The 288,358-nt window shown below is 42.9% G+C and overlaps 2 protein-coding genes across 2 annotated transcripts in view; one reads left to right on the top strand and one right to left on the bottom strand.

Annotated features, from left to right (window-relative positions):
- SLC38A1 (solute carrier family 38 member 1) overlaps positions 1 to 11,325 on the top strand; it is a 540,785-nt gene extending 529,460 nt beyond the window's left edge. The window contains exon 17 of the transcript XR_014026881.1: positions 11,271 to 11,325. The gene's annotated coding sequence lies outside the window, so the exon portion shown is untranslated. The remainder of the gene's footprint in view (positions 1 to 11,270) is intronic.
- A 39,740-nt stretch (positions 11,326 to 51,065) lies between these two features.
- ANO6 (anoctamin 6) lies at positions 51,066 to 215,628 on the bottom strand. Its single transcript, XM_081330946.1, has 20 exons — positions 215,422 to 215,628; positions 180,216 to 180,295; positions 175,638 to 175,763; positions 171,117 to 171,182; positions 155,406 to 155,684; positions 153,773 to 153,886; positions 148,316 to 148,431; positions 142,012 to 142,146; positions 140,573 to 140,678; positions 130,271 to 130,331; positions 129,414 to 129,559; positions 127,390 to 127,467; positions 83,018 to 83,243; positions 81,780 to 81,949; positions 58,577 to 58,674; positions 57,828 to 57,958; positions 56,345 to 56,550; positions 54,016 to 54,218; positions 53,560 to 53,665; positions 51,066 to 52,463 (listed from the first exon to the last, which is right to left on the bottom strand). Exons 1-20 carry the CDS (start codon positions 215,522 to 215,524, stop codon positions 52,257 to 52,259), a joined length of 2,757 nt encoding a protein of 918 aa, XP_081187072.1. The 5' UTR covers positions 215,525 to 215,628; the 3' UTR covers positions 51,066 to 52,256.
- Positions 215,629 to 288,358: the final 72,730 nt, after the last annotated feature.

Genomic DNA, 288,358 nt, shown 5'->3' with positions numbered 1-288,358 from the left:
ACATTAGCATGTTTATTAGGAACATCAGGCTTGCTGTGAGCAACCTGTGTCTTATTTGTCTTCCTGTTAGCTTTAGGAGCCTTTGAAATAGTAACAGGATCTCTCTCTGGGACATCTCTCCCTGGGCCTGCACTCTCCCTTTTTGGATCTTGTATACTTGCCTGCTCTTGCTGCTTAGACTTTGGCTTTATGTAATAAACACCACCAATCAACGTGGTTTCAGCAACAATATCTCCATCTTTAACTACATAACTTGCTTTTTCAAGATGATGCAAATTACTATTAGCTGATGGTACTTAATAAACATCAGGAATAAATGCATTGAGCTCTTCAAGATAAACAGTTCCTTTTCCCATGACCTGAACAGAATGATTTGAAAAAGAGTAAAGCTCACAAAGTTCAGGTTCAGGCTCGTGCATCTCTGTATAAAGCTCTTTTCTATAGGTAACATGTAATGCTACTCCACTGTCCAAAGTCCAAAGAAGTCATCTGTCGTTCTCTGGTTGAGGTTGTGGATCGTTGGTTAAAGCCAATGTGGCAAGTGGAGCTTGCGGATCACGCCTGGGACCACGACCACAACCTTGTCGTCCGCTTCTACCTCTGCCTCCTCTGGAATCTGTTCCTCTGGGCTGGTACATGGCAGGCACTGGAAATCGTTGGGGACAATCCCGGGTGGCATGTCCCACACGATTGCAGATTTAACATCTTGGCATCCTTGGAATGTAGGCTCTTCCATGGAAGGAACGCCTCACTGGAGCTCTTGATGCAGGTGGTCCTCTTAAATGTGGCATGGCTTGCATAAGTGCCTCTTCTTCGGTTAAAATTCTGCATACATGATCCACTGTGCGTTGAGCAATGGGCACTTGATTAATCTTGGTAATAGCATCTTTCCATTCATAGTTCAATGAGGATAATAATGCTGATCATTTGAAAGTCATCAATAGGATAGCCTTTTTCACCCAGTTCTTTTCTTATTCCTTTCATTTTAGTTAAGTGTTCTCCAATATGTTCACCAGGTTTTAATCTAGAGCCATGGAACTCGGACAAAAGCAAACATGTAGACTCAATTGACGTAGGCCGATAACATGCTTCTAATTGAGTCCAAATTTGTTGAGAACTTTACAATGCCTTGGTGTCGCGTCGAGCGACCGGTCAGGGTTCCGGCCTCAACTCTTAGAGCCCCGTAACAGGGGTGAGAATTTAGAGGGACCCTCGCAAGGGTGAACACCTTGAATACGGAAGGATTTTGCCCTTTGCCACCGACCCAGTGTGCCGGACGTTCCGACGGTCACACTTGGGAACTGCGATAGCGCAGGAACAGAATCCTAGGACAAACTGAGGCACCAACACAAGTTTGTTCAAGGTGAGAGAGCACAGAGTGCCCGGGGTGGATGGTGTTGCCCCCGAACAGCTTTGCACAGCACTCTTTTATTGAGCAGTTTCACCAGGGAGGGGGAAGTACACACATATGGGAGGTCATAGGAAAACATGGCTCATTGCATACAACTGCTAATGAAGAGGGCAAAGGTCATCACAGGAAACAATAAAGCATAGCTTATCGTATACAAATGCTAACAGAGAAGACAAGGATTATCACAGGAAGGCATAACTTGAGGCAAGGACAATTACAGGAGACAGGAACCATATACAAATGCTAACAGAGAAGACAAGGGTTATCACAGGAAGGCATAACTTGAGGCAAGGACAATTACAGGAGACAAGTCTTGTTATATACAATTGTAAATGAAGGAGGCAGAGGTATTTGTTGTATACAATTGTAAATGGAGAAGGCAGAGGTTTATTACCAGAGACAGGAATGTAGGACTTTACAATTGTAAATGGGGGAGGCAGAGGTTTTATCACCAGAGACAGGAATGTAGGACTTTACAACTTTTAATATAGAAGGCAAAAAGGTCTTTGGGAGTCTAGGATAACTACACCTTGGTAAGGCCACACCTGGAATACTGCATCCAGTTTTGGTCACCACGATGTAAAAAATATGTCGAGACTCTAGAAAGAGTACAGAGAAGAGCAACAAAGATAATTGGGGGACTGGAGGCTAAAACATATAGGGAACGTTTGCTGGAATTGGGTATGTGTAGTTTAATGAAGAGAAGGGTGAGGGGTGACATGATAGCAGTGTTCCAATATCTCAGGGGCTGCCACAAAGAAGAGGGAGTCAAGCTATTCTCCAAAGCACCTGAAAGCAGGACAAGAAGCAACGGATGGAAAGTAGTCAAGGAGAGAAGCAACCTAGAACTAAGGAGAAACTTCCTGACAGAACAATTAACCAGTGGAACAACCTGCCTCCAGAAGTGGTGAATGCTCCAACACTGGAAGTTTTTAAGAAGAGACTGGACAGCCATTTGTCTGAAATGGTATAGGGTTTCCTGCCTTAGCAGGGGGTTGGACTAGATGACCTCCAAGGTCCCTTCCAACTCATTATTATTATTATTACCATGTCAGGGAGTAAATCAAAAACTCCCTATCAGAGGGTGATGAACCATGGTTCATTTGATGCATGGTGAACATCAGGTAAAAATAAAGAAACCCTGAAGCATATATTCTACTATAAAACTTTTAATTACAAAGAAACTTGTAAAAACTAAGAAAGACTCATGACTACATGTCTATCTCACCAGACAGCACAAAGAAAAGGAAAGAGAAAGAAACTTTTGTTTTGGACATGCGCACACAGTAATAAATATAAAACCAAACAAAAAAACATGGCTGAACATGTGACACTCACCATTGTCACAATGATATGATAACAAGGGAGGGAACACCTGCTGAGGGAACACCTGCTGCCGGCATTAACTCCCCATCGTCCTGTGCGCTCCCACAGGGAGGGCCTTCTTAGGGTACCGCCGGTGAAGGATTGCCGGCGGGTGACTCCCAGAGAGAGGGCCTTCTCTGTGGGTGTGCCTGCCCTTTGGAACCAACTTCCTATGGAACTTAGGACTGCCCCCGACCTCCGTTCATTTCACCGGGACCTAAAAACTTGGCTCTTTGAGCTGTCTGGCCTAGACTGAGGGGTTTTAATTGGGTTTTAAAGTTTTAACTTTTGGGCTTAAATTTAATTAATTGTTTTAAATTTATTTTAACTTTTGTATTGTATGGTTTTAATTGCCCTGTAAACTGCCCTGAGTCCTATGGGAATAGAGCGGTATATAAGTCAAACAAACAAACAAACAAACAAACAAACAATACAGCTTGAAAATAAACAGACTTCATCGAGCTTACTGACAAACACTAAAAAACGCAGTGACAAAAGGAAAAAAGCCAGAAGACTGAAGAAGAATGGAGTGTGCACATATCTAACAGGCCTAAAATAGAATATATCTAAGTAGATAGGACCCGCATCTTGAATATGAGATATTGTTATGATGTGAAGATAAAGAAAAATGTTGGGTAACTAAAATCTAGATTAATATCAATAGTTAAATTGAAATATTGAGTTGTTTATAAAGGTTAAATGAAAGTGATTAAGACATATATATGTTAAGAGTGGTGTAACGTAATCAGTATGTTTGGATGTAGTGATAAGAATAAAATTATAAGCCTAAATATGAGAGAACGGACATAAAGAAGAAGAGAGAGGATGTACTAAATGCTGAAATGGGAGAAATCTTGGTTATTGAATCTACAATATGTGGAAATTATAATGAAAATAAGAATATTATATTGTACTACTAATCTGTTGATATTTTTTATTTTTATTTTTATTTTAATTCCATTTATATCCCGCCCTTCTCCGAAGACTCAGGGCGGCTTACAAGCTTAGCAGTAGCCTTCATTCTATGTATATGCCTGCTTATTAGGGCTTTCACACACACCCCAAGCGGCATTATTACAAAGTCAGCTTAATTGCCCCCAACAATCTGGGTCCTCATTTTACCTACTTCGGAAGGATGGAAGGCTGAGTCAACCTTGAAATGAAATAGATAAGATGTGTATCTGGAACAATAGGTCTTGGGGAGAATTCTGACAAAGGGAAGTGGGGTCATTCAGAAATTTGGAAATGACAAATATTAAATGTTTAACTTAAATATTAATGCAAAATTAAAGCCGGCAAAATTTATAAGTTTATTGATGGTCTAAAGATGGAATGTCAAAATAAATAAAATATATAAAATTATTGATAAATGTAAGAAAACTACTAAATAGCTGATGGATAAAATAAGAAGTATGTTAATTTAGAGAAGAGACAATATGTATTAAAGGAAAAAAGAGAGGATATATTGGCTGTAATAGTTGGAGATTTGTAATAACATACATTTGTATGAAATGGAACTATTGTAACCCAGACACCACATTGCTTTTCAAAGATATAATTGTAACATTGGAAAATTAATAAAAAGTTTTTAAAAAACCACGCTGTTGCCTGCAGGCCTCCGGTCTGTTGCTGCTGCCGTCCACCATCTCTGCGCTGCCCCCAGCCTCCTCACCAGTCTGCTGCTTCGCGCTGCTGTCAGCTGACTCTTCTCCATTCAAGCTGCTATGCCAGTCTCCGGTTTGTTGTGCCAGTCTCCACTTCATTGGGTTGGGTTGGGTCGCTGTGCCTTTCAAGTAGGCTTCCATTGGCCTAGAAGTCCTCCAGTGTCCCCTTTATGATCCTGTGTGGCCACTCTGTCAGATGGGCAGGGGTACTCCGGTTCCTCTTCAATGGGCCTTTGGTTTCTTGTGTAGGCCTCTCGAGTGCAGCTGGGCGTCTCATAGCCTGGATGAAGTTTCATGCAGAACATCCCTTTGAACAGTTAATTCCTCTTGCAGATACAAGAGTCAGGTGGGCAACCATTAAGCTTGCGAACTTGTCGGTTCGCTATCTCCAACAGTCTCCCTCCTTGTCTGCTATTCAGCTGCTGGTTCACTGCTCTCTTACCTTTTTTTTCTCCAGCATTGAGCTGCTTAGCTGTGCTCTTGAGCTGGCTCTCTTGTTCTCTGCTGCCGGCTGCCTCTGACTCCATGTGTAGCCGTTCATTCACTGAGCTCCTGTTTGCAGGTGTTTTCCTCCTTGCCCTAATTTCTTCTTTTCCTTAATCCTTTCTATCTTCCTTATCTAACTTTCTGCTTCTTTTTCCTCCCTTTTTCTCCCCTCTTCTAGTACCTTCCTACTTAGTTTGGTTACTTCTCTCTCTGTGATCCGATGCTGCTTCCTACGCTGCCACCATCTTGGACAATAGCTTGGAGGAGGCCTCGGAGCCCTGGATCTGACCTCCAGAGGCAGGCAGAAGCCTCCCCGATCTCCATTCCAAGCGGCAATAGCTTGGACAACGCCTCCGAGGCCTGGCTCTGACCTCCAGAGGCTCTGTTCTGGGCGGCAGCAGCTTGGAGCAGTGCTCTGAGGCCTGGATTCAACCTCCAAAGGCATGCAGAAGCTACCCCCCAATCTACATTTTGGGCACAAACAGCTTGGAGCAGTCCTCTGAGGCCTGGATGCAACCTTCGGAGGCCCACAGAAGCCTCCCCCGATCTTTGTTCCTGGCAGCAATGGCTTGGAGGAGGCCTCCGAGGCCTGGATCCAACCTCCAGAGGCTCCATTCCAGGCAGCAGCAGCTTGGAGCATTCATCCAAGGCCTGGAACCACCCTTGGGAGGCAGGCAGAAGGCTCTCCCAGCCTGCATTCCGGGAACAGTGGCCACATGGCTCTGAAGATGGGGGCAGCAGGAGACAGTCACCGCAAACAGCATGAGAGTTCAGGCACCCATTTTCTGTAAAAGAGGATTGGTGCCTGAACTCACACAATATTATGGCACTCGGGCTTCCATTGACTCTCCTCTCTCCTGTCCCTCAGGAGGAACTGTGGCAGAGAGGAGACAGATATTTTCAAGGTAAGTGAGTCCGATGTGGCAAGAAGGGAGGGGGAAGCAAGAAGGGAGGTATCTTAGTGGATCGGGAAGGTGTGTTCCATCACTAGGCCCCCCATGGCCTTCCCCACCCTGAGATACCTCATGTGCACTTAACGAATTGCGTGCGTCTTAACAAGTAGGGAGTGATCTTGTTCAAGGTACAAGATTCACTCCCATGAATTTTTGAGTTACGAATAGAATGGGCAAGCTCCATTACATTCGTAACTCGAGGACTACCAAAATAGATCCATTTCTTGCTGGTAATATTCCATGCTGCAGAACTGCTTGCTGAAAATAGAAATTATGTAGTACTAATACAAGCTATTATATTATACTATTCGGTAATATAAGCGAAAGGGAAGTCTATTAATATCACCTGTGAGTTAGGAAAAGTTTTTTCTGAATGAAGAAAAGAATTGCCTATAGGAAAAATGTGAACTAGGAAAAAATCTAGAAAATAATGTTTGAAAGATTTCTGATGGATTTCAAATGCAACTACTTCTACCCATATAATTGTTTCAGAAATTCATAAAGAAAATGCAGTAACTCATATATAAGAGATTTATGTTACTTAGAACTGCCATAAATGGTGGTTTTGGTATTAGTATTGTATGTGGAATACAGAAAAAACATTTGTATCATAATACTATCATCACTGACCTCATTTCATTATTTTATCATGCTACTTAAAGACATAATTGAAAGATATAATTTAATTGAAAATGTAGGAGGAATGTACAGAAATATAGTCATACACAGTCTAAGTACAATCAATATAATCCTCAGAATAATTTTATATTTTTAATGTGAGCTTGCGTTTGGTGTCACTTTGCCTGTAAGTGAACTTTTGATATCTTGCTACCATAGGCATTTAGAATGAGGTTGGCAATTCTTTGGCCAGGCATAATCTTTCACACAATATAAGTCCCCAAAATGTAAATACAGTGGATATTACTATTATAACATTGTTTGATGTGAATCTCTAGTAAGTTAGCAAGCACCTAAATATAAAAGGAATGAAATTAACTACTTTAGAGAGTTCAGTTTTTCAATTTCAAAACTTGTACTAATCACCTGGTTCCTTATCCCAAAGCTGTTTTTTCACGAGGCAACTGGACTTTCTGTTTTTCCTTTGAAGACATTTCGTTTCTCATCCAAGAAGCTTCTTCAGCTCTGACTGGATGGTGGGAATGGAAGGATTTATACTCCTTGCAGACAGCTGGTCATTTGCATTATTTTACAGAGTCGTTGAGGACACCTGGATATTTATCTGTGTCGTCAGGGTTACCTGAATATTGCAAATGGGTGTGGAGCCTTTTTGGAACTGCTGAAAGGACTATGTGGTAGACTGGAGATAGATGATGTCATATTCCTCCCCCTCTGTTGAGAGAACTGTTCACTTTTGACACAGATAGGCTCTTTGACCTGTCTTTCAAACCAGCAGTCCTCTCTGTCCAAAATGTGGACTTTGCTGTCTTCAAAAGAATGGCTTTTGTCTTTTAAATGCAGATGGATGCTGAATCTTTTCCTGATGGGTTTGTTCTCTTATGTTGTGCCATACGTTTATGGTTGTTTTGTTTCCCCAGTGTAGATATCTGCACATGGCTGACTGCATTGTACTGCATATACCACATTGCTCAGTTTGTGTCTTGGTGTTTTATCCTTGGGGTGGAGAAGCTTCTGCCTTAGTGTATTCATGGGTTTGAAGTGTACATGTATGTTGTGTTGGCTGAAGTTCCTCCTGAGTTTTTCTGATATTCTTGCAACATATGGAATGACTATGTTGCTTCATTTATGGTTTTCTTTTTTGTCTGTTATGGAGGAGCTCCTTAATGTTAGTACACAGTCCAGGAAAGCCAGAATATTTTTCTTAACATCTTCCATGTTAATTTGATGTATCTGTCCACAGAACTGATGTATTTGGTGAATGTATCTAATTCCTGTGTTTTGATCTTGACCCAAGTATCGTCCTCATGCCTATACCAGTGAGTGGTTGGAATTCCTGCGAAGGAGTCTAGGGTTTTGGTTTCTACCTCTTCCATGTAGAGATTGGCCACAATGGGGGACACAGGTGAACCCATGGCACAACCGTGTTTTTGTCTGTAGAAACTTTCATTGTATTTAAAATAGGTAGTGGTGAGGCAGAGGTCCAGCATGGTGCATATGTGGCCTGGGATGAGATTGGTTCTGTCACCTATGATGCTGTCTTGTAGCAGTCATTTCTTCACTACCATGACAGCTTCAGTTGTTGAAATGCAGGTGAAGAGGGAAGTCACATCATAGGAAACCATGGTATCATCCGGGTCCAGTTTTAGTTTCCAAACCTTGCTGGCGAAGTCCTGTGAATTGTTGATGTGATGGGTGGTGTTGCCAAGTAAAGGAGCTAATAAGGTGGTTAGATGTTTTGCAATGTTATAGGTCATTGGAGGTGAACCTATGGCACGCGTGCCAGAGGTGGCACTCAGAGCCCTCTCTGTGGGCACATGCACCATTGCCCCAGCCCCACCTCCCCCCATGGCCCACTCCTCACCAGCAGCACCCCCGGAGGAGAGTCACCCCTGAATTCGGCCCACAGGGAGCAGTGTAGCTAAGGAAATGGCAGTTGGGCAGCGGGGACAAGACTCTGCCCTCACACTCTGTTGCGCACAGTTGATGCTGCGGGGCACGGGCGGAGGGTGTGGCTGCCATGGCATTGCTGGGCTGCCTGGGTGATCTGTGGCAGGCCGTAGAGGCAGTGAGTGGCCCTGTGAGTGGGTGGGCAAGGGCGGACTGGGGGCGGAGCAGGCGGGCAGGGTGCAGCCAGGGCCGGTTTTTGGGCACTTGGTCTCTAAAAGGTTCGCCATCACTGTTGTAGGTGATAGAATTGATGCTGCTGACATTTGGTCTGAATGGTGTTCCCTCTGTGGATTTTGAGGAGTCCATACATGCACAGTGTGGCTTCCCCAGGTAAAGACGGTAGTATTGTGGCTTGTCAATGGCATTCTCTTTCTATAGTTGTTGCAAGAAATCAATGACCAGCTTTTTGTGTGTGTGACGGAACCGGTTCCGAGTGGCTCTTTTGCTGTTTCAGGTTGCCGACCCCTGGACTAGAAGATCTCCAAGGCCCCTTCCAACTCTGTTGTTGTGTTATACTGTTATCTTCTGCTACAGAAATATGCTGTGGTTGTGCATTAAGCTTTTCTGCTGAAGTTTTTATCGAAATGCCTTTTTCAGGGGTGATATTAACTAGGGAGAAGGCTGATTTGTTTTCTCTTGCTTGAGGGCTGTTTTCTTTGGCAGATATGAAATGTTGCATTTTGTGCCAATCTGTTATTTAGTTTTGCTATTTTATATGCATTTTAAAAAATAATCTAGGCTACTTAAATATGATTTATCTATACTGTTTTTGCTATTTCTAGCTTTGTGTTCTATGTTGGTATTATGGTTGCATTGTGAACTGTCCTAGAATTATATTTTAATGAGGATATGCTATTTTAAATAGTTCAACATTGCATTTTTATTATTCAAATAACTGGACTGAATGTCTTGAAGCAAAAGTAGCCCTAATTGATAGGATAATGATACTGAACAATGGTCAAACTCCAGATTAGAAGAACTGTTAGTCTGAAAGCCAGAAATTTACATAGCTAACATAGTCAATACCAAGCATTGGAAAGTATTGGTAGGCCTTTCGCTTACAAATGCCTCTTTACGAGAAAAAGTATTTTTAAAATAAATAGATCTCATATGTTAGTAAAGCAACACAATAAAGAATGATATCAAGGTCCTAAATGCTAGGAATCAGTTGTAGATATTTGCACGGTATGTGGTACCAAAATAATCTGGACTTTTTTTGAAGGTTAAAAGGCTGGTACTTAAACTACCACCACAACCAATAAAACCTTTAACTACTCAAAGTAGAGCAATTTTATCTTTTTGGAAGCTGGTTGAAGAACAAAATGGGTTCCACTGCAAAGAGTTTTCCTTTTAACATATTTTTTTTTAAGAGTAAAAAAATTGGTTCTTCCCAGTCTGGTAGTACGCCATCACTGGTCATCCTCCTATGACCCTAGCCTAGACAGAGCACCAAAGCAAAATGCAGCTCTGGATCTTTTTAAAAAAGTTAATTCTTGGTGAATTTCTTATACTAACTAAAGCAATGCTTAAGTATTCTAGCAAGTAATGGATAGGCAGCAAGGAATGCCCAAGTCATCATACATTTACCGTTTGGACTAGAAACAGTTTGTTGTTGTTGTTAGTTGCGAAGTCGTGTCCGACCCATCGCGACCCCATGGACAACATTCCTCCAGGCCTTCCTGTCCTCTACCATCTTCTGGAGTCCATTTAGGCTCACACTTACTGCTTCAGTGACTCCATCCAGCCACCTCATTCTCTGTTGTCCCCTTCTTCTCTTGCCCTCAACCTTTCCCAGCATTAGGCTCTTCTCCAGTGAGTCCTTCCTTCTCATAAGGTGGCCAAAGTATTTGAGTTTCAACTTCAGGATCTGGCCTTCTAAAGAGCAGTCAGGGTTGATCTCCTCTAGGACTGACCAGTTTGATCGCCTTGCAGTCCAAGGGACTCGCAGGAGTCTTCTCCAGCACCATAGTTCAAAGGCTTCAATTCTTTGGCACTCATCCTTTCTTATGGTCCAACTTTCACAGCCATACATTGCAACTGGGAAGACCATAGCCTTGACTATACACACTTTTGTTGGCAGGGTGATGTCTCTGCTTTTTAGTGTGCTGTCTAGGTTTACCATGGCTTTCCTCCCCAGGAGCAAGCGTCTTTTAATTTCTCCCCATCTGCAGTGATCTTGGAGCCCAGGAAAATAAAATCTGTCACTACCTCCATTTCTTCCCCATCTATTTGCCAGGAATTGAGAGGGCTGGATGCCATGATCTTGGTTTTCTTAATGTTTAGTTTCAACCCTACTTTTGCACTCTCCTTCTTCACTCGCAACAAGAGGCTCTTTAGTTCCTCTTCACTTTCTGCCATTAGAGTGGTATCATCTGCATATCTTAGGTTGTTGATATTTCTCCCGGCAATCTTAATTCCAACTTTTGATTCATCTAGTCCTGCATTTCTCATGATGTGCTTTGCATATACGTTAAACAGGCAGGGTGACAGTACACAGCCTTGCCAGACTCCTTTCCCAATTTTGAACCAGTCAGTGGTTCTGTGTCCAGTTCTCACTGTTGTTTCTTGACCCGCATATATGTTTCTCAAGAGACAAATAAGATGGTCTGGTACTCCCATCTCTTTAAGAACTTGTCACAGTTTGTTGTGATCCACACAATCAAATGCTTTAGTATAGTCAATGAAGCAGAAGTCGATGTTTTTCTGGAACTCCCTAGCTTTCTCCATGATCCAGCGTATGTTGGCAATTTGATCTCTAGTTCCTCTGCCTCTTCGAAATCCTGCCTGTACCTCTGGTAGTTCTAGATCCACATACTGCTGGAGTCTAGCTTGTAGGATTTTAAGCATAACTTTACTAGCATGTGAAATGAGTGCAATGGTGCAATAGTTTGAACATTCTTTGGCCTGCCTTTCTTTGGAATTGGAATGTAAACTGATCTTTTCCAATCCTGTGGCCACTGTTGAGTTTCCCAAATTTGCTGGCAAATTGAGTGTAGCACTTTTATTGCATCATCTTTTAAGATTTTGAATAGCTCAGCTGGAATACTGTCACCTCCACTAACTTTGTTGTTGCTCAGCTTTTCTAAGGCCCACTTCACTTCACATTCTAGGATGTCTGGCTCGAGGTCAGTGACCACCTCATCATGGTTATCTGGGACGTTAAGCTCATTCTTGTACAGTTCTTCTTTGTAATTTTGCCACCTCTTCTTAATCTCTTCTGCCTCTGTTAGGTCACTGCCATTTTGGTCCTTTATCATGCCCATTTGTGCATGAAACGTTCCCTTCATCTCTCCAATTTTCTTGAAGAGATCTCTGGTCCTCCCTATTCTATTGTTTTCTTCTATTTCTTTGCACTGTTCATTTAAGAAGGCATTCTTATCTCTTCTAGCTATTCTCTGGAATTCTGCATTCAATTGAGTGTATCTTTCTTTTTCTCCCTTGCCTTTTGCTTCCCTCCTGTCCTCAGCTATTTGCAAAGCTTCCTCAGACAGCCATTTTGCTTTCTTGCATTTCTTTTTCTTTTGGATGGTTTTAGTTGCTACTTCTTGTACAATGTTGCGAACCTCTGACCCTAGTTCTTCAGGCACTGTGTCTATCAGATTTAATTCCTTAAATCTATTTGTCACCTCTACTGTATATTTGTCAGGGATATCATTTAGTTCATACCTGAGTGGCCTAGTGCTTTTCCCTACTTTCTTCAGTTTAAGCCTAAACTTTGCAATGAGAAGCTCATGGTCTGAGCCACAGTCAGCTCATGGTCTTGTTTTTACTGACTGTATAGAGCTTCTCCAAATTCTATCACCCTGTGCCCTGCTTCATTTTGTCCTCCAAGGCCAAACTTGCCTGTTATTCCGGTTATCTTTTGGTTTCCTACTTTAGCATTCCAATCTCCCATGATGATAAGGACATCATTTTTTGGTGTTAGTTCTGTAAGGTGCTGTAGGGCTTCATAGAACCGGTCAATTTCATCCTCTTCAGCACCGGTGGTTGGGGCATATACTTGGACTACTGTGATATTGAATGGTTTGCCTTGGATTCGCACTGAGATCATTCTGTCATTTTGGGGATTGTATCCCAGTATTGCTTTTCCTACTCTTTTATTGACTATGAAGGCTACTCCATTTCTTCTGAGGGATTCTTGCCCGCAGTAGTATACCTGATGGTCATCTGAATTAAATTCACCCATTCCTGTCCATTTTAGTTCGCTGATTCCTAAGATGTCGATATTCAGTCTTGTCATCTCTTGTTTGACCATTTCCAGCTTGCCTTGATTCATCTTACCGTAGTTTCCGGCGTATAAGACTACTTTTTAACCCATGAAAATCTTCTCAAAAGTCAGGGGTCATCTTATACGCCAGGTGCTGAAAATTTAGGGACAGGGCTGGCTGGAAAACCTGGAGCGGATCTCCCATTTAGTCTGCGCAGGGAAAGCGGGACCAATTGGAGAAGAAGCTGCAGTCTGTGATTTTTTACAGGCTGGGGTCTGGGCGTCTTTTCTTCTAAAGTTGAAGAGCACCTGTAGTATATCCCAACTTGAAAGGCAGGTGGGGAAGGCAGCAGCCCGAGCAGGGGCTTAGCTCTAAGGACACATTTGACTCAGGAACTGGGCGGGCTGGCTGGAAAACCTGGAGCGGATCTCCCATTTGGTGTTTTTTTTAAAAAAATCCCATTTATATCCTGCCCTTCTCCGAAGACTCAGGGTGGCTTACAATTTAAAGCACAAATCAATGTGCTTAGCAATAGCCTTCATTCTGTGTATATGCCTGTTTATTAGGGCTTTCACCCCCCCCCCCCAAGCAGCATTATTACAAAGTCAGCTTATTGCCCCCAACAATCTGGGTCCTCATTTTACCTACCTTGGAAGGATGGAAAGTTGAGTCAACCTTGAGCCTGGTGGGATGCGAACCTGCACTAATTGCAGGCAGCTGGTTTTACGTAAGGCTCTGCGCAGGGAAAGCTTTAGAGTGAATTAGGAAAAGTAAAAAAGTGAATTAGGAAAATAGGGAACGGTTGCTGGAATTGGGTATGTGTAGTTTAACGAAGAGAAGGGTGAGGGGTGACATGATAGCAGTGACCCAATATCTCAGGGGCTGCCAAAAAGCAGAGGGAGTCAAGCTATTCTCCAAAGCACCTGAAAGCAGGACAAGAAGCAATGGATGGAAACTAGTCAAGGAGAGAAGCAACCTAGAACTAAGGAGAAACTTCCTGACAGTTAGAACAATTAACCAGTGGAACAACCTGCCTCCAGAAGTGGTGAATGCTCCAACACTGGAAGTTTTTAAGAAGAGACTGGACAGCCATTTGTCTGAAATGGTATAGGGTTTCCTGCCTTAGCAGGGGGTTGGACTAGATGACCTCCAAGGTCCCCTCCAACTTCTTCTTCTTCTTCTTTTTCTTCTTCTTCTTCTTCTTCTTCTTCTTCTTCTTCTTCTTCTTCTTCTTCTTCTTCTTCTTATTATTATTATTATTATTATTATTATTATTATTATTATTATTATTTAATCCACTTGCAGTTTTATGTTTACATGTTTGATGACAAACAGCCTTATGTTTATAAGTGACAGTTTTCCTACTAAGCACCTGCATGTCATAAGCATTTGAATTAAAATTACCATATTAAAATCAAATCTGATGTTTTTTAATTTTTATTTGGTGTGCATTGGAAGAGGGGTAGTCTTATACGGCGAGTATAGCCCAAACCCTATAATTTAACAGGAAATGTAGGGGGTCGTCTTATACACCCAGTCATCTTATACGCCGGAAAATATGGTACATTCCAGGTTCCTATGGAGAAAAAATCTTTACAGCATCGGACTTTCCTTTCACCACCAGATACATCCACAGCTGAGCGTCCTTTTGGCTTTGGCCCAGTCGCTTCATTCTTTCTGGTGCTACTAGTACTAGCCCTCTGCTCTTCCCTAGTAGCATATTGGACGCTTTCCGACCTGAGGTGCTGATCTTCCAGCGTCATATCATTTTGCCTTTTGGTACTGTCCATGGGGTTTTCATGGCAAAGATACTGGAGTGGGTTGCCATTTCCTTCTCCAGTGGATCACGTTTTGTCAGAACTCTCTGCTATGACCTGTCCGTCTTGGGTGGCCCTGCATGGCATAGCTCATAGCTTCATTGGATTATGCAAGCCTTTTCGCCACGACAAGGCAGTAATCCATGAAGGGGTAGAAACAGTTACAGAGATTCAAATATTTGCTACCAATAACTTAAACTAGAATTGTCTTTTAGATTTGGTTAGAAGAAAGAAAAGTATATGTAGTGTTTGACTTACAACAGTTCATTAAGTGACTGTTCAAAGTTATAAAAGCAGTGAAAAAAGTGACGTGATTATTTTTCACACTTATGATTGTTGCACCTTCCCTATGGTCATATGATCAAAATTCAGATGCCTGGCAACTGACTCATAACAGTTGCAGTGTCCCAGGGTCATGTGATCACTTTTTGTGACCTTCTTGGAGCAAAGTCAATAGAGAAGCTAGATTCATTTAACAACTGTATTACTAACTTAACAGCTGCAGTGATTCATTTAACAACCGTGGTAAGACAGATAATAAAATGGGGCAAAACTCACTTAACAACTGTTTCAGCAACAGAAATTTTGGGCTCAGTCAGTGTTGACTGGAGGGCAGAGATCCGCCCCGAGGCCTCTCGTTTGTGGAGTCCCTCAGGGGTCAGTTCTCTCTCCCCTCCTGTTCAACATCTATATGAAGCCGCTGGGCGAGATCATTCATGGTTTTGGGGTGGGGTATCATCAGTAGAAAGGGACGCGTTGGCTCAGTGGGTTAGGACGCTGAGCTTGTCGATCAGAAGGTCGGCAGTTTGGCGGGTCGAATCCCGAGTGCCGCGTAACAGAGTGAGCGCCTGTTACTCGTCCCAGCTTCTGCCAACCTAGCAGTTCGAAAGCACGTAAAAAAAAATGCAAGTAGAAAAATAGGGACCACTACGGTGAGAAGGTAACAGCGTTCCGTGCGCCTTTGGCGTCTAGTCATGCCGGCCACATGACCATGGAGACGTCCTCGGACAAGCGCTGACTCTTCGGCTTTGAAACGGAGATGAGCACCGGCCCCTAGAGTCGGAAACGACTAGCACGCAAGTGCGGGGGAACCTTTACCTTTACCTTTATCATCAGTACGCTGATGATACCCAACTTTTTTTCTCCACCCCGAACCAACCCAGTGATGCCCTCGATGTGATGTCCCGTTGCCTGGAGGCGGTCCGGGTTTGGATGGGGAGAAACAGGCTTCATCTCAATCCTGCCAAGACTGAGTGGCTGTGCATACCGGCATCTCGGGTTGACCAAACTATTCCATTGTTAACAATGGGGGGTCCAGCCAGAAAATTCTGTTGTGGACCTGATGGAGATAATAATGCAATATGGGAGGGTTTCTGGATTTAAAGTTAATGCACAAAAAACTAAAATTCTGGCCAAAAATATGACAGTATCGCAAAAGGCTCTTTTAGAAGGATTAACTGGATTTGAGATTGCTAAAAGGGTCAAATATTTTGGTGTGTTTTTGTCACCCTCTAATACAAAGTTATATAAAAATAACTATGAAAAACTATGGGGAAAAATTCAAAAAGAAATGGAGAGTTGGGAAAAATTGCAATTGTCTTTGTTGGGAAGAATCGCAGCAGTGAAAATGAATGTCCTGCCTAAATTTTTATTCTTATTTCAAATGATACCGGTTCTTAAGAAAGATTCTAATTTGGAAGAATGGCAACGGGGTATCAATAAATTTGTTTGGGCAGGGAAAAGGCCACGAGTTAAACTTAAGATTATGCAGGATACTCGTGAAAGAGGTGGTCTTAAAATGCCCAATCTTAAATTATATTATGAAGCTGCTGCGTTAGCAGGGATAAGTGATTGGATTAATTTGACACAAGAGAGATTATTAAATCTTGAGGGCCACGACTTGTTATTTGGCTGGCATGCATATTTGTTGTATGATAAGAAGGTAGATAATGTGTTTAAAGTGCATATTTTAAGACAGGCATTGTTGAGAGTTTGGAAGAAGTATAGATACAAGTTAGACTGTAAGTTGCCATTGTGGGCAATTCCAAAACACACAATAGAAAACATAAATGTTGGTTTCAAACATGACGTGACCACGTATAAGGAGATTTTAAGCTTGGAAAGAAGTGTATGGTGTTTAAAATCGTATAATCTCTTGCGAGATGAGAAGATTGTTCAAACCTGGTTTCAATATACTCAGTTACGGGCCAGGTGGAAAGAAGATCAGAAAACTGGTTTTGCAATGACTGATGAAAATTTGATAAAGCAAATTAGAAATCAGGGTCCAGCACATATCAAACGGATATATCTTGCATTGATAGAAATTGATTCAGAAACAGAACTGGTTAAAGATTGTATGATAAAATGGGCCCAGAACATCCAAGAAGTTATTACAATGGACACGTGGGAAAAGATCTGGGTGAGGAACGTAAAATTTACACAAGCTCAAAACTTAAGAGAGAACTTTTATAAAATGTTTTATAGATGGCATTTAGATCCTAAAAAGCTTGCAAGTATGTATCCGAGCTATCAGCCAAAATGCTGGAGGTGTGGTGGTGAAGATGCAACATATTTTCACATATGGTGGACTTGTAAAAAGGTCAAGGCTTTTTGGATAAAAATTTGGTGGAATATGCAGAAGATCTTCAAGCAAAAGATAAAGTTTTGTCCGCAATTCTTTTTGTTGGGTATAATTACAGATGCTACTGTTGTGGACACTAAGTTGATGTTAAATTTAATTACAGCAGCAAGACTTTTAATAGGTCAGTATTGGAAGAAGGAGGAACTGCCGACTATAGAAGAATGGACTTTAAAGGTTTCTGACCTGGCAGAAATGGCAAAGATCTCGGCTTATTTGAAAGATTATTCGCAAGAATGCTATATTATGGAGTGGAAAAAATGGATTGAATATATCCAGAAGAAATATGGGACTAAAAAGTTTCATTTAGCATTTGAATAAGTCTTCCTTTCTATTTTCTTTTTTTTTCTATATGAAATATTAGTATTGTCTGTAGTTATCTTATATGAGCTAGAGAGTGATAGATTTAAGAATTTATTGTTGGTAGCATATGGATGTTTATGATTGTTCTTTGTTTTTATACCCTGTACTTAGCTCTGGGAAGTTGTGGGGGGAGGGGGGAAGGGGGGGAGGGGGAGGGAGGGATTGGTAGGGGAGGGGGAGGGGGGAATTGTTAAAGATAAAATGTATTTTAAAACTTTTCAATAAAAAAACAAAAAAAACAATGGGGGGTGAGGTGTTACCCCCCGTTGATAGGGCTCGCAACCTGGGTGTCCTCCTGGATTCACGGCTCAGTTTTGAAGACTATATAGGAGCCGTGACCAGGGGGACCTTTGCCCAGGTTCGCCTGGTGCGCCAGTTGTGACCCTATCTGGACCGAGATGCCCTACGCACAGTCACCCATGCGCTCGTGACCTCCCGGTTAGACTACTGCAACACTCTCTACATGGGGCTGCCCTTGAGGACCACTCGGAGGCTTCAGCTGGTGCAAAATGCAGCCGCGCAAGTTGTGATGGGGGTTTCCCGTTACTCCCATGTAACACCTCTGCTCCGCGAGCTGCATTGGCTTCCAGTTGCCCTCCGGGTGAGATTCAAGGTGCTGGTGATGACCTATAAAGCCCTAAATGGCTTGGGTCCGGGATATTTGAGGGAACACCTGCTGCTGGCATCAAGCTCCCTTCGTCCTGTGCGCTCCCACAGGGAGGGCCTTCTCAGGGTGCTGCCGGTAAAAGAATGCCGGTGGGGGCGCCTGCCCTTTGGAACCAGCTGCCCGTGGAGCTTAGGACTGCCCCCGACCTTTGATCATTCCGCTGAGACCTGAAGACCTGGCTCTTCGAGCTTTCCAGCCCAGGCTGAGTTTTAATTGGGGGTTTTAACTGGGGTTTTATATTTTTTCAGGGACTTAGTTTAATCTTTTTAAATTGCTCTTAATTTTTGTATTGATGTTTTATATACCCTGTAAACCGCCCTGAGTCCTTCGGGAAAGGGCGGTATATAAATTCAATAAAATTCAAATTCAAATTTGTTGAGAATTATCTGTATATGTGGTGTTGAATGTTTTAACAAAATATAGTTGGAAGAGGCAAAGTATGTTGAATTTTTCCTTGTTGTATAGGAAAGGATAATAATTCAAGCTGTTTTTTGTTCCAGAACTCTTAAGAGTGTTAATTCTTAACTAACAGGGAAGTTGTTGACCCGGAATTAGGGGACAGTATAGGAAATATCAATTGTGAATGTGCAGATGGCCCTGCTGTCCAGCAAGGAAAACACCCAATGTCCTAACCCACCCAAGAACTTACAATATCTTTAGGGAAACATCCAAAAGGGAACATGTGTAGCTACTTCTGCTCTCTTATCTATAGCATGCCAGACCTACTGAGTGAAATCTTTATCATATGTGTGTCAGCTTTCCTGGATGGCTTGCTTATGTAACCAGAAAGAATAAATACAATGATTTCTTGTCATTTGGGGCTGGTCTCTTTTAGAGGAGCCCGTCATTGTTCAGCTGAATAAAAATGTAAAGCTTGAAGGTAACTTCTGGTTTCCTGTATTTTTTATCAAGCAAAACCTCAGAAACTGCATATCATTTTTGGCAAGCCAGCCAGGAGAGGTGCTTGGTGATACTAGGGAGGCTCAGGAAAGGGGAAGGCACCAGGCGTGCTCCGGGATTTCCTGGAGGTGCCCCCCCCGTCTTGACTCTTCACTGTGGTTTTTAACAGGAACCAGTTTTTTCTTCTTTTTGGTTGCCTTTTACTTGCTTCCTACATACTCAGGAGGGCTGAAAATAAGGTAGGACACACATATATACATTACTTTATTTTTATTTATTTATTTTATTACATTTATATACCGCCCTTTCCCGAAGGACTCAGGGCGATTTACAGGGTAATTAAAAACCAAGATACAAAAGTTAAAAACAAGTTTAAAAAAATTACATTTGTCCCTGTATAAATAAAACCCCAGTTAAAATAAGATTAATCCTCAGCCTGGGCCAGAGAGCTCGAAGAGCCAGGTCTTCAGGTCCCGGCGGAATGAACGGAGGTCGGGGGCAGTCCTCAGCTCCACTGGCAGCTGGTTCCAAAGGGCAGGCACCCCCACTGAGAAGGCCCTATCCCTGGGCGTCGTCCACCGGCAATCTCTTACCGGTGGCACCCTGAGAAGACCCTCCCTGTGGGAGCGCACTGGACGAAGGGAACTTGATGCCGGCAGCAGGTGTTCCCTCAGATATCCCGGACCCAAGCCATGTAGGGCTTTATAGGTCATCACCAGCACCTTGAATCTCACCCAGAGGGCAACCGGAAGCCAATGCAGCTCGCGGAGTAGAGGTGTTACATGGGAGTATCGAGAGACCCCCATCACAACTCGCGCGGCCGCATTTTGCACCAGCTGAAGCCTCCGAGTGGTCCTCAAGGGCAGCCCCATGTAGAGAGCGTTGCAGTAGTCTAAACGGGAGGTCACGAGCACATGAGTGACTGTGCGTAGGGCATCTCGGTCCAGGTAGGGCCGCAACTGGTGGACCAGGCGAACCTGGGCAAAAGCCCCCCTGGTCACGGCTCCTATATGGTCTTCAAAATTGAGTCGTGAATCCAGGAGGACGCCCAAGTTGCAAGCCCTATCAACGGGGGGGGTAACACCTCACCCCCCATCGTTAGAGATGGAATAGTCTGGTTAACCCAAGATGCCGATATGCACAGCCACTCAGTCTTGGCGGGATTGAGACGAAGCATGTTTCTCCCCATCCAGACCTGGACCGCCTCCAGGCACCGGGACATCACGGTGAGGGCATCGCTGGGTTGGTTCGGGGTGGAAAGAAAAAGTTGGGTATCATCAGCGTACTGATGATACCCCACCCCAAAACCACGAATGATCTCACCCAGCGGCTTCATATAGATGTTGAACAGGAGGGGCGAGAGAACCGACCCCTGAGGAACTCCACAAATGAGAGGCCTCGGGGCGGATCTCTGCCCTCTCGTCAACACCGACTGCGAACGGCCCAGGAGATAGGAGGAGAACCACCGTAAAACGGTGCCTCCCACTCCCAACCCCCTGAGACGCCGCAGTAGGATACCATGGTCGATGGTATCAAAAGCCGCTGAGAGATCTAATAGGACCAGGACAGAGGAGCAACCCCTGTCCCGAGCCCTCCAGAGATCATTCACCAGCGCGACCAATGCCGTTTCCGTGCTGTATCCGGGCCTGAAACGCGATTGGTACGGGTCCAGATAATCAGTTTCCTCCAGGAACAGAGGAAGCTGATGCACCACCACACTCTCAACAACCTTCGCCAAAAAGCGAAGGTTGGAGACTGGACGATAGTTATTTAAAACAGCCGGGTCCAGGGCAGGCTTCTTGAGGAGGGGTCTCACCACCGCCTCCTTCAAGGCGGCAGGGAAGACACCCTCCTTCAAAGAAGCAGTTATTACTGCGTGGAACCAGCCTCGTGTCCCCTCCCGGGCCGCATGAGCTAGCCAGGAGGGGCACGGATCCAACAGACAGGTGGTGGTGCTCAGCCTCCCCATGATCCTGTCCACATCATCAGGGGAAACAGGATCGAACTCAGTCCAGATAACATGCTCAAGACCGTCCGATTCCTCCACATCAGACTCTGCCCAGTCAGAGTCCAGACCGGTCCAGATCTGAGTGATTTTGTCCGCCAGATGATGACTAAACTCCTCGGCTCGTCCCCGTAAGGGATCCTCCCTCACCTCCTGATTAAGGAAGGAGCGAGTTACCCTAAACAGGGCGGCCGGGCGATTATCTGCGGACGCGATAAGGGCAGCAAAGTAGTTAGACTTCGCCGTCCTTATCGCCGCAAGATAAGACCTTATAAAGGTTCTTAACTGCAATCGGTCAGATTCGGATCGGCTGGACCTCCAACCGCTATCTAGACCTCGTCTCCGATGCTTCATCTCCCGGAGCTCCGCAGAGAACCATGGAGCCCAACGGGATCTGCGCCGGGTCAGTGGTCGCAAGGGTACAATGCAGTCAAGTGCCCCAGCGGCCGCCCTTTTCCAGGCATCCACCAGGACATTGACTGGGCTGTGGGTAAGGGTGATGGGTATAGGCCCAAGCGCCCTCTGGAACTGTTCCGGGTCCATTAGGTGCCTGGGGTGGAACCACGTGGTCGGTTCCGCAGCCCAGCGGCAGGGGGTGGCATAACAGAAGACTAGCCGCAGGAGGTAATGATCTGACCATGACAGGGGGGCGATGGTTGGTGAACCCCCTCCCAGATCATCCAGCCACTGTCCAGATAGGAACACCAGGTCGAGAGTATGATCCCCCACATGAGTCGGGCCCTCAATAACTTGGGTCAGGCCCATGGCCGTCATGGAGGCCATGAACTCCCGAGCTAACTCAGACGACCCTCCCAGTGAAGGCAGGTTGAAGTCACCCAGAACTATAAGCCTGGGGAACTCCACCGCCAGCCCTGAGAGAGTGTCGAGCAGCTCGGGCAGGGCTGTTGCCACAAAGCTGGGCACCAGGTATGTGAGCAACAAGCCCAACTGCCCGAGGACCACATCTCAAGAGGGATTCACTCCCGGCCATCTGGACAATGGTGGCCTCCCGCGGGCATAGAGTCTCCCGGACAACTACCGCCACCCCACCACCCCTGCCCTGAGCCCGTGGCTGGTGTAGCACCTGGAAACCTGGAGGGCATAACTCGGTCAGAGGCACCCCTCCGAGCCCAACCAAGTCTCCGTAATGCACACCAGATCCGCACATTCCTCCTCGATCAAATCATGAATGAGGGGAGCCTTGTTAACGACGGATCTGGCGTTAAAATAAACCAGCCTGAGCTCAGGGACCTGATCACCCTCATCCCCGGGTAAGAGGGTGCTAACTGGAGGGTCGGAGGTTTGTTGCACTGGCTTGCCTGGGGGAGTGTATATGTGTGTAAAAGTTTGTTGGTGTCCTTGAATTATTTCCCACCATTGATCAGAGCTGGGGGGAAGGGTTTGCCTCAGCCGCCCCTAGGCCCCCCTTCTGTAGTACTTTTATTTTTTGGCTTGATTTTTCTGAGAGAAGGGAAATGGAGCAGCCTTTCGTATTTGTTATAGTTGGTTTCTGGGGCTATGTTTTCTACTTTTTCCTCCATGTTGGCTCAGGGATTCTGGGAGCCGAAGTCCACAAGTCACAAGAGAGCCAAGGTTCCCCGCCCACCAAGCCCTGCCCTAGTGGAAGGGGAAAGAAGTGGGACTTGCAGAAGAGGATGGCGAGGAATGGTAGGGCCCCCTTAAGAGAGAAATGGGACAATGTCACCCAGATTCCAGGCACCCCCAAACCACCCACTCCAGTCTTTTGCCCTAAGACAGGACCAGTGTTGTATATGCATGACATTTGGCCACTGGAGCAAGGAATGTCTTTTATGTTCCCTTCCTAACTGTCCTATAGGGTGCTGTTCCACAACCATGCTCCAGATAGAAGGTGTGTGTGTGAGGGGCTGGGGCTTTTATCTCCCTGCCCTTATGGATAATTCTTCCTCTTCACCCCTGATACAGTTGAAAGTCAGAGGAAAACAATACCCTTTTTGGTTGGTACAGGAGCATCACATTCAGTATTAAATAAGCCCCTTGGAAACCCTTCCTCACAAACATTCCAGGTCTTTGGGGCCAATGGCCATTCTGTGTCAGCTGCAATACTTAACCCTTTGGAATGCTTAATGGGTGGTATTCGCCTTACTCATCAATTTCTTTACCTTCCAGGCTGCCCTATGCCCTTTTAGGATGTATTTGCTTGCTAAGTTACAAGACACCATCTTTGCTCTAATAGCTAAGCTCTTTTATTTTATTTTTTTAGAAAATTTTATTAAATGTACATTTAAAAACAAAAGTGGACATGATTCAACTTCCCTGGCTACAACACTACTATTAGTATTACCTTATGTTACAGAAAGAAATAAAAAAAACTTAAAATACATTCTATGACAGGACAGAGTATAACAAACTGTACATATAACATCTGTAAATTTTTTAGTAAATTGTCTTTCAGTCATCAGCGTTATATTTACATATCTTTCAGTTGTGTCCTGATATAGATGCTAATAAGAAATCCTTACATTATCAACTACTCAAACAATAGTCATCTCAGCGATCCTTCTTATCTCTAACCAATCGTACAAATTTTGCCAAATTTCATAATACTCTGATTCAGTCTTATTTTTGATCTCTAGGGTTAACCTGTCCATTTCGGCGCAGGATAAAATTTTATCTATTATTTCTTCTTCAGTGGGTGTTTCCTTTCTTTTCCATTTTTGGGCATATGCCAATCTTGCTGCAGTTAAAATATGCACTAATAAATAGAAAGATGCTTTGCTATAATCCTTAATAAGGTTTCTGGTTTTAAATCAATTTTTTGTAGTAATATTTCTTCCAACCAATTTTTTATCTGCTGCCAAAAATTTTGCGCTTTTGAACATTCCCACCATATATGATAGTAAATCCCTGGAAGCCTTCTGCATTTCCAGCATGTTGGTGAAATTTTTTTATCTATTTTTGCTAACCTTGTAGGGGGAAGGTGCCATCTATAAAACATCTTGTACAGATTCTTTTTATAGGAGGTGGCTAGCATTAACCTCCTATTTCTATCCCATAGTGATTGCCAATTATCTAGGTCAATATTGTAACCAAAATTTTTACTCCAGGTTAACATTGTTTCTTTTACCTGTTCTACCAAATCCTGTTCTAATAGATATTGATATATCTTTTTTATGATTCATTCGGTCTTCTGTTCCTAGAAGAATTTTATCTAATTGTGTATGCTCTAATTTTATCCCTGGTTGTTTTTTGTCTTTTCTGTATCATGACTGTATTTGTAAGTATGCCCACCATTCCAACTCTATACCATCTTCTAATAGTCTTTTTCTTGTTTTCAGGTTTCCATTTTCGTCTAAGAGATCTTTATGTGTAATTACACTTCCTAAATTTATGAATTTGGGGTGTATGAAAATCTCTAATGGATAGCCAATTGGGGATTTCTATATAATTAATTTTTTTTATTTTTTATCCACATGTCTAATAGTGCCTGTCTAATATGATGATTCTGGAAGTACTGATGAGCCTTATATTTTCCATCCCACATTATAGCATGCCACCCAATTTGCATGTCATGACCTTCTAATGCTAGTAGTCTTCTGTTCCTTAAATGTATCCAATCCTTTATCCGTACCGCTATTGCTGCTTGATAATATTTTTCCCAATTCGGAAGGCCGAGCCCTCCTCTTTCCTTTGCATCCTGTAATAATTTTAATTTGATTCTCAGTTTTCTACATTGCCAGATAAATTTGGATGTAATTCTGTTTAAATTTTCAAAAAAACCTTACATAATTTAATTGGTACACATTGGAATAAAAAGAGTAATTTGGGAAGTATATTCATCTTGATTGTCGCTATTCTCCCCATAAAGGAGAGCTGCAAGTTTTTCCATCTGTCTAGGTCTGCTGTAATTTGGTCCATTAACTTGTCATAATTTTCTCTTTTGAGAAAGCTCTTGTATCAGGCCACTACAGGCACAGATAAAGAACCCTTTGCATGGACCAAGGATTGTCAGGTGGTGTTTGATAACATTCAAACTGCTTTAGTCAATGCTCCAGCCCTTGGCATTCCTGATGTTACTAAACCATTCACCTTGTATGTGGCTGAAAGTAAAAGAGTGGCTGCTGGGGTCTTTACTCAAACCCTTGGTACTTGGTCTCGCCCTGTAGCCTATTTTCCCAAACAACTGGATCCTGTTGCTCAAGAATGGCCAGCATGCCTTTGGGCTGCTGCAGCTGCCGTTCTTCTTTTGGAGGCTGCTGAACAAATTAACCTTTGGGGCTCCTATCACAGTGGAATCACCCCATTCCATCCAGGATTTGTTAGCAGCCAAGGGGGGCCATTAGCTTACAGCCTCCCGATTGGAACGGTATCAGATCGCACTCCTTGACAACCCATGAGTTCATATAGAGCGCAGTAGTAGGTTCAATCCAGCGACCTTTCTTCCCCAACTGGATAGTGATCATGATTGTGTATAGACTATTACAGAAGTATTTTCTGGCTGGCCGGATCTAACTGACCAGCCATTGGAGGAAGTGGACAGGGACCTGTATACAGATGGGAGCAGTTTTATGGGTAAGGGAGAAAGGCTAGCTGGCTATGCCGTGGTCACATTGGACCAGGTAGTGGAAGCAGCAGCTCTCCCTGCAGGTACCTCAGCTCAGGAAGCTGAATTCATTGCCTTGACGAGGGTCTTGGAAAAATCAGATGATGCGGTTAATATATTTATAGACAGTAAATTTGTGGGGAGGTTTGTGTTATACATGCACGTGGGGCATTATAGACGGAGTGTGGTTCACTCACCGCTCCTATTAAATATGGGTGGGACATTTTAAGGCTATTGGATGCTGTTTTGCTCCCACATAAGGTAGCTGTCATGGATGTGAGGGTCCATGTTAGGGTTGATACTGAACATGGAAGGGAAAGTGCCTTGGCCGACCACACCACAAAGTCTGACGCATCAGGTCACCTGTCCCCTTGGTATATGGGTATGCTTGTACCCTCATGTTTGCCTGTGCTGGCTCCAACATATATGCATAGGATGGGTACAGAGCTTCTGAACTAGGTGCTGTTTATCGTGGACGTAGGCTGGAGAAGGACGGGAAATGCCTTCTCCCAAAACATGAGTTATGGACCCTCTTACAAAACATGCGTGCCAGCACTCATTGGGGTTACAAGGCCATGGCTGAGTTTCTTATAATGGACTATGTTTGCCCTGGGATCTATAACAGGGCCCTTACAATGATCAGGTGATGTGTGATTTGTGGATGTAATGACCTGTGGAAATTATTAAGTTCCCTTGTGGAGGCTTGGGGCTGGCCAGGATCCTGCTAGTTTTGGGGAGATTGATTTTACTGAGTTGCCATGGACGCAGGGTTTTAGGTACTTGCAAGTTTTTGTGGGTGCTTTCTCTGGATGGGAATGAGGCCTTTCCCTGTTGTACTAACAAGGTATGTGAGGTGGTTGAGGCCTTTCTGGAGGAAAGGATTCCGTTTTTTTTCTTTCCCATACCAAGGCTTTGGCTCTGACAATGGCCCCACTTTATCCCTGCCATTAACCAGGAGGATATTCAGGCCCTGGGTGTTGTTTGGTGGTTTCATCTGTCCTATAGGCTCCAGTTTTCAGCACACATGGGGGAGGCCTGTTCCCCTTTGGGATAGTGTATGGTCATCCCTTTCTTTCTCATTCTTCCTTATCTGCTTCCCTCCCTGTTGTTGGAGACCGGGCCCTCAGAGGATATATACACTCTCTTGCTAATGATGTTTCTTCCATTTCTCAAGCTGTTCAGGCCCTCCATCATCCTGGGGTGGATCATCCACTCCGTCCTTTCCTTCCTGGTGTTTAGGTGCTTGTCAAGTGCTGAACTGATTCTGGCCCTTTAGCTGATTGCTGGAAGGGGCCCTTCATTTTCTTCTTGCTAACCACACAGTGGTCAAGGTTGCTTGGCTTCACACACTCACCTTCACTCTTCTTCACCACCTTCTGACGCTGAGGACCAAGTTGCTTGGACTGCGCCCCTGATGCTGAGGAAGACCTTGGGCTGAAGCTTCTGTTTGGAAGCTGACACTGACCTGTCTATGGGACGTTTTGGTCATTGTGATACCTGTGCCCACTGAGCTTCCACATGGGTGGTTTCCTCTCACCGGTTTCCTGCTTACTTACATTGCAGGCATTGCTCCTCTCTCTCTTGGCTGACATCTAGTTTTTTGTTTGGGTTGTTCATCTTTTCTTTTTTGTTACTCTGTCTTGTTTTTCTTTCCCTACTCCATGCTCTCTTTTACGGGGGGGATTATGGGAGGTGGTCAAGTTTGAGGTCAGGTTCTGGTCATGGTCAAGGTATGTGGAATGACTAGGGGGACAGCTGCTGTGGACTGGGATGTACAATCTGACACACCCTCCAAGCATGGACTCTCCTGTTGCTTTGACCCCCATATCTCGGCAAGGATGGTTTCTTCTTACCCATGGTTGGGTGAGTGCAGATGCTAGCCAGGAAAATCCAAAGACCCCATCACGTGTATCTCACCCTGGAACGTTAGTACCAGGACTTCAGCCAGATGCTTCCCATAACACTGAGGTTGGACCTAAAGCCCAAAGTAAGATGTCTGATATGCTGCCTCTGGGAGGAACCAGACATCAAGAGGGGGTTCTGCCATTTTCGGTGGATCATATCTTGGCACAACATGGAAGGTCAGTACTAGCATGTGGGATGATTGACATAGATGTCATTAGACCTTTGGTCTTGACTACAAAAAGGTCTCCCCTGCTCTTTGTAGTTCGTTTGCGGCAATGGGACTCATGGCTTATATGTCTGGTGTTAGAGCTTATATGCCTGAGGGGCTGGAAGGCAAATCAGGCATTTATCTTGCTAACCACCCAGACTGGTGGTTCCTTTGTGGTCAGTTTGCCTGTAAATCTTTGCCACCTTACTAGTCTGGTACATGTACCATAGGGATTATCTTTCCCTCTGTTCATATTATCCAACATAAGGATACCATTCATCTCATGGAGGAAAGAATTAGGAATTACCCTAAAGATCTGAAGATTACTACTGATACTGTATGGGGAAGGTTTAGGGAATTATTCTTGGTACTCTCTTTGTAATGTTCCTTGTTCTTGTATCCTGTTGTGTCATTCACTTTTTGTCCCTATTCACCTCTGCCTGTCCTCAATAATGTGGCCCACATACTGCAGAAGCCTATCCCATGTTCATACTTTTGCGCACTACTCTAAGTATGAAAGGGGGTATTATGTTGACCCGAAATTAGGGGACAGTCTAGGAAATATCAATTGTGAATGTGCAGATGGCCCTACTGTCTTTGGGCTCTTGCAAAGTGCAGGATGCAGGGTCATGAAAGGCCAGCAAGGAAAATACCCAATGTTCTAACCCACCCGAGAACATACGATATCTTTAGGGAAACACCCAAAAGGGAACATGTTCTGCTCTCTTTTCTACAGTATGCCAGACTTACTGGGTGAAATCTTTATCATATGTGTGTCAGCTTTGCTGGATGGCCTGCTTATGTAACCAGAAAGAATAAATACAAGGATTTCTTGTCTTTCGGGGCTGCTCTCATTTAGAGGAGCCCGTCTTTGTTCAGCTGAATAAAAATGTAAAGCTTAAAGACAACTTCTGGTTTCCTGTATTTTTTATCAAGCAAAACCTCAGAACCTGCATATCAAGGTAGCTTTAACTAGACATGCAATCTTCCATGGAATTTCCCTTCAATTAATTTTCACAAGAGGGAGAATAGCTTTTTTTAAAATTCAAGCAGTAGTCAGATCATATAAAAAACAATAAATACAGTTCTTGTTTCTGGAAATTCCATGAGTTCCCACTTTCTTAGCTGGGCTGCCTACCCATAATGTAATGGGAAATATTTTGCAGGAGCGTCTGTGATGTTTGAGTTAAACCACAAGCACTGAGTAAAAAGCAACTAGCATGGCAGTCAGATTGTCTGCTTTCCTCTATAACCTCGGGTAGATGTTTAATTCTGGTTGTGAAATTAGCTCTGTCACAATGTACATTTGACATCTCCTGGCCTTTGGTTTTAAGTGTACTACATTTCCAGTTTCTTTCAAGGTTAATTTACTGTCCATGGTCAGCTATAAAATACTTTGCCTCTGCCCTTTGCAGATGAAATGAGAAAGAAGTTTCATCCATCAATCCTGTTGAACCACCATCCTTATCAGGTCTCTCTCTCCTTGGTTTGTATCCAGCTAGTGATTATTAGAGGACAGGAACTGATCTTTAGTAACTGGTAACTGAATTGTTTTTATTTTTATTTTACCTTGCTCCCATCTCTTTTCATCTCTATCATCCCCACCCACCCCCTGCCGCTGGGCTGCAGAGGTGACCAGGTGGTTCTGCCCCAGGCGCCTAATGGACCTGGAACGGTTCCAGATGGTGCTTGGGTCTTTACCTATCTCCCTCACTCACAGCCCAGCCGATGCCTTGGTGGATGCCTGGGAAAGGGTGGCCACCGAGGCACTTGACCATGTTGTACCCTTGCGACCCCTGACCCGGCACAGATCCCGTTGGGCCCCATGGTTTTCTGTGGAGCTCTGGGAGATGAAGCATTGGAGACGGGGTCTAGAGAGCGGTTGGAGGTCCACCCGGTCTGAATCGGATCGATTGCAACTAAGAACCTTTACAAGGTCTTATCTCGCGGCGATGAGGACGGCGAAGTCTAATTACTTCGCTGCCCTCATCGCATCTGCAGATAATTGCCCGGCCGCCCTGTTTAGGGTGACTCGCTCTCTCCTTAATCAAGAGATGAGGGAGGAGCCCTTACAGGGGCGGGCCGAGGAGTTTAGTCATCATCTGGCAGACAAAATCGCTCAGATCCGGGACGGTTTGGACTCTGGGCAGAGTCTGACATGGAGGAATCGAGCGGTCTTGAGCATGTTATCTGGACTGAGTTCGATCCTGTGACCCCCGATAACGTGGACAGGATCATGAGGAGACTGAGCTCCACCACTTGTTTATTGGACCCGTGCCCCTCCTGGCTGGTTTATGCGGCCCGGGAGGAGACACGAGGCTGGTTCCAGGCAGTAATAAATGCTTCTTTGAGGGAGGGTGTATTCCCCACCACCTTGAAGGAGGTGGTGGTGAGGCCCCTTCTCAAGAAGCCTGTCCTGGACCCAGCGATTTTGAACAACTATCGTCCGGTCTCCAACCTTCGCTTTTTGGCAAAGGTTGTTGAGAGTGTGGTGGCGCATCAGCTTCCTCTGTTCCTGGAGGAAACTGATTATCTGGACCCGTACCAATCGGGTTTCAGGCCTGGGTACAGCACGGAGACGGCATTGGTCACGCTGGTGAATGATCTCTGGCGGGCACGGGACAGGGGATGTTCCTCTGTCCTAGTCCTATTAGACCTCTCAGCGGCTTTTGATAACATCGACCATGGTATCCTACTGCGGCGTCTCAGGGGGCTGGGAGTGGGAGGCACTGTTTTACAGTGGTTCTCCTATCTGCCGTTCGCAGTCGGTGTTGACGGGAGGGCAGAGGTCCGCCCCACGGTCTCTCATTTGTGAAGTCCCTCAGGGGTCGGTCCTCTCTCCCCTCTTGTTCAACATCTATATGAAGCCGCTGGGCGAGCTCATTCGTGGTTTCGGGGTGGGGTATCATCAGTATGCTGATGATACCCAACTTTTTCTTTCCACCCCGAACCAACCCAGTGATGCCCTCGATGTGATGCCCCGTTGCCTGGAGGCGGTCCGGGTTTGGATGGGGAGAAACAGGCTTCATCTCAATCCTGCCAAGACTGAGTGGCTGTGCATACCGGCATCTCGGGTTAACCAGTTTGTTCCATCGTTAATGATGGGGGGTGAGGTGTTACCCCCCATTGATAGGGCTCGCAACTTGGGCATCCTCCTGGATTCACGGCTCAGTTTTGAAGATCATATAGGAGCCGTGGCCAGGGAGGCTTTTGCCCAGGTTCGCCTGGTGCGCCAGTTGCGGCCCTATCTGGACCGAGATGCCCTACGCACAGTCACCCATGCACTAATGACCTCCTGGCTAGACTACTGCAATGCTCTCTACATGGGGCTGCCCTTGAGGACCACTCAGAGGCTTCAGCTGGTGCAGAATGCAGCCGCGCGAGTTGTGCTGGGAGTCCCCCGATACTCCCGTGTAACACCTCTTCTCCGCGAGCTGCATTGGCTTCCAGTTACCCTCTGGGTGAGATTCAAGGTGCTGGTGATGACCTATGAAGCCCTAAATAGCTTGGGTCCAGATTATCTGATGGAACACCTGCTGCTGACATTAACTCCCCATCGTCCCGTGCGCTCCCACAGGGAGGGCCTTCTTAGGGTACCGCCGGCGCTCCCAGAGAGAGGGCCTTCTCTGTGGGTGCGCCTGCCCTTTGGAACCAACTTCCTATGGAACTTAGGACTGCCCCCGACCTTCGTTCATTTCGTCGGGACCTAAAAACTTGGCTCTTTGAGCTGTCTGGCCTAGACTGAGGAGTTTTTAATTGGGTTTTAAAGTTTTAACTTTTGGGCTTAAATTAATTAATTGTTTTAAATTTATTTTAACTTTTGTATTGTATGGTTTTAATTGCCCTGTAAACTGCCCTGAGTCCTATGGGAATAGGGCGGTATATAAGTCAAATAAATAAATCTTTTAGATGGTAAGCCACTTCAATTACTTTTTTTTCTGAAGAGTATAAAAATGTTCTAAATAAATACATAAATCTTACATTGGTGTAGTATTCCATCCCAGATACAAATTAATAGTCACTTAAATGATACCAATTGGCACAGACATTTCAGGAAGGGAGGTAGCTGTTGAACTCTGCTGCTCAGATGTCTGTCTGCTGTAGGCAACTCCCTCTGCTGTTGTGAAAATGTCATTACTGAAAACAAGTGTGCAACATGGAGTCATGAAAGTATATCTGAAATAGTTGTTAAACAAATCCTATCCAGCACAATAAAGACATTATTTGTATTGTACACTTCCACTATTACATTCTGGAGCAATCCTTTGGGGAGAGGAGGGACAATAAGAACTAAAACATTTATGAATACTCATAATAAACATGTGTTTATACAAAGAATAACCATTATGAAGCTGCTCCCAGTCAGTGCTTTTTTTCTAAAAAAAAAAAAAAAAGGTGCCGGAACTCTCATCTTGTTAATCTTTTATTTATATAATTTTATTTAGATATTTATTTGTATAATTAAAACATTATATATTTACTGATTATCTGGATTTTTGTCACTCAGCCTTAGCTGCACAATCACTGGGAAGCGGGATGTATTAAAATATGACACAAATTCCACCCCTTACATCACAACACCAGTACAAAAGGGGGAATCTTGGGACTTCCGGTGGCGACGCGGCGCCGAAGACAGCCGTCTCCGGGCTGTCCGCTCCGCAGCTGTGTTTATCCATCGTAAACAGCGCCGATCAGCTGTTTAGGTGGATTTGAAGCCCCCTCCTCGGGAGAAGAGGGGGTGAGGCCCCAGGTAGGGATTGAGCTCTCCGGGGCCGCCTGAGCTGTGAGTTTGGGCGGCTGAAGGATTGAGCCCCCCCGAAGCCTGGGTTGCTCCGAGCTGCGCAGCGTCTCTGCTCCGTGATTTTTGGAGCAGAGCCAGGCGTTAGCAACCACCCCTGCCAGAAGGAAATACCTTTGAGTATCAAGATGCAGGCAGAGCGGTACAGGAGGTCATGGTGATGTGGACTTTTATTTTTACTCTCTAGCTCAATGCATTTTATAGCTTTAAAGTGAAAGTGCGCAACAAGTGAAAGTGGGGAAAGATGGCGGCCAAAACTTCTAAAGCTCTTCGGAGTGCGGGGTCTTCCCCGGTGCAGCAAACCTCGTTGCAAGCTTTGCTTCCTCCTGCACCTCCTCCGGCATTGACGCTTAAGGATTTACAAGATGCCTTTGAAAAGCATTCACAATTAATGTCTGATATGATGGATGAAAAGTTGAAAAAGCTGGAGGAGAAATTGGAGAAGAAGATGGAAGAGAAGTTTAGAGCAATGAGGGTAGACATGTTGTCTATAATTGAAAGTGTAGCTGAATGTGTGCAACAGCTGGGGGAAAAAGTGGAGGATCTCAGTCAAAAGAACTCTATATTAGAAGTAAAGGTATTAGAGAATGAAAATATAAGGGACAAAATGGACGGAGAATTGAGCCTTGTTCAGTACCATCAGATGCAGTATGCTATTAGAATCAGGGGCTTAAAAGAGAATCCTAAAGAAGATTTAAAGCAGCTGATCTCTGAGGCTTTGGAAGTGGTATTGGGCCAGCCAGCATCTGAAATTGAGGGAAGCATGGATAAAATTTTTCGTGTAAATTCATGGATTGCAAGACAGAGGAAGTTACCCAGAGATGTGGTGGTCTATTTTACAAAGAGAGTAATTAGAGATGAAGTCATTCAAGCTGCTTATGATACTAAATTGGTAGTTGCTGAGCAAGAAGTCCTGGTTTTAAAAGAGATTCCTCCAAAGATTTTAAGGAGAAGGAAAGATTTTGCATTTCTTACACAGGAACTTAAGAAATGTGATATCAAGTTTAGATGGGAGATTCCAGTCGGACTGGTGGTGATGCACGAAGGTAAAAGACATCGTCTGGTTACTGTGGCCCAGGCACGTGATTTTTACAGCAACGTGTTAAAAGCAACCCCCCTATCACTTCTGGAAGCTGCAAAGGGGTATGGTGAGGGAAAGCCTCAAGATGTTGCAGATAGACAGACAGAGGAGAATGGTGTTGGAGGGGATCAAGTTACAGTCTCATCGGATGCTGCTGGAGAGCAGAGGATGTCGCGTGCCGCCCTAAGACGAGTGGGACGAGAGCAGGAGCGAGACCAGCAGAAAGTTATGGAACCTCCAAAGCGTACTTACAGTGAAGCTGTGGGAGGGGCGCGGTCCAAAGAAGTTACAGGGGCCATTTCAGACGTGCTCCAAAAGCTTTGGGGTGTCAAGATTGGTGACTAAATTTCTAATTTAGAATGTCAGTGGATTAAATTTATCATAGAGGAGAAAGAAAGTCTTTCAATATTCAAAACAATTTAAGACTGATGATATTTGGTTGCAAGGAACGCATATTAGGGTTATGGTCCAAAAGTATTTATTGAATTTAAGATTTGGTACGCAAGCTCCTAATTAACAACAAGTTGACTTTACTTAATTTACTACATATAAAGGGTACTTAATTGGATTATAAATTTTTTTTAAATTTTTTATTTTTTTTTCATTGGAGATTGGAATGGTGTCCTAGACGTATAGATGGATAAAGTGGGTTTTTTTTTAAGCGTCATGAATCATGCTAGATTGCCTAATTTTTTTTTTTATTTGAACTCAAGGATGATCTGGAATTGTGAGACATCTGGCGTGATATACGCAAGAACTATTTTTGATCATAGTTCAGTTTGGTTGAGATTAATAAGGTTAATAGAGATAGGCGCTTTTGGCGCGTAATTGAGAATTTGTTTAGAAATTAGAGGTAAATAGTAGATGAAAGTTTTGTTGTTTTTTTTTGAAATTAATATGAATAAGGATTGGGACTAAGAAATTTCATTTAGCATTTGAGTAAAGCTCCTTTTCTGTTTTTCTTCTTTTTTTATCTGTAATATTAATATTGTTTGTAATCATTTTACATGAGCTAGAGGATGATAGAATTAATAGTTTATTGTAGATAGCATATGGATGCTTATGTTTGTCTTTTGTTTCTATACCCTGTATTTAGCTCTGGGAAGTCGGGGGGGAGGGGGGAATGGGGGAGAGGGATAGGGAGGGTTAGATAGGGGTGGGGGAGGGGGGGATTGATAAAGTTAAAATGTACTGTAAAACTTTTTAAATTAAAAAAAAGGGGGAATCTTGTATTGTGGTAGTTTTATTGGATTATTACTGTATTCTGGAACTGAGTACTGTAGATTATTTTTGAAAACAGGCAAATTCTTGCCTGAAATAATGCTGTTTTTTTATGGATCCACACATTATGCTGAGACATATTGTTTAACTGTAATAAATCTCCATTGGCAGGATTCATACATATGGACCTACAGTCTAGGTATACTATATTTATTCATATTTTATATATACCATAAATTATGCATCTAATCTGGATTCGGCAAATATGCTAAAGTGGATCAATCATTTGCTGCTTAAAGTGATGTTTGAATCCAGTCATTGCAAAGCAACATTTGAAACACACTGTATGTCCTAAATAAGTCAGTTTGGGGCATACTCAGAAAACTATGGCCTAATAATATGATGTGTGAACTTATTTAGAATATCCTCCCCTTCTGCTTGCAGGGAAACCCATTTTTGTCTTGCTTTTGATGTCTGATGAACCTACTGATGCGGCTGGGCCGGGTGTCACTGGCAGAGTCCCCCGGGGCCGGAGCCGGAGCGGCTGGTGCTGTGGGAGCCACGGGACCCACTCTACAGAGGGCTGTGCAGGGTGGGCGGCGTCACTGCCGGAGTGGCTGGGGGCAGGAATGGTGGTGGGCTGCCCCCCAAGGCCAGAGTCAGCACCAAAGCAGGTAGTACGACAGCCACAGAGCCTGCTCTACATGGCAGGGCGGGCAGCACTGCTGGGGCAGCTGTGGGCAGGGGCGCGGGGGCTGGCAGGAGTGGGCTGCCCCCCGAGGCCAGAGTCAGTGCTGGAGCAGCTGCACAGAGTGGGCAGCAGAGGCGGTGGCAGGCATCCAGCACCGGGTAGACCACCATCTGGCCTGGCCCATGAAAGCTCAGCCACCTGCCACACCCCACGTGCGTCACCTCCACGCCCAGCACCTGCAGCTGCCCCAGCAGCGCTGCCCTCTTCGCCGTGTAGAGCGGGCCCCACGGCTGCCACACTAGCTGCTTCAGCGCTGACTCCGGCCTCGGGGGACAGCCCACCGCCGCCACCCCTACGCCTCTGCCTGCAGCCACCCCAGCAGTGCTGCCTGCCTCGCTGTGTAGACCGGGCCCCACAGCTGCCACACTACCTGCTCTGGCGCTGACTCTGGCCTCGGGGGACAGCCCACCACCGCCACCACCGCGCCCCTACCTGCAGCTACCCTGCCAGTGACTCCGCCTGCCCCACACAGCCCCATGTAGAGCAGGCCTTGCGGTTCCCGCAGCACCAGCTGTTCCAACCCCGGGGGGCAGCCCACCACAGATGCCTTCCGTGCCCCTGCCCACAGCAGTGCCACCACCCCTGCCTCCTGATCCTCACTTACCTAGTTGAGATGGTGAAAGTTCCTGCCAACTCACCTTCGCTGCAGAAAACTAGCCTTTGTCTTTTGGTGCGCTCAGCAGCAATTCCTATTGGCTTTCAAAAGCCAATAGAGGAAGTAGCACAGCTTGTGCAAAAGTGTTTTTTGTGTGTGTGTGTGTGTGTGCGCGCGCGCGCAAAAAAAAAATGGTGCCGGAACGCCGTTCTGAGCGTTCTATGAGAAACAAAGCCCTGCTACCAGTATACAGTCTTGTTCATCTAATATAGGCATAACACAGAAGGGAAGTAAAAAAGACATCTCAGAGACAGAGATGAGCCTGCTAGATGGGAGAAAACATTGAAGCAAATACTGAATTGTAAAATGTATAATGAAGCAGGATAAAATTACCATAGCAGTCCAGAACTTGATTAATGTTCAATCATGTGAAAGCAGTCTTTCATATTTCCCATATAAACCTATTGAGCAACAGTTGTTTGCTTGACTTCTCTCCCCACTTCTGCAAGACCAAATCTAGGAGGTCCTATAATGGTGAAGAAAGCCTATTATGTTTGGTTTTGGCTAAAGTTAACTATTTCCTAGCAACACAAACATTTTAACATTTTAAAGTATCATCATCTTCGCCATAAAAATCTCTTGTCTATATTCTCCATTCTCTTCTCAGTCAGGAACCAAATTATTCCCCCCTTCCATGTGAAAATGCTTTCCTACCTTTGGCACATTCTTCCTGTATTCAGGTGCTATGTATAAATTTCATTCTATTTTGTTTCTATTGGCATTTTAAACACTTGCCTGGAACTTTTCTTTGATGTTGTTTTAGAATCTGGGTTAAAAATGCTTACTTATTTTTAGTAACAATGTTTAATGATTTTCTTAAACATCATAGCTAAAAATAAAAAGAAATATAAGACTAGTAAGTACAATTCAAAAAATTCAGAACAGATTCTGAATTACAAACTGGAAGAGCATTTTCAGCATGAAACCACCTTGGCTATTTTGGACCACTCTTTCAGTCCAACTGATGTGTTTTTGTTATCAGAAAAATAGGTAGGAGCATTATGTACAACACTTGAGTTACATAATAAAGACAAGATGAAAATCTCATAAATAAAGTGTATAATACAAATAATGTTATAAGACATTTTGTATTATAATATAAGCAAAAATAAAAGCAAAAATAGGGAAAAATCTACTGTCCTACAACATAAAAATGGTAATTGCATTTTTTATACAAAGTATGACAGTTCCTTTTTTTTTTACAAATTAAACTTCAAGCAATTGGAATCATATTATCCCTTTTGTTCTTTTTTTCTTTTTTTCTTTCCATGGATATAAAGTTAGATCAAAGGCTGAGATTTAGTAAATTTTATCAAGCCAACATTCTCATCCTTCTAAAATAAAAAGATCAACTTTTTTTCAAAAGGCAAACCAGGATATATGCAAAAGTTTTCATAACTGGACAAATTCAATTTTGGGGAAATTTAATACAGTAACAGCATCTTTAAATCTTATCTTCCAACTGTCAAGGCTCTGACTAATGAAACCAAATAAATCAGAACTCTGAGGCTTGAAGTTTATTGGATACATAATATCAGTATGGCCAAAATTGAAACCAACTCTAAAATTTCCCTTAGGGATTCGATATAACTAAATGTAACAATTTCCTCCCCTCTACTATACTATAGATCATGCTACTCAATAAAAGCAATTGGTGGGCTTTTATCATGAAGCCTCTTCTCTCTACCTTCCAGCTCCTGTGGGAATGACTTCGGTTCCCATGGGACTGCTCTGTGTTTAGTCTAGCAAAGCTGTTGTTTTCTTCCCCCCTTCTCCCCCCAACCTGTGGCAACTCAGAACGACATAGGTTGCTTCAGCCAGGTTCATTTCAGATGTTAAGAGCTGGATTTCCCTAAAGAGAAAGCAGTTCCTGAAAATAACAAGAACAGATACACGTTAGTATCTCGCTAATTCCCTATTCTATTATCTGGGGTTTCTCTAGGTTTTGGGGGATGAAACTTCTGTATCAATCTATCTGCCTTTACATCTTTACTCTTCACCCATGTAGCCTCCGACAAAGGATAACCCTTCCATTAAACTTAAGAATTCATTTATTTCACAATGGGTGTCACCCTCTACCATAATGGGACCTGGAGTGGTTCGAGGTACTGGTCTCAATGTTGATTCTACAACTGATTTCAACAAAGTGCAGTGAAAAACTGGATGTATTTTCCAAAGAGTTGTGGGAGCTTTAGCTCCACTGTGACATGGGTTATGATTCTTATGATAGGGAAGGGACAAATATATTTAAGTCCTAGCTTTTTACAGGGTAGTTTTAATCTTAGGTATTTGGTTGAGAGATAGACTTTCTGTCCTATATGAAATGGTTTCTGGGGAAATCGCTTCTTACCTGCTTTCTCCTTTTGAATCTTTGTGGCTTTGGTTAAGACACGTTTAATGTTTGCCCAAGTGCTCTGCAGTGAGTTTACCCACTCAGTCAGTGTTTGTGAGGAGGCAGCTCTTGAGAGTATTCAGGCATGGGAATGAACTCCCTGCCTGTAGCCACTTTGAACGGAGTAAGTCCAGTACTGCTGTGCATAATGTTATTGTATGTCACTTCAACCAAAGGCAGGAGATCTGCCCAGTTAGTTTGTTGATAGTTAACATAGCATCTCAGGTATTTTTCCACCACTGAATTCATATTTTCAGCAGCTCCATTCATATTTGGCCAAAAAGCTAAGCTGATCCTCTGAATGGATCTGATCAGCTTCAGGAACTCCCTCCAGAGTTTTGCTGTGAATTGGATCCCTCGGTTTAATATAATTCTTCTTGGTGCTCCATGAGTCAGTAGATATGCTTTAAAAATAGTTTTGCTAGCTTCTGGGTGGAGGGAAGTCCAGGGCAGGCTATAAAATGAGTCTGCTTTGAATAAACATACTGTTCTGTACCAGCCTGCTACCGGCCCTGCAGAAAAGGCAACCCCTTTATAAACGGCAAGAGGCTGGAATGACGTCTGCCAAATTTATTACTACAAAAAACAAACAAGACACGTACAGGAGCTTTGAAACACTATCTGAGAGGTTGCTTTCAGCAAACCAGCCCTCCCCACACAAGTCCTTTATAAAGAGTTCAGGGTGTGGCCTCTCTCCCCCTTCTTCCGAGAAGCCCCATTGCCTTCCTCTGTTTACTCCTACTTGACTGCCTCCTGTGTCGGGCGTCCTTGAACAGGGCCAGCTGTGGGTCATCTTCATCCACGCTGTCAGGCTCACACAGCTGGGTCTCCACCAGGTAGGAGGGGCCTGGCTGGGGGCTCTGCGGAGCCTCAAAGCCATCATCAGCAAGTTCTTCAACACCCCCCTCCTCCCCCTCATCTGAGTCATCCGACCCAACTGCCGAACCCACAGGCTGACCCTGAATCACAACACATTATTAACAGTCCATATTATGGTATTTCTGCTATTTTCTGGGAGTTCTACGATGAAGTACATTGTGATTACCTCCCAAGGCTGAGATGGTTCTGCAACCTGCTGTAATAGTCCAGGGGCTTTCCTGGTCTTTCTTCATGACAGCACAAATTGCACAGCTCTTTACATAGCTTTCAATATCTTTTTTTATCTACTCTTAGTAAGAACTGGTGCTACGCATTCAGCCGCTTGATGTCTTTGCACCTAAAGTACTTGATAGGGGCCCAGTAGGAGCTCTAGGAGCACTGGTCACTGAGGCCACTGCTGGACATCGTCCAAACTGGCACCTTTCCTGGCTTTGCCTTGGCTTCAATTCAGGAAGCGTTTCTTGTAGTGCTTGAGCTCAATGTCTAGGGTCACTGCCATCCAGTACTGCTCACAGATTTCCTCAGGAGGTAGGTGTATGCATGATGCAGGTCATAGTCCAAGCCCTCCTTAAAGCTCTGAATTAGCAACCGCTCTGGCCATTGCCTTATTCTGCCTATAACTTTTTGGAACTCTCAGACAAATACCTTTGCCAGTCGGCTCCTTTGCTTTAGGTTGCGTATTTCAACTTTGGCTTGTAGGGCTTGGGATTCATCTTCAAATCTGGTGCTCAGCTCTTCCAGGGAAAGGTCTATGTTTCCAAGTTCCAGTGCATCTTCATCGTGAAGACTGGTCACCCACTCTGCAGCCTCCCCCTCTAGATTTGCTGCCACTGCGTTCACCATCACCCTCTTGTCAGGGTAGGCAGAAGAGTAGTGATTGAGGTGAGCCCACACCTGGCTCATTAAGAATGCCAACTTATCAGGATCTCCGTCAAAGATGGCTTTGATTGGTGGTGGGTCCACAGGGGGTGGAGGAGCCCAGTACGCCAGATGCCACTGGTACTGGAACCCTGGCTGAGGTTGAGCCCATCTCTGGAACCCTCACAGTTGCTCTACTGGGCTTGCAGCTCACTGATGGGGTGGAAGGGGGCTTCGCCTGGGTGCTGGGCCAAATGCTGCTGCCAGCCTGGGAAGCAGAGAAGTTGCACAGGCTTCGATGACCAGACTCAGGCTCCGACGGCAAGGAAGCGGTTGCATTGACCTGGCCTTGGCTCCAGCTGAGACCCCGTACCATATTGTGGTCAATGATGTAACCACACCTCAACCAAGACTGGAAGGGCAAGTTACTGTATATAAACAATCAACAAACGCCATTCTCCCATGTGTTGTTGATATTTCCTAGCCTGTTAATGAAAAGTATGTAGGAAAATAAACAAGCTCAAAGGACACCAAGAAACCAATAGTTCAATCTTCTGTTCTCCACAGCCTCTACACATCCTCTCAGCAAATTTGCTACTTGAGATTTTCTTTTATAAAACACTGATTTGTTAAGAGTGATTTTATGGCATTAAATTATGATATGCAAGCCAACATTTTAAAATTATGTGTACCAATAAACATTAAAGATTTTTTGTCTTCATTGTATAAATATGTAAAATACAGTTACTAAATTAAAGCTATTTAAAAAGAGAAAAGATTCATTCAGATAAGGCTAGAAAAGGTTTTTTGTGTCAAGAATGAAGGGCAGTTACTAACACTGAATTGAATACATGCGATTTCTATCAAGCAGTACACTTTTCATACTGAATCTTGCAAGAAAACAGCAAGGGAAGGAAACTAGAATCAGCTAAAAGAAACAGGCTTCTGAGAGTAATCTTGAAGGCAAATGGGCTATTTGGTCCCCTAGGACATTGTGGTTCATTGATGTAATTTTTATGTTATCTCACTGATGTGTACAGCAGGAAAATGATTCCAAAAGGTATTGAAAGATGAGCTGTCATCGACACATAGTTATTGTGAGTATATATTCCATTCACTTCTACAGCAGTTCCTTCTCCCTCATGTATATCTCCTTTAGCCTCTTGTAATTGTTGTATAGCAACCTCTCAAATACTGGAATATTGCTATCATATCCCCCCTAATCCTTCTTTTCTCTGGACTAACCAAGCGCAAATCCTGCAACTGTGTCCAGGCCTTTAATCACCTCAGTTGCTCTCTGTACTTTTTCCAAAGTCTCAACATCTTTTTTGTGACCAAAACTGATTGCCACTTGTGGCCTTACTAAGGCTTTATACAAATACTTCAAGTGGTTTTGATTCTATGCATCTGTTTATACAACAAAGTATTGTATTAGCTTTTTTGGTTGCTGCCGCACACTGCTGACTCAAATGATTGTCCACTAGGACTCCAAGATCCCTATCACAGTTACTGTTTTTGAGCCAGGTTTCACCTAATCTGTACTTGTATCTTTGGTTTTTCCTGCCTAGGTGTAAAACCTTGCTTTTCTCCACATTAAATTTCATTTTGTTGGATACAGCCCATTGTTCAAGTTGTCAAAATCTTTTTGGATCCTGAGCTAGTCTTCTGGAGTGTTGGCTATTCCTGCCAGTTTAGTGTCATCTAAAATTTGATGAGTTCCCTTTCTATTCCCTCATCTAAGTCATTTATGAAGATATTGAAGAGTACTGGGCCTAAGAACCTTGTAGTACCCCACTGCTTACTTTCCTCCATGTAGATGTAGTACCATTAAGGACTACTCATTGACTATGGTTTGTCATCCAGTTACAAATCCATGTGGTGGTGATGTTGCCTATCCCACATTTTTCTAACTTACCAAGTAGTAGGTTGTGGTCTACTTTGTCAAATGCCTTGCTGATGTCTAAATATACTATGTCCACAGTGTTTCACAAGCCTACTAATTTAGTCACTTTATCAAAGAATGAAATAAGATTGGTTTGGCATGATCTGTTTTTAACAAACCTCTGCTGGCTTCTAGATTTATTTGTTTCTAGATGTTCACAGATCTATGTTTTGATTATTTTTTTTCCGTATCTTCCCAGGTATTGATGTTAGGCTGATCAGTCGGTAGCTTCCTGGGTCTGTTCCCCCCCCTTTTTTTAAAGATGGGGACTGCATCAGCTCTTTTCCAATCCTCTGGTAGTTCCCCAGTGTTCCAAAAATTTTTAAAGATATACTATGGTTCTGAGATAACATCTGCCAGCTCCTTCAGAACTCTGGGATGTAATCCATCAGGTCCCAGTGATTTATATTCATCAAGGACAGACAGGTGTTCTCTTACCATTTCCTTGCTTATTTTAATTTTTATTTCTAGTCTGTCTTTTACAATTATGTTTTGATAGGTTGGGCTATAGTTTCTTTTTGCATTAAGACTGATGCAAAGAATGAGTTAAGCAGCTCTGCTTTCTCTTTACTGCCTGTTAATTCCTTGCCATCTTCTCTCTTTAATGGACTGACTGTTTCCCTGACTTTTTTCTTATTTATATGTTGAAAGAAACTTTTTTTTTATTATCTTTGACTTTTGTTGCAAGGCTTTGATCATTCTGAGCCTTTGCTTTTCTGACTTCATCTTTGAAGATTCAGGCTATCTGCTGATATTCTGGCTTTGTTATTTGTTCCTCTTTCCATTTTTTGTACTTATCCTTTTCGTCTTTCAGTTTATCAGAGAGAACGTTGTGCAACTATGCTGGTTTCTTCTTGGATTTCTTGTTTTTCTTTTTTAGTGGTATTGTGTTGGACTGGGCTTTTATGATCATATTTTTCAATGTTTCCCACACTTCTTGGGTTGTTTTCCCCTTTAGGATTTTTATCCATGAAATTTTGTTGAGGGTCTCTCTGAGTTTGTTAACATCAGTTCTTTTGAAGTTTAAGACACTGACTGGATTATATTCTATTGCTTATGTTTGCATTATATTGAATTCCAGTATGGCGTGGTCACTCTCTCCCAAGGTTCTGACAACTTCAACTCCCTCTATCACTTTTCCTCTATTAGTAAGAATTTGGTCCAGTATAGTTTTTCCTCTAGATCCCTCCTCTACCTTTTGCATGACAAAGTTGTTAATTAAGTTGGTTAGGAATCTGATCGATCTCCCATTTGTTGCAGTTTGTCTTCATTTGATATCAGGGTAGTTAAAATCTCCCATTACTACTGTGGTATGTTTCCTACATACATTTGTTAATTGATTAGCAAAGAGTTCATCTATTTCTTCTGCTTGGTTGGATGGCCTCTAGTATACGCCTAAAATACACCTGTTATTTGTGCTCCTTGAGAGGGTTATTTGTGCACCACTTTTGCTTTGGATTCTCTACTATATGTTATTTATAGTGAGTCAAGTTGAAATTCTAAACCTATATACTTGGGGTATGACTTTTACATCTGAGTGGACTGCTATCAGGTAGTATAAGGTATTCAGGCCATCATCCAAGAATAGTTGTGTGAACTCAATCATTGGGGCTCTGTAAACCAGAATTTATGGTTTAAGATGTACAGACATAGTTGGCTATGTGTTATTCAGTGTCTCCATATAAGCGAACCATGAATTGCATGTTGTATGAACCCAGGAATTGTGCTAGTGGGAAGAATATATCTCAACCCACCCAAAGTTTAATTCCAAGTTTAGAATTAAAGAGTGTAAAAAGTATTTTATAAAAAGTATTTTTGCTTTACATTTATATGGATTCTGAAAAAAAGTGTAAGCCTCATTATTAGGTTCTGCTATTTATCAGATCATCTTTATCAACTATTCATTCTTGGAAGCAAAATATAAACTATAGTACTTGAAAGAGTTCCTTATATAATTTTGACCCTAATGCATATTCTAAAAAACAATTTGTGTCTAATTCTTTTGTTTACTTTACAGCTGCATTATGACATTTCAAATATATCAGTAGGAGCCGTGCACCTGTTTTGCCATGGTGAACCTGTGGTTTCAATCCCCTACTTCTGCAAGGTATTGTTTAATGTAGCACACAGTAACTAGTACCCCAACAAGGAGCAATATTCACAGTGAACTCTGTTTTGACTAGGTATATGAATTGATATATATAACCTAAGTCTGTTAATTACAACAAATTTCCAAATGCCTCTTTATAAATAGACCAGATAAGTTTAGGAAATTAGCTATCTCCAGACATTGCAAGAAGTATCTTACTAGGAATTCATATTTATTAATCTTTGCTTGAAGTGCTAGAACATACTAGACTAAAAAAAAATAACTGGCTTTAGAGTGTGTACAAACCCAACTGTTGTGATTGCTTTATGGGTCACTGAGTTGTACAGTTCTGAACAGTGGTTATTTTGAATGGATCATGATTCACTTGACCATGAATTAATGTGCTGTGCAGAGAGTTACCAGATCTGAGTTTCAATACCCAGATAATCACTAGTTGGGAACTAAGAGTCAACCTATGGAGATGTGGCTTGAATTATTGTACCCACATCTGATGGAACCCTTAAATCAGGCATGTCAAACTCATGACTTCACGTGACGTCATGTGACGTATCCCGACTTTTCCCCCATTGTCGGCAATGGAGTGGGCACGGTTTTGGCGTAACGCATCTGGCCCGCGGGCCTCTAGTTTGACATGCCTGCCTTAAATTATAAGCCCAGTAGTTGGATTTCAGTTATCAACACAGAGCAAACAAAACTTTCATAACTGTGATTAGATAATGAAATTTGCATAGATTTAGTGATTTAATTTTGTTGATTTAAAGAGAATTTTTCATTAAAAACTTCCAGATGTACAAGACTGCATGACTGAGCAGCTACCTTGTGTTCACAAGATTTGTTAAGTTCAGTATTTGTGGGTTTTTTAATAGAAAATTCTAATACAATTTTCTTTATTTTTTTTTACTAAGAACTGGACCAAAGAAAAAAATCCTTGGTAGAAGTGCTGGAAACTGTCCAATTTGATAAATGGTGTGTCAAGAGGTTCATCTGACTGTCAGGAACCTATAATAATTACTGTATCTTATACAGTCATGGCCGAAATTGTTGGCACCCCAGAAATTTTTCCAGAAAATCAAGTATTTCTCACAGAAAAGTATTGCAGGAACACATGTTTTGCTATACACAGGTTTATTCCCTTTGTGTGTATTGGAACACAACAAAAAAAGGGAGGAAAAAAAGCAAATTGGACATAATGTCAAACAAAACTCCAAAAATGGGCCGGACAAAATTATTGGCACCCTTAACTTAATATTTGGTTGCACACCCTTTGGAAAAAATAACTGAAATCAGTTGCTTCCTATAACCATCAATAAGCTTCTTACACCTCTCACCCGGAATTTTGGACCACTCTTCCTTTGCAAACTGCTCCAGGTCTCTCTTATTGGAAGGGCGCCTTTTCCCAACAGCAATTTTAAGATCTCTCCACAGGTGTTCAATGGGATTCAGATCTGGACTCATTGCTGGCCACTTCAGAACTCTCCAGCGCTTTCTTGCCATCCATTTCTGGGTGCTTTTTGACGTATGTTTGGGGTCATTGTCTTGCTGGAAGACCCAAGATCTCGGACGCAAACCCAGCTTTCTGGCACTGGGCTCTACAGTGTGACCCAAAATCCTTTGGTAATCCTCAGATTTCATGATGCCTTGCACACATTCAAGGCACCCAGTGCCAGAGGCAGCAAAACAACCCCAAAACATCATTGAAGCTCCACCATATTTCACTGTAGGTACTGTGTTCTTTTCTTTGTAGGCCTCATTTCGTTTTCAGTAAACAGTAGAATGATGTGCTTTACCAAAAAGCTCTATCTTGGTCTCATCTGTCCACAAGACATTTTCCCAGAAGGATTTTGGCTTACTCGAGTACATTTTGGCAAACTGTAATCTTGCTTTTTTATGTCTCTGTGTCAGCAGTGGGGTCCTCCTGGGTCTCCTGCCATAGCGTTTCATTTCATTTAAATGTTGACGGATAGTTCACGCTGACACTGATGCTCCCTGAGCCTGCAGGACAGCTTGCATTCCTTTGGAACTTGTTTGGGGCCGCTTATCCACCATCCGGACTATCCTGCGTTGCAAACTTTCATCAATTTTTCTCTTCCGTCCACGACCCGGGAGATTCGCTACAGTGCAATGGGTTGCAAACTTCTTGATAATGTTGCGCACTGTGGACAAAGGCAAATCTAGATCTCTGGAGATGGACTTGTAACCTTGAGATTGGTGATATTTGTCCACAGTTTTGGTTCTTAAGTCCTCAGACAGTTCTCTTCTCCTCTTTCTGTTGTCCATGCTTAGTGTGGCACACACAGACACACAATGCAAAGACTAAGTGAACTTCTCTCCTTTTTATCTGCTTTCAGGTGTGATTTTTACATTGCCCACACCTGTTACTTGCCCCAGGTGAGTTTCAAGGAGCATTACATGCTTGAAACAATCTTGTTTACCCACAATTTTGAAAGGGTGCCAAAAATTTTGTCCGGCCCATTTTTGGAGTTTTGTTTGACATTATGTCTAATTTGCTTTTTTCCCTCCCTTTTTTGTTGTGTTCCAACACACACAAAGGGAATAAACCTGTGTATAGCAAAACATGTGTTCCTGCAATACCTTTCTGTGAGAAATACTTGATTTTCTGGAAAAATTTCTGGGGTGCCAACAATTTCGGCCATGACTGTATAGTACTGCACTCTTGAAAGGTGAATTATTCTTATGGTGTACTCATAACACCATTTAAAAGCATTATGTCAGGACCCACCTCAATCCACATCTTAGGAAATAAGAACTCTTGGATGCAAGTTTAGTCCAAAAAGAAAATGTTTACTAGGATGGAATCGAATGTGGCAATACAAGACGGAATCTAACAAAGTTACATTTCAATCCTATATAAAGCATTCCCATTTCAGCCCCTCCTCCCCTCATCCATTTGGTCAGGCTCTCATCATTTGCTTAGCTGTCAGGTCCTTCCATGGGAAAGGGAACTCTCCTTGGTTTTATGGTTATTGCTTTTCTTTTTAGTTGTAAATGAAGATGCAATCCAGATCTGTCTCTCCCCCTCCCTTCCCCAGTTCAAATGTTCCCTGTTGTTTGAAGATCGCCTAAAGTCTATCCTCTCCCCCCACCTTCGGAGAGATGGCAGAATCCCCAGAATAAGCACATTGTTCTACCTATACATTTATGAAATGTGATATAAATGGATTCTGACACATTATGTATTTCTTTTTTTCCCTTTTCTTTTTAAATGCTGCAAAAGTCTGGTTCAAATAAAGATTTCCCCACCCAATCATTTCCCACTGAACCTGCAGCTTTTCATTTTAAAAGTTCTTTCTCTTCATTATGGGGATGTTGGCTGATTCTATAATAGTTTGATGGTTATTATTGTAGTGTTTTTGGTTGCAATTTAAGAACAGTGTAGTTGTTTTCAAATGTGATAATTTCATATAGCTTTAAGGTTCTCTGAATTCTGATGAGCCAGAGAGAAAGTAGTAAAGAAAAAAAATGAAGCAGATGCCCAAGAAAATCCCATGTAGATTGGATTTAAAGAAACAATACAATCCACAAGTGCTCTCCAAGTTTGAGTTGGTTTATAAAAATGAAGCCAGACATAATTGGTGTAATAATTATTTTTACAACCTGCTTCCTGTTTTTTCCAATATCATTTGCAAACTTGTGCTCACCATTAATTTCCTCCAAATGAGAAGCAGCTTGGTAGATAATTGAGAAGATGCAGTTGTCCTTCAAATTACACCTGTGAATGTCCATCCTGTCTTTTAACTGAAGGAGTTGGCAGTTTCCTGCAAGTCTGATTGGGCACACCTTCAGAAGAAGAATATATAATTTTTAACTTGTAGGGTGTGACTCAGCTAAATAACAGCATATTGTGCAACAGCTTTGGTGAAAGAAAAATCTTCATTAGGGTCCAGTCAAGCCAGGAATAATAAAATGGAGACTGCTTTAGGAAAGAAGGTTCTTGTTTATTGAGTTGCAGAACCAGACAGAAATATGGCTCTGGAGCAGCTGATGACATGATCCTGGGAGTGGTGGGTTTTTATACCTTCTTGGGCTTTTCTGTTTGGAGTTGTTCCTGTTTCTCTGGCATGACTTGAGCTTTTAACCATTGTGCCACTACAGCTCTTACTCCCAAGCACTGGTATCACCACTTATGATGACTGATTGTTGGAATGCCTCTCTTCCCAAGTTTTAAAGAGGGAAATAGAGGAGAGAGATTTGAGAGTTTTAGAGAGGAGGTTTGTCTAAATGGAATTCAAAGTTTTAGACTGGGAATACATTCCCTCTGTTTTTATGACCAACAGAGAAATATTTTAGAAATGTTAGAAATATTTTAATGCTGGGAAAAGCTGGTATTTTTGGGATATAGAAGATTACCAAATTAAATGAAACTTTTTAAAATAGTAGAATTTATTAATAAAATATTATGAAGATAATCTTAGGGAAATTATTTACAAGGCTTTACAAAAATAAAACGTGCAGGGAGGGAAAAGTGTGCTGACTCTGTAAACTGCATAGAGAGAGCTGTAAAACACTAGGAAGCACTATATAAGTCTAAGTAAAGGGTCAGCAACCTGCAGCTCCGGAACTGCATGCAGCTCTTTCATCCCCCCGCTGTGGCTCCCAGTCCTCCACCCAGTCCTCCGCCACCTAAAAAAAAAACAAAAGTTCAATCAATCAATTCCAACTTCTCATGGAAAAAAAAGATCTTGTAAAGTTGGAATTGATTGATTGAACTTTTTTTTAGTCCCACAAACAAAAAAAGTTTGTGGGGCTGCCCACAAGCTTCTTTTGTTTGTAAGATGTACAGGGCGGTGGAGGAAGTGACGGAGGACCACGTCGGAGCTGGAAAGAAGGTGCTTTGTGGGTCCGATTGGGGGTGCAGGGGAGGGGTTCTGCCAAGCATCTTGTATGGAGCCGAGGAAACAGGCCGGGTGGGGGGAGCTGCTAATTCCACTGCCATGAGGTTTGTCAGATTCCCTCCAGTGGCCATGATCTCCCCAGCCAGCCAGCCACCATCGCCCGACCTACCCCTCACCTGGCCGGCCATCTGGCACAAAGCCTCACCACTCTTCTCCTCATTCTCCTCCCCACTCTGCTCCATCTGAGTTGAAGAAAGCAGAGGTGCAGCAGCGAGATTGCTCTCAATAAGTTGGGCACACATGAGTGAGCATTGCACTCTTATTGTTTGAGAGCAATCCCTCTGTTGTGCCTCTGCTTTCTTCAACTCGGATGGAGCTGAGGAGCTGCTGGGGGTCTCTTGAGTGGGAAGGATGAGATTTGCTGCTGGGCCATGCCTGGTCTATGCCCTGCCGCTGCCTCCCAAACTCCACCTTTGCTCCTGGGGAAAGCCACAGTGGTAGGATGCTCTGCGCAGGGGAGATAGGGAAAAGCGGTGGCAGGATGTGCTCCACGCGGGGGAGGTAGGAGGGAAAAGTGGCGGCAGGGCATGCTTCACATGGGGGAGGTAGGAGAGAAAAGCAGCGGCAGGGTGTGCTCCATGTGGGGGAGGTAGAAGGGAAAAGCGGCAGCAGGGCGTGTTCCACGTGGGGGAGGTAGAGGAAGAAAGCAGCAATGGCAGGGTGTTCTGTGCAGGAGGGGGGTTAAGCAGCAGCAGCGGTGGAGTACTGGGGGGGGGAGAAGCAGCAGGGTTTTGTGGCTCCTGGTGTTTTCTGTGGGAAAGGGGTCCAAATGGCTCTTTGAGTGTTTAAGATTGCCGACCCCTGGTCTAAGTGCTATTGCTATTGCTAAATAACAGTATTGTTGATGTACATTGCAGTTGAAAAGGAATGTGAAGGTAGAGCTTCTTTCATGAAGATGTGACTTATGTGGAAAAACTAAAACGTCAAGGATATTCATGGGGATCTGAATATTTTCTCATACCATGTCATAATGTTTTTTATCTTTTCAAAATTTTACTGCATACAGACCTATTTGTGTTGTTACAATTCTATATAACCAAACTTCATATACAGCAATCACAAAAGAAGGCCATCAACACCTAAAAATGATATAACAAATTATGCAAATCCATACTCTTATGAAGTTGTTATATGTCACAGATAAGTGTCAAGGTTCCAGCTGATGATTCCAATGAAGTAACTAAAGCTGAGACATTCCAATCTCTAATGCAAAACTTTATTGAGTACGTCATACTGGCACTGATGAATAGAAAATCAGCTCTGGCAATTTGGCAGAAGAATGACATATTAAAAGTATAGAAACTCCCTTCCCCCTTGACAGTGCAGGTCACATTGCCCAATTAATCTTCAGACAGTTGTTATGAGAAAAAGTCTCTGCTTGTAATAAACAAAACTGGAACAACCTTGATTCCCATGCAGACCATTAGGCAGCTGCACCTCACATTCCATTCAACCCCCTCCCCTCCGTGTCTGTTGGCAAGCTAGGAAGAAACATGGCTGCAGCAGCATAAATGTCTTTTGTAGCTTGGTAATAAGCGGTGGCTCAGTGGGTTAGGACGCTGAGCTTGTCGATTGGAAGGTCGGCAGTTTGGCGGGTCGAATCCCGAGTGCCGCATAGCAGAGTGAGCGCCTGTTACTCGTCCCAGCTTCTGCCAACCTAGCAGTTCGAAAGCATGTAAAAATGCAAGTAGAAAAATAGGGACCGCTCCAGTGGGAAGGTAACAGCGTTCCGTGCGCCTTTGGCGTCTAGTCATGCTGGCCACATGACCACGGAGATGTCCTCGGACAAGCGCTGGCTCTTCGGCTTTGAAACGGAGATGAGCACCGGCCCCTAGAGTTGGAAACGACTAGCACGCATGTGCGGGGGAACCTTTACCTTTACCTTTTTTTAATAAGCTTATGAAGTGCACAGCTACCTCTTAATTTAGATCTGTGTTTTTTTCCATACTGCTTTATATCTAATGCAGAAATACAGTAAACATAATAAAATACCGTTAGGTTGTATATAATTCATAGCACTTATATGACGTTTTCTACACTCTAGAATAGTAATTGAGTCAAATTTGCTGTAACTCATTTTTACAAGCTTCTATTGTAAACATTTGGAAGATACATGTCTCTTTCTAGTATGTCACCTGCCAGTTTATATTAATTCATCTTTATCTATTGTGCTCTATTTCATACTGCTCCAGGAGATTTTTGCATGATTTCATCTGACAGCATACATCCCACTATAGTAGAAAACTGACTTGAAATTCAACTACTTTATCCCTCCTGTCCAACAGACACTGAAATACAAAATAAAATTTTATATGAAGATGGAAACAATAACAGATAATTGATTTTTCCAACTGGAGAAGTATTCATGAACTAAGAGGATATTTGATTGGGTGGATTAATAATATATATCAAGACTTTTAAGAGGAACTTTCCAAGCTTTCCCAAACTTGGGAATGTGTGAGTGAGAATGTCATGGTTCCGATGAATGAGACAAATCAAACAAAATGCAAGCATTGTTTATCTAAAAAGTCTTAATCATAAAATGAAACATCGGCACTCATGGAGGGATGCCAGAATTTGAAATCTCCTCCCCCCAAACCCATCGTAACACACACACAATCCCCGCCCTTATCTACACATCATAAATCACATTATCCAATTAGTTTCACATATGAGGTCTCTCTTCCCATTCTGTACATGGGCTTCTTATCTTCTCAAAATAGACGTTAGAAAAATTCCCTCCCTTCAAGATTCAAAGTGAAGCAGTTTAAACAAAAGGCTGTCTCTTACATTGTCAGTGCAAAAACATGTCAATGTTTGCAGCATTGACAGAGAATATATAGTACATATGAAAATTATATGTTCTGCTCATGTTTAGAGGTTATAGCTAACCAGCATTTATTTACATTTAGGTCGTAAAGTAGTATCTGCTCCTTTTAATGATTTGTCAGCGATGTTTCCCATGTTTTTTTTAATAATTTTTAGAGGATTTTCATAAAGAAGTATTTGTGTTAGGTATTTCTCCCGTTTAATTTTGCTCTTAGTTTTCCTTGAAATATCTGGAATGGTATATGAAATGACAAGCTTCACAAAGTAGACGACATGCTGGAAAAAGTCAATAGATAGACAATCAGTTTCTTACAAGTATTATTGGAGGGGGGGAAAATTCGGCAACATTGTTGATGTATCCCAGTTTGTAATTCTCTGATCAATCTGAAAGGTATATAATGCTGTTTCTTATTATTCATTGTGATAGAGGAATCTGATCTCCAGACAAAAAAACAAAATGTGCCCAACAGAGCAATTGTCTCAGCTCAACTGAAAAGGGAAATATTTCTTTATGCAATGTTGCAGGATGGTTAAAAAAAGAGGGTATTTAGTTGGCAATTTTTGTTCCTTTAATTCAGCACTTGATTACTAGTAAACTACTGGCATTGTGGCCATTATTATGTATATAAGTGTGGGAGCATAGTATTCTAATACCATCTCCTTAACATTAACATTAAATTTGCAGGAAAAGTTTTTTTAAAATACAAATTTCATTCTCATTGAACATTTTTTCACAAAGTGCATATATCATACATCTTTAACAACAGTGAAAAAATTAAATTGATTTAGAGTCTTTTCATTTAAATAAAAAAATCTGCAAATTTTTAGTATCCATTTTTAACTAAAGAAGGAACATAAATTTGATAGTGAGAATCAGAAATGAATTATGGATGGAGTGAATAGGTTAAAAAACTATAGTAAAACTGGATGAAGAGTTAATGATAACAGAGATAATGCTTAAAGTATAGAATTGAATTTAGCATGGGTCAAAGTAGCAGTGAATATTTCCATACGTTCATTTTGTTATGAATTGTTATGAGAGTTGACATCTTTAATCCTGCTTGCTAGCTTTTATAGTTATATAAAATAGAATCTGTACATGAGTAAGTGTGGGTAACAAACTATTGGGACAGACCCTAATAGCACGATCTCGTAGAGTCCCCTTAAATAACATACTCTTATTAATAATTTTCACTGATAGCATATTATAATTTCTGGTGGCTGGCAGAGGGAATAGGTTGTGACAGGTTCATACAAGGATAGAGGAAGCGAAACTGGATAGTTGTAAAGAATATACAACAGATAACTGACAGGGCTTTTAATACCAAATATTGAAAAAACCCTCTTAAGATTTAGAAATAAATATACTGACCTCCATCACAAGGATGAATGCTAACTTGGCTGCAATAACATGCCAGTAATAAATATTATGTTCATATTGATGTTTATGTCCAGGAGGGTATCGGAAATCTCGATATCTAACATAGTTAAAGAAAGTAATTCAAACAATTATTTCAAATGTCTCTGCAATAATGTACATAGACCAGAAGAGGGAGCAAAAGTTACCTGTTGCTCTGATTTTAACATAACACACTAAGTAAATGTAATCAGAATAAATTACAACCAAATATGCAACCATATCAGATTTGCAGAATTACATCATGCTACTTTTATATTATTATGTAAGATAATAAAAATAGTTGTGTAGAATTAAAAGACTTTGATTTTCCTTCTAGCAATTTTAATTCCATTATTTTACATAATTTAACAAGTAAAAGCATTCTAATTTTGTTCCTATTTAGTTACTTTAACTAGGATATAGACTTGCCTGCATATTGTTAAATTGGCAAATACGGAAAGAACATGTGGCTTGTTTTCATTTCGGAAATCTGATATAGCAAAAATAGAAAGAGTATTGTTTATATATCCCTTCATGGTATAGCTACTGTGATCTCCATAGGGTGGGATTGAAAATGACCAGAAGTAAACCAGGCGTGGAATCATATCTGATGTAAAAGCAATTATCATTGCCTATATTGAAAACAGGAATAACAGAACATTTGCTTGCTGAGATGGTTGGCTATAGAAATCAAATAAATAAAAACAGATTGTCTAAATCTTCCTAAACAGAGATATGCACAGATAAACATTATACAAATTATATGTGATCTTGGTAGAAGGGTAGAGTACAAATATAGAATTCCTATTTATTATTTCTACTGTCACAGTAAAACACATTGCTTTCAGGAAAATCTGTTATAACATATCCCTTCTTTCTTTATGATTGCACCTCCTTCTTTATGTCTCACCACTTTAAATTATTGCAATGTATTCTATTAATCAAAGGCATTTTCTAATTAGTGTTACTAATAATCTAACATTATTCTTTCTATAAAGTTTTTTTTTGCAACAAGAATTAGTAGCCTCTCTGACTGGTTGAATTTTAAAAAAAGATGATTTAACTATTTATTTAGTTTTAAGATGTATAAATCTACCCAACTCAGTCAGTGTGAATCTGAGGGTACAGAGTACAAGATAAATGCAATAATGTTCCTATTATTGCTGTATCTCTGTATAATATTTTTTTTAGAAAAACAGTATGATATTCATTTAGCTGATCTAAGTCACGACATATGGGTTTATTTATTTATTAAAATTATATGCCACCCATCTGGCCTAGAAGTGATTCTAGGAGGCTTACAAATTGATAAAAAGTCCTTCACAAATTTAGTAACCAATTATCAATTTTGTGTTTGTAACGGATACACTAAGTATGTTGGTGTTATCCTGTGTAATATTTCAGGCAATCATTTTAAATAGGAATAAAAGATATAAGGAGATATCCTTGGATTTCAGTAGATAGACATAGTTCAAAAATCTTGGTATATTACACACTTCATGTGGATTTTTTTTCTTTCGTTCAATCATATCCAAATCTCAGAGACTGCCTGAACAAGTCCCTGCAGGATTCTTGGCAAGTTTTTTTCAGAAGTGTTTGCCATTGCCTCCTTCCTAGGGCTATGAGTGAGTGACTGGCCCAAGGTGTTTTTGTGTGTAAGGCAGGAGTACAATTCACAGACTCCCAGTTTCTAGCCTGATGTCATAACCACTACACAAATTCCTGGCCTGCAACCAGAGTGGAATGAATCTTGATAATTTGCTTTCTCCCAGCCAATACCCTTCTAAGCACCTTGCACTCAAGTGGCATATCTCATATATCTCTGTGCCCAGGAAATTATTTAGGAGAGCTACTAGTATGTCTCTTTCAAGGCACCCAGATGGTCTCCTGACGTAATAGGCATCCAGTCACTTTTCTCTGCTAGCTGCAGTCTTTCCTGGTCACAGTATTTCATGTCCTAGTAGCTTCCTGTCAAGATAAATTCAATATGCTGCATATGGAGCTGCATTTGAGCATGACAAAAGGCTACAGACAATTGTCAGGAATAGTTATTAAACCATCATTTCTAATAAATTCACATGGTGAAGAGAACTAAATATTAATTTAACAGAGGAGATTGATGGCTCTTAATAAGAGGAGATTATTTTTCACTCTCTCACACCAATAATAATGGAATAGATAGAGGTAGTTTGGGGTTTTGATTTTAAATATTTGGCTAAATAGGTACCCTCAGATTTCTAGTGCAGAGTTAGTGATTGAGTTGCCTACTGAAGCCTATTTGTAGCAGACTCAGCTTTTAGATTTGTGATGAGTCAAATATTACAAAGGCACCTTAAGTCTCTCATGGTTCTTAATCAAAAGGACAACACATGAAAACTTTTCATCCAGACTATTTATCCTGTATTTGGGGGAGGATGACTGAAAATTCTATTCATTGCATATGATGTCTTTTGAATGAGGATCTATTAACTGAGGTTGTCCTGAATTATTTAAAGATTTAAATCCCATCTTTTTTCTAACATCTCTATTTCCACAAAAAAATAACTGTGAAATGGATTGTAGACAGACAGACAGACAGACAGAGGTCCAAGTGATCCCATGAGTTTTGGTGGCTGAGGGTGAATCTGAATCTCTCCAGTCCAATTACTGTTTAATCATGGTTTGGTTTTTTTTTAATATCTAGCAATTGTATTACTAAGAAGTACAAATTGTTTTAATGTTTATAAGCAGGTAATGATTGTTGTAAATGTGTACTTACATTGGTTGCCACAGCCAGAATAGCTATTCCTTGCATGATAGGTTGCCATGCCCCTATATGTTGAGCTTTTTGAGAAACCATGCGTCTATACTGAGTGGTAATCTTCCAAGCATCTACGTGAATTTCCAATAAATTGTTAATAAGGGCCAGAAGGGGTGCCAATGGGAATGATGTCACAAATAATGTTACAAATCCAAACTGTATAACTGGAAATAATACATTATTATATCATTGATGAAACAATGTAATAAAGTAATTGATGATAAAGTAGTGCTTTATCAGTTTTCAAATGTTATATCAGCCAAAATTGTAGCTACTCAAGATTAGCCAAAATCCATCATTTCCTAATAAATGCAAATCAATTGAACACAACAATCTGGTATGCATATTTAGATATATTTATTAACAATTTGTATCCATCAAGTATCAAGGCAACAATTAAAAGATTCTTATTGCTAATTTTTTTAAAAAATAAAGTTTTTGAATTGAGCTCAAATTTCAGTGATGGAAATGCATGCAATACATGAAGTTTCTGGCTAGCTTTAGAGATGGAGTTGCCAAGCCTTTTAAGGAATGTTCTGACATCTTTCCAATCCAACCCACAGCCCTGAAAGTCCTAGTTTGTCTTTATTAAGCAGGACTGACCTTGGTTAGCTTTTTATATCAGCAGAAGTCATCTAAGTGCCACCATTTGTTGACTTATTTTGTTAATTAGGAAGTTTTCTTTTTTTAAAAAAAATACAGCTAAAGTATTTTATTGCTATATACTTCTCTCTTGCTAGAATAGACCAAAACATACAGGAGATATTCACAACATGTTGCATATCATTCCAGGTTTATTCAATTATTTACAGTATCTTATTCAATACATTTCCAACATGTTACTCAGTATTTCAACAAAAGAATATTTACATTATTAATGTGATTATCTATCTATCTATCTATCTATCTATCTATCTATCTATCTATCTATCTATCTATCTATCTATCATCTAATATATACATATATAATGCATTCAGAAAGTATTCAGACCCTTCACTTTTGTCAATTTTGTTATGCCTGTCACTACAGTTGTGGAAATTATTTTTTTCTCATTAATCTACGTACCCCATAATGACTAAGTGAAAACAGAATTATAGAAATGTCTGTAAATTTATTAAAAAGAAGAAAACTGAAATATCACATTGGCATAAGTATTCAGACCCTTGGTAACACTTGAAATTTAGCTCAGGTGCCTCCCATTTCTCTTGATTGTTGCTGACATGTTTCAACACCTTTATTGGAATCCACTTGTGGTCAATTAAATTGATTGAACATGATTTGGAAAGAACACACCTCTCTATAGAAGGCCTCTATAGATGTACATACACATTTTCTTTTCTTTTCTTTTCCTCTATTCTGTGTTAATTGTTTAACAGAATCTGGAAGCAAAATTTTATACAATATATAATATGACAACAAGAAATAAAATGGTTGGCCTACCCATTTCAAGGTATTCATAAAACAATCCAAGCTTGCCAATGGGCTGCAAATGGTAGTCCTGCTCCCAGTAAGGAACAATAGTTTCTGCTCGTGTAACTGAGCGGCATGTCCCAATCAGATTCTTAAGCCACCTGTACATTTGGAGAATCAGCAAGATTTATTCTATCTGGTAGAGCAGAGGTGTAACATTTGAACCCTATCAGCATTTCTTTGTAGCTTCCAAAGTTCCTCAAAACAGTAGAGATAAACATTTCGTTTTTTTCCACACTGGAAGGATTTAATCCATTTATTTCCAATTGAAAAAATAAAACACAATCCTTTTATGATTTCTATTGTTCAAAATCATCCCAAATTATCTAACTATCAACTCTGGGCTGCAAAACTTCAGATGACCACAAAATGATAACAATGGCTTATGGTTTTCTGTTATCTCTTTGTTACCATCTAGATTACCTGGATTGTGGGTGGGGCCAATGGGATAGCCGTAATTTAGCTCAAATTGAGTTATAGATTTAGTCGACTTCAAGATAAGTACAAGATATAGAACTACTACTAATTTTAAAAAAATCCTTTAATTCTCTTTATTGATTTCTTTGCTATTTCCTAGATCTTCACTATTTTTCTGAGCATTTGACAATTAAATCTATTTTACTGATAAAAAGCTCTGTTTCTTAATTCAGAGACTGCTTACAGTGCAAACCAGTTGTTCAGGTTTCTTTCAACTTCAGCTATCAATGCTATTTACTTACGGAAAAAGCACTTCTTGAATGTTATTCCAGATGGCTTTGCCTCCCATTATTATTGCTAGTTGTGTTGTCAGTTCAAGAAGACACCCACCTGGATCACACTTTGAAAGAAAGCATGTTATAACTTATTCCCTGCAAAAAATGTTCATAATAGTTTCTTCAACTAAATTATGCTAAACTTTATGAAAATGTTTTTATACTAAAATCTGCTTAACTGGAATTACATAATATTTTTATATAGTCAATTTTATCCAACTATTCAGACAATAACTTTCTGTTCATCCTAGTAGATTAAACTGAGCACTAAAGAATTCTGGAAATCTATTTTTTTTCAGTTTTTCAGTTTTATTGATCAGTAATGAGATTGTTGTTGTTGTTGTTAGCTGCGAAGTCGTGTCCGACCCATCGTGACCCTATGGACAACATTCCTCCAGGCCTTCCTGTCTTCTACCATCTTCTGGAGTCCATTTAAGCTCACGCCTACTGTTTCAGTGACTCCATCCAGCCACCTCATTCTCTGTCGTCCCCTTCTTCTATTGCCCTCGATCTTTCCCAGCATTAGGCTCTTCTCCAGTGAGTCCTTCCTTCTCATTAGGTGGCCAAAGTATTTGAGTTTTAGCTTCAGGATCTGGCCTTCTAAAGAGCAGTCAGGATTGATCTCCTCTAGGACTGACCGGTTTGATCGCCTTGCAGTCCAAGGGACTCGCAGGAGTCTTCTCCAGCACCATAGTTCAAAGGCCTCAATTCTTTGGCGCTCAGCCTTTCTTATGGTCCAACTTTCACTGCCATACATTGCAACTGGGAAGACCATAGCCTTGACTATACGCACTTTTGTTGACAGGGTGATGTCTCTGCTTTTTAGTGTGCTGTCTAGATTTGCCATGGCTTTCCTCCCCAGGAGCAAGCGTCTTTTAATTTCTTGGCTACAGAGATTAGCAGGCCTGAAATTACATATCCCACATCTGAATATAAACAGAGATTAAATGATCTCTAGTCCACTGTCTTGTTTTTCACAAGCCCTAGAAGCTTCTTGGATGAGATGTGAAACATTTTCAAGGAAAATTATGTCATCTTTTGAAAAAGCATGGGACAACCATGACCTGGATGACTGAGAATCTCCATAGACATACAGTTGTGTTGTTGCTTCCTAGAGTTGATAATTCAGTGATATAATAATAGTAATAATAATAATAATAATAATAATAATAAGAAGAAGAAGAAGAAGAAGAAGAAGAAGAAGAAGAAGAAGAAGAAGAAGAAGAAGAAGAAGAAGAAGAAGAAGAAGAAGAAGAAGAAGAAGAAGTAGTTGGAAGGGACCTTGGAGGTCATCTAGTCCACCCCCTTGCTCAGGCAGGAAACTCTATACCATTTCAGGCAAATGGATGTCCAGTCTCTTCTTAAAAACCTCCAGTGTTGGAGCATTGTAAGGGCCTGCCTCAGTTAAACCTCCCAAGAAAGTAGAACTCTTGAAACTTGCATGATTTCAACAGGAGCTTTTATTGGGGGGTGCTGACTACAGGGAAGTAAGGCACGATCTAAGGGTTTCCCGCACAAAGCAGTACATTCAAAGTTGGAATCCAAAACCCCACTCCAACTGTCCATCCGGTAGTTTCAAATAGAGTCAGTCCAAAGGTGTCAAATTGTTGTGGGAACGAACCAATAATGCGCCACCCTCAAGGTTGTCAGGTCTCTTTGCGCCGCCTTACCCCCGCCCAGAGATAAGGCAGATGGGCAGAGACACATTTCTTTCTCACCCCAAGAAAGGGATGGGACATTTCAAAGAGAAAGAACAAAGCAAAGGAAGCTGAAAGCCCATATGCCCACTCTTCCCCAATAGAATGTCAGAACCCGAAAAGGGAAAAGGGGATTAAGGGAAAAAGGGGTTTAAGGGTTCTGACAGATATATTGCTTGCTTGTCCTATCTAGTTCTAACTAATGACAGATATTTTTGATGTCTTGATGTCATGACGGGATGGGTGGAAGAAATTGGAGCTCTGGCTTCTTAGCCCAATTTCGCTCTGTCTGGGGACCCTAAGAGGTCCGAAGGTTTCCCTGGAGAGATAAATTTATTAATACCCTTCTGCCACTCATCCAAATTAGCATCTTTTTTCAAAATAGGTATCATTTGAAACAGAAAAAGAAACTTTGGTAAAAACATTCATTTTAACAGCTGCAATTTTTCCCAACAAAGATAATTGTAATTATTTCCAATTATTTAAATCCTTTTGTACTTTTAACCATAACGTCTCATAATTATTCTTATATAATTTCACATTAGAAGCTGTAATATATACCCCCAAATATTTAACCTTTTTCACAATTTCATAACCTGTCAATTTTACTAACGTATGCTTCTCATTCATAGTCATATTTTTAGATAATATTTTAGTCTTATTATTATTCACCTTAAAGCCCGAAACTTTCCCATATTGTTTTATAATTTCCATCAAATCTATAACCGATTGAATCGGTTGAGATAGTGTAACAACCAAGTCATCTGCAAACGCTCTTAATCTATAATCATTCTGTTTTATTTTTATTCCCTGTATTTTAGGTGATTCCTGAATTTTAATCAATAAAATCTCCAATGTTAAAACAAACAATAATGGTGACAGAGGACACCCTTGTCTTGTACCTTTTTCAATTTTAAATGCATCTGTTAATCCCCCATTAATTATAATTTGCGCTGATTGTTGTTGATATATGGCCTTAATAGATTGCAGAAATTCATCCCCAAAGTTCATCTTTTCCACAACTTTCAATAAAAATTGCCAATTCAATTGATCAAAAGCTTTTTCAGCATCCAAAAATATCAATGCCGCAGGGACTTGGTTATTCTTATCCAAATACTCAATTAACTAATTGTCTTACATTATATTTCATATATCTTCCAGTTATAAATCCAGACTGATCTGTATGAACCATCTGTTTCAAAACTGACATTAATCTATTTGCCAATATTTTTGCAAAAATCTTATAATCTGTATTTAAAAGCGATATAGATCTATAATTCTTAGGCTGAGTAAGATCTTGATCCTCCTTTGGGATCAACGATATAAAAGCCCTTCTCCAAGATGGAGGCACCTCCCCTCCAGCCTGGATATTGTTAAATAGTTCCTTTAAAGGTTCTACCATCTCTGTAAGTAAAGTTTTGTAATAAATTGCTGTTAAACCATCTGTACCCGGAGCCTTACCCACTTTTAACTGTTTAATTACTGATATAATTTCTTCAGAAGTGATTAAACAATTCATCCCTTCCCTTTGTTCATGTGAAAGCATAGGAATATGTGCTTCCTGTAAATATTTATCTATATCTAAGGTATGTGGGGACGCGGTGGCTCAGTGGGTTAAGATGCTGAGCTTGTTGATCAGAAGGTCGGCAGTTTGGCGGGTCGAATCCCAAGTGCCGCGTAACAGAGTGAGCGCCTGTTACTCGTCCCAGCTTCTGCCAACCTAGCAGTTCGAAAGCACGTAAAAATGCAAGTAGAAAAATAGGGACCACTACGGTGGGAAGGTAACAGCGTTCCGTGCGCCTTTGGCGTCTAGTCATGCCAGCCACATGACCACGTAGACGTCCTCGGACAAGCGCTGGCTCTTCGGCTTTGAAACGGAGATGAGCACCGGCCCCTAGAGTTGGAAACGACTAGCATGCATGTGCGGGGGAACCTTTACCTTTACCTAAGGTATGTACATTCTCACTAGCATATAACTTTTGATAAAAATCAAAAAAAACTTTTTTAATCAAATTTTGTTGATATGTTTCTTTACCCTTATATTCTATTTTCTCTATTGTACGTAACTTCCTTAATTGATAAGCTAACCACCTACCAGGCTTGTTTGCATTACAAAAAGTATTATGCTTCGCATATCTCAAATTAGTTGCAACCTGATCTGCCATTAACATATTAAATTGCTCTTTCAACAAATTTATTGAAATCCTTAATCTCTTATCTAATGGATTCAAAATAAAAGCTTTCTCCTTCAATTTAATCTCTTCTTCCAATTCTTTACATTTTTGCATCTGCTTACACCTATGACCATTGTTCATATGAATCAAAATCCCCCTCATATAAGCTTTACTGGCATCCCAAACCATTTCAATCGGTGTTCCTTTATGCATATTCAGAACAAAAAACTCTTTCAAATAATCTTTACATTTTTCTGAAAGTACATCATATCTAAATAAATTTTCATTCAACCTCCAAGATCTTCTTATCCCATCTTCCCTAAATAATTCCATCCATACAGGACTATGATCCGACAACGTTCTAGGAAAAATCTTGACATTCTTGACCCTGGAAGTAAGATCACCAGTAACTAAAAAAAGTCAATTCTAGAAAACGATTGATGCCTGTCCGAAAAGAAAGTAAAATCTCTATCCTCCAAGTTCCGCTCCCGCCAGATATCTCTTAGCTCCAAGTCTTCTTTCAAATCAAAAAAAACTTTTAGGCAATCTAGAATAGATAGGAGAGTTTTTAGACCTCTTCTTGTCCTTATTTGAGTCCAAAACACCATTCCAATCACCCATCAAAATAACAGATTTATAATCCAATTGAATTAGTTTATCATGTAAAAACTTGTAAAACTTTCCTTGCTGTTGATTAGGAGCATATAATCCAATAATGAGAATCTTCTTGCCTTGTAACAATAGTTCAATAATAACATATCTTCCCTGTGGATCAGATTCAATTAACGTAGCAGATAAATCTCTTCTAAAGTAGATAACCACTCCACTCTTTTTATCTGGAGCAGATGCTATAAAATGAAGTCCCAACTGAGAATTAATCAAGTATTTTTGATCTTTTGCACAAATATGAGTTTCTTGTAGGCAAACAATATCATTTTTATGTTGCTTCAAATAATGAAACACTTTCTATTCTTTTTTGTGGTGAATTTAAGCCATTAACATTCCATGTCAAAAGCTTTATCGCCATCCTCAGCGACCTGGAACCTCTGGAACGGCACCTGGAGATCTGCAGTTGGTCTCTTTGGTCGCGCCCCTCCCACCGGCTCCATAATAACAGGGCCTTGTATCATAGGCCCAGAATTTTATTTTTTATTTTAATCCCATTTATATCCCACCCTTCTCCGAAGACTCAGGGCGGCTTACAATTTAAGCACAAAGCAATGTGCTTAGCAATAGACTTCATTCTATGTATATGCCTGCTTATTAGGGCTTTCGCCCCCCCAAGCGGCATTATTACAAAGTCAGCTTATTGCCCCCAACAATCTGGGTCCTCATTTTACCTACCTCGGAAGGATGGAAGGCTGAGTCAACCTTGAGCCTGGTGGGATGCAAACCTGCACTAATTGCAGGCAGCTGGTGTTACTTAAGGAGGCATTAGCCCACTGCTCCACCAAACAGACTCCATCTTCTGTTTCAGTTGTTCCTTTTCTCTCCGCTTATGCGCCGCACGTATCATTCTCTGGTCTTTTGGTTCAGCCTTTAACATCAAACTTTGTTCAGTAGGTTCAACCAATTGTGCCTCTCCAACAAACTGTGCTGATGCACCTTCAACTTGTTGTTTATCTTCTTCCGCTCTCTTAGGCAATGGAGATGGTGGTGAACCTGCTTTCAGGACATAAGTATAAAATTCTTTTGCCTTAGCAATCGTATTAAGCCTATATCGTGTCCCTGCAAGATTCACCACTATTCCAACAGGGATCTCCCATTTGAACTGAATTTGTCGATTTTTAAGTTCATCAGACAAAAAACCAAAATCCTTTCTTTTTCTCAACATCTTAGGAGGTATTTTTTTCAAAATTATAATATCTTGACCTGCAATTTGAAATCTCTGTTGATAAAAGGCCTGGATCATCTCATTTCGAAGTGACCTCTTAGAGAAATAAATCACCACATCTCTAGGTAAATTCTTCTGCCTCGCAATCTAGGAATTGACCCTGAAAATTTTTTCCACCTCCCTTGATAACTCCTTAGGATCCCATCCCAAGATGGGAGCAATGACCTTAATCACCTCTTCCAGTAAGTCCTCACGGGGGGTTTCTCTCAACCCTCTTATTCTCAGAGCAAATTCCATTTCTTTAAATTGCGAAATCATCAGCTCATCCTCAGTTTTGTCAATTTTATTTTCTGCTTTAGCAATTCTATTTTCAAGTCTGTCACTATTTTCCACAACCTCATCCACGCAGTCATCTAAACATTCAATATGTGCAGCCAGGCCTTGAAATGCAAACAAAATATCTTCTCTCATCTCTCTATTTTTAAGTTCAAGAAGATCAGCTACCTCTTCCTTTATTTGTAAAGTCATTTCTTGTGCCTGCAACTTCAAAGCATCCTGCAGGTCTTTAAGTGTAAGTGCTGGTGGTGGAGGAGAGGGTGGAGGGGATCTGGGTTTTGCAGTAGGCTGAATGACAGGAGAAGAGATTGAGGTTTTAGAAACAACAGGAACTGCCTGCCGTCTTGAAGCCATTTTCACTTGCTACAAATCACTTTGTCTTATCACTTTCACTTTCCCCAAAAAAAGGAGATGAACCCTTATTAGCAATAATAATAAAAAAGAGAAAAAATTCCAATATATTATTTAAATTTTAACAAAATCCTCGTAATTTATTCTTTTAAAAAGAAAAAACATTTCAGCGCCATTTTTTTTCTTTCTTCAAAGTCTAATTTATAAATGGAGAAGATTAAAGCACCTCGAGTTAAAGTTCTGAATACTTGCAACTTTACTCCTCCTGGTCAGCTCGTTCTGCTTTAAAGGCACACATAAATCACTATAATCCGCAGATGTGGATGCAGCCTCTAGCTTCGCTCCTGCACAGAGCAAAGGCGTCCTGGACTCGGAGAAAGCCTCGGACTCTGTGGGGGCTCTCACCCTCCGACCCCCAGATAATTCTGGGAGGTCTTGGGGAGCTCTTCCACTATCCGAGAAAACTCACTTCCCCTTCTTCTCCCGAAGGGGAAGTTTACGAGCCACGGAACAGCTGATTGTCACTGTCTCCGCGGCTCCAACGAAGCCTCAGGGCGGGCGGCCAGGGAAAAGCTGCCATTCGGCGCGGTGTAGCCACCGGAAGTCAAAATCTAGTTAATTCTTATGGTGTGGAAAATCTTTTTATATTTAACTTTTATGAGAAAACAGCTTGAAAAAAACTTTTAAAAGAAGGAAAAAACTTTTAAAATTTGGATATAGACAAAACAGTAAATAAGGACATATAGTAGTGAAAGGAGATACTACAGCAATACCAAATACTAAAATAACTTGAAAAGCTCTTGACCTTGAAACAACACCTGGTGTAAACAAAGAGCTTTATATGACTTTACACTAGAAAAGGCTCCCCACAATCATATCTTTTGACCCTGGATATAACTACAACAGAAACTTTGGAAACAGAGGGCTTTTTACATCTTTAAACTAACTGGAGCATCTGGATTTAGCTTAAAGTAGTTGGATCATTTTATGGTTGGATTTTAGCCTAAGAGAGTTGGCTTCCCCCCCCCCTTTTTAATCTTGCTTTTTCTCCTTGTGGATTTATAAAATTCACTCAATTAAAAATGAGTGCACCAAATCTCACTATAATTATGAAAAAAATGTCCTCTGCACCCTTGGTTGGAACATCTAGCCCAACAAACCAGGGATCTATTGAAACAATGTTGCAGCAAGAAAAAATAAATACTGCTCAAACTGAGATGCAGACTACATTAAAATTAATTCAGGAATCAACACAGAGAAATCATGAAGAGACAAAAAGTAACTTTGATAAATTAAATGAACAAATGCTGGATATAAAGACACAATTTGAGGCTCATCAGCAAATGATTGCTGAAAATGAACAAAGAATTCAGAGAATGGAAAATAAATCAGATGATATTGACAAAAAATGGAAACACTAATGCAAGAAAATGAAAAATTAGAACAAGCAAACCAATTTTAGAAGGAGCAATTACAGCTTTGGAAAGGGAGAAAGCTGTACTCTCCTTAAGATTCCAAAATATTCCTGAAGACAGAGAAGAAGATATAGCAGAAGTGATTATTAATCTACTGGCAGAGGCTTTAAAAACAGACCAAGCAGAGATACAAATGGAGATATATGAATGAATTCAAGCTATGCAAGGAAATACAAACTACCCAGAGAAGTCCATGTCAGATTTATAAAGAAAACAATAAGAGATAAGATACTGAGAAGAGTCAGAGATGAACCATTACAATATAAGAATAAAGAAATTGTGGTGTTAGACTTCCGGTCCTGTGCAGCAGCGCGGCAAGTCAAGGTGTTCGGGACTCCGTGCCCTTTGGCTGAGTTTCTTCCTCAAAGAGGCAGCAAAGAAGGAAGGAAGTCCCGGGGACCTCAGAGAGATGGCAGTCGACCCGATCAGTCCAGGAGAAACCTTCCAGAAACCAACAGGAGAAAGGCTAACCTAATTTCAGAGTCTAGCCCAAGCTGCAAGCAACCGAAGTCAAAAGCACTATTTTAAACTGATTCTAAACAACACGTTTGAATCTGGGTAAGAACATCGATTTTCTCTATCCTACTTATCAACTTTCCTGAAGGAAAAAAAATCCCAAGAAGCAAAAAAACTTAGAAAGTAAAGGAGGGGGATTTTTGCCCCACCCTTTTACTAACAGAAGTGGTAAATTAAACCTTTTATGGAGGACCAAAACATATTGAAATGAAATGACTATAAAACCTAAATTTGGATAAGTTTGAAGTTAATGAATGGTTAAGATTCTAATTTTAAAGGCAATTTGTTCATTTAGAAAATTTGAAAAATAAACCAGTGCTGACATCTAGTGGTGCATGAAGACTACAACAGCTATGGCTTTCATGCAGGACTGGAAAAAACTAATCTCTACTTGTGACTTTCAAAGCTCTACAAAAGAGAACAGCTGTGACGAAAAAGAAAACAATCTGGGCTGCAGACAAAGTGAGACTTACAAACTTCAGGGAACAAAAAAAAAAACATTTTTGAACTTTCTGGATTACAAGTATCTATTTAACTCTCTGACCCCAAAGCTATTTGCAGAGAAAAGAAAATTTAGATTCTTGGTCATTATGGAAAATCAGAGACTTATAGAAAGAACATATCAAGAAAAAATAAATACTTTTCAAGAGGAGACATACGATATGTTGCAACTAATTCAAATAACAATGATTTCAAACCACAAAGAAATCCAAAATAACTTTGAAAATATAAACCAATTCATCTCCAATTTAACTTTATAACAAAAAAAATCCCAGGAAACAACAACAGAGAAGGAACAGATAAAATAGACAACTGAATACAAATTTGAGTATAGAGACTAAAAGATGGAACCTAACAAAACAAAGAAGTATGATTTAATCCAAGTGGGAAAAAAATTACAAGAATGCTGGATTGGAAAAGACAACTTATACTTTAACACCACAAAACAAATTTGAGGATAAGAAAAAAGATTGGACAAAATGGACTGCAAAGATGCCAGAAAACAAACTAGAACTGGAGAGACAAAAAATGATAAGCAGAGAGAAAAAGAAAGAAAAATATTTTCAACAAAAATGAATGGGCAAATGCCTCTCACATAGATATTGTACTTGATCCCCTCAAGTAACATAGTACTTTCTTTTTCTTCTTTTTTTTAAATTTTATTTTTGATATGAGTAACATAAAAGAGTTGGAATGGCTATATAAAGGAAATGTTTTAGATATCTAAAGGTAATTGACTTTAAGAAAAATTACAATGGATTAAAAAAGGAGTTAAAAGACTAGAGGACTAGTTTTATTAAATGGAATATTTAAAGATTAATTATATATTTTAATTATGGTAAAAAAGAACAATTTTTTGGAAATAAATATGTATTAGCTTATAGGAAATAGGGATTTTAAGTAACATACTATCTTTTTTAATTCTTATTTTTTTCTTTTTTTTAGTCTTATTTATTCCTTAAGAAAGGTAAAAGTATTGGGTTGGCTTACATGAGAAAAAATAGACTTAAATATTTAAATGTAATTAACTTTGAGAAAATCTTAACCAGCAAGAATGTGGGAACATTGTGGGAAAAACAAATGTAAACAAGAACTGTAAACAGGATCTATGAGCCAGCTTGGTGTTGTCTGCAAATTTGATGAGTTCCCCATCTATCCCCTCCTCCAAGTCGTTGATGAAGATGTTGAAGAGCACTGGGCCTGCCTTACACTGAGGGCGCTCTTAATTCAACATTTTTTCAATGTTGCAAGTGATTGTGGAGATCTTTTTGGGAAAAAGGAAACAATAAAAGCAAGCTAAGGCATGGAAAGAGGTTCTTATTTTGAACAAGACTCATGAGGAGCACACGTTATCATTATAGTAACCATATACTGAGATTTTACAGTCACCATTCATAATTTTAAACTGTAGCAGGTAATTATATTCAGTTCACTAAGTGGCTGGATTGAGGATCAAGCTTGATGTTGCATAGGAAAGTTGCAAACATCTACAATAAAGTAGTAACAGCAATAGCAGAGGAATAATTACCGGTAATACCTTTCTTTTGGCAGTTTTTCTGCTCAAAATTGGTCACTGACATACTTTTCATTTTCAGGACTACAAATTCATGTTGTGGGGAGAAATAGCAATAGCACTTAGACTTATATACCACTTCACAGTGCTTTACAGCACTCTCTAAGCAGTTTACAGAGTCAGCATATTGCCCCCAACAATCTGGGAAGGCTGAGTCAACCTTGAGCCAGTGAGAATCGAATTAACCTACACTTTAACCACTGTGCCACCAGCCCTGGTCCCCACAGAAGACAAACGATGGTCGACAAGGTAGCTGTCAAAGCAGGAACGGTCTGACCAGTGTTTAATGATGGCAAACAAAGTCAGTGCTGGGAGTGATCTTCTCCTAGGGCCTTACATACAGTCAGTCCCCTCACTTCCACCCCCCATCCAGCTAGCCAGCATCCGGCTAGCATTTTCAAAAGCAGTAATGCCGCCCCCTGGTTCCTTCCTCCGGCTTGCTATGCAGTCCCCTGCATCCATTTCTGCGCCGATCAGCTGTTTGTCAGCAGCGCAGCCACCTGGCTGTTCAGCAGCGTGGGATGCAGGTAGGATCTCCCCCTTCTTTTCCCTGGGTGCCATTCTTGCTGTTCGCCGCTGTTGGGGCTCCAGCCCCAGCCAGCTGCTCCGCAGTTGAGCCAGAGACTCCCTGGGCATTCAGCGTCATTGACAGCCTAGCACCATGCCAAGGAGCCTCTCAGGTGTTCAGCGGTCGAGCCGAGGGATTCCCCAGGTGTTCAGCATCATCACCAGCCTGGCACCAGGCCGCGAAGCCTCATGGCTGTCTCCCTTGCCCCTCCCTCAAGTGGCAAGCCCACGGGGCTTGACACATGGCACTTATATATAATGTAACCAAAAGGAAGATAATTCCTTGACACCAGCCTTCCTCCCCCTCTTAAAAAAGAAAGAACATCTGGAAACAGAAGTAAAAAAATCCATAACCTACTATTTGAAAAAACCAGAACCTACTACTTGATAAGATAGAAAAATGTAGGTTAGATAGCATCATCACCAGATGGATTCCTAACTGCCTGACCAATCGCATTCATGAGGTCCTTAATGGAACTGCATCTATATGGAGAGAAATGGGTACCTCAAGGCTCTATCTTAGGCCCAGTACTCTTCTCAATATCTTCATAAATTATTTAGACAAGGGGATAGAAGGTAAATTCATCCAATCTGCAGATGACAGCAAGCTGGCACGAGTAGCCAACACTCCAGAAGATAGGCTTAAGATACAGAAGAATCTCAACAGACTTAAACACTGGGCCCTGTCTAACAAAATGAAATTCAGTGGTGAGAAAATTAAGGTTCTACATTTAGGCAACAAAAAACCAAATGCACAGGTATAGAATAGGTGGTACCTGGCTCAACAGTAGTAACTGCAAGAGGGATCTTGGAGTCCTAGTGGACAATCACTTAAATACCAGCCAGCAGTGTGCTGCAGCTGCCAAAAAATGCAGTCCTAGGTTGCATTAACAAAGGGATAGAATTGAGATCATGTGAAATGTTAGTACCACTTTATAGTACCTTGCTAACACCACACTTGAAATATTGCATCCAGTTTTGGTCACCACAACATAAAAAAGTTGAATGCAGAAAGAGCAACAAAGATGATTAGAGGCTTCATAAAATATATGAAGAATGGTTGTAGGAATTGGGTATGTCTAGTTTAATGAAAAGAAGGACTTGGAATGACATGATAGCAGTGTTTCCAATATCTAAGGGGCTACCACAAAGAAGAATAGCTCAATCTATTCTCCAAAGCACCTGAAGGCAGAACAAGAAGCAATGGATGGAAACTAATGAAGGAGATAACCAACCTAGAACTATGGTTGGGCATAGATAGGGGCCTCTGGTGGAGATATATTAAGAGGCCCCTAATATGTTTTCTAGCCGGCTGTTTTAAAGGGTTAGGGAGGGGGGGAATGGTAGGGTTGGGAGGGAATTGGGGTGTACCCCACCAACCGGTCGTCAGTCCAGGCCTGAAATGGTTCCCGGCGAGATGGGGTTAGGGTTGGGGTCTCCTGGTTTCCCTGGCATTGGGGTGGGGTTTCAAATCCCCACGACGATTGGGAACGGCTGCAGGCAGTTACACGGAGGGCCATATCAACACCTGGGATCGCGCCCCCGCTGTCTTCAAGCGGTAGCGTGCTCCGACCCTCCAGTTGGTACCCATTTATCCGGGGGTGAGAGGGATCAGGCCCCTGAGCTCAGGCTGGTGTACTTTAATGCCAGATCCGTTGTGAACAAGGCTCCCCTCGTCCGTGATTTGATCGAGGAGGAACACGCGGATCTGGCATGCATTACAGAAACCTGGTTGGGCTCAGAGGGAGGTGTCCCTCTGACTGAGCTTTGCCCTCCAGGTTTCTGTGTGTTACATCGGCCACGGGCTCACGGCAGGGGTGGTGGGGTGGCAGTAGTTATACGGGAGACCTTATGTCCGCGGGAGACCACTATTATACAGATAGGCGGGAGTGAATCCCTCCTCCTGAGGTGTGGCCCTGGGGCTCAGTTGGGCTTGTTGCTAACATACCTGGTGCCCAGCTGTGTAGCAACGGCCCTGCCTGAACTTCTCGACGTCCTCTCAGGGTTGACGGTTGAGTTTCCCAGACTTATAGTTCTGGGTGACTTTAACCTGCCTTCTCTGGGAGGGTCATCTGAGTTGGCCCAGGAGTTCATGGCCTCCATGACAGCCATGGACCTGACCCAAGTAATTCAGGGTCCGACTCATGGGGGAGGACACACTCTCGACCTAGTTTTCTTATCTGGGCAGTGGTTTGATGATCTGGGAGGGGGCTCGCTATCTATTGTCCCCCTGTCATGGTCTGATCATCACCTCCTGCGGTTGGTCTTCCACTATGTCACCCCCCGCTGCTGGGCTGCGGAACCGACCAGGTGGTTCTGCCCCAGGCGCCTAATGGATCCAGAACGGTTCCAGATGGCACTTGGGTCTATACCTATCCCCCTCGCTCACAGCCCGGCCGACACCTTGGTGGATGCCTGGGAAAGGGCTGCCACCAGGGTGCTCGACCGTGTTGTACCCTTGCGACCCCTGACCCGGCGCAGATCCTGGTGGGCTCCATGGTTTTCTGTGGAGCTCCGGGAGATGAAGCGTCGGAGACGAGGTCTAGAGAGATGTTGGAGATCCAGCCGGTCTGAGTCTGACCGGTTGCGGTTAAAAAACTTTACAAGGTCTTATCTCACGGTGATGAGGACAGCGAAGTCTAATTACTTCGCTGCCCTCATCGCATCCGCAGATAATCGCCCGGCCGCCCTGTTTAGGGTGACTCACTCCCTCCTTAATCAGGAGGTGAAGGAGGAGCCCTTACAGGGGTGAGCCGAGGACTTTAGCTATCACCTGACGGACAAAATCGCTCAGATTCGAGCTGGTTTGGATTCTGACTGGGCAGAGACTGACGGGGAGGAATCGAGCAGTCTAGAGAATGTTACCTGGAGTGAATTCGATCCTGTGACCCCAGATGAGGTGGACAGGATCATGAGGAGACTGAGTTCCGTCATGTGTTTATTAGACCCGTGCCCCTCCTGGCTGGTATATGCAGCCCGGGAGGAGACACGAAGCTGGTTCCAGGCAGTAATAACTGCTTCTTTGAAGGAGGGTACCTTCCCTGCCGCCTTGAAGGAGGCAGTGGTGAGGCCCCTCCTCAAGAAGCCTACCCTGGACCCAGCTATTTTGAACAACTACCGTCCAGTCTCCAACCTTCACTTTCTTGCGAAGGTGGTTGAGAGCGTGGTGGCACTTCAGCTCCCTCTGTTCCTGGAGGAAACTGATTATCTGGACCTATACCAATCGGGCTTCAGGACCGGGTACAGCACGGAGACGGCATTGGTTGCACTGGTGAATGATCTCTGCCGGGCTCGGGATAGGGGTTGTTCTTCTGTCCTAGTCCTATTAGACCTCTCAGCGGCTTTTGATACCATCGACCATGGTATCCTACCGCGACGTCTCAGGGGGTTGGGAGTGGGAGGCACTGTTTTGCGGTGGTTTTCCTACCTCCTGGGCCGCTCGCAGTCGGTGTTGACGGGAGGGCAGAGGTCTGCCTCGAGGCCTCTCGTTTGTGGAGTTCCTCAGGTTTCGGTCCTCTCTCCCCTCTTGTTCAACATCTATATGAAGCCGCTGGGTGAGCTCATTCGTGGTTTCGGGGTGGGGTATCATCAGTATGCTGATGATACCCAGCTTTTTCTTTCCACCCCGAACCAACCCAGTGATGCCCTCGACGTGATGTCCCGTTGCCTGGAAGCGGTCCGGGTTTGGATGGGGAGAAACAGGCTTCGTCTCAATCCTGCCAAGACTGAGTGGCTGTGCATATCGGCATCTCAGACTAACCAATCTTTTCCATTGTTAACTATGGGGGGTGAGGTGTTACCCCCTGTTGATAGGGCCCGCAACCTGAGTGTCCTCCTGGATTCACGGCTCAGTTTGGAAGATCATATAGGAGCCGTGGCCAGGGGGGCTTTTGCCCAGGTTCGCCTGGTGCGCCAGTTACGGCCCTATCTGGACCGAGATGCGCTATGAACAGTCACCCATGCGCTCGTGACCTCCCGGCTAGACTACTGCAATACTCTCTACATGGGGCTGCCCCTGAGGACCACTTGGAGGCTTCAGCTGGTGCAGAATGCAGCCGCGTGAGTTGTGATGGGAGTCTCCCAATACTCCCATGTAACACCTCTTCTCCGCGAGCTGCATTGGCTTCCGGTTGCCCTCCGGGTGAGATTCAAGGTGCTGGTGATGACCTATAAAGCCCTAAATGACATGGGCCCAGATTATCTAAGGGAACACCTGCCAGCGTCAATTTCCCATCGTCCTGTGCGCTCCCACAGGGAGGGCCTCCTCAGGGTACCGCCGGTCAAGGATTGCCAACGGGCGATCCACAGGGGGAGGGCATTCTCTGTGGGCGCGCCTGCCCTATGGAATCAACTGCCAACGGAACTCCGGACTGCCCCCGACCTTCGTTCTTTTTGCCGGGACCTAAAAACCTGGCTCTTTGAGCTATCTGGTCTGGACTGAGGGGTTTAATGTTTTTAAATTGTGATTTAATTTTTGCGGCTAGACTTAATTTAATTTTATTTTAATTTTATATTGGATTGTTTTTAAATTTTGCCTTGTAAACCGCCCTGAGTCCTTTGGGAATAGGGCGGTATATAAACCGAATAAACAAACAAACAAACAAACAAACAAACAAATAAATAAATAAATAAATAAATAAGAAGAAATATCCTGACAGTTAGAACAATTACTGAATGGAATGACCTGCCTCCAGAAGTTGTGGGTGATTCAAAACTTGAGGTTTTTAAGAAGAAATTGTACAACCATTTGTGTCAGAATCCATTTACATCACATTTCATAATTGTATAGGTAGAACAACGTGCTATTACTGGGGATTCTGCCATCTCTCCGAGGGGGGGGGAGAGGATGGTTACTAAAGCGATTTTCAAACAACAGGGGATGTTTTAACGGGGGAAGGGAGGGGGACAGACAGATCTGGTTTGTGTCTTCATTTACAACTGAAAAAGGGAAGCAATAACCATAAAACCAAGGAGAGTTCCCTTTCCCATGGAAGGACCTGACACCTAGCAACTGACGACAGCCTGACCAAATGGATGAGGGGAGGGACTGGAATGGGAATGGTTTATATAGGATTGAAATGTAACTTTTCTCAGATTCCGTCTTGTATTCCCACAATCGATTCCTTCCTAGTAAACATTTTCCTTTTGGACTAAACTTGCATCCAAGAGTTCTTATTTCCTAAGATGTGGATTGAGGTGGGTCCTGACAGTAGACGGAATCTGCTTTAAGAGTCAACCTGGAAGGGAAAAACCTTACCGGGGGACTTTGCAACAAATGCAAATGTCTGGCGACGAAGCAAGAGAGGAGGGAAGCCCCATGGAGGGGGAGTCTTCCCCCCAAATGGAATCCCAGAGACAATGGGAAACTGAAGCAGCATATTCCCCCGGGGAAGAAGCGGTGGAGCAGTACGACCGAAAACCCCGGTGGTCGATGGGCGTTGGAAGGAAAAGTGAGTGGGAAAAGGCTTTGGGAGAAAAGACCCTGAGGCGTAGTAACCACCAACCGGAATGGAGGCAAGAGATGGAGAGTTCCCTGCACGCCAGCGAGGAGGAGCGGATCCTGGAAAAGGCCATTGATCTGATGAAAGCAACCCTGAGTTCACTCAGGGAGGAGAGAGCTGAAAATCGCAACCGAGGCAGCGCCTGGGGACGCAACTGGAAAGGTAACGGAGGGGATCCAACACCTGAAACCCCGGGGCCATCCCCGGGGCCCCCCAGAACCACAGATGGGGACCAGGATGACCAGGATGAGGAGCGATACCGGCCACGGCGCAGACAACGCTCCAGCCAAAGACTCCCGCCCCTGGAAGTCAAATTCAAGGGGGAGCCATCACGACTGGGATTTTTCCTAACCCAAGTCCTCAGCTACATGGAAGAGTATGGACGGGACATCCCCAGTGACAAAACACGCATCCGAATTGTGCAATCTGCCCTGGACGGGATGGCTGCAGACTGGGTGGTGAACTTGCATGACTCCAACGCCCCAGAACTCAACGACTTCAACCGATTCATGTCATCTTTGAGGCGACGGTTCGAGGATCCTTTGGCTGACCGTAAGGCCCGGGAGAGAATCAAAACGGTGAGGCAGGGCAGGCGAGCAGTGGCTGATTATACCCAAGAATTCCGAGCCATTGCCAGCAAGCTGAACTGGCCAGAAGACATCCTCCTTAGCCATTTCAAAGACGGTCTGAACTACGACCTGTATGATGCTTGCCTGCCTCGAGGAGACCCACCCCACCTTGACGACTGGTACATCCTGGCGGAGGAAGTGGAAATAGACCTACTGAAGAGACACCGCAGAGGAAAACCATGGGGCCGCCTGCCACCCGAGCAAACACGCGAGGGGGAAAACCCACCAGCCACAGCCAAAAAATCAACAAGTTGCTTCAACTGCGGGAGAGAGGGCCACCGTGCTGCAGAATGTCGTTCAAAAGCCCCCCCACGAAAACCAGAGGCATCATCCTCCAAGAAGCCGGGGAAGCCCCAAGGCAACACAAAAGAATCTTCCATGAAGGGGACAGAGGCTGTAGAGTCCACAATTCCTGCCAGGAACTGGGACTGGACTCCGGCCTGCACCGCAGGGACGGTGGACAACTCGGAAGACAGCTCAGAGGGAGAACCATTGGTAAGTGGACCCCTTCCACCCATACTTAAGACAGTGACTATATTAGCTTTCCCTATGCCTGAAGCAGCCAAAATAAAAGCTCTGATAGACTCTGGGTGCATCCGCTGCCTTATCAGCCCAACGCTGGTGGAGAGATTGAGCATCCCAGTGAGGAGGCTAAAACATCCAATCTCTTTTAGTCAATTAGATGGGACAATAGCAGGGGGAGGACCAGCCACCCTAGCCACTTTACCAATCCACCTATCACTGGGGCCCCATGAGGAGGACATAACGTTTATAGTGGCCCCAGGCATGGAATGCCCAATGATCCTAGGACTGGAATGGCTGAAGAAATGGAACCCCAGGATAAACTGGAGGACAGCAGAACTCAACTTCCCAAAGGGGGGGCAGAAGAACGTAGACTCCAAAAGCATCCCCCCAACCCAGAGGGAGGAGACAGCAGCAGTGGGGAAAGAGAAGGGATTACCAGAGATACCAGAGGAATACAGGGACCTGGCTGAGGTTTTCAGTGAGGAAAGAGCAGATGAGCTTCCCCCCCACCGCCCCACAGACTGCACCATAGAATTCAAACCTGGGGCAAAACTCCCAAAACCCAGGATGTATGCCATGAGCCCAAGGGAAATGGCAGAAATGGAGAGATTCATAAAGAAAAACTTAGAAAGAGGATTTATTGAGCCTGCCAAACCCAAAGTGGCCGCCCCGGTTCTGTTCAGGGAGAAGAAGGATGGGTCCTTTCGTTTGGTTGTGGACTATAGAAATTTGAACACAATTAGTGAATGTAATCTGTACCCCCTTCCCCTAATGAAGGATATGTTATCCCACCTATCGAAAGGAAAGATTTTTACCAAACTAGACCTGAGGGAAGCATACTACCGTATTAGGATTAAGGAAGGAGACGAATGGAAGACTGCATTCAACTGCCCAATGGGGTGCTATCAATTCAAAGTATTGCCATTCGGACTGCAAGGGGCCCCCGCAGTCTTTATGCAATTAATTAATGACGTGCTGAGAGAGCACCTATATAAGGGGGTCCTGGTTTACCTCGATGACATCCTTATCTTCACAGAAACCAAAGAGGAACATATCAAACTAGTCAGAGCAGTCCTGAAGAAGTTGCGAGCTGCCCACTTATATGCTAAATTATCGAAGTGTGAATTCCATCAGGAAAAAATCGACTACCTGGGATATCGCATATCTCCAGAGGGCATCGAAATGGACCCTGAGAAGGTCAGGGCAGTACTAGAGTGGGCACCCCCCCGCACACGGAAGCAATTGCAAAGTTTCCTGGGGTTTGCAAACTTCTACCGCCAATTCATCCCCGCATTTGGTCAAATAGCCATGCCCCTCACAAATTTGTTGAAAACGAAGGGGGGGTCACCCGTGAAACCCAGCCAGCCTCTGAAATGGTCAATGGAATGTCAAGCAGCATTTGAGAGGCTAAAGAGACTTTTTTCTGCTGAACCTGTCCTAAAACACCCAGATCCCGACAAACCTTTTGTAATACAGGCAGATGCGAGTGATGTAGCGGTAGGAGCCGTACTATTACAAGAAAATGATGGGGGAACATTGCAACCATGCGCATACACATCCAGAAAACTCACAGAAACAGAACAACGCTGGCCAATATGGGAAAAAGAGGCATTCTCGTTGAGGTGGGCATTACTAACATGGCGCCAATTTTTAGAAGGAAATAAAATACCTTTCCAGGTCTGGACAGACCACAAAAATTTGGAAGCACTAAAAACGCCCAGGAAGCTCACTCCTAAGCAAGCCCGCTGGTCCCAACATTTTCACCGATTCAATTTCACTCTCAAACACTTACCGGGGGGAAAGAACTTCCTGGCAGATGCATTATCCCGCATGCCCCAATATAACAGCACAAGAGTTACTGACTTTAAACCACTTGTACCGGAACAACAACTGGCAGCACCAGTCACCACCAGGGCACAAGAAAAAATGAAGCCGAAGGTAGATAGCCAAACTGGAATAGAATTCAGGAAATCTTTGGAAAGTGATGAATGGTTCCAGAAAAATAAACATGTGTGCACAATTAAAGATGGACTGCCGTGGGTGGGGGAGAAGCTATATATACCTGCCACACAGAGAATCAATTTCATGCAACTGTGCCATGATACAAAATCAGCAGGACACTTTGGCTTTGTAAAAACCTTACACTTAACTAAAAGGCAATTTTGGTGGCCATCTATGAAAAAGGACATAGAAAGCTATGTGGGTAGCTGTCAAATTTGCGCGATGGCCAAAAGACTGCAAGGGAAACCGCCAGGCCTGTTACAACCGGTGGCAAACCCCTCAGCCCCATGGAAAGAAATAGCCATGGATTTTATCGTAGAACTGCCAGAAAGTAATGGAAACACCGTAGTCTGGACTGTCACAGATCTGTTCTCTAAGCAAGTACATTTCATACCTTGCCAAAAAATCCCGACTGCAAAAGCATTAGCAAAACTTTTTGTACAGCATATTTACAGATTGCACGGGGTACCACAACGCATCATATCTGACAGAGGGGTGCAATTTACATCGGCATTTTGGAAAGAATTTTTATCCCTCTTAGGAACCACCCAAGGACTGTCATCTAGTCACCATCCTCAGACAGACGGAGCTTCTGAAAGACTTAATAATATACTTGAACAATATCTGAGATGCTATATTAATTTTCAGCAGTCCGACTGGGCGGACCTACTGCCTTTTGCAGAAGTAGCATATAATAATGCAGTCCACTCAAGCACAGGTTACACTCCTTTTCAAGTAGCTACAGGCCAGAGTTTCAACCCAATACCAGAACTAACCCCAAAAGAACCGGTTATCCCTGATCTGAAGGAATGGATTGCTCAATTACAAAATACATGGCCAATCGTTAGGAAAGCGTTGGAAGATGCCAGAAAAGCATACAAGACACAGGCAGACAAAAAAAGAACCGATCCCACACCATTTAGGGTAGGAGAGATGGTATATTTATCCACAAAATACCTGAAATCACTCCAACCCTGTAAAAAACTAGGACCAAAATATATTGGACCCTTTCCAATTAAAAGAATCATAAACCCAGTAACAGTTGAATTAGAACTACCCAAAAATCTTAGACGAATACACCCAACCTTCCACTGCAGTCTATTAAAGAGAGAACAACAATCTCCACTACGAGAAAAAATCCCACCACCACCACCCCCCATCATGGTGGAAGGAGAACAACATTTTGAAGTGAAAGAAATCTTAGATTCCAGAAAACACCATGGAACGATACAATATTTAGTGGCATGGAAACACCTCCCCTCCTCAGAAAACGAGTGGGTTAACAAACTCCATGTTAAAGCACCTAAGTTGCTTAAGAGGTTTCATACAGAATATCCAAACAAACCAGGCTAACATTTATATGTTTTCTTTCCCCACAGATGGACTCATCTTTTTTCTGAAAGGAGAGCCGAATGTCAGAATCCATTTATATCACATTTCATAATTGTATAGGTAGAACAACGTGCTATTACTGGGGATTCTGCCATCTCTCCGAGGGGGGGGGAGAGGATGGTTACTAAAGCAATTTTCAAACAACAGGGGATGTTTTAACGGGGGAAGGGAGGGGGACAGACAGATCTGGTTTGTGTCTTCATTTACAACTGAAAAAGGGAAGCAATAACCATAAAACCAAGGAGAGTTCCCTTTCCCATGGAAGGACCTGACACCTAGCAACTGACGACAGCCTGACCAAATGGATGAGGGGAGGGACTGGAATGGGAATGGTTTATATAGGATTGAAATGTAACTTTTCTCAGATTCCGTCTTGTATTCCCACAATCGATTCCTTCCTAGTAAACATTTTCCTTTTGGACTAAACTTGCATCCAAGAGTTCTTATTTCCTAAGATGTGGATTGAGGTGGGTCCTGACAATTTGTCTGAAATGGTATAGGGTTTCCTGCTTGAGCTGGGGATTGAACTGGAAGACTTTCAAGGTCCCTTCCAATTCTGTTAAATTATTCTGTGCAATGCCTAACCCTCCCATCGTATTCACCTACAGTTGCCAAGTCCACCTGAACTCAGAGATTACTCCCCTCAATCAATATATAGAAGGAAGAGAGAATAACCAAGATAAAAATAAAGCAAGGGTAAGGAATAGTGGATAGACATAGAAAGAGAGAGAAGCTGATATAAAAGAGTTCAATCCACCAGGCAATCAGTTGTTTCCAAGTGATGGTTAATCATACGACTAATACAGCCACGTGAGTGGTGATGGGGGTCTCCCAATACTCCCATATAACACCTCTGCTCCGCGAGCTGCATTAGCTTCCAGTTGCCCTCTGGGTATTTGTATTTGTATTTTTGTATTTTATTAAATTTGTATACCGCCCTTCTCCCGAAGGACCCAGGGCGGTGAACAGGGTGAGATTCAAGGTGCTGGTGATGACCTATAAAGCCCTAAATGGCATAGGTCCAGATTATTTATGGGAGCACCTTCTGCTGGCGTTAACTTCCCATCGTCCTGTGCGCTCCCACAGAGAGGGCCTCCTCAGGGTGCCGTCAGCCAGGGAATGCCGACTGGCAGCCCCCAGGGGGAGAGCATTCTCTGTGGGTGCGCCTGCCCTCTGGAACCAGCTCCCTGTTGAGCTCCGGATGGCTCCCGACCTTTGCTCCTTTCGCCGCGACCTGAAAACTTGGTTATTTGAGCTTGCCGGCCTGGACTGAGGGATTGAAATTTTAAATTTTTAGAATGTGATTTATTTGTTGGGGCTAATTTAATTTAATTTATTTTTAACTTTGTATATTGTGTTTTAATTGCCCTGTACACCGCCCCGAGTCCTTCGGGAGAAGGGTGGTATATAAATCCAATAAAATAAATAAATAAAAATAAATAATGTCTCATAGCTTTTCAGTAGAATATCTGCGGCCATTTGTACTTCCTACCCATTACTTTGTTTTCAGTAGCTTTTTCTATTTTTATGAGGGATTGTTAGATCAATTCACAGACACTTATTTTTTGGGGGAAAACCCTAGTCTTCATATTTGTAAGCAAATCTAAAATTGTTGAGTTTCTCATTTTGCCTATGCCCAAACTGGGACACTTTATCTGCAAATAATATCATTAGGATTAGTATTTATTAAATTTATATTCCGCCCTTCTCCCTAAGGACTCAGGGTGGCTCACAACAATAAAAATTAAGAGACATAAAATACAAAAATTAAAGAATTAAACAATGAATATAAGAAATACGGGACAATTTACACAATAAAAACCAAATTAAAAACCATGGTCAGTCCAGGCCCGCTTGTTGGAACAACCATGTCTTCAGGTCACAGTGGAAGGATCGAAGGTCAGGGGCCATCCGCAGCTCTGGAGGCAGTTCATTCCAGAGGGTTGGCGCGCCCACAGAGAAGGCTCTCCCCCTGGGAGTCGCCAGCCGGTATTACCTGGCCGATGGAACCCTGAGGAGGCTGACTCTGAGTCATTCTCTAGTTGTTAAAGTTTCTAGTTATGAAAAAAACAAAAACACATGGAATCTTCATTCATACCTCCTCATTTCTGTATTTTCCCATCCAATAAACTGGATCACCAGGAAAACCTATAAATTTACCCTTAAAGAATGCAATGTAGAAACACGAAGAATAATAGTTGACAAATTGAAATAAAAACATCTTCGTAGTTAGGCTATTTTCATAATCAGTCTGCGTCCTTGGTATTTCTGCAGTTTACAAGCAAAGGAGAGAGAAATTGTTAATCCAAGAACAATTTTGTGCCAAATATATTGTGTTATAGCCTAAATACATTATTTGGGCTATTCCAATATGTAATTGAGGGACGCGGTGAGTCAGTGGGTTAGGATGCTGAGCTTGTCGATCAGAAGGTCGGCAGTTTGGCGGGTCGAATCCCAAGTGCCGCGTAACAGAGTGAGCGCCTGTTACTCGCCCCAGCTTCTGCCAACCTAGCAGTTCGAAAGCACGTAAAAATGCAAGTAGAAAAATAGGGACCACTACGGTGGGAAGGTAACAGTGTTCCGTGCGCCTTTGGCATCTAGTCATGCCGGCCACATGACCACGGAGACGTCCTCAGACAAGCGCTGGCTCTTCGGCTTTGAAACGGATATTAGCACCGGTCCCTAGAATTGGAAACAAGTAGCATGCATGTGCGGGGGAACCTTTACCTTTACCTTTTTAATATTTAATTATTACGATGTTATTATCTTTTCTTCTTTTACCATGTGATCAACTGGTAAAAGTTATACATGTGTGTTCTCGCTAGCATCGTTTAGGATAGGCATTCTATTAAGAGCCATGGTGGCGCAGTGGTTAGAATGCAGTATTGCAAGTTAGCTCTGCCCACAGGCAATGTTTGATCCTAACTAGCTCAAGGGTGACTCCTCCTTCCCTAACCCTAACCCTAACCCTTCTGAGATTAGTAAAATGAGGACCCAGATTGTTGGGGGCAATATGCTGACTCTGTGAACCACTTAGGGAGTGCTATAAAGCACTATGAAATGATATATAAGTCTAAATGATATTGCAATTGCTAACTGTGCACCTTTCAAAAATTGATTCCAAAGAAGAGTTTTAGACCAGGCACAAAGATGAAGACAGCATACTTAGATATTCATAAAAGCAACTCAACTTTTTTTTTTAGATTTCTTCATCTGCCTGAAAAATATTGTTGTTGCTTTAAGGAATTTACTTTTTAAAGTTGAAGCTTTTGACAGGTTACTGGTATTACTTAATACATTTTACTCTGGATATTGTATAGAATGTTATAACCTTACCAAAGTCAGTAATCATGATTGCTACTTTCTCATAAATAATGTTCAGAATCATAATAATGATGAAGTTGAGCACTGAAGCAGATACTGAAGTTGCTAATTGTGGAGTCAAGTACTTTTGTATTGTGTCTGTTCCATTGATGTGCCTTGGCAGCGTTGCAGAAAACACCAGGAAAACAGAAAGTCTGTAAACAATTATACCAACAACAGATGCAAGAATGAGCAGAATCTAAAAGAAAAAGGCAAAAGATACATTCTTAACTTAGACATACTTTCCTAGACATAACAACTTCCTTCATAAGCATATCCATTTTTCTTAGTTTCATAAGAGACTCCCAAATAAATTCTAGGAGAAATTATATAGAAAACCTCCAAGGTCCTTTACAATTCTATTATGCTATTATGCCGTTACTCTTTTTTTCTAATTTTTCAAAACTTTTTTCTAATTTTTTCATTGTTCAAGTAAGATTTCCCCCCCACACACATTTCAATGTTTTTTCTTTGGTATTCCACAATATGTTTCGTGCTCAACTTACATTCTCTTAACTTTTAACTGAAGCAGAAATATGGGTAAGATTAAAAACTAATGGAGATGAACAGGCAAAAAAAGCTATTCATGCATAACAAGATACTCTGTGGGTCTTCAAGTTAGTGATTCCTGGCAACTGCCCAAACAAATCTCTCTGGTTTTTTCTTGGCAAAATTTTTGAAAGTGGCTTGCCCTTGCCTGCTTCCTAGGACTGAGTGGGTATGACTGGCTCAAAGTCAGCCATCTGGATTTGTGCCTAAGGTGGCACTAGAACTCATGACTTCCCATTATCTAGCCTCATGCCTTAACTACTACACCAAACTGACTGTCAGAACAAGGTATTCTTTCCTAAATGTGCTTGGAAAAAGACAATTTCTCAAATCTATTTGGGAACAATTTAGCATTTTTTGATACTGAACCACACAAATTGAACAAGAAATAAATAGGGAAATAGAGAAAAAAGGAATGTGATTTATCTTTAAAATTACTCACTTTGCATTCACTACAAGCAATAACAAGCTTAATAAAATGTTTTAAAATGTTTAAAAAACACTACACTAAAATTTAAAACAGAGACTTCTAAGTACATTTTTTTCCTGAGAACAAATTGGAAGAGCAAATAGCTATTGTGCAAAAGCATAACATCTGTTCATTCACACACACACACACACACACACACACGACTAAATCAGCTAATGCAAAGATTGCTGTACTGTGTTTCTAAAAAATTAAGCTGATATACAATCTGTACCAAGAGGAAGAAAGAGAGGATCTGAAATTAAGAAATCAAGCAGAAGAAACGAGGCAAAACCCCAGAAACAGTCATCATGGGTAGTTTAGCAATGAAGAAATATAGCAGATTGCAGAAAGAAACAAGAATAAGAAATAAGAAGAAAAAGAAAAGAAAATAATAAGAAATCAAAAACAAAAGGAAACAGAGGTCCAAGAAAAAAGGTACCAGACTGCTGGTAAGGGGAAAAGAGACAAGCTGTGCAGGTATGTGAATGGGCATGTATGTATATATATGTTTTTAAAATGTTTAAAAAACACTACACTAAAATTTAAAACAGAGACTTCTAAGTACATTTTTTTCCTGAGAACAAATTGGAAGAGCAAATAGCTATTGTGCAAAAGCATAACATCTGTTCATTCACACACACACACACACACACACACACGACTAAATCAGCTAATGCAAAGATTGCTGTACTGTGTTTCTAAAAAATTAAGCTGATATACAATCTGTACCAAGAGGAAGAAAGAGAGGATCTGAAATTAAGAAATCAAGCAGAAGAAACGAGGCAAAACCCCAGAAACAGTCATCATGGGTAGTTTAGCAATGAAGAAATATAGCAGATTGCAGAAAGAAACAAGAATAAGAAATAAGAAGAAAAAGAAAAGAAAATAATAAGAAATCAAAAACAAAAGGAAACAGAGGTCCAAGAAAAAAGGTACCAGACTGCTGGTAAGGGGAAAAGAGACAAGCTGTGCAGGTATGTGAATGGGCATGTATGTATATATATATACATGTGTGATATGTATTTGTGTATGTATGTGTGTGCATGTATGTATATACAGGTAGTCCTCGACCTACAACAGTTTGTTTAATGACCATTTAAAGTTACAGTGGCACTGAAATTAGTTAGAATGGCACTGAAAAAACCCAGTTATGACCATTGCGGCATCCCCACGGTCACGTGAATAAAATTTGAACCCTTGGCAACTGACTCATATTTATGACAGTTGCAGTGTCCCAGAGTCATGTGATCTTTTTTTTTTAATTTTTAATTTTTATTTTATTCAAAGACAAATAATACAAACATAACACATATAAGTCTAAATAAAAAACAATATAAAAAAGCCACAAATACTACAGTGTACCCACCCCCATGGAGACCATTTTTATTACCTATATTTCTTCTCATATAACAACTAACAATATACAATATATTTCAATTGTGCCCTTATCTCCTCCAAAACAGCATATATTCTTGAGCAAGTTTATTCCCTTTGCCTTCTACCAAGATTGTTTTTATAAAATCATACCATATTTCAAAATTATTTACTTTAATCATCCCTTTTTAAAATTTAATTTCTGTTATTAATATCATTTATTGCCATATTCCATACTTCATTATACCACTCATTTCTTTGAATAACCCAATTCCATCTCCAATATTTAACCATCACTAATCTAGCAGCCATTATCAAATTTACAATCAATTCCTTTTTTGCTTCATTTATATTTTGTTTTTCCACCAGTAACAGTAATGCAATCTTCGGTGACATAGCTAAATTTATCTTCAAAAGTTCTCTAATTTCCCTAAACACCATGTCCCATATCTTTTGTGCGCTATCACAATCCCACTACATATGTTTATATGTTCCAATCTCTTTCTCGCACCTCCATCAAATATTTGTATATTTAACATCTATTTGATTTAATTTATGTGTTGTTAGGTTCCACCTCCATATCACTTTATATCCATTTTCCTTAACTCTAACAGACATATTCTTATATACTCTTCTGTTCCAAATATTTTTCCAATCTTAATCGTTTATTTCTCCTAAATCTGTTTCCCAATTAATTTTAAACCTTTTGCGTGATCTTCTAGTTCAGTTAATATTCTGTAAATTTTGCCAATTCTTCCTTTACCTATATATTCTTCATTTTCCTCACTTTCTTTTATAATATTTCAAATTTTGTTAACTGTCTATCTTTCACCTCGAATTTTTCTTCCATTTTTATCTATTTCTCTAATTGTATTAAATTCAACCACCTCTAGGGCTGCTTCTGTTGTGAGTTAATAAACATGCTTGCAGACTTCCGGGTGGTGCTTCAGCAGCATGGACGGTCAAAATCGACCACCAGCCCTCTGATCCTGTAAAAGCCACGGAGCAGCCGACAATCAGCTGTTCTGTGGCTGAAAACCCTTCCCCTCGGGCGAAGAGGGGAAGGGGAGATTCCAGGTAGGGGTAGAGCTCCCCTAGAGCCCCAGAGTGTTTATTCTGGGGCTTGGAGGGTGAGAGCTCCCCCGAAGCCTGGAAACACTCCGGATCGGAGGATTTCTCTGCTTCAAAGCAGAGCAAGACGCTGAATCCACTCCTGCTGGACTTGACTTTATCTGATGCTGTACTCTCTTATATTAGAACATGCACTGATAGTGTAACAATGGATAAGTGCATTAGAGTTTACGGGAACTGTAAACCCTGGATGACTGCAGAGATACGAACATTCCTGAGAGCCCGGGATTCTGCCTTTAAGGCAGGGGACAGAGACAGAGACAGAGAGGCCAGGGCAAATCTCAGAAGAGGCATTAGGATGGCAAAACAACAATACAAACAAAAGGTGGAGAACCATTTAGCGAACAACGATCCGAGGCAAGTATGGCAGGGACTGCAGCACTTAACCAACTATAAGGGCAGCATGAGGAGCATGGCAAACACCGATGCCTCGTTGGCTGAGGAGCTGAATATCTTCTTCGCCCGCTACAAGGTTAAAAGACCAGACCCCGTAGCCTTTGCTGGCCGGCCTTCTGACTCTCAGCCACTCACCCTGTGTGAACACCAAGTGAGAGCTGTATTGAAGGCTGTGAATCCCAGCAAAGCAGCAGGCCCAGATGGGGTGCTGGGGATAGTGGTCAGGAATTGTGCCGATCAATTAGCAGGGGTCCTGACAAGGATTTTTAGCATCTCCTTGCAAACGGCATGTGTACCATTGTGCTTGAAAGCAGCTACCATTGTCCCAGTCCCCAAGAAAACTGCAGTTGAGTGCCTATTGCATTAACGTCTGTAGTCATGAAATGCTTCAAAAGATTGGTTCGCCAACATCTTAGGACATGCCTCTCACTGGACTTTGATAAACATCAATTTGCCTACAGGGGAAATAGGTCGACAGACGATGCCATAGCTACTGTTTTACACTCTGTAGCAAGTCATCTCGAGAAACCTGGATGTCAGGATGCTTTTTTTTGACTACAGCTCGGCTTTCAACACCATTTTGCCGAGCATTCTCATCGAGAAGCTGACTGACTTGAAATTCTCCCCCGCCATCTGCGATTGGATTCAGGACTTTCTTAGGGATCGGTTACAAACAGTGAGGGTCGGGTCTGCTTTGTCCACCCCCCTGAAGCTTTGCACCAGCACACCACACGGCTGTGTGCTTAGCCCCTACCTGTACTCTTTATACACTTATGATTGTGTATCAACTGACCCATCCACTGCGATAATCAAGTTCGCAGATGTTACAACTGTGGTGGTGTTGTGATTCAGGGTCAGCCTGTGGGTTCGGCAGTTGGGTCGGACGACTCAGAGGAGGAGGAGGAGGGGGGTGTTGAAGAGCTTGCTGAGGGGATTGGACAGCTTGATGAGAGCCCTCAGCCAGGCCCCTCTCATCTAGTCACGACGCAGACCCAGCTGTGTGAGCCTGACAGCATGGATGAAGATGACCCACAGCTGGCCCTGTTCAAGGACGCCCGACGCAGGAGGCAGTCAATCAGGAGTAAACAGAGGAAGGCAATGGGGCTCCTCGGAAGGAGGCAGAGAGAAGCCACGCCCTGAACTGTATTTAAGGGGGAATGCGTGGGAGGGCTGGTTTGCTGAAGGCAACCGCTTGAAAAGCTCCTGTTTCTTGGTTCGTGTCTTGTTCTATTTGTTTTTGTAGCAATAAATTTGGCAGGCGTAATTCCAGCCTCTTGCCTTCTTGTAAAAGGGGTTGTCCCTGCCTTTTCTGCAGGGCTGGTAGCAGGCTGGTACAGAACAGTTTGCCTTCAGCCTCCCACCCCTTACTAATATTATGGAGCAGCTACGTGCTGAGAATGCCCAGCTCACCCAGCAACTCACTTTGCTGGCAGCTCAGGTGGCTCAACTGCAAGCTCAGGTCCATGCTGTACCCCCACCATCACCCCCACCCAGGAGAAAATGCCAAGTTGCAATGCCGGATAAATTTACTGGCAATCCAGAACTGTTTCCTGCTTTCCTGGGACAATGCCAGCTCTTTATCAGCATGAGAGCAGCTGATTTCCCCACTGACCGGGATAAGGTGGGGTTTGTGTTAAGCCTTCTTTCGGGTGATGCAGCTCGTTGGGGCACGCCTCTGCTGGCTCAACCTAGTCCATTGTTGGACAACTTTGTGGGGTTTTGTGATCATATGCGTCTGATGTATGAGAACTCTATAAAGACGCAGACTGCTACTCGTCACCTGAAAGCTCTGAGGCAGGGTCAACGCCCCCTACAGGGCTATATCAGCGATTTTTGGCTGCTTAGCCAGGATTCCGCCTGGAATGAGGCTGCGCTCGTGGATGCCTTCCAGGATGGATTGTCGGAGGAGATGTTGGATGAGCTGGCCCGTGTGGATATTCCCTCAGACCTGAATGGACTGATCCATCTCTGCCTGCGGATCGATGCTCGGTTGCAGCAGCGGAGGAGTCGCCGTGCCACCCCACAGACCCCTGCAGCCCCTGTTGTGTGTGAGCCCCCAGTTCAAAGGGAGGAGACAATGGAGCTGGGTGCCGCCAGGTGTCATCTATCGGTGACTGAAATGAACAGACGACGATTGGAGGGGTTGTGTTTTTACTGCGGGGACCCTGGACATTTGGCTGCTTTTTGCCCAAAGAAGCGACAGCGGGCATCAGTGACCGAGTCTGCCCCGAGAAAGTCCCCTACTTTTCTGTCGGGAAACGCCCCGAGCCCGATCTAGACGGTGTGATAGATCGGGCGTCCCACAACAACACTGAGCGACGTCTTTCCGATGCTGCCTGTGGACCTCCACGGTATCTGATATTGGAGGCACCTCTGATCCTTCCTGCCAAGCCAGAGGGGATTCCAGTCCATGCCTTAATTGACTCTGGGGCCACCACAAATTTTATGGACTCAGCATTTGTGGCCAAATGGGCTGTTCCCCATTGCCCGGTGGATCCGCCCATGTTAGTGGAGACTATCGATGGTTGAGTGCTCCTGTCTGGGTCAATTACGGCCGCCACGCAACCATTATGTATGGCCATCAGTTCCCATGTGGAGGCCATCCAGTTCTATATCACCTCAGATCTGCATTTCCCTGTGGTCTTGGGACTGGCGTGGCTCCGGGCGCATGACCCACAGATCTATTGGACACAGAACCTGGTCACCTTCCCAAGCTTGCAATGCGTGGACCACTCCCGCCATATCTGTGCCGGCCAGGTGGAGGGTTCCCCAGGGGTTTCCTTGCCTCCCGAACTGTCCAACTTTGCTGATGTGTTCAGCGAGACAGAGGCGGATCAATTACCCCCGCACAGGCCCTATGACTGCCCCATTGATTTAGTCCCTGATGCGCCTCTCCCAGTGGGGCGTTTGTACTCCATGTTGGACCCTGAGGTGGCTGCATTGCGGGACTTTCTGGAGAAGAATTTGGCTTGCGGTTTCATCCAGCCCTCGTCCTCGCCAGTGTCTGCACCCGTGCTCTTCGTCAAAAAGAAGTCGGGCAAATTGCGGCTTTGCTGCGATTATAGGAAACTCAACGCCATCACGGTGCGCAATCGTTACCCACTGCCCCTCATCCCCGAACTCTTGGACTGACTCCGGGAGGCTAAGATCTTCACGAAACTGGACCTGCGTGGAGCTTACAACCTCATCAGGGTTCGGCCGGGTGATGAGTGGAAGACGGCGTTTGGTACTCGCTATGGACATTTTGAGTACACGGTGATGCCATTTGGCCTGACCAACGCCCCCGCTGTGTTTCAGCATTTCATGAATGACATTTTCCGGGATTTGTTGGATCAGTTTGTCGTGATCTACTTGGACAACATCCTGATCTACTCCCCGTCATGTGAGGTGCACCATCAGCATCTCCATCAGGTCCTGCAGCGACTCCGAGAACATCGGCTGTTTGCCAAGTTGGATAAGTGCCAGTTCTACTGGGTGACCATCGATTTCCTGAGTCACCGCATTTCTCCTGAGGGCATCGCCATGGAGCCGAGTAAGGTTGAGTCTTTGCAGAGTTGGCAACCCCCGCGTCGCGTGAAGGATGTTCAGCAACTTCTTGGGTTCGCCAAGTATTACCGAACTTTCATCCCTGGGTTTGCTGCCTTGACAGCCCCCCTCACCCGGCTCCTGCAGAAGAAGACTCGGTTCCAGTGGAACGCTCCAGAACAACGGGCTTTCCAGACTTTGAAGGAAGCCTTCATGAAGGAGCCCATCTTGAAGCATCCTGACCCGCAATGGCCGTTTGTCGTGGAGGCGGACGCCTCTGACATTGCCATTGGGGCGGTGTTACTCCAGGCAACGACGCCCAGCGGTACCCTCTTCCCTTGCGCGTACCAGTCACGAAAACTGAACCCTTCAGAGCGCAATTATACAATCTGGGAGAAGGAGCTGTTGGCCATCAAAGTGGCGTTCGAGGCCTGGAGGCATCATCTGGAGGGAGCGAGGCATCAAATCAAGGTCCGGACGGACCATAAGAATTTGGAAAGCCTGCAGACCACTTGGAATTTGAACCAACGCCAGATCCGGTGGTTTCTTTTCTTTGTGAGGTTCGACTTCCGAGTTCGGTACATACATAGCGGGCACAATCAAAGAGCGGATGCTCTGTCCAGGAAGCCCGAATATTCCTGAGTGGAAGACAAGCTTCTGCCCAGGACAGTGATCCCCGTTGAGTCTTTTGCTGCGGTGCGGGAGCCGGTTGATATACGGGCTCGGATCCGGGAGGCACAGCAGCAGGAGGTGTGGGTGGCTCAGCGGAAGGAGGAGGTGGGGCCAGATTCTCCTTGGATGGTCACGGATGGACTCTTGTATTATCGTGACCGGCTCTACGTTCCAGGAGGGCCACTCAGGGGACTCATCCTCAGCCAGTTTCACGATAACCCGGCGGCGGGGCATTTTGGCCTGTTCAAGACCCTGAACCTGGTCTCCCATACCTTCTGGTGGCCCCGAGTCCGACACGACGTCCAGTCCTATGTTACCTCTTGCATCTCATGCAGGCAGGCCAAGTCAGCGACAGGGGCCCCGCCTGGATTACTGCAGCCCTTGCCGACACCCAAAAGACCCTGGGGGGCTGTGTCCATGGACTTTCTGACGGATTTACCCCCATCCTCTGGTTTTACGACAGTGTATGTGGTGGTGGACATGCTGACCAAGATGGCGCACTTCATCCCCTGTCGCGGCTTACCGTCAGCCCATGCCACTAGTCGTATGTTCATTCAGCAGGTGTTTCGGCTGCACGACCTCCCTGATAGAGTCGTCTCTGATAGGGGGGCCCAGTTTACAGCCCACTTTTGGCAGGAGTTGATGCATGCGTTGGATATCAAGATTTGCCTCTCGTCCGCGCATCATCCTCAAACTGACGGGGAAACCGAGAAGGTCATCGGTATCCTGGAACAATATCTGCGCTGCTACGTTAATCTGCAGCAAAACAATTGGGTGGACTATCTGGCCATAGCTGAGTTTGCATTTAACAATACGCAGCACACCTCGACACAGATGACACCGTTCTTGGGCAATGTGGGATATCACCCCCGGTTTTTCCCCCTTTCTCCCGTGGACTCACCGGAGCCGGCAGCAAACGACTTCATGGCAGAGTTACAGGTGATCCATCGATTGGTGCGACGTCAGTTAGAGAAGGCCAAGTCCGATTACAAAAGGTTTGCTGATCGGTCAAGACGGGATACGCCTCCACTATCGGTGGGAGATTGGGTCTGGTTGTCCACCAGGAACCTACCGTCAACACGGCCAGTGAGAAAGTTAGATCACCGATATTTAGGACCGTTCCCAGTCGAGGCTGTCATCAATCCGGTCGCCTATCGCTTAACTCTGCCACATTCCCTGGGTGTGCACCCAGTCTTTCATCGGTCTCTGTTGGTCCCCGAGCAACCGGCCTGTCCACTCCGCCGAGCGGAACCTCCCCCATCAGGACCTCATGATGGAGGCAGCACCCCCGAGTACGAGGTCGCCAGCATCAGGGATTCCCGTTGGCTGAAAGGTCATTTCCAGTACTTGATTGAATGGAAAGGTTACGGACCAGAGGACTTCACCTGGGAAGACGCGACCGCCGTTCATGCCCCTGCGTTGGTGACCGCTTTTCATGAACAATTTCCATCCTGACCGCATCTGGATCGGCAGACCTGGGGGAAGGGCCCTGCGGTGCAGGATAGTGTTGTGATTCAGGGTCAGCCTGTGGGTTCGGCAGTTGGGTCGGACGACTCAGAGGAGGAGGAGGAGGGGGGTGTTGAAGAGCTTGCTGAGGGGATTGGACAGCTTGATGAGAGCCCTCAGCCAGGCCCCTCTCATCTGGTCACGACGCAGACCCAGCTGTGTGAGCCTGACAGCATGGATGAAGATGACCCACAGCTGGCCCTGTTCAAGGACGCCCGACGCAGGAGGCAGTCAATCAGGAGTAAACAGAGGAAGGCAATGGGGCTCCTCGGAAGGAGGCAGAGAGAAGCCACGCCCTGAACTGTATTTAAGGAGGAATGCGTGGGAGGGCTGGTTTGCTGAAGGCAACCGCTTGAAAAGCTTCTGTTTCTTAGTTCGTGTCTTGTTCTATTTGTTTTTGTAGCAATAAATTTGGCAGGCGTAATTCCAGCCTCTTGCCTTCTTGTAAAAGGGGTTGTCCCTGCCTTTTCTGCAGGGCCGGTAGCAGGCTGGTACAGAACAGGTGGGTCTTATTACAGGTGGGGATGAGACAGCATATAGGGTGGAGGTACAAAAACTATCCATATGGTGTAGTGACAACAACTTGCACCTAAACATTGGCAAGACGAAAGAGATGGTGTTAGTCTTCCGGAGAAAAAAGGAGGAACCTGCCCACTTTACATCACGGAGGACTGTGTAGAGAGAGTTTCCTCCTTTAAATTTCTGGGAGTCTACCTCTGTGAAGATCTGACCTGGAAAGTTAACACAACCCAGGTGGCTAGAAAGGCCCAACAGAGGCTTCACTTTCTTAAGGTCTTGCGGAAGAACAGGGTAGAACAACGGCTAATGACCCTCTTTTACCGGTCTACTATAGAGGGCGTCCTCTTGTATGGTATTGTGATTTGGTATGCTGGTCTGACAGCCACGGACAGGAAAGTATTACAGAGGGTAGTGAGCACAGCACAAGACATTGTGGGTTGTTCCCTGACACCACTGGATGACATTGCTAGGTCTCGTTGCCTTGGAAGAGTGAGGAAGATTCTCAGGGATGACTCACACCCTGGACGGTATCTCTTTACTCTCCTACCATTCGGTAGGAGATATAGGAATATAGTCTGCCGTACCAACAGGCTGAAAAATAGCTTTTATCCATGGGCTGTTAGGCTTTTAAATGGGACATAATCTTATGCAGAATTCATTTGGGAGGCCGGTGTGTGGTGTAGTTGGTTCACATGGTGTGGTAGGATAGAGGGTTTGTTGTCACTGTGTGTTGGGGGGAGAGAGCATGGGGGGAGGCTCAGCTAATCTCAATGTACACCTGTTGTACTTTGACAATAAAGGTTTATTATTTATTATTATTGTTATCTTGAGGAATTAATGCAGGCAGAGCGGATGCGTGAGCAGTATAAACAGCAAGTATATAACTCTGGAATCTCAACTTACTTTCTGTCATTTTAAAAAGGGAAGATGGACTTCCGGTGGCGACGCGGTGCCGAAGACAGCCGCCTCCGGGCTGTCCGCTCCGCAGCTGTGTTTTTCCATCGTAAACAGCGCCGATCAGCTGTTTAGATGGATTTGAAGCCCCCTCCTCGGGAGAAGAGGAGGGGGTGAGGCCCCAGGTAGGGGTTGAGCTCTCCGGGGCCGCCTGAACTGAGAGTTTGGGCGGCTGAAGGATTGAGCCCCCCCGAAGCCTGGGTTGCTCCGAGCTGCGCAGTGTCTCTGCTCCGTGATTTTTGGAGCAGAGCCAGGCGTTAGCAACCACCCCTGCCAGAAGGAATACTTTTGAGTATAAAGATGCAGGCAGAGCGGTACAGGAGGTCAAGGTGATGTGGACTTATATTTTTACTCTCTAGCTCAACGGATTTTATAGCTTTAAAGTGAAAGTGCGCAATAAGTGAAAGTGACGAAAGATGGTGGCCAAAACTTCTAAAGCTCTTCGGAAGGCGGGGTTTTCCCCGGTGCAACAGACCTCGTTGCAAGCTTTGCTTCCTCCTGTACCTCCTCCGGCGTTGACGCCTAAGGATTTACAAGATGCCCTTGAAAAGCATTCACAATTAATATCTGATATAATGGATGAAAAGTTGAAAAAGCTGGAGGAGAAGTTGGAGAAGAAGATGGAAGAGAAGTTTAGAGCAATGAGGGTAGACATGTTGTCTATGATTGAAAGTGTAGCTGAATGTGTGCAACAGCTGGATGCAAAAGTGGAGGATCTCAGTCAAAAGAACTCTATATTAGAAGCAAAGGTATTAGAGAATGAAAATATAAGGGATAAAGTGGACGGAGAATTGAGCCTCGCTCAGTATCATCAGATGCAGTATGCTATTAGAATTAGGGGCTTAAAGGAGAATTCTAAAGAAGATTTAAAGCAGCTGATCTCTGAAGCTTTGGAAGCGGTATTGGGCCAGCCAGCATCTGAAATTGAGGGAAGTATGGATAAAATTTTTCGTGTTAATTCATGGATTGCAAGACAGAGGAAGTTACCCAGAGATGTGGTGGTCTATTTTACAAAGAGAGTAATTAGAGATGAAGTCATTCAAGCTGCTTATGATACTAAATTGGTAGTTGCTGAGCAAGAAGTCTTGGTTTTAAAAGAGATTCCTCCAAAGATTTTAAAGAGAAGGAAAGATTTTGCATTTCTTGTACAGGAACTTAAGAAATGTGATATTAAGTTCAGATGGGAGATTCCAGTTGGATTGGTGGTGATGCATGAAGGTAAAAGACATCGTTTGGTTACTGTGGCTCAGGCACGTGATTTTTATAGCAATGTGTTAAAAGCAATCCCCCTACCACTTCTGGAAGCTGCAAAGGGATATGGTGAGGGAAAGCTTCAAGAAGTTGCAGATAGACAGACAGAGGAGAATGGTGCTGGAGGAGATCAAGTTACAGTCTCATCGGTTGCTGCAGGAGAGCAGAGGATGACGCGTGCCGCCCTAAGACGAGCGAGACGAGAGCAAGAGCAAGACCAGCAGAAAGTTATGGAACCTCCAAAGCGTACTTACAGTGAAGCTGTGGGAGGGGCGCAGTCTAAAGAAGTTGAAGGGGTCATTTCAGATATGCTCCAAAAGCTTTGGAGTGTCAAGATTGGTGACTAAATTTCTAATTAGAATGTCAATGGATTGAATTCATCATAGAGGAGAAAGAAAGCTTTTTAATATTTAAAACAATTTAAGACTGATGTTATCTGTTTGCAAGAAACGTATATTAGGGTTGTGGACTAAAAGTATTTGTACGCAAGCTTCTAATCAACAACAAGTTGATTTTTCTTAACTTACTATAAACAAAGGTTACTTAATTGGATTATAATTTTTTTTAAATTTTTTATTTTATTCTTATTGGAGATTGGAATGGTGTCCTAGACGTATAGATGGATGATCTGGAATTGCGAGATATTTGGCGTGATATATGCAAGAACTATTTTTGATTATAGTTCAGTTTGGTTGGAGATTAATAAGGTTAATAGAGATAGGCGCTTTTGGTGCGTAATTGAGAATTTGTCTAGAGATTAGAGAAATGTGGGAGAATGTAAATAGTAGATGAAAGTTTTTTCTTTGAAATTAATATGAATAAGGATTGGGATTAAGAAATTTTATTTAGCATTTGAGTAAAATTCCTTTTCTGTTTTCTTCCTTTTTTTCTTATCTGTAATATTATTACTGTTTGTAATCATTTTACATGAGCCAGAGGGTGATAGAATTAATAGTTTATTGGTGATAGCATATGGATGCTTATGTTTGTTTTTCGTTTTTATACCCTGTATTTAGCTCTGGGAAGTCGGGGGGGAGGTGGGAATGGGGGAGAGGGATAGGGAGGGTTAGATGGGGTGGGTGAGGGGGGGATTAAAGTTAAAATGTATTGTAAAACTTTTTAAATAAAAAAAAGAAAGGGAAGATGGCACCTGAATGATTCTTTGTAACAAAGAATCGAAAGTGCTTTGAAAGTGAAAGTGGCTGTTTGGATATTGAAAACTGTAAAGACTATAAGAAAATTATAAGAACCTAAAAGAATTTTAAGAAGAGAACAGCAAGACTACAAACATTTTGACTTGATTAATCTTTTTAAATACAGAGAATTAAATTGATTTAAGATGTCATTAAAATCGTCAAAACCTGGGGGCCCCAGGAGTGCAGGGACTTCGCCAGCACAGCAATCAAACTTACAGGCTTTAATGCCCCCCCCAAACTTTGACATTAAAAGACCTGCAGGAGGCTTTGAAATCTCAAACTAAAGAAATAGAAAAAGAAATAAATGATAAGATGGAGAAAATAGAAAACAAGATGGAAAAAATAGATGAAAAACTAAATGATAAATTTGAGTTAATGTCAGAAGAGATTGGAGAAATTAAAGAAACTATGCAGATTAAAAATAAAGAAATAAGGGAAGATATTCTATTGGCATTTCAGGGATTGGCACAATATATTCAAAACATGGATGATCGTATGGAAGAATTAACTCAAGGCAATATTGCTTTGGAAGATAAGATGACTGAGGCTCAAAATAAAATGGAAAAGATGGAAGATGAAACTGTAATGCTACAATATAGAGAAATGGAATTTTCTTTAAGAATTAGAGGATTGAAGGAGAACAAACAGGAAAACCTGAGAGAGATACTGGCAAAGGCCTTTGCTCCAATAATGGGTTGGCAAGTTGAGGATTTCATACGGGAAATTGAAAAAGTTTTTAGAGTCAACTCCTGGATTGTGAAGCAGAGGAATTTACCAACAGACGTGGTGATTTATTTTTTGAAGAGGGTGATTCGAAATGAAATTATTCAAGCTTTTTATAATAATAGGTTCCAAGTGGAAAATCAAAAAGTTTTGATATTGAAAGAAATTCCTCCAAAAATTTTAAGAAAAAGGAAAGAGTTTGCTTTTCTGGTAAATGAATTGAAAAAAAGGCAGCATCAGTTCAGATGGGATATACCAGCTGGAATAGTGGTCAACTACCTAGGTACTAGATATCATCTTAATACAATAGGGAAAGCAAAAGAATTTTATTTTAATGTACTGAAAGTAGATTTGCCACTATTTCCTGAAAAAAGAAGAAGTGAAGGAGAGAAAAAAAACAGGCTCAAATGGAAGAGAAACAGATTCATGCGGAAGGTTCAAATTTGTTGGTTGAAGAAGAACTACAATTAGTTGTGGATATGGACCAGCCTTTGAAATCAATAGAGGAACCTAGAGGCCAAAGAGTGACACGAGCAGCAGCCAGACGAAAAACGCAAGAACAGCAGAAACAGCAAGATCAAATTAAAACTCAAGAAGTTACTAAAACGGAAGCAAGACCAAAGCAACAGGTTCATATGAATCTGCAGGAATTGTTCCAAAAGCTTCTAGTCGCAAAAGATGGCGACCAAGTTTCTAACTTGGAATGTTAATGGCTTAAATTCACCACAAAAGAGGAAAAAAGTGTTTCATTATTTGAAACAATACAAAAATGATGTTATTTGTTTGCAAGAGGCACATATTAGAGTAGTAGACCAAAAGTATTTGACAAACTCTAGATTGGGAATACATTTTGTTGCATCTGCCCTGGATAAGAAGAATGGAGTAGTTATATACTTAAAGAAAGATCTAACTGCTAAATTATTTGAGGCAGATGCACAAGGACGATATATTGCAATTGAACTTATAATAGAAGGAAAGATAATACTTTTGGTTGGAATATATGCACCAAATCAACATCAAGAAAAATTTTACAAACTTTTACATGATAGAATAACCCAATGGGATTATAAATCTTGTATTTTAATGGGAGATTGGAATGGAGTTTTGGACATGGGAAAAGACAAAAGAAGATCTTCTAATGGAATATCAAACTGTGTGAAACTGCCTAGATCTTTTTTTGAGCTTATGGATGACCTGGAATTGAGAGACATTTGGAGAGAGCGAAATATGGAAGAGAGGGATTTTACATTTTTTTCAGATAGGCACCAATCTTTTTCAAGGATTGATTTTATACTAATTACCAATGATTTTCTTTCTAGGGTGAAGAAAATTAATATATGCCCAAGAACATAACATATCATAGTCCAGTGTGGATGGAACTGATTCAAGAGAAAAGGGATAGAAGATCTTGGAGATTAAATGAAAATTTGTTTAGATATGAGGAAAGGAAAGATATGTGAATGAATGTAGAAAACAAATGAGAGAATTTTTTGTAACAAATATGCATAAGGGCACCTCAATTGAAATGGTTTGGGATGCAAGTAAAGCTTATATGAGAGGAGTCCTAATACATTTGAATAACAAGTATAGATGTAAAAAGGAACAAAAGCGAAAGGAGTTAGAAGAGGAAATAAAGATGAAGGAGCGGTTACTTATCTTGAACCCAGCTGATAAGAAAGTGAAAGAAACAATTAACTTATTGAAAGGGCAGTTTAATATGTTGATGGCAGACCAGGTGGCAACCAACATATGATACACTAAAAATAATACTTTTTATAACGCTTATAAGCCAGGTAGATGGTTAGCTTACTTGTTAAGGAAGAAAGAAAAGTCTTGGACAATAGAGAAAATAGAATATAAAGGTAAAAAGGTTTATCAACAAGATATTATCAGAAAGGTATTTTCAGAATTTTATTCTAAATTATATGCAAGTGATACAATTCAGAGTATAGATATAGATAAATATTTACAAGAGGTGAATATTCCTAAGGTTACTCAAGAACAGCGGGATGGAATGAATCAGTTAATAACTTCTGAAGAGATTGTTTTAGCAATTAAACAGTTGAAATTGGGTAAATCACCAGGGACAGATGGATTGACAGCTAGTTATTATAAAAATTTGCAGTCAGAAATGGTGGAGCCTTTGAAGGACTTATTTAGAACAATTCAACTTGGGGGAGTAGTGCCCCCATCATGGAGAACAGCTTTCATAACATTGATTCCAAAGGAGGATCAAGATCTTAGTCAACCAAAGAATTATAGACCAATATCTCTTTTAAACACTGATTATAAGATATTTGCTAAAGTATTGGCAAATAGAATAATGAATATAATGCAACAAGTGATACATAATGATCAATCGGGGTTTATAACTGGTAGACAAATGAAGTACAATGTAAGACAAATTGTTAATTTATTGGAATATTTGGAAAGAAACAACCAAGTCTCTGCTGTATTGATATTTTTAGATGCAGAGAAGGCTTTTGATCAATTGAATTGGCAATTTTTATTGAAAGTAATAGAAAAGATGGAATTTGGGGATTATTTTTTACAGGCTATTAAAGCAATATATCAAAAGCAAATGGCACAAATAATTGTTAACAGTAATTTAACAGAAATTTGTAAAATTGAAAAAGGAACAAGGCAGGGATGCCCTTTATCACCATTGTTGTTTGTTCTAACACTGGAAATATTATTGATTAAAGTATGTGAATCAAATAAGATAAAGGGAATTAAAATTAGGCATCAAGATTATAGATTGAAAGCATTTGCAGATGACTTGGTTGTTACTTTGTCAACCTACTCAATCGGTTTCAGAATTATTGGATGTGATAATACAATATGGACAAGTTTCTGGATTTAAAGTTAATAAGCAAAAAACTAAAATATTAACAAAAAATATGACCATAAAACAAAGAGAAGCATTAGAAAAATCAACAGGATTTGAAATAGTAAAAAAGGTTAAATACTTGGGGGTATATATCACAGCATCGAATGTGAAATTATATAAAAACAATTATGAATTGTTATGGCAAAAAGTACAAAAGGAGATTGACAGTTGGAAAAAATTACAATTGTCTTGGTTGGGGAGAATAGCAGCCGTGAAGATGAATGTCTTACCAAAATTTTTATTTTTGTTTCAAATGATACCAATACTTAAGAAAGATGCAAATTTAAATGAGTGGCAAAAAGGTATTAATAAATTTATCTGGGCAGGGAAAAGACCGAGAGTAAATCTTAATGCAAGATGCACGTGAGAGAGGGGGTTTGAAGATGCCCAATTTGAGATTTTATTATGATGCAGTTGTGTTATCAACAATTAGTGATTGGTTCAATTTAATGGATGAAAGAATATTGAATATTGAGGGGTATGATTTATTGTATGGATGGCATGCGTATTTATTTTATGACAAAAAGGTGGATAATATTTTTAAGACTCATATTTTAAGGAACGCTTTGTTCCGAGTTTGGAAAAAGTACCAATATATATTAAATAATAAAATACCTATATGGGCAATACCTAGACATGCAATAGGAAATATAAATGTGGAGCAGAAACAAGATGTGATTACTTATGAAGAACTTCTTAGGATGGAAGGGAATATTTTGAAACTGAAACCTTTAATTGTTTTAAAGGAAGAAAAGATAGTACAGACTTGGTTTCAGTTTATACAATTACAAGCTAGATGGAAAGAAGATCAGAAAATTGGCATAATAAAAGTTGATGAAAATCTGATAAAGCAAATTAGAAATCAAAGTCAATCGCATATAAAAAGGTTATATAATGATCTGATAGAGATTGATTCAGAATCGGAGTTAGTTAAAGATTGTATGATAAAATGGGCTCAGAATATTCAAGAGCCCATAATGATGGATACTTGGGAAAAAATTTGGGTTAGAAATGTAAAATTTACACAAGCACAAAACCTAAGAAAGAATTTTTATAAGATGTTTTATAGATGGCATTTAGATCCTAAAAAGTTAGCATATATGTATCCAAATCAACCACCTAAGTGTTGGAGATGTGGTAGTGAAGAGGCAACTTATTATCATATATGGTGGACATGTAAAAATGTTAAAGCCTTTTGAATAAAAATATGGTGGATTTTTCAGAAAGTTTTTAAGAAAAAAATAAGATTTACTCCACAGCTATTCTTATTGGGGATTATTTTGGATTGTACTGTTATAGAAACTAAATTAATGTTACACTTAATAACGGCAGCCAGACTGTTGGTGGCACAACATTGGAAGAAAGAAGATTTACCTACAATAGAACAATGGATACTTAAAGTAATGGACGTAGCTGAAATGGCAAAAGTTTCAGCATATTTGAAAGAACAGTCACAAGAAAAATATATTTTGGAATGGAAAAGATGGATTGATTATATTCAAAACAAATATGGGACTAAAAAGTTTCAAATAGCATATGAATAATTCTTAACAATTATAGAAGTGTTATTATAATTACTTTAGTTTTGTTATAAGGGAGTTAAAGGGTGGAAGGTTTGTCAACGTTGTAATAGATATTTAGCATATGTTTGCATAAGATTGCTATATGTAATACCTTTGGGAAGTCCGGGGGGGAGGGAAGGGGGGAGGGTTGATGGGGAGGGGGGTTTATTATTAAAATTTTGTAAAACTTTTCAATAAATAAATAAATAAATAAATAAACATGCTTGCTATTTCAACACTCTGCCTCGTCAATGCCTAACCGAACTAAGAACATAACAAAAGGCATAAAAAGGGATGATATGGAAACATTTCTTATAATTCAAGGCTTGATTTATGGACAAGAGGTCACTTTAGCAAATTTGTATGCACTTAATACAAATCAAAGAGTTTTATAATAGGGTATATAAAGAAATAGAAGAAATAAAAAAAGGTTATGTGATAATGGCAGGTGATTATAATATGGTTATGGATACAGGAATTGATTAATCCATCAAAAGCGGAAATAAAGTATAATAATACATTTAAGAAAATTTATTAATAGAACTAGATTAAAAGATTTTTGGAGAGAATTACATGGCAATCAAAAGAGTTATAGATATTTTTCTAGTAGACATAAAAAATTTAGAAGAATAGATAATATATTTTAACATCGGAAATATTATCTCAAATAATGAAAGCAGAGATAAAAATAATTAAAATATCAGATCATGCAATGGTAACTATGGAAATGGAAATAGATTGTGATTATAAACAGGCAAGTAGATGGAGAATGGATTCGAGGATTTTTTAAAATAAAGAGATTTTAGAGAAAATGGAAAGAGAATTAAAAGACATATGGACTATAAATGAGAATAAATTGGACAAAATTGGTGATGACGTGGTTATGACACAATATAGAGACATGGAGTTTGCCCTGAGGATAAGAAGCTTAAAAGAAAACCCACAGGAAAATCTGGAGGAGATGTTGGTGGATGCTCTGGCACCTATTTTGGGAATTCAACTGGAAGATTTTTTTGTGGAGATAGATAAAGTATTTCGTGTTGATTCTTGGATTGCTAGGCAAAGGAAACTGCCAAGGGATGTGGTTGTGTATTTTACAAAGAGAAAGATCAGAAATGAGATCATTCAAGCTTTTTACAATAATAGATTTAAAGTGGCTAATCAAGAGGTTTTGATTCTGAAAGAGATTCCCCCAAGAATTTTGAGAAAAAGGAAAGATTTTGTTTTTATGGCAGATGAATTAAAAAAAACAACAGCTTCAGTTCAGATGGGAAATACCAATGGGGATTGTGGTGAATTATGCTGGAATAAGATATCGTCTTAATACAGTCCTGAAAGCACGTGATTTTTGTTCTAATGTATTGAAAGCAGGTTCACTGCCATCTTCAGAAGTTAAAGGAGGGAAAGAAGAAGTTAAAGGAGGAAAAGAAGGAGAGTGACAGGTACAAGAAGCACAGCAAATTTCGGAAACTGTGCAACCCCTGGTTTTATTAGAAGAATCTAAGACTCAAAGAGTGACACGGGCTGCATCTAGACGTAAGGAACAACAACAACAACAACAACAACAACAGAAACAGTCTTCTATAACTACAAGTCAGGAATTTACTAGTGAAGCAGTGGGAGGGGCTAGGCCAAAGAGGCAGTTGCTTGTGGATCTGCAAGAAATGCTCCAAAAGCTTCAAGTCGCAAAAGATGGCGACAAAGTTTCTAACCTGGAATGTTAATGGATTAAATTCACCACAAAACAGAAAGAAAGTATTTCAGTATTTGAAACAATTTAAAAATGATGTTATATGTTTGCAAGAAACGCATATTCGTGCATCTGATCAAAAATATTTGATAAATTCTAGACTGGGCATACAATTTGTTGCATCTACTCCAGAGAAGAAAAATGGAGTGGTTATCTATGTAAAGAAAGACTTAACAGCTAATTTGATTGAAGCAGATAAACAAGGAAGATATATTATAATTGAACTATTAATAGAAGGGAAGAAAACACTTTTAATTGGAGTATACGCACCTAATCAACAGCAAGGAGAATTTTATAAACTGTTACATAATAAAATAACTCAATGGGATTATAAATCGAGTAATAATAATAATAATAATAATAATAATAATAATAATAATAATAATAATAATAATAATAATAATAATAATAATAATAATAAGTTGGAAGGGAACTTGGAGGTCATCTAGTCCAACGCCCTGCTCAGGCAGGGAACCTTATACCATTTCAGGCAAATGGCTGTCCAGTCTCTTCTTAAAAACCTCCAGTGTTGGAGCATTCACCACCTCTGGAGGCAGGTTGTTCCACTGGTTAATTGTTCTAACTGTCAGGAAGTTTCTCCTTAGTTCTAGGTTGCTTCTCTCGTTGACTAGTTTCCATCTGTTGCTTCTTGTCCTGCTTTCAGGTGCTTTGGAGAATAGCTTGACTCCCTTTTCTTTGTGGTAGCCCCTGAGATATTGGAACACTGCTATCATGTGACCCCTCACTCTTCTCTTCGTTAAACTACACATACCCAATTCCAGCAACCGTTCCCTATATATTTTAGCCTCCAGCCCCCTAATCATCTTTGTTGCTCTTCTCTGTACCCTTTCTAGAGTCTCGACATCTTTTTTACATCGTGGTGACCAAAACTGGATGCAGTATTCCAGGTGTGGCCTTACCAAAGCATTGTAAAGTGGTATTAGTACTTCACTTGATCTTGATTCTATCCCTCTGTTAATGCAGCCTAGCACTGTGTTGGCTTTTTTGGCAGCTGCAGCACACTGCTAGCTCATATTGAAGTGATTGTCTACTAGGACTCCGAGATCCCTCTCACAGTTACTACTATTGAGCACGGTACCACCTATACTATACCTGTGCATTTGATTTTTCCTGCCTAAATGTAGAACCTTACTTTTTTCACCATTGAATTTCATTTTGTTAGATAGTGCCCAGTGTTCGAGTCTGTCCAGATCCTTCTGTATCTTAAGCCTATCTTCTGGAGTATTGGCTATTCCTGCCAGAGTATTTTAATGGGAGACTGGAATGGAGTGTTGGATACTCAGAAAGATAAAAAGGGTTTTTTTTTAAAAATACTCCAAGCCATGCTAGATTGCCAAAAAAAAATGATTTGAAAGATGACTTGGAATTGCGTGATGCCTGGAGAGAACAAAATTTGGAAGAAAAGGATTTTACTTTTTTTTCTGACAGACATCAATCTTTTTCTAGGATTGATTTTACATTAACTACTAATGATTTTTTTTTCTAGGATTAAGAAGATTAAGATATGCCCAAGAACTTTATCAGATCATAGTCCAGTTTGGATGGAATTGGATAAGGGCATGAGGGATCATGGAGATTAAATGAAAATTTGTTTAGATATGAAGAAAATGTGGTAGAATGTAAAAAGTATATGTGAGAATTTTTTATCATGAATATGCATAAGGGTACTCCCATTGAAATGGTTTGGGATGCAAGTAAAGCTTATATGAGAGGAGTGCTAATATATTTGAATAATAAACATAGATATAGATTGGAATATAAGCATAAAGAAATAGAGGAGGAAATAAAGTTGAAAGAGAAAGCTTTTATTCTGAACCCATCTGATAAGAGGTTGAAAGAAGTAATTAACTTGTTAAGAGGACAGCTTGATATGTTAATGGCAGATCAAGTGGCAACTAATCTACGATATGCCAAACATAATACTTTTAATAATGCTAATAAACCGGGTAGGTGGTTAGCTTATTTATTAAGGAAAAAACAAAGATCACGTAATATTGACAAGATAGAATATAAGGGTAAAGAGGTGTTTCAGAAAAATCTTATCAAAAAAGCTTTTGTTGAATTTTATTCTAAATTATATGGTAGGGATATAAAGCAAGGTTTAGATATGGATAGTTACTTACAGAACGTGAATATCCCAATTCTTACACAAGAGCAACGGGAAGAGATGAATCAATTGATAACTGCTGAAGAAATTATTTTAGCAATTAAACAATTTAAAGTGGGTAAGGCACCCGGTGCAGATGGTTTATTTATTATAAAAATTTACAATCAGAAATGGTGGAGCCATTAAAAGAATTATTTATTTAGAACAATAGATAGACGGATGTGAATCCCTCCTCTTAAGATGGGGTCCTGGTGGTCAGTTGGGCCTACTTCTGGTATACCTCTCTCCAAGCTGCACAGCAACGGTTCTACCCAAGCTACCTGACGCCATCTCGGGATTGGCGGTCGAATTTCCAAAACTTATGGTACTGGGAGACTTTAATCTACCTTCCCTGGGCAATGCATCAGAAGTGGCCCGAGAGTTCATGGCCTCCATGACGGCCATGGACCTGACACAAATTACTCAGGACCCAACTCACGAGGGAGGAAACATGCCTGATCTTATTTTTGTCTCTGGGCAGTGGCTAAATGGACTGGGTGGGGTTACCCCAACATCACAACCCCTTTCATGGACAGACCATTACCTCCTGCGGTTGGGCCTCCGTCACGTCACCCCCCGCCGTCAGGAGGCGGAACCGACCAGGTGGTTCCGCCCCAGGCGCCTGATGGACCCAGATAAATTCCGGATGGCGCTTGGACCGATTCCCACCTCCCTCTCCCACAACCCGGTCGAGTCCTTAGTTAATGCCTGGCAGCAGGCTGCTTTGGAGGCACTCGACCGCGTTGTCCCTTTGCGGCCACTGACCCGGCGCAAGTCCCGACTCGCTCCTTGGTTCTCCAAGGACCTGCGGGAGATGAAGCGCCAGAGAAGAGGCCTAGAGAGCATTTGGAGAACCAGCCGGTCTGAGTCTGACCGATCACAGTTAAGATCCTTTTCTAGATCTTATCTCGTGGCAATGAGGGTGGCAAAGCGTGCCTACTTCACCACCCTCATTGCGTCCGCAGATAATCGCCCGGCCGCCCTATTTAGAGTGGTCCGCTCCCTTATAAGTCAAGAGACGGGAGAGGACCCCCTACATGGACGGGCTGAGGAATTTAGTAAATATCTGGTGGACAAAATTGCTCAGATTCGGGCTGGTCTGGACTCTGACTGGGCAGTATCTAACGAGAGGAAAGCGATGAAGTTGGCCGAATACATTTGGGAAGAGTTCGATCCTGTGACTCCGGATGAAGTGGACAAGATCATGGGGAAACTAAGTGCCGCCACATGTTTGTTGGACCCGTGTCCCTCCTGGCTAGTCTATGCAGCTCGGGAGGCTACACGAGGCTGGCTCCTAGCAGTTATCAATGCCTCATTGAGTGAAGGGTACTTCCCTGCTGCCTTGAAAGAGGCGGTGGTAAGGCCCCTCCTCAAGAAGCCGGCACTGGACCCAGCTGTTTTAAACAACTTCCGTCCTGTCTCCAACCTTCGCTTCCTTGCGAAGGTCGTTGAGAGCGTGGTGGCACGACAGCTCCCTTTGAACCTGGAGGAAGCTGAATATCTAGATCCGTACCAATCGGGTTTCAGACCCGGGCACAGCACGGAGACGGCATTGGTCGCGCTGGTGAATGATCTCTGGCGGGCCCGAGATAGAGGTTATTCCTCTGTCCTGGTCCTATTAGATCTATCAGCAGCTTTTGATACCATCGACCATGGTATCTTACTGCGTCGTCTTGAGGGGCTGGGAGTGGGAGGCACCGTTTTGCGGTGGTTCTCCTCCTACCTCTCGGACCGTTCGCAGACGGTGTTGGCAGGAGGGCAGAGGTCAAGCCCTAGGCCTCTTAAGTGTGGAGTGCCTCAGGGTTCGGTGCTCTCGCCCCTCCTGTTCAACATCTATATGAACCCGCTGGGAGAGATCATCCGTAGCTTCGGGGTGAAATATCATCAATATGCTGATGATACCCAGCTATTCATCTCCACCCCGAATCAACCCAGTGATGCCCTCGATGTGATGTCCCGTTGCCTGGAAGCGGTACAGATTTGGATGGGAGAAAACAGGCTTCGACTTAACCCGGCCAAGACTGAGTGGCTGTACATACTGTCATCTCGTTTAGTCCAAAATGTTCCATCTCTGACTATTGGAGGAGAGATGTTACCTCCCATTGATAGAGCACGCAATCTGGGCGTCCTCCTAGATTCACGACTCAGTTTTGAAGATCATATTGGAGCTGTGGCTAGGGGGGCATTTGCACAGATTCGTCTTATATACCAGTTGCGCCCCTTTTTGGACCGAGATGCCCTACGTACAGTCACCCATGCACTCGTTACCTCCCGTATTGATTACTGTAATGCTCTCTACATGGGGCTGCCCTTGAAGACCACCCGGAGGCTTCAGCTGGTGCAGAATGCAGCTGCACGGGTTGTGATGGGAGCTCCCCGATACTCCCATATTACACCACTCCTGCGTGAGCTGCATTGGCTACCAGTTGCCCTCCGGGTGAGATTTAAGGTGCTGGTACTTACCTTTAAAGCCCTACATGGCTTAGGTCCGGGATACTTGCAGGACCATCTGCTGCCGGGAACAAATCCCCATCGTCCAGTACGCTCGCACAGAGAAGGCCTCCTCAGGGTACCGTCAGCTAGGCAATGTCGACTGGCGACCCCCAGGGGGAGGGCCTTCTCTGTGGGAGCGCCAGCCCTATGGAATCAGCTCCCCCCTGAGCTTCGGATGGCCCAAAACCTCCAATCCTTTCGCCGCGGCCTCAAAACACTCCTGTTCCACCAGGCCGACCTAGACTGACAGGCATTTTATTTAATTTATATTTAGTATTTTTAATTTATCTCTTAAATTCTCTAATTTAATTTATTTCACAGATGTTCTCAATTTTATTTCTATCTTGATCTCTGTACTTATTATATGTTTTGCTGTTAGCCGCCCTGAGTCCTTCGGGAGATAGGGCGGGATATAAATCCCATCAATAAATGAATAAATAAATAAATTCAATCTGGAGGAGAAGTGCCTCCATCATGGAAAACAGCATTTATAACTTTGATCCCTAAGGAAGATCAAGATCTTGTTCAACTTAAAAATTATAGGCCTGTATCGCTTTTAAATAAGATATAAAATATTTGCAAAGATTTTAGCAAATAGATTAATGAAGGTTATGCAGCAAATGATTTATAGTGATCAAACAGGATTTATAAGTGGTAGACAAATGAAAAATAATGTGAGACATATTGTAAATTTATTAGAATTTTTGGAAAGAAATAATCAAGTCCCCACAGCGTTGATCTTTTTGGATGCCAAAAAGGCCTTTGATCAATTGAATTGGCAATTTTTATTTAAAGTTTTGGAGAAGATGAAGTTTGGTGATAAGTTTTTACAACCTATTAGGGCAATATATCAAAAACAAACAGCTCAAATAATAATTAATGGTAGTTTAACAGAAGCTTGTAAAATTGAAAAGGGTACAAGACAGGGTTGTCTGCTGTCGCCATTATTGTTTGTTTTAACATTTGAAATATTGTTGATCAAGATACGTGATTCAGAGAAAATAAAGGGAATTAAAATTAAAGATCAAAATTATAGACTGAAAGTGTTTGCGGATGACTTGGTAATTACATTAACTCAACCAACTCAATCGGTTATAGATTTAATGGAAATAATTTTACAATATGGACAAGTTTCTGGATTTATGGTAAATAGGCAAAAAACTAAAATATTGTCTAAAAATATGACTAAAGAACAAAAGGAAGCTTTAGGAAAACTAACAGGATTTGAAATAGTTAAGAAGATTAAATACTTGGGGGTTTATCTTTCAGTTTCAAATGCGAAATTATATAAAAATAATTATCAATTGTTATGGTTAAAAATACAAAAAGAATTAGATAGTTGGAAAAAATTACAATTGTCCTTATTGGGAAGAATTGCAGCTGTGAAAATGAATGTTTTACCTAAATTTTTTTTTGTTTCAAATGATACCTATACTTAAAAAAGATTCAAATTTGGAGGAATGGCAGAGAGGTATTAATAAATTTGTTTGGGCAGAGAAGAGACCGAGAGTTAAGATAATGCAAGATGTACGTGAAAGAGGTGGTCTTAAAATGCCCAATTTTAAATTATACTATGAGGCTGCAGCATTATCATCAATTAGTAATTGGTTTAATTTAACACAAGGGAGATTACTGAATATTGAAGGATATGATCTGTTATATGGTTGGCATGCTTATTTATTGTATGATAAAAAAGTGGATAATGTTTTTAAGACACATATATTAAGATATGCCGTGTTGCGAGTTTCGTTATAAGTTGAATTTTAAAATTCCAATTTGGGCAATACCTAAACATGCGATAGAAAATATAAGTGTGGGATTTAAACATGATGTGATCACATATAAAGAAATTCTTAGATTGGAAAGAAAGGTGTGGCAATTAAAGCCATTTAATATTTTAAAAGAAGAAAAGATAGTAGAAACTTGGTTCCAGTATGGGCAGTTACAAGCTACCGTAGATGGAAACAGGATCAGAAAATTGGTATTTCTGTAGTAGATGAAAATTTGGTTAAACAAATTAGAGATCAAAGTCCTGCACATATAAGAAGGATATATAATGCATTGATAGAATTAGATTCAGAAACGGAACTTGTTAAAGATTGTATGATAAAATGGGCCCAGAATATTGAAGAACCAATAACGATGGATACTTTGGAAACAATCTGGGTCAGAAATGTAAAATTTACACAGGCACAAAATTTAAGAGAGAATTTTTATAAGATGTTTTATAGATGGCATTTAGATCCTAAGAAATTGGCATCTATGTATCCAAATTATCAGCCTAAATGGTGTGGTTGTGATGATGCAACGTATTTTCATATATGGTGGACTTGTAAAAAAGTAAAAGCTTTTTGGATTAAAATTTGGTGGAATATGCAGAAGATATTTAAGATCTCACCTCCGGGTGAGATTCAAGGTGTTAGTAATGACTTACAAAGCCCTACATGGCATGGGTCCGGATTACCTACGGCAACACCTGCGGCCGGCGTCAACTTCCCTCCGTCCAGTGTGCTCCCACAGAGAGGGCCTCCTCAGGGTGCCTCTGATCAAAGAATGTCGATTGGTGGCCCCCAGGGGGAGAGTGTTCTCTGTGGGCGCGCCAGACCTATGGAACCGCTTGCCGGTTGAGCTCCGGATGGCCCCCGACCTTCGCTCCTTCTGGCGCGATCTAAAAACGTATCTATTTGAGCAATCTGACCTGGTCTGATGGGTTAGGGTTGGGGTTTTAATATGTTTTAATTATTGTTTTAACCTTGGGCATTTATTTAATCGCTTTTAACTTTTGTATCCTGTTTCTGTATTTATTGCCCTGTACACCGCCCTGAGTCCTTCGGGAGAAGGGCGGTATAAAAATATAATAAATAAATAAATAAGAAAAAAATAAAGTTTTCTCCACAATTATTTTTGCTGGGTATTACTATAGACTCTACTGCTATAGAAACTAAATTGATGTTGAATTTAATAACGGCAGCAAGTCTTTTGGTAGCGCAATATTGGAAGAAGGAGGATTTGCCTACTATAGAAGAATGGACTTTAAAAGTTTCGAACCTGGCAGAAATGGCAAAAATCTCAGCATATTTGAAAGATCATTCGCAACAAAGATATATTTTGGAATGCAGAAGCTGGATTGATTATATCCAGAATAAATATAGGACTAAAAAGTTTCATTTAGCATTTGAATAAGTATTAGATTTTTAAGATTTATTATTATTTAGTTATTTTTAAGGAGAGTTAAAGTGTGATAGGACTTAAAGTGTTATTATAGCTAGTTAGCATATTATAGTTTAAGATTTTTAGGGTTAATACCCTGTATTTGCTCTGGGAAGTCAGGGAGGGGAGGGAGAGGGAGGGATGGGTTTTTATGTTTAAAATGTATTTGTAAAACTCTTTAATAAAAAAAATGGAGAATGGATTCGAGGATTTTTAAAAATAAAGAGATTTTAGAGAAAATGGAAAGAGAATTAAAAGACATATGGACTATAAATGAAGAAGGAGGTAGTAATATAGGTGTAATATGGGATGCAATGAAAGCAGTGGTAAGAGGTTTAGGGATAAAATATTCTTATAATATAAAAAACAAAAAAAGAATAATATAAAAAGGTTGGAGGAGGAAATTAAAGAACTACAGTGTAAATATATAGAAAGTACAGATAATAGGATTATGTTAGAATTATCAGCTAAAAGAAAAGAGTTGCAAAATATTGAGTTAGAACAGGTTCAAAGAAATCTAATTTATTTAAATAGGGAATTTTATGAAAATAGTAATAAAAATTCTAAAATCTTGGCTAGAGCCACACAAGTTAAAAAGGAAAAAAGCCTGATTGGAGCAATAAAGAATGATAAGGGAGAAAGATGTAACATGATGAGATAAAAATTGTTGATATTTCAGAGGTTTTTTGAAAATTTATATAAGGGAAAGGAAATAAAAGTGAATGAAAGTCAGGTATATGTAGAAAAGAATTTAAACTGTAAGATTTGAGAACATGATAAAGAAATAATGGAATCAGAAATAGAAGAGGAAGAGATACTGGAAGTTATTAATAAATTGAAAATAGGTAAAGCACCAGGGTTAGATGGACTAGGTGCAGAATATTATAAAAATTTTAAAGGAGTATTGGTGCCAAAGATGGGATTAATGTTTAATAAAATAATGGAAGGGGAAATTATTCCAAGTTCCTGGAAGCAATCTCTGATAGTATTGATAGCAAAACCTAATAAAGATCTTACAAACCCAAGATCATATAGACCAGGGATGGCGAACCTATGGCACGCGTGCCACAGGTGGCACGCGAAGCCGTCCCTGTGGGCACGCACACCATCACCCCGGAAGGAGGCGGGGCCAGGCTCCTCCCCTCCGCCTCTTCACATGCGCCTGCGCTCTCTTTCTTTCTCTCTGCACTCTGAGTCAGAGCAGGGTTGGATGGTGGAGGCAGCTGCCAGCGCGAGTCCAGGTAAGCCTGCAGAGCAATTTTGCAGGCCCCCCCATGGCCAATCCAGGCAGCAGAGGCCTTTTCCAAGCCTCTGGAGCTCGGATCGGGCCGCTGGGGTGATACAAAATCGCCCCGTGGCCATGGATTTGGGCTCCAGAAGGAAGGCAGGGTGATCTGTGCAGTGGGGGAGAACGGCAGTGGGAGAAAGGGGATATATGTGGCGGGTGGGGGGAGAACGGTGGCGGGAGAAAGAGGATCTGTGTGGTGGGTGGGGGGAATGGCAGGTGCGGTGGGTGGAGGGGAATGGCAGCGAGGGAAAGGAGATTGCGGCGGGTGAGGGGGAATGATGGGAGAAAGGAGATCTGTGCGGGGGGAAATGGACGGTTTTGGCATGGCAAGGATCTTTACCTCCTCTTGGCCTCAGCCCTGGTGGCGTGCTCGCATCCCACCAAAACATGGCCCACCTTGCCCAGAGGCCACCACATGGATGGCCATCGGGTGGCAGCAAGGAGACGGCCCAGCTCCCCTTGTTGCTGCTGGCTGTCCGGGCTCTGCAGCCCAGCGCCTCTCCTCCCCTCGCAGCTCATAAGGTCGGGGTCGTGCCTTGTGTGTCTCAGTTAATGGCCGGTTTCATCGTGGTACGGATCTTTGCCTCCGGCTGGGGCAACTCTAGGCAAGGCGAGCAGCACTTTGGCAGGAGGCAAGCGCACTGCCAGGGATGAGGCCAAGAAGAGGTGCGGATCTCCGGCCGTGACCCCAGCCTTATGAGCTGTGGGAGGAGGGGGGGAGCTGGGCCACAGAGCCCGGACAGCCAGCAGTGACGAGGGGAAGCCAGGCCATCTTCTTGCCGCCACTCGTGGCTGTCTGGGGATTCTGGGCATGGGCGGCTGTCCTGCCCTGCTGGGCTCCCCTCCACAGCCTCAGTCAGGAAGCCTCTGATGGGGCTCCATCCTCCGCGCAGAGCAAGGCTGTAGGCTAAAGACCATGTGGTGAAAAGAAGGTTAGAGTTGAGGAAGTGGTTGGATTTATCTGCTACATGTGCACCTTACTGAGAGGGAAAAATCTGTGCCTCCAAAGGGAAAAAAAGAAAAAAAGCTCCAACTTGGCGGAAGGTAGCAGGGAGAAGCGAATGTGTCGCAACAAGCTTGCTTCACAAAAGGCGGCTGCTCCTTTCTGGTTGTTTTTTTCCACCCCCCTCCAAAGTCGTTCGCCCCTTAGGAGTGACCCTCTCTCAGACTGTATGGATGCAGCGTGTGATGGAAAAGCTGTAGGTCGAATTTGCAAAACCAGTTTGGCCTCTTCTACCGGCTACTGAAGAAGACTCTTTGGGATTTGCTCTTTGGATAAAATTTCCCAAGTAATTAGTTGCAGGGCAGGGGTGTGCAGTGTAAGCAGACAACTCGTTGAATATTTGTGTTGAGAAGGCGAACTGTTTGGGGGGGGGGCGAATGAGTTGGGCTGCCTTTCATTTGAGGACCAGGATTTGCTCTTTGGAGAAAATTTCCCAAGTAATTAGTTGCAGGGCAGGGGTGTGCAGTGTAAGCAGACACCTTGTTGAATATTAGTGTTGAGAAGGCGAACTGTTTGGGGGGGGTGAGCGAGTTGGGCTGCCTTTCGTTTGAGGATCAGGATTTGCTCTTCAGAGAAAATTTCCCAAGTAATTAGTTGCAGGGCAGGGGCATGCAGTGTAAGCAGACACCTCTTTAAATGTTTATGTTGGGAAGGCGAACTGTTGGGGGGGGCGAGCGAGTTGGGCTGCCTTTTGTTTGAGGACCAGGATTTTGCGACCGCTCGGCATGAGAGAAGGCAAAGAGAAACAAACTTGGATTGTCGGATCAGACGACAGCTGGAAAGCAAAGGTTGGGGGGAGGTTTTGCCCTCTGGAATGGGTTTTCCAGCACTTTAAGACTTCTCTGAGCCTCCCACGCTACCTTATGAATCAAACTTAGCAGAGAGGTGCCTTCACGCGTATTTCCCATTCAAAAATGGAAGTTTGTGCCCATCCCCTTTCTTGTCCTAAATGCAAAATGGAGTCCATTTGCGATTTGCAGAAGCTTGCAAGGGAGCGGGTGAGGAGGAGGACGCATGTGTTTGCACCATGGAGAAAGGGAGAGAGAGGGAAAGGAAGGAGGGGAGGGGGAAGGAAGGAAGGAAGGAAGGAAGGGAATGAGAAGGAGGGGAGGCACATGATCTGGGGATGCTGCAACAATCATAAGTGAAAAATGGTCAAAAGCTACTTTATTCAGTGCCTTTGTAACTTCGAACAGTCATTAAGGTAACTGTTGTAAGTCGAGGACTACTGTACTTTATCACTTTTTTCCTTTTTTGGGAGGGGTTGGTCATCAGGTTTTTGACCCCTTGCTAGGCAACTGGAAAAGCCCTGAGCTAGAGTACTCAGATTGCAGCTGCTTTCTTACAGATATGTGGAATGGCTTGGGACCCACAGGTTGTGCAAAGTTAAGTGACGAAGTTGGTTACAGCTTTATCTGTACTTTATCACTTTTTTCCTTTTTTGGGGGGGTGGGTCATCAAGTTTTTAACACCTTGCTAGGCGACTGGAAAAGCCCTGAGTTCTTGCAGGTATGTGGAATGGCGTGGAACCCACAGGTTGTGCAAAGTTAAGTGACGAAGTTGGTTACAGCTTTATCTGTACTTTATCACTTTTTTCCTTTTTTGGGGGGGTGGGTCATCAAGTTTTTAACACCTTGCTAGGCGACTGGAAAAGCCCTGAGTTCTTGCAGGTATGTGGAATGGCATGGAACCCACAGGTTTTGCAAAGTTAAGTGAGGAACTTGGTTACAACTTATTAGGAAAGATAAAATAGACAACCAAGAATGCTTTATTGACCATTCTTCATCCAGATTTTATATCAGTTTCATCTGCTAGTACAGGCATTCTGCTTCATTCTGTTATTTTTCAGCATCTGGTAAAATGAATGAGTAGTTTTTCAACAACCTGTAAAATCCAAGACACTGGTTTCATTGTTTAATTCCCCCCTCATACAGTAGTGGCCAAAATTGTGGAAACCTTTGGGAAAAGTGTACAGTAGAAATGCCACCTTTGGTTAAGTTTCCACCAATTTTCCTTCTAATTTCTTTATAACTGTAGCCTTGTTCACTTAATAATTCTATTTTACATCGCTTTCTGGGCGACCAGTCAACTCTTTGCATCATTACTTTAATTTTATTACGTTTTACAAGCTCACTAAATGAAAGAACACAAAAAAACCCAACCAACTTGATAGCAATCACATAACACACTGACAAATGTCCTCCTCTCAGCTTCCATACATGACAACAATAATTGAATCCTACTGTAATCTGATTGGCTCATTGGTGAAACAAGATGATGAGCCTCCTGCCCACTGTCCCACCTGCCAGAGACCCCCCGGATCTCCCCCAAACCTGCCCGGCCCCCACAAGCATCCCTCCTCAGGAGCGACATCGAGATGGCCATGCCCACCCTGGCCACACCCAACCATGCTGCCATGACTACCATAGCCCTCCGCAGCTCAGACGTGCTACCGTGAGGCCCGTTGAAGGCGGTGTGCTCTGGCTTCCCAGGCTTGGATGGCAGAGGGCAAGTGGTGCCCACAGGCTGCCCAGCGCTACCACCTGCACCAACCAGGCAAGCTCAGGGAAGCGGAGCCGGGCAGCCACCTCCCCTACCTGGCTACAAGGGAGTGGCGCCTGCCCTGCTTCGCCAGGCAGTGGATGCTGATAGTTCCATGTGTTGTAGCCATAGCTCTAGTCATTGCCCGTGTTCTCATACTAGAGGTTCTAAATGGTTGTTGCTCTTCTTCCCTGTGTTCTACATTGCAGGGTGGTTGTGTGTTGGTGCAATCTTGATTTTGATACAATGAGGCACTCTGTGAATGCTTGCGCTGTTTGCCTTCATATCACTCATGTCGTTCCTCTTCCCAATTCTTTAGTGCCTGGTATGCAGTGGGGAGGTCTATGTGCCAGTTGATAGAGGAGTGGTTTGAAAACCAAGCTTTCTTAAACAAGCGGCCGCCTTTAGTGTTGTCACTGGCAATTGCCTCGGTCCCTGTTAGATTAAAGATGTGGTTATGTGTAGCCATGTGTGCCCACACCTGTGAATGTTATTTTTGTCTTCTAATAGCGAGCTTGTGTTCATGCACCCTAGTCCTCAGTCGTTTTGCCGTCTCCCCAATGTAATTGCAATTGCGATTCTGGCATGACATCTTATACACAACTGAGGATTTTTCTTCATTGGGGAGTGGATCTTTAGGGCGCATGACACAAACTTGTAAAGTCCGATCAGGTCTGTGGGCAACACCGACCTTGTGAGGGGCTAGTGTGCACGCTGTGGCCTCGGATACACCGTGGATATAAGGCGTGATGTTAAGGTGTTTTCACATTGATGGCGGGTAGGTTCACCTGGTCTAGTCTAATCAAGATTGCACCAACACACAACCACCCTGCAATGTAGAACACAGGGAAGAAGAGCAACAACCATTTAGAACCTCCGGTATGAGAACACGGGCAATGACTAGAGCTATGGCTACAACACATGGAACTATCAGCAATTCAGTTTTGACAACAGATACCCAGAGACAACTACATCCCCCCAAAACAGATGCGCGACATCTCAAAGAAATACGGCCGACCTCAACAAACAGATAGGTGACACGCTCCATGAGTAGAGTGCAGACACCAACAGTATAAACGCAATCTATCTATCTATCTATCTATCTATCTATCTATCTATCTATCTATCTATCTGTAGATCTTTGGTCATTCGGGTTTTTTCACACGTAGAATTGAAGGTATAAGAGCAACGTTTCGACGAAATCTCATCCGTCATCCTCAGGCTGGTGGCTTCAGCTTCGTTCTTCTGGGAGAAGTGTGTGGTAGTGGCTGTTTGTTCCTCTTTTTTAAACTGCCAGAGGGGGTGTGTTCTGTGGGTGGAGGTGTGCTCTGATTGGGTGGGGGGTTAGCTGTGTTCTTATTGGGTGGGAGTGTGTTTTGAATGGGGGCTGTGTTCTGATTGGGTGGGGATGTGTTTTGAGTGGATGGGCTGGTCTCAGCTGCCAGCCTTAGACCTGAACTGGTGAGTTGTGCTGCTTTTGTTCGGCTCCGTGTTTGTGGTGGTGCCATGTTTTTATAGTGGGTGTCAGTTTGCTTATTGTGTGGTTTGGAGGGGTTTAAAGTGGCTGATGTTGCAGCTGTAGTTAGGTTTCTGTTTTGTGGTTGTGTGTCGTTATCATTGTGGGTTCGGATTTGCTTTTTGAATGGTTGTGTGGTGGTGATGTCATGTGATGTTATCATGAGTTTCGGTCTGGTATCATTCTTGGTGGTTGGGACTCGTCTGTCAATCAAGGCGGGTTTCCAAATGGCTGGTAGGCGAGAGGTATCATCTCGTTTGTTCATGCTGTGGGGGCGTTTTGCTATCTCAATGGCTTCTCTGATTATTCTGTTGTTAAAATGTTCAATTTTGGCAATAGTTTTGGTTTTTTTAAAATCAATTTCATGTCCCATGGCTTTAAAGTGTTTGAACAGGGATGAAGTTTGTTCTCCCTTTCTGAGTGAGTTCCTGTGCTCTTCAATGTGTGCACTTATTCTTCTGTTGGTCTGTCCGATGTATGTGGTGGTGCAGGTGGTGCATGAGATTTCGTATACTCCTTGGTTTTCTAACCCAATTATGTCTTTGGGGTTTCTTAGGATGGTGGATATTTTTCTGTCTGTGTAGAATGCTGTTTTGATGTTGTGTTTTTGGAGGATCTTGCTGATTCTGTCTGTGGTCCCTTTTAAGTATGGGAGGAGGGCTTTGCCATTTTCTTGTTCTCTGTCTTGGGTTTTTGTGGGTGTCTCTCTTCGGATTAAGTTGGTAATCATGTTTCTTTGGAATCCATTGGCTGTTAGTACATTAGTGAGAGTGTGTAGTTCGGTTTTTAGGTGTTGTTCGTCAGCTAGGTGTTTTGTTCTGGAGATGAGTGTCTTGGTAACGGAGTTGATCTGTGCTGGGTGGTGGTGTGAGAGTGCGTTCAGATAGCGGTTTGTGTGTGTTTTTTTATGGTAGATAGTGAGTCCTAGGGAGCCGTTGGATTTCTTGTAGACTAAGACATCAAGAAAGGGAAGTTTATTTATTTATTTATTTATTTATTTATTTATTTATTTATTATATTTTTATACCGCCCTTCTCCCGAAGGACTCAGGGCGGTGTACAGGGCAATAATTATAAAAATGGAATACAAAAGTTAAAAAACAATTAAATATTATGTCCAGGTTTAAAACAGTAATTAAAAGACATATTAAAACCCCAACCCTAACCCATCAAACCAGGTCAAATTGCTCAAATAAATAAGTTTTTAGATCGCGCCGGAAGGAGTGAAGGTTGGGGGCCATCCAGAGCTCAACCGGCAAGCGGTTCCACAGGTCTGGCGCGCCCACAGAGAACGCCCTCCACCTAGGGGCCACCAATCGACATTCTTTGATTGGAGGCACCCTGAGGAGGCCCTCTCTGTGGGAGTGCACTGGACGGAGGGAAGTTGACGCCGGCCACAGGTGTTGCCGTAGGTAATCCGGACCCATGCCATGTAGGGCTTTGTAAGTCATTACCAACACCTTGAATCTCACCCGGAGGACAACTGGCAGCCAATGCAGCTTGCGGAGCAAAGGTGTAACATGGGAGTATCGGGAGACTCCCAGCACAACTCGCGCGGCTGCATTCTGCACCAGTTGGAGCCTCCGAGTGGTCTTCAAGGGCAGCCCCATGTAGAGAGCATTACAGTAGTCTAGACGAGTGGTCACGAGCGCATGAGTGACTGTACGCAAGGCATCCCGGTCCAGATAGGGTCACAACTGGCGCACCAGGTGAACCTGGGCAAAGGCCCCCCTAGTCACAGCTCCAATATGCTCTTCTAAAGAGAGCTGTGAGTCTAGAACAGGGGTCGGCAACCGGAAAAAGGAAAAGAGCCACTCAGAACCGGTTCCATCACACAAACAAAAAAGTAGGAGCTGCAAAAAGTGCGCGCGCGTGCGACGGGTCTCCAAACCGCCGCCATCCCGTCCAGAGATCTGCCGCGTTCATCAAACATTGACGAACACGGCAGCTGTGCAAACGGGATGGCGGCGGTTTGGAGAGTGCGCGCGCACCTCTCCCAAGCCGCCGCCGTCCGTCGGCAGGTCTCCGGACGGCGGCGGCTTGGGAGAGGTGCGCGCGCACGCTCCAAAACGCCACCATCCCGTTTGCACAGCTGCCGTGTTCGTCAATGTTTGACGAACGCAGCAGGTCTCCGGACGGGATGGCGGTTTGGAGAGGTGCGCGCGCACTCTCCAAACCGCCGCCATCCCGTTTGCACAGCTGCCGTGTTCGTCAATGTTTGACGAACACGGCAGGTCTCCATCCGGGATGGCGGCGGTTTGGAGAGGTGCGTGCGCACTCTCCAAACCGCCGCCATCCCGTTTGCACAGCTGCCGTGTTCGTCAATGTTTGACGAACGCGGCAGGTCTCCGGACGGGATGGCGGCGGCTTGGGAGAGGTGCGCGCGCACTCTCCAAACCGCTGCCATCCCGTTTACACAGCTGCCGTGTTCGTCAATGTTTGACGAACATGGCAGGTCTCCGGACGGGATGGCGGTGGCTTGGGAGAGGTGCGCGCGCACTCTCCAAACCGCTGCCATCCCGTTTGCACAGCTGCCGTGTTCGTCAATGTTTGACGAACGCGGCAGGTTTCCGGACGGGATGGCAGCGGTTTGGCGAGTGCGCGCGAACCTCTCCCAAGCCGCCGCTGTCCGTCGGTAGGTCTCTGGACGGCGGCGGCTTGGGTGAGGTGCGCGCGCACTCTCCAAACCGCCGCCATCCCGTTTGCACAGCTGCCGTGTTCGTCAATGTTTGACAAACGCGGCAGGTCTCCGGACGGGATGGCGGCGGTTTGGAGAGGTGCGCACGCACCTCCACCCTTCGGAAAGGTGCGCGCGCACCTCTCGGAATGGGCAGTGCCACTCTCCATTTGGAGAGGTGCGCGCGCACCACTGCCCGTTCGAAGAGGTGCGCGCGCACCGGGCGGCTGGGAGCCGCAGGAGACGGCTCAAAGAGCCGCATGCGGCTCCGGAGACGCGGGTTGCCGACCCGTGGTCTAGAAGGACCCCAAAGTTGCGCGCCCTATCTACGGGGGGTAATAGCTCACCCCCCATGGCAAGAGATGGAATAATCGGAATTTCCCGGGATGCCGGCACGAACAGCCACTCAGTCTTGTCAGGGTTGAGCCGAAGCCTGTTCCTCCCCATCCAGACCCGGACCGCCTCAAGGCAATGGGACATCACATCGAGGGCATCACTGGGGTGGTTTGGGGTCAAAATAAAAAGCAGGGTATCATCAGCATACTGATGATACCCAACTCCAAAACCACGAATGATCTCACCCAGCGGCTTCATATAGATGTTGAACAGGAGAGGCGAGAGGACCAATCCCTGAGGGACTCCACAAATGAGAGGCCTCAAGGTCGACCTCTGCCCCCCTGCCAACATCGACTGAGAGGTCTAAAAGGACTAGGACAGAGGAGCAACCCCTGTCCCGAGCCCGCCAGAGATCATTCACCAGCGCGACCAATGCCGTCTCCGTGCTGTACCTGGGCCTGAAGCCCGATTGGTACGGGTCTAGATAATCAGCTTCATCCAAGAACAAAGGGAGCTGCTGCGCCATCACGCTCTCAACAACCTTCGCCAGAAAGCGAAGGTTGTAGACCAGACGAAAGTTGTTTAATATTGCTGGGTCCAAGGCAGGCTTCTTGAGGAGGGGTCTCACCACCGCCTCCTTCAAGGTGGCGGGAAAGCTACCCTCACTCAAAGAGGCAGTAATCACTGCCTGGAGCCAGCCTCGTGTCCCATCCCGGGCCGCATAAATCAGCCAGGAGGGACACGGGTCCAACAAACACGTGGTGGAGCTCAGCTTCCCCATGATCCTGTCCACTTCTTCAGGAGTCACAGGATCGAACTCCTCCCAGATAACATCGACAAGACTGCCCGTATCCTCATCGTCAGACTCTGCCCAGTCGGAGTCCAGACCGGTCCGGATCCGAGCGATTTTGTCCAACAGAAATCGACTAAACTCCTCGGCACGACCCTGTAAGGGCTCCTCCCTCACCTTCTGATTAAGGAGGGAGCGAGTTACTCTAAACAGGGCGGCCAGGCGATTATCTGCGGACGCGATGAGGGTGGCAAAGTGGTTAGACCTTGCCACCCTCATCGCCACGAGATACGTTATCATGAACGATCTTAGTCGTAACCGGTCGGATTCGGATCGGCTGGATCTCCAACAGCTCTCTAGGCCCCGTCTCCGATGCTTCATCTCCCGGAACTCCATGGAGAACCATGGAGCCCATTGGGATCTGCGCCGGGTCAGGGGCCGCATGGGTACAACTTGGTCGAGTGCCTCTGTGGCCGCTCTTTCCCAGGCTTCCACTAGGGCATCGACCAAGCTGTGGGCAAAGGAGGCAGGTGGGGGCCCAAGCACCGCCTGGAACCGCTCAGGGTCCATCAGGCGCCTAGTGTGGAACCATCTCGTTGGCTCAGCAACCCCACGAGAGGGAGTGGCAAAATGGAAGTCCAGCCGCAGGAGATGATGATCGGTCCATGACAGGGGTGTAATAATTGGGGAACCCCCCCCCAAGATCATCTAACCACCGTCCGGATAGAAAAACCAAATCGAGCGTGTGACCCCCCCATGAGTTGGGCCCTGAATAACCTGCATCAGGTCCATGGCCGTCATGGAAGCCATGAACTCCCAAGCTAACTCAGATAATCCCCCCAGGGATGGTAGGTTGAAGTCACCCAAAACCATAAGTTTGGGGAACTCAACCACAAACCCTGAGAGGATATTGAGAAGCTCAGGCAGGGCTGCTGCTATGCGACTAGGCGAAAAGTACACCAGCAGCAAGCCCAACTGAGCTCTAGGGCCACATCTCAGGAGGAGGGACTCACACCCGACTATCTGGACTATGGTGGCCTCCCGCAGACATAAGGTCTCCCTTGCAACTACTGCCACTCCACCGCCCCTACCCTGAGCCCGAGGCTGGTGCAGCACCCGGAAGCCTGATGGGCAAAGATCAACCAGGGGGACCCCGCCCTCTGGGCCCAACCAGGTCTCCGTAATGCAAGCCAGGTCCGCATGCTCCTCCTCAATCAACTCACGAATGAGAGGAGCCTTATTCATTACAGACCTGGCATTGAAATACACGAGCCTGAGCTCAGGTGGCTGCTCATCCTCGCTCCCGGTACTACGGGCTGAAATCAGAGGGTTGGAGCGCATCACTGCTTGGAGGCAGCGGGGACGCACTCCCGGATATTGATACGGCCCTCTGTTCATACACCTGCGGCCATTCCCTACCGCCATGGGAATAGGCAATCCCACACCCCGCTCCGGGGCCCCGTAGGCCCCCAACCCAACCCCCACCACGGCGCGATCAATCCCTGACCTGGTCTGAGAAACAGTTGGTTAAACCCCCCCAGTTTCCAATCGAACCTGTAAACCCACCCCCCTCCCTAACCCCACAAAATATTTTGCTAAAAAACATGCCAGGGGCCTCTTGTTAAATTTGCGATAGAGGGTCCTGTCCCTGCCCAACCATCTCTCGGGGTCCCAATAATTGGGCCCGTCATCAAGAGGAACGATGGAAAGGAAGCGGGTCATGCCCAGGAAAGGGGGGCACCCCTGAGCGCAAATAAGTCTGTGCTGGAGTAGGATAGATAAACCATTTGTCCGGGTAAGTCCAGTCAGGCAGTCCCATAGTCCATCAGTCTAGAGATGAAAACTGGAAGGTCAAAAGTGTCCAGTCCACCAGCTCCCTGCCACTGAGCTGGGTACCATTCAGGTGACATCCAAAGTAGGACAGGCACCTCCCTCTCACGAAGGGCCCGAATCTATCCTGGAATGGACGAAATACCAACCCAATAAGGCATACCTCCCTAGATCTCTCACCTCTAGGGAGGCAGATGGTATAGGTTGGTATCGGTGATAATACATACAAGCCGCCCTCTCATGGAGGCTTGTCCAAGACCTTCTTAGACCAGTAGGGTCCATAGGGAGAGGAGGAAAAGAGCAGCAGTTATCAGGCGTAACCTGAAGGTAATAATATTCAGGTTGGAGAGCACGGTTCTTCTCAAGGCGGGGAGAGCAGGAAACGCCAGACGGCACATAGATGGACCCCAATGCAGGCAGCTGAAGTCCGAATGGCGAAAAGCATAAAAGGCATAACTAACCCATATCGTCTGGTCAGCCACACACAGCGCCAAAAGTCAGACGGTCCCGCGCCAGCCGTAGGTCTCCCTGGTCGAAAACAGGCAAAGAACAGCCTCAGATAATCTCCAACAGAACCATGCAGAAACCATGAACTGGCAAAACGCTCCCATTCCGCTCACTGCCGATCACTCCACCGCTCTACCACAACGCCGAGTCAACCTCCATTACAGAGCATACGGGAGTTTCGGAGGCCACTCTAGGCCGTGGCTCTATCAGCTCCGAAGATCCACTACTCAGAGCCCTCCAAGCCGCGGCTCCTCCCAGCTGCACCGGGACCTCTGAGAAGAAAACACCGAAGCTCAGATGGAAATGGAGGGCTGCAACTCCAACGACGTGCCGACCCTTCTTCCTTCTCAGCTCAATCGTCCCTCCGAGCCGTGATACAGAGGAAAAACATCTCTGCGGGCTCGTTGGATCCCCAGAAGACCATTAAGGATGCCAAAACTGGGAACACTCCACGGAGCTCAGCCCAGCACGTCCGCCATCTTGGGCATGCATAGAAGGTTGATTGTTAGCTTCTGTTTCCATGGTGAATTGTATTTATATATTAATTGTGTGTGTGTGTGTGTCCTCCAAAAACGCAACATCAAAACAGCATTCTACACAGACAGAAAAATATCCACCATCCTAAGAAACCCCAAGGACATAATTGGGTTAGAAAACCAAGGAGTATACGAAATCCCATGCACCACCTGCCCCACCACATACATCGGACAGACCAACAGAAGAGTAAGTGCACGCATTGAAGAGCACAAAAACTCACTCAGAAAGGGAGAACAAACTTCATCCCTGGTCCAACACTTTGAAGCCATGGGACATGAAATTGATTTCAAAAAAACCAAAACTATTGCCAAAATTGAACATTTTAACAACAGAATAAACAGAGAAGCCATTGAGATAGAAAAACGCCCCCACAGCATGAACAAACGAGATGATACCTCTCGCCTACCAGCCATTTGGAAACCCACCTTGATTGACAGACGAGTCCCAACCACCACACAACCATTCAAAAAGCAAATCCGAACCCACAATGATAACGAGGCACAACCACAAAACAGAAACCTAACTACAGCTGCAACATCAGCCACTTTAAACCCCTCCAAACCACACAATAAGCAAACTGACACCCACTATAAAAACATGACACCACCACAAACATGAAGCCGAACAAAAGCAGCACAACTCACCAGCTCAGGTCTAAGGCTGGCAGCTGAGACCAGCCCATCCACTCAAAACACACCCCCACCCAATCAGAACACACCCACCATTCAAAACACACTCCCACCCAATCAGAACACACTTAATCCCCCACCCAATCAGAGCACACCTCCACCCACAGAACACACCCCCTCTGGCAGTTTAAAAAAGAGGAACAAACAGCCACTACCACATGCTTCTCCCAGAAGAAGGAAGCTGAAGCCACAAGCCTGATGATGACGGATGGGATTCCGTCGAAACGTTGCGCCTACACCTTTAGTTCTACGCGGGGGAAAAACCCGAATAACCAAAGATCCACATACAAACACCCGCGAAAACCTCAGAAAACATATATATATATATATATATATATATACATACATATAAAAAAAATAAAGGGAACACTTAAACAACACAATGTACTGTATTTAATAGTAGGATGTCATATATATATATGTAAATTAATATATATATATATATATATATATATATACACACACACAGTCATGGCCGAAATTGTTGGCACCCCAGAACTTTTTCCAGAAAATCAAGTATTTCTCACAGAAAAGTATTGCAGGAACACATGTTTTGCTATACACAGGTTTATTCCCTTTGTGTGTGTTGGAACACAACAAAAAAGGGAGGAAAAAAAGCAAATTAGACATAATGTTAAACAAAACTCCAAAAATGGGCCGGACAAAATTATTGGCACCCTTTCAAAATTGTGGGTAAACAAGATTGTTTCAAGCACGTGATGCTCCTTTAAACTCACCTAGGGCAAGTAACAGGTGTGGGCAATATAAAAATCACACCTGAAAGCAGATAAAAAGGAGAGAAGTTCACTTAGTCTTTGCATTGTGTGTCTGTGTGTGCCACGCTAAGCATGGACAACAGAAAGAGGAGAAGAGAACTGTCTAAGGACTTGAGAACCAAAATTGTGGACAAATATCAACAATCTCAAGGTTACAAGTCCATCTCCAGAGATCTAGATTTTCCTTTGTCCACAGTGCGCAACATTATCAAGAAGTTTGCAACCCATGGCACTGTAGCGAATCTCCCTGGTCATGGACAGAAGAGAAAAATTGATGAAAAGTTGCAACGCAGGATAGTCTGGATGGTGGATAAGCAGCCCCAAACAAGTTCCAAAGGAATGCAAGCTGTCCTGCAGGCTCAGGGACCATCAGTGTCAGCGCGAACTATCTGTCGACATTTAAATGAAATGAAACGCTATGGCAGGAGACTCAGGAGGACCCCACTGCTGACACAGAGACATAAAAAAGCAAGATTACAGTTTGCCAAAATGTACTCGAGTAAGCCAAAATCCTTCTGGGAAAACATCTTGTGGACAGATGAGACCAAGATAGAGCTTTTTGCTAAAGCACATCATTCTACTGTTTACCGAAAACGAAATGAGGCCTACAGAGAAAAGAACACAGTACCTACAGTGAAATATGGTGGAGGTTCAATGATGTTTTGGGGTTGTTTTGCTGCCTCTGGCACTGGGTGCCTTGAATGTGTGCAAGGCATCATGAAATCTGAGGATTACCGAAGGATTTTGGGTCGCACTGTAGAGCCCAGTGTCAGAAAGCTGGGTTCGCGTCCAAGATCTTGGGTCTTCCAGCAGGACAATGACCCCAAACATACGTCAAAAAGCACCCAGAAATGGATGGCAAGAAAGCGCTGGAGAGTTCTGAAGTGGCCAGCAATGAGTCCAGATCTGAATCCCATTGAACACCTGTGGAGAGATCTTAAAATTGCTGTTGGGAAAAGGCGCCCTTCCAATAAGAGAGACCTGGAGCAGTTTGCAAAGGAAGAGTGGTCCAAAATTCCGGGTGAGAGGTGTAAGAAGCTTATTGATGGTTATAGGAAGTGACTGATTTCAGTTATTTTTTCCAAAGGGTGTGCAACCAAATATTAAGTTAAGGGTGCCAATAATTTTGTCCGGCCCATTTTTGGAGTTTTGTTTGACATTATGTTCAATTTGCTTTTTTTCCTCCCTTTTTTGTTGTGTTCCAATACACACAAAGGGAATAAACCTGTGTATAGCAAAACATGTGTTCCTGCAATACTTTTCTGTGAGAAATACTTGATTTTCTGGAAAAATTTCTGGGGTGCCAACAAAATTTTTAGAATAATTATGGATATGTGTGTGTGTGTGTGTGTGCACATACACACACACTTACTAGACTGCTTATGTTGGCCTTATATATGGAGTGCTGTATTCCAAAGCACACCTCCTACTCCAATCTATAAAAAAAAATTACACTATTGCAGTAATTGTCATAGGAGAAATCAACGTTTTCTAAATAATATGAACCAAATAATTTTACCCAGAATAAGACAGCACATGTACAGAAGACGATCCGTACACACTTTCCACAGGTTGTATAAGGAACATGCTCTTCTTGCTGTATAAATGAAGTTAATTGAAACAGGATTATTAAGACAAGTATCTATATCCATGTAATTGCACTTACATTCTAATTTATGTCTAAACTAAAAACTTCAATCCTGTCTAATTGATTCTTCTTCCACTCCCGGGGGATTTTTCATATCTCATTAATTGGTGGAAATAGTTTTTCATTAACAGCAAGGTTTTTTTTTATTTCCAAACAGTTATTTCATTTTTACATTCATTAGTTTTATTTATTAAAAATAGAACACAAAATAACTTTGTTGAAAGAATTACTTTTCATATACAAATCTAGCAATTAAACAATAAGAAAAATGCAGTGTGTTAATATACTTTATTTTGGCATACACCATCATTAGCAGAATGAAATTGAATATAGTAATAATTTGCACATGACAGATACCCCAGATGATCTTTTTGCTATAATGAAGAAAAACAAAGGGTTTTTATAGCTTTAACAGAGAGAGAGAAAGAGAGAGAAAAGAAAAGAAAAAAAGGAAAATTGGGTTTATACATTTCCCCCCCAGTAGTTTTAACTAAGTTTTTAAAGCTGAAGATTGAAATACAGGTACTCCTTATTTAGCAACTGCCACATTGAGCAACCATTTGCAATTACCATTAATCATTGATGGTAATAAACAATAGTACAAATATCATTTTATGGCCAATGTGTGTACTTATGCTCAAATTTCTGCACCTGACAACCACTGTCAGAACCCATTTTTTTAGTGTGTGTGTGGGACTTCTGCTGGTACAGTCTTTTTCTTTCTGTGGGTTCTGCCATACTCCTGGAGGGAGGGGGGAAGCTTTAGGGAACTATTCTGTATCTTCTTCCTTTCGCTTAGCTGCTACAATGTATCCCCTCCGCTTCCTCTATCTGCTTGCTCTTTGAACTGTTTTCCCCTTGATGCCAACCTGGGGTGAGAAAGGAATGTGCCTCTGGCCATCTGGCTTATCTCTCACTGCGGAAGAGAAAGTGCGAAGACCCAACAATGTTTTCACAGCCTTGGGAATGGCATCTTATCAGCTCCGTTCCCACAGCGGGACTGGCCCGTTTGAACCAACCGGATGAACTATTGAGGTGGGGTTTGCTTTTTGCACCTTTAACCTATTGATTTGAGTGGGAAGCCCTCAGCAGAGTTCTGCTTTCTTGGGAAGAAGTTTTGAAGTGGGTCCTTACAACCATGCCAGAATGAGAGTAAATTGAGATGGCAGCAGTTAGAAATCTTCATGGTCTCTCTGTCTCTTTCTCTCATATGTGATTTGCTTATCAGGTCAGAAGAGCCCATTTTTAACTTCAAATATCATCACCCCTACTGTGTAATCTGTGGTCATAGCAGGATACCATATCCATAGTAGCAGTGCTACCACAGGAACTCTGCCACCAAAGAGCCTATGATCCAGGAAAACCCCAAACTTGGCATCTGAAAGACGTTTATTGCTATGCAACATTGCATAGCCATGTGCCACTTTAATTCATATAAAGAAATAAAATGAAAATGTAAATAGCATACAGTTCACACAAGAAGTAAGTGGCCTACACTGTCTGCCTATTTCCCATGTAATTTTAAAAGGAAGATCTGATCATTTTAGACAAGTCAATCTAAAGTTCACACATTTGTTGCCCCGTCAATTGGCACTTTTACAATGCAGATCAACTGGCAAGGAGATGTTGCTTCTATCACCACCATGATTATTTACATAGGTAAAAGAGAAAAAAGGTCATAGTGCACTAAATAAGACTGTGGTAGAAGAAGTCAAGAGAAAAGTTTTCTAAGAAGCTGCCTTTTGTTCAGCATTATTGAAACTTGTCCCTCTGTTGCAACAAGTTTGTATATTGCATAACTATACACAAAGCCCTGGTAATTAGAAAAAAAGAATTGAGTGAATTCATTCAAACTATTTTTTAATTAAAAATTTAAAACTGTAAAATACAATTACCTGTGTAATTTCATTCACTATTACATGGTGGCATTTTGCCTCATACTCTGGACGTATTTGTTCTTCTTGCTCTAAAAACTCAACTGTGTTCCATTCGTATTCTAATTCAACCTGTCGTCGTTTCCAAAACTCCAAAAACAAGCTAACTAAAGAATAAGTCAAGAAAAACAATCAGTATATTCTGTATGAGTGAAAGTCAAATTGCTGCCACCTGCAACAGTTTCATGCCATTTTATGTAGTTTCCCACTCTTCTTTTTTTTTTAAAAAAAATTCAAAACATGTTCACTTACATCTTCCCTAGCTTATGAATGCAATTTCCTGTAGCTTACTTTTTGAAGAGAGAAAGATGAACTAGGAATTTGATGCAACAAGGCATTTTCTATCAAGGATATATTGCATCTGGATTGAGGCAATTCCAGAATGGAATAGCTGGGCAATTCTGGTTGTTGAAGTCTTAACAAAGTTGGACACCCTGTTCTAGGCCATATCCCCTTTTTTATAGGAAGAGTTGTAAGTACCGGAGAAAGATTGTTACAGGATTTAGATCTGTTTTCTTCTCTCTTTTTTCAGGAGTGCCATGGAGGGCGAACTAGGGAAATTGAGAAGCTTTTAGGCTGATTAATTTCTGTGTATACAGTTGTGCAGGAGAAAGTGATGGCACATGCCCCCAGTTTTCCTTTTATGTGCCCAAGCCCTTAGGCTGGTTTGCTGACATTTGTATATTGATATACAAATTCAAATATTATACCAATTCTGCAATAATGATTGAGGTGTCTCATAAGCATAAATGACACCCTGTCCCATTTGATTGAATTAATCACCTCAGTATGCAAAACAAACAAAGAAGTTAGCTTACCCCAAATCCCCATAAACACTGCAAACACTAATGTTCCAAAGCTGTCAAATATACAGAGTTTCTGAAAAACGTGAAGGAAAAATGGCTTAACATATAATATAGTATTCTTTCAGAAAAATAACACTAGCTGTTCTGTTGTTATTACAGATTTTGTCCTTTGGTTGTCATGTGCATATATTCTTTTATTACATTTTATTACATTATGCACCTAAGAATCTGCATTCAATCATTGCTGCACTGCACTATATACACAGTGACAGACAACATTCCTTCACTATGGAAATGGCTGAATCTTATCCTGGGGCCCCAGCTGATAGCTGACAGCCCTGTACATCTGTTTGCTTGAGGAAAATATGTAAGCAAAGTAGGCTAAAAGGGTGTGCTCTTTGTTGCTGTATATACAATTCTATCAAAAGATAGCATGAATCCATAAAAATAATGCCACATATCAGCTTTTCTAACTATTTTATTCTTAATCATATAAACAGATGACAGTTGACACCAATCAATCTCTCACATCAAATAATTTTGCTGGACTGATGTGAGATAAAATGGTTTTTAGTTTCTTGGAAGTGAAATCCAAATAATCTTTTTATAACTCCAATCATAAAAATCAGATTTATGTATTTGGGCAAATGGCACAAAAAGGAAATCTGTTAAAGAAAAATGATTTGCAAAAAAATATATGTTACAAAGATGCACTAAAATAGTTCTATTTAAGAAAAATGCATATAAAATATTAGAATTTGATACTATTTCCTATACTTTTTTAAAATTCCAAACTTATGTTCAATGCATGAAACAAATTTAAGATTGGAAAAATGGGAAACTGAATGAAATTAACTTGATATTTCCCTTAATCCCTATTCATGTTCACCATACTAAAGGAAAAAAAAGGTTATTCTTTTATAAATGGTACCAAATGTAACATCAAATGTAACACCAATGAATTGTATCAAATGTAACACTAAGATCTATTTCCTGCTTAGACAGAGAATTCACACATGGTAATCAACAAAGCTCCTTTGAAATGTTAAAGAGGATACTCACCTCAAGAAGGTGAATAAAACAAGATAGTATAGTGATGGATGAAAGGAAGTTGTTACAATGAGTCTTTTGGAAGTAAAGGTTCAAAGAAGATCTTTTTGACTTCAAAGACTGACTTAAGTTTCTTAAAAGGGGGGGACATGTATCGAGAAAAGAAAGTATAAATACTTGCTTTGAAACTTGCTCAGCGCGCTCTTCGAACCCAATCCAACTTGGGAAGGGTCTAAGAGGCCACGTTTGCAAACGTCTTTTCTTTTTTTTTTATTAATTTTCTTTATTATTTTCAATTTCTTTTCAATAAATCTTTGTTTTTGTTAACCAGACTTGTCTTTGAGTTGTGAGTATCAAATTTTGGGTTTTTAAATCTCACAATCTTGGCGCCCAAACGTGGGGCTTGAAAGAGCCTCTTGGGGCGAGCTGTTCTCAGTAAAGTCCAGGGGCGCGCCTGTTGATTTCAACTGCCTGGAGTTGTCTGAGATCTAGCTTCCCATTGCAGGCTCCGAGCCAAACTAAATTAACATTTCTGGTCTATCAAATCAAAGAATAGGAAAAAGGAAGAGAGTCAACAACTGAGGCCCAGGACCAGGTAACCCAGTGCACTGGCCCAGGTAAGAAACTTTTGCCCCGAAGGAGGGAAGCACGCAATTGTACCTGGGTGGTCAGGAGAGCGATTGTGGGAGGTTTCTGCGATAATGGCTGTGTGAGTGTGATGGGCTGTGTTCTGGGAACACTGGTAAGTCCAAAGCGAGTGCGGACCTGAAAGGTTGCATTTCCTTAACCCGCGAGGGGAGAGGACAGCCTGAAGGGAAGCGAAGTGGTGTTGAAAATTTTGAGTGGCCATAAAATCGAGAACCTCAGGGAACCATAATCAGGGAAACTCTCAAAGAAGATGGGCAATTGTTGTAGTTGTTGTTGCAAACCTGAAGAAAAGAAAAAAACTATAAAATTAACTAATCGAGATGTAGAAATTCCTTCTGATAGTCCATTAGGACAATTACTAAGTCAGTGGGATGATGAAAATTTGGAAGCATGGACTTGTAAGATAACAAAGAGCAGAATGATAACTTTGTGTTTAAAGAAATGGCCTCATTATGTAATTAGTCCACCGGATTATCATTGGGACCGGTTGGGAGAGCCAAATAAATATTGGATAGGAAAGTTAGAGCAATATATTCTTAAAAGGCCTACCCTAAGCAGTGAAATACCATACGTAAAGCCATGGTATTTTGTGAATTGGGAAGGACCAGTACCACCAGAAGAAGATAAGATTTTTAAATTGAAGGAGGAAAGACCAGGATGGGATCCTTTAGAATGCCTCCCTTTCTCACCTCCTCCTCTTGCTCCCCCTCTACAAGTAATACCAAATGCTCCAGCCTTAGAGGATGATCAAGGAGCAGTAGGGGGAGTTGAAGAACAACCTATAGCCGAAAGAACACAAAAAAGAGAGAGAGAGAGAGAGAAAATGAAAAAGAAGAAAAATTATATCCTTTGCGGCAAGTCCCTCAGGGCATAAATGCACAGGGACAGCCAGTGATGGGTTATGTAGCAGTAAATATCACAGCTACTGAATTAAGGGAATTTAAGCAAAGAATAAAAAAGGTTCAAGAGGAACCCCAAACAGTAGCTGAGGAGTTCTCTGCCTTTTTAGGTCCCAATACATACACGTGGGATGAACTCCAGTATTCTCTGGGTTTTCTATTTACTCCGGAAGAGAGGGATCTAATCCGAAATGCTGCTATGGCATATTGGAAAGACCATCATTCGGGGGCAAATGATCCAACTCCTGAGGAAAAGTTTCCATTACAAAGACCAGATTGGGATAATAACAATCCCGCCCATAGGCAGCAAATGGATGATTTAAAACAAATGATTATAGAGGGCATTCGGAACTGTGTGCCGAAAGCAAAAATATCAGTAAAGCTTTTAATGTGAAACAGAAGAAGGAAGAGTCACCAGGGGAATACTTAGAGAGACTTAGAGACCAGATGAGAAAATATGGAGGAATGAGAGAAGAAAGTGAAGGTTTTAGACAATTATTAAAGAGTCAGTTTGTGATTGGAGCATATGGAGATATACAAAGAAAAATACAGAAGATGGAAGGATGGGGAGAAAAGAGTATAATGGATTTGTTAGCAGAGGCTCAGAAAGTTTTTGTGAATCGTGATATACAAGAGCGAAGAGAAGATAAGAAAGTGTTATTGTCAGCAGTAGGACAAATGATGGATAAGAAGATAGGAGATCAGAGGGGACAAAGAAGAGAATTTGGGAATCAAGAGAGAGGAAGAGGAAGAGGGAGAGGCAGGAAAACTATGGGATTGGGTAGCAAGAACCAGTGTTTCAGTTGTGGAAAGGAAGGGCATTTCACAAGAAATTGCCCACAGCAAATGAGAGAAAGGGAAAGAGAGCAGCAAGTATATAGGCTAATGGATGAGGATGAAGAATAGGGAGGTCAGGGGCCCTTGATATTAAGGTTCCACCAAGAGCCCTTGATAAACATACAAGTGGGACCCGAAAAACAGGAATTAGTGTTCCTAATAGATACCGGGGCTTCTAGGACATCTCTGACAAATATACCCCAAGGCTGCCATTTAATGAATAGTACAATAAGAATTTCGGGGGTAGCCGGACAATCTTTTGAAGTCCCTCAAATAGAAGAAATAACTCTTAAATGGAAAAACTATGAAACCAAGATTCAACCATTATATGTCCCAGCGGCTGGAGTAAATTTGTTAGGAAGAGACGTACTCAAATGTTGGGAGTGGGGAATACAAATACTTAGGGAACAGATGTTAATATTGACTGAACAAAATGAGGAAGAAATAACTCCAATAGTTTGGGCCACAAAGGGAAACCGGGGAGGATTGCAAATAACTCCTATAAAGATTACTCTTAAAAACACAGAGCCCATAAGGCAGAAGCAATATGAGATTAGTTTGGAAGGAAGAAGAGGGTTAAAACCAGTAATAGAAGAATTAATACAAGACGGATTGTTGGAACCAGCCATGTCTCCATATAATTCTCCTATCTTAGCAGTTCAAAAACCTGATGGGAATTACCGCTTAGTGGAGGATTTGAGAAAAATCAATAAGATAATTGTATCTCGACACCCTGTAGTCGCTAATCCCTACACATTATTGAGTAGAATCCCTCCAGAGCATCAATTGTTTAGTGTAATTGATTTAAAGGATGCTTTTTGGGCTTGTCCACTCGATCCTGAATCTCGGGATGTGTTTGCATTTGAGTGGGAAGATCCAGATACAGGAAGAAAAAGCCAACTCAGATGGACAGTGTTGCCCCAAGGGTATACTGAAAGCCCTAACTTATTCGGCCAAATCCTAGAACAAATTCTGGAAAAATTTGAAAAAGATCCAAAATTATCTTTGATACAATATGTGGATGACTTATTGCTCTCAGGGGAAAAGAAACAGGATGTAGAGAAAGGAACTAACGACTTGCTAAATTATTTAGCATCTCAAGGGTTGAGAGTATCTAAAAACAAACTCCAGTATGTAGAAAGGGAAGTGAAATATTTAGGGCACTTGATAAGTAAAGGCAGCAGAAAACTTACTCCCTCTAGAATAGAAGGAATAATAACACAACCACTGCCAAAGGATAAAAAAGCCCTTAGGAATTTTTTGGGATTAGTAGGGTATTGTAGACAATGGATTGTAAATTATGCAGAAACAACTAAACCATTGTACGCAAAACTGATAGATTCCGAACCATGGGAAATCCAATGGTCGGAGGAAGAGAAAGGAAAATTTCAGGAACTAAAGGAGAAATTAGAAAAGGCACCTGTCTTATCGTTACCAGACTTAGAAAAAACATTTCATCTTTTTGTCGCTGTAGAGAATGGAGTAGCTAAAGGGGTTCTAGCCCAGAAATGGGGAGGACTGAAGAAACCTGTGGCATTTTTATCAAAACTGATGGATCCAGTAATAAAGGGGTGGCCGGTCTGTGTACAAGCAATTGCAGCTACTGCCTTGCTAGTTCAAGAAAGCAGGAAGATAAGTTTTGGAGGGGCAATTGTGGTGAGTAGTCCACACCAAGTAAGGAATATTTTGAATCAGCAAGCTCAAAAGTGGATGACAAATTCTAGGTTAATGAAATATGAAAGCATTTTATTAGAAGATCCAAGCTTAGTGATCGTGACTGAAGCTAATGTAAACCCAGCTCAGTTTCTAAGTGGAGAGAGAGATTCACAAGAAATAGAACATGATTGTCTAGAAGCAATTGATTATCAGACCAAAGTGAGGGATGATCTAAAAGAAAGTCGAATAGGAGGATTAAGGACTTTGTTTATAGATGGAAGCTCCAGGGTAATAGAGGGGGAGCGAAGAAGTGCCTATGCCATAGTTGAAGGGGAAACATGGAAAACTGTGCTAGCCGAGAGATTACCAAGTCAGTGGTCTGCTCAGACTTGTGAATTATATGCATTAAAAATGGCTCTGAAGGAACTGGGAAAGGAAGGTGGTAACATATACACAGATTCTATGTATACTTTTGGAATAGCGCACACTTTTGGAAAAATATGGAAAGAAAGGGGATTGGTGAATAGTAAGGGGAAGAGATTAGCAAAGGAAGAGTTAGTCATTGACATTTTAAATTTAATAACTATACCTCAGGCATTAGCCATAATACATGTAGAAGCACACCAAAAGGGAGAGAGATTTGAAGTCTATGGCAACAATTTAGCAGATGAAAGAGCTAAAGAAGCAGGACTCATGGAAAAGGAAAAAGTTTTCATAATGGTACCTGAAATAGAAGAACAAAGGGTACCAAAGTTTTCCAAGGAAGAGGAGGAAAAAATGGAAAAAGGGGATAGTTCAAAATGCAGATGGGGAGTGGATATTGCCAGATGGGAGAAAGATGTTAAACAAACCTATCATGAGAAATCTGATTGAGAGGTTACATGAAGGGACACACTGGGGGGCACAGGCTTTAATAGATTTGATACACAGAAAATATGTATGTAAAGGGATATATAGCCTGGCCTTACAAATGGTTAGAAAATGTATGGTCTGTCTAAAAACAAATAAAGCAGCACTAAGAAAACAACCAATGGGGGGAAGGGAGTTGGCAATACGACCTTTTCAGCGAATTCAAATTGACTATACTGAATTACCAAAAGCAGGAAAAATAAGGTTTTTGCTTGTCATAGTGGATCATTTAACTCGATGGGTAGAAGCTTTTCCATGTGTGAATGCAAATGCTAGCACCACAGGTAGAATATTGTTAGAAAACATAATACCCAGGTATGGTCTTCCTGAAGTAATAGACAGTGACCAGGGGACGCATTTTACGGCAAGGGTAGTAAAATTAATTAATGAGGCCGTGGGAATAAAATGGGATTATCACACAGCTTGGCACCCCAGTAGTTCTGGGATTTCTGAACATGCTAATCAAAAATTAAAACAAACTTTGATTAAATTAATGGAGGAAACAAATTTACCCTGGAATAAATGCCTCCCCTTGGCCTTATTAAGGATACGAACACAACCACGTAAAGATATTGGATTGTCATCATTTGAACTCATGTTTGGAGTACCTTATATGGGGAGGGAGGGATTGCCACGAGTTGAACTGAAAGATAAAATAATAAGAGAATATGTACTTGAACTGTCCAGATGTTTTTCTCTCTTGCGACAGAAAGGCATTCTTGCTCAAACTCCACCCTTGGACTTTGCAGTACACCGATACAAAGCAGGGCAATGGGTGTTGATAAAAGCCTGGAAAGATGAAAAACTAACTCCAACTTGGGAGGGACCTTACATCATCTTGTTAACTACTGAAACAGCCATCCGGACAGCTGAAAGAGGTTGGACTCATTACTCCCGAGTGAAAGGGCCCGTGCCAGCCCCAGAGAGGTGGAAGGTGGAATCTCACCAAGGAGATCCACTGAAGTTAAAGCTTAGAAGGACCTAACGGACTCTTGACAGAAGGAGGGGTGAAGAGACATAAGGACTAAACATTGCATTTTTTTATGCTTCCACTCCCAGAGAAAAGCCAAGATTGGGAAAAATCCAATATCTCCATATCTCCGGGAGGTGCTGGTTTTGTAAGTGCCTTTGTGGATGTTGTTGTTGCTCCTATTATATTGATTGCATTTTATGTACGGGGTGTAAGATAGAGTGTGATATTAAGAGCATAGAGGATGTATTGGAACGTTACTGGGTGGTACTTGGGAGTTCTTCTTATTATACTCTTAAAACCTGTCCAACCACTAGAACCATGTACGCAATGTGTAAAAATGACAAAAAGGGAAGGGAAAATTGAGAAAACAATGATATACCATACTATGATTCCTGAATGTTTACAAACTAACTTGACAGACTGCATTCAAAATGACACACAATATAAGCGTTGTCACACCAACATAGGAGTAGAATGTTATGACCCAAAAGCAATAGGACCAGTAACTGCAAAAATGTGGGTGTATGCTTATAAGGGAGGGCTAGGTGCAATTCAGATGTTCTCATTAAGTCAAATCAGACGAGGTTACATAGCCCATAATGAAACCAGAGGCGGAACTAGTGTGGGGGTGTGCTTTGATGCTTGCCAAGCTATTAATAATGGACAAGGATCTGATAACTCGTTTGGGGTGAGATGTGAAAACTTAGAGTGGGAAAGAAATTATATAAAAGAAAGGAAGTATTTATTTCACAAAGTGCACATATCAAGTGTAATACCTGTTGCCTTCACTCCAAGCTATGATTATTGGTATACTACTACGGTCCCAAACGAGAGAAGTATAGGTCCAAAGGAAGTGAATATTAGTATCGGTAGTACCAGGACTGATTGCACTCAAGGAAAATGTAACCCAATGTGTATACATATAAATCAGTCATTAGAAAAAGGAATTCAATATAAGGACTTTGGAATAGGAATAGATGGAACCGGAAAAGACCCGTGGGGGTGGCTAGTATTAAAAATAGAAACAACTAAAATAAAACCAATACGCAAGAGTATCTTTTGGTCATATTATCACGAATTCGAAAAATTAGAATTACCTGAATTTCCTAAGAAAACAGTGAATATGTTTGTACAATTGGCTGAAGAAATTGCAAAAACTCTAACAGTAAGAAATTGTTTTGTTTGTGGAGGAACAAATATGGGAGAACAATGGCCATGGGAGGCTCAAGAATTAAAACATGACATTGTGGTGGAAATGTGGAAAAATAAAACTCTCAAGTTCATAAAAGGAAAAGAGGGAACATGGGCATTAACCACAAATTTAGTAGGGAAAGTATGTTATGAGAGACAAAGAAAGAATAGAAAAGTCGCAGTAGGGGACATGATTTGCTTGGCTGTATGGAACAATGACAGTTGGTGGGGAGGAAGTGGAATATCAAAGAAAGAGACATTAAGTGAAATAACTGAGATGGCTTATTTAAAAGATCCTGAAAACGACACCCTGGACTGGGTAGCCCCGGAAGGTATGTATTGGATATGTGGAAAATATGCCTATGGGTATCTACCCAAGGGGTGGTATGGATCTTGTATCTTAGGAATAATAAAGCCAAGTTTTTTCCTCCTTCCCATCGAACAAAAACAATCGCTGGGACTAACTGTATATGATGATTTATCAGATAAAGTCCGAAAGAAAAGAGCCATACAACCAAGCAATATGAAAATTGGAACCTGGAAAGATGATGATTGGACTCCAGAGAAGATCATCAACTATTATGGACCAGCTACATGGGCGGAAGATGGCACTTTAGGTGCCAGAGAGCCCATCTATATTCTAAATAGGGTAATTAGGCTACAAGCAGTGCTTGAAATAATTACAAATGACACTGTAAGTACTCTAACGCATTTAGCTAAGGAAAGTGTAAAGTCTCGAACTTACATTATGCAGAATCGGTTAGCCTTAGACTACTTATTAGCTCAAGAAGGAGGTGTGTGTGGAAAATTTAATCTGAGCAATTGCTGCATTGAAGTAGATGAAAGTGGTATGGTAGTAAAGGAAATTACAGACAAAATGATAAAATTAGCTCATGTCCCAGTCCAAACCTGGAAGGGGTTGACCTTAGATGGGGTAAATAATTGGTTTGGAGGGTGGTTTGCAAATTGGAAAGAACTAGCAAAATTTGCAATACTAGGATTCTTGGCTATTATGTTTTTACCATGTTTGATTCCTCTCATACAAATACTAATAAGACGAACAATGAAAAGTATGACCTTAATAACATCTTCAGTTGAAAATGGGAAAAAAGAAACAATGTTAATAGTGAAGGTAGAAAAACAAGGGTTGGGGAAAGAAGATTCAGAATACAATAACTTGCTTCCACACAAATTAGGAAATGATGAATTCCTAAAAGTATAAAAGTATAATTCAGGTAGAAGAGAAAAAGGGTGGAATTAAAGGGAAAAAAAAGGTTATTCTTTTATAAATGGTACCAAATGTAACATCAAATGTAACACCAATGAATTGTATCAAATGTAACACTAAGATCTATTTCCTGCTTAGACAGAGAATTCACACATGGTAATCAACAAAGCTCCTTTGAAATGTTAAAGAGGATACTCACCTCAAGAAGGTGAATAAAACAAGATAGTATAGTGATGGATGAAAGGAAGTTGTTACAATGAGTCTTTTGGAAGTAAAGGTTCAAAGAAGATCTTTTTGACTTCAAAGACTGACTTAAGTTTCTTAAAAGGGGGGGGGACATGTATCGAGAAAAGAAAGTATAAATACTTGCTTTGAAACTTGCTCAGCGCGCTCTTCGAACCCAATCCAACTTGGGAAGGGTCTAAGAGGCCACGTTTGCAAACGTCTTTTCTTTTTTTTATTAATTTTCTTTATTATTTTCAATTTCTTTTCAATAAATCTTTGTTTTTGTTAACCAGACTTGTCTTTGAGTTGTGAGTATCAAATTTTGGGTTTTTAAATCTCACAATCTTATTGTTTTTCCTTTGCACATAGAATTAAGGATATATAGAGGAGAGTTTGCTTTATTAAGGTGATTTCATGAAACCCAATATGTTCAGCTGTACACTGTGTACAGTAGCTTACTTCACTTGTACATTTACAGACCTACAGAATCTCTCAGTAGTTTATGATTCTTTACTTGGATTAATTTTTTAAAAACATATCCATATGTGCTAAGATTTGTACTCATCAGTTACACATTTTTGTTTATTACTGATCTTAGTTATGTGAGATGCTTCTTGCTTCTCCATATATTTTCAGTTTATTTCAAAACAGCATTTTATGTCACATTAACATTTTTTTTAATTCTGAAGAAAAAATACCTTGGAAGAGTCACATGTGATGTTGAGATTCCAGTATGTGCATTCTTGATCACATTGTGGACACATTATAATCTTACCTCCTATGTTTGGGTCACATACTTCTTGACTGAAAGAATGAAGAAATCCATCTTACATATTATGAAACTCAATGAATGGGCTGCTAAAGTCATAGTTTTCATTGATCACTACTGTCCTGATCATCTTCCACTTAATAAGTACTATGGTACTACCAGTGTAGCTACACTGGCCCTTTTTAGATATGCAAAACACAAGCAAAAGTGTGTGATAAATGAGTAGCATTGATGATGAGGTCTTTCCTCATCCAATAATTCTCTTTTTTGGTGAAGTCTCTTCCAATTCAGTTCAATGATGGTTGGTCTTTAACTGTGGACTGGGAAAAATATAATTTCTATAGTTCTTACACAGCTGTCCTAAGGTTTCTTGCCAAAAAATATTCCATTTATTTTGATGTTCCTGATAATTATTTTGTTTTCTTATCTTCCTGTATTATTTAATTTTATTTATTTTCAATCACATGGTTTATTCATTCACAGCAGAATGCTGTATGATTTTAATTAGGACTTGATATTTCTGTTTATTCTTCTGGCAAACACAAGATAAAATGTTTAATATCTCAAAATAATATTGATAAATATGACACAAAAGCTTCTGAAGAATACAGAAGTTTAGAACATTTGTCATAGATGGTACTTTTTTCCAGAACATATATTATCATTCAGTGAAGATTCTGCATTCTCAGCATATTTTAGTAGTTTTTCACTGAATAGAGTTAGTAATAAAAAGATACCATATACCTTTGTTTTTTTAAAAAAACACATAAAACTGAAATAATAAATTGACTTAGATTAAACTACCATAAATATTGAGTGATGCAATCTTATGCATGCCTGCTCAGGTAAGAGCACAATCTGGTTGTCCAGATCATCTGGCTAAAAGTGATTAGAATACGATTAACAAATCTATCTGTGGATATGAGGGAGGGTAGTTTTGTTGAAAGTCTATCGTCATGTCCCTGATATATTGGCCAAAATTCTACAAATCTCTTTCCAGTCTCTACTGGGGTTATCTCCACTAATGGGGAATTCCAGTGGCAAAAGAAGTGTAGTATCTCTCTTCTCCCCAAATCCCTGATTAAGCCCTAATTTAAAATACCCTGGAGATACTTTAAATATTTTCATTCCTATGGAATTCAATTCCAAGATCCACCAAAGAAGAAAAGAGATCATGCTTCTGCTGCATCCTTACTGCTTTGCTCATGGAATTCAGTATTTATTATTCTCTGAGAAGTATGTACAGAATTTGAAGCTTGTGTGAACTAATAAGGATAAATTATTACATGAGAATGGTCAGGTCTAATTAGGAATAGGATCTTTATGCATGACTATAAATAACATGAGAAGCATGAATCATAAGGTTACCTCCAAGTGCAGTTGTCCTTTGTGAAATATCCATACAAAAAACATCCAAGACCAACTATTGCTGCCAGAAGTAACATCTGAGTGTAGAATCCCAGCCAGGCAAAATAGATCCCAATTTTCTCACCGTAATATTTCCTAAGGACACAACAACATCCCTTGAATATATAGATATGTATTTCCTTTATTAATAAAATCAGTTTCTCATATATTCAAGAAGAAAGCATTATAATACACTCCTGTGCTACCCTGATTTCTGCATTTAAGAATGATTCCAGGATAATTCAAAAGTAATTATTGTCATGGTTCTGACAAATGAAACTCTTCAAAGTACTTCAAGGCATTGTTTACCTTAAAGAATCTTTATTCGAGTAGTATAGCTTCGGCACATACATGATCGAAGCCAAAATCTGAATTGCCCTTCCCTAAACACATAGTATCAAAGCACAATTTGATTAACAGTCATAAATCACATTCTCCAATTAGTTTGAAATGCAAGCTTTCCCTCCCATTCTCCAATCCGCCATTTCTTTATCATCTCTTATTTCAAAAGCCCCTGAATTGTTATGTCTAACTAACTCCCATCACATTCCTCCTCCTCCCCCAGTATCATCTAATTCTAAGAGTAAAGCATAGGAAAGAAAAAGGCTGCATCTCCCTATGTTGTCAAAGCAAGAACATCCAATGTTAGCCCATTGACTTCCACCCCCCCTTACAAAAGGGATAGACCCGGTAGCGTAAACAAAAGCATATGTTAGGGACTATATCTCAGTTTGTTAGGGTGTTTCTTATAGAACGTTTTGATGAGTCTGTTGGCTTTTACATTGCTAGATTTCACCCAAGTGGCTTCAGACAATGAGTTATCCTTTCCATTGTACTAGGTACTGCAATTTCCCTTTAAAAATTCTAGAGTCCAGAATATGTTTCACTTCATATTGAGTCTGACCTGCCACTATGAGGGGCCCAGGCACCTTCTTAGGGGGAGGTCTTAAAGTGGACCCCCGAAAAGGTTTCAGCAGGCTGCAATGGAAGATAGGGTGAACTGTCCCTAAATGCCTAGGGAGTTTCAATTCTACTGTGACCAGGTTGATGATCCTTATGATGGGGAAAGGACCTCATTAATCAACTGCATGAATACGACTGGGGCCCCCTGTAATCCAAATGGCAAGACTTTGAATTGATAGCTCCCCATGGGGCAGTTGAAGGCAGTTTTCCACTCATCCCCCTCCTTTATTCTCACCCGGTAATGTGCTTCTCTCAGGTCTAATTTAGTGAAGACACTCCCCTTTGCCAGGTGGGTAAGTCCTTCAGGAGGGGGAGGGGTATTTATTTTCCATACTCACCATGTTCAGACCTTTATAATTAACACATAAATGAAGAGACTGATCTTTTTTTTTCTTTGAACAGCACAGGGGCTCCCACCGCAGACTTGGCTCATTCAATGAATCCCCTCGCTAGGCTTTTATCCATGTATCACTTCATTTCCTCCATTTTTGAGGGGGGACATAGCGTACATTCTCGGTTGTGGGAGTTTGGCTCCCAGAAAGTTCAATAGAGCAATCATTGGGTCGGTGAAGAGGCAGGGCATTGCATTCTTTCTCATTAAATGCCTCCGCTATGTCCCGTTACTCACTGGGGATGAGTGGCTCGCCTGGTGGTAGTGAGGCAGCCATGTGTGCTTGCTTATTTGGTGGCCTAAAGTGTCCCGCAATGTCAATTGAATCAGTGGGACATTTATGCCCTATAGGTAGTCTCACAGTTCTGATTCCTTTCTTCTATCAGATAAATGGCTTCCATTTGTCCAACCAGGCTAATCCTAGGATCACAGGCTCAGTCATTTTTGGAGCCACCAGGAAACGAATAAACTCCCAGTGCTCACCTATTTCTAGGCATAGGGGCTCTTTGTTGTCGCTGTTGAAAGAGGGTAGAGCAGGAGGGGATCCAGCCTGAGTCCCGGTGTCCTCCTGTGTGGGTGATGTGACTTGGGCAATAGGTTCCTGTGTGGTTCAGTTGGATTTCTCTCTTGTTGGCTGCTGGGCAGGCTTCTTTCTCACTGCTGGTCCTGCTCCTGATCTATTCTGCTGTTGGGGTTAGGGGACTGGGCAATTCGCTACTCGATGTCCCTGCTGTCCACATGAGAAGCACTTGATTGGCTGCAGGCATCCTGGGTCTTTCAGCAGCTGTAGTAGTTGGAGATTTTTAGGGGGGTGGTTGCCATTTGGGTTGCTCTGGCCTCGGCTTGGCTTCTGGTGGAGGAGGTTTCTTGTAGCAGGCAAGCTGAACGTCTAGCTTTATTGCTGCCTGGTACCATTCTTGCAGCGGATCAGGTACTGCTCGATATATGCAGGCCTGAGAGAGGTGATCATCTAATCCTTCTTTGAAGTGATGGACTAGGGATTGCTCAGGCGATCTCTCTATGTGACCAGCTATCTTGCAAAACTCTCCTACATACTCCAGAGCAGGTCTGCCGGCTTGTTTTATCTTATGGATTTGTTCTTCTGCTTTGAGGGCAATGGATGGATCCTCAAAACTTTCTTTCAGTCCTAGGAGGAAGAGGTGGGGGTCTTCCAATTCAGGGGCTTGCTCATTATATAAATTATTCAGCCATTCAGATGCCTCTCCCTCTACACTGGATGCAATCACATCGACCATAGTGGCTGGGACTGGGTAGAGATAGGACCAGTGGGTCAAATGAGAGTGCACTTGGTTGAAAAAAAAACAGCTTCTCTGGGTCCCCATCGAAAGTTGCTCTGAAAGGTGGAGCAATCACTGGCTGCTGAGGCCCCCACTGTGGCTGTTGCACCCCCAGTTGCTGCTGGCCCCACCCTGGCTGCTGCACCCCCAGTTGCTGCTGGTCCCATCCTGGCTGTCGCTGCATGCCCAGGGGTTGCACGTTCAGGGGCTGTTGTTGTCTTTTCTGCTGCCAGTCAGTGGGGAGTTGTGTTAACCTCTGCTGCTGTAGGCCTCTCAATGGTTGCTGTGCATTCGGGGGCAACGACCAGCCTCCTTCCTGCAGTCATCCTCCCACCAGCTGCTGATCTCCTGGCTTCTGCACCACCAGCCTCCTTCCTACAGTCATCCTCCCACCAGCTGCTGATCTCCTGGCTTCTGCACCACCCCAAGCTGTTGCAAGGCCTCTATTAGCTGCTGCAATCTCAGAGTTTGCTGACCACCCACCTGCGGGGGCTGCCAAACTCCCCACTGCTGCAGGGGCCTCATACTGGGGTTCTCTCTGTGTGTGGGGCTGGAGGCCCTGGCAGGGGATTTTAGGGGCTGGAAGGTGGTCTGATCTGCAAAGGAGGGGCTGGAGGCTTCTCTTGGCAGGAGTTGTTTTCTGCTTCTCTGCTCTAGCCCTTCAGATCTTTCCACTGAGTGGCTACGAGCTGCAGTCAGGCATTTCCACTCACCCAAGTCCTCAGTGGCAGATGTCCTGGTGGCTTTCTGTAGCTGGGAGGCTTGAAAAAGCTCCTTCTCCCCCGGCTCACTCATTGTTGCTCTCCCCCTGAGGTAGCAGATCCTACCGAAGTGCTGGCTTCAAGCAATTTGTCTCTCTCCATGATGAAATCTTCCCTGAATCTTAGTCAGCTTGTCCCTCAAGTTTAGGGACAGTGACTGGGGTTCAGGATGTCTAGCTAGTTTGGAAAGGTTGTAGATTTTGGCTTAATGTCATGGTTCCGACAAATGAAACTCTTCAAAGTACTTCAAGGCATTGTTTACCTTAAAGAATCTTTATTCCAGTAGCATAGCTTCGGCACATACATGGTCGAAGCTGAAATCTGAATTTCCCTCTCCTAAACACATAGTATCAAAGCAGAATTTGATTAACAGTCATAAATCACATTCTCCAATTAGTTTGAAATGCAAGCTTTCCCTCCTGTTCTCCAATCCACCATTTCTTTATCATCTCTTATTTCAAAAGCCTCTGAATGTTATGTCTAGCTAACTCCCATCACATTCCTCCTCCTCCCCCAGTATCATCTAATTCTAAGAGTAAAGCATAGGAAAGCATCTCCCTATGTTGTCAAAGCAAGAACATCCGATGTTAGCAGCATTGACAATTATTCTTTTTAAATAGCAAAGCCTTATTGTTCTAAGATACAATAACTAAATAGGATATTAAACCAATATTAAAAGACAGTAGATCAATCTCTACATGGACATATTGAAGGAAATGATGATTTACAGAAAGTTAAGGAGAGATTTAACTGAAATTTATATTTCCTTTCACTTACCTTGTGCCTTAACTTTTTTTTGCTTACTGCTTCTTTTTCTTTTTCTATGCTGTGCATAACATATAGTTCTCCCCTAAAGGGAATAGCATAATGGATTGTGTGCATTCTCATTACACAGATGTTAAAGTAATGGAAACTTGCTCCAAAGGAATGGTATACTAGATGACTAGCTGTTTTCTATCTTGCAACTCTTCTGAATCTAGTTAAGCTGTTTCAGTATTGATCCTGGGGGTGTTGACTATTATCTTATTCATAGTGAGAGAAAAGCATGCCTTTCTTCCTCTATGTCAGAGGTCCCCAAGCCCTGGGATGTGGCTAATCTCTGGGCCTTGAGCCATTCGGAACTGGCCACAAAAATGACAGGTGAGCGCACATGCATTCATGCGCGTCCCCACTTGTGCAAATGGAGCTGTGTGCATGCACTTGCCCACCACTTCCATGGAACCATTGTCTTCCCCCCCACACCGCTAGTCTACAAAACCGAAAAGGTTGGGGAACTCTGCTCTCTGCCATGGGAGAAAGAAAAAAAAATCCTGCTGCAGAATCTAAGAGGAAAGAAAGACAAATCAATGTCTTTGCCAGATGCCTTGCTCAAAGTTGAGTTCATGAGCATCAGCATCAGATTTTTCCTTTGTCGTCTGCTCACCTCCAACAAACTTCCAGGCTGTTTTATAAATATTTGGAGTCTTTTCTAGTAAAAAGTGCTTGGCTATAGCAATAGTTCTTAGACTTATATACCACTCCATAGTGCTTTACAGCACTCTTTGACCAATTTATAATGTCAGCATATTGCCCCTAACAGTCTGGCTCCTCATTTTACAAATCTCAGAAAGATGGAAGGCTGAGTCAATCTTGAGCTGGTCAGGATTGAGTTCCTGGCTGTGGGCAGAATTAGCCTACAATACTGCATTCTAACCTCTGTGCCACCAAGGCAATAGACTCTACTTTAACTTAGCTGGAAGTTTGTGTGGCTTCCATTTCTTTCCATTCAGTCCCTTGGAAAAGCAACTCTCTATTTAACAAACTGTGATACACAGGAACTACTTGAAATAGTAACTCTCACATTTATTTTATCACTAGGATGATCCTTTCATATCACACTGAATTTTCTGGAAGTGCTGTAAAAGTCTCAAAATAGCAGTTCCTATTGTGAATAATCAGGTACTATATCCACCACTGTGAACTTTATTTTTCCAAGAACTCTTCAAGAATCCAACATTGTTCATTTATGAAGGTATAATATGATCCATATTATTGTTTTTCTGTAGCTTATGTTCTATAGTCGTAGGCAGTCCTTGCTTAACAACTATCCTGTTTAGTGACCGTTTGATGTTATGACAGTGCTAACAAAAATAACTTTAGGACTACTTTTCATACTGTATTTAGAACTTTTACAGCATCATACAGTCATGCTATTTGCATGTTTCACAAGCAGAGTCAATGGAGAATTTGGTAGTACAATTACAAATTGTGATCAAGTGATGTCGCTCTTAATCACAGGTGCATTTAAAAACCTCAGGAGAAGTGAGGTTATAAATCCTTCACCGTCGTGTAATATTTTAACAACCATCTCTTAGCAATGAGGTTGCAGGGCCTCAAAGTCATTATGTGGCAACTACTTATATATACATTATCACCACTGAACTTTTTAAAAAATATTATTTTAAGAATAGTTCTACTCATAGTGTATTATTAAAAGTAATAATACAAATATACAAATATAATACAAATAATGCAAATAATGCAAAATATACTTAGACCATTAGAGGTCTGGATAGATCACACTCTGGTGATATTCAGGAAACAATTAAAAAGCTGGTAATTCTCCCAGGCTTTGGGACCAAACAGAGCTTGAGCTAGGTTTTTTGGTTTGTATGTTTTAATTTCAAGCTGGTCAGAATCACTGGCAGTTTGATAGCCTCCTTACTGAATAAATTGTATAAAGAAACACATCTTTGCTCTTTCTCACATTTGTCTAATGCAACATTATATATGCTTGTTTTCTGTTAAATGATTATTATTAATAGAAAAATAAAATACTCATAAGGAGTGGCATAACACTCCTTAATACCCACCTGACAAGATCTAAGGGTTGCAGTTTGAAAATATTTCGAGGATGGGCCCATTCTCTGTATAGCAGGTACCGTTCATTTGGGCACTTAGGATCCTGTGATTGGTAATTGAATCTTGACTGTAAACAAAGTATTTTCTCATTAATTGATGATTCAAGGCCACAACATTGTGTTTATTTTAATCAGCTCACATTTAGCCCTACATCCAAGCATGAAGCATGAATAATTACTCTGGAAGTTTCTGAAATTACTACCAGCTATATGCCAGATCAATATATATATTTCATCATTATTATGGAGGAAACTAGAATCTCCTGTATTATTTTTAAAATGCTGCTCAAGAGGCAATGGTGGTCATAATTGCTTTATTTTGCACTAGTAGGAAATTGAGCTGGTCTGGTCCACACAAATCAGTTTAAGGATCAGAATTGGCACTTTTTTGGAGTGGAGAATTTTTTTCTGACAGTTTTTTGTTTCTTTGGATGAAGAAATGTTTATATTCTGTATAATTTGCAATGTTTTTCAAACTAAGGATTACTCCTGAGTGGATTGGCAGAATCTGCACTGGAAACATTTTTGGAGTCAGGATAAGTACATGGAACTAGTGAACTCAATTTAATTACATTTTAAAGCTTGACATCTGGTATAGGAGAGCAAGTAATCTGATTTCAAGACAATTTGGGTATTAAAATTCAAAATGTGTTCATGAACTCCTCTTAAAAATCTGTCACCATGACTATATGAATTTCTCTTAGGCTAGCTATAGGTAATAATAATATGATATTCTTCCAGCAGCTGCATAAAATGTTGATGTATTCACACAGAGTCTTAAGAGTCACTTACTGGAAATGCAATTAAAGTAGCTATGTAAAATAGTTGTCAAAATCCAGTCCCCAGTGAATCATTCATGTCCTAAATAACTCTGGAGTATTTTCATGACTAACTCAGTCATTGTTCATCTCATTATAACTTCTTTTTCATGTATCTTCTCCTGGAAACAAATTTTGGAACATTCTACTTTGTCTAGTGTTAATAAGGGCCAAATTTTATTTGAGTGTTGTGTTTTATTATAGATTTAAAAAACTATTATCAGGATTACCAAGAATTGTACCATTGAAGACATGCTTCTGTGAATAATAATAATAATATTATAAAGTTGGAAGGGACCTTGGAGGTCATCTAGTCCAACCCCCTGCTCAGGCAGGAAACCCTATACCATTTCAGGCAAATGGCTGTCCAGTCTCCTCTTAAAAACCTCCAGTGTTGGAGCATTCACCACCTCTGGAGGCAGGTTGTTCCACTGGTTAATTGTTCTGTCAGGAAGTTTCTCCTTAGTTCTAGGTTGCTTCTCTCCTTGACTAGTTTCCATCTGTTGTTTCTTGTCCTGCTTTCAGATGCTTTGGAGAATAGCTTAACTCCCTCTTCTTTGTGGTAGCCCCTGAGATATTGGAACACTGCTATCATGTCACCCCTCACCCTTCTCTTCATTAAACTACACATACCCAATTCCAGCAACCGTTCCCTATATGTTTTAGCCTCCAGCCCCCTAATCATCTTTGTTGCTCTTCTCTGTACCCTTTCTAGAGTCTCGACATCTTTTTTACATCGTGGTGACCAAAACTGGATGCAGTATTCCAGGTGTGGCCTTACCAAAGCATTGTAAAGTGGTATTAGTACTTCACTTGATCTTGATTCTATCCCTCTGTTAATGCAACCTAGCACTGTGTTGGCTTTTTTGGCAGCTGCAACAGTGTGGCTCATATTGAAGTGATTGTCTACTAAGACTCCGAGATCCCTCTCACAGTTACTACTATTGAGCAAGGTAACACCTATACTATACCTATGCATTTGATTTTTCCTGCCTAAATGTAGAACCTTACTTTTTTCACCATTGAATTTCATTTTGTTAGATAGTGCCCAGTGTTCGAGTCTGTCCAGATCCTTCTGTATCTTAAGCCTATCTTCTGGAGTATTGGCTATTCCTGCCAGCGTGTCGTCTGCAAATTTGATAAGTTCCCCATCTATCCCCTCATCCAAATCATTAATGAAGATATTGAAGAGCACTGGGCCCAGAACAGAGCCCTGGGGCACCCCACTACACACTTCCTTCCATGTAGATGCGGTTCCATTGAGGACCACACGCTGAGTACGGCCTGTCAGCCAGCTACGAATCCATCTGGTGGTAATGCTATCTAACCCACATTTTTCTATCTTATCAAGTAGTAGGTTGTGATCTACTTTATCAAATGCCTTACTGAAGTCCAAGTAAATTATATCTACAGCGTTCCTCTGGTCCACTAATTTTGTCACTTGGTCAAAGAATGTAATAAGATTTGTCTGGCATGATCTGTTTTTGACAAACCCATGTTGACTTTTAGTGATGACTTTGTTTGCATCAAGGTGTTCGCTGATTTGTTGTTTGATTATCTTTTCCAGAATCTTCCCAGGTATTGAGGTCAGGCTGATAGGTCTGTAGTTTCCTGGATCTATTTTTTTCCCTTTTTTGAAGATGGGAACTACATCAGCTCTCTTCCAGTCCTCTGGTAGTTCCCCAGTGCTCCAGGATCTTTGAAAAATATAGTTCAGTGGCTCTGAGATCACGTCTGCCAGTTCCTTGAGAACCTTGGGGTGTAATTCATCTGGTCCTGGTGATTTGAACTCGTCTAGGCTGGACAGGTGCTCACTTACCATTTTCTTGCCTATCTTAACTTGCGTTTCTATTCTGGTTTTTATGGCACTGGTTTGGGTAGGTTGGACTGTTTTTTCCCTTTGTGTAAAGACAGATGCAAAAAAACGAATTAAATAGTTCTGCTTTCTCCCTATTGCTTGTCACCTTCTTGCCACTTTCCCCCACTAATGGACCAATCATTTCCTTAACTTTTTTCTTGTTTTTTATATGTTGAAAGAAGCTTTTTTTGTTATTTTTGACTTTGGTCACAAGCCTTAGTTCATTTTGAGCCTTAGCTTTCCTCACTTCATCTTTGCAGGCACGGGCTATTTGCTGATATTCTGACTTAGTTATGTGCCCCTCTTTCCAATTCTTATACTTGTCCTTTTTATCTTTCAATTTATCGGAGAGTTCTTTATGCAGCCATGCTGGTTTCTTTTGAGAGCTGTTATTTTTCTTCTTTGTTGGTATTGTACTAGACTGGGCCTTTATTATCTCACTTTTCAAAATTTCCCAAGCTTCTTGAGTTGTTTTCCCCTTTAGGATTCTCATCCATGGAATTCTTCCCATGGTCTCTCTAAGTTTATTGAAATTAGCTCTTTTAAAGTCCAAGACTCTAGTTTGGCTGTGTTCTATTGCTTGTGCCTCCAGAATGTTGAATTCCAATATTGCATGATCACTTCCCCCCAAGGTTCCTGTGGCTTCGACACCTTCTATCATTTCATCTCTGTTAGTGAGAATTAAATCCAATATGGCTAATCCCCTAGTTCCCTTCTCTACTTTTTGGGAGAGAAAGTTGTCTGCTAGGTTTGACAGGAATCTGTTTCATCTTCCACTTGGTGCAGAGTTTGTCTCCCAGTTGATATCAGGGTAATTAAAGTCCCCCATTACTATTGTGATGTGCTTCTTACATACCTTAGTTAGCTGACTAGCAAAAAGTTCATCTATTTCCTCTGCTTGGTTGGGCGGCCTATAGTATACACCTATGGCAATGTCATTTTTTTCCCCTTTTATATTGACCCAAATGCTTTCAGGTTTACAGTTTTCGTCATTGTTGTGCTCTATTTCTGTAGAGATAAAATTATTTCTTATATAGAGAGCAACTCCTCCTCCTCTTTTGTTTAGTCTGTTTCTTTTAAATAGTTTAAATCCCTCTAGCTGTGTGTTCCATTTGTAGGTTTCGTCCCACCATGTTTCCGTAATGGCAACAATATCATATCTGCCCTCATTTACCTGAATTTCTAGTTCACCCTGCTTACTGTTCATACTCTGTACATTAGTGTATAGACATTTGAGTCCTTTATGACTGACGCTGTGTTTACTTGCTGCATAACTTGTGTGGTGCCTGGCTTCCCCTATTTTCTTAGATTGCCGGGGACAGTGATGTACTGTATCAATTAACTCACTATCCCCATTATTTAGTTTAAATGTTCCTCCAAAAAAGCTGTGATTTTATTGCCAAGTAACTTAGTCCCTTTCTTGCATGGATGCAGACCATCTCTTTTATACATTTTTTCATTGGACCAGCTACAGACATCATGACTAATATAACCAAAGCCTTCTCCTTTACACCACTCCTTTAGCCACATATTAAATTCTGCTATACGCTGGCCTTTTCCATTTTGCTCCTTATACACTGGTAAAACCTCTGAAAAAGTAAGCCTACAGCCTATTCTGCTAAGTTCCTGCCCCAAGCTCTGGAAATCATTCTGCACAGAGAGTACATCTTTTTGGGACAGATCATTAGTGCCAAGATGTACAATAGCCTCCACATCACAGTCCTTGCTGGCATTCTTGATTATTTTGGAAATACGCTTCTTGTCCCTACTGGCAGTAGCACCTGAAAGACACCTGACCTCTTTCAAAACCTCTGTGTCCTTTCCTAAATTTACATCCCTTACATCTATAAGCAATTGTTATTTGCCACATGAAGGGACAAATTATAGTCTATAAGACTAGCACTAATGATGTTGCCCAGTATGGGCAAGAAAATAACCAAGCTCAGAGAGCACCAAGGACCCTCATTTCAATCCTGAGCTACAAACATTCTCCTTTATTGGAACAAATTACAGTTAAGAATTAAATGATCAATACATAAAACTGAAAAATAAATTTATAGTTCAAGAGTTCAATTTCCAAGCCACATGAATTTTATAAAATGTAGAAAATAAAACTAAATGCCTTAGTTTTAAAATAGTTTTATTAATATATTATTCCAGAAGATGAAAATTACAGTAATGTTTTTTCTGAAATATGTTCAGAAGTTTCCTAATTTTCAAATGAAGATTGCTTGATGCAATCACAACTTTTCTCTTCCATACATGCTTCCACATTATTGATTTATGCCTCTGTAGGGTATAGCAATTCACAAAAGGGATGTGGAGTTCTGCACACAAACATCCTTCCAGACTTCCTAGCCCTGTACCTTTAAGGCACACTGCAATAAGTGAGGGGGGAAAACTCACTATTATTTAACATTATGGTTGAATTCCAGAATTTCTCAATCAAGTCATGTTTTTAATTTTAAAACAATTTGAATTATAGACTACACATATTATGAAATTTTAATAAAAATGACTTTTATAAAGACACTGCACGACAGAGAGAAGCTACACAGTCATTTCAGTACAATTTAGTATGTAAAATTTATATATTTCTATGTTGTTGTCCATTGTGAAGGTTTTTAGTTCAGCTTGCATAACAGTAAATTTGGTACATCTTTAAAAAATACCACAATATTAATATTTTATATCACTATAAGAAAAAAGTAATTCTTCATAAATTAGACTCACATCATGGAGTGGAAAAGCAGCCTTGTAGATTCCAGAGTCCAGAAGTTTATTGATACCAAATTTTTTCACATTATCTTTCATAGCATACTTTCCTCGACAAAGAATAAAGTAAACCTGAAAACCCCCAAATTTCTTATTAGCAGGGAATTAACTCAAAAAGTGGGGAAATATCTATGAGACAATACTTATGAGTACAGTTAGTTACTAGGCAAAATGTCTTCCTGTTGTAATTTTCTCTTGGCATTTACCAGTGTTCTTTTTAAATACTTTTCCCCAGTTTCAACTAATTATGGAATAAACAAACCCTGGCAACAACTTTTGTTTGCTATGTCTCAATAATGTTGCCTTCATTGTCTCTCCAGCCCATGAATGAAACAGGCATAAGTCACCCTTAGGTATTAAAATAGTATTTTCCCATGTATTATAACACTGTCCAAAGGCAGCCTCAAGCAGTGAGAAAACTATTAGATTTTGTCAATGCTTTTTTTGTAAAAGAAAAAGGTGCCGGAACTCACACACGTTATACAACCTGCCTTGCCTACCCTACAAGGTTCCATCCCAAAAAGGTGCCGGAACTCCATTCTGAGTGTTCTATGAGAAAAAAAGCCCTGGATTTTGTCACCCATTACCTTGGGTGAAAATCAGGTGATAGCAATGGTGGCAAAACAGCATTCACTTTTCTTGAATCTCTATTATGGTAAATCATAAGAGCTCAGCAGTAATGAAAAGTCAATAGAAATAGAAAAGTCAATAGAATAGATAGAATAGAATAGAATAGAATAGAATAGAATAGAATAGAATAGAATAGAATAGAATAGAATAGAATAGAATAGAATAGAATAGAATAGAATAGAATAGAATAGAATAGGGCCTTGGACGTCTTCTAGTCCAGCCCCCTGCTCAAGCAGGAAAATCTATACCATTTCAGACAAGTCTTAGTCAGGGATTAGTAGCTGAATACATTTTTTTTCGTTATTTGTGCCTTGAATCTTCCACAGCCCATGTGAACAAATGTTTGACCTTTCAAAAAATACAGTTTTTATTGCATATGGTCCTGGTTTCATATGGACTGCAACATCTATAATGACTCTTACAGATCAAAAGAGTTTGTGAATATATGATTTCTTGTTTTTTAAGAGTACTTTCACACAAACAGCTTTGAAAATGAACTTTTGCATAATAAAATATGTTGAAAAATCATGGCCAACACATTATAATTTGCCAATGTTCATATGTATGGTGGCAAATTATTGGAATAAAAAATGATAGTATTGACAATGTCACATAGAAACCAGCTTTATGCAAATGCCCTCGATATATATATTTCAATATTATCTACGTTTGCTGAGATGAGTTTGCCAATCAATTTCAAAGAAGAATCTTGCTCAGCTCCATCTGCAGATGTTTTAGACTGAAATGAGAACCAATTTGATTCAAATTATTCTTTCTACTAGTGAGCTGTAACCCGTCTCCAACTTAATTTTCCAACATTTGATATTTCCTTAACATTTGACTGTATGCTGCATTGTTTTTTTACATATTGCTTTACTCTTTTGATATTCAGAAAAACAAAATAAATGTTAGTCTATTATTGCATTTAAACATACATCCTTTAATAAATTCGACAACTTACCATTCGGCTTCTAGTTGCTGAATTAAAGAATGAGTCCTTATCCTGAATATAAAAGTCTGAAATACGTTCATTTTCAAATGCAGCAGTAAAAAACTCCTGTTCTGGTTTGATTATATTTTCATCCACATTAAAGAGTCTGCTAATCCATGTAAGTGCTGAGTCATGTTTTTTTGTATCATCGGGTTGCAAAGGCAATTTGATGTGCATAATTTCAGCATACCTACATAGCACTTCCCAAGGCGCATGCACCTTTACAAAGATCAGCTTTTCATCCATGACCTGCAGGAAAAGGATATCGATTATAATGTACTGAGATTTTTAAAATACCACATCTCATGAATAATCTTTGTAATGTATTGGGCCTTGTTTTACTGAGTGTACCACGTGGGTTTGAATGCTGGAAGGTTGCTTAAGCAAGGAGCTGGCTAACAGCTCCCAGCTCCTCAGACAACCCATCTCCAGCACCGCCATTGGCTGCCTCTAGGGTGTCAATAGTTTGCTTCAAACCTAGAGGCCAGGGTATAAATAGCTGCATTTGCAGCCCTGTTTCCCAGTTCAGTTCCTGCAAGCAAATAAAGAATGTTCTTGACTGAACTCACTCGCCTCGTCTCTTCTCTCAAGCAACGAGCCCGGTACACAACACTGGTGACGAGGGTGGGATCCTGCTCCTTCCACAGAGCTGAGAGTCACTAGGGGTGAGGCCGGAATGCGCCTGGTGGGAAAGCAATTCCCCCCCCCACAGTCGGCCTAGCACAGCCACGCTAGCGACCACGAGTCCTGTGGATCAGTCCCTGGGCATATTATTATTATTATTATTATTATTATTATTATTATTATTATTATTATTATTATTATTATTATTATTATTATTATTTAAATTTATATGCCGCCCTTCTCCCTAAGGACTCAGGGTGGCTCACAACAATAAAAAATTAAAAAAACATAGAATACAAAGATTAAAAAAGAATTAAACAAATTGTGCACTACTTCTTGCGGTGGCAAGAAGAAGGAACAGTAGCAGCGGCAGACTTCACAGCCATCACAGCACCACCAGGTCCACTGCATACACAGAGCCAAACTTTCCAAGTGGCAGGGGGGAAAAACATGACATCGAAGCCCCCTTTCTCCCAGCCATAACCCAGGGCTCACAATAGAGCAAACAAGCACGAGCAGAGCCCAAACTCCGGCTCAAATTCACTCGGTCCAGCTCCGCTCGGTTCAGCACAACAAGGAAGCAGTCAGGTCGGCCCCGCCCAGCCGCCAGCACCCATTCACCAAAGTGTTAATGGTCGGCTTCTCTTCCTCCGTCCTTTCTCATTCTAAGCTGTATCCAAACGGGGGAGGGTGCCAATGCTCCACCAGAAATTCAGCCGACCGAAGAGGGCCAAAACAATAGCAGAAAGCCCGATGGCCACCCAGCAGAGCCGAAAACCATACCGTACTAAAAAGCTCAAAGTCAGCGGAGCGCCATCTTGGACATGGAGGAGCAGGATAAGAAGATGACGAGCCCCAGCCGTGAAGATTTCACCAAAATAGTGAAGGTTGGAAAGCTGGAAGAATTTGACCTAGCTCACCCAGAAAGATTGCCTTCATATTTATCCAGGGTTGAGAACTATCTCCGCGCCAATCAAGTTGCCAAAGACAGCCTGAAGGCCGCAATGCTCCTGTGGGTTTGCGGCCCAGCCACGTTCGACATCGCAGACAACTTGTTTGCTCTGACACTGCTGGAGTCTGTAACATTCACAGTCTTGAAGAAACGGCTCAGCGACCATTTCCAGCCCAAGCTTTCAGTAATAGCTTGGTGGCTTGGAAATGGATCAAGGTCTATGAAAGCAGTTTTAAGGCAATGAAAGCCCTACTCCAGTTCAGTGATCACCCACTTTAAAGAGTCTATGCCAGTGTGCCTTGTGTATGACGCATCCCCATATGGGGTGGGGGCTGTTTTAAGCCATTTGGAGAGCGATGAGACTCAAGTCGCAATTGCTTAATATTCAAGGACGTTGTCCTCCACAGAGCGTAATTACACACAAATTGATAAAGGGGCATTGGCCATTGTAGCTCGGGTAAAAAAATTCCATGACTAATTGCACGGCAGGGATTTCACGGCCTTCACAGACCATAAACCGCTATTGGGGTTATTCACTACTGACAGACAGACACCCCATTTTTTTTATCAGCCTACAGTTTCAGGCTAATTCACAAACCTGGCAAAGATATGGGCCATGCATATGGCCTCAGCAGGCTTCCCATGCCTCAAATCAAGCCAGATCTGGCTCTAGCGGGTCTCATTTTGTCTATTCAGGACTTGCCTGAGTTTCCCCTCCACACAGGGGATGTGGCTGCAGAAACTGCTGCAGACAAGGTTTTAAGCAGAGTGCTATCCTGGATTCACACAGGGTGGCTGGAAAACAGCCCTGGACCCGAGTTCCAGAGCTACTTCACACGAAGACACGAGCTTTCAGCTCACAAGGGTTGTATTCTATGGGGGAGCAGGGTCATTGTCCCCACTTCATTGAGAGACAGGGTATTGCAATCACTTCATGAGAGACATCCAGGCATTGTCCGGATGAAGGCATTGGCACGAAAGTACTTATGGTGGCCGTGGTTAGATAAGGTTATAAAAGCTCAAGTACACGGGTGTTACATGTGTCAGCAGTCCAGGCCTGAAATGCCACACACTCCTGTCCATAGATGGGAGGAGACACACACTCCATGGTTGAGGATTCATATCAACTTCGCTGGACCCTTTCAGGGACAGCTATTTTTTATAGTGGTCGACAGCCACTCTAAATGGCTGGAAGTTATTCCAATCGCGAATATGACTACTGCTAGGACCATCCAGGCACTTAGGAAACTTTTTGCAACGCATGGGCTGCCGGACGTCGTAGTATCTGATAATGGGGCCCAGTTCATAGCAGCAGAATTTCAAGCCTTCTTGAGGACTAACTTCATTAGGCACGCAACATTGGCTCCATTTCACCCTTCCAGTAATGGGCAAGCTGAACGGATGGTGCACACTACAAAGGAGTCACTGAAGTGCATAGTGATTGGGGATTGGCACCACAGACTGGCCGATTTTTTGCTCTGCCAGCATACCATGGCTTGCACAGCAACTGGCAAGAGCCCAGCAGAGCTTTGCTGGGGAAGGCGACTAATCACAAAACTCACCCAGACTGGGTGGCAGCAGACACCTCTCGCCCAAGGCCTCCAAGGGGGTTACAAGTGGGTGATGGGGTGTGGGCCCGGAACTATGGGAACTTGTGGGTGCCAGGCAAAATCGCTAAAATCTCAGGCCCTCTCTCATACGAAGTGACATTAGATGGCAGACGAGTTGTTCGCCGCCATATTGATCAGCTGTGGAGGCAGTTTCCAGAACGGCCACAAAGTGAGGACCTTGTCCCAGGTCCAATTCAAGGACCTCAAACTGGCAGCCAAGCCGAACAATTCACATGCTCTGAGGACCCCAGCATTCAGCAACTGGGAGTTGGTCGTAGAGGGGCTAAGCCTGGGAGTGCAACATGGGTCCCCTGACGGGGAAAGTCAACCCAAACAATACAGCCTCTGTGCTAACTCTGCTCAAACAATGGACTCTGGGGTGGGCCGACCTGGAATGGCCAGCCAGAGGAATTCGAGTCAGCCAGACTCTCATGGACTCAGTGATCCTGGTGTACCCAGCTTGATGGGCAAGCTGGTAGACCGGGAGTTGCCATGATCCCCCAGGCGATCTACAAGGGTTCATAAACCTCCCACTTATTTACAGGATTTTGTCCTAAAACAATTGTGCTGTAACGTTGTGTGTGTCACTGAGATTGCTGCCTGCTCAGGAAAGTCTCTGTATTAGTGAATATATTGGAACAATGCTGAACTTGTGCATACTACTATTTTGTACGTTTGTAAACTCTGTAATAGCTGTACTTCTTTTCTTGCTATAATGTGTGTACATTCTAGGGGGGAGGGGTGCAATGTATTGGGCCTTATTTTACTGAGTGTACCACGTGGGTTTGAATGCTGGATGGTTGCTTAAGCAGGGAGCTGGCTAACAGCTCCCAGCTCCTCAGACAACCCATCTCCAGAGCCGCCATTGGCTGCCTCTAGGGTGGCAATAGGTTGCTTCAAACTTATTGGCCGCCACCTAGAGGCCAGGGTATAAATAGCTGCATTTGCAGCCCTGTTTCCCAGTTCAGTTCCTGCAAGCAAATAAAGAATGTTCTTGACTGAACTCACTCGCCTCGTCTCTTCTCTCAAGCAACGAGCCCAGTACACAACAATCTTAATATTTCTTTGGAACCACTACATATAAATTGAAACATTACTAAAGAAGTGACAGTTGTTGAGAAAAGACATGCCACATCCTATAAAAACCTTTTTCCTCAAGTTTTAATTGAAATTCTACCACTTAGTGATGGATGATTCTAGCCCTGATGGGTATGAAAGTCAAGTTGTGGAAATTCAGCTTAAAATCATGAACTTCAAAATAAAAGCAATGGTCTACCTGGTTCAACATATCATTCTCATAATAGCTAATTAGATACCTATTGTCAAAACCCACCTCAACCCACTTCTTAAGAAAGCAGCACTCTTGGAGACAGGGTTTTCCAAGCGGGATCTTTTACTAAGAAATAAGAGATAGCAGGCATAATAGACAGGATCTGAGCATTTCCCTTACATCTCAATAGTTTTAAAATGCCCCAAAGCAAACTCCACCCCACAGTTCATTCCATCAGTTCCAGATCAGCCAATCTTAAGGTGGTAAGTCCATTGTGGGAAAAGAAAGATAACAATCTGTTTGCAGCAGAACGCCCTGTGCGTTCCCACAGAGAGGGCCTCCTCAGGGTGCCACCGGTCAGAGAATGTCGACTGGCGGCCCCCAGGGGGAGGGCCTTCTCTGTGGGCGCCCCGGCTTTATGGAACCAACTGCCGGTTGAGCTCCGGACGGCACCGGATCTTCGCTCCTTCCGGCGCGGGTTAAAGACCCATTTATTCGAACAAGCTGGCCTGGCCTGATGGGGGAACCTTAGGGTTTTAATGGGTTTTACATTTTGATTGTTTTAATTGGGCAATTATTTAATCTTTTTTTAACTTTTGTATTTCTATTTATATGCCCTGTTCACCGCCCTGAGTCCTTCGGGAGAAGGGCGGTATAAAATTTTAATAAATAATAATAAATAATAATAATAATTTCCACAGCTCCTCACACTTTCTTTGGAGAAACAAACCAGATCCTGGAGGGTTGGATTTCTTCCCCCCACCCCCTTTTCTAGTTGCCCGGTAAGTTCAGAGAGAATGCCTAGTAAGAAAACAATTTGTTTTACATTGTAATGGATAGAAGGCCAGATCCTGAAGTTGAAACTCAAATACTTTGGCCACCTAATGAGAAGGAAGGACTCACTGGAGAAGAGCCTAATGCTGGGAAAGGTTGAGGGCAAGAGAAGAAGGGGATGACAGAGAATGAGGTGGCTGGATGGAGTCACTGAAGCAGTAGGCATAAGCCTAAATGGACTCCAGAAGATGGTAGAGGACAGGAAGGCCTGGAGGAATGTTGTCCATGGGGTCATGATGGGTCGGACACGACTTCGCAGCTAACAACAACAATGGAGAGCAGACAGGTGGAATAAACAAAAGGTTACATTTAATGGAGGAAATGAAAGCAATAAAGCCCCATGCCTTTTCCCTCTCCCCCTTGGGAATGGCAGAATCCAGGGGAAGATGAGATTTGGTTTTTTCACAGAGGAGATAGTTGGAAATGAAATATAAATGGATTCTGACACCTATTTGAAGTCCTTAAGCATAACATGCATTCAGTAATAATTTTTCAATCAGGCCTCTTAGTCAGGCTTCCTACTAAGTTATGGTGAGAAGTTTTCAGTCTTTCTGTTTCATAAGTTTAAACCTAGAGTCACCCAGTGAAATTAAATAAAATACATGACGTCTTTTCTTTTTCTATTACTGGACTACTTCTGGTTTGTCAGTGAGGTCTGCTACTGCTGGACTGCCTTTGTTCCTGGCTCATTCAACTCTCCTTATGACTGACCCTTGTAGCTTCAGGGAAACTTAACTAGCTATGGTTTCCTTCTACATGTTTGCTGGTTTAACGTTTAGCTCTGTAGTTTAAAGCAGGCAACGTTGGCTTGCCTTGGTCACATTGAGTGAAGAGGAATTTCTTGGGATGCATATAAAATATATAATATAGTTACCGTATTTTCCAGCGTATAAGATGACTTTTTAACCCATGAAAATCTTCTCAAAAGTTGGGGGGTCGTCTTATACGCCCAGTCGTCTTACACGCCGGAAAATAGTGCATAAATCAATCGAGTGCCCCCGTTCTTGCAAAGCAACTTCAAGCCTCCTTAGTCCAGTCCCCCCTCCAACATGACTCTCCCTTCCCACCCCCAAGAGCCTCTAAGCCCCTTCCCCTCCCCCTTGCAAACGCCAGACCCCGGGAGCTCTTGCATTTATTCCAAAGGGTGGGTGGAAGGAAAAGCCCCTTTCGGCTCCGGCGTGGCTGCAAGTCAACGAGCTCGGGAAGGCATGCCCTCCCCTCTCACTGTGGAGGAAGCAGGGCAGGCTGGCGTCAGGCGGGAGCTGGCAGGGCAGTCCTGCGCACGCGCGCGCTCCCCGGCTGCTAAGGAGTGCTCGGGGAGCCGTGGCAGGCGCCTCACGCCCTTCCCTCGAGGCGGCACTGGCGGAGCCGTCCAGCGTCGGGCGGGAACCAGCAGGGCTTTGCACCATCTGCATCAGATGGGGCTGAATCGGGCTTGTGTCGGACACTTGGCAACTGGCATGTAAGTATTTTCCGGCGTATAAGACAAAAAATCTTGAAAATCTTCTCAAAAGTCGGGGGTCATCTTATACGCCCAGTCATCTTATACGCCGGAAAATACGGTAATGTATATAAATAACAAACTTCCTTTTTAATGCATATTTTTATTTAATCTTGTGGGGCCATTTTACTAGTTGACCCACCTGGCTTAAAGTAAACAGTATTTCTTTCATTTTCTTGCTTCAGCTATCTGTAACCCACGTCCCCCCCTCTCTCTCACACACAGACGTTGGCCAAGTCATACACACACACACACACACACACACACAGAGAAACACACAAATGTTGGCCAAGTCATAGATTACTGGATTTGTTTTTTCATGGTGTGAAGTAGCCAATTATCACACAAAGTGGGATATTAAAATCTGTTCAATCTGTATATACAAAAGGTATGCTCTGGGGACTAAATCACACATTGAGAGGCTCAATATACAAATTAGCATAGCTTTTATACCTTTTGGAAAACCAAGGCCCATGATCATTAGCAACCAATAGGCAACAAAGTTATATAAAGTAGAGGATTGCCTTCCCAGAAAGTGGGCTTATTACTAAAATAACCTCATCCTTCACTCCCTAACTGATAAAGCTAGCAATTAAGTATGTAAAACTTTTTAGCTAATTTATCTTGTAAGGTCCCAGTCCCTTACTTGAACTTTATCTTTATCTTCTTTATCTTTATTAGACTTATATACCGCCCTTCTCCCGTAGGACTCAGGGTGGTTCACAAGGTTTTTAAAATAACAATACAACAATTACAAAAATTAAGAACAGTTAAAATAATTACATTTAAACCTTGAATAAATATAAAACCCCAATTAAAATCCAATTAAAACCCCAATTAATAATCTCAGTCCAGGCCAGAAATCTCAAAGAGCCAAGTCTTCAAGTCCCAGCGGAATGAGCGAAGGTCAGGGGCAGTCCTGAGCTCTACGGGCAGCTGGTCCCAAAGGGCAGGCACGCCCACAGAGAAGGCCCTCCCCATGGGTGTTATCCGCCGGCAATCTTTTACCGGCAGTACCCTGAGAAGACCCTCCCTGTGGGAGCGCACAGGACGAAGGGAGCTTGATGCCAGCAGCAGGTGTTCCCTCAGATATCCTGGACCCAAGCCATTTATGGCTTTATAGGTCATCACCAGCACCTTGAATCTCACCCGGAGGGCAACCGGAAGCCAATGCAGCTCGCGGAGCAGAGGTGTTACATGGGAGTATCGGGAAACCCCCATCACAACCCGTGCGGCTGCATTCTGCACCAGCTGAAGCCTCCGAGTGGTCCTCAAGGGCAGCCCCATGTAGAGAGCGTTGCAGTAGTCCAATCGGGAGGTCACGAGTGCATGAGTGACTGTGGGCAGGGCATCTCAGTCCAGGTAGGGCTGCAACTGGCACACCAGGTGAACCTGGGCAAAGGCCCCCCTGGTCACGGCTCCTATATGGTCTTCAAAACTGAGCCGCAAATCCAGGAGGATGCCCAAGTTGCGAGCCCTATCGACGGGGGGGTAACACCTCACCCCCCATCATTAAAGGTGGAATGAACTGGTTCGTCCGAGATGCCAGTATGCACAGCCACTCAGTCTCGGCAGGATTGAGACGAAGCCTGTTTCTCCCCATCCAGACCCGGACCGCCTCCAGGCAACAGGACATCATGGCGAGGGCATCACTGGGTTGGTTTGGGGTGGAGAAAAAAAGTTGGGTATCATCAGCGTACTGATGATACCCAAACCCGAAACCACAAATGATCTCACCCAGCGGCTTCATATAGATGTTGAACAGGAGGGGCGAGAGAACCGACCCCTGAGGAACTCCACAAACGAGAGGCCTTGGGGCGGACCTCTGCCCTCCCGTCAACACCGACTGCGAGCGGCCCAGGAGATAGGAGGAGAACCACTGCAAAACAGTGCCTCCCACTCCCAAACCCCTGAGACGCTGCAGTAGGATACCATGGTCGATGGTATCAAAAGCCGCTGAGAGATCTAATAGAACTAGGACAGAGGAACAACCCCTGTCCCAAGCCCGCCAGAGATCATTCACCAGCGCGACCAATGCCGTCTCCATGCTGTACCCGGGCCTGAAACCCGATTGGTACGGGTCCAGATAATCAGTTTCCTCCAGGAACAGAGGAAGCTGATGCGCCACCACACTCTCAACAACCTTCACCAGGAAGGTTGAGAGACCGGACGATAGTTGTTTAAAATCGCTGGGTCCAGGGCAGGCTTCTTGAGAAAGGGTCTCACCACCGCCTCCTTCAAAGTGGCGGGGAAGACACCCTCACTCAAAGAGGCAGATATTACTGCCTGGAACCAGCTCCGTGTCTCCTCCCGAGCCACATAAATCAGCCAGGAGGGACATGGGTCCAATAAACAGGTAGTGGAACTCAGCCTCCCCATAATCCTGATTGATTGATTGTGATATCATATCAATCTAATCAGATAACCCAAGCAGAGACTTCTTGATCAAGCACTTTATTTGATTAAACTAAGCAGCTGGGTGGCAAACAGTCTGGAATGCTTGCAAAATTACATCCAGAAGTGCCAAACCTTAGAAAGTTAGTAGCATTGCTTTATAAACTTTGTTAGTGCAATGTTGCGTGGTTGAATGGAGAGACGGACACTTGAGCTGGGTATTGATTCTTTATTGAGGCAGAAATGAAGCTGGGGCAAAGGGGTTACCTGGCGTCTCTTTATACCTGCCCAGGTGAATGGTGACCAATAGATTTAAACCTGGGCTTCCCGCCAGTGCAGGTGGCCAATGGATTTAAACCCTGGCTTCCCTCCAGAGCTGACCATGCTCTGGGGCTGTCAACGACTCGCTCTATTCAGGCTTTCCCGCCAAAGCGGTTATAGCCTGGAGCTGTCCAGCCCCCTGCTGTGCTGACATTTCTGTGTATGCTTTAAAGGCATACACTACACCCCTTCCCCCATAGTGAGGAATTACCCTCTGTCATTCTGTCTCCATAACTATATACACTTATTTACAAAATTTACATATACAAAAGTTTACAATTGTTATTCCTCGGTTGCTCCTCCACCCCCCTAAGAACGCACATAGTCCGCGAGGTAGCTTGGAGCCTTGTGTGGCCTGCTTGATCTTCTTGGGACTAGTTCACCTGGTGGTGTGCTGCTATGTCTAGGCTCTCTTCCTTGTTGTGAATGTTGTGGTGGATTGTGGTGTGTGTGTGTGTGTGTGTGTGTGTTGCGGTGCCCGGGTTTTGTATTCTGCTGGGTTCTGGTGACTGCCTGGTTTCTCTGTCAGTCTCCTGCCTAGGGTGGGGTTGCCCTTGTGCCCCTCTGGTAACCCTCCTGGGTGTTTGCGTTTGTGTTTGTGTTGGCTCTTCCTCCTCCGCCCCCAGTGTGTCCTCTATAACCCTTTCAGGAGCCCTTTTCCTCAGCTGATCCAGGTGCCTTTTCCAAAGGAGTCCCCCCTCCACCCTTACTCTGTAGGAAAGGGGTCCTGTTCGCTCTAATATCTTCCCTGGCACCCATGGATGACCTGTGCTATAGTTCCTAGCCCAGATGGGGTCTCCTGTGTTGAAGCTTGTTTTGATGTTGGGGGTCCCGGTGTCTGCTGCTACCCTGTCTGGGTGAAGCCTGTCCAAAGTTGTTATGAGGCGTCTGCCCCATCTGAGCTCCGCTGGGCTTTTGCCTGTGGTGGTGCAGGGTGTTGCATGTTGGTGTAGGAGGAATGTGGCTAGTCTTTGTTTCCAATTTCCCTGTACTATGCACTTGAGGGCATCCTTTGTCGTCCGCACGAATCGTTCTGCCAATCCGTTACTGGCAGGGTGGAAGGGAGCCGAGGTGGCGTGCCTAATCCCCAAGGTCCTCAGGAACACCTGGAAATCTGAGGAGGTAAATTGTGTTCCATTATCTGACACGATTACATCAGGCAGCCTATGTGTAGCAAACATCCCTCTCAATGCTTGAATGGTTCCTGCCGAGGTCATGTTGCCCACAGGCACCACCTCCAGCCATTTAGAATGGCTGTCTACTGCAACCAGAAATGTGTGGCCCTGGAATGGGCCTGCATAGTCTATATGCACTCTGGACCATGGTGAGTGTGTCTCCTCCCACTTGTGGACTGGTGCGTGTGGTTGTTCTGGCCGTGTCCTCTGGCATGTGTAACACCCTGCTACTAGTCCTTCTATTTCCTTGTCTAATCCTGGCCACCACAGGTAGCTCCTTGCCAGGGCTTTCATCCTTACTATTCCTGGGTGGCCTTTGTGTAATGACTGGAGAACTCTTTCTCTGAGCCTCGTGGGGATGATGACTCTACTTCCCCACAATAGGCATCCTTTGTGTGTGGACAGTTCATGCCTTCTGGAGAAGTAAGCAGTGAACTCTTGCCCTGGTGATTTGTCCTGCCACCCACTGCTCACCCATGATTGAACCCTGCTCAGAACCTTGTCCATGGGGGTCTCTGTGCAAAATTGGGGTAACTGAGGGGCATTCCCAAGGGGCATTCTGGCAGTTCCTGTATTGCCAGTATTTGGACAGCTGGTGCTGGGTCTGGCTCAGTGTCCCTTAGGGGAAGCCTGCTGAGGCCATCGGCGTGCCCCATCTCTTTGCCCGGCCTGTGTACCAATTTGCATGAGTAAGCGGACAGGAATATGGACCAGCGTAACATCCGGGGTGACAGGATCTGCGGTGTCTGCTTCTCTGTTGTAAATAACCCTAATAATGGCTTATGGTCTGTATAGATCAGGAACTTCCTACCATAAAGGTAGTCATGAAATTTCTTTACCCCAGCAACCACTGCCAGTGCCTCCTTGTCTATCTGGGCGTAGTTGCGCTCAACAGCTGACAGGGTCCTGGAGTAATAGACAATGGGGGCCTGAGTTCCATCCTCCCTTAAATGGCTGAGAACTGCCCCGATCCCATAAGGGGATACATCGCAAGCAAGGCAGACTGGCTGATCCTCCCTGAAGTGGGTGACTGTGGCATTGCCTGCTAACAGGTTCTTCAGTGTTTTGTATGTGTTAGCTGTGTATCAGTCCAGTTCCAGGATGCTTGCTTGTCAAGCAACCTGTGTAGGGGTTCTGCAATAGTGGCCTTGTGTGGCAGGAATGCATGGTAAAAGTTGAGGAGGCCCAGGAATGCCTGCAACTCAGACTTGTTTTGGGGAGTGGGGGCTTCCTTGATGGCCCTGACTTTGGATGCCGAAGGGTGGATGCCTTGAGCATCAATCCTGAACCCCAGGAACTCTGTCTCAGTTACCCCAATTTTGCACTTCTCCCTTTTGAGTTTTAACCCTGCACCCCTGAACCTCTCAAGTACTGCCTTCAATCGGGCTGCCAGTACGTCCTCGGAGCTGGCTGCGATCAGGATGTCATCGAAATAGGGGCAAACCCCTGGTATTCCCTTGAGGGTCCTTTCCATCACCTCCTGGAATATTCCAGGAGCCACGCTGACCCCGAACTGCAACCGGTCTACCCAGAACACCCCTTTGTGTGTGATGATTGTTTGTGCTCTAGCAGCCCCTGGGTCTATCGGCAGCTGCTGATAAGCTTGGGCGAGATCCAGTTTAGCGAACACCGACCCGCCTTGCAGGGACGCCAGAATGCTGTTTACCGCAGGAACCGGGTAAGAGTGAGCGCTCAGAGCCCGGTTGATCGTCCCCTTATAGTCGGCGCAAGTTCTAATTTCGCCGTTTGCCTTGAGCGGTGTTACGATGTGGGTTTCCCATTCCACTCCATCGACTGGCGTTAGCACCCCCTGGTCTACCAGCTTATCCAATTCCCGCTCTATCTTGTGTTTTAGCGCGAACAGAACCCTCCTGGCTTTCATTCTAATGGGTTGCACCTGGGGGTCTAACGTAAATGAAATTGGGGGACCCGTGTACCTTCCCAGCTGCCTGTCGAACACGTCCGCAAAATCCTTGCAGACTGCTTCCAGGGAAAGGCAGCTCCGTGTCTGGTGAATTACCGTGATTCCGATGCCCAGCGCGTTGAACCACCCTAACTCCACAAGGCTGGTCCGCTGGCCCTCGATGACCAGCACACTCAATTTGCCCTCGAACCCTTTGTACTGAACCCTCACCAACGCCTCCCCCTGGATGTTAATGGGTGAATTTTGAAAGTCAGAGAGGGTCAGTCTGGATGGCCTCAAGGGAACCCGTTGACCGCTCCGTTTGCAAATCTCCTTAAACGTTCTGGCGGAGATGATGGACATGGCTGACCCTGAGTCCAGTTCCATTGTGCAGGGGACCCCTTGCAGCTTCACCCTCAATTTTATTTTCGGGGTTAGCGCCGCTGGAGCCCCTGTTAAATGAACATTCGGCCGTCCCGCCGTGTGGCTGACCGACTGTCCCGGCAACTGCTCCCCGGTACCTGTAGTGAACTGGAACTCTGCCTCCACCTCGTGCAGGCTATCCCGCTGCCTGCTCCTGCAGACCGCCGTGATGTGTCCGGTTTTTCCGCAAGCCCGACACTTGGCCGACTTGAAACGGCAGGTAGACCGGGGATGCTGTCCTCTGCAGCTGGCGCAACGGGTAGACCGGGAGCTGTTCGTGCCGCAGCCAGAACACTGGGTAGACCGGGGTTGTCTGCAGCCGCTGTGCTGGGTAGACCGGGGGCCACAACCACAATGTTGGGTAGACCGGGGCCAATTCGCACTGTAGCCGTGGAGTTGGGTAGACCGGGGGCCGTTCGCTCTGCACCTGCACTCCTGGCTTCTTGCGTCTGCCGCGGCTGGTCTTGGCTCCCTCACGTTGTCCTGGTTGGAGGTGACTGGTCGCTGCTGTCGGTTGATGGCGTCCACTTCCAATTCTGCCCCGTCCACGTCGCCGCAACCGCTCAACAGGTGGATAGACTCGCCTTCCCTCGCGTCGGACTCCTCAGCCGTGTCCCAGGCTAGGAATTCCTCTTGGACATCCCTCAGGGTCAGTTTCTGTTTAGCAAAAATTTTCTGGCGCAGCTTCCTGTCCCCTCAGCCCACAGACGATCCGGTCCCGCAGCCGGATCTCTAAATTCTCGAAATTACAGAGGCCGCTGGTCCCGCTTCTCGAAACGATATCGCCAGGCGATCTTGGACGTCTCGGGCTTGAAATGCTCAGTTAGTTTTGCCAACAACTCGTTGTAACCGACGGAGTGGATGTCATCGGGTGCGCAGAGACCAACCACCAGCTGGTAGGTTTCCATGCCACAGCTGCAGAGTAGTGCCACTGCTCTCTGCCGGTCATCCTTCACCCCGTTCGCCCGTAGGAAGCACTCGAGCTGCCCCACGAACGCTTCCCACTCCTCCAGGCGGTTGCTATGGAAAAGGGGATACTGACCCAGTTGTGCCATTCCGCCATCTCGGTCGTCCAGCGTCTGGATCCGGGGCTGCCGGTTGGATTCCGTCCGCGGCTAGCGTTGTCCGGTGCAGGATCCCACCTTCGTCACCAGTGCAATGTCGTGTGGTTGAACGGAGAGATGGACACTTGAGCTGGGTATTGATTCTTTATTGAGGCAGAAATGAAGCTGGGGCAAAGGGGTTACCTGGCGTCTCTTTATACCTGCCCAGGTGAATGGTGACCAATAGATTTAAACCTGGGCTTCCCGCCAGTGCAGGTGGCCAATGGATTTAAACCCTGGCTTCCCGCCAGAGCTGACCATGCCCTGGGGCTGTCAACGACTCGCTCTATTCAGGCTTTCCCACCAAAGCGGTTATAGCCTGGAGCTGTCCAGCCCCCTGCTGTGCTGACATTTCCGTGTATGCTTTAAAGGCATACACTACAGTTAGCCAATGAAAATCAGACAACAGAGTCATTACAACATAAGGAAGACATCAATCATTCTTGTATACTCCCTTATTCCCTCTTTTAGTACATTGCATCCATGTACCTGGAAAGTCAATACAACCCAGGTGGCCAGAAAGGCCCAACAGAGACTCCACTTCCTCAGGGTCTTGCGGAAGAACAGGGTAGAACAACAACTAATGACCTTCTTTTACCGGCCTACTATAGAGAGTGTCCTCTCGCATTGTATTGTGGTTTGGTATGCTGGCCTGACAGCCGCAGATAAGAAGATATTACAGAAGGTGGTGAGCACAGCACAAAACACTCTTCCAAGGCTCGCTGCCTTGGAAGAGTGAGGAAAATTCTCAGAGACGACTCACACCCTGGTTGATACCTCTTTATTCTCCTACCATCAGGTAGGAGATACAGAAGTATAGGCAGCCGTACCAACAGGCTGAAGAACAGCTTCTATCCATGGGCTGTCAGGCTCTTGAACAGGAACTAACTCTATGTATGATTGACTTGCAAGGCTGGTGTCTTGTGCAATTAGCTCACATGGTGTAACAAGATGGTGCGTTTGTTGTCACTGTGAGTTGTGGGGTGGGGCACGAAGGGAGGCTCAGCCAATCTCACTGTACACATGTTGTACTTTGATAATAAAGGTTCATTCACATGTTTCCCATGCTTGTATGAAATTTCCCTGGTGCAAAAGCTGATTACAGAAAGCAAGAAAGCAACAGTTAGACTAAACAATTTCCCTTTGTTCCAGTTACAGAACCCTTCATATCTTAAGCATGCACAGAGTACATAAATTCCAGTGAGAGATGTGTCAATATCTAAATATTAGACAAAAGGCTTTATTACACTATATAAATCTAAGTGATCTGATTTTACCAATCACAGATATATATACCAAACACTGCAGAGGAAAGGCATCTTAAGATAGTAGATTTGTTATCCCCTTATTTATTTATTTATTTGTTTACTTAATCACATTGATTTATCTCCTCAAATTATTAAAAAGGCAATTCATAAATCATACGAATGTATAAAGTATATAAAACTACAAAATATGTAAATATTTATATAAATGTATATAAATACATATATCATAACTACTTCTGCATAAATTCATTTCTTTTTAATGCAGCAATATATTTTTTAAAAGTATAATGTTAAAGCACTCACCGACTTTGTGGCTTCAAGCTGCAAACCACGGCTTATCAAGTTTGACTCATAGACTTGTCTCTTCCTCTGTTAAAATTGGTTAAAATTGTGAAACTTTTTTATGATTCATATCTTTCAAAAGAAATGAAAACATTTTAACAAAAATAAAATATTATTTCAACTACCGTATATACTTGAGTATAAGCCGAATTTTTCAGCCCACTTTTTGGGCTGAAAAATTCCACTTCGGCTTATACTCCAGTCAGCAAAAAAACTTACCGAGGACTTGTGCGCGGCCGAGGCTTTGGTGCTTCCGGGATCGCGTGCACCTCTCCCAAGCCACCGCCGTCCGGAGACCTGCCGAAGTTTGGGGAGGTTTGGGGAGGTGCGCGCCTCCCCAAACCTCCCCAAACGTCGGCAGGTCTCCGGACCTCCGCGCCCTGCCTGCCTGCTTCTTTCCGCAGCGGAAAGAAGCAGGCAGGCAGGGCGCGGAGGTCCGGAGACCTGCCGACGTTTGGGGAGGTTTGGGCACCTCCCCAAACCTCCCCAAACGTCGGCAGGTCTCCGGACTTCCGCGCCCTGCCTGCCTGCTTCTTTCCGCAGCGGAAAGAAGCAGGCAGGCAGGGCACGGAGGTCCGGAGACCTGCCGACGTTTGGGGAGGTTTGGGCACCTCCCCAAACCTCCCCAAACGTCGGCAGGTCTCCGGACATCCGCGCCCTGCCTGCCTGCTTCTTTCCGCAGCGGAAAGAAGCAGGCAGGCAGGGCGCGGAGGTCCGGAGACCTGCCGACGTTTGGGGAGGTTTGGGGAGGTGCGCGCGCACCTCCCCAAACCTCCCCAAACTTCGGCAGGTCTCCGGACGGCGGCGGCTTGGGAGAGGTGCGCGCGATCCTGGAAGCACCGAAGCCTCGGCCGCGCGCAAGTCCTCCGTAAGCTCCGGGCGGTCACTTGCTTCGCGTCTCCTGAGGGAAGGGGGGGGCGACTGGAGCGGCCGTGTTTCCTCGCCTGCTGGGCGCCGCGATTTGCCCGGGGAACGCGCGGGCCCCGAATGGCAGCGTGGAGCGAGGAAGCGGACAGCCAGGGCTTCCCCGAGAGCCGCGGCCACACAGGGTATTCCTGTGTATTCAGGCTTGCAAAATGGCGGATCGAGCCTGTGCTGGCGGCGGAGGCTTGCAGAACGGCGGATCGGCTTATACTCGAGTCAATAACTTTTTCCAGTTTTTGGGGGTGAAATTGGGGGTCTCGGCTTATACTCGAGTCGGCTTATACTCAAGTATATACGGGTAATTTTATTTATCACTGAAACAAAATTTAAAATTTAGCCTTCAGCAATTAATGCAGAGATAAGCAACCAAGAACTTCTGTTGTCAAAATTAAATAAAATTTGAATTACTAGATTTATTTAGTAAAACTAGTCAATAAAAATTGATTTAATTATAAAATTAGATTTTTTAAAACGGAATTTTTGCTATAGCCATTGAACACAATTTTGAATTTGCCCATAATCATGATATATAAAAGCACTTCTTTTTTTCTTCATTTGCATCTTTCTTTCATTAGCTGTTACAGAGTTTGTAGCAAACCACCATTGGCAGTTGTGATAAAGACAGTCAACATTTGCTTTAATTACCTTCCAAACCAGGATTCTAATAAAGTTGGTTTAAAATTTTGACTTGTAGAAAAAGAACAAACCATGTTTCTCATTTCAAAGATATAGTAGAAGAAGCATGAGGACTAGCAGCAGCAGAAGTGAAAGAGGAAGAAGCAGAAGCTGAGCAAATAAAGAGAGAAGAATAGAATGAAGAACCATACGAAGAAGCCCTTACCATTATATATAACTTTTTGTTTTTTCTCCCCAAGCTGATGGTGAGGATTGCAATACATCTTGAAACCATATCAGTATTATGTAACTATTACTTCCCTATTGGTATTTCATTTGATCACATCTTAGAGGTGGCTCTGATAATCTTAAATGGGATTTAATATTGAGGAAAAAATAAGCATAGTTCAGGGATTTAATTGCAGTTTCTGACACCAGAGTAAAAATGGTTGAAAATATGTTTAATTTGGTCACTTGCAAAGAGGTTTTGGAGACCCATCCCTATTTCCATGCTATTAACAGTATTCCGTACTGTTTAGGAACAAAATATCAAAGGAAATATAAGGGTTAACACAGGAAGGAACAACACATTGCCACTTATATTCATCTCAAAACACTCAAGTGCCTCTCCTGATGTACCGTCTGATTTGAGAAGCTGATAGTTTCTGCAACTGCTGCATTAAAATGTTGGCTTTATGCATGTCTAAACTTTATATGGCTGGGTAGACTTTTAAAGAGTTATGAAAAGCAGAACAGATGGTTTCTATCCAGAACCTACTTTATTTAAATATCTCAACAGCTTTCTGTTCTTCATTTTCCATATCAAATTAGAGACTGGGTAAAAGCAGCAATCTCTTCTCAGGTGTATTATATCACAGTATGGTGGCTGTGGCTATTCTCCTCAACCTGTATCAAGATTTAAAGCATAGGACAGCCATCACAAGTGCAAATGTCAAACTCTCTGTAATAGAATTTAGTGGTGGATTAGACTGATGCTGATTCTTTGCTAGTTGTTTCACTTCCTACAAATGTTCCTCCTGCTCCTGCCATCATGAAAATACACATACTCACTTCTCCTCCTCCTGCAGTCATATTTTTCTGGTTTGGACACAAAAATGTTTTATGTGTTGTTCTAAAGAGGTATGAAGCCAAATTGCTTATTTATTGATTCAAAAATCCAATGAATAAAGTGACAAGGTTTTGTGTAGAGAGTTCCCATGCTAAAAGAATTAATGGTAATTCTGCAAAATAATAGTGAAAAAATACTACCATGTTTATTTTCATTGTGCTTTTTGTTTGTCAGTAATACATGTACCTTAATTTAAGAGGTCACTGTGAATTTACTTAGTTGAAGGATTGCTTCACCCTTATTGCAACTTGCAACCATATGACAGTGACAATGTTTCCATATGAATGTACTTATTTTAAAATATGAAATTAGAAACAAAATAGATGCAACATTTTTATCTTGATGTTTTAATATGGCTTAATACTGTTCCATTTAAAACATAAAACTTGTCTATCTAGAATCTGGATTGGTTCACCTTTTGTGGGCTTTCCAAAACATTGATAAGACTGCTATTTCAGAAATCCTTTGATGAATGAAGGTCATTTATGATTATTTGTAGGACTGATATTTCAAGTAATTAAATTATTATATTTTGAAATATTATATCATGGATGTTATATTGTTTATTGCTTCTATGAATGTTCATTATAACTTTACCATGGATATTTTAATGCTATCTTTATTGTGGACATTTTAGTTGTTAATACCTTAGGTGTTGTTAATAATTGGAATTTTAAATGATTATTTTGCTATGGTAATTTTGGATCTAATGTAAGCTGCCATGACTCTATGATTCAGCAGCATATAAAGCCAAAAAATGAATAAATATAATATTTTAGCCACAAACAAGCCAAATTAATAAAAATGAAAAGCCTGCATGTATAAAATTACCTAAATTTCACAATGTGCTAATGCAATATTTAGATTGTTCCCATTTTTGAAAAGCTAAAAAAAAATAAGGGACAATACAATAGTTCTATATAGTTATCAAAATCAGTGGAATTTTCTAAAGGTTGAATTACATTTTTTCCCATTGTAGACCTGGTCTGAAACTTGCTATAGTAAATGTTTGCATCAGAAATGTTTTGCAGCTTTCCTTAGGGCACAACATTACAGTCCTAAATAAAACTAAAACCGAATGTTAGATTTTATCATTTAATCCATTCTGACTTCAAGATTCTAATGCAAAATAGGATGCTGATCCGAGTATACATACTGATGCAGCTGACTTAGTGATATTTGAGCCTTTTTATTTCCCCATTTTAGCTTTAATAATGACTGACTTGAATAGAATCATATGGAATTTTCATTATTCTGAATTTGAATGGAAAAAAACATGTGGCTGAACTACTCTTTTCATGCCAAAGAATTCCTGGCCATGGAAAGAGAGAAATATGATTCCTTTGGGGCAAAGTTTAACGTTGTTTGGCTAATCTTTACATATTACTGCAATATATGTGTGCATTTTGCTTCACTGACTTGCTATTTTTGTTCTTTTTTGTCCATTCTTGTTTTAAATATACATACTTATTGTTTATAAAAAAAATGAAGAGAAATACTGTATTCTGGATTGTTTGATTTCATTCTTCTTTTTTAATCTTGACATTTAAATATGCATTTTGACTTGGTTCAATCCCAAGAAAGCTATGGAACATTGAATTGTGATAGATCAAATCCTCCTCCTGTCTGAAATTATATAAGTGTTATTAAATCTTACTCATCTTGGTGGAGTTGGGACAGACCAAAAATGAACTCTTTTAGAAATTATCAGAATCTTAAGAGGAATCTATCTAAATTAACGGATTAAGTAAATCCAGATTAAGTAAATATTAAAGCTTTATCAATAGCAGCATCAAATAGAAAGCAATTCATACCTTTTGCTTTTTATGAAAACTCTTTTGACTTTCCTTTTTGCTTTCATCTTCATATACTAAGATAAAGTCAACTTTTCTTTGGCCATCATTAAAATACAGAGAGTCAGAATTCAGGTCAAACTCTACCTGGAAAGAACATATTTGTTGAATATTACACATATTTCTGTATCCATCTTTATCTTCTCTATATAAATATTAATATACCTAATGGAATTCGGGAATAAAAATATATGTGGTTGAATAGCTTAGGATAGCAAAAGTAGGCTAGCAGAGTCCTAGAGAGAGATGTCTGAAAAACATGTCAGACTCCCAAATATTGTAGTCTATACTGAGGATGTTAATATTTCAGCCAAATATATGTTGAGTCGGTCTTCACAGTGGAATAAATAGAAAACAAAACAAGTTTTCCATCTAATATTTGATTAGCTTACTCAAATACATATATCATATGGATTTCGAAATTTTCCAAGCATGAAAAAATATGTTATCAATAATTTTTTTGAGTATTGTGAACTGAGTACAAATCATCTATGTTTCTGAGATTCTAGTCAAATGTTACAACTAAATTCTAATTCCTTACTAGATTCCGACAAAATACAATTGTTTGTGTGGCATTGTTACATAAACCTGCAACAAAGTCAAATGAAAGTAAATGTAATTACTCTTATTGTCCAAGACTTGAGAAGAGAATAGGCTGGTGAAGGAGAGGCAGAAATTATTACATCATTTGCTCAGAGCTAGTTCTTGCTGCTGGATCCTAGTTACTTGCCTAGATCAAACAGGTTATTGCATTTGCATTCAATGTCCATTTGAGATGGCTGAATTCCAATGTACAAGAATGGGCAGAGGCAACTTTCAATTGTAGTTTATTGCTACTGTATTAAACTTTGTATGTTGCATGTTCTGGGTTTAAAAAAGAAAGGTGTTGTGCACTATGAGTATTTTTCCTGGTTTGATTTTTCAGTTTTTAAATGCAAATTGTAAATATTATGTTGATTATGCTAAATTTTGCTGAATTTGCATGATGGCTCAGTGGTAAAGATGCTGAGTTTGTCAGCTGAAAAGCTGACAGCCCATGTTCGAGACCTGAGAGTCGCACAATGGGGTGAACTCCCGTTCCTGCCCCAGCTCTTGCCCATTAACAGTTCAAAAGCATGCAACTTCAAGTAGATTAATAGGTATCACTTTGATGGGAAAGTAATATAATATATAATTCGGTGGGCATATGAGCAATACAAAAACATAAAAGTAGCCCAATGCCATATGTGGTTTCTGGCTAAAAGAAGATCTTTTGGTGTTCTTGCATGCCTTGAGAAATTTTTTGAATAAACATTTTTTTAAAGTAGCTTAAGTTAAATTATGGACTACAGTTCTTCAAACAGTAGTGATAGCCATATATCTAAATGTCTTTATTTAAATTTATATACCTGCCTATCTCATATGAGACTGGGTGGCTAGTAATGATTAAAAACCATATAAACAAAAAAACCCCATATAAACTATTATGTATTAGGCTTAAATAAACAACTAAAGCATTGTATAAGAGTCACCACCAGGAGGCATTGAACTGTAACTGTTTTGGTGAGAAGCAGTTTCGGCAGGAAACAGAGGTTCAATCTGATTGGTCGGCTGTGTACCTGGCCAGGTACTGGCCAGGTATATAAAGAGTGCAGGTAACCCCTATTCCCCAGTACGGTCACTTCCACCTAATAAAGAGCTGTTATGCTGTACTCATCGGCCTGGCAACCTTCCTACTCTCCAGACCCCACTACACAACAGTGGCGATGAAGGTGGGATCCTGCTTTGCCTTAAAGAGCTGAATTCATGAGGGGATGGCTTCACACACTGGAGGAAAGAGGCATCTTTCCCCCCCTTCTACGGCTGGCTAGTCACCACGCTAGCGGCCACACATACTCAGAACCAAGTGTCTGAGTCGGCGGAGCAGGATCCAAGAACAAGAGGAAGAAGATGCCAAAGGTCAGCCAGCCCAGAGAATTCGACATCCGCCATCCCGAACGATGGCCATCACACCTGGGGCAAGTTGAGAACTATCTCTGGGTGAACCAAATCGCCGAGGATGGCCTAAAAGCGGCGACCTTGCTTTGCATAAGTGGGCTTGCCATATTCAATTTGGCCGAAAGCCTATTTGCACCGACACCAATCGAAACCATCTCATACAGAGACCTTACGAAAGAGCTGAATGGACATTTCAAGCCCCAAATGTCTGATTTGGCCTGGCGGTTCCGTTTTGACCAGAGAGTGCAACAGCCAGGCGAATCTGCGTCCGAGTTCATCACAGCCTTGTGACAGGCTGCCTGCCTCTACAAGTTTTCCAACCTGGACAAGAGACTCCGGGACAGGCTTGTGTGCAGCCTAAGAGACAAGCGACTGCAACAGAGGCTTTTCGCAAGGCCCGAGTTAACTCTCCAAGATGCTCAAGATGAGATCTTGGCTGACGAGGTGGCAGGAGGTGTGGTGCAAGTGGTACAGACTCCCCTGCCCAGCAGCCCAGAGGAAGCAATACACTATGAAGGCGCTACATACAGCAAGCACGCAGCCGAGGAAGAAACTGACATCGACCAGATCCAGTGAAAAATGGAACAACGGGATCGACGACGCGAGCACAGGGAGAGCCAGCAGAAGGCAGCTCCCTCCCCAAAATGCAGAGGCTGCGGTGGCAACCACACGTGGGTGAGCTGCAAGTTCCAGTCGGCCACGTGTTGGGCCTGCGGGAAATCAGGCCACATTGCAGCGGTCTGCTGTAGCCGTTTCCGAGGGCCTACCCAAGCGACAGTTGGAGAACTCATCATGGAAAGGTACCGGGGCCCGGAGCTCGACAAGAGTGGGGTTTTTCGAAAGCCGGAGGGCCATCTGCCGAACCAGGGCCTGCCGGCCGCTTAAACCCAAACTAAAATTGGAAGTCCATTTACAAGGCATTCCTTGTATGGAGCTAGACTCCGGCTCTGCAGTCTTGATTATTTCCAATGAGACGTTTAAACTTGTTGGCGGCCAGAGCAAGCAGTGGGTTAAATTGAGGCCCTCCAGTATCATGTTAACTGATTTCCAAAATGCCCCAGTAAAAGTTAAGGGGGAGGCCACTCTTTCCGTGCAGTTTAAGAGGTTTCAGGGGCACTTGGATGTTATCGTAGTCAAAGGTTGTAGAACAAGTTTAGTTGGGTTGGACTGGTTTGAGGCATTGGGCATTGTAATATCTGGCATCCACAGAATGCAGGGAAACAACATCAAATCTGTCTGCAAAGAGTTTGCAGATGTATTCGATAGTAAGCTGGGGAGGTACACAGGGCCTCCCATTTCATTTAAATTAAACCCCAGTGTCTTACCCATTAGAATTAAACCCAGGAGAGTCCCCTTCGCACTCAAACACAAAATTGAAAATTGAAAAAGAGCTAGACAAAATTGAAAAAGAGCTAGACAAACTTGGGTATTCACAGGGTGGCAGGATAAAAGTCCAGGCCCGGAATTCCAAGCGTATTTCTTAAGGAGGCATGAATTGTCTGCACATAAAGGATGCCTGTTGTGGGGTAGTAGGGTTATTATACCATCAACACTGAGAGAGAGAGTTCTGCAGTCTCTACATGAAGGGCACCCTGGCATAGTTCGCATGAAGGCTTTAGCAAGGAGCTACTTTTGGTGAAGAAGAACTAAAGAGCCTCTTGTTGCAGGTGAAGAAGGAGAGTGCAAAACTTGGGTTGAAACTTAACATTAAGAAAACCAAGATCATGGCATCTGGCCCTCTCAATTCCTGGCAAATAGATGGGGAAGAAATGGAGGTAGTGACAGATTTTATTTTCCTGGGCTCCAAGATCACTGCAGATGGGGACTGTAGCCAAGAAATTAAAAGACGCTTGCTCCTGGGGAGGAAAGCCATGGCAAATCTAGACAGCACACTAAAAAGCAGAGACATCACCCTGTCAACAAAAGTGCGTATAGTCAAGACTATGGTCTTCCCAGTTGCAATGTATGGCTGTGAAAGTTGGACCATAAGAAAGGCTGAGCGCCAAAGAATTGAGGCCTTTGAACTATGGTGCTGGAGAAGACTCCTGCGAGTCCCTTGGACTGCAAGGCGATCAAACCGGTCAGTCCTAGAGGAGATCAATCCTGACTGCTCTTTAGAAGGCCAGATCCTGAAGCTAAAACTCAAATACTTTGGCCACCTAATGAGAAGGAAGGACTCACTGGAGAAGAGCCTAATGCTGGGAAAGATCGAGGGCAATAGAAGAAGGGGACGACAGAGAATGAGGTGGCTGGATGGAGTCACTGAAGCAGTAGGCGTGAGCTTAAATGGACTCCAGAAGATGGTAGAGGACAGGAAGGCCTGGAGGAATGTTGTCCATAGGGTCGCGATGGGTCGGACACGACTTCGCAGCTAACAACAACAACTTTTGGTGGCCAGGGTTAGATAAGGCAGTGGAAGAGTAGGTACATGGGTGCTACACTTGTCAAAGGTCCAGACCTGAGATGCCCCAAGTGCCTGTCCACAAATGGGAGGCAACACATACACATATCTTTATATGAACTATATGACAAATTTTATAACAATAATGAGTTAGTACCTACCATTTCAGGCATATGAAGAGCTTGCTGGCCAGGAATTGTTCCATAATTGGGAATAACAATTTGTTCCAGTTCTTCTAAGACTAAAAGAAAGAACTCCCATAAAAATACATTTGAGTATAGCATTCAGGTAAATGTAGATTCTATTTGGGAGGAAGTCAAATTTCATGGATTGCCCATTTATATCTATCATGGAGAATTAAGATGATCACTTAGTTACACAACTGAACCTCAATTTTCCTAGCCCTGGATGCAACTTTAATCTGGAGGAAAATGAAATGGATCAACAAGGCTGATTCAGTCTCCAAGTTGTCAGGATACAATTTCATATTACCTAAAACCATGTATCTTATTAAATATCTATAGAGGAGAAATAAAGTAGGAATAACTATGAATATGAAAGAATGGAAAGTGTTATTTAAATCCAAAGAGTTCTGCGTGTATAACAGAGATGTAATAAAAGGGATAAAATGTTAATAAAAGTAGAATGAAACATATAGCCCGTGATAATTCTTCAAGCTTCTCCATTTGTATATTCTTATACAAAGAGTTTCCTAAACCATTTCAGTTCCTACTTTGTCATCATGACCTTTGTCAAATAAAACTAGTTATGGGTTACTTATTTATGTACTAATATTTACATTAAGTGAAAAGCAGGTTAGTTTAATCTTTACAAATATACTCCTTTAAAAAAGATTTTTGATAAGCTTGGTTGAAAAGCTAAATTTGTCAGAATCTCTCACTTTAATCATAATCCATTAAAATACTATAGTTGTCAAAAAGAAGATAGTACTAAGCGTATGAATTCATTTATATGAAGCAATTCTTATGTTTATATTTTTAAGTTTTCTAACGCAAGTCCAATTGCTTATAAATGTGGGTGAGAAGTTATTTTTTTCTCAGAACTAGAAAATTCTCTTCTAGAAATGCAATGGTAAAAGAGTTACTCTTGGGAAGCAATCTTGCCAGCAATTTTCCATCAGCATTAAACTTTTTGTTGTTGTTAGCTGTGAAGTCGTGTCCGACCCAACGCGACCCCATGGACAATGTTCCTCCAGGCCTTCCTGTCCTCTACCATCTTCTGGAGTCCATTTAAGCTCACGCCTACTGCTTCAGTGACTCCATCCAGCCACCTCATTCTCTGTCATCCTCTTCTATTAGACTCTTCTCCAGTGAGTCCTTCTGTAATATATGTGAGTTTAAACACTGTTAAACGTAAGAAACGCAAGTGACAGCTCTTTTGACAGCTGACAGCTCTACACACGGTTTCCGATGACAGCTCCACATGCGGTTACAGATGACAGCTGAATCTGACAGCTGCGCACGTGGTCTGCGCGGATTGGATGAAACCGAAACGGCAGGAGAATCCAAGGACTGGGATTGGCTAGAGGCTCGCCGGCGCCTCTATATAAGGGGGGTTCAAACTTGCTTGTTCGTTCCTGTGAGGCAATAAACAGCTGATCAAGTTCAAGCCTGCTGTCCTCTTATTTTACCGGGAACCCGCTGCAGACAATACATCTGGCGACGAGGGTGGTACTGCTTCACGGAGCTATATAAGAGCGAAGTCACGAGCTGACTAGTCACTGAGCAAAGTCACTGGGGAAACTAATTCCCGAAGTAACCGTGAAGCAGTAATTACCGAGACAGCATGGCAGCAGTTGGACAGATCAAGGAGTTCGACCTCAAATACTCAGAGCGATGGGAATCACACCTAGGACAAGTCGAAGAACAAGAAGACCACCAGCATAACTACAGGACTACGTTTGGCTGAAACCCAAGGGTCAGGCCAAATGAACGTCAGAACACAACACCATGTAAATAGTTAACTGTTTAATTCTTTGGGGGGGAAGGGATGTAATATATGTGAGTTTAAACACTGTTAAACATAAGAAATACAAGTGACAGCTCTTTTGACAGCTGACAGCTCTACACGCGGTTTCTGATGACAGCTCCACACGAGGCTACAGATGACAGCTGAATCTGACAGCTGCGCACGCGGTCTGTGCGGATTGGATGAAACCGAAACGGCTGGAGAATCCAAGGACTGGGATTGGCTAGAGGCTCGCCGGCGCCTCTATATAAGGGGGGGTTCAAACTTGCTTGTTCATTCCTGTGAGGCAATAAACAGCTGATCAAGTTCAAGCCTGCTGTCCTCTTATTTTACCGGGAACCCTTCCTTCTCATCAGGTGCCCAAAGTATTTCAGTTTCAACTTCAGGATCTGGCCTTCTAAAGAGCAGTCACGGTTGATCTCCTCTAGGACTGACTGGTTTGATCACCTTGCAGTCCAAGGGACTCACAGGAGTCTTCTCCAGCACCATAGTTCAAAGGCCTCAATTCTTTGGCGCTCAGCCTTTCTTATGGTCCAACTTTCATTGCCATACATTGCAACTGGGAAGACCATAGCCTTGACTATACACACTTTTGTTGACAGGGTGATGTCTCTGCTTTTTAGTGTACTGTCTAGATTTGCCATGGCTTTCCTCCCCAGGAGCAAGCGTCTTTTAATTTGTTGGCTGCAATCCCCATCTGCAGTGATCTTGGAGCCCAAGAAAATAAAATCTGTCACTACCTCCATTTCTTCCCCATCTATTTGTCCGGAATTGAGAGGGCCGGATGCCGTGATCTTGGTTTTCTTAATGTTAAGTTTCAACCCAACTTTTGCACTCTCCTTCTTCACCCGCAACAAGAGGCTCTTTAGTTCTTCTTCACTTTCTGCCATTAGAGTGGTATCACCTGCATATCTTAGGTTGTTGATATTTCTTCCGGCAATCTTAATTCCAACTTTTGATTCATCTAGCCCTACCTTTCTCATGATGTGCTCTGCATATAAGGTAAATAGGCAGGGCGACAGTATACAGCCTTGCCAGACTCCTTTACCATTTTTGAACCAATCAGTGGTTCCGTGTCCAGTTCTCACTGTTGCTTCTTGACCCGCATATAGGTTTCTCAAGAGACACATAAGATGGTCTGGTACTCCCATCTCTTTAAGAACTTGCCACAGTTTGTTGTGATCCACACAATCAAAGGCTTTGGCATAGTCAATGAAACAGAATTAGATGTTTTTCTGGAACTCCCTAGCTTTCTCCATAATCCAGCGCATATTGGCAATTTGATCTCTAGTTCCTCTGCCTCTTCAAAATCCTACCTGTACTTCTGGTAGTTCTCGATCCACATACTGCTGGAGTCTAGCTTGTAGGATTTTAAGCATAACTTTACTAGCATGTGAAATGAGTGCAATGGTGCGATAGTTTGAACATTCTTTGGCACTGCCTTTCTTTGGAATTGGAATGTAAACTGATCTTTTCCAATCCTGTGGCCACTGTTGAGTTTTCCAAATTTGCTGGCAAATTGAGTGTAGCACTTTTATTGCATCATCTTTTAAGATTTTGAATAGCTCAGCTGGAATACTGTCACCTCCACTAGCTTTGTTGTTGCTCAGCTTTTCTAAGGCCCACTTCACTTCACATTCTAGGATGTCTGGCTCGAGGTAAGTGACCACCTCATTGTGGTTATCAGGGACCTTAAACTTATTCTTGTGTAGTTTTTTTGTGTAATTTTGCCACTTCTTCTTAATCTCTTCTGCCTCTGTTAGGTCCCTGCCATTTTGGTCCTTTATCATGTCCATTTTTGCATGAAATGTTCCCTTCATCTCTCCAATTTTCTTGAAGAGATCTGTGGTCCTCCCTATTCTATTGTTTTCTACTATTTCTTTGCACTGTTCATTTAAAAAGGCATTCTTATCTCTTCTAGCTATTCTCTGGAATTCTGCATTCAATTGGGCGTATCTTTTTCTCCCTTGCCTTTCACTTCCCTCTTTTCCTCAGCTATTTGCAAAGCTTCCTCAGACAGCCATTTTGCTTTCTTGCATTTCTTTTTCTTTGGGATGGTTTTAGTTGCTATCTCTTTTTCATTGAAAAGTTTTAAAATACATTTAAAAAAACATGAACTCCCTCCCTCCCCCTCCCCCCACTTCCCCTCCCTCCTCCTCCCCCCCCCCGACTTCCCAGAGCTGAATACAGGGTATAAACTTTAACCAACTTAAGCTAAAATATGCTAACCAACTAAAAAGACACTTTAAATTCTATCGCACTTTAACTCCTCTTAACATAACTAAATAACTAAATAATAATAACTAATTAATAATACATCATATAATACTAATACTTATTCATATACTAAATGAAACTTTCTAGTCCCATATTTATTCTGAATATAATCAATCCATCTTCTCCATTCCAAAAAATATCTCTGTTGCAATTGTTCTTTCAAATAAGCTGAAATCTTTGCCATTTCCGCCAGGTTTGAAACTTTTAAAGTCCACTCTTCTATAGTAGGCAGTTCCTCCTTCTTCCAATATTGCGCAAACAAGAGTCTTGCTGCCATAATTAAATTTAACACCAATTTAGTATCTATAACAGTATAATCTGTAATAATACCCAATAGAAATAACTTTGGAGAAAATCTTATCTTTTTCTTAAATATCTTCTGCATATTCCACCAAATTTTAATCCAAAAAGCTTTAACTTTTTTACAAGTCCACCATATATGATAATAGGTTGCATCATCACAACCACACCTCCAACATTTAGGCTGATAATTTGGATACATATATGCTAATTTTTTAGGATCTAAATGCCATCTATAAAACATTTTATAAAAATTCTCTCTTAAATTTTGTGCCTGTGTAAATTTCACATTTCTGACCCATATCTTTTCCCATATATCTATCGTTATGGGCTCCTGAAAATTCTGGGCCCATTTTATCATGCAATCTTTAACAAGTTCCGTTTCTGAATCTATTTCTATCAGTGCATTATATATCCTCCTTATATGCGCTGGACTTTGATCTCTTATTTGTTGAACCAAATTTTCATCAGTTATCGAAATACCAACTTTCTGATCTTCCTTCCATCTAGCTTGTAACTGCCCATACTGAAACCAAGTCCACACTATTCTTTCTTCTTTTAAAATATTAAATGGCTATAATCCTGTATTTAGCTCTTGGAAGTGGGGGGGGGGAGTGGGCGGGTTTGGGGTGGGGGGGATTTGGGGATATATTGTAAAACTTGGTTTTTGTAAAACTCTTTAATAATATATATATATTAAATGGCTTTAATTGCCATACATTCCTTTCCATTCTAAGAATTTCTTTATATGTGATCACATCATGTTTAAATCCCACACTTATATTTTCTATTGCATGTTTAGGTATTGCCCAAATTGGTATTTTATAATTTAGCTTATATCGATATTTTTTCCAGACTCGCAACAGGGCATACCTTAATATATGTGTCTTAAAGATATTATCCACCTTCTTATCATATAATAAATATGCATGCCAGCCAAATAATAAATCAGATCCCTCAATATTCAATAATCTCCCTTGTGTTAGATTAAACCAATCACTAATTAATGATAAAGCCGCAGCCTCATAATATAGTTTAAAATTGGGCATTTTAAGACCACCTCTTTCACGTACATCTTGCATTATCTTAAATTTTACTCTTGGTCTTTTCCCTGTCCAAACAAATTTATTAATACCTTTCTGCCATTCTTCCAAATTTGAATCTTTTTTGAGTATAGGTATCATTTGAAACAAAAATAAAAATTTTGGTAAAACATTCATTTTCACTGCTGCAATTCTTCCCAATAAAAACAATTGTATTTTTTTTCCAACTATCTAACTCTTTTTGTATTTTTAACCATAACAATTCATAATTATTTTTATATAATTTTGCATTTGAAACTGAAAGATATACCCCCAAATATTTAATCTTTTTAACTATTTCAAATCCTGTTAATTTTTCTAGGACTACCTTTTGTTCTGTGGTCATATTTTTAGGCAATATTTTAGTTTTTTGCGTATTTATCTTAAATCCAGAAACTTTTCCATATAACAATATTATCTCCATCAAGTCTACTGATGTCAGTTGACTTAATGTAATAACCAAGTCATCCGCAAATGCTCTCAATCTATAATCTTGATCTCTTATGTTAATTCCCTTAATTTTATTTGAATCATGTATCTTAATCAATAATATTTCCAGTGTTAAAACAAACAACAAAGGTGACAACGGGCACCCCTGTCTTGTACCCTTTTCAATATTATATGTTTCTGTCAAACTACCATTAACTATTATTTCAGCTGTTTGCTTCTGATATATTGCTCTAATAGGTTGTAAAAACTCATCCCGAAACTCCATCTTCTCTAATACTTTAAATAAAAATTGCCAATTCAATTGATCAAAGGCCTTTTCAGTATCCAAAAAGATCAGCGCTGCAGAGACCTGGTTATTTCTCTCCAAAAATTCCAATAAATCTACAATATGTCTCACATTGTTTTTCATTTGTCTATCACTTATAAATCCTGTTTGATCACTATGAATCATTTGCTGTATAACCTTAATTAATCTATTTGCTAAAATTTTTGTAAATATCTTATAATCAGTATTTAAAAGCGATATTGGTCTGTAATTTTTGGTTTGGGTAAGATCTTGATCTTCCTTTGGAATCAACGATATAAAAGCTGTTTTCCACAATGGAGGCACTTGTCCTAGAGATAGAATTGTTCTAAATAATTCTTTTAGAGGTTCCACCATTTCTAACTGTAAATTTTTTATAATAAATGGCAGTCAAACCTTCTGTTCCTGGTGCTTTACCCACTTTAAGTTGTTTAATTGCTAAAATAATTTCTTCAGCATTTATCAATTGATTCATCCCTTCCCTTTGCTCTTGTGTAAGTACAGGGATATTCACTTCTTGTAAATATCTATCTATATCTAAACCTTGAATTCTATCCCCAGTATATAACTTAGAATAAAATTCAACAAAAGCCTTTTGAATATAATTCTGCTGAAACACCTCTTTTCCCTTGTATTCTATCTCATATATGTTACGTGACCTTTGTTTCTTCCTTAACAAATAAGCTAGCCACCTACCTGGCTTATTAGCATTACAAAAAGTATTGTGTTTAACATACCGTAAGTTAGATGCCACTTGATCTGCCATCAACATATTAAACTGACCTCTTAACAAAGTAATTGCTTCCTTCGCCCTCTTATCAGATGGGTTCAAAATTAAAGCCTTCTCTTTGCTTTTGATTTCCTCCTCTAACTCTTTACGCTTATATTCCAATCTACATCTATATTTATTATTCAAATATATTAACACTCCTCTCATATAGGCTTTACTTGCATCCCAAACCATTTCAATAGGAGTACCCTTATACATATTTATATTAAAAAATTCTTTCATCTGTTTTTTACATTCATCCACATTTTCTTGATATCTAAACAAATTTTCATTTAATCTCCAAGACCTTCTATCTTTCCTCTCCTTATCCAATTCCAACCATACTGGACTATGATCTGATAAAGTTCTTGGACATATCTTGATCTTCTTAACCCTAGAAAAAAATCATTAGTAGTTAATACAAAATCAATCCTAGAAAAAGATTGATGTCAATCAGAAAAAAAGGTAAAATCTTTTTCTTCCAAATTTCGTTCTCTCCAAACGTCTCTCAATTCCAAATCATCTTTCATCTCAAAAAAAGATGTAGGCAATCTGGCATGATTTGAAGTACTTTTAAAAAGACCTTTTTTATCTTTCTGTGTGTCCAGCACGCCATTCCAGTCTCCCATCAAAATACATAATTTATAATCCCATTGAATTATTTTATTATGTAAAAATTTATAAAATTCTCCTTGTTGATTAGGTGCATATAGTCCAACTAAAAGTATTTTCTTGCCTTCTATTAAAAGTTCAATTATAACATATCTTCCTTGTTTATCAGCTTCAATTAGATTGGCTGTTAAATTCTTTTTTACATAAATAACTACTCCATTTTTCTTATCTGAAGCAGACGCACTAAACTGTACACCCAGTGTGGAATTTATCAAATACTTTTGGTCTGATACACGAATATGCGTTTCCTGTAAGCACACAACATCATTTTTAAATTGTTTCAAATACTGAAATACTTTCCTTCTCTTTTGCGGGGAGTTTAATCCATTAACATTCCAGATTAGAAACTTTGTCGCCATCTTTTGCGACCTGAAACTTTCGGAGCATGTCTTGCAAAACCACAAGCACCTGCCTCTTCGGTCTCGCTCCTCCCATTGCTTCACTATAAGTAGATTCTTGAGATATAATTGTGGATTTCTGTTCTTGTTCTTGTCTCATTCATTTGGTTGCAGCCCACGTCATTCTTTGTTCCTTAACCTCTTCTGACGATCCCTGGGGCTGCACCATTTCCGAAGTTTGCTGAAGTTCTTTAACCATCCACGAGATAACTTCTTCATCTCCCTGTATACTCTCCATTTGTGTCTGTCGCGCTCCATCTTCCTTCCTTCCTTTAAATTCTGGGGATGGCGGAGAACCTGCTTTCAGTATATTAGAATAAAAATCTCGTGCCTTCAAGACTGTATTGAGACGATATCTCGTACCTGAATAATTTACCACCAAACCTATTGGTATCTCCCATCTGAACTGAAGCTGGCGTTTCTTTAATTCATCTGCCAAAAAAGTAAATTCTTTCTTTTTCCTTAAAATTCTTGGTGGAATTTCTTTCAAGATTAAAACTTCTTGATCAGCAACTTTAAATCTATTATTATAAAAAGCTTGAATAATCACATTTCTGATCGAGTTGCTATCTCTTGTACAATGTTGCGAACCTCTGTCCATAGTTCTTCAGGCACTCTGAAGAACTGGTGGTGAGCAGGTGGTGTGTGTTGCTGGCCGTCGGGCGGCACAGGTTATCCTCATGTCGCCTGTGTTTTGTGGGGCCAGCTGCACTCGAGCTGCTGAACTTCGCCAGCTGGTATTTGACCCGTTTGTTATCCAACCTTTCTTGCTTTGGAGAAGGACTTTTGCAGCCGGAACATCTGTTATTTTGTCATCTTGTAGGCTTTTTATGCCTTGGCAATTGCTTCTCAAACTCCTCTTTTCTCCCATGACCCCACAGGATTCAGAAGGTCCCGGAGTTGAGTCACTCTGAGAGAGTGGCTCAGTTATACCATCTGCTACCCCCCTAGAGGTGAGAGATCTAGGGAGGTATGCCTACCTGGGGTTTGTATCCTGTTCCGCTCCCGGATAGGTCTGGGCCCGCTGTGAAAGGGCGGTGGCCGACCTGCTTCAGAGGTCACCCAGGAGGTTGCCCAGCTCAAGTGGCAGAGGAGCTGGTGGACTGGATATTGTTGACCTTCCATTTTAGATCCTCCTGATTGACTATGGGACTGCCTTGCTGGACCTTGCTGGACTTATTCGCTCTGAGGGGTGCCCCCCCTTCCTGGGTGCGACCCGCCTCTGTTTTTACCTCTCGTCTTGATGACGGGCCCAATTATTGGGACCCTGAGAGATGGTTGGGCAGGGATAGGAGCCTCTGTTATAAATTCAACAAGAGGCCCCTGGTTTGTTTTTTATCCAAATATTTTGGAGGGTTAGGGAGGGGGAGGGATTGCAGGTTTGGTCGGAAATTGGGGGGTATCCACCAACTGCTATTCAGGCCAGGCCTGGGACAGATCACGGTGGGACGGGGCTTGGATTGGTGGCCCCTGGGGCCCCGGAGAGTGGTGTGGGATTATCTATTCCCACGATGTTAGGGAATGGCAGCAGGCATTCGAACAGAGGGCTGTATCAACACCCGGGAGTGTGTCCCTGCTGTCTTCAAGCGGTGATGCGCTCCGACCCTCTGGTTTCGTCCCGTGGTTCCAGGAATGAGGATGAGCAGCCACCTGAGCTCAGGCTTGTGTATTTTAATGCCAGGTCCGTAGTCAATAAGGCTCCTCTCATCCGTGATCTGGTTGAGGAGGAGCGTGCGGACCTGGCTTGCATTACGGAGACCTGGTTGGGCCCAGAGGGTGGTGTCCCTCTGGTCGATCTCTGCCAACTAGGTTTCCAGGTGCTTCACCGGCCTCGGGCTCAGGGTAGGGGCAGGGGTGTGGTGGTAGTTGTGAGGGAGACCTTATGTCCGCGGGAGGCCACCGTTGTCCAAATATCCGGGTGTGAGTCTCTCCTCCTGAGATGTGGCCCCAGGGCTCAGTTGGGCTTGCTGCTGGTGTACCTTTCACCTAGTAGCGTAGCAGCAGCCCTGCCTGAGCTTCTCAACATCCTCTCGGGGTTGGTGATTGAGTTCCCCAAATTTATGATTTTGGGTGACTTCAATCTACCATCCCTGGGGGGATCATCTGAGTTAGCTCGGGAGTTCATGGCTTCCATGATGGCCATGGACCTGATGCAAGTAATTCAGGGCCTGACTCATGGGGGGGGGGTCACACGCTCGATTTGGTTTTTCTATCTGGATGATGGTTAGATGATCTGGGTGGGGGTTCTCCAATTGTTATGCCCCTGTCATGGACCAATCATCATCTCCTGCGGCTGGTCTTCCGTTTCACCACTCCCCGTCGTGGGGTCATTGAATCAACAAGATGGTTCCGCCCTGGGCGCTTAATGGACCCTGAGCGGTTCCAGGCAGCGCTTGGGTCCCCACCTGCCACCTTCGCTCACAGCTCGGCCGATGCCCTAGTGGAAGCCTGGAAAAAGGCAGCCATGGAGGCACTCGACCAAGTTGTACCCATGCGGCCCCTGACCCGGTGCAGATCCCAGTGGGCTCCATGGTTCTCCACGGAGCTCTGGGAGATGAAGCGTCGGAGACGGGGCGTAGAGAGCTGTTGGAGATCCAGCCAGTCTGAATCTGACCGATTGCGACTAAGGTCCTCTATGAGGTCTTATCTCGCGGCGATGAGGACGGCAAGGTCTAATTACTTTGCTACCCTCATCGCGTCCGCAGATAATCGCCCGGCCGCCCTGTTTAGGATGACCCGCTCCCTCCTTAATCAGGAGGTGAGGGAGGATCCATTGCAGGGTCATGCCGAGGAGTTTAGCCAACATCTGTCAGACAAAATCGCTCGGATCCGGACCGGTTTGGACCCCGACTGGGCAGAGTCTGATGGTGAGGACATGGGCGGTCTTGGTGATGTTATCTGGGAGGAGTTCGACCCTGTGACTCTGGAAGATGTGGACAGGATCATGGGGAAGCTGAGGTCTACCACATGTTTATTGGACGCGTGCCCCTCCTGGGTGGTCTATGTGGCTCGGGAGGGGACACGAGGCTGGCTCCAGGCAGTGATAACTGCTTCTTTGAGTGAGGGTAGTTTTCCCGCCGCCTTGAAGGAGGCGGTGGTGAGACCCCTCCTCAAGAATCCTGCCCTGGACCCAGCTGTTTTAAACAACTATCGTCCGGTCTCCAACCTTTGCTTTCTTGCGAAGGTTGTTGAGAGCATGGTGGCGCATCAGCTCCCTTTGTTCCTGGAGGAAGCTGATTATCTGGACCAATCGGGCTTCAGGCCCGGGTACAGCACGGAGACGGCATTGGTTGCGCTGGTGAATGATCTCTGGCGGGCTTGGGACAGGGGTTGCTCCTCTGTCCTAGTCCTGTTAGACCTCTCAGTGGCTTTCGATACCATGACCATGGTATCTTACTGCGGCGTCTCAGGGGGTTGGGAGTGGGAGGCACTGTCTTGCAGAACCTCCTACCTCCTGGGACGTTCGCAGTCAGTGTTGGCAGGAGGGCAGAGGTCGGCCTCGAGGCCTCTCGTTTGTGGAGTTCCTCAGGGGTCGGTCCTCTCGCCTCTCCTGTTCAACATCTATATGAAGCCGCTGGGTGAGATCATTTGTGGTTTTGGGGTTGGGTATCATCAGTATGCTGATGATACCCAGCTTTTCATCTCTACCCCAAACCACCCCAGTGATGCCCTCAATGTGATGTCCCGTTGCCTGGAGGCGGTTCGGGTCTGGATGGGGAGGAACAGGCTTCGGCTCAATCCCGACAAGACTGAGTGGTTGTGCGTGTCGGCATCTCGGGAAATTCAGATTATTCCACCTCTAACTATGGGGGGTGAGCTATTACCCCCCGTAGATAGGGCTCACAACTTGGGTGTCCTCCTAGATTCACAGCTCTCTTTGGAAGATCATATAGGAGCTGTGACTAGGGGGGCCTTTGCCCAGGTTCGCCTGGTGCACCAGTTGCGGCCCTATCTGAACTCATGACCTCTCGTTTAGACTGCAATGCTCTCTACATGGGGCTGCCCTTGAGGACCACGCGGAGGCTTCAGCTGGTGCAGAATGCAGCCGCGCGAGTGGTGTTGAGGGTTTCCCGATACTCCCATGTAACACCTCTACTCTGCGAGCTGCATTGGCTTCCGGTTGCCCTCTGGGTGAGATTCAAGGTGCTGGTGATGACCTATAAAGCCCTAAATGGCATGGGTCTGGATTACTTACAGGAGCACCTGCTGCCCGCATCAACTTCCCTTCGTCCAGTGCACTCCCACAGAGAGGGCCTCCTCAGGGTGCCGTCGGTCAGAGAGTGTCGACTGGAGACCCCCAAGGGGAGGGCGTTCTCTGTGGGCACACCAGACCTTTGGAACCATTTACCAGTTGAGCTCCGGATGGCTCCTGACCTTCGCTCCTTCCGCCGTGACCTAAAAACTTATTTATTTGAACAAGCCGGCCTGGTCTGATGGGTTTGGGGAATTTTAATATTAATTTTAATTAATTTTACTGTAATTGGGCTTTAATATTTAATTCTATCTTAACTTTTGTACAGTGTATTTTTATTGTATTTATTGCCCTGAGTCCTTCGGGAGAAGGGCGGTATAGAAATTAAATTATTATTATTATAATTATTATTATCAGATTTAATTCCTTAACTCTATTTGTCACCTCTACTGTATATTCAACAGGGATATGATTTAATTCATACCTGAGTGGCCTAGTGGTTTTCCATACTTTCTTCAGTTTAAGCCTAAACTTTGCAACGTGAAGCTCATGGTCTGAGCCACAGTCAGCTCCTGGTCTTGTTTTTACTGACTGTATAGAGCTTCTCCATCTTTGGCTGCAGAGCACATAGTCAATCTGATTTCTGTGTTGACCATCTGGTGATGTCCATGTGTAGAGCCTTCTCTTGAGTTGCTGGAAAAGAGTGTTTGCTATGACCATTGTATTCTCTTGACAAAATTCTATCAGCCTGTGCCCTGCTTCATTTTGTACTCCAAGGCCAAACTTGCCTGTTATTCCAGTTATCTTTTGGCTTCCTACTTTAGCATTCCAAACCTCCATGATGATAAGGACATCATTTTTTGGTGTTAGTTCTATAAGGTGCTGTAGGGCTTCATAGAACCGGTCAATTTCATCCTCTTCAGCACTGGTGGTTGGGGCATAGACTTGGACTACTGTGATATTGAATGGTTTGCCTTGGATTCAAACTGAGATCATTCTGTCATTTTGGGGATTGTATCCCAGTATTGCTTTTCCTAGTCTTTTATTGACTATGAAGGCTACTCCATTTCTTCTGAGGGATTCTTGCCCACAGTAGTATACCTGATGGTCATCTGAATTAAATTCACCCATTTCTGTCCATTTTAGTTCGCTGATTCCTAAGATGTCGATGTTCAGTCTTGTCATCTCTTTTTTGACCATGTCCAGGTTTCCTTGATTCATGGATCTTACATTCCAGGTTCCTATGGAGAAAAAAATCTTTACAGCATCGGACTTTCCTTTCACCACCAGATACATCCACAGCTGAGCGTCCTTTCGGCTTTGGCCCAGTTGCTTCATTCTTTCTGGTGCTACTAGTACTAGCCCTCTGCTCTTCCCCAGTAGCATATTGGACGCCTTCTGACCTGAGGGGCTCATCTTCCAGCGTCATATCATTTTGCCTTTTGGTACTGTCCATAGGGTTTTCATGGCAAAGATAATGGGTTGCCATTTTGTTGTCCAGTGGATCACGTTTTGTCAGAACTCTCTGCTATGACCTTTCCATCTTGGGTGGCCCTGCATGGCATAGCTCATAGCTTCATTGAATTACGCAAGCCCCTTCGCCACGACAAGGCAGTAATCCATGAAGGGGTTTAAACTCTAGCAGGTTAAAAATCATAACTTAAGAATTGGCCTTATTCAATAATTGTGCTAAATAGAAAGTCAGAGTGAGAATGTGGCTTGGCACACATGCAGGGCTTAATTATTTATTTAACATATCTATATGCCTGCCTATCAAACAAAGGCACTGTGGGTAATGCATAAATCAAAAGTATATGTAACAAAATCACCATCCATAAAAATAAAAATAGCAAAACAAGGCTAAAAATTTCATTAACAACAGATATACTCGCTGCATCCATATCACAGCTGCATTAATAAACTGTCCCCAGTGTCTGGGGAAATAGTTTCAGGCTAGAAAGTTTAGGGTCAGGTATCTCAGGGAAGAAGCCATTTAGTAAATTTTATAAATTGTTGTGTAATTCTTTAGAGTAAGTAAATCAGATTGTACTAAACATTTCACAATTACTTCACAATTCCTTTATATTGCCACTCCCATGCCTGGAAATAGTGTATGTACTGTTATGCTCCACCCTTGAAGTTCAGCAAAAGCTTTTAAAACAAGAGTAGAAAGCTTGAAAACTTCTGTTTAGGATTTATTTCCTACAGAGCTTCCTTTGACATGAGTACGGAGACAATAATTAATAGAAATTCTTTTTTTCTTTCTGGTTAATGCTGAATTTTTATTTCATGAGTCCTGAAATAAAGTTTGGTGCATTAGGCATCAGGCTAGAAACTGGGAGAGCTTGAGTTGATACTTAGTTACAACAATCTCATCATCACATTATTATTCTGTAGAACCAACATCAAAAATTCAATATATATTATAGCCTCATGCCGTTTACCCCACACACATGTGCTTTGTTCCGTTACCTACATTTCTTTCTTTTTTTCTTACGGCATCTGTTCCGTCCAGATAAAGAATCTGTGTTGGCAATTCAGGTAAGTGGGGAAGTGTTTTGTTTTTGCTAAGAAGCCAGGAACTATCACACTCATTAGCAGCTTGTTTCTATCCTTAAGTAAGAACCATGAATATAAACCAAACACTCCTTCTAGATAGATTTGGACCTTATCTTTATAAATCTCACTTTTGTACTTCAGTCTCAAAATTTGGAAATAGAAACAACTATGGCAAACTACTGCAAATCAGGGTGGATATATGAAAATGGGAAGAATAAATTTAGTTATCCAAGTGGAAATGGCAAATACAGGAGTCATTCTTAGTTGAACGGTTTAAATCGTCATTCTTTCTTTTTGAACAAAGTGCAAAGACATACTGGAGAACTTGACTGACCAGATTAAACCAGCTTGATGACTGCTTCTCAAGAAAGTGTAAAAGAGTTTATGGGCCAAATTTTTCATTTCCCATCAGAATTATGATTTCAAAGCTATATACATAAACTTTAAGTGAATCTGTCCTAATTAAGACATCTGACAGTACTTTAGTCACACTAAAACAAGTAATAACTATGGAGTAAAACCAAATCAATAAAGCAAACTCAGCAGAATAAAAAATTAAGAAAACTATGACCAACATATTATAAAAAGTTTAAAAGATTGGATATATAGCTAACAGCATGTTGCCAAAGCTTTTCTCTTTAGTCCTGATCTCTTTCACTCAATTCCCTGAGTCGTAAGGGAGAGGTCACTAAATAAAATCTTGATCTGGACAAATCTATGAAGGAGCAAGTCATCTGAATAATGTGGTCACAAATCATTGGAGTTTGCTCTTCCCTTACGGATTTTTCTCCTCTAGTCACAGCTGACTTTAGGAGGTAGTGTTCACCTCTGTTTCTAGGCCATTGAGCCAGAGCTGTCTGAAGACATTTCCATGGTCATGTGGCCAGCATGACATCACAGAACACTGTTACCTTCCTACCGAAATGGTACCTATTTATCTACTTGCATTTGCTTTCAGATTGCTAGGTTGGCAGGAGCTGGGGTAAGTAATGGGAGCTATCCTATTACACGGCACCCAGTCTCAAACTTGGGCTGTTGGCTTTCCTCCAGATCAAGATTTTATTTAGTGGCCTCTCATTTATGACTCAGGGAATTAAGTGAAAGGGATCATGACTAAAGTGAAGAGCTTTGGCAACATGCCTCTTAAACTTTTTGAAACTTTTTTTTATAAACAAGTTTTATTGATTTTTTAATATTTACATAAACATGTATTTGTGAAACAATATGGTGGTTGGGTAGGTAAAATAAGAAATAACCAGTTGTAAATAGTTCAGGTTACATCAACAGAAATGCCCTCTCTAGTTCCCTTAGTGATTACATAGTCAAAATAAGCAAGTTAGTAAACTTCTAGTTATCACCTAGTCAATCAACAAAATTTAAAATATATTTTCAATAATACATATCAATATCCTGTTTTTAAATTTTATCTAATTGCAATAAGATATTCTAGCATAGCCTATAGTATATAGGAAAAAGCTTAATTTTGGGTAACCTACAATTCCCTATTTCAATAAAGAATAATTCTTTTACCTGCAAAACTTATATTGTTCATTACAAAACATTTTACCATTAAAGTCTAGTTTTCATCTTAACAAATCACCAGTTATTAGAAATATATTTTTTGCCTTAACCATTCAACAATTATTAAAATGCTAACTTTTATGTATAAAATTCTAGATTCTATACTATAGTTCAAAAGTAACCACTGAATATTCTATAAGTCATCTTGACCATACATTAATTATTAAAATACTATCTTTTGATATGTCGTTCCAAATTCTATAATATAGTTCGGATTTATATTCTAAAAGCTTACTTTTGTTTTCCTTTACAGATCTAAAAGCTAAATGTAAAATCAGTGATATTTTTAGAGATTCTCCTTTATCTATAGAAAGATATTTTTATAGTCTATCTTTAGGAATCCCAAAAGAGAAACAAGTTCAGTTTTTTAAATCTAACTCTTGCCTTCTCTCAAGCCTCGTCCGGAGAGCAGGAAAACCAAGCAACCGAGATGAGTGCTGAGTTCTCAGGAACAGTTTATTGAGCAGAAGAAAACAAACTCCAAAAGGAATAAAGCCAGCGTTGGCTGCTACCCACACCCAATGCTGTTAAATACATGTTGCACGTACACGCCCACGGCCCACCCAACCGCACCCACATCCGCCCATCCCTTACTTAATGCCTGCTCCTCCCAAGCACCTCCTTTTGTGACACGTCCCGACACCCGGCACCCTCCACCCCCCAGGTGAGTTCCCTCGCGTACGTCTGCCCCGTCGCCGCCAGACGCCACCCCCACACCCGTCCCCAGAACCGGCACCTCCCACCCCGAGGCTTCTAGTGCTGCTCCACCCTGCCGCTCGCCCCCCCCTTCGTGGACCCGGTGAGCTCCTGGCCGAACTGCCTCGGACACGGGCTCCGCTCCCCTGTTCCAGCAGCTCCCGAGGCCCAGTCTGGTGTGGCAAGTCCGCCGGCGCGCCAAGAGTCGAGTCCACAGCTGTTTCGGGCCCAAGGCCCCGCGAGGCCACCGTAGCCGGCAGGACGAGGTCGGGCCGCAGAGCGCACGCGCGCACCACCGAGGCTCCAGCCGGCCCGGCGCGCACGTGTGCAGTCGCGCAGCTCCCAGCAGGCCGCCGTCGCTGCCGCAGCCGTTGAATTGCAGACGTGGCCCGGGCCCCACCGAGGACGTCAGAGCAGGAGGTGAGTGTCGAGCAAGGTGCCGGTGAGTGTCAAGCCCGTGGTGCCGGCGAGCGTCGAGCCCGCGGGGCGCGACATGCCGCCCCTCCTACCAGGGCCCCTCCTGCAGGGGAAGACATAAGAGGTAAGCAGCTGTCCACCCGGCTCGCGGCTTCCACCCGTCCCCCCCTTGGTTTGCCAGGGTGTAATCGGTGGAATGCCCGCACCAGCCGAGGGGCATGCTTCCCACACCCATGTCACCTCCTCTAAGGGATATCCCTTCCACTTGATTAGGTACTGAACAACCCCCCTACGGACCCTGGAGTCAAGGACCTCCTGAACCTCATAATGCTCGCTGTGGGTGGGCCCAGGCCCTCCCTCCCCTACTGCTGTTGAGGCTGTGGTGGCAGGCTTCAGCAAGCTACTGTGGAACATCGGGTGGAGTTTACCTAGGATCTTCAGTAGTTGTAGCCGTACCGTTACGGGGTTAATTACCTGTACCACCTGGAATGGCCCGATGTATTTGGGACCTAGCTTCTTACAGGGGACATGGGCACATAGATACTTGGTGGACAGGTAGACCAAATCCCCCACCTTTGGGACTGCGAACGCTTTTCGTTTTTTATCGGCCTGCTCCTTATACGTTACCGCAGCCCATTCCAGCGCCTTTTTCGCCGCACCCCAGGCCTCCTCAATCTGCCTCATCCACTCCTGAGGCTGACAGGGGGCTCCGTCCCCCAGGCTGCACTCAGGGATGGGGACGAAATCGTTGCCCGTCACCACTTTGAAGGGGGAAAATCCTGTACTACTATGAACAGCGTTGTTATACGCCACTTCCGCAAACGCTAGAAGGTCCACCCAGTTGGTTTGTTGGTACGACACGTAGCAACGTAAGTAACGGTCAACGGCGGCATTGGCCCGTTCCGCCGCGCCGTTGGTGATAGGGTGGTACGCCGTGCTGAGCACCTGTGTTGATCCGATGAATCTAACAAATTCCTTCCAGAAACGCGCCATGAACTGCATACCCCGGTCCGAAATGATACGGTGTGGTACCCCATGTAAACAGTAGATGTGAGTTACAAAGAGCCAAGCCAATCGACGTGCCGAGGGCAATCCTTTACAAGGAATAAAATGGGCCTGCTTAGAAAACAAGTCCACCACTGTCCAAATGACATTGTGGCCTTTACTTTCGGGCAACTCGACGATGAAGTCCATGGCAATGTCTTGCCACGGACGGGTAGGGTCGGCTACTCTCTGGAGGAGACCCAGAGGTTCTCCCACCATGGGTTTGGTAGCGCAAACGTGGCATCGCCGTACGTAGTCCTCCACCGTCTTCGTCATGTGAGGCCACCAAAATTGCCGACGTGCCAAATGCAGGGTTTTCAAAAATCCATAGTGCCCGGCTTGTTTGGTGTCATGACACCGATATAGCACTCGTTCCCGCAAAGTGGCAGGTACGTAGATCCGGTCCCGTGCCAGGCCAAGCCATCACGCATCATCACGAGCTCTGGGTGAGTCTGCAGCCAGTCGTCCCCCTGAAGGGCTTTCCGAAGGTCCTCACAGAGCTCATCCTGCGCTGCTAGGGCAGCATCCCCCTCCCGAGCCGGACCTTCGGTGGGCACAAGCGCCTGCACTACGTCCTCCCTCTTACCTTCAAACTGCGGCATACGCGACAGTGCGTCTGCCAGGAAATTTTTTTTCACTGGAACATACTTTAACGTAAAGCGGAATCGCCGAAAGTACAGCGCCCACCGTACATGCTTGGGTGAGAGCCGTCGGGGTGTCTGCAGAGCCATCAGGTTTTTATGATCTGTCCACACCTCAAACGGGTGGACAGCCCCCTCCAAATGATGTCGCCAAAGTTCCAGTGCCCAGCGTACCGCGAAAGCCTCCTTCTCCCATATCGCCCAGGCGCTCTCTGCGGGAGACAATTTTTTAGATGCATAGGCACATGGCTGAAGCGCCCCGTCCTTGTTTCGCTGAAGAAGGACAGCTCCGAGAGCAACATCGCTCGCATCTGCTTGGACCACGTAGGGCAGGGCAGGGTTTGGGTGCCGTAAAACCGGTTCTTTAGCGAAAAGAGCCTTGAGTGTATCAAAGGCCCGTTGGCACTCTGCAGTCCACCCCACCCGTAGTCCAGGACATGGTTGTACTGTCAGCTGTCGTGTACGGAGGAGGTCCGTGAGTGGCAGGGCTATGGCCGCAAAACAAGGTATGAATTGGCGGTAGAAGTTCGCAAAACCTAAAAAACTTTGCAACTGACGCCGCGTCCGTGAAGCCTGCCATTGCTGGATGGCCTCTACCTTCTTTGGGTCCATTTCCACCCCCCCTGCGGAGATCCTGTACCCTAAATAATCGAGCTGCATTCTGTGGAATTCGCATTTGGACAGCTTGACAAAGAGCCGTGCGTACCGCAACTTAGTCAGCACCCACCTGACCAAGGCGATGTGCTCTTCCAACGTCTCCGTGTAAACCAGAATGTCGTCTAGATAGACCAGGACCCCGCGGTATAAGAATTCATGCAAGACTTGGTTAATCAGTTGCATGAAGACAGCAGGGGCTCCCTGTAACCCGAACGGCATCACCCGAAAGTGGAAACTCCCCAGGGGACAGTTGAATGCCGTCTTCCACTCGTCCCCGGCCTTAATTCTGATTCGATAGTAGGCCTCTCTGAGGTCCAGTTTGGTAAAGATCCGGCCTTTAGCCAGATGGGCCAGCAGGTCTTTCATCAACAGGAGCGGGTAAAGGTGCTCAACACACACTGCGTTCACACCGCGATAGTCCATGCACAGCCTAAGCCCACCGTCCTTCTTCTCGTGGAACAACACGGGCGCCGCCATCCTAGATCGTGCTGGCTGTATGAACCCCCGCTCCAGGTTTTTGTCAATGTACCACCGGAGTTCCTGCATTTCTTTCGGTGACATAGCGTACATCCGGGGTTTTGGCAGCTTGACACCAGGTTCCAGCTCGATGGCACAATCCGTGGAGCGATGAGGCGGCAGCGTGTCGCACTCTCGCTCGTCGAACACGTCCAGCAGGTCGGAGTAGTCTCGGGGTACCTGAGCTTCTTGCGCTAACCCACCCGCACAGGCCCTCTCTCGTTCCCCCGTGTGTGGTGGTCCCAGGAATGTGTGCTCCCGCGGGGGCTGTGGGCCCAACCCCAACTGGAGATGGCGGCAACCCCCCTCCCACCAGATTGTAGGGCCCCACCGGTCCAACCATGTGAGCCCTAGAATGACTGCCTCGGTCATGGATGGTACCACTATAAACCGCAAAGTCTCCCAGTGATCGCCCATCTCCAACCGGATCGGCTCAGTGATGTGAGTGATGGGTGCCCTCCCCAAGAGAGACCCATCCACCTGTTGAAAGTGTAGGGGGGTGGCCAGCCGCCTTATCGTGACCCCTAGTCCAGCCACCACTGCCTGGCTCATAAGGCACCGGGTGCTACCCGAATCAACGAGGGCCTTATACGCTTTCTTTTGACCCGTACAGGGACTGACTAGCACCACAGGGAATACAAAGGGACAAACCGGAGCACTCACCATTGGGTCCTCGTCTAGGTCCTGTTCCTCCGGAGTCTCGTACTGTGCGGGCTGTGTGTCTGCTGGCGTCTCCACCCGGACAGGAGCGGTTGGCCTGGAGACATCCCCGCCTAGTTGGTGAGCAGCTCGTGTCCGCTCTGCGGACCTCCGGGTTCTGGTCCCTCGTGCTGAGGAGACAGAAGGGGCTGCCCGGGCAGGAGGCAGTGGGCAATCGGCTGCCCGGTGTCCCGGTTGATCACACCTGAAACACCTCAAGACAGCCCGTGCTGGCTGGGAGGGAGGCCGCGTAGACGCCCCCACAGGCCGCTCGTCCACTTTTGTCTTCTCGGTCGGCCGTCGGCTTCCAGAGGGAGGTTCGGACCGTCCCCGCACGTCCTGCAGCCCCACATCCAGCTCCACGGTCACACGGTACCACTCCTGCAGCCGCGCCGGGACGCCGTGTACCACACAAGCCCGGCAGAGAGCCCCGTCCAGGCCAGCCCTAAAATGGTGGACGAGGAGGCGCTCCGGCCATGAGCGCAATTTCCCGGCCACCTTACGGAACTCCCTCACATACTCTACTGCAGGTCTGCCTCGCTGTCATAGGGAAAGGATGTCGGCTTCAGCCCGCTGCACCCGAGAGATGTCCTCGAAATGGGCCCGTAATGACTCCAAGAACAAGCCAACATCTCCAAGCTCCCGAGCGTGCTCACTGTATAAATCGGCTGCCCAGGCCGCTGCCTCTCCTTGCAGGCAAGCTGTTACTGCCACCACCATAGCCCGTTGGGACACGTAAGCCTGGGCGTACTGGTCCATGTGACCTATCACCTGGACCAGGAACATCGCCAGACGGTCGGGGTGGCCGTCGTAGGAAACCGACAAAGGTGGTGGTCCCCATACCACTCTGGGTCCCCATGAACCCACCTGCGGCCCCAGAACGGGAGAGGCTCCAACTAGCCGTGTTGTCAGTTGGCCTGGTCTGTCATCTATCCCTGACCACATCCCCGCAGCACCTCGGCTGAGGCCTACAGGAGCAGAGCCCTCATGGGGCACACCAAGTCCAGGTTGGTTCTGGAATGGTGGCGCATCCAGAGGTGAACGGGTCGGCCCAGCCCGTCCTGCTGGAGCCCCAGCAGGGGACCATTGGCCTGGATCCTGGCCACCAGCCTCCCCAAACCTGGTCCGCAAAATGTCCATAGTCCGATTGCCTGGAGTGGTGGAATAACTCCACTCCTCCCCATCGTCCTCCATGAGGCACCGCTCCCTCCAAACCGAGGGACCCCTCGGCCGGGGTTCGTGGGCCTCCTCGAAACCTCTATGGCCCAGGGCAGGGCCCAGCCACCATCCTTTGCCGTGGCCTTGGCTTCCTGCCTCCCTCGGCTCCACTGCGCAGTCCTCAAGTAACGACAGCCGCTGTTTAGGCCGAGCCGCCGGAGGCGCAACCTCTCCCACATCCACCGTCCTGGAGGAGGCTGCACCAGCCCCGGCCCCGGCCCCCATCTCAGGCCCGACCTCCTTTTCAGGAACAACCGCTGGGGCGGCCCCCTGCAATCCCTCCGCCATGACAACTCACCCACTTGTCGCTCGGAAGGCAAGATGAAAGGGTGAAACGCTGGCTTTCTCTCAAGCCTCATCCAGAGAGCAGGAAAACCAAGCAACCGAGACGAGTGCTGAGTTCTCAGGAACAGTTTATTGAGCAGAAGCAAACAAACTCCAAAAGGAATAAAGCCAGCGTTGGCTGCTACCCGCACCCAACGCTGTTAAATACATGTTGCACGTACACGCCCATGGCCCACCCAACCGCACCCACATCCGCCCATCCCTTACTTAATGCCTGCTCCTCCCAAGCACCTCCCTTTGTGACACGTCCTGACACCCGGCACCCTCCACCCCCCTAGGTGAGTTCCCTCACGTACGTCCGCCCCATCGCCACCAGACGCCACCCCCACACCCGTCCCCAGAACCGGCACCTCCCGCCCCGACGCTTCTAGTGCTGCTCCGCCCTGCCACTTGCCCCCCCTTCGTGGACCCGGTGAGCTCCTGGCTGTACTGCCTCGGACACGGGCTCCGCTCCCCTGTTCTAGCAGCTCCCGAGGCCCAGTCTGGTGTGGCAAGTCCGCCGGCGCACCAAGAGTTGAGTCCACAGCTGTTTCAGGCCCAAGGCCCCGCGAGGCCACCGTAGCCGGCAGGACGAGGTCGGGCCGCAGAGCGCACGCGCGCACCGCCGAGGCTCCAGCCGGCCCGGCGTGCACGTGTGCAGTCGTGCAGCTCCCAGCAGGCCGCCGTCGCTGCCGCAGCCATTGAGTTACAGACGCGGCTCGGGCCCCGCTGAGGACGTCGGAGCAGGAGGTGAGTGTCGAGCAAGGTGCCGGTGAGTGTCGAGCCCGTGGTGCCGGCGAGCGTCGAGCCTGCGGGGCGCGACACCTTCCTTTTGTGCCAATCATGCTTCCCTCTTGGCATCTTTAAATTCTCAAATGTATATTCCTTTCTTCCTATACTCCTTATCTGAATCCAGGGAGCGTATCCAAATGTCAGTTTTGCAAGGAAAATGTCCCCTTTGTAACCATTGTATTTTTGCTTTGATAATTCAGTTTTTGGTGGTTGATATAATATAATTGTCATTAAATCAGTCAAATCTTTTTGTTCTTCCAATTCTATCTGGGTTAGGTAGAAAGTAGTAGCTGGTATTATGGTTGTCATTTGATCAATTGAATTCTCAATATAGTGTATTTGAAGGCCTTTAGTGTCTTCACTCTTGGTGTTGCTTTCTTCAGATGCTGTTGCTTTTTGGCTTGTAAGTTTTGTAGTTGCCATTAAACTTTGGACTTTAAGGTTTTCTGTAGGTTGCTTTTGTTGTTCTTTGAAATCTACTATTTTAGTGTTAGTTTCCACTTCTTCTATTTGGTTTTGGGTTATCTTTTCCTCATTTACAGTCAGAATTTGATTTGGTGGCTTTAAGTTGTCAGATTTTTCTTGGAGTTTGGCTTTAATTTGCTCTGTCATTGCCAAGATCATGTCCAGTATCAGTTTATAATCAAGTGGTGGGATATATTCATCCATTTTGTTGTTGTTTGAAGTTAAATCTTCCATGGAGGCTGATTTAATAATAGTCACAGATTTTCCACCTCCTGAAGAGTTGTATTCAGTGCCAGGTGTTCCCACACTTATCTTTAAGCATTGTTTCAAGGACAGCTCTGTTATTCAGTCAGCTCTCACAACAGAAAAATAAAGTTTACTTGCTGTACCAGGTTTCACCACAAGATGTCATCAATAAGATATAACATGCAATGTAAGAATATTTTTTTTCTTTTTCTTCCCCCCCCCCCCCAAATTAATATGGAACTTTTGTAGGATTAGTCCAAATTTTTTCTTTAATTTACAGCTTAGAAAGAGGATAGGATAGTGGATCCTCAGCAACAAATAGAAGCTTTTTAGTAAATATAGATGAAATTGCTTAAATTCTTTGCTGAATTAATTGAATTTCTTTTGTAGCTTTGAGGCTTTAAAATTTGTTCCCAAAGTAGATATTCACCGTTTTCTCAAAAAATGGGGAAAGAGATTTTCAGGAAAGTCCCATAGGAAGATGGTTAAGGGAATAGGAAAGGTAAAAGCTCACCCAGGTCCTCCAGATTACTTCTTAGTGCTAGGTAGCGCTTTTGGCTTTGGGCAGGGAGCAGCTTAGTGATCGGTCATCTTTATGGCTGGTCTCTTCTTCTTCGGGCAAAAGGAGATAATCCCGGATTCCAGCAGAGGTCTGCTGCCCTTCCTCAATTGCAGGGAAGTCCTCCTCTCAGTAATTGCCCATCCAGGGCGATTTTTGACCCTTTTCAGGGTCCTCCAAAAAAGAAAGAAATGGACCGCAGGAAGCAGACTGTTCCTGTACATCCAGAAGCGCCGCACGCCAAGTTTTTGAAACTTTTTAACTAGTGAGCCATTGTGCTATCCAAAAGCCATTTGGGGCTTTAAAAATGAACAGTTTATTGGGTCAAACAATAGATTGGAAACCAAAGCCAAATATTACTGCCAGTTTTTGAAAAGTATCTTACCAGACATTTAAAGCTATAGCCCATGTGCTGACCATTTAAAGAATAATTTCCCCACTCCTGCAGAGTGAACTGGTGAATCAAACACTGCCAATTCTGGGATGGTCATGGGCCACTGTCACCTTTACTGGATCCATACCATAAAGACAACATCCAATTCATCAGTTTTTCTAAGAGTATAGCATGCTTTAAAAGTGGAACAGCATACGATGGAGAAGCACTTTAATGCTTCTTTATATGCCCCTACTAAGTGGGCCCAGCAGTGGTAGATTCAGCCACTTTGCACCACTTTGGCAGAACCAGTAGCTAATTTTTTGTTACCCAGGCCCAAAATAGACTTCTGGAAGCGGCATCCACATAGAGAACCAGTTGTTCACATATTTGAATCCTACCACTGCGGCCCAGTAACTATTTCTAAAACAATTAACAGATACAACCTTTCCTTTGCCCTTTTACAAAAGAAATCAGGAAAAATAAACATAACTTTCTTGCCCTAAATCAGTGATCCCAGCGACCAGGCACCAGGGATTGGTTTTGTGGAGAGAGGTTTTTCCACAAACCAGAGAGGGTGTGGTTTTGTTTGCTGCCTGCAACTCGTGCATGGGGCTTTACTTGTTTGTGCGGCCCAGTTTTTGGCATGCCACAGACCGGTACCAGTCCATGGATCAGGGGTTAGGCACCCCTATCCTAGATTATACATATATTTATTTGAAGAGCTCTGGTAGCACAGTGGTTAGAATGCAGTATTTCAGGTGAACTCTGCCCACAATCTGGAGTTCGGTCCTAATGGGCTCAAGGTTGACTCAGCCTTCCATCCTTCTGAGGTCAGTAAAGTGAGGGCCCAGATTGTCAGGGACAATATGCTGACTCTGTAAACTGCTTAGAGAGGGCTGTAAAGCACTATGCAGCAGTATTAAATTTTTGTTATTGTTATTTTAACCCTTGTATTAGTAAGCTTTGCTGATTAGAAATTAATCACTTCCAGACCATATTGCACCAGAAGCAATAAGAATACATTTAGGGTTCTCTCCCCCACACACTTTTCAGTCCCTCACCTGATTCAGCCAATTTTAAACTCAAACTTGTGATTAAATTAACAATGAAATTGGATAGTTGGACTCATTTATACACAGTTGAATATCAATAAATGTTTTTTTCCACTCTGCTTAGTTCACATTTTCTTAGCTGTGGATAGTATAATTTATATGTAAAATGTGCACAGTTGGCACTAAAAAAGAGGAAAATGTTCTATAGGAAGAGCAGCAATGAAAGGAATTAAATGATGCAGTTCAAAAGAATTTACTTCTGTGTTTTGGCTCATACTTTTGTTTTTCATGTCAGAAATACTTCAGTTAATATTCTAACATAAGCCTAATAGTGGAGGAAGATTTATATTGACCCTTCAACCTTGCTGAGGTGCCTATGCTCAGTTTAATATGTTCCTCTCACTGCAATTAAACTGCCCTCCTAACCCCCCTGCAATTATCCCCCAGCAGGCTTTCATTTCACCTTTTCTGCTCAAGATAAGGATAACAGAAATACTTGTTGATTAATATAGATCTGATTATTAAACAAAAACAGTGACAACAAGGAAACAAGGAAGCATTCTGGGAAGTCAAGCCCTGCACATTTCCATAAAACACAGATGGAAAACACTGCTGTATGAAAATAAAATGTAAAAATATGTTAATTTAGTTAACAGCCTAGAAACAATATTAAGTCTTCAGACCTTATCAACACTGAAGTAGAAATGCATTTCCTGATAATGAGAAATAAAATTTAATTATCATTGTTTAGCTACATGCTACTTACTTTTTACTGAAGAATGGAAATAATATATTTTCTATTCATTTTTCCACTGAAACAACTATACTGTTATAAAATGGACTACTCTGGAATAAGAATACCACTTCTCATTCAGGGAGTATATTTAGAATGAAGCTGCAATATTTGTTTTATTTATTTGGAAATGTATAAAAGTTCATCAGATTTACTTCTAGTGGACTAAATAGGACACTGGGGCAAACTTTTCCTGCTCTGGAGCCAAAATCAAATTGCTTCATCTTTCTACATGGGATGTCTGAAATTATCTGCCCTACCATCCTGGGGATAAGATTTGCTATTGTATCAAAAGTAGCAGTAAAGGTTCCCCCTGTCCAGTTGTTTCTGACTCTAGGGGTGCTGCTCATCTCTGTTACCTAGCCGAGGGATCCAGCATTGTCTGAAGATACTTCCATAATCATGTGGCCAGCATGACTATACACCAAAGCACATGGGACACTGTTACCTTCCCACCAAAGTGGTACCTATTTATCTACTTGCATTTGCGTGCTTTTGAACTGACAGATGAGCAGGAGCTGGGGCAAGTAATGAGAGCTCACCCCTATCATGACACTCACGTTTCAAACTTGGGCTGTCAGATTTCCAGCTGATGATCTCAGCATCTTTAATCGCTGAGCCATTAAGTTACCAAGGAGCAAAACTTTCAGTCTTGTAGATTTTATCATTCCAAAATCTTATGCACACCAATAATATCCTTAATAAGACAAAGCATGCTTCATCTACCAATAGCTGGTACTACACGTCTCAACAGCAGCCTGTAAATCACTCTGTTTAAGTCAGCAGCATAGATGTCAAGATTTGCAGCATTTGTATTTTTCCTGCATTTCAAACTAAGGGATTCTGAACATGGGATGGGTGCTTAGAATGTAAATTGCCTGAAAAATGTAAGGCAATCCTATCTGGCAGAATATACTTCCAGGTGAGCTGATTTTGGATGGAAATTTTAGATACTAATAACTGCAAGAGTAAGGCTGCTTGCCAAGAATGGGCAACTTATATCCTCCTCACCACATGAAGATCCCAAATCTACCAAAGATTTTCTCTACCAAAGATTGTCTTTTTGAGAAGTAAAGAAAGAGAAGAAATTTTCTGGTCAACTGCTGATTGGGGAAAATCGGGAGTATTTCCTTCAATATTCAGAAATTACTTCAGCTGTCAAAAGAGAGTCCTTATAAGCATTGAGTCCTTATATCCAGACAATTGCTAACATAAGGATGAGCCTTCACATTTTTCCAATTAAGTGCTTAGTGAGAGACATTTTTTCAGAGATGTGATGGGTGATCTTGGAGGGGGGGAAGTCTTTGGAAAAATAAGAAAGAGCCATTATGATGGACAACCTCAAGGGTCACATCATATGCATACAGTATAGCATGTAGTATAGATATAGTAGATATAGATATAGTAAATCTCTTACCCTCAGGCTAGATATAGCCCACAGATATTGAAATGATAAAAAGGTATGGAAAGTTGCACTAATTGCTTTGGAGTAAACTAGATTTAGCTAGATCTCTTTTTCTTTTCTCTTCTTTTCTTCCTTTAATTCTTTTTTCTTATTACTTTTGCTTTTCTAGCCTTTGCATAACAATGGTTACTCCAAAAATAGCCTGATGTATGTACTGACTATTATTGACAGTAGTTCTTAAAGTATTTTTTATTATTGCAACATTTTATATGGGCAAAATCAGAAGCCATATTCAAATAAAACACCACCAAAGGTTAGGCTAGAAGGAAAAAAGAATATTATTCTAACATGGGTATTAACTAAAATAGAACATTTGGAAATACCTAAAGCTAGGTGTAGAATAGCATGTAGCAAGTGTCTCAGAATAAACTGTGACCCTGACTCATAGAGCTGGTTATTCAGACTCTGAAAGAATTCTTGGAATTGCATTTCTAAAATACTTGGGGTGTTTTAGGGAACATAAAGCAATCCTGCAAACATACCTGGTAAGTCTTATTTTGCTTATTACTCTTGTATATTGTAAATATTCTTAAGCTCTGCAAAATATAAACAAAGTGCATCTATAAAAATTATGTATTGTGCAACAAAAAGAAAAAAATGTTATTGTTATGGAGTGGACCTACCTACAATTCAAGGGAGACAAGAGAAAAATGAATTGACCTGGAGACTGTTATAAAGCAGGGTTAATGCTTCAAAGTATAGCACGATATTTCCTTGTTTTGAAAACTTTACATGCCACCCTGTGTCTCTTTGGAAGACAAGAATTTAGATGATATCCTTGCTAGCAACTTAAGTTACTACTGCTGGTTTGACTAGCTCTGTACTTGTAACCTTGTCAGTTACAATGTAGATATTAGAAAAAAGAGATTTTCTTAATTTACTGTGCATTTTAAACAGGATAAAAACAATTATGTACATTACATCAAATAAAACTATGAAGAAATGACTGGGCAGAGCCACTTTATATTGGCGTTATTTAGAAAAAATATCCACAATTTTAAAAAGGTTTTACACTAGCTTAACCAAAAGATGAAATTTTGCTGTATTCCAGGGTTGAAACAACCATAGTTTATCCACATTCTTTACAATCTTTGGGAGTGGCAAACCATCTCAGTGGTTCTACATCCAAGAAATCAAATTCCTCTTATTTATACTATACCTGAAGCCTTTTGTTCACTTGTATTCCATTTTTTCCTTTTCCAGTTGCTTTTGATGCTCCAGAAATGTGTAACTCTATTGCTAGAGCTTTGAAAGTATGCTAACAATTATTTTCAGCTGCAGTATATTACTCCTCCCTCCCTCCATTCCTGTACTTGAGTTTCAGTTAACAAAACAAATATACTACAAGCACCCTACTTCATGGATATAAAGAAATTTTCATCAATTTTCTCTCTCTTTTCTTGTAGATCCTATGTTGCATTCTTTATCCCCTGCTTGGGTTTACAACTTAGTGAAATCTGAAATGTCCAGTTGAAGAGAATTTTTGCCAGGTACTTCCCTCTTGATCTCTTCTACTTAACCTGTTCTCCAAATCCTCTTAATTCATCCTTAGCAATATGGTGTTAGACTATTATAATGTAATCCTTAATACTATTCAGAACAGATTTTGAATTATCTTAGAAATGCAAATTTAACTAATGTAATCTGATTTTCTGTGTGAAAAATCATGGCAGAATGGATTACAACTTAAAAATATAATAGGCAATCCAAACTTATGAATGTTTTTAACAATTCTATGATTAATGGATTCTTCATTAAATGAACAACTTTATTTAAGACACATCCAAATAAATTTCTAGGTCTTCGGGTAAGGGAAAAGAGGCAAAATGACTGGGCATTTCTTAATTATGTTCAAATGCTGCAAATGTATTGCAAATATCTAATTTTGCCCATCAGAGCTAGCTGCACTTTCTGAGGATCAGTTTTAAAGTTGACACTCGGCTCCACCTCAGAAAGAAAGAGTCTCCTGCAGGGGAAACAGAAATCAGGTTAGCCATCCCCGGGGCTTGTGAGGGTAATTATAAAACTTTTTTATTAACCTATCCACTTTCACATTCATACATTTCACCCATGTAGCCTCTGAAAAACCTTTCCACTGGACAAGGTATTGTAGTTTTCCCTTGTGCAACCTAGAATCCAGAATATGTTTGATCTCATAATGTGTGTGTGTCTCTCTCTACCACTACTGGACTAGGCGGCTCTTTAGGTCTTAAGGTGGATTCTGACACAGGTTTTAAAAGACTGCAATGAAACACAGAATGAACTTTCCCCAACAATCGCGGAAGCCCCGGCCCTCTTGGAGTGGTCCCATAACGCTGGGGACCAGCTGCCTGCCAGTCCAAGGCACCAGATGATCTTGCTGCCTGCTGGGTGGGACCTCCGTCCATCGTCATCCTGGCACCGGGACTGCTCTGTGTGGTTGCTGCCGGGGTTTGAACAGCAGGACCCTTCCCCTGAAATGTACCCTAACCGGGCAGACTCCTGAGCCATGGACTGGCCAGTCGGAAGTGGGACGACCCGGAACGCACAGGCTGGGTTTCAGTATGCGGCCACCATCCTGTATCATGTTCAGTTTCTGCAACCGGCCATGGCAAGGGCTCTTGACATCCAACTTCCCCAAACCTGTCCTAGAGTATGTCCATCGTCTGTCTGCCCGGTGCTGTGGAGTAACTCCATTCCTCCTCCTCCTCATCAGTGAGGTGCTGCTCCCTCCATTCCATCAGTGGACCTCTTGGCCGTGTTGCTTGCACCTGACCGAGTTCCATGCAGCCCAGGGCAGGGCTGAACTACCATTCCCCTCCATGGGTCTGCACTCCTGTCTCCTGGGCATCATCTACTGTGGCCACCGGTGGTGGGTCCCGCACCTTGGGCCTGACCACCGGTTGGGTTTCTTCCAGCTCTGCCATCACAATGGGTGCTGCAGCACCAGCCGGCTCCCCCTCGTCAGCCACTGGGGCAGCCCCCTGCATTCCCTCTGCCATGCCTAAACCCAGGTAGGGGTGAACAGCAGAAAGGAAAATAAAGCAACGCTGACTTACTGTCAAGACCACGTCCGCCGGTAGAAGCACACAACAGCCAGCAAGAACGGGTGACAAACCAAAGGTCGCTTTATTCAGCTCCAAAGGCAAACAAAGTCAGCATTGGCAGCATATCGCTCCCAATACATATAAATAGCCAGCAGGCACAAAAGCTCTGCCCCCACACCACAAACCAACATCCACCCATATAGCTACATAAGCGTTTCCCCTCCCCTTCAGTTCCTTTTGCATCTCCACATGCGTGCGTTAGTCTGCCTTCCCCCTCACCAGCATGCTGCTCTCAACAAGGTAAGTCTCCCAGGTAACCCCCACCCTTAACCCCAGACACCCACCCCCACCACGCCTGACCACACCAGGTGCTCCACACCTTGACTTAGCTTCCATGGTCCCTGACGCATCCTGGGCCTCCCCGCTGAACGGTTGCCCAATGGTAAACCGGCCAGGAGGGTCCAAGTGTGTAGCTGCATCTACCTGGGTCCTGGAAAGCAGCCAGCTGGCAACCGGGGACCCAGATGACGACTGGCAGCCGGGAAGCTCTGCTGGAGGGTCTGTCTGTGCGGCCGCAGCTGCCAGCATGCCTGGAACCAGCTGGCAAGCAGCTGAGGGTGACGGGACCAGCCGGGAACCGGCTGGTCCGATCGCAGGACCCATCTGCGCAGGCACGGTGGCCAGCTGGTGAGCGGCAAGGAATGGTAGGACCAGCTGGGAGTCGGAAGGCCTGGCCGGAAGGCCTATCTGCACATGCACGGCCGCCGAAGGCACTTGGAAGCCGTCTGCCATGAGTCCGGGAAGGTCCGCACCATCAAGGAGGCCAGGCTGGTGTTGCAACAGCTCAGGAGTAGGGCCCAGCCCCCCCGAGGCCAGGTGGGTAGCAGACACAGGGCCAATACGTGCAGGTGCCCCCCCATGAAGTGTCGGGTCCACAGGGCTCAACTTTTTTTTCTTGATTGTATCTATAATAATCTATCCTAAAGGTAAAGGTTCCCCCACACATTCGTGCTAGTCGTTTCCGACTCTAGGGGCCGGTGCTCATCTCCGTTTCAAAGCCGAAGAGCCAGCGCTTGTCCGAGGACATCTCCGTGGTCATGTGGCCGGCATGACTAGATGCCAAAGGCGCACGGAACGCTGTTACCTGCCCACCGGAGTGGTCCCTATTTTTCTACTTGCATTTTTACGTGCTTTCGAACTGCTAGGTTGGCAGAAGCTGGGACGAGTAACAGGCACTCACTCTGTTACGCGGCGCTCAGGATTCGACCCGCCAAACTGCCGACCTTCCGATCGACAAGCTCAGCGTCCTAACCCACTGAGCCACCGCATCCCTATCTATCCTACAACCCAATTAATAAACAAGTACTCAAAACCTGTAACCCCAGGATAGAATTCCTGGTTACAGGCTAGAAGTCTTTACAGATTCATAATCCCCCCACACCCCTTCTTTAAAGCTGGTGAAGTACCCCACACCCATGAAGGCAGAATTCTGACATGATGTGATGTCCCATTTACTCATGTAATGATGGGTTAGTGGTTTATTAATATTAATTAATATTAATTATTAATATACCCCTGTAATTCCCTTCTCTAAAAACCCAGAACTGTTCCAATTAAGTCCAGCCAAAAGTAGGCCAATGCTAGTCCACACAGCAATGGCCAGTGAGACCACAGGAAACTGGAATGTTTCCCAAACAAGATAAATCCACTAGGCAAAATTAAATCCCCAATACAAGAGTGCATGAGACAAGACAAGTCCAGAATTCACAAGGCACAACTGAAAGTCAAGGCAAAGGATCATTCCAACACAGGAATCACAACAACCAGGAAACACACAGCTAAGAAATGTACATGTTGTTTCCAGCATCCTCTCTGTCTGCTGTGCTAAATAGCCAACTTCTGGTGCAGCCCATCAAAAGTAATTGGGCTGACCTTCTCTGTTCTTGCCTTTTCTCTGCCCTACATATTCTCAGATCAAGTGTAGAAGGCAGTTCCTCTTCCTCATCACTAACTGGCTGCAGCTGGTTGATTGTCAACTGGTCAATTCCAGTCATTAGATATACATTTGGAATGTATTAATAGATTGTATTAAAATTGAACTAAAAATAGGAAGAGCAGAAAAAATGATGTTGACAAACTCTATTTGTCAAAGAACACAGGTGGGCATGGAATTGTGCATGAATGCCAGATAACTGAAGAAAAAAAAAGGGCATTGGAAGAATATCTGAAAAACAGTGAAGAAGATGTATTGAAGCTAGGACACTTATTGAGGGTCAAAGAAACCAAGATGGCCAATAAGAAAGAATAAATGAATAAGAGAGACTTGGCAAGACAAAGGATAGCTAGTATATAAAAAAAACTTGCAGGCAAAGCAGATAACAAAGTATCTGGTGATGGATAAGAGCAAGAAAGTTGAAGAAGGAGACAGAGAAGCTAATTCTGGCTGCACAATATCAAGTCACAAGAACAAATATATTTAAACCAGTGAGAAGATAGCAACAAACATCAAATGTTCTCTCCACAAAGTGGAAGAAAAAAATTGTGGACCACCTAGCCACCTTCTGCAAGAAGATCACATAGACTCATTACAAACAACAGCATGACAAAATAGTAACAATGGTGCAAGAAATACCACTTGCCAGAAAGCAAGAACTTGTGGGATCACAAAACAAATTAATAGAAAATGAAGAATCTAAAATGTTTCAGACTTTAGAATTCAGACAGACAACCATCTGCCACACAACATCCCAAGCTTAACAATTGTTGATAAGATTTAAAAAAATCTGGATAGTGGACATTGCAATACTAATAGTAAGAGATATCATGGGTGCAATTCCAAAATATCTGGAGTACTACTTGAACACCATCAACTTTGACAAAAATCACCACCAGTCAATTGCACAGACAGCTTTAGTCAGAACAGCTTACATCATGTGAAGATTCTTTAATACTGTTATACAACTTCTGTCTATTTCTGGTCCATAGGGAAGTGGATAATATGCCAAATATAATCTAAACATCTGGCTACATAACCAATCATCATCATAATAGATGCTCCTGGACTCATTCTAATGCCACCTTACGAAGCTGGCCACAGTGCAGCATTACCAAGCTTTCAAATACCAGACTTCCTGAGTCCTGCACCACAATCAGTCCATGTACTTTCCTGTTTTCTGTTAGGATGGGGTTTTTTCCATGTGGAGAAAAGGACAGTACTGCTGAGTAAATTTGACTCTTTGATAAAAATATTTCTTTTTACAGTGCTCCTTCATCTCCAGTTCACCATTTACTCTCTGACTCATCATTGTTTGGTAAAGTGTTCACTATTCTTTAAATTCAAAGGTCAAGGGAAATCCCAAAACCATGCCAGCTGCTTTCCACAGTCTCTTGAAACTGTTTTGCACATATTCTAGTTCACTATCAAGAATGTGTGTGTTGGGGGGGAGAGGGGGGAGCTAGTGCTGAAATCCCTCCTGGAAGGAGGTGGAATCCTTTCCCCACAATTACACCATCAGCCAGCCAATCATGTCTAGGAAGGGGGAAATGAGCCCAGAAGCTTTCAGAAGCAAAACTTTCCCCAATATATATGCCGTCTGTGGAACTGTCCAAACTCTTTGCAATCTTTCCCAAAGTGAAGAGAATTAAAAGGCGGACATGGCAAAGGGTGAACCTAATCATCAGTCAAGCAGAATCTTTTTAAAATATCCAGCTGTTATTTGTTGAAGAGAAGAGCTTCTATGTCCAATCTACATTGGAGGAACCTCTGCTCTCCATGTCCGCTTGTTTGCCTCCCTCTCAGTCTCCTTACCAATCTCTCCATCTTCTTCCTCCCCTTCCATTTCTTTTTCTTCTTCTCCTTCCTCCTCCTCCTCCTGCTGCTCTGAGAACCTTTCTCGGTTCTCTACATTCATCACGCCAGAAGTCTCTCCTCTCTCGTTCTTTTCTTTTTCCCTGGGCGAGAGAAGCAAAGCGAGCAATTAGCGGAGTTTACTCGCCGAGGGTTGCGGCTAAAAAGCTCCCAAGAGCCACAAAATCTCGACTTTCGCAGCTCTTGGCAACCAAATGGGCTTGCGGCGAGATCGGGAGGGGCGGGGCGAGACGAGGCAGCTTCGGTCGTGTCACGGAGTTTCGCGAAGAGTCTGCAAACCTCGCTCGCAGCCAGCCGCTGCCGCCACTTGGAAGACTTGAGAACCGGAGGGGAGTTTCCTCTGGTTGCCATAGAGACCCTCTGAGGTTTAGCTGGAAGCAGTGATGTTTTGCTTCATGGCATGCTGCGGCCAACAACTTTTCCCGAGCAAAGCCGCGATGGACATGTTGCGATAGGTATCCTGGCAGTAATACCGAAATGGCTTCTTGTTCATTTTCACTCAGTTCTACAGTTCTTCTCAATTCAGGAGCTTACAATAAGAATTTCCTGGATAATCTCCCATACACACATAAACCTTCTTAGCTCATCCAGATCAGCCAAGTTCCATTTCACGGATTTCCACTTAGTTGGGTATGAGAATTAACATGAAAACATCTTGTTGTGCCCTTGATATGTACCAAATAGGTCTTCCTCAGAATTACCATTTTGGTGAAGATATACTAGGAAGTGCACAAACATTCTGGTCCTAAAATAAAAGTGATTCAAAATGCAATACTGCTGGTGAACTATGCCATACAGCTTGCTGTGCACTGCATATTGCATGAAGTAAAATATGCAAGGCATATCTGTATTCTTCCTTTAACTACCCTTCCTCCAACTTAATGCTTCAAACTTTCTCATTCTTAGCTGTTCTGAAGTAAATGTTTGTCATAACCTACCACACTTCTTAAGTGTATGAGCACTTGATGATAATTGATAAGTGCTGATTAAAGAATCTTCAATGATAGAATGACCTATCTGATTAGAAAAGTGGTAAGAAATGTTTAAAGCAAAGGATGGATATATTAGGAATGCTGTAAAAATTTTCTTCAAGTAGGAGTTAAGATCTTTGAGGTCTACAGTTCTACTTATAATAGCAATAGCAATAGCACTTAGACTTACAGTATACAGTATATAAAGCACTTCAAAGTGCTTTGTTTACAGAGTTAGCATATAGCTCCCAACAATCTGGGGCCTCATTTTACTGACCTCAGAAGGATGGAAGGCTGAGTCAACCTTGAGCCAGTGAGACTTGAACCACCAAACTGCTGGTAGCTGGCAGCCAGCAGAAGTAACCTCCAGAACTACATTCTAACCACTGTGCCACCAGTGGTTAGAATATTAGAAATACTGTTATAATTGTTAATATATACCTTTCACAAAGTTTGGGATTATATCATATAATCACAATTGTTTTGTGATGTAAGTTTTGAGAAACAGGGAAAATATAATCCAAAATCACCCAAGTTTCATGATTATGCATGGATTTGATATAAGTAGATTAAACATTCAGGCAGAATGTAAATCAGCACCTTTTATCATGATGGAAAAAACACATGCAAAGAATGATTGTTTGGTAATGTTTGGTAATGTTTTGCCTACATGCACCTTATCATGCAGTGATGAACAAAAGCAGAACTCTTTTGTCCTTTCTTCACTTAAGCTATGAAATATTACATAGGGACCATTACACTATAGGGATTTTACTCTTATGTTGGATTCAGCAATGAAGGTTCCTAATAAATTTTCTTTTTAGTTCAGTAGTTATGCCTTGCTTAACTGAAAAACAAATACAATGGAGCAATGCCTGGGACATCTTTGTTTTTAGGAAGATATGCCCATGCATATATGTGACATATATCTGCAAAAAAATCAAGCTTGTTGAAGTGCTTGAAAGGAAAATAAAAATGCTACTTTGTCTATGGAGATTCTCAGTCACCCAGGTCATGGTTGTCCCAAAGGTGTTTTTTTCATGAGGCAACTTGGGCTTTCTTGTTTTTCTTTGAAGATGTTTTGCTTATCATCCAAGAAGCTTCTTGGATGAGAAGTGAAATGTCTTCAAAGAAAACCAAGAAAGGCCAGTTGCCTCATGAAAAAAAGCACCTTTGGGACAAAAATGCTACTAATGACCACACTTCAGATATAATAAAGAATAAGATTTCTCATAACCAAGAAAGGAAACATTAGAAGAAGAACTGTCATAGAGTTTAAAAGAACTGTCTTTCAAAGGAGGATAATCAAGGGACCAAGACCATGAGAGACACAACTAGGAACTAGAGGCATAGAAAAGAAAATAATCAGGAAACAGCTTTCATGTGGTTGCACAGAAACAGCTCTGAGTTACCAGGAGAGGAACAAGAGACTGAGTTGAATAGGAGATGCAAAGTTGGAGTTCTGAAGAGAAGAAAGACAATGAGTAAAGAAGATGATGAAAGGAGCTCTAATAGTTGGTGACTTCTTACTGTGATGAATAATGTTACTTTACATTGAAACAAAAGATCAAAGAATAATAGAAATATCTACTTGGGTACAATAAATCAGCAGGATTGGAATTTCCAGTGACGTCAGCTGAAGACAGACTCGGGGAAATGTTCTTCATCTCCCCAGGTCTGATTTCTACCAGCTGGTGGGTCCAAATGGACTGAAAGCCACCCCATAGAGGCGGCCCCCAAAAGGTGAAGTCTTGAAGATCGTGGCTCAGAAGGCTGACCGCATTTATGCGGTCTGCCATTGTCAGCTGTTTGGCGGAGACAAAGGACTTTAAATTAAAAGCAAACAGCTGATCTGGGTGAGAAAATTCTTTTCTCTCTTTTTATAAGTGAAGACCTTTAGTGGATAGCATTTCTGCAGCCCCTGAGAGTGAAGCCCTTAGTTTTAGGGAGGGGGGTGGAATTCTTTTTTTTCTATCTCCCCCCCCCCGAATTACAAGCGGTGGTTTAAGCTCCGGCTAATTGAGAACGTTACTTTATTGCAGGGGTGTCAAACTCAATTTCATTGAGGGCTGCATCAGCATTGTGGTTGCCCTCAGGGGGCCGGGTGGGTGTGGCCTGGGTGGGCGTGGCCTACTGGGTGGGCATGGCTAGAGTGTGTATGGCCTACTAGGTGGGCGTGGCCAGCTCTACATCATTCGCATCAAGGGTGCCTATGGGGGCCTGGGCAGGAGTGGGACAGATCTGAGGGTCTCTGGCAGAAGGAGGGTCTCTGGGCCAGGGCCAAGACAGCAGGGGCCATTCCCTCACTGTTTCCAGGATGGCTTCGCGGGCCACATGAAACCACTTCGTGGGCCAGATCCGGCCCCCGGGCCTTGTGTTTGACATGTCTGCTTTATTGCAAGGCTGTCTGAGGCATAAAAGCTTGGAGAGGCTTTTGGCTTTACAGAACTTTGTATCTATTTTTTGTGTCAATGCCACTATAATCTTCACTTTTTTCACTTTTATTTTTTAAGTTTGAAAATTACTGTGTAGTTCCCATCCCCTATGTAAACAGGGCGGGAATGGATAGTTAATGCCATCTAGTGGCAAAACTTAAGAATTTTACTCTCTCTCTCCCTGAATGGAGTCAGTACAGACTGGAAGTTGACTGTTTGCCCAGACATTCCTTTGAAGGTCCTTGAAAACTTTGTTTGAGAAAAAAAAGAGATCTCTTTTGTTCTTTTTGGCCTGCCTGGTTCTATAAGATAGATCATTGCCATAAACAAGATTATTTGTGAAGCTCTGTCTCCTCTGGACTATAAATACAAAGAGGCTTGGGACTGCTATTAGTTGTTTTTGATAAGTGAATACCAAAGATTTTCTTTTCCAGAATACAACCCTGTGGATTATAAGTTTTACATTTTTCTTCATCTTGGATTATTTTTTTTACCTTTACTTTTGGCCTTTTTGACTTCTTTTACTCTTTTTTTGTGTCTATTTGTTCCTCTTTTTTGGGCTTTTTACTTTTCTTATTATTCTTGGGGCATTATTCCTTTTTTTGCCCTGCTATTTTTATAGACTAAAGGGACGCGGTGGCTCAGTGGGTTAGAATGCTGAGCTTGTCGATCAGAAGGTCGGCAGTTTGGCGGGTTGAATCCTGAGTGCCGCGTAGCAGAGTGAGTGCCTGTTACTCGTCCCAGCTTCTGCCAACCTAGCAGTTCGAAAGCATGTAAAATGCAAGTAGAAAAATAGGGACCACTATGGTGGGAAGCCCATTCATGGATTACTGCCTTGTCGTGGCGAAGGGGCTTGCGTAATTCAATGAAGCTATGAGCTATGCCGTGCAGGGCCACCCAAGACGGACAGGTCATAGCCGAGAGTTCTGACAAAACGTGATCCACTGGAGAAGGAAATGGCAACCCACTCCAGTATCTTTGCCATGAAAACCCTATGGACAGTACCAAAAGGCAAAACGATATGACGCTGGAAGATGAGCCCCTCAGGTCGGAAGGCGTCCAATATGCTACTGGGGAAGAGCAGAGGGCTAGTACTAGTAGCGCCAGAAAGAATGAAGCGACTGGGCCAAAGCCGAAAGGACGCTCAGCTGTGGATATGTCTGGTGGTGAAAGGAAAGTCCGATGCTGTAAAGATTTTTTCTCCATAGGAACCTGGAATGTAAGATCCATGAATCAAGGCAAGCTGGACGTGGTCAAACAAGAGATGACAAGACTGAACATCGACATCTTAGGTATCAGCGAACTAAAATGGACAGGAATGGGTGAATATAATTCAGATGACCATCAGGTATACTACTGCGGGCAAGAATCCCTCAGAAGAAATGGAGTAGCCTTCATAGTCAATAAAAGAGTAGGAAAAGCAATACTGGGATACAATCCTCAAAATGACAGAATGATCTCAGTTCGAATCCAAGGCAAACCATTCAATATCACAGTAGTCCAAGTCTATGCCCCAACCACCAGTGCTGAAGAGGATGAAATTGACCGGTTCTATGAAGCCCTACAGCACCTTATAGAAGTAACACCAAAAAATGATGTCCTTATCATCATGGGGGATTGGAATGCTAAAGTAGGAAGCCAAAAGATAACTGGAATAACAGGCAAGTTTGGCCTTGGAGTACAAAATGAAGCAGGGCACAGGCTGATAGAATTTTGTCAAGAGAATACGATGGTCATAGCAAACACTCTTTTCCAACAACCCAAGAGACGGCTCTACACATGGACATCACCAGACGGTCAACACAGAAATCAGATTGACTATATGCTCTGCAGCCAAAGATGGAGAAGCTCTATACAGTCAGTAAAAACAAGACCAGGAGCTGACTGTGGCTCAGACCATGAGCTTCTCCTTGCAAAGTTTAAGCTTAAACTGAAGAAAGTAGGGAAAAGCACTAGGCCACTCAGGTATGAATTAAATCATATCCCTGTTGAATATACAGTAGAGGTGACAAATAGATTTAAGGAATTAGATCTGATAGACAGAGTGCCTGAAGAACTATGGACAGAGGTTTGCGACATTGTACAACAGGTAGCAACCAAAACCATCCCAAAGAAAAAGAAATGCAAGAAAGCAAAATGGCTGTCTGAGGAAGCTTTGCAAATAGCTAAGGAAAGGAGGGAAGCGAAAGGCAAGGGAGAAAAACATAGATATGCCCAATTGAATGCAGAATTCCAGAGAATAGCTAGAAGAGATAAGAATGCCTTCTTAAATGAACAGTGCAAAGAAATAGAAGAAAACAATAGAATAGGGAGGACCAGAGATCTTTTCAAGAAAATTGGACAGATGAAGGGAACGTTTAATGCAAAAATGGGCATGATAAAGGACCAAAATGGCAGGGACCTAACAGAGGCAGAAGAGATTAAGAAGAGGTGGCAAAATTACACAGAAGAACTATACAAGAATGAGCTTAATGTCCCTGATAATCACAACGAGGTGGTCACTGACCTCGAGCCAGACATCCTAGAATGTGAAGTGAACTGGGCCTTAGAAAAGCTGAGCAACAACAAAGCTAGTGGAGGTGACAGTATTCCAGCTGAGCTATTCAAAATCTTAAAAGACAGTGCAGTAAAAGTGCTACACTCAATTTGCCAGCAAATTTGGAAAACTCAACAGTGGCCACAGGATTGGAAAAGATCAGTTTACATTCCAATTCCAAAGAAAGGCAGTGCCAAAGAATGTTCAAACTATCGCACCATTGCACTCATTTCTCATGCTAGTAAAGTCATGCTTAAAATCCTACAAGCTAGACTTCAGCAGTATGTGGATCGAGAACTACCAGAAGTACAGGCAGGATTTCGAAGAGGCAGAGGAACTAGAGATCAAATTGCCAACATACGCTGGATCATGGAGAAAGCTAGGGAGTTCCAGAAAAACATCTACTTCTGCTTCATTGACTATGCTAAAGCCTTTGATTGTGTGGATCATAACAAACTGTGGCAAGTTCTTAAAGAGATGGGAGTACCAGACCATCTTATTTGTCTCTTGAGAAACCTATATGCGGGTCAAGAAGCAACAGTGAGAACTGGACATGGAACCACTGATTGGTTCAAAATTGGGAAAGGAGTCCGGCAAGGCTGTATACTGTCGCCCTGCCTATTTAACTTATATGCAGAGCACATCATGAGAAAGGCAGGGCTAGATGAATCAAAAGTTGGAATTAAGATTGCCGGAAGAAATATCAACAACCTAAGATACGCAGATGATACCACTCTAATGGCAGAAAGTGAAGAAGAACTAAAGAGCCTCTTGTTGCGGGTGAAGAAGGAGAGTGCAAAACTTGGGTTGAAACTTAACATTAAGAAAACCAAGATCATGGCATCTGGCCCTCTCAATTCCTGGCAAATAGATGGGGAAGAAATGGAGGTAGTGACAGATTTTATTTTCCTGGGCTCCAAGATCACTGCAGATGGGGACTGTAGCCAAGAAATTAAAAGACGCTTGCTCCTGGGGAGGAAAGCCATGGCAAATCTAGACAGCACACTAAAAAGCAGAGACATCACCCTGTCAACAAAAGTGCGTATAGTCAAGGCTATGGTCTTCCCAGTTGCAATGTATGGCAGTGAAAGTTGGACCATAAGAAAGGCTGAGCGCCAAAGAATTGAGGCCTTTGAACTATGGTGCTGGAGAAGACTCCTGCGAGTCCCTTGGACTGCAAGGCGATCAAACCGGTCAGTCCTAGAGGAGATCAATCCCGACTGCTCTTTAGAAGGCCAGATCCTGAAGCTAAAACTCAAATACTTTGGCCACCTAATGAGAAGGAAGGACTCACTGGAGAAGAGCCTAATGCTGGGAAAGATCAAGGGCAATAGAAGAAGGGGATGACAGAGAATGAGGTGGCTGGATGGAGTCACTGAAGCAGTAGGCGTGAGCTTAAATGGACTCCAGAAGATGGTAGAGGACAGGAAGGCCTGGAGGAATGTTGTCCATAGGGTCGCGATGGGTCGGACACGACTTCGCAGCTAACAACAACAATGGTGGGAAGGTAACAGAGTTCCGTGCGCCTTAGTCATCTAGTCATGCCGGCCACATGACCACGGAGACGTCCTCGGACAAACGCTGGCTCTTCGGCTTTGAAAAGGAGATGAGCACTGGCCCCTAGAGTCGGAAATGACTAGCACGCATGTGCGGGGGAACCTTTACCTTTACCTTTATTTTTATAGACTATCTTTTCTTTTTTATACTTTTTTGAGTTTTTTCCTTCTTTTTTTCCTTCTTTTTACTTGTTAACTCCCCCTTCCTTCTACTATTTTTGATGGTCCTCTCCCTCTAATCATTAGGAGCCTTTTGGATTACAAAATTTGGCAATTTGATGGAGATAGTACACGAATTGAAGATAAAGATGAGCATTTCTAATTTATTCAAACTTGGGAAAAAGGGATCCTCCACTTGTGCCTCGACCTCAGCAAGTCCAGTTTACCAAAAATCAATTACTACAATGCTACATCAGGAGAAGATTGACATCCACCAGAAGGACACCCAAGCAATTTTAAAAGCAATTTATGACTCCAATGCTGCCCAATCTGCTGTAGCAGCTAAAAACCATGACGACCTGAAAAATGATCTAGAAAAAATGAACCAAAAAATTAATAATATAGACTCCCAAATGGAAAACAGTTGATCACAGACAATCAGCAAAGAATCCAAAAAATGGAAGACAAGTCAATTGAGGTTGACAAGAAGCTAGAAGCCCTGAAAGATGAAAATCAAAAAAAGATCCAAATAAATGGAGAATTGGAAGATTCTTTTGCAATCTTTGAAATGGAACGCACCTCATACTTTTTAAGGTTCCAAAACATAATAGAAGATAAGGGAGAGGACCTCCTAGACTTGATAACAGAGCTGCTTGCAGACGTATTAGGACTTGGAAAGCTACAAATAGAAGGAGAAGTAGACCAGGTTTATCGTGTCAATTCAAACTATGCCAGAAGAAATAAAGTGCCAAGGGAAGTACATGTCAGATTTTTAAAAAGTTCTACAAGAGATGAGATTTTGAGAAAAGTGAGAGATGAACCATTGAAATATAAAGAAAAAGAAATCGTAGTTCTCAAGCAAATCCCTAGAACAATAAGAGAACCTCTAAGAGACTACCACTTTCTAACTAAAAAACTAGTTGAAAAAGGAATGAATTTTAGATGGTTGATTCCAGAAGGGATTTTAATCTATTGGGATACCAAAAGATATAGACTGGATACACCACTTAAAGCAGGGGTGTCAAACTCAATTTCATTGAGGGCCGCAGCAGCATTGCGGTTGCCCTCAGGGGGCCGGGTGGGTGTGGCCTTGGTGGGCGTGGCCTACTGGGTGGGCATGGCTAGAGTGTGTATGGCCTACTGGGTGGGCGTGGCCAGCTCTACATCGTTCGCATCAAGGGTGCCTATGGGGGCCTGGTCAGGAGTGGGACAGATCTGAGGGCCTCTGGCAGAAGGAGGGTCTCTGGGCCAGGGCCAAGGCAGTGGGGGCCATTCCCTCACTGTTTCCAAGATGGCTTCGCGGGCCACATGAAACCACTTCGCGGGCCGCATCTGGCCCCCGGGCCTTGTGTTTGACATGTCTGACTTAAAGCAATGAAGTTTTTTGACAACCATAGAGCCTTCCTGGAGCCAAAAAAACAAGAGGAAAGGCCAGTTGAAGGAGTGGAGGAAGAAATTAAAACTACACATTTGCACTTAGAAGAAGGCACAAGAGATCAGAGACAGATAAGATCAACTAGAAGATTAAGACCTAGATATAATTGAAAGGAATGGAAGAGACTGGGATTTTATCAATAAATATTAACGGCTTAAACTCCACCTCAAAAAGGGGATTTTTTTTACATGTCTACAAAAATTAGAAGTGGATATAATTTGCCTTCAAGAGACACATATTAAGAGGCAACATTCTAAAATTCTAGAGCAACTGAAAATTGGCAAACTCTTTTTTGCATTGGCAACCCAAAACAAAAGAGGAATAGCCTTCTATATTAAAGAAAAGATGAATCCCAAACAAATTTATGCGGATGAAGAGGGGAGAATGTTAATGGTTGAAATTTCGGTGGACCAAAAGCAGACTGGAATATATGCACCTAATGATAAACAAGAACAATTTTATTTAAAACTATATAACAAAATCCTAGACTTAAATTATAAAAAATTTTGTATAATGGGAGACTTCATTGTAATTGTAAACTTTGGATTACAAAAGTGCCAAGCAAGGAAGAAAAGGAGGAAACTTACTACCTAAAGCATTTTTAAAAATGATAGAAGAATTCTGTATTATAGATATATAATAGAGAAAATAGAGAGAGAAAAACTCAGAGAAGCTACAATATACATTTTGTTCAAATAGACACAAATCATGGTCAAGAATTGATATGATATAGACCACTTTAAACTTGAAAACGATGATTCAGGAGGCGGAGATAAAAACCAATGATTGGGCAGACCACAACCCAATGAAAAGGAATTGGAAAGGAGCCAAGAAGAAACCTAGATGGTCTTTAAATAAATGTATATTGAAGGAAAAAGAATTCCTACAACTGGCGAAAAAGGAAATGGAATTCTTCTTTAAAATAAACAAGAAGGAAGAAACATCACTTCAAAATGTTTGGGACACGGTCAAAGCATACTTCAGAGGGCTGGCTATAACTTATATTGCTAAAAAGAATAAAGAAAAGAAACAATTACAATTAAGGCTGAGGGAAGAACTTAGAAAACTAGAATCAGAATTACAAATAGACCCACAAAAAGTAATACTCAAGAAACAAATGGAAATAATAAAGCACAAATTGAATTTGGCTGAGATGGAAACAATGGTCCAACAGATCAAACAGACTAAACAGAACTTTTTTGAAAATGCTAATAAGCTGGGAAGGTGGGTAGCATATAGACTGAAAAAAGAAAAAGAAAAAATGATAAAGAAGCTACAAGATACAAAAAGGAGAAGTACAGTTTCAAAATGACATAATGAAAAAAATCATTAAAGATTACTATGAGACACTTTACAAGGCAGAGGAAATTCCTAAGGAAAAAATACAGCAGTATTTAAAAAAAAAGCAGACTTACCAAAAATCCTGGAGAATATTCGAAACACGTTAAATGGTTCTATATCAATGATGGAGATTATAGAAGCTATAAAAAGGCAAAAAAAAAAAGGATAAGACTCCGGGGCCAGATGGACTCCCTGCAAAATTTTACATCATACTACAGGACGTATTAAGTCCGACCTTGAAGGAACTCTGCAATGAAATCCTCCTGGAAGCTAAAATACCAAAGACATGGACTGAAGCCAATGTTACCTTAATATCTAAAGAAGACACAGATTTGACACATATAAAAAACTATAGACCAATATCATTACTAAATGTAGACTATAAAATTTTTGCTTCGATAATGGCAGAAAGAATCAAGAAATTCTTGATTGAATTTATACACATAGACCAAAACCACTTTCTGCCTAAAAGACAGATAAAAAAAAAAATCTAAGAATGATTCTTGATGTTTTAGAGTACTATGAAATCCATCCAGGGAAACAGTTGGCATTAATATTCCTCGATGCACAAAAAGCATTTGACAATTTAAACTGGCAATTTATGTTTCAGCAACTTGCTGAAATAAACTTTGGGGAAAATTTTATGAATGCAATCCACGCAATTTGCGATAAACAGACTGCTAGAAATAATTGTGAATGGAGATTATACAGAAAACTTTAATACCAGAAAGGGCACAAGACAGGGATGTCCTCTATCCCCATTGTTATTTATACTAACTTTGGAAGTATTGAATAGAAATATTAGACAAGATACTGAAATTAAAGGACTGGAGATAAAGGATGAAAAATCCAAATTGCAAGCATTTGCAGATGACCTGGTTTTTATATTGGAAGAATCCCTAGAAACAAGCACGAAATTGCTAGAGACAATAGAAATATATGGTGAAGTGGCAGGCCTGAAAATAAATAGAGAAAAGACTAAAGTTTTGACAAAGAACTTAACAGAAAAACAGAAAACTCAACTTGCAAAAAAACAAAAACAAATCTCCAAATAGTCAAAAAAGTCAAGTATTTAAGAATTTATTTAACAGCAAGAACTACAACAGTAAAAGAGGATAATTATATAAAATTGTTAAAACAAATAAAACTTGACTTAGAAAAGTGGAAAGACCTTCAATTATCAATGGTGGGGAGAATAGCCACAGTTAAAATGAGCATCTTACCGAAAATACTTTTTCTATTCCAAACGATCCCTGTAAAATTAGGAAAAACTTTTTTTTGATGAATTGAACACAATAATATTGAAATTTATCTGGCAAGGAAAGAAAGCACAAATCAAAGTGAAAATGCTACAGGAAGCTAGAGAAAGTGGAGGATTTGTACTCCCTAACTGGAGGTTGTATTACAAGCAGCTATTTTAACATGGATTAAAGCAGTGTTTTTCAACCTTTTTTGGGCAAAGGCACACTTGTTTCATGAAAAAAAATCACGAGGCACTCCACCATTAGAAAATGTTAAAAAATTTAACTCTGTGCCTATATTGACTATATATAAAGTAATTCTCTTGAATAGGAATCAAATAAACACAAAGAAAGTATTTTATAATTACTTTATTATGAAATAATAAGTAAACAGAAATATGAAAAATTATAAAATACTTTATTCAGTGCGCAACCTGGGCCTGTTTGGCTGAACACAAAGCTGATATTCTGGCTGGAATCGAAGAAAGACACACACGTAGCGGCCTGCGGCCTGGTCTGGATTCGGATGCGGTCTCTCTGCAGTGCCAACTCCCGCCAAGTCCTGGTCTCCGTCCGTCTCCTCCAGCTCCGGTCCTCCTGGTGACTCGAGTCGCGACGTCTTCTTCTCTCCGCTGCTGCGCACACTGTGCTCGGGCGGGAAGGAAGTCGGAAGATGATGTCCTACTGTGATAGGTCCAGGCTGGAGTCTGGACCAATCACAGCCCGGACATCAGAAAAGTGGAGGGTGTCCCTCTGAGGAGCGCCAATTGGCGCCCCTGCTGGCCGAGGGCGGAGTCAAAACTCCACCCCCCCATACTCAGGACACAGTCCGGCGCCCGCCTAGCGGGCGAAAATTTGACATTTTTTTAAAAAAATCTTTGGAATTTTTCAATTTTTCCCACGGCACACCAGGCAACATCTCGCGGCACACTAGTGTTGCCGCGGAACAGTGGTTGAAAAACACTGGATTAAAGAATGGATAATGCTGAGAGATAAAAGACTATTATACCTAGAGGGGCATGACCTGCAAATTGGCTGGCAAGTCTTTCTGTGGTATGGGAAGAATAAAGCCTACAGATATTTTCAGAACCATTCTATAAGGAATGCTCTTTCTTTAGAATGGGAAAAAATAAAAGGAAAAAATTATATTAAGATACCTGAATGGCTTTCAACAATGGAAGTCTTTGCTTATCCAAACCTAATTAACTATGATAAACTTGTAACCTATAAAGACATACTGGACAATGAAGGAAGATTGAAATCTAGAGAAGACTTACAACAGTGATGGCAAACCTTTTAGAGACCAAGTGCCCAAACTGCAACCCAAAACCCATTTATGTATCATCAGGTGCCAGGAGGGCATGGCCCATTGGGTGGGCATGGCTGTGATGGGACTAAAAAGTTCAATCAATCAATTCCAACTTTGTGACATCTTTTTTTTCCTCTGAGAAGTTGAAATTGATTGATTGATTGAACCTTTTTTTGGCACACGGTGGCAGAGGCCTAAAGCGAAAAGGTTTTATAAAACCTAGGACTGGGGCGACAGCATGCGTGCCCACAGAGAGGGCTCTGCGTGCCACCTGTGGCACCCATGCCATAGGTTCGCCACCATGGACTTACAACAACAGGGTATTGATCTAGCATGGTGGCCATACTTACAAATCCAAACAAGATATGAAAAAGACATGAAAACAATAGGACTTTATAAAGAACAGACAGAATTTGAACTTATACTGTTAAAAACAGATGAAAAGCTGATAAAGAAATTGTACAGATTTCTGCTTAATCTAAAGATGGAAGAAGAACAAGTCAAAGAAACAATGATAACATGGGCAAAAAACTTTGGACATACTATAGAGTTAGAAGAATGGGAAAAACTATGGGACAGAAATATTAAATTAACTAAAGCTGTACCATACAAAGAAAACCTTTACAAAATGTTTTATAGATGGCATATGACATCATTGAGACTAGCGAAAATGTTTAAAAATACTTCAAATGTTTGTTGGAAATGTAATCAAAGACTGGGTACATACTGTCATATCTGGTGGACATGTCCTAAAGCTAAAAGGTTTTGGCTTAAGATACATTTATGGTTGGAGAAGATGATTAAAAAACAAATAGAATTTAAACCAGAATTGTTTTTGTTAGGAATGATAGGACATAGCTATGAAAAGAAGACTGGATATTTAATATTACATGTATTAACAGCAGCGAGAATTGTATTTGCCCAATATTGGAAAAATGAAAATTTACCGACTGAAGATGTACTAATTAAGAAAATACTAGATTGTGCAGAAATGGATAGATTAGAGATTAAAGAGAAAGAACACTCAGTTTACTATAGAACTTGGAATAGATTTTATTAATGGCTAGAAAAACAAATTAAAGAGAAAGGAATGTGATATATAATTTTTGACTATATATTAGCAAGAAAAAGATTATGGATTGAAAAATTAATATTGTTTATGATTATTAACTATATTTACTATTATTAACCATTAGACCTGTTATTGTATATATATACATATATATACATACATACATACATACATACATACATACATACATACATACATACATACATATATATATATATATATATATATATATATATATATATATATATATATATATATATATACATATACATATACATATACATATACATATATACATATATATACATACCTACCCAGACAATATGCTGTTTGCCAAATATTGGAAATTTTATTGGGGGAAACCCCAACCCCAACCCTGATTCCATCCTCCCTTTGACCCCAACCCCAATCCTTATCCTTCCACTCTATTCCCAACCCTATAAAAACCAACATTTTTTTAAAAAAAAATAAATCAGCAGGATTATTCTTGGTTCATTGTATTGTGCATTTCTCTATACTATGACCACATAACAGTTCCAAAGTAGTTGTTAGATAATAACCAAATCAAAACTAAATAACGTTCTGTTCAATAATTAGATATATATTTCAATAATATAGTACAGATTTCTGGCTAGTCTTCATAAATAAGGTATTTTTTCATAAAAATAATTAATTTCATCTTATTTATAAAGCAGGGATTAAATGTATAAAATAAATAAGCCAGAGAAATCAAAATTAAAATAACATTTTGTAGTAACTAATTTTCTTTGCTATGGATAAAACACATTTTAAATGAGCAGGTATAAAAAAGCACATGACTGTAGTTGCATTCCTATTGTCAGCATTCACTATAGACAATTTGTGTTTTAATGGGGGTCACAAAATGGAGTGCAGTTAGAATTGAAACAAGTTAGAATTCCTGTTTAAAATGTGTGAAGAGGTGACCATTCAATTTAATGTAACTTTCAGTTGTCTTCAATCCTATGAAGATGTTTTCATTTCATGCTTCCCTGCATCTTCTAATATAAGAAAATGATTCTCTTGCCCTCTACTGTGGTAAGTTGGTAACAACAATCAACAATCAAAATTGAATCAAGAAGTGAATTCAGATTGGTAAATAGAGGTTTAATGTGTTAGGTCTGCTGGAGAAAATTCTCCTACTGAATTATAAATGAAGAGTTGCTATGCAATATATAAATAGGAGTAAAACTTTCAATTTGAAAGCAGCAACCTCCTTTGGAATATTTGAGTAGCTACTTTGAAAGATGCCCCCAATCATCTGTGCATGTGTGCATTTGCATAGTAGGTTTGTTTTACTAGTGTTCCAAGTGAAATGTTGGCTATAATGAATACATACAAGAATGCAACAAGAGTTCAATCTTATGAAGCCGCTAGGTGAACTTTGCAGAAGATACAGCTGCTTAATATTTCAAGGAGAGATGTTTCACTCTTATTAACATAATAAGATGTTTCACTCTTATTAACATACTTAATAAGTATTCCTTTTGAAGCTTTTCAAAGCCCTGCTATGTATAGCAAACTTGCTTTTGCTTTTGTTACCATAAAATTCTTTGTTTGTAGACATCATTCAACTTTAGCTTTAATGGAGTCACTGTCTAATCCTTTCAGTCCTTTCTGATACAAAAGCAGCAACAGCAGCAGCAACTTTAATGGAGAAAACCTATTTTCCTGAGATAGAAACAACACTGTCCCATCACTGTATAATTTGTAAGCCACCCAGGTTATGTTATGGAAGAGAGGGCACCATAAAAATTTAATAAATAAAAATATTTTTAAAAAACTTGAAAGTGAAAAGGGATACTATTTTTCCATTTTGAGTCCTGTAGTTCTGTGGAAAAAGACTAGATATGAATCCACTACACCTGCCACCTGCTACTCAGCCTTGGGATTTAGTTTATTGATGTTCTTTAAATCTTCTTATTCATAGTTGAGATAATCAAATATATAATATGAAACATACATAGCAAGAGGATTCAATCTTTTACTACACTAGAAAAACAGTATGGGGAAAACATTTCCATACTTATATTTGTGAATTAGTACAGCCAACAAATGCAAGAAAGCAAAATGGCTGTCTGAGGAAGCTTTGCAAATAGCTGAGGAAAGGAGGGAAGCGAAAGGCAAGGGAGAAAAACATAGATATGCCCAACTGAATGCAGAATTCCAGAGAATAGCTAGAAGAGATAAGAATGCCTTCTTAAATGAACAGTGCAAAGAAATAGAAGAAAACAATAGAATAGGGAGGACCAGAGATCTTTTCAAGAAAATTGGAGAGATGAAGGGAATGTTTAATGCAAAAATGGGCATGATAAAGGACCAAAATGGCAGGGACCTAACAGAGGCAGAAGAGATTAAGAAGAGGTGGCAAAATTACACAGAAGAACTATACAAGAATGAGCTTAACGTCCCAGATAATCACAATGAGGTGGTCACTGACCTCGAGCCAGACATCCTAGAATGTGAAGTGAAGTGGGCCTTAGAAAAGCTGAGCAACAACAAAGCTAGTGGAGGTGACAGTATTCCAGCTGAGCTATTCAAAATCTTAAAAGACAGTGCAGTAAAAGTGCTACACTCAATTTGCCAGCAAATTTGGAAAACTCAACAGTGGCCACAGGATTGGAAAAGAATAGTTTACATTCCAATTCCAAAGAAAGGCAGTGCCAAAGAATGTTCAAACTATCGCACCATTGCACTCATTTCTCATGCTAGTAAAGTCATGCTTAAAATCCTACAAGCTAGACTTCAGCAGTATGTGGATCGAGAACTACCAGAAGTACAGGCAGGATTTCGAAGAGGCAGAGGAACTAGAGATCAAATTGCCAACATACGCTGGATCATGGAGAAAGCTAGGGTTCCAGAAAAACATCTACTTCTGCTTCATTGACTATGCTAAAGCCTTTGATTGTGCGGATCATAACAAACTGTGGCAAGTTCTTAAAGAGATGGGAGTACCAGACCATCTTATGTGTCTCTTGAGAAACCTATATGCGGGTCAAGAAGCAACAGTGAGAACTGGACATGGAACCACTGATTGGTTCAAAATTGGGAAAGGAGTCCGGCAAGGCTGTATACTGTCGCCCTGCCTATTTAACTTATATGCAGAGCACATCATGAGAAAGGTAGGGCTAAATGAATCAAATGTTGGAATTAAGATTGCCGGAAGAAATATCAACAACCTAAGATATGTAGATGATACCACTCTAATGGCAGAAAGTGAAGAAGAACTAAAGAGCCTTTTGTTGCGGGTGAAGAATGAGAGTGCAAAGGTTGGGTTGAAACTTAACATTAAGAAAACCAAGATCATGGCATCTGGCCCTCCCAATTCCTGGCAAATAGATGGGGGAAAAATGGAGGTAGTGACAGATTTTATTTTCCTGGGCTCCAAGATCACTGCAGATGGGGACTGTAGCCAAGAAATTAAAAGACGCTTGCTCCTGGGGAGGAAAGCCATGGCAAATCTAGACAGCACACTAAAAAGCAGAGACATCACCCTGTCAACAAAAGTGTGTATAGTCAAGGCTATGGTCTTCCCAGTTGCAATGTATGGCAGTGAAAGTTGGACCATAAGAAAGGCTGAGCGCCAAAGAATTGAGGCCTTTGAACTATGGTGCTGGAGAAGACTCCTGCGAGTCCCTTGGACTGCAAGGCGATCAAACCGGTCAGTCCTAGAGAAGATCAATCCTGACTGCTCTTTAGAAGGCCAGATCCTGAAGCTAAAACTCAAATACTTTGGCCACCTAATGAGAAGGAAGGACTCACTGGAGAAGAGCCTAATGCTGGGAAAGATCGAGGGCAATAGAAGAAGGGGACGACAGAGAATGAGGTGGCTGGATGGAGTCACTGAAGCAGTAGGCGTGAGCTTAAATGGACTCCAGAAGATGGTAGAGGACAGGAAGGCCTGGAGGAATGTTGTCCATAGGGTTGCAATGGGTCAGACACGACTTCGCAGCTAACAACAACAACAACACAGCCAACTAAGATCCTTTTCTCATGTTGTACAAGGACCTCTAAATATGATTTAGCAGACAGCCAGTGCCAGTCTCATTTCTTCAACCTATTAACCTGTTGCAGCGTTTCCACTTTCACTTTAAATGTTAAGTGCACACTTATAAATTCATAGGTGCACATGAATATATGCAGTTGTATCTAGGCATAATTAGCTGTACTTTATTTCTATTGACTAACGTGTGCTGAATTTACATAGATAAACATCTAATTTAATTTTTATCTTTATTTTATTTGTAATCAACTCAAGAGGGCATATATTCCTGATACTCCTGCCTCCTATTTTCTCCACAACTCAAGTGGGTTGCGCTGAGAGGGAGACACTAGTCCAAAGTCACCCAGCTGGCTTTCATACCTAAAGGAGGATTACAACTCACAGTCTCCTGGTTTCTAGCCCAGCACCTTAATACTCCATAGTTATATTGTATTAATGTTTCAGATTAATTTTAAAGTAATCTACATTAATCCAGCTTCAATTTATGGAATAAAAAGTGATAGAAGAAAACAGGAGCACTGCACACATGAAATGTAAGACTGTGCCAGCCATTAAGCAGTATCATACATATAATTACCAATATGGCACTGAAAAGATGTTTTCCTGCAGTGCAGCACAATTCAGTGAAAATTTATATGTACCCTGCAAAGGTATGTTCTAAAGTGCCTTTTATGGGGAGTATTTCTTAGTATATTTAGAAAAGTTGTATTTTATTATGATCATCACTCAGATATTAACTGATAAAAATATTTTACCCAAATCTTTCAAAAATAATTGCTAAGAAATTTAATCCAGTGCATATTATCAACTTTGTGGGATTGCATCCCATCCTTATTGTTGTTTCTTTGGGGTTCTTTTTAAATAAAAAGCAAAGATTAAAACATGGAGGACCCAGATGGACACAGAGGAATGACCTTCAGATGGAAAGAAAGATGGAATTGTTTCACTTTTGTTACTAGAAATGTCTGTATATACTGTATGTTAAAGAAAATGTAGTTTATTCATCCTTAATTAATAACAGAAACAGCCAATTTCAACTATAGCCCATTAAAATATACAGTGGAAGCCTTGCCATCTCTTGTTCCTAGTTATCTTCACTGTTCCATACATGTTCTACTGTTTTACTTTTCTATTCAACATTTCTTTTTTGTATCATAGAAAGGCAAAAATGGATTCAGGTGTCAGTTTTAGAAGCCTCTCATTCTCACTGTGTCCCTGGTGAGCTTCTCTACAGTTTAAACCTATATTTTGGAAAGCTGACATATAAACATTAGAAAAGTATAAAAAGAGTGAAGAAACCTGTCAGTGTATAAAATTTGAATATCTGTAATTGTTGGGAGGTTGCTGCAGGGCCTTCCTTCCTTCCTTCCTTCCTTCCTTCCTTCCTTCCTTCCTTCCTTCCTTCCTTCCTTCCTTCCTTCCTTCCTTCCTTCCTTCCTTCCTTCCTTCCTTCCTTCCTTCCTTCCTTCCTTCCTTCCTTCCTTCCTTCCTTCCTTCCTTCCTTCCTTCCTTCCTTCCTTCCTTCCTTCCTTCCTTCCTTCCTTCCTTCTTTCTTTCTTTCTTTCTTTCTTTCTTTCTTTCTTTCTTTCTTTCTTTCTTTCTTTCTTTCTTTCTTTCTTTCTTTCTTTCTTTCTTTCTTTCTTTCTTTCTTTTTCACCTATGTACAAATCTATTTTCCCTGCTTTGAATTTAACTCTGCTACAGTTTCTCTTTTTGGCCATCTGCTCGTGAATCACCTAGGTAACCCAAGGACTGGTTGCCATGGGTACTTTGCTGAGCATATGTTATCTTTCTGATGTAGCATATAGTGCTTTGCCTAAAACTCAGTACTGCTATCCTAGTATCATTGAGCCAAAGGAACCTCACCTTCCTTTCTTACTTCAATCTGATACAGGTAATAGAGCTAGTATAGGTCATGTTCACAGAAACAAGTTCAGTTAGTATCTCCTAGATCAGACATGTCAAACTCAAGGCCAGATCCAGTCTGTGATGTGTTTAGATGTGGCCCGCAAGCAGACTAGTAGCAGGAGGTGATTGAGTAGTTACCTCCTCACTTCTTTGGGTGTCTTGTTAGTGGCAGCAGCACTAGCAGAGAACAGACAGTGTAAGCCTCTCTGATGCATGGAGCTGTGTGGCAGCAGTAACCTCAGGGGTGGGTGGGCATGGATCTACTCTATGATGACTCACAGTGGCCAGGTGGGTATGGCTGGGTAAGTGTGGCCAGGTAGGTGCAGCTGGCCCAGCCCCACTGACTCGGGATGGCTGGGTCGGCAAGGAACAAGTCGCACTGGCTAACTTGACATGGGGACAACTTGGTGCCCCACAAGCTCCTCACCTCCCCAAACTGCCAGCAGCCAAGCGCATGCACGTGCACACTCTCACACACATACTTGTATCCACAGAGGAAGGAAAGGTCTTCTCCCCAAGCCCAGGCATGATTGGCAGCTTGCAAGCTCAGATGTGGATAAAAGTCTGCAAGCTTGGAATGTCAAAGGAAGTTCTCCCAATCCCAGACATCCGAGCATTAGCATTTCCCTGTCTGGTGCCCCCTCCCAGCAAAGCAGGAGACAAAGCTCAACACTGCTGTGTGTGGAAGCACAGAGTCAAACTTCTGCCTTGACAGATCTCTGGAGAACAAGAAGAGGAGGCAGGGGAGCAGCTCTCCCCTGTCCTACCTGACGGAGGCTGGCCCTTCTTGAAAGGGAATCCTTTTGAGAAGGATGCTGGCTTGTTGGGGTAGCTTTCCCTCACACAGCTCCCCGCCATGCCTCCTTCTCTCAAGAGATCTTTCTAATTCAGCCAAGAACTTTGGCATGCTGTGGGCACACATGCACATACCATTCCAAGGTTGGAGACATTTATCCACTTCTGAGCTGGCAAACTGTCAATCATGCCTGGGCTTGGGGAGAAGGACCTTTCCTTCTTCTGTGGATAAAAGTCCCCAAATTTGGAATGCTTTGTGTGTGTGTGTGTGTGTGTGTGTGTGTGTGTCTGTGTGTGTGTTTGGCTGCCAGCACTTTGGGAAGTCGAAGAGCTTGGGGCACTGAGTTATCCTCACGTCAAGTTAGCCGGTGTGACTTGTTCTGTGCCAACCCAGCCATCCCAAGTCAGCGAAGCTAGGCAGCTGCACCTACCCGGCCACGCCTACTCAGACACACCCACCTGGCCATACCAAGTTAGCTGCACCAGGTGAGCATTGTCAAGCCAGCCACATCAAGCTGACCACGTGGACCTAGCCATGCCTACCTAGTTGCGGCAACCTGGCTGTGACCACCCAGCCATGCCTACCCAGCTATGCCCACCTGGTTCTTTGAGGGCAACCATAATGCTCAATGAAATTGAGTTCAACACCCCTGCCCTAGATGCACTGATGGGTTGTTTTGTCATTTTATTGAAGAAAGCCGCAGGAATGTCATGCAATGAAAATTTCTTTCCTCTCTTTGTGTTAATCAGTGTCGTCTTGTTCCTGTTTGTCCTGGTGAATTTCATCCAGTGGCATCTTTATCTCTAATCTAGTTATTCTGGTTTTTTTCAATAGTCCTAAGTCATGACTTGACCACATGAGGGCACATCTATATTATCTTTAACTGCTATGTTATGACTGCTGTTGTGTAAATTATCAGTACATCTGAACTTTGCTTTTAAGAATATCCCTATGAACTTCAGAAGACATAGATATTAGATTAATAGACACAAAAATATTTACTTGTTGAGATGAAGTCTATCACAATGTTTGCAGGCATTATTCCTAACTGTCCCAGTGAATGAATGAAACTTTATTATCAAAGTACAACATGTATACAATAAGATTGGCTGAGCCTCCCTTCGTGTCCCCCCCCAACATGTGAGCTAATTGCACAACGCACCGGCCTCACAAGTCTATCATACATAGTGTTATTTCCTGTTCAGGAGCCTGACAGCCCATGGATAGAAACTGTTCTTCAGCTGTTGGTACGGCTGGCTATACTTCTATATCTTCTATTTTTCAAATGTTACAAGAGATCAAGTGAATTAAACTCAGAAACTGTATATTTGTATTTCTTCTTCTTCTTCTTCTTCTTCTTCTTCTTCTTCTTCTTCTTCTTCTTCTTCTTCTTCTTCTTCTTCTTCTTCTTCTTCTTCTTCTTCTTCTCCTCCTCCTCCTCCTCCTCCTCCTCCTCCTCCTCCCCCTCCTCCCCCTCCTCTCCCCCTTCTCTTTATCCTTCTCCTTATTTGCCATTGTCTATCCACTTCCGAATTTTCCAACCAATATGGTCCTGAGCTTTATTTTGCCAACTGGGCCTGCAATACTTGCTGATGTTGTCGATCCATCTTGTTTTTGTTCTTTTGTGGACACTTTTTGTCAAGTGGGATCCTTTCTATGACTGCCTTGGTCCACCTGCCATCAGTTCTTCTTGCTATGTGACCAGCCGATTTCCATTTCAATTCTTTTACTCTCTTGATGATATCATATACTCTAATTTGGTCTCTAATCCACGTGAAGGTCTTTCTATCTTGTAATGCTGAGCATGTATCTTTCCATGGCTTTTTGTGCCACTCGTAGCTTTTGTATTAATTGTGAGGTTGGTGTCCATGTTTCACTGGCATGTTAGAGCAGATAGCACACACTGATAGAAAACTTTTCTCTTCAGGCATAGGGGGATTTTTTTCTTGAAAATTAGCTTGCCAAATGCCTGGCAACAACATTTAACACACCGTTCAATTTCCTTTACAGGTAATCCTTCAGTTATGAATGTAATTGTTAAGTCGTGGGTGCCACATGTAATGACCAGGAGACGACAATCAGAGTTTACATCTTTATTGGTTACAATATGGAACTGAACAACTTCCCTCCTGTTGCCCTCTTAAAGATTTCTCGCATCCCCGCAGTCAGCCAACCCGCTGGCTCTATTCTCCCGCCGGACAGGTGACACCCAACCCGGTGTCCTATATTTCCCGCCGGACAGGTTGACCAATCAGGTTGCCTGACCAATGCCACCTGGTGTTAAGATGGCATACACAACACCCCTTCCCCCCCCATGTGAACAATACTAGCTACAATTTTTACTAACCCCTACTTTTACTTTCTCACATAATCCCTCAGGTATGCCGAGGTTTTGTGAGTCCTGGCCGGGTACCTTCCCTGTAGCCTTCCCGACCCAACTTCACTCCCTTGAGCTGCTTCACTCAACATTGCCTGATTTCCATCCCACGACTGCCCTGAGGTAGCTTGGTCTGAGGTAAGCCCCCCTGGTACTGCATTATTGTTGGCTTCCATTGTCATTGACCTGTGTGTTGTTGTTGTTGGCCTTATTTCTTGTTGATGTGGAACTGGCTCCACTGCCTGAGCTTCTGACGGCGGTGGACGTACTGGTAGTGGTTCACTACTCCGATCCCTGGGCTGTTGATGTGTATGGCCTTCTTGTTGTTCCTGTGGAGGGTTCTCTGGTGCCCGGTTCCTCAGCTGGTCAATATGTCTCCTGACCTGCCTGTCTCCTTCCCCCTCAATGATGTAAGACAAGGGTCCTATTTTGTCCACCACCACTCCTTGCATCCACTTCTCCCCCGTCCCATAGTTTCTGGCCCACACTAAATCACCTATGGCCAATGTTCTGGCTGTGTTGTCCTGTTCTGCTTCAGCTGCCACTCTATCTGGATGAAGTCTGTCCAATTTGGTTATTAGCCTCCTTCCCCATCGCATCTCAGCTGGGCTCTTACCCGTTGCTGTGCAGGGTGTGGTGTGTTGAGCCAACAAGGATTGAGCCAGTCTCTGATGCCAATCGCCAACAATGATCCTACACAGTGCATCCTTTGTTGGTCTTACGTTCCTTTCAGCCAAACCATTACTGGATGGGTGGAAGGGTGCAGCCGTTGTGTGTCTAATCAAGTTGGCCTTGAGGAAGTCCTGAAATTCGGTAGATGTGAATTGAGGGCCATTATCAGATACAATTACATCGGGTAACCCATGTGTGGCAAAGAGCCCCCTCAGCACCTGTATGGTCTTGGCAGACATCATACTTTTCGCAGGCACCACCTCTAACCACCTAGAATAGCTATCTACAACCACTAAAAATATTTGTCCCTGGAATGGTCCAGTGTAATCTATGTGTATCCTGGACCACGGGTTGTGTGTGGCTTCCCACATGTGCACTGGAGCATGTGTCTGTTCCGGTCTGGATCTCTGACATTGATAACATCCAGCTACTTGCTCCTCAATGGCCTTATCCAATCCTGGCCACTACAGATAACTCCACGCAAGGGCCTTCATGCACACAATGCCCGGGTGGCCCTCGTGCAAATCCCTTACAACCCTACTTCTGAGTCTGTCAGGTACTATCACTCTGTTGCCCCATAATAGGCATCCTTTGTGTGAGGACATCTCGTTCCTTCTCACAAAATACACCTGAAATTGTGGTCCAGGGTTCTTTTCCTGCCAGCCCGATTGGACCCACATTGCCACTCTGCTGAGTGTTGCATCACTGCAAGTGGCAGCCGTAATGTCTTTTGCGGTGAGAGGGCATTCAGGGAGTTCTTGTAGGGCTAAGATTTGACCCACTGGTGCAGGGTCCGGTTCAGTTTTTGGTAATGGTAATCGGCTTAAAGCATCTGCGTGTCCCATTTCTTTACCAGGTCTGTAGACTATTTTACATGTCTATGCAGAGAGTAATATTGACCATCTCAGCATCCTTGGGGACATTACTTGTGGTGTTTGCCTATCAGTGGTAAATAGTCCCAATAAGGGTTTGTGGTCAGTGAAGATTGTAAACTTTCTTCCATATAAATAATTGTGAAATTTTTTAACACCTGCCACGATTGCCAATGCTTCTTTATCAATTTGTGCGTAATTCCTCTCTGCCCTGGACAGGGTTCTGGAATAATATGCAATGGGTTTCTGTTCCCCATTGTCTTCCAGGTGGCTGATTACAGCGCCCACCCCATAAGGAGATGCATCACATGCTATGCACATTGGCTTGCCTTCAATGAAATGTGTGACTGTGGAGTCACTGGAGAGTAGCTTTTTTAGATTTTCAAAACTTCTGTCATGAGCCTCTTGCCAATTCCAAGGTGTTTGTTTGTCAAGCAATCTGTGCAAGAGTTCTGCTATTGCAGCCTTATGTGGCAAGAATGTGTGATAAAAATTTATTAGCCCCAAGAATGCTTGCAGCTCTGGCTTATTCTTTGGTGCTGGAGCTGATTTTATTGCTTTTATTTTTGATTCAGTTGGGTGAATACCCTGAGCATCAATTCTGTAGCCCAAGAACTCTGTGGATGTCACTCCTATTGAGCACTTCTCCTTTTTTAATTTCAAAAGAGCTTCTCTGAACCTCTCTAGGACCATCTCTAGCCTGTCAGCTAATATTCCTTCATCCTCCCCCGCAATTAACACATCATCAAAATATGGGCACACCCCAGGGATACCTTTTAATGTTCTCTCCATCACTTCTTGAAAGATGCCTGGGGCTGCTGCTATGCCGAATTGCAATCTGTTGACTTGGAACGCCCCCTTGTGGGTGACGATCATTTGTGCATCCTCAGCCTCTTTAGTTACTGGTAATTACTGATACACTTGCATTAAATCCAATTTGGCAAAGATTGCGCCCTTCTGAATGGCGGAGAGGACCTGCTTCACCATTGGGACGGGGTAAGCATGCTGATTTAAAGCTTTATTTACTGTTGCTTTGTAATCAGCACAAATTCTTATTTCACCATTGGGTTTGAGGAGAGTGATGATGGGTGTCTCCCAGGCCCCCCCTCCACTGGTTCCAGTACTCCCTGGCCCACTAACTTGTCCAGTTCGTTCTCAATTTTTTGTTTGAGAGTGAACAGGACTCTCCTAGCTTTAATTCTTATAGGGACTACTGCGGGGTTTAAATTAAATATAATTGGGGAGCCCCTGTATTTTCCCAATGATCCATCGAATACGTCTGCAAATTTTTTGCAAACGTAGTCAAGGTTTTTGTTTTGGATCGAGTTAACTTCCCCTACCCAGATTCCTAGTGCCCTGAACCAGTTGAGCCCTACCAAACTAGCTCTCCTCCCTTCAGTTACCAGCAGTTCCAATGGGCCTTTAAATTTTTTAAAACAAACTTCAATGGTGGCCTTACCTTTTATTTTAATCGGTGCTCTTTGGAAATCTGTTAACTGAATGGGGGTGGGTTTGAGGTGAATCTGCCAGCCGCTCCTTTTCTCTATTTTGGACAATGTTTCCCCTGAAATTATTGAAACTGAAGCCTCTGAATCGATCTCCATCTTGCAATGAATTCCTTGCAACTAGACATCAACTCTGATTTTTGGGCCTAGCATTTGATTAACCGTGGAGTGGCCAATGGATTGCACCCCCCCCGGTTAGACATTCGTGCCTGAGGCCGAAGGGACTCGGTACCACGACTCAAAGGGGTTACAGTACCTGGTGCCCAAGCTTCTAGGTCGTGTAGGCTGTCCCAGACTCGGCTCCTGCAGATGACTTGAATGTGGCCTGTCTTGCCACAGTTTCGGCATTTAGCGTTACGGAACTGGCATGAAGCTCTGGGGTGATTCCCTCTGCAGCTGCTGCATTTTTGTTCCATCTCTCTGCACCTGTTGTTCCCGTCCCGCTGCAGTCTGGTTGTTGCGGTTGTTGTCGGTCTCCTTTGTCTGTGGTGTCACGGCGGTCATTCTTAACGGATGTTCTTTCAACTTTCTGTGTGATTTCGTCTATCTCCATCTCGAAGTCGTAGTCTCTCACCCCACCTTCCACAAGGCTCTCTTGGTGGATTGACCTGCTCGCGCCATTGCTATTGTGGGGGGAGTCATGTTGGCCGGTGACCTTGAATGTTAACAGCTCATCTAGCACTTCTTGGAGGGTCCCCGTGGGCTTCCCGATCACTCTTTGAAGGTGTTCGTCTCTGAGCCCCAAGACCACTCTGTCCCTTATCCACTTGTCTAACTTCTCATATTTGCAGCAGTATGCGGCTTCTCTTACTGCGGCCACAAAGTCTGTGATTGATTTGCCTTGCCTCTAGTTCCTACGCTCAAATATTCGCCTCCAATAGAGCTCGAAACTTTTTGGCATATAGTGTTCTTTCAGTCTCTTTGTGAGTTCAGTATACGAGACGTTGGCGATTAGGTCTGGTTGGCACAGACTTGCAGCTACTCTGTAAACTGCCGGACCACTGAGGGACAAAAATGCTGCTGCTTTCTTATGGTCATCAGTAATGCCATTGACCAGCATGTAGCCTTCGACCTGCCCCACACGATCTTCCCAATCTTCTGGGTGCCGGGTATCGAATTCTCTCACGATGCCCAACTGTGCCATTCTCTTCCTGCGATTGCTGCGATTGTTTCTTTGCTTATGCGGCAGGCGATGATGGCTTTTTGAATTTCACACGTTGCACGCTGTCTTCTGCTTATGTGGCAGACGCTCTCCAGTTTCTGGGTCCTGTTATTCGCTTCGCGGGAATCCCATCCTTGTCACCACTGTTAAGTCATGGGTGCCACATGTAATGACCAGGAGACGACAATCAGAGTTTACATCTTTATTGGTTACAATATGGAACTGAAGAACTTCCCTCCTGTTGCCCTCTTAAAGATTTCCCGCATCCCCGCAGTCAGCCAACCCACTGGCTCTATTCTCCCGCCGGACAGGTGACACCCAACCCGGTGTCCTATATTTCCCGCCGGACAGGTTGACCAATCAGGTCACCTGACCAATGCCACTGTTCTGTATCAGCCTACTACCAGCCCTGCAGAAAAGGCAGGGACAATCCCTTTACAAAAAGGCAAGAGGCTGGAACTAAGCCTGCCAAATTTATTGACACAAATCAGAGCAAACAGAGCAAAACCAAAACACGAACCATGAAACAGGAGCTATTCAAACGGTTGCCTTCAGCAAACCAGCCCTCCCACACATTCCCCTTTTAAACAGTTCAAGGCGTGGCTTCTCTCTGCCTCCTTCCGAGGTGCCCCATTGCCTTCCTCTGTTTACTCCTGATTGACTGCCTCCTGCGTCGGGCGTCCTTGAACAGGGCCAGCTGTGGGTCATCTTCATCCACACTGTCAGGCTCACACAGCTGGGTCTGTGTAGTGACCAGATGAGAGGGGCCTGGCTGAGGGCTCTGCGAAGCCTCAGGACTGTCCTCTGCAGGCTCTCCAACACTCCCCCCTCCTCCTCTGAATCGTCTGACCCAACTGCTGAATCCAAAGGCTGATCCTGAATCACAACAGCCACCTGGTGTTAAGGTGGCATACACAACAGTAATGAAGTTTGCCAATTACATTCTGAACCTAAGAATTTGTAGGGTGAATCACATAAAATGAACATGAAAACTCCATGATTTTGCCCATGCATTCGCTAATCAAATGCATGGGTCGTAAAGTGCACAAGGTATCTCAGAGTGGGGAAGGCCATGGGAGGCCTAGGACTTCTGACCCAAGGCCTTCCCTGACCCAGTGAGAGATCCCATGCTCCCCTTAGGGTCTCAAGCTGTTTGGGCTTTTCCTCCCTACTCAGTCACCAACGTTTGGTGCCATGTTTCAGAGGTTGCCCATGCTTGCCTCCTGCATGGCTTTGGATGTCAGAGCTCTTGTCCAGCCAGGCAGAGAAGTGCCAGGTAGGCCTCTTCCCTTCCCCACTGAGCCCCAGCCTCTCTCAAAGAAGAAGTTTGTGGGACTAAAAAAAAGTTCAATCATACCTTCCAACTTTGGAGGATCTTACTTTTTATCATGAGAAGTTGGAAGGTCCAATTGAACTTTTTTTTAGTCCCCTGAAATTCTGTGGTTTCCCTGCATGTTTCTTCCATTTGCAATACAGCTTTTCCATTTCTCCAGCAAAAGAAATGAAATGCAACAGGGCTGGAAAGCAGGTTTGTTTAGGAGCTTCTCTTGCAATTTAGAGAAGGAATGCTTTTTGCAAGCGAGGGGAGCAGGATGGTGGCATGCCAAGTTCTTCAGCTCTGCAGCAGCACAATTTGTGAAATCTGCGCAGGTTTGGCACTCCAGCAAGTGGCGGGGCAGGGCTGCGCCTGCTTGTGAGAGAGGCTGGGGCTCAGTGGGGAAGGGGAGAGACTGGCCTGGCATTTCTCCACCTGGCTGGGTGAGAGCTCCAGCACCCAAGGCAAGCATGATTGGTACGGGGGTCTCAGACATGGCACCAAATGAACATGTGGCAGTGTCTCTGTGGTCATTTGTAAGTGTGAACAACCACTGTGATGTTGCAAAATATGTAACTTTGGGACCTGGTCATAAGTACTTTTGGTAGGGATGTCGTAACTTCAAACAGTCGCTAAATGAACTGTTGTAATTTGAGGATTACCTGTATTGTATCACCTTCAATTGAGATTCAAGGTATATCTAGTGGTCTGGTATGTCTACTTCTTCTCCAAATATATATTTTGCTTTCATTTATATCCCATTCATAAATCCCTATTTATATGTTCTAAAATCTTACACCCCTCACTGGATTCTGCCATTCCCAAGGAGGAGAAGAGAAGATGTTAATTGGCCATCCCTATCCATTTGATGCAAGGGTGTTTATTTCAGCCTGCCTGGAGGCCGTCATTAGACCAGGGGAAGAACCTTTGAACTGAGAAGAACAAAGAAAGGGAGTGGGGGAGAGATCTGGTTTGTATCTCCGATTAGAATCTGAAAAGGAGGAAGGAAATGTCGTAAAGGCATGGAAGATCCCTCTTCCCTTGGAAGGTTTTGACACCTGAACCTTAATTGATCCGGGACTGACCAAATGGACTGAGGGGAGGGGGTTTCACTCGGGGACACTTTAAAAGTATCAATCTGTAACACAATTTTCAGATCCTGTCTAGTTTTCCACTGGCAATCTTGTTTTAGTAAAAGCTCCTTCTTGGACAATCCTATCTCCAAGAGTTCTTCTTTCCTAAGACGTAGATTGGGGTGGGTCCTGACACATAACCTGGCTCTTTTTCAGGCTTATTTTTAAGTCAAATAATTCTCCTGCTTTGTGCAGCTCTTGTATGTGTCTTTGTAGCTCTATTGGGTCTTGTGACAAGAGAACAACATCATCTGCACATATTATGTGATTTAAATAGATGCCATTGATTTTTATTCCATCTTTTGTCCAGTCTAGTTTGCAAAATACTTCTTCAAGGCAGGCTGAGAAAAGGATAAGTGATATTGTATCACCTTGTTGTACACCTCATTCTATGTTGATTTCCACTTTAAGATCATTAAGGCAAATTGTTGCCATTGTTTTTTCATATATTGATTGTAGTAAGTTTATGTAAGCAGTGTCTACACCTTGGTTGAGCAATGCATTAATTATTGCTTGTTGACTTCCGGTTTTGCACAGTAGCGCAGCAGCCAAAAGGGATCGCGGGGCTCTGCTCCCTACTGCTGATTTCTGCCTGCCATGGGACCCTAAATGGGCCTGAAGTTGCTCCGTAGAGCAGGGCTTTTCAACCTTTTCACCCATTGTACCGCTTTTAGGATAAGGCAATATCTGAGTACCACCAGTCGCCCAGCAAGGTATCAAAAACTTGACCAAAAAAAAAGGAAAAAAATGATAAAGTGCAGATAGCCCTCGACTTACAACAATTCGCTTAGTGACTGTTTGAAGTTACAACGGCACTGAAAAAAGTGACTTATGACCATTTTTCACACTTATGACTGTTGCAGCATCCTTAGGGTTATGTGATTTACATTCGGATGCTTGGCAACTGATTCATACTTATGACGTTCTGTGTCCCAGGGTCATGTGATCAACTTTTTGACAAGCGAAGTTAATGGCTGCGGGGGCAGCTCATCACTTAGGTTGCAGGGTGCCCTTTTGGGGGGAATCCATGGGTCTCTGTTGGAGGGGGGTGGGATTGGGGTGGGTGCCTTTCTTCCCTCCCTCTCTCCCATTGTCCCTACATTTCTTCTTTAATAATAATAATAATAATAATAATAATAATAATAATAATAATAATAATAATAATAATGTTGGAAGGGACCTTGGAGGCCATCTAGTCCAACCCCCTGTTCAGGCAGGAAACCCTATACCATTTCAGGCAAATGGCTGTCCAGTCTCTTCTCTTTCTTCCTTTCCTCCCTCTTTGTCCCTTCCTTCCTTCCCTCCCTCTCTCCCAGTGTCCCTACCTTTCTTCTTTCTTTCTTCCTTCCCTCCCTCCCTCTTTGTCCCTTCCTTCCTTCCTTCCTTCCTTTCTTTCTTCCTTCCTTCCTTCCTTCCTTCCTTCCTTCCTTCCTTCCTTCCTTCCTTCCTTCCTTCTTTCCTTCCCTCTCTCCCACTGTCCCTACTTTTCTTCTTTCCTTTCTTCCTTCCTTCCTTCCCTCCTTCTTTGTCCCTTCCTTCCTTCCTTCCTCCTTCCCTCCCCTCTTTGTCCCTTCCCTCATTCCCTCCCATTGTCCCCACCTTTCTTCTTGCCTTCCTTCCTTCCCTCCCTCTTTGTCCCTTCCTTTTGCAAGCAGGAAATCTTGCACAGGAATTGCAGCTGGGGATCTCTCTCTCTCTCTCTCTCTCTCTCTCTCTCTCTCTCTCTCTCTCTCTCTCTCTCTCTCACACACACACACACACACACACACACACACACACACACTTTCCCTGGCTTGCCCCTGCATCTGGGGTTTCTTTCCCGGCAGTCCGGGTCCTGCAACAAGGCAAGTGGGGAAGGTGGCGGCAATGGTTGTGTCGAGCCCCGTGGTTTTTTTTCCCAGGTTTCACTTTTCCCCTTTGCAAAACGGGCTTCAATTGAGCTGTGCTCTGACTTCAGGTGCCGTTCCTTGGGCATCCTCTCTCCCCACCCCAAAAAGCAGGGCTTTTACTCACTTTTTGCGCTGCGAAAGGGCAAGTCGTGCAAAGCGCGGCAGCGTGAAAAGCGAGTAAAAGCTGTGCTTTTGGGGGTGGGGAGACTCGGGCACTATTCCTTGGGAATCCTCTCTCCCCACCCCAAAAAGCAAGGCTTTTACTCACTTTTCACGCTGCGAAAGGATGAGTCGTGCAAAGCACGGCAGCGCGAAAAGCGAGTAAAAGCCCTGTTTTTTGGGGTGGGGAGAGAGGATTCCCAAGGAACAGCACCCAAGTCTCCCCACCCCAAAAAGCAGGGCTTTTACTTGCTTTCTGCACTGTAAAAGGGTGAGTTGTGCAAAGTGCAGCAGTGCGAAAAGCAAGTAAAAGCCCTGCTTTTGGGGGTGGAGAGGAACGGGATCAGCATTTCTGAGTGCGACTTCTGAGCGCAGCTCAGCTGATCCCAGGCTCTTGTCCAGCTCACTTGCTTGCAGAAAAGAGGCTGCTTGCTAAGTGAGCTGGACAGCAGCCCGGGATCAGCTGAGCCATGCTCAGAGGTCGTGCTCAGAAATGCTAATCCCGGGCTGCTGCCCAGCTCAGAAAATAAGCTGCTTGCTAAGTGAAGCCCCAGGATCAGCGGGCTACCCGGTGCTGATCCTGGGGCTTCACTTAGCAAGCAATATGTTTTCCGCAAGCGAGCTGGGCACGAGCCGTTCGCTTGTTAGCCCTTCCCCCCCAAACACACCACTTGTTCACTCACCCTTCCTCGCTCGCTGCTCCACTCACTGTTCCTCTGAAAACAGGCCGGTCTGCCCCTTTTATACTTTTTCTTCTCTCTGCCCTCCTCCTTTTCTCTTCTGGGTGCACCGGAAGCTTCAATTAACATGTTGCCACAGATCCTGGGGATTCTGGCAAGCTCTGCAGCTCCAGCTGATCCCCAGGTCTTTGTGACTCTGTTTTGACTCGTTCCCTCTCCCAATGTAATTAGCTAGGTTGGGCTCACGTACCACCAGCCAGAGGCTCACGTACCACTGGTGGTACGGATACCACCAGTTGAAAAGCCCTGCCGTAGAGACAACACAGAAGAGGGGAAGTCCCGCTGATTGCGGAGAGATGACTGTCAATCTGATTGATTTGGGAAAAGCCCTCCAGAAACTGGCAGGAGAAGAGGCTAGCTCAACTTCCAAGTCTAGCCCAAGCTACAAGCAACCAAAGTCCAAAAGTACTCTTTCAAGCTGACTATAAACAACATGTTTGGAACTGGGTAAAAACAGCAATTTTTTCTCTTCTGTTTGGAAACTGATTTTCTGGGGGGGAAAAACCCAAGAAGCAAAAAGCCTCTGAAAGTGAGAAAGAGGGGGACTTTTGCCTTACACTCCTGCAGACGGAACTGGTGAATTAAACCTTTCAGGGGGAATAGAAATATACTGAAAGAATATAAGACTTAATTTGGATAAATTTGAAATTGGTGGAATCTGTTAAGATTTTCCTTTTATATCACCAAAACAGAAATAAATAAGTGTTTAATATTGAAAGAACTGGTGTTGACATCTAGTGATAGATGAAAATATTACAACAGCTGCTCTACTACAGAGACTGGCAAGGCCCAGGAAAAGATAAATTTGATTTTGGTGACCTTCAATGTCTTAATAACAAAGAACAGCTGTGACAAAAAAAGGAAAAAACTTGGGCTTTCTATAAAGTGAGAATTATAAACTCTAAAAAAATTGACCTTCTGGATTACAAATACTAACTCAAGTGGAACTCTAAAGCCATCTGCAGAGAAAGGAAAAGCCTGATTTTTGACTATCATGGAAAACCAGAGATCTGCACAAAGAATATACCAAAAAAAACCCCCACAAATACTTTCCAGAAGGGGATCTATGCTATGTTGCAACTCATCCAAACAACAATAATCTCATACCATGAGGAAATTAAACATAGCCTTGAAAACATAAATGAATGCATCTCCAATTTAACTTTACAACATAAAAATTCTCAGAAAATAAAAATAGAGAGTGAGCAGAGAAAACAGACAACTGATTACGAGATACAGGAGAGAGATTTCAATATGGAATTTAGCAATACTAGCAAATAACTTAACCCAGATGGAAAAAAAATTTACAGGGAACTCTGGACATGGAAAAGGCAAACTACACTTTAAGATTACAAAATAAGTTTGTGGAGAAGAAAAAAGATTTGGTAAAATGGATTTTGCCAGGAGAACTATTTTATTTATTTTATTTATTTTATTTTATTACATTTATATACCGCCCATTCCCGAAGGACTCAGGGCGGTTTACAGGGTGATTAAAAACAAAAATACAAAAGTTAAAAACAATTTAAAAAATTATATCCGTCCCTGAACAAATAAAACCCCAGTTAAAATTAAAATTAAAATTCTCAGCCTGGGCCAGAGAGCTCGAAGAGCCAGGTCTTCAGGTCCCAGCGGAATGAACGGAGGTCGGGGGCAGTCCTACGCTCCACTGGCAGCTGGTTCCAAAGGGCAGGCGCACCCACTGAGAAGGCCCTATCCCTGGGTGTTGTCCGCCGGCAATCTCTTACCAGTGGCACCCTGAGAAGACCCTCCCTGTGGGAGCACACTGGACGAAGGGAGCTTGATGCTGGCAGCAGGTGTTCTCTCAGATATCCCGGACCCAAACCATTTAGGGTTTTATAGGTCATCACCAGCACCTTGAATCTCACCCGGAGGGCAACCGGGAGCCAATGCAGCTCGTGGAGTAGAGGTGTTACATGGGAGTATCGGGAAACCCCCATCACAACTCACGCGGCCGCATTCTGCACCAGCTGAAGCCTCCGAGTGGTCCTCAAGGGCAGCCCCATGTAGAGAGCGTTGCAGTAGTCTAAACGGGAGGTCACGAGCGTGTGAGTGACTGTGCGTAGGGCATCTCGGTCCAGATAGGGTCGCAACTGGCGCACCAGGCGAACCTGGGCAAAAGCCACCCTGGTCACGGCTCCTATATGGTCTTCAAAATTGAGTCGTGAATCCAGAAGGACGCCCAAGTTGTGAGCCCTATCAACGGGGGGTAACACCCCCATCGTTAGAGGTGGAATAGTCTGGTTAGCCCGAGATGCCGATATGCACAGCCACTCAGTCTTGGCGGGATTGAGATGAAGCCTGTTTCTCCCCATGCAGACCTGGACCGCCTCCAAGCAACGGGACATCACGGCGAGGGCATTGCTGGGTTGGTTCGGGGTGGAAAGAAAAAGTTGGGTATCATCAGCGTACTGATGATACCCCACCCCGAAACCACAAATGATCTCACCCAGCGGCTTCATATAGATGTTGAACAGGAGGGGCGAGAGAACCGACCCCTGAGGAACTCCACAAACGAGAGGCCTCGGGGCGGACCTCTGCCCTCCCGTCAACACCAACTGCGAACGGCCCAGGAGATAGGAGGAGAACCACCGTAAAATGGTGCCTCCCACTCCCAACCTCCTGAGACGCCGCAGTAGGATACCATGGTTGATGGTATCAAAAGCCGCTGAGAGATCTAATAGGACCAGGACAGAGGAACAACCCCTGTCCTGAGCCCACCAGAGATCATTCACCAGCCCGACCAATGCCGTCTCCGTGCTGTATCCGGGCCTGAAACCCGATTGGTACGGGTCCAGATAATCAGTTTCCTCCTTTGTATGTGCTGTTATTTTGTAGCCAAATAAAAATGTTCTTTGAGGAAGAATTCCTTGCCTTGAAGTTCTTTTAATTGGTCTCATCTACTGGAAACATGATCGAAGAGGCACCAAACAACTAGCACCCTGGGATGAGTCAGGTGAGTGGAAATATCTGATACCCACACCAAATCAGCCCTGAACATTATTCGCATAGAGCAAGCCCTGATCACCGCTGATACCCAGTTAGCTCTGATCAATATCCACGTTGTGCCAGTCCGGATCGATATCGGCACCATGGTAGTCCAGACCATCATTACAGACATAGCCCTGATTGGCACTCAGCCCCAAACCACACCAGTCCTAGGCCCCTGCCAAGAGCTAACCAAGCAGTGGGACTCCCATGAGATCAATTGCAACAGTATGCGTTGCTGCAGGCTCTCTTAGATTGACAGCGACCCTTGGAAGCCCCTCCTTTCAAACCCACATTTGATGGCAACCCCAAGGAGTTAACTTTCTTTTTGAATCAAGTGCGCTCTCATATGAACAGGAATGCCAATGCCTATTCAGACCCTGCCACTATGAGATAAGATAAGATAAAATGAGATGAGATGAGGTGAGGTCAGGTGAGGTGAAGTGAAGTGAGACGAGACGAGACGAGATAAGATAAGATGATAACCTTTATTGTCATTTTTTTACTGTGGACTTTATTGTTGAATTACCAGAGAGTAGAGGAAATACGGTAATATGGACTGTAATTGACCTTTTTTCAAAGCAAGTTCACTTTATAGCATGCTCTGGCCTCCTATCTGCCCAGAAACTAGTCAAGTTATTTTTTACACATATTTACTGGCTGCACGGCATACCAAAACAAATAATTTCAGACAGGGAGGTACAATTTATGACCAGATTTTGGAGGGATTTCCTTAAACTGATTGGTTCCATGCAAGGACTGTCATCAGCTTTTCGTCCTTCTATGAATGGAGCATCTGAAAAAGCAAATGCAATGGTGGAACAGTATCTTAGATGCTATGTAGATTACCAACAGACAAATTGGACTGATCTCCTCCCTTTTGCTGAAGTGGCTTACAACAACACAGTACATAGCAGCACTGGACTTACACCATTTAAAATAGCCACTGGAAGGGATTTTATTCCGATGCCTGAATACCCCCAGGACCTCCCTACCTCTCAAACATTATATCAGTGGGTATCTGCTTGGAGAGGTGTTTGGGATAATACAAAGAAAGCTTTAACAAAAGCCTCAGAGGTTTACAAAAAGCAAGCTGATAAGAAAAGAGCACCTCAAAAATAATTCCATGTGGGGGAAAAAGGTTTATCTTTCTACAAAGTATCTAAGACTTAAGTTACCTAGCAAAAAATTGGGACCAAAATACCTGGGACCCTTTCCTATAGTTCAGATCATAAACCCAGTCACTGTAGAACTAAAACTCCCTCGTCTTTTAGGAAAAATCCACCCAGTGTTTCATAGCAGTCTGTTAAAACCTTTCAGGGAGTCGACTTTGAGAGCCCCTCCCAAGAAAGTACCTGGCCTGCTTGTAGTGGCTGGAGAGACTCATTACAAAGTAAAACACATTCTTAATGCTAGGTTTTACAAAGGCAAATTGCAATATTTAGTGCAATGGAAAGGATATCCATTATCAGAAGCCACTTGGGTAAAAAGTACTGCTGTGAAAGCTGATAGATTGATATGTAAATTCTATGACAAACATCCAAATAAAGCGAGAGGGGACTCTTAACATTTATTCTTGTTTGCATTGCAGAATTTCTCCTTTCTTTAAAGGGAGCTGAGTGTCAACACTGCAGTGACCTGAACTAAAGCCATTTTCATTTCGTTTTCAGTTGTCACATATTTAGAAAGAAGGAGGGGGAAAAGTGTAGTTTTAAGTTAGCCATATGTATGGGAACCAAGGTCATTACAGATAACATTTTGGCAGGCTGGAAAGCTGGAAGGAGTGCCCGCATTTTCTAATAATTGGTGAATGTGATTTATGACACCTAATTGGGGTGGGAATTACAATTTGTAACTTTGTAACCAAGGGGAGGGGAATTTAGTCTTGGGTTCACCTTTGTATGTGCCATTATCTTGTAGCCAAATAAAAATGTTCTTTGAGGAAGAATTCCTTGCCTTGAAGTTCTTTTAATTGGTCTCATCTACTGGAAGCGTGACATACACACTTCAAACGGGATCTTGCTACCCTCTAGAAACACCTCCAGGTATGCAACACCCAATGGATTGCATGGTCCAGGCTTGACAGAGTTCAGAGTTCCCTCCCCCTCACTTGATTGGGGGGACACCTGCATGACCTGCTGCACCACTCACATTTCCCCCTTTGTTTTCTTCAGAGTCTTCTTCAGTTTGGGTTTGCTTGGTGTCCTGGGCATTGACACAGGTTGGGGGGGACATGCAATTTGCCACTCAGTGACCTTCCTTCCCACATTGGAAGGAAGCTCTTGCCAGGCAATGTGGACCCTCTGTGGTGATTGGAGGAAGGGCCCCTCCCTCTCTACATGCCAGGGGGCACTTCTCTTGGCTTCAGCAAGGGTGGCTCTGAGGTGTGGCATGTTGCCAATACTCCATTACATTCAGCTCCACTGTGGTGGCCATTGGTACCAGGCTTGGAGATCATCAGGTTCCCCAGGGTAGGCAGTTCTGGTACAACTCTCTGCTTAGCCAAACCCAAAATTGGTTAACCAGTAGATGTTCTAGCCACCCCTCAGCCTCCCAGCTATGCTGCATATCTCCCGAATATACTCAGCCATGGACCATTTCCACTGTCTTATGGAGCAGATATTGGATTTCACCCTGGGGGCTTAGGTGGGGTCCCTGAACATGGCCCACTCTGGGCCTTCAAGGAAAGCATTGACCGTCTCCAACTTCAGAGCCCCCTCATCATGGAGTGCCACCATCCATTTAGCAGCATCCCCTTCCAGGTTTGCTGTGATGGGATTCACACAGGCCACTTCTTCTGGGAATGCTGCTCTGTGCTGATCCATTTAGATCCACACTTGGTTCAGGAAGTAGGAGAGCTTCTCTGGTTACCTGTCAAACATGGCTTTTAAAGGCAATGGCTCACAGTCATCTCGGACCAGTAGGTAGCTGGGCAGCATCCCCACAACTGTCTGGGCAGCATGGGCTGGAGCCCCCACCACTGCAGGGTTCAGGCAGCTTGTTCGTCAGCCACCAGTGGAATCCGGACTGTTCCTCTATTCCCTGACAGCCCCTGACACACCTGGTTTAGTGCTGCTGGTTGGGATGGGGAAGGGGACAAAGCCGCAGCTTGAGTCATTGCCAATGCTGTCCCCCAGCCTGGGGATCTTGCCTGCTCCACTCTTCACATCTCCATTCCTCCAAACCTTTCATGCAGCTGCTCCACCAAAGGGCTGTGGAAGGTGGTTAGGAGTTTCTACTCCATTGACTTTTTGCAGTCCAAAGCCTCTTGGCTTTCCACTTGCTCCCTCAGGTTATCACAACCCCCGATGGGACCAAGGAGAACTCCATCTCAGTGGCCTTCCTCACACCAGCCATCCATTGGGCTTTTTGACCAGTGTAAAGGGACCCTGGTACAGCTCCCTCCTTGTGCACGTATGGTTGCTCTGTCTTTCCACCCTCACTTTGGACCATATTACCGCTGGCTTTATCCCGAGGTTCAGCTGGGCTGCTGCCAGTGTTTCTCAAGGAGTGGCCAGCCTTGGTTTGGCTGTGGGTTTGGCCGTCTTCTCTGCCCCCAACATTGTTATGCTACAGTTCTCTCAAAGCCTCCAAGTAGGCTGCACTCACAACTTCATGAGAGTTGGTTTAATGTCAACCGTCCATCTAGCAAATTCAAAATTAAGGAATTTTCACAGCTTTGAGCTGCCAGAAAAGATAAACTTTATTGAATACACATCCTGGTACTGAAGAAGCAAAACCAACTCTAGTTTCCCAAGCTAAAATCTGTTTAGTTAACAATAGCTTTCTATAACCTCCACCCACCAAGTGTTCACGTTGTCCAATCACACTTCCTTGATTTGTTATGAGAACGCTCCACTACTTTTGTGATATTGGCTCTCATGGTCTGTGGTCAGCTTTTTATAATCCCATTTCTTTCCCAAACTTTCTATCCTCTCCCCTATTTCTATGGCAAGTTGAATAAGGATAGAAGTTAGCAGGCATCTTAGCAATTCAACCTTGATACCTTCTTTGTTGTATTTATAAGCTTGCATTCTGCTCTATTAATCCCTTTGTTTTCTTCAATTGCCTTTTTCAAAAGCTTCACGTTAAACTGATGCGTTTCTTCTTGGATACTTTTTTATGGTCTTGCAAAGTTTGACATACTCCAGTTTATTAGTGAAACATCCAGTATTCTTCATTTTTTTCATTAAATCAATAGTTTCATCAGAGATTTTTGACTGTACAAAGTGATTTTCTATAGATGTAGCAGATTCATGGATATTTTTGACACTTTGTTCATTTTGTGAACATAATGTTTATCTCTTCCAAATCTTGCAATACAGATAGATTAATCTCAAAATTGCTGTTCTCTAACAGCTTATAATGGTTTTTTGTGACATATTTATCATTTTCATATGTTCTTTTCAACAGCCTATCTTCACTTTAGCTTGTACCATTCTATGGTCACTTCCAACGTTAAAATGATTGATAATAGTACAATTGCAGAACATGGTTTTATCACTTGACATGATGTAGTCAATTTTGCTTGTGTATCCATATGGACTCTTGCACATCTATTTTTTGCTAGCATTTTTCTTGTAAAAATGAGTTCATGGTATAAAGTTCCTGTCCTTTAACAAAATCTACTAGTCTGTCTTCTCTATTATCTTGTTCACTGCTTCCATATGGACCATTTGCTTTTTCTCCAGGTATTGTTCTTTCTATTTTTGCATTAAAGTCAACCATTATAATTTGTATCAGCATTTTTTTTTGTCTTGAAGGTGGCCACTGTAGAGATGGAGGTCAAGGATATGAAGGGACTGTGCGCAGAAAACTGCCTGCCCCAGTATCCTGTTATCCACATGTCTATGAGCTCATTCCAATTAGCCTTGCCAAGGACTGCAAGGAACCAGCTAGATAAGGAAGACTCTGCCCTGGCTTGGGATATTCGGATGTTCTCTAAGATTGACTAGGGAGTACACCAATAAACAATGCTTTTGCTGTGCGTAATTTCCTGCTTGTTAAAACTGTATAAATACAATAAACTCTGCATAGGCAGACGGACATATTTGGGACACCCTGCATTGACTGGTCTCTGAATGCCACAGGCCACATCATTGTAAACTTTTTGACCTCATCATCACTGTAGCTTATTGCTGGTGCATTAAACTTTGATGATTTGAAACTTGTATTGTTTTATTCAATTGAATGATGCATTGGGCTACTCTGTATGATATACTTTCAAATTTTACAACAGAGTCTTTCAGCTTTTGGTTGATGAGAAAACCAGTTCTGCCACACTGTACATCTTCAGTACCTCTAATGTAGAGTAAATGCCCAGTCCTATCAAGTTCAACTAAATTTTAGCCTTTTTTATTAAAAAGTTTTAAAGTACATTTTTGAACCTAAACCCCATCCCCCCTACCCCTAACCCATACCCTAACCCACCCAATACCCTTCCCTCCCTCAGCCCCCCCCAGACTTCCCAAAGCAGAATACAGGGTATTATTTTCACAATCTTAATCTAAAATATACTAACTATAATTACACTTTAAATCCAGTCATGCTTTAACTCTCCTTAAACATCATAATATATCTGCATTACAAATATTCTTCACATATTCCAAATTCTACCATTTCTATTTAATTTAAAACTTTCAAAATCCATTCTTCTATAATAAACAAATCAGCCTTCTTCCAATATAACAGTACCAAAAATTCTACTATAGTTATTAGTTATAAATAGCTTTTTCTTAAAGATCTTACATATTCCACTAAATTACTTTAACTGTTAAAATTGTAATCTTTTACAATTCAACCATACATTGCATCATCACAGCCACATCTTCAACATTTAGACTAACAGTTTAAATACATACATACTAATTTTTAAGATCTACTGTAAATACCATCCCCAACTATTCACCATTATTAGATCTTGATTATCCTATGATCTTTAACAAGTTCCATTTCTAAATCTTATTTCTATCAAAGTCCTCCATTAATCTCTACTACTACTATTATTATTATTATTCCTTAAATCTAAATGCAGCCCATGTCATTCTTTGAATCTTAAGATCTTTAAATAAAGCCAAGGATTGCACAGCCTCCAAAACTATTTCTTGTAACTGTTGCTCTCCTTCTTCCTTTCCTTTTTTTTCTTCTGAGGATGACAGTAAGCCTGCTTTCAATACATTAGAATAAAAATCATGTGCCTTCTCTACTGTATTAAGACAATATCTTTCTCCAGAATAATTCACCACAATCCCCACTGGTATCTCCCACCTAAACCGAAGCTGTTGTTTCTTTAATTCATCTGTCAGAAAGAAAAAAATCTTTCCTTTTTCTCAAAATTCTTGGAGGAATCTCTTTCAGAATCAAAACCTCCTGATTAGCCACTTTAAGTCTTTTACTATAAGAGATTTGAATGATCTCATTTCTAATCTTTCTCTTTGTAAAATACACAACCACATCCCTTGGCAGTTTCCTTTGTTTAGCAATCCAAGAATTAACACGAAATACTTTATCTATCTTCCCAAAAAAATCCTCAAGTTGAAACCCCAAAATAGGCGCCAGGGCATCCACCAATGTCTCTTCCAGATTCTCCTGCGGATTTTCTTTCAAACCTCTGATCCTCAGGGCAAATTCCATATCTCTATATTGCATCATCATCATTTCATCTTCAAGTTTTTCCATTTTATTCTCCACTTCGCCCATTTTAGCCTCCAGCATCAGATTATTTTGTTTCACTTCTTCCACACATTCATCCAGATTCTCAATACAGCCTGAAAACACTTGAAGTGCCATCAAAGTATCCTCCCTTATTTTCTTGCTCTCCTTTCCAATAAATTCTGCTACCTTCTCAAATATTTTTTCAGACTGAATTTTTAAGGCATCGTTTATTATTATTATTATTATTTGGATTTGTATACCGCCCCTTTCCCGAAGGACTCGGGGCGGTGTACAGGGCAATTAAAACACTATATACAACACATAATATATAAAAATTAAAACAAATTAAACAAGTAGCTCTGAACAATAAAACACATTCTAAAATTTAAAATTTTAAATCTAAAATTCCAGTCCCTCAGTCCAGGCCGGCAAGTTCAAATAGCCAAGTCTTCAGGTCGTGGCGGAAAGAGCGAAGGTCGGGAGCCATCCGGAGCTCAACAGGAAGCTGATTCCAGAGGGCAGGCTTGCCCACAGAGAATGCTCTCCCCCTGGGGGCTGCCAGTCGACATTCCCTGACCGACGGCACCCTGAGGAGGCCCTCTCTGTGGGAGCGCACAGGACGATGGGAAGTTAACGCCGGCAAAAGGTACTCCCATAAATAACCCAGACCCATGCCATTTAGGGCTTTATAGGTCATCACCAGCACCTTGAATCTCACCCAGAAGACAACTGGAAGCCAATGCAACTTGCAGAGCAGAGGTGTTACATGGGAGTATCGGGAGACCCCCATCACAACTCGCGCGGCCGCATTCTGCACCAGCTGGAGCCTCCAAGTGGTATTCAAGGGCAGCCCCATGTAGAGAGCATTGCAGTAGTCTATCCGAGAGGTCACGAGCGCATGAGTGACTGTGCGTAGGGCATCTCGGTCCAAGTAGGGCCGCAACTGGTGCACCAGGCGAACCTGGGCAAAAGCCCGCCTGGTCACAGCTCCTATATGATCTTCAAAACTGAGCTGTGAATCAAGGAGGACACCCAAGTTGCGAGCCCTATCTACGCGGGGTAACACCTCACCCCCTATAGATAAAGATGGAATAGAATGGACAACCCGAGATGCCGGTATGCACAGCCACTCGGTCTTGTCGGGATTTAGACGAAGCCTGTTCCTCCCCACCCAGACCCTCACCGCCTCCAGGCAACGGGACATCACGGAGAGGGCATCACTGGGTTGATCTAGGGTGGAAATAAAAAGCTGGGTATCATCAGTGTACTGATGATACCCCACCCCAAAACCACGAATGATCTCACCCAGCGGCTTCATATAGATATTGAACAGGAGGGGTGAGAGAACTGACCCCTGAGGAACCCCTTTTAAACAGTTCAAGGTGTGGCTTCTCTCTGCCTCCTTCTGAGGTGCCCCATTGCCTTCCTCTGTTTACTCCTGATTGACTGCCTCCTGCGTCGGGCATCCTTGAACAGGGCCAGCTGTGGGTCATCTTCATCCACGCTGTCAGGCTCACACAGCTGGGTCTGCGCCGTGACCAGATGGGAGTGGCCTGGCTGAGGGCTCTGCGAAGCATCAGGGCTATCCTCTGCAGGCTCTCCAACACCCCCCTCCTCCTCCTCTGAATCGTCCGACCCAACTGCCGAACCCACAGGCTGACCCTGAATCACAACAGTAACTTCAAAGACTATGTTCCAGATTGTTGAACAAACAATGGCTCCGCACTTTTAAAAATGGGTCTATGCGGTTTGGGAGCCATCTTTGCAACTAATGACTTTCAATACACACTTTCACTTTCTAGTCCATTTATTACTTTGTAGTTAAACTGTGAAATAACCAAATTTTAAAAATTACTTTATAGCACCTCCAAATTATAAGTAGCTCTTTTAAGGTTAAAAAGTCCATTTTACATATTCCAACTCAGTTCAAACAGTCACTTTACTTTAAAGAAAAACACTTTAGCTTCTTGTTAAAAAGAAAAAAAATCAGTCAGGCACCATCTTCCCCTTCTTTCAAAACGATTGTTGGAGCAGGAAGAGAGTTTGAGTTTCAGAGTTAAAGCTTTGTACTTGATATTTATCTTGCTCCTGCATCAGCTCTGCTGCTACCGTCACTCAAGATGTCAATCAGATATGGCAGGAGTGGATTCAGAGTCTTGTTCTGCTAAAGCAGAAGAGTCCTTCATCCGGAGCATTCCCAGGTGTTCTGTACCAGCCTGCTACCGGCCCTGCAGAAAAAGCAGGGACAACCCCTTTTACAAGAAGGCAAGAGGCTGGAACTAAGCCTGCCAAATTTATTAACATAAAAACATAAACAAAACAGAGCAAAGAGAGCAAAGAGAGCAAACACGAACCATGAAACAGGAGCTATTCAAACGGTTGCCTTCAGCAAACCAGCCCTCCCACACATTCCCCTTTTAAACAGTTCAGGGCGTGACTTCTCTCTGCCTCCTTCCGAGGAGGTGGGTCTGTGTTGTGACCAGATGGGAGGGGCCTGGCTGAGGGCTCTGTGGAGCCTCAATATTATTTTCAGCAAGCTCTTCAACACCCCCCTCCTCCTCCTCTGAATCGTCCAACCCAACTGCCGAACCCACAGGCTGACCCTGAATCACAACACCAGGCTTCGGGGGGGCTCTCACCCTTCATGCCCCAGAACAAATGTTCTGGGGCTCTAGGGGAGCTCTCCCCTCCACTCTTTGCCCAAGGAGAAGGGTTTTTGAGCAGCGGAACAGCTGATCGTCGGCTATTCTGCCGCTTCAACAGGATCGAAGGGCCGGCGGTCGAATCCGACCGTCCTTGCCACTGAAGCACCACACGGAAGTCAATTTTAGCCTTTTTGTTGTGTTCCACATAATCCAATGATATCCCATATGGTTGAGTTCAATCAGCAGTTCTTCTAATTGAGTGTCTGTTTTCATTGTTTGAATGTTGACCTTTCCTATGTCCAAAGTCGAAAGGCAGCCTGATTTAACCTGGTGATTCTTAGCATCCACTGCCTTCTGGCAGATATTCCTGCTGCCATTGGAAGTTGCCCTAGGGCCTCTGTGGAATGAGGGCTATTTTTGAGGTTTTATTGGCATGTGGAAGGAATAGACCATAATCTGCCATGCTGGTCCAATGCAGGTTGGCAAATGTGATTGATGTTAGTCTGGGTTATCCATCATGGTCTGTTCACCTTGGGAGACCCTTCTGGACATAGACATGTCTGACTACATAGCCCACAATTTCATTTACCCACACAAGCCCCTTCACCTTGTCAAGGCCCCGATCATAGAAGGAGATAGAGTTTTACAGGGAAAAAACTTAAGGGAAGAAAATAAATACAATGGGAAAAAGAATGTAGTATCTTTCCCTTTCATGATGTGCTTTATCTTAGTGGCATGCTTAGGATGATGTCTCTAGAGAATACTAATGATATTTATGCTAGTTTTTATGATGAAGGAAATAGTTTCTGAATATAGGATAAGATGATAACAGCCTCTTAGGTATTCTTGTTGCTTCTAGATTTTAGATGGCAATACAAAACATCCAGTAAGTGGAAGTATTAAACAATATTGTCAATATACATATACACTTGGACCAAACAATATTTAAGTTAGAAATGCAGATAGTTCTTGACTTACAACCATTTGTTCAGTCACCATTCAAAGTTATGATGGCACTTCAAGAATAGTGGTTATGAGTAGTCCTTGGAGTTGTGGCCATCTAGCATCCTTGCAGTCATGTCATTGCAATCTAGGAACTCAGTAATCAGCTTCCACTTACAGCTGGTTGCAATGTCCTGTGATCCCATGATCACCATTTGTGACCTTCCCTGCTGGCTTTCTCTGCTAGAAAGTCAGTGGGAAAGGCATCAGGAAAGTATGCAAGTTGCTGGGGTAAATCTCCTGCACCCATGCACCTTTCCCAGCCCCTCTGCGCTTGCACTGGCCATCATGCACCCACATACCTCCTCTATGAGGCTTGCTGTGCTTCCCTTGCATCCTTGCATACTTTTGCTGAGCTTTACCACTTCTTCTTTGCATCATCCCCCATCCAGCAGCAGCTACTTATCTCTAGCTGGCTTGCTTGCTAGCCAACTGGGCTTGCAATTTCCTGCTGGTTTTCCCACTGAGTTTGTAGTGGGAAGTCAGAAGTAAATTGCCTCACCTAATGGCCATGGGATTTAGTTAACAACAGCAAGGACTGCAAGGATTGCTGTCAGTAAGCAATATGGTTGCTTACAGATGGAAATTCCAGTCCCAGTTGCCATTCTAAATTATATAGTCAAACATAAGGGTAACCTGTCTTCCTAGCATATTAGATTGATTTTTCATTTGCTTTGGCTGATAAAATAATAGCCTGATTGAAATATGTTTCATGTTCATCACAGCCAGAAAAGATGCAATAAACCTAGTATGGTATAGTGTGGTTGTGCTGCCCAAGGCCATCAAGCATTTATGTGCTGAGAGATATCCTAATCTGTAAGTCAGACTCTTAGCTATTATACAACATTGCCTGTGGATTAATAGTAAGGTGCCCAACGTATTTCTATAATTAAAAACACAGATTGCCATGCATGTCTGAGTATAAATGCTAATATTTATGTAGCAAATGTACCTGTTCATTGTTTTCCATTATCTTTCCCAGTGTTTTCTTAAAGGTGTCAAATTTATGATCTTCAGATACAGTAGTGGCCAAAAGTGTGGAAACCTTTTTGGAAAAGTGTGTGAGGCTTGATGGCTAATAACACTTTTTTTGGAGTAGTACCATAAAATTATATATTAATGGAAAGATAATTTAATCAAGAATGTAATGCAACAAAGTTTGTTCAATTATCTGTACTGTATTCTATGAAAGGTTATAGCCAAATAACCAGAAAAAGGAAGCACAGCTTGCTTAGGTTGATATCAGGTAGCTTTCCTTCATTTGATTGTAGCCAATGAGCATGAGTGTTTAGAGAGTCAATCAGGTATCATTTTGTTTTGGCAATGAGCCAATGAGATCACAGTAGGATTCAGTTATTAATGTCATGTATTGAAGCTGAGAGGAGGACATTTGTCAGTGTGTTATGTGATTGCTATTAAGTTGGTTGGTTTTTTTTGTGTTCTTTCATTTAATTAGCTTGTAAAATGCAATAAAATTAAAGTAATGGTGTAAAGAGTTGACTGGTTGCCCAAAAAGTGATGTAAAATAATATTAAGTGAACAAGGCTACAGTTATAAAGAAATTAGAAGAAAAATTGGTGGAAACTTAACCAAAGGTGGCATTTCTACTGTGCACTTTTCCCAAAAGGTTTCCACAATTTTGGCCACTATTGTAATTTCAGTCACATTCGTCTCTGAGTGGCAGCTATGTCTTAGTTTATAGTATGGATAAACTATAGTATGTTATCATTTAGATTGATTTTTACTCTCCTATTAAGAAACATGAAAATTCTTGGACTGCTGAATGATCTAGGGCAATTCTGCAATTGAAATACAGATATCTATTCGTTCTAGGATGGAAGTTAGTAGAAAGGATGCAATACCCACAACGATATAATAATATAAAATGCAATTAAAAGCAAACACTGCAGGCACCTGATCGAGGAGCATAAAATAAAGTTGGTGCAATAAAATGGAAACTTTGTTACTGTCAGAATCCATTTATATCACATTTCATAAATGTATAGGTAGAACAATGTGCTTATTCTGGGGATTCTGCCATCTCTCCGAAGGGGGGGGGGAGAGGATAGACTTTAGGCATCTTCAAACAACAGGGAACATTTGAACAAAAAAGGAAGCAATAACCATAAAACCAAGGAGAGTTCCCTTTCCCATGGAAGGGCCTGACATCTGACCAAATGGATGAGGGGAGGGGCTGAAATGGGAATGCTTTATATAGGATTGAAATGTAACTTTGTTAGATTCCGTCTTGTATTGCCACAATCGATTCCATCCTAGTAAACATTTTCCTTTTGGACTAAACTTGCATCCAAGAGTTCTTATTTCCTAAGATGTGGATTGAGGTGGGTCCTGACAGTAGACGGAATCTGCTTTAAGAGTCAACCTGGAAGGGAAAACCTTACCGGGGGACTTTGCAACAAATACAATGTCTGGCGACGAAGCAAGAGAGGAGGGAAGCCCCATGGAGGGGGAGTCTTCCCCCCAAATGGAATCCCAGAGACAATGGGAAGCTGAAGCAGCATATTCCCCCAGGGAAGAAGTGGTGGAGCAGTACGACCGAAAACCCCGATGGTCGATGGGCGTTGGAAGGAAAAGTGAGTGGGAAAAGGCTTCGGGAGAAGCGACCCTGAGGCAGAGTAACCACCAACCGGAATGGAGGCAAGAGATGGAGAGTTCCCTGCACGCCAGTGAGGAGGAGCGGATCCTGGAAAAGGCCATTGATCTGATGAAAGCAACCCTGAGCTCACTGAGGGAGGAGAGAGCTGAAAATCGCAACCGAGGCAGCGCCTGGGGACGTAAATGGAAAGGTAACGGAAGGGATCCAACACCTGAAACCCCGGGGCCGTCCAATGGAACAGGAATTGCTGCCTCAGCAGTACCCACCCACCCCAGAACCACAGACGGGGACCAGGATGAGGAGCGATACCGGCCCCGGCCCCGGCGCAGACAACGCTCCAGCCAAAGACTCCCGCCCCTGGAAGTCAAATTCAAGGGGGAGCCATCACGACTGGGATTTTTCCTAACCCAAGTCCTCAGCTACATGGAAGAGTACGGATGGGACATCCCCAGTGACAAAGCACGCATCCGAATTGTGCAATCTGCCCTGGACGGGACAGCTGCAGACTGGGTGGTGAACTTGCATGACTCCAACGCCCCAGAACTCAACGACTTCAACCGATTCATGTCATCTTTGAGGCGGCGGTTCGAGAATCCTTTGGCTGACCGTAAGGCCCGGGAGAGAATCAAAACGGTGAGGCAGGGCAGGCGAGCAGTGGCTGATTATACCCAAGAATTCCGAGCCATTGCCAGCAAGCTGAACTGGCCAGAAGTCATCCTCCTCAGCCACTTAAAAGACGGTCTAAACTACGACCTGTATGACGCTTGCCTGCCTCGAGGAGACCCACTCCATCTCGACGGATGGAGGAAGTGGAAATAGACCTACTGAAGAGACACCGCAGAGGAAAACCATGGGGCCGCCTGCCACCCGAGCAAACACGCTAGGGGGAAAAACCACCAGCCACAGCCAAAAAATCAACAGGTTGCTTCAACTGCGGGAGAGAGGGCCACCGTGCTGCAGAATGTCGTTCAAAACCCCCCCATGAAAACCAGAGGCATCATCCTCCAAGAAGCCGGGGAAGCCCCAAGGCAACAGAAAAGAATCTTCCATGAAGGGGACAGAGGCTGTAGAGTCCACAATTCCTGCCAGGAACTGGGATTGGACTCCGGCCTGCACCGCAGGGACGGTGGACAACTCGGAAGACAGCTCAGAGGGAGAACCATTGGTAAGTGGACCCCTTCCACCCATACTTAAGACAGTGACTATATTAGCTTCCCCTATGCCTGAAGCAGCCAAAATAAAAGCTCTGATAGACTCTGGGTGCATCCGCTGCCTTATCAGCCCAACGCTGGTGGAGAGATTGAGCATCCCAGTGAGGAAGCTAAAACAACCAATCTCTTTTAGTCAATTAGATGGGACAATAGCAGGGGGAGGACCAGCCACCCTAGCCACTTTACCAATCCACCTATCACTGGGGCCCCATGAGGAGGACATAACGTTTATAGTGGCCCCAGGCATGGAATGCCCAATGATTCTAGGACTGGAATGGCTGAAGAAATGGAACCCCGGGATAAACTGGAGGACAGCAGAACTCAATTTCCCAAAGGGGGGGCAGAAGAACTTAGACTCCAAAAGCACCCCCCCAACCCAGAGGGAGAAGACAGCAGCGGTGGGGAAAGAGAAGGGGTTACCAGAGATACCGGAAGAATACAGGGACCTGGCTGAGGTTTTCAGTGAGGAAAGAGCAGATGAGCTTCCCCCCCACCACCCCACAGACTGCACCATAGAATTCAAACCTGGGGCAAAACTCCCAAAACCCAGGATGTATGCCATGAGCCCAAGGGAAATGGCAGAAATGGAAAGATTCATAAAGAAAAACTTAGAAAGAGGATTTATTGAGCCTGCCAAACCCAAATTGGCCGCCCCGGTTCTGTTCAGGGAGAAGAAGGATGGGTCTTTTTGCTTTGTTGTGGACTATAGAAATTTGAACACAATTAGTGAATGTAATCTGTACCCCCTTCCCCTAATGAAGGATATGCTATCCCACCTATCAAAAGGAAAGATTTTTACCAAACTAGACCTGAGGGAAGCATACTACCGTATTAGGATTAAGGAAGGCGACGAATGGAAGACTGCATTCAACTGCCCAATGGGGTGCTATCAATTCAAAGTATTGCCATTCGGACTGCAAGGGGCCCCCACAGTCTTTATGCAATTAATTAATGACGTGCTGAGAGAGCACCTATATAAGGGGGTCCTGGTTTACCTCGATGACATCCTTATCTTCACAGAAACCAAAGAGGAACATATCAAACTAGTCAAAGCAGTCCTGAAGAAGTTGCGAGCTGCCCATTTATATGCTAAATTATCGAAGTGTGAATTCCATCAGGAAAAAATCGACTACCTGGGGTATCGCATATCTCCAGAGGGCATCGAAATGGACCCTGAGAAGGTCAGGGCAGTACTAGAGTGGGCACCCCCCCCCGCACACGGAAGCAATTACAACGTTTCCTGGGGTTTGCAAATTTCTACCGCCAATTCATCCCCGCATTTGGCCAAATAGCCATGCCCCTCACAAATTTGTTGAAAACGAAGGGGGGTTCACCCGTGAAACCCAGCCAGCCTCTGAAATGGTCAATGGAATGTCAAGCAGCATTTGAGAGGCTAAAGAGACTTTTTTCTGCTGAACCTGTCCTAAAACACCCAGATCCCGACAAACCTTTTGTAATACAGGCAGATGCGAGTGATGTAGCGGTAGGAGCCGTACTATTACAAGAAAATGATGGGGGGACGTTGCAACCATCCGCATACACATCCAGAAAACTCACAGAAACAGAACAACGCTGGCCAATATGGGAAAAAGAGGCATTCTCGTTGAGGTGGGCATTACTAACATGGCGCCAATTTTTAGAAGGAAATAAAATACCTTTCCAGGTCTGGACAGACCACAAAAATTTGGAAGCACTAAAAACGCCCAGGAAGCTCACTCCTAAGCAAGCCCACTGGTCCCAACATTTTCACTGATTCAATTTCACTCTCAAACACTTACCAGGGGGGAAGAACTTCCTGGCAGATGCATTATCCCGCATGCCCCAATATAACAGCACAAGAGTTACTGACTTTAAACCACTTGTACCGGAACAACAACTGGCAGCACCAGTCACCACCAGGGCACAAGAAAAAATGAAGCCGAAGGTAGATAGCCAAACTGGAATAGAATTCAGGAAGTCTTTGGAAAGTGATGAATGGTTCCAGAAAAATAGACATGTGTGCACAATTAAAGATGGACTGCCATGGGTGGGGGAGAAGCTATATATACCTGCCACACAGAGAATCAATTTCATGCAACTGTGCCATGATACAAAATCAGCAGGACACTTTGGCTTTGTAAAAACCCTACACTTAACTAAAAGGCAATTTTGGTGGCCATCTATGAAAAAGGACATAGAAAGCTATGTGGGTAGCTGTCAAATTTGCGCGATGGCCAAAAGACTGCAAGGGAAACCGCCAGGTCTGTTACAACCAGTGGCAAACCCCTCAGCCCCATGGAAAGAAATAGCCATGGATTTTATCGTAGAACTGCCAGAAAGTAATGGAAACACCGTAGTCTGGACTGTCACAGATCTGTTCTTTAAGCAAGTACATTTCATACCTTGCCAAAAAATCCCGACCACAAAAGCATTAGCAAAACTTTTTGTACAGCATATTTACAGATTCCACGGGGTACCACAACGCATCATATCTGACAGAGGGGTGCAATTTACGTCGGCATTTTGGAAAGAATTTTTATCCCTCTTAGGAACCACCCAAGGACTGTCATCTAGTCACCATCCTCAGACAGACGGAGCTTCTGAAAGACTTAATAATATACTTGAACAATATATGAGATGCTTTATTAATTTTCAGCAGTCCGACTGGGCGGACCTACTGCCTTTTGCAGAAGTAGCATATAATAATGCAGTCCACTCAAGCACAGGTTACACTCCTTTTCAAGTAGCTACAGGCCAGAGTTTCAACCCAATACCAGAACTAACCCCAAAAGAACCGGTTATCCCTGATCTGAAGGAATGGATTGCTCAATTACAAAATACATGGCCAATCGTTAGGAAAGCGTTGGAAGATGCCAGAAAAGCATACAAGACACAGGCAGACAAAAAAAGAACCGATCCCACACCATTTAGGGTAGGAGAGATGGTATATTTATCCACAAAATACCTGAAATCACTCGAACCCTGTAAAAAACTAGGACCAAAATATATTGGACCCTTTCCAATTAAAAGAATCATAAACCCAGTAACAGTTGAATTAGAACTACCCAAAAATCGTAGACGAATACACCCAACCTTCCACTGCAGTCTATTAAAGAGAGAACAACAATCACCACTACGAGCAAAAATCCCACCACCACCACCCCCCATCATGGTGGAAGGAGAACAACATTTTGAAGTGAAAGAAATCTTAGATTCCAGAAAACACCATGGAACGATACAATATTTAGTGGCATGGAAACACCTCCTCAGAAAATGAGTGGGTTAACAAACTCCATGTTAAAGCACCTAAGTTGCTTAAGAGGTTTCATACAGAATATCCGAACAAACCAGGCTAACATTTATATGTTTTCTTTCCCCACAGATGGACTCATCTTTTTTCTGAAAGGAGAGCCGAATGTCAGAATCCATGTATATCACATTTCATAAATGTATAGGTAGAACAATGTGCTTATTCTGGGGATTCTGCCATCTCTCCGAAGGGGGGGGGGAGAGGATAGACTTTAGGCATCTTCAAACAGCAGGGAACATTTGAACAAAAAAGGAAGCAATAACCATAAAACCAAGGAGAGTTCCCTTTCCCATGGAAGGGCCTGACATCTGACCAAATGGATGAGGGGAGGGGCTGAAATGGGAATGCTTTATATAGGATTGAAATGTAACTTTGTTAGATTCCGTCTTGTATTGCCACAATCGATTCCATCCTAGTAAACATTTTCCTTTTGGACTAAACTTGCATCCAAGAGTTCTTATTTCCTAAGATGTGGATTGAGGTGGGTCCTGACAGCTACAGATAAATGCATCATTGTTTAATTGTTTTAAATTATTCTTTATTTAATTACTAAGGAGAATAGAATAGAATAGAATAGAATAGAATAGAATAGAATAGAATAGAATAGAATAGAATAGAATAGAATAGAATAGAATAGAATAGAATAGAATAGAATAGAATCTGGAAGGAACCTTGGAGGTCTTCTAGTCCAACCCCCTGCTGAAAAAGGAGAACCTACAGTATATCATTTCAGATAAATGACTGTCTCTTCTTTAAAATCTCCAGTGATGGAGCTCCCATGATTTCTGAAGGCAAGCTGTTCCACTGGTTAATTATCCTCACTGTTAGGAAGTTTCTCCTTAATTCCAGGTTGCTTTGATCAGTTTCCAACCACTGTTTCTTGTCCTGCCCTCTGGTGCTTTGGAGAATTTGACCCCCTCTTCTTTGTGGCAGCCCACAAATACTGGAATGCTGCTATCATGTCCCTCCTATTTCTTCTTTTCTTTAGACTAGCCAAACTCAAGTACTGCAGCCATTCTTCATATGTTTTAGTCTCCAAGCCTTTGATCAACTTAGTTGCTCTTCTCCGAATTTTTTCCAAAAACTCAACATCTTTTTTGTAGTATGGTGACCAAAATTGGTTGCAGTATTCCAGGTGTGTCTTACTAAGGCTTTATAAAGTGGTAGTAATATTTCACATGATCTTGATTCTATGCCTCTGTTTATACAACTCAGGATTGTATTAGCTTTTTTGGCTGCTGCACACTGCTGGCTCATATCCGCTAGGACTCCAAGGTCGCTCTCTTACTGTTTTTAGCCAAGTCTCATCTAATCTGTACTTATATCTTTGATTTTTCCTACCTAAATGTAAACCTTTGCTCTTCTCCACATTAAATTTCATTATGTTGGATAGGACTCATTGTTTAAGTTGTCAAGATATTTTTGGATGCTAAGCTTGTCTTCTGAGGTGTTGGCTACTTCTGTCAGTTTAGTGTCATCTGCAAATTTGATCAGTTCCCCTTCTATTCCCTCATCTTCTTAAGGTATAACATTTCCTGCTTTAATACATTATTTTAATAATGCTTTTATAGAAAATGAATAGTTTTCTTTTTACTGTTTACTCAACTAATAGTGCAAAATGCACCTATCTTTATATGGGAGCTACCTAGCATGTTAGCTTACATAGCAGCCAAAACTCTGATACCTATTGCAATTGATATTAGTTTTCAGAGGTAAATCTCTCCTATTTATCCTCCATCTAAGTGATGATCAATATCCAACATGATGCCTGACTTCAGCCTTTGTTTTCCCTAGATTCCAGGCAAGCAATGAATGGAATTAAAATTAAAAATGCTACATATCTTGGTCAAATTTCTTTTTCTCAGAAGCAAGCAAACCTACAGTGGTGAACCAGAGTTGGTAGGGTTAAAGTTATAGGAACCAGTTTAAGGCACAAATTTGAATAAAACATCCCAATTTCTTAAGAACACATTCCATATTCTGATGAATTATGAAATAAAAACCATTATTTAAAAGCCAATTAATTTTTTTACACAGCACATTTAAGAAATAATTATTCCATCCAGCAATAACAGAACTGTGGTCAATCACTTTCTTGCATGTGCTGTTTATACCAGGTTTTTTTTAGAGATCTTCCAAATAAAGCACCCTAGTCAAAATCCATAGAGGATGATGATGGATTTTCCTATTATGTATTTTGAAATGCACATAATGTACTTTATTTAAGTTAGCTAGCATAACAAGGCCAGCCATGCTTTCATTTCATTTGTATGAAAATGTCCTGAAGTAGACATGATGGAAGTTTTACAGGAAGACAGCAATAATTGGTTGTCATTGGTCTGTATGCGCACACACACAAACGCACACACACGCACACACACACAAGCAAAATTATAATTATTGACAATTAAAGGCAAATACGGTATATGAAATTTTTGGCCGGAAATTTAGAATGTTTAGAACGTTTAGAACGTTTCCAAAATCCTCCAGTGGTGACAATGATTTAGTGCTATCACTGTGTGTAATCTTTGTATATTATTAAGTGTAACAAATAGACAGTTCACACCATGCCATAACTTTGCATTTGGTGACATTCTTGCGGCTTAAGGTCTATTAAGCTGGATCTCATGGTCCATTATCCTTTCTTTAGGCTTGACCCTGTGAAGCTTAAGGGTCTTGCGCACAGTGTGAAAAAGCAACATGTTTCACTCTCACCCAAGGATCTCATTAGGACTTTATAGAAAGACAAAAAGAAAAAAAGAAAGAAAAGAAAAATACTCACACAATACTAACATTTGCTGTGAGGACTGCTCACCAGACAAACTGCCTGATGTCAGGAGTCAGTTATTGTCCTCTTTTTTCAGCCTTGCACACTGATTTACAAGCTAGCTATAAAGAAGAGCTCATTTGTAATCCACCATTTCACTCTTTGTCACAGAAATCCATTTACCAGCATCTCCAATGGACCCCACGTTCTGATCCTTGAAATTCCTGCTTCATCAGGAATGGATGGCTTTAAGATACAGTTACTTATGATACTGGCTAACTTTCCTTTCTTAGAATATATCATTATGATAGGCTTCTAAAGTACAACTATGGGAAAAAGTGTTTAATTCCTCAACATTGAATGATTTATTTAGAAATACACTATGTAGGTTCACGGTTCAAGTAGAGTTGTTTATTGGGCTGTAGAGAAAAGAACGTACTAATTGTTAAACAGCCAGATCATTTAGAAATGTAGATGCAAATGATTCTATACTCAGATTGGAAACATACAAATTAGCAAATGATTGTATACTCAGAACAGGAAACATATGAATTTAAATGTATTTAATTTTAATTCATATATCTTTGGGGATGAATAATTCAGCAAAAACAAATGTACTGTTTAAAGTAAATGTTATATAAACATCATTCAATTCATTTCCACTTATTTCATTGTGGCATAAACATGTTTTATTTTAGTTTGCAGGTAATGTCCACAATCACATACAGAAATGTGTGTAATACTACCAGAGTTTCAATTAAATTTATATCAGAGTGAGTACAAGATCACAATAACTTTTTCCTATGGTTTTAAGCACATCTACATTGTGCTGCTAAATTGCAATTGGTTTGTTTACTTGGGGAAAAATACTTTTTGATAATTACAATAATAATTCAATCAGTCAAATGCCATAAAAAGCATATTGTTTCTGTGTAAATAACTTGATCTAAATCAATTTTTCCCAACCTAATATCTTCTAAATGTGTTAAAATATAAATCCCTGAACCCCAACAATTATGCAAAATTAATCTGACAGCTTGAAATGCATGACTATAAGGATTTATTTATTTATATTTCATATTTCTTATTTCTGCCCATTTATCACAGAGAGGAGTTGGGTGGTGTACAACATATGCAGGGGAAGAGCAAATTTACATGTCAGTAGGCTTACTAATGGCTCCCAGCACTTTTTGAGCAAGGTATTTCTTTACAGTACTGTGTCTAAATTGAGATCATGCTTATTTTACACAGAAGCCAAACACATGGTCCAACTACCAGAGGACTGGAAAAGAGCTAATGTGATCTTCAAAAAAGGAAAAAAAATGGATCCAGGAAATTACAGACCTATGAGCCTGACCTCAATACCTGGAAAGATTCTGGAAAAGATAATCAAACAACGAATCAGCAAGCACCTAGAGGCAAACAAAGTCATTACTAAAAGCCAACATGGGTTTGTCAAAAACAGATAATGCCAGACAAATCTTATTGCATTCTTTGACCAAGTGACAAAATTAGTAGATTAGAGGAATGCTGTGGATATAATTTACTTGGATTTCAGTAAGGTATTTGATTAAAGTAGACCACAACCTACTACTTGATAAGATAGAAAAATGTGGGTTAGACAGCATTACCACCAGATGGATTCGTAGCTGGCTGACCAGCTGTACTCAGCATGTGGTCCTCAATGGAACTGCATCTACATGGAGGGAAGTGTGTTGTGGGGTGCCCCAGGGCTCTGTTCTGGGCCCAGTGCTGTTCAACATCTTCATCAATGATTTGGATGAGGGGATAGATGGGGAAGTCATCAAATTTGCAGATGACACCAAGCTGGCAGGAATAGCCAATATTCCAGAACACAGGCTTAAGATACAGAAGGATCTTGACAGACTTGAACACTGGGCGCTATCTAACAAAATGAAATTCAATGGTGAAAAAAGTAAGGTTCTACATTTAGGCAAGAAAAACCAGATGCACAGGTATAGTATAGGTGGTACCTTGCTCAATGTTAGTAACTGTGAGAGGGATCTCAGAGTCCTAGTGAACAATCACCATTGAATTTCATTTTGTTAAATATGAGCCACCAGTGTGCTGCAGCTGCCAAAAAAGCCAACACAGTTGGCTTTTAACAGAGGGATAGAATCAAGATCATGTGAAGTATTAATACCACTTTACAATGCCTTGGTAAGACCACACTTGGAATACTGCATCAAGTTTTGGTCACCACGATATAAAAAAGATGTTGAGACTCTAGAAAGAATACAGAGAAGAGCAACAAAGATGATTAGGAGATGGAGGCTAAAACATATAAGGAACAGCTGCTGGAATTGTGTATGTCTAGTTCAGGCATGTCAAACACAAGGCCCACCGCAAGCCAACTGGGCGCCCTGAAACATGTACACAGAAATGGTGAGTGATCAGGGGCTGGTGGTGTGCAGCAGCAACTACAGCTCATTTGCCTCAGCCAGCCCTGCCCGGGCTTCTCCTCCAGTCGTTCTGCTTTGCCAGGCAGCTTCCCCATGCCTGGCCCCGTTTGCAGGGCCTTTCTTCGCTTGCCTAGCACCCCAGAGCCTGTGGGAGGAAAGGCGTGGAGATATGAGCTTGCAGCTGCTGGCTCCCAGTCACCCTCTCCACCACGTGGTAGGGCCAGAGAGGGAAACGCAGCAGTCAGGCAGAGCCGCAGCCTGGAACTCTGTGGTGGCTGGAGAGAAAGGGTGAGAAGGAGGAGAAAGCAGGAAGGCTCTCTCTCTCTCTCTCTGTGTGTGTGTGTGTGTGGGATCTTTCACCTTTCTTCCCCCCCCTTTTCTCTTTTTTAAATCTCCTCCTGCTCCATTCAGGAAGGGTTTCTCTCTCTCTCTCTCTCTCTCTCTCTCTCTCTCTCTCTCTCTCTCTCTCTCTCTGTGTGTGTGTGTGTGTGTGTGTGTGTGTGTGTTTGTGTGGGGATCTTTCACCTTTCTTCCCCCCCTTCTCTTTTTTTTAAATCTCTTCCTGCTCCGTTCATGAAGGGTTTCTCTCTGTGGGTTTGTGTGGGGATCTTTCACCTTTCTTCCCCCCTTCTCTCTTTTTTAAATCTCCTCCTGCTCCGTTCAGGAAGGGTTTCTCTCTCTCTCTCTCTCTCTCTCTCTCTCTCTCTCTCTCTCTCTCTCTCTCTCTCTCTCTCTCTCTCTCTCTGTGTGTGTGTGTGTGTGTGTGTGTGTTTTGTGTGGGGATCTTTCACCTTTCTTCCCCCCCCTTCTCTCTTTTTTAAATCTCTTCCTGCTCCATTCAGGGTTTCTCTCTCTCTCTCTCTCTCTCTCTCTCTCTCTCTCTCTCTCTCTCTCTCTCTCTCTCTCTCTCTCTCTGTGTGTGTGTGTGTGTGTGTGTGTGTGTGTGTGTGTTTGTGTGGGGATCTTTCACCTTTCTTTCCCCCCCTTCTCTCTTTTTTAAATCTCCTGCTCTGTTCAGGAAGGGTTTCTCTCTCTCTCTCTCTCTGTGTGAGAGAGAGAGAGAGAGAGAGAGAGAGAGAGAGAGAGAGAGAGAGAGAGAGAGAGAGAGAGAGAGAGAGAGAGAGAGAGAGAGAGAGAGAGAGAGAGAGAGAGCCAGCAGGGAAGTGAAAGTGTGGAGAAGGGGAGTGTTGCAGACTTACAAAAAGAGGGGATCTCTCTCTCTCTGTCTCTCACACACATACATACACATGCTGCGTGGGGAAGGTGGTGTGCAGACAGGGGAGAGAGCAAACTCACAGATTGGCTTTGTGGTCTATTCCTGCCTCCTTCCTTCCCTAAAATCCAGGCAATAATAGAACTCTTTGGATTGAATGGGAAGTTAAAAGGAATTGGTGTGAGCTGAAATTAAAAGGCCGAGTCAACTCCCCCCCCCAAATATTTTGTCAGAGACTGGAAAGTGTTTCTTGCTTCTACTTCTCATCTTCTTTTATAATTTAATCCAGCCTTGCCCAAACTAATGTCTTTTGGATGTCATGGACCACAGTTCCCATCATCCTGTGTCTATGCTGGCTAGAAATGCAATGTCTTATTTTCTCTGTAGTATGCACCTAGGAGGCAGTAGGTCTGTGGGATTTAGATGTATGTAAACATTTGTTTCTTCTGCCTAATTTATTAAATCTACAAATCCAGGGTGGTTTAAAAGAAAGCTCTCAAAGACAACTATTGTAAAGCATCACTAGCACTGCTTAAAACAAAATATTAAAAATGTGTATATAAAGAAAGAAAAATATTAGTAGTAATGTACTTAGTGCTGTTTGACCATAAAATGTATTGTTATTCTATATATGCCTGGCTGAACAGTGTGTTTGGAGTTGCCTCTAAACAGGTGAGGGATGTACTGTTAATATTTTCCTTGGGAGAAAGTTCTATAATTGGGGTGCTGTCTCTGAGAAGGCTCTGCTTGTGGTCACTGTTCTATAAATCAAACCAGGGGGACCATCTGGCCTAAATGGATGGTAAACAGAGATGATTAGGGAGCTGGAGGCTAAAACATATGACAAACGTTTGTGGGAATTGGGTATGTCTAGCTTAGTGTAAAAGTATGTAGCTACAAAAAAGAGCCTTGGTGGAGCAGTGGGCTAATGCCTCCTTAAGTAACACCAGCTGCCTGCAATTAGTGCAGGTTCGCATCCCACCAGGCTCAAGGTTGACTCAGCCTTCCATCCTTCCGAGGTAGGTAAAATGAGGACCCAGATTGTTGGGGGCAATTAAGCTGACTTTGTAATAATGCCGCTTGGGGTGTGTGTGAAAGCCCTAATAAGCAGGCATATACATAGAATGAAGGCTACTGCTAAGCTTGTAAGCCGCCCTGAGTCTTCGGAGAAGGGCGGGATATAAATGCAATTAAAATAAAATAAATAAAATAAATAAATTTTCGGCAACGGCAGCGGCGGCGTTCTTGGCGGCGGCATTTTTCCGGCAGCGGCAGCATTTCCGGTGGCGGCGCGGTCCTCAGTTTGCTCCAGTCCTTCATTTGCTCCATTTGCTCCAGGAGGCTCAGCGTCCTCGGCATCCTCGGCGGCCCTCAGAGGGGCTTCGGGTGAGCCGGTGAAGCCCAGTGAAGCCCAGCAGAGTTTGGTCGGACCGGAGGAGCCTGGAAGAGCTGCGCTCTGTGTGGCACCTATCATTAGCTTAGTGGTGCCGATGGAGCCCGGCGGGGCCTGGAAGAGTCTAGAAGGCCCAGAGGAGCCGTGCTCTGGAAGGCCGCGCTCTGGAAGGCCCCAACCAGTTGATGTTTGGGGCCCATGGAGTTGCGGCTGGGAACAACGCCTGGAATGGTGGAGCGGCGGAGAAATTGCGGCGGCGTCTGGAGCGGCTGGTGTGGAGGTGAGCTGGAGTGCTGTGGCTGCTCAGACGTGGAGACCTGCAGCCCAGTGGCGGAGTGTGGCCAGTCTATGTCATGGACGGTTAGGCGATACAGACTATTTTTATGTCGCTCATACCCTGGGAGACCGGTGGAATGGAATTTGCGGCCTAGCGGAAGATCGGAGGGGATTTTAGTTTCCTCCCCTGTTTGCCCACTTATTGCCTGACCCTCTCCTCCCACAGAGAAGATCATTAGCAGCCGGGAGTTTGCTACCTTATGACCTATCAGGCTTTTTGCCTTGGACGAACAGCTGCCTAACTCTCTTGTCTGCTGTGCCCCCAAAGGATTCAGAGGGACCCGGGTATAAAGCCATGGTGAGAGAGTGGCTTAGACTCACATCTGCTGTCCTCTAGAGGTGAGAGATCTATGGGGTATGCCCTACCCTGGGTGTGTGCTCCAGACCACCCCCGGGATCAGAGCTGCGACCGTCGTGAGAGGATGGTGGTTGGCCTGTTCTGGGGGTTCACCCAGCTTGAGTGGCAGTGGAGCTGGGTTGATGGTCTGGACACTCACTTACCCTCTGTCTTAGATCCTCCTGATTAATTAATTATGGGACTGCCTTCTCCTGGACTTGCTCGGACAATTATGCCTCACCTTTGCTACACCAGCACGGACTTGTTTGCCCTCAGGGGTGGCCCCCCTTCCTGGGTGCGACACGCCTTTCTTTCCACTTCTAATCTTGATGAAGGGCCCGATTGTTGGGACCCTGAGAGATGGCTGGGCAGGGGCAGGGGCCTCCGGTACAAATTTAATAAGAGGCCCCTGGTTAGTTTTTTAGTCAAATTTTTTGTGGGGTTAGGGAGGGGGTGGGAATCTTTCGTGGTTGTTTGGAAATGGGGGGTAGTCCATCAACCGTTGTTCAGGCCAGGTCCAGGATTGATCGCGTAGGTTGCCTCCGGAGCTCTGGAGCGGGTCGTGGGACTACCTATTCCCACGACGTTAGGGAATGGCAGCAGGTGTACGAACAGAGGGCCGTATCGACATCCGGGAGGGCATCTCCGCTACTTACAAGTGGTGAGGCGCTCCGACCCTCTGCTTTCGCCCCGAGGTCCCGGGAGCGAGGATGTGCAGCCACCTGAGCTCTGGCTGGTGTACTTGAACGCCAGGTCCGTTGTTAATAAGGCTCCTCTCGTCCGGGATCTGGTTGAGGGTGAGCATGCGGACCTGGCTTGCATCACGGAGACTTGGTTGGGCCCAGAGGGTGGTATCCCTCTGGTTGATCTTTGCCCACCAGGTTTCCGGGTGCTACACTGGCCTCGGGCTCAGGGTAGGGGCGGGGGAGTGGCGGTAGTTATGAGGGAGACCTTGTGTCCGCGGGAGGCCACCGTTCTCCAGATAGTCAGGTGTGAGTCTCTCCTCCTGAGATGTGGTCCTAGGGCGCAGTTGGGCTTGCTGCTGGTGTACCTTTCGCCTAGTCGCACAGCAGCAGCCCTGCCTGAGCTTCTCGATATCCTCTCAGGGTTGGTGATTGAGTTCCCCAAACTAATAGTTTTGGGTGACTTCAATCTACCATCCCTGGGAGGATCATCTGAGTTAGCTCAGGAGTTCATGGCTTCCATGACGGCCATGGACCTGACGCAAGTAATTCATGGACCGACTCATGTAAGAGGCCACACCCTTGACTTGGTTTTTCTATCTGGACGGTGGTTAGATGATCTTGGTGGGGGCTCCCCAATTGTTATGCCCCTGTCATGGACCGATCATCATCTCCTGCGGCTGGTCTTCCGTTTTGCCACTCCCCGCCGTGGGTGTGTGGAACCAACTAGATGGTTCCACCCCAGGCGCTTAATGGACCCTGAGAGGTTCCAGGTAGCGCTGGGGTCACCACCTGCCTCCTTTGCTCACAACTCGGCGGATGCCTTAGTGGAAGCCTGGGAAAGGGCAGCCACGGAGGCACTTGACCGAGTTGTACCCTTGCGGCCCCTGACACGGTGCAGATCCCAGCGGGCTCCATAGTTTTCCACGGAGCTCCAGGACATGAAGCGTCGGAGACGGGGCCTAGAGAGCTGTTGGAGATCCAGCCGATCTGAATCCGACCGATTGCGACTAAGAACCTGTATTAGGTCTTATCTCGCAGCGATAAGGGCGGCGAGGTCTAATCACTTCACTACCCTTATCGCGTCCGCAGATAACCGCCCGGCCGCCCTGTTTAGGGTGACCTGCTCCCTCCTTAATCAGGAGGTGAGGGAGGAACCCTTGCAGGGTCGTGCCGAGGAGTTTAGTCAACATCTGTCGGACAAAATCGCTCGGATTCGGACTGGTTTGGACTCCGACTGGGCAGAGTCTGACGATCAGGACACGGGTGCTCTTGTCGATGTTATCTGGGAGGAGTTTGATCCTGTGACTCTGGAGGAAGTGGACAGGTTGAGCTCCACCACATGTTTATTGGACCTGTGCCCTTCCTGGCTGGTTTATGCGGCTTGGGAGGGGACATGAGGCTGGTTCCAGGTGGTTATATCTGCATCTTTGAATGAGGGTAGTTTCCCCGTCGTCTTGAAGGAGGCGGTGGTGAGACCTCTCCTCAAGAAGCCTGCCTTGGACCCAGCTGTGTTAAATAACTTTCGTCCGGTCTCCAACCTTCGCTTTTTATTTTGACCCCAAACCACCCCAGTGATGCCCTCGACGTGATGTCCCGTTGCCTGGAAGCGGTTCGGGTCTGGATGGGGAAGAACAGGCTTCAACTCAACCCTGACAAGACTGAGTGGCTGTGTGTACCGGCATCTCGGGATATTCAGAACATTCCATCTCTTTCTATGGGGGGTGAGTTATTACCCCCTGTAGATAGGGCTCGCAACTTGGGAGTCCTCCTAGATTCACAGCTTTCTTTGGAAGACCACATAATAACTCTGACTAGGGGGGCCTTCGCCCAGGTTCGCCTGGTGCGCCAGTTGCGGCCCTATCTAGACCAGGATGCCCTGCGTACGGTCACTCATGCGCTCGTGACCTCTCGTTTAGACTACTGCAATGCTCTCTACATGGGGCTGCCCTTGAGGACCACTCGGAGGCTCCAATTGGTACAGAATGCAGCCGCGAGAGTTGTGTTGGGAGTCTCCCGATACTCCCATGTTACACCTCTGCTCCATGAGCTGCATTGGCTCCCAGTTGTCTTCCGGGTGAGATTCAAGGTTCTGGTAATGGTTTTCAAAGCCCTACATGGCATCGGTCCAGAGTACCTTAGGGATCACCTGCTGCCGGCGTCAACTTCCCTCCGCCCTGTGTGCTCCCACAGAGAGGGCCTCCTCAGGGTGCCACCGGTCAGAGAATGTCGTCTGGTGGCCCCCAGGGGGAGGTCTGTGGGCGCCCCGGATTTATGGAATCGTTTGCTGGTTGAGCTCCGGATGGCGCCCGACCTTCGCTCCTTCCGACGCGATCTGAAGAAATGTTTGTTCGAACAAGCCGGCCTGGCCTGATGGGGGATGGGTTTGGGTTTTATTGTCGTTTTAAATGTATTTTAATCTACTGTTGTAACTTGGGCATCTTGTTTAATTCTTTTTTAATGTTTGTATTCTTGTACTTTTATATGTTTGCCCTGTTCACCGCCCTGAGTCCTTCGGGAGAAGGGCGGTATACAAATAAAATTATTATTATTATTATTATTATTATTATTATTATTATTATTATTATTATTATTATTATTATTATTATTATTATTATTATTATTATTATTAATCAAGGAGAGAAGCAACCTAGAACTAAGGACAAATTTCCTGACAGAACAATTAACCAGTGGAACAACTTGCCTCCAGAAGCTGTGAATGCTCCAACACTGGAAGTTTTTGAAGAGACTGGACAGCCATTTGTCCGAAATGGTATAGGGTTTCCTGCCTGAGCAGGGGGTTGGACAAGATGACCTCCAAGGTCCCTTCCAACTTTATGATGATGATGATGTTTTCTTAATTTCAAGAATCTGATGACTCTTATCTCTGAAGGAGGAAAAGGATAGTAAAACAGACAAACATGTAATTACTTTTAAAAAAAAGAACAGTAGGGGTAATTTTATTGGAAAGTGTAATACATTTGATAATACATGGATAGATTAGAATTATATTAAGAAAAACTCAAAATTTGAGGCAAATAAGATAGTTGTTGGGAAGGAAAGAGTATGTTCCTTGAATCTTATGAAGGCTAAACATACAATTTACTAAGAATTTTCCCAATTCAGCTTTTTATAAGTAATAAAAGTACTGCAGGAACATTTGTTAACTAACCTCTTAGTGATTACAGATCATTGGTTGTTTAATAATCTATAAAGAAGAGAGTCAATTTCCAGTTTGAGGTCATGGCATGAAGGGCGCAAGAAGCTGGGGCTCTGTCTTCCACGTTCATTTTTGCCCTTCTGGGGATCCTAAAAAGGGTTGAAAGTTGCCCCAAAGAGGCAACACAGAAGGTGGGGACCCTTATTGATCGTGGAAGGGTCCAAGGAAGCCCTCCAAACCAGCAATGGAAAGATTGGCTACATTTATGTGGCCAGTCAGAAGCTGCTGACAACCGAAGAAAATAAGCATTAACCAGCAACTTTCGAGCAACGTGGATGGAACTGGGTGAGATCCTGACTTTAAGACTTTTTCCTAGGAAAAAATACACCCAAAGCAAAGAATCCTCCCTGATAAGAGAGGGAAGGGGAATTTTCCACATTACCTTAGAAAATAAAAGTGGTGAATTAATTGCTTGGTGGAAAATAGAGGAAATTACAAGATTAATTTGGAAGCAATACACATATATAACTTTGAAATTTGGGAACTAAAGGTTGTAATATAAGTTTGGATGTAAAAAGCTAGAAGACGGCGTCAACAACATCTAGTGCTAAACTACAGCACTACAATTTATTATGCCTAAAGAAAACTTGGCTGGAAGCCCAATTTCAGATAAGACTCTTGTTGTTTTCAGAAACTTTCACTTTTGAAGACTGTAGCTGGGAAAAGAGGAAAAACATACACACCCTGTTGGGCTGCTTATCTGTGTGGCACAGAAAATAAACTATTTTGAAACTGGCCTGCCTGTACAAGAATATAAATACTAACCGACTTTTAGAGCTGTGTTATAGAGCTATTTCTCTACAGAAGAAACATGCATTATTGATTGAGATGGAGCCAAGATGGTGGAGAGGCAGCAAAGGCTGTAAAGAGCTCCTCCAAAAGTAAAAGTTTTATTTTATTTTCCTTTATTTTTATTTTAACTTTTTAACCTCTTTTAATATTGTATTTTCCCCTTCATGGATTACTGCCTTTTCGTGGCGAAGGGGCTTGCGTAATTCAGTGAAGCTATGAGCTATGCCGTGCAGGGCCACCCAAGACGGACAGGTCATAGCCGAGAGTTCTGACAAAACGTGATCCACTGGAGAAGGAAATGGCAAACCACTCCAGTATCTTTGCCATGAAAACCCTATGGACAGTACCAAAAGGCAAAACGATATGACGCTAGAAGATGAGCCCCTCAGGTCGGAAGGCATCCAATATGCTACTGGGGAAGAGCAGAGGGCTAGTACTAGTAGCGCCAGAAAGAATGAAGCGACTGGGCCAAAGCCGAAAGGACGCTCAGCCGTGGATGTATCTGGTGGTGAAAGGAAAGTCCGATGCTGTAAAGATTTTTTCTCCATAGGAACCTGGAATGTAAGATCCATGAATCAAGGAAAGCTGGACGTGGTCAAACAAGAGATGACAAGACTAAACATCAACATCTTAGGTATCAGCAAACTAAAATGGACAGGAATGGGTGAATTTAATTCAGATGACCATCAGGTATACTACTGCGGGCAAGAATCCCTCAGAAGAAATGGAGTAGCCTTCATAGTCAATAAAAGAGTAGGAAAAGCAATACTGGGATACAATCCTCAAAATGACAGAATGATCTCAGTTCGAATCCAAGGCAAACCATTCAATATCACAGTAGTCCAAGTCTATGCCCCAACCACCAGTGCTGAAGAGGATGAAATTGACCAGTTCTATGAAGCTCTACAGCACCTTATAGAACTAACACCAAAAATGATGTCCTTATCATCATGGGGGATTGGAATGCTAAAGTAGGAAGCCAAAAGATAACCGGAATAACAGGCAAGTTTGGCCTTGGAGTACAAAAAGGAAGCAGGGCACAGGCTGATAGAATTTTGTCAAGAGAATACGATGGTCATAGCAAACACTCTTTTCCAACAACCCAAGAGATGGCTCTACACATGGACATCACCAGACGGTCGACACAGAAATCAGATTGACTATATGCTCTGCAGCCAAAGATGGAGAAGCTCTATACAGTCAGTAAAAACAAGACCAGGAGCTGACTGTGGCTCAGACCATGAGCTTCTTGTTGCAAAGTTTAGGCTTAAATTAAAGAAAGTAGGGAAAAGCACTAGGCCAGTCAGGTATGAATTAAATCATATCCCTGTTGAATATACAGTAGAGGTGACAAATAGATTTAAGGAATTAGATCTGATAGACAGAGTGCCTGAAGAACTATGGACAGAGGTTCGCAACATTGTACAACAGGTAGCAACTAAAATCATCCCAAAGAAAAAGAAATGCAAGAAAGCAAAATGGCTGTCTGAGGAAGCTTTGCAAATAGCTGAGGAAAGGAGGGAAGCGAAAGGCAAGGGAGAAAAAGAAAGATATGCCCAATTAAATGCAGAATTCCAAAGAATAGCTAGAAGAGATAAGAATGCCTTCTTAAATGAACAATGCAAAGAAATAGAAGAAAACAATAGAATAGGGAGGACCAGAGATCTTTTCAAGAAAATTGGAGAGATGAAAGGAACGTTTCATGCAAAAATGGGCATGATAAAGGACCAAAATGGCAGTGACCTAACAGAGGCAGAAGAGATTAAGAAGAGGTGGCAAAATTACACAGAAGAACTATACAAGAATGAGCTTAACGTCCCTGATAATCACAATGAGGTGGTCACTGACCTCGAGCCAGACATCCTAGAATGTGAAGTGAACTGGGCCTTAGAAAAGCTGAGCAACAACAAAGCTAGTGGAGGTGACAGTATTCCAGCTGAGCTATTCAAAATCTTAAAAGACGATGCAGTAAAAGTGCTACACTCAATTTGCCAGCAAATTTGGAAAACTCAACAGTGGCCACAGGATTGGAAAAGATCAGTTTACATTCCAATTCCAAAGAAAGGCAGTGCCAAAGAATGTTCAAACTATCGCACCATTGCACTCATTTCACATGCTAGTAAAGTTATGCTTAAAATTCTACAAGCTAGACTCCAGCAGTATGTGGATCGAGAACTACCAGAAGTACAGGCAGGATTTCGAAGAGGCAGAGGAACTAGAGATCAAATTGCTAACATACGCTGGATCATGGAGAAAGCTAGAGAGTTCCAGAAAAACATCTACTTCTGCTTCATTGACTATGCTAAAGCCTTTGATTGTGTGGATCATAACAAACTGTGGCAAGTTCTTAAAGAAATGGGCATACCAGACCATCTTATTTGTCTCTTGAGAAACCTATATGCGGACCAAGAAGCAACAGTGAGAACTGGACACGGAACCACTGATTGGTTCAAAATTGGGAAAGGAGTCCGGCAAGGCTGTATACTGTCGCCTTGCCTATTTAACTTATATGCAGAGCACATCAAGAGAAAGGCAGGGCTAGATGAATCAAAAGTTGGAATTAAGATTGCCGGAAGAAACATCAACAACCTAAGATTTGCAGATGATACCACTCTAATGGCAGAAAGTGAAGAGGAACTAAAGAGCCTCTTTTTTTATTGAAAAGTTTTACAATGCATTTTTTAACAAAACAAGACCCCTCCCAACCCCCTCCCCTCTCCCCAACCCTCCCCAACACCTCCCTCCCTTCCCCCTTCCCCCTCCCCGACTTCCCAGAGCTAAATACAGGGTATAAAAATACAAACAATCATAATCTACCTTATGCAAACAACAATAAACTATTAAATCTATCGCACTTTAACTCTTATAAAATAACTACAAGCAATATAAATATCACATCAATACTTATTCAAATGCTAGATGAAACTTTTTAGTCCCATGTTTATTCTGGATATAATCAATCCATTTTTTCCACTCCACAATATATCTCTGTTGCGAATGGTCTTTCAAGTACGCTGAGATCTTTGCCATTTCCGCCAGGTTGGAAACTTTTAAAGTCCATTCTTCTATACAGTAGTCGGCAGTTCTTCCTTCTTCCAATATTGCCCTACTAAAAGTCTTGCTGCCGTAATTAAATTCAACATCAACTTAGTGTCCACAACAGTAGTATCAGTAATAATGCCCAGTAAAAACAATTGCGGACAAAACTTTATCCTTTTCTTAAATATCTTTTGCATGTTCCACCAGATTTTAATCCAAAAAGCTTTAACCTTTTTACAGGTCCACCATATATGAAAATACGTTGCATCTTCACCACCACACCTCCAACATTTAGGCTGGAAGTTCAGATACATACTTGCTAATCTTTTAGGATCTAAGTGCCACCTATAAAACATTTTATAAAAGTTCTCCCTTAAGTTTTGAGCTTGCGTAAATTTTACATTTCTCACCCAAATCTTTTCCCAAGTATCCATTGTAATGACTTCTTTAAAATTCTGAGCCCACTTTATCATACAGTCTTTAACAAGTTCTGTCTCTGAATCAATTTCTATCAATGCAAGATATATCCTTTTAATATGTGCTTGACCTTGATCTCTAATTTGCTTTACCAGATTTTCATCAGTCATTGAAAAACCAATTTTCTGGTCTTCTTTCCACCTGGCCTGTAATTGCCCATACTGAAACCAAGTTTGTACAATCTTTTCTTCTCTTAAAATATTATACAGCTTTAAATGCCATACATTCCTTTCCAAACTTAAAATTTCCTTATATGTAGTCACATCATGTTTAAACCCAACACTTATATTTTCTATTGCGTGTTTCATTATTGCCCATATAGGTATCTTATAATTTAACTTATGTCTATACTTTTTCCAAACTCGCAACAGAGCATGTCTTAAAATATGTACCTTAAACACATTATCCACCTTCTTTTTTTTTATTAAAAAGTTTTATCATACATTTTATCTTTAACAAACCCCCCTACCCCTCCCCTATCCCTCCCTCCTTACCCCTCCCCCCCTCCCCCCCCGACTTCCCAGAGCTAAGTACAAGGTATAAAAAACAAAAAAAAGAATCATAAACAAACACATGCTAACAACCGTAAACTCTAAAATCTATCACTCTCTAGCTCATATAGAATAACTACAAACACTATTAATATAAAATCTTCATTTCAAAAAAAAGGATTTAGGCAGTCTAGCATGACTTGGGACGCGCTTAGAAGCTCCAGCCTTGTCCAGCTGTACATCCAAAACACCATTCCAATCCCCCATAAAAATAACAGATTTATAATCCAACTGGGTAAGCTTTGTATAAAGTAAACTAAAAAAGTCAGCTTGTTGTTGATTATGAGCATATAATCCAACTAAAAGCGTCTTTTTGCCTTCTAGCAGCAGCTCTATCATAACGTATCTTCCATGCTTATCTGCTTCAATTAAGTCTGCTGTTAAAGCACTTTTAACATAAACAACCACTCCATTTTCCTTATTCATTACAGAAGCAACAAATCGCGTACCCAACCTTGAGTTCAGTAAATACTTTTGATCCACAACCCTAATATACCTTTCTTGCAAACATATAACATCTATCTTGAATTATTTTAAATATTGAAAAACTTTCTTCCTCTTCTGTGGTGAATTTAGTCCATTAACGTTCCAAGTTGAAAATTTAGTTGTCATGCATATCATCCCAAAGCTCTTGAAGCGCTGCTTTGATAGGACTATCTTTTTTAGGCCATGCTCCTCCCACTGCTTGGCTATAAGTACGTTGTGGAAATTCCATAGACTTCTGCTGATCTTTTTCTTTTATTTTTTTTAATCGTTTTAAAGCAGCACGCGTCACCCTCTTCTCTCTAGGATCATCCAAAGAAGTTGTAGCTTGATCTCCTCCAGCACCGTTCTCCTCTGTCTGTCCATCTTCAGCCTCTTGGTGTTCTCCTTCTCCAAATCTCTTTGCAGCTTCCAAAAGTAATAATGGGGTTGCTTTTAAAACGTTATTGTAAAAATCACGCGCCTGCATCCCAGTAGCCAGACGGTACCTTTTACCTTCATGCATCACCATCAACCCAACTGGGATCTCCCATCTGAATCTTATATCTCGTTGTTTGAGCTCTTGCACAAGAAATGTAAAATCCTTCCTTCTCCTTAAAATCTTTGGAGGAATTTCTTTTAGAACCAAAACTTCTTGATCAGCAATCACAACTTTAGAATCATAGGCAGCTTGTATAACTTCATCTCTAATTTCCCTCTTTACAAAATAAACCACCACATCTCTAGGCAGCTTTCTCTGTCTAGCAATCCATGAATTCACACGAAACACTTTATCCATGCCTCCCTTTATTTCAGATGCTGGCTGATTCAATACCACTTCCAGAGCCTCCGAAATCAGCTGCTTTAGATCTTCCTTAATATTCTTGTAGTCCGTATTCAATATATCTTGTAGTCCGTATTCAAAAGTGATATTGGCCTATAATATTTTGCTTGGGTGACATCCTGGTCTTCCTTCGGAATCAGAGAAATAAAAGCAGTTTTCCAGGACGGGGGCACCCCTCCTCCCATTTGAATTGTCTGAAACAACTCCCTTAATGGCTTTACCATCTCTAACTGTAAATTTTTATAATACACAGCAGTCAATCCATCCGTACCTGGCGCCTTACCCACTTTCAATTGTTTAATTGCTGAAAAAATTTCTTCCTCAGTTATCAATTGATTCATCTCTTCCTTTTGTTCTTGTGTAAGAACAGGAATATTAGCATTCATTAAATATACATCAATATCTGCCTCACTAATTTTATCTCTAGCATATAACTTAGAGTAAAAATCAACAAAAGTCTTCTTAATAAGATTGCCGGAAGAAACATCAACAACCTAAGATTTGCAGATGATACCACTCTAATGGCAGAAAGTGAAGAGGAACTAAAGAGCCTCTTGTTGCGAGTGAAGAAGGAGAGTGCAAAACCTGGGTTGAAACTAAACATTAAGAAAACCAAGATCATGGCATCTGGCCCTCTCAATTCTTGGCAAATAGATGGGGAAGAAATGGAGGTAGTGACAGATTTTATTTTCCTGGGCTCCAAGATCACTGCAGATGGGGACTGTAGCCAAGAAATTAAAAGATGCTTGCTCCTCGGGAGGAAAGCCATGGCAAATCTAGACAGCACACTAAAAAGCAGAGACATCACCCTGTCAACAAAAGTGCGTATAGTCAAGGCTATAGTCCTCCCAGTTGCAATGTATGGCAGTGAAAGTTGTACCATAAGAAAGGCTGAGCGCCAAAGAATTGAAGCCTTTGAACTATGGTGCTGGAGAAGACTCCTGCGAGTCCCTTGGACTGCAAGGCGATCAAACCGGTCAGTCCTAGAGGAGATCAACCCTGACTGCTCTTTAGAAGGCCAGATCCTGAAGCTAAAACTCAAATACTTTGGCCACCTAATGAGAAGGAAGGACTCACTGGAGAAAATCCTAATGCTGGGAAAGATTGAGGGCACTAGAAGAAGGGGACAACAGAGAATGAGGTGGCTGGATGAAGTCACTGAAGCAGTAGGCGTGAGCTTAAATGGACTCCAGAAGATGGTAGAGGACAGGAAGGCCTGGAGGAACATTGTCCATAGGGTTGTGATGGGTTGGACACGACTTCGCAACTAACAACAAAAACATATTGTATTTTAACCTACCCCTTTTAA

This window comes from Vipera berus (assembly GCF_964194415.1).
Source record: "Vipera berus genome assembly, chromosome: 6".
NCBI lineage: Eukaryota > Metazoa > Chordata > Lepidosauria > Squamata > Viperidae > Vipera > Vipera berus.
The sequence above is the reverse complement of the archived record's forward strand: the minus strand, read 5'-3'. Positions and strand labels throughout refer to the sequence as shown.

Excerpts from the sequence above, each read along its gene's own strand:
- ANO6 (XM_081330946.1), bottom strand. The coding sequence starts at position 215,524 with ATGAATGTAGAGAACCGAGAAAGGTTCTCAGAGCAGCAGGAGGAGGAG. Across the intron at positions 171,183-175,637 it reads GTTTTCATAAAAAGCAAAAG|AGGAAGAGACAAGTCTATGA; the intron begins GTATGAATTGCT and ends CAATTTTAACAG. Across the intron at positions 54,219-56,344 it reads TTCTGGCTGTGGCAACCAAT|GCAATGATAATTGCTTTTAC; the intron begins GTAAGTACACAT and ends TTTTCAATATAG.